The sequence below is a fragment of the Drosophila albomicans genome, chromosome X, assembly GCF_009650485.2.
Source record: "Drosophila albomicans strain 15112-1751.03 chromosome X, ASM965048v2, whole genome shotgun sequence".
Classification (NCBI taxonomy): Eukaryota; Metazoa; Arthropoda; class Insecta; order Diptera; family Drosophilidae; genus Drosophila; species Drosophila albomicans.
In genome coordinates this window covers 5088245-5303076 of record NC_047627.2, presented here as the reverse complement: position 1 = coordinate 5303076, position 214832 = coordinate 5088245, and the positions used below count along the sequence as shown (strand labels likewise).

Below are 214832 nucleotides of genomic sequence, written 5' to 3'. Positions count from 1 at the left end.
GCTGCTGTCATTTCCCCAGCATTCAAAATAGCATTATAGTGTTTATGAATATCCCCCTAAATTGAGAAATTTCAAATAAACAACACTACCCCCCAAAAAAAAAATTTTAAAATAAACAAAAACTTTAAAATCACTTAAACAAATAAGTTTCCTCAGAAACATTTGAGAAAGCTGTTCGTTATCGATTTAAATAAACAAATATTTGCAGCACATTTCACTCAAAATTAATGTTAATAAGTAGCGCATGAAAATATCCTTTTACTGAATTCATTCTATAATTATATTAACTTCTCATTATTTGCCAATTAATTAAGAGGGGTTTATATTTACTGCTATTGTGTTGTTCCCCTTGCCACGCTGTTATCGATAACATTCAATAGTGCTACCCCTTTTGCTTAAGTCCCGCGGCTACCACAAGCAAAACCAACAAAAGCCCGCGTAATGAAATGCTAGCTGGAATTATCACGCCCAACCCCGCTAACTTGCCACCTCAAAACACAGCAAACCCATCCCTCTTGCTCACACACAACACACACAACACACACACACAGCTTCTGTGCCTGCCCTCAAAACTCACCCTCCTTTTCTTTTGCTAGCTGCTTCTTCTTGCCATTGCTGCCCACCTGCTTTTATAAGCTAAAGCTGAACCATAATGCTTTGACTTCAACTGTCCCAGCTGTTTTCATTTATTTCATTTTTTAGTGTGCTTTTCGCTTATACCCTGTAAAGTTGAACAGTTGTGTGGGCATGACTGACCTTAGTTAGTGGGTTCAGTATAACAAATACAGCTTAATATTATTTTACTACAATAAGAAATAATGGCTTAACTTTTGCCATCTCATTTGCATACAAATATTACTGCAGTTTGGTATATTAGTTAGCACTAAAATTAAGGCATTGCATCATGGAAAAATATACTTTATACTAAACTAAATTCGCATAAATGCGAAGTCACTAAAGTAATTAGCAGGGTATTTGCACGTTGATCCTGGTTTGTCGCATGTCAAATTGGACTTGTTTCGTTTATTTTGTTTTATTTTGTTTGGTTTAATAAGACTGTTTAACAACAACAACAACGGCAGCAGCAGCAACAGAACGAAACATACACAAATGACCCTCAGATGCCGCAACGTGTTAAGCGGCAGCGCAGTCGACAGCGGCAGACAAAGAGCAACAATAACAACAACACGAGGAGCAGGTAGACACATCGACAGACAGAAGAGCAAGCAAAGCAAGGCAAGGCAACTACAACAACAACAACAGCAGCAACGATGGCTCGCCACAACACACAAACCGTTTCAAACCGGTTCAGCGCGTCGCTGCTTTCGTCGACGTCGACGTCGGCGTCATATTGCCTCGTGTGCGCTTCTTATGGCTCTGTGTGTGTGTGTGTGTGTGAGCTTAGGCAATGCGCCTGTATTTCGATTTCTGTCTGCCAGCGTCTGTTTATGTGTGTGTGTATATCTGTGTCTACGATTGTGTTTCTGTTGCTGTTTTTGCAATGTGTACGTGTGAGTGTGTGTGTGTGTTGTTCCTCTTCGAAGTTCGAACCGTTGTGTCTGGCTGTGAACCGCTCTCTCTCTGAACGCAACGCGCTCATTGCAGAATTGTAGAGCGACAAGCCAAGTGCGTGCGAGCGAGCGAGCAATATACTGTGGCTGCGAGGCTAACTGTGATTGCGATTGCCTGGCACCGGTTCATAAATTGGTTTCTGCTCTGGTTTTTTGTAGTTGTTTTCGTTTCGTTTCTTTTTTTTTTTTTTTTGTGTTACGTTCGCTCACTTCACTGACTGACTCTGGCTACTACTAGCGCTCTCTCGTTCGCTCCCAACTGGTACGGTGCGTCTCTGTTGTTCAGTAAACGAACGATACTCAAATACGACGCACGCTTTGCTCTTGTTCAAGCTAGTTGTTGTTGTTCTTGTTGTTGTTGTTATTGTTTCTTGTTATTATTGTTAGTACAATAACTATTATTTATATTTGATTATTGAACGTATTTGGTTTCGGTTTCGATTTCGATTCATTTATCGAGATGTCGCAGCGCAAATACAAGAATCCCGTTAACAATCATTTCATCTATAACGATGATATACGCAAGAGCACATGCAAAATTTGCTATTTCGATATGGCCGGTCGCCATTCGGAGAACCTGATGCGACATCTGAAGCGCAAGCACCCGGCCACGTACGGCGAGGTGATGATCGAAAGGCAGCGACGTCGATCCGCCAATCCGCCGCATCAAACCGGTTCAAAAGCAGCAACCGATTCGACAACAGCAACAGCAACGTCAACGACGACGGCGGCGACGTCGACGTCGACTTCCACAGCAGCAGCAGCCGGTGGTCCGTTGTCATCCATGTTCAAATTCGAAACGGAACCGCATAAATTGTTCATCAAATCAGTAAGTATGATAGAGAGAGAAAGAGAGAGGGTGAACCGTACTTTTGTTTTCGAGGTTATGTTCCACATTTGTTGAACCTTATCAGCTAATGCACGATTTTGTTTCAACTATAGGAAAAATTGACATTCCGACTTGATGAACCTGGCCAACAACCGCAACAGGTAACAACAACAAACTATGCTAAGCAAACAGATCGTCCTTTAATGGACTCCTCCTTTAGCCGGTTAATTCCTCTTACTATGTTTCCAACCGAATTTCGCCTCTTTTAAGTGGACATCCCTCAGTTTTCACTGCAGTATAGACCAGCTTTATCAATAATCTTGAGAAACCCTTTATAATTGTGAAGATTTGTGTTTAACTACCAATTAATGGGTTCGTTGTTTAGAAACTTAGACCGAATTTTTGGTGTTTTATTCATTTGCATTTCCTACTAACAAAAACATTTCCCAAGCAACCTCTGAAATTGTAGTCATAAAAATAAATAAATTACAAAAAAAAAAACATCTCTTCACTTGAAAAAAACCCTTATCAACCCCTAAATGGATCATTATAGATGCATGAAAGCAACCCCGCTGAGCTATTGTTGTTTTTTTTTTTTTTTACTTTTCTCACTACAAATTAAAATCAGATTACACTTAACATCAATATGAATTGTTTTAAAGAATTCCCATAATGATTTAAATGGGGAAACTTAAGAAGAAGAAAGAATTCCTGATTCCGATTCACAATTACTAATGCCTACCCAAAATCTTGCAGATGCCCATGTCGGAGACCTGTTCCAATGGCTTCGATGACGACGAAGACGAGGACGCCGAGGATCCAACGCCCAATGGACAATTCGAGAGCGTTTTTCTGGCCAAAACTGAGCTGCGCGACAGTCACTTGAACGATTCCTGCGAATCGATCACATATCAGGACAGTCATGCCGATGAGAATGCCTTCATCATCACCAATTTAACGCAACACAGTTCCGAGACCCCGGCAAATACTTCCTCCTCATCGAACACAAGTGCGCTTCCCATGCCCAACCCGAACTCATCGGTATCCTCGACGGCGACTGCAACGACAACGGTGCCGAATTGTGGAGCGATTGCAGCGAGTTGTTCCAATCCGGATGATGCATTTTTCCTACAATATCTGGGCAATAAGTTTGGCAAATATTCCGAGAATACCCGCAATACGGTGCAGTTTCATATTAATCGCATACTCTATAAGGCGGACATGGGATGCTATGAAAATGGCGATGTATCCAAGTTGTCCGATGCGAATATTTAAATACTTACTTTCGATTTTAAGTGGATAATAAATGGCATGTGTTAAAACTAAAGGAATATGATTAAGATAGTGATAAAAAAAAAAAATGGGACTAACCCTTGGGACTTATCGATATGCACATATGTTTTGTTGACCCGCACACTTTTTATAACCGAGCTGTCAGCCTCTGAAACTAATCGGTAAGTGTGCTAAACTTGTGATAGGCAATATACAAATGTATACCTTATATACACATTTTACTTATCATAACATGAGTTTATAGAACAAGCAAATTTGTATAGAAGATGTACTATATAAAAGATGGTACTATCTTATATATGTTCCAGAAAATTGGGTTTATCCAGAACAACTATTGAACATAAGAACTGTCATAGTAAATGCTGGTTTTTATTTATCCGTTATATTTGTCATGCACTAGTCTGAAATCTGTTTAGAAATTAGTTATTTGTAATTTACTGTCACAATTAAATTGAAAAGATTTTAGACAAAAACTCGATAGAATAAAGAATTTTGTTGCTTGTTCTGTACTTTTTTATAAATTTCACAAAATTTGGTTTATATTCGTTAGCGATATGAACTGTCATAGCAAATGCAGGTTTCATTGCGACCCGTAGATGTTTGTACACTTATCGATGAAAATATTTATATAGCTGACAGCTGTTGAAAAGTCTGATATAGTATCAAATTTCTGCTATAGGACTAGAACAATTTGTAAGAACTTCGTTATTTTTATACCTAGCTAGCGGGTATAAATTTGGGTGGAAGGGTATTATAACTTTGTGCCTGTATGAAATCTAGTATGTGACAGGCAGAAAAAGTCATCACCGAACCTATAAAGTATATATATTCTTCTTCTTCTGTTTGTATGAACACCTATGTAGATCTCAGAGACTATAAGAGATAGAGCTATAATTGTATTTCGACAGCATTTGTTATGTTTGCACGCAGATCAAATTTGTTGTAAATTTTTGTCACGCCTACTTCCGCACCTCCAAATTGATAAAAATCTAATAACAAGCGTAATTTTAAAGCTAGACTCGTGAATTGTGGTGCATGCAATAATATATATAGTTTTTATGATTTATGGACAAAAATTCTGGACAAATTTCAGACAAAAATTTTAGAACTTATTTCTCTTCTCGCTTAGTTAATTGTTTTAATTGCTTTGGTATATTTTGCACTCTACGGTATATTTTGCATGTAGTACTATAGCAATATACCAAATATAACATTTGGTATACTAATTTAGTATATTTTAAAGTGAATACCGCACTGTTTTGCTTTTATTCACAATGGGAAGCGGGTATCTCGAAGTAGAGCACACTCGACTTTGTCTTTCTTACTTGTTATACTCCATTTTATTCCTATCCACTTCCGATATTATATCATCTAGCTAAGCTAGACAGTCAAGATTTCTTATATGGGCAATTCCTGAAAATGGTAAACCACGACCGAAAAAAAACATCTTCACATTCATCGTATTTTTTTGTATAATGTCATAAATAAATATCCAAATTTTCATATTACAATGGATCCGTAGCATATCTCAGTTGTTGTTATAAAAAAATTTGCCTCCAAACTGAAAAAATGTAATTTTTTCACTTTTAGCTCCTTATATGGAGAAATCAGCTACTCAATATTGAAGTCCTAAGTAATTATTTAGTATTATTTTTGATTATTATTGCAAAATATTAAAATACCAGAAAAACTGAAAAAAAACTTGCTTGTTCTTATCTCTATGTTCCATTTCACAAATACAATCTGTCAGCGATCAACCAACAAAAAGGAATATGCAAAAAAAAACAGTTATGTGGCTTTCTTTCTGCTGCACTGCTATTTCAATGTTCGCAGCTGTAAGAAGTTATTTAGTATTATTTTTGATTATTATTGCAAACTGTTTTTGTTATATGCTCGAAAGTGACCCTTTTGAATCCTCTGTGCTATATAGAAGAATAAAAAGATAATACCAACTCCACAGGGAAGATTTGCGTAGTGTTTGGCTTCAATCATCTCAACAGACAACATGGACGAAAATTGCGCGTTTAATTGAAAACTAGCTGGGATTACAACGTGTGGCATGTGGCATGTGGCATGTGGCATGCTGTATGTGGCGTTGTGTGGCTCTCAATGGGACAGCTTAACTGATAATTGTTCGATAGGTTACAATGCACGTCTAGCTAGACAGAAATCACCCTCCTCACCCCCCCCCCTCCTCCTCCTCCCCCACGCAACCCTCCTGGCAATGGGGAGGCGACATCATTGTCGCAAAAACTGGGCAACAAAAGGCGTGGCACGAGAAGCGCGCAAAGAAAAGAGCCAGCTAAAGTTGTCGCACATACATACATATAAATAAATATAGATATATACGTGTGTGTGTATGTATAGAGACACAACCACCGTCTGGCTTCGGCAAACGTTTTAGGCCTTCGGCTTCGGTTTCGGCTTCGGCTTCTTTGGTTGCCTTTCCTGCGAAATTTCTCAATGTGTGCGTCTGTGTGTGTGTGTTCGCTCGCGTGTGCGTGTGTGTAAGTGTGTCGTTGTCATAGGGGCTGCCCTGGCTACGAAGTTAACCCCTCGGTTTTGGGATTGTGCCTGAGTCAAAAACACACACACACACACACACACACACACACACGCGAACTCAGCCGCAGCCGCAGTCTCAGCTTCAGTTGCGATGGGCTTCGCTTGCTTCAGTCTTGACGGTTATTAAAGGTTCATTATCAAATATGTCGGATGCGAGTTGGTTGTCGAGTAGCTGCTTGCTGCCTGCCGCATGGGGCATGTGGCATGGGGCAGAGCGAGAGCCAGAGCTGTTGCAATGCAAACAAAACACACAACAACAACAACAACAAAACATACCAAAGCAGTTTACTTAGCTGCATTTCGGCTCACACACCTGCCGTCTTTTGTACTCGCTGTTGTTGTTGTTGTCCCACACACACACACACACACACACACACACACACACACACACACACACACACACACACACACACACACACACACACACACACACAAACACACACACACGCAGCTAGCATTTAGTGTGATACGCACAACCCCAGCGAGGAGGCCAATGCACTGAACTGAACCTTTTTCTTCATTTTTTCCTTTTATTTTTTGCGCCCAGCTTCGCATCGCGTTGTTGCTCCACTTGCGGCAACTGCTGCTGCCACTCAATGGAGCACTTAACACTAGGGTGCAAGTAGTGCCCGATTACCAAATGCTCCCCATGTGCATATGTATAATATGTGTGCTAGATTTGTAATGAGATTGAGAAGTTGAGCGGAAAGCAGGAAAGGTTCATAAATTCAACAATTCAGGTTAGCTATAAAGAAAGTTTAACAAAACACTCGTAATAATAGAATAATACGAAAAGAAATGACAAATAAAGATCTAAGTACAAAACTATTACGTTTCATACAAGTCTTTTCTTTTATTTCGTTTATAGTACAAATCTTATATTTTGTTTCATTTGTACATGTTTTTTTCTATGATTTTTATACGAAAAAGTATTTACGAAAATTCTTAAAATTAAATAATAACAACTTTCAATCAGTTAAGATATTTCTTTATATTACAAATTACGAATAATAATAGGAAAAGAAAAAATGGCATGCTTAAAAAGATTATTAAAAAATAACTAAGAAAGCTACAGTCGAGTGTACCCGACTGTGAGATACCCGTTACCAATTTTGAATAAAAGAAATATATTTTGAGGTATTTTTTCTCAAAATATACCGAATATACTGCAAAAATACTAAAAATATGCCGAATTGTATATTTGGTATAATATATATACCATAGAAATATACCATTGACGGCACAATATACCAGATTGTCGGCCAAAGCAACTAAGGCCCCTATATATAATATTTCTTTAATAACTTCGACAATTTTTATTTCATCGCAACCAAATTTTCAGGAATCATAACTACTATAGTAATTATTGTATATACTAAAAATTTAAATTTACGCTTGTTATTCGATTTCATAAAAATAACAATGTATGAAACATAGCATGAGATTTTTTTACAGAAATAAGTATTTACGAAAACCTCTTTAATTTAAAGAATACAAGCTTTGAATCAGTCAAGATATTTTTTTTTTGTACTACAAATATGATACGAAGAATAATAGGAAAAGAAAAGAAAATATAATGAAAAAAATGATATGCTTAAACATAATTATAGTTATAGCACTAGTTACTAAAATCTTCGACGTTAATTATATTATATTATAACTTTGTAATACATGTTTTTAAAACAACTAAATTCAACATCATATTACTGAAATAAAAAAAAAAACATTCAAACTTTTCATTTGAATTAAAAAAATGAATATATTTTGATTACATATGAAATATTAATTTTATTTATTTATCGTTAGTTAGTTTATAATAACAAATTTCCATTTAATTAGCTTAAAATGCAAACTGAAGAAGGTAAGTTATATATAGAGCACTGAATTCTTTAAATCACGTTTTAATTATTTTCTACGTTATATTACATTACACAATAAAAACCAGAATTCGAAATTTTTTACATACTTAAAGAATCATGCCTGGCATAACAAAGTACATTTATTTATTGCCAGTTAACTAATTAGGATCTAACTTAACATAAGTTTGCTAGTTCAGCTTAAGAATCAAACTTATTTATATTAAATAGAAGAATTTACTATTTCTAAATATAAATAACATTACATTACATTCTGCTAAATATATAAACAAATTGGAAGATTGTGTTAAGAATTTGAAATATTGTATATTAAACAATATTTATAACAAATAACAAATAAATTTTACTTTTGCGATAAATACTCTAAAATAATTATCACAAAAATTACATTTTATAGAAGTGAAATAAAACTAAATAAATTACTTTTTATGCATGTAATAATTAAGAAATAAAGCTGAAAATTATTATTTGAAGGCAGAACAAATTAAATGTTATTACAATTGCTTTAGATTGCCATTAAATTGCAGATTACAATAAGCTTTAAAGTGCATTTAAGTAGCATATCTATTGAACGAGTTGAATTGCCATTTTTTGTATCTTTCCAAATCGGATAATGACAGGGATTAAGAGAAGTTCAATGAAAGGTTATATGTAGAGTGAATTGTCCGCATAATATGAGCGAGTTGATATTGAACTTGATTTTGAATCTTAAACTGGTTTCATAGAGCTCTTATCTGTGGATTAAGTGGAGAAGTGGAAATAGAAATCGAAATTGAAATCGTAATGGGAATGGGAATGGTTTAGTGGAAGTTTATCTCAAGTGTATGTGTGTGTGTGTGTGTGTGTGTGTGTGTGTGTGTGTGTGTGAATGTGTGGTAAGGGTTGTTGCTCGCTTGGGTTTCATTGCGAACATATGTTGGCGGGATTAGCGACTTTCGAGGGGTGGAGGGAGATGAAGAAGAAGAAGAGCTGGTCGAGGAGTGAGCGATAAGAGACGACGATTGTGCTGTGCTGATTGATTTGAGTTACGTTTAACAGCAGCGCAGGCGATGGTAGAGGCGGGGGCGTGAGGCGTGGCACTGGCCAGTCAATATGGGAATGAAAGGGAAACGAACTGTATTACAGTTGCAGTTATTCAATACATGCAAACTAGATGAACGTGCGCCTGTGTGTAGCTAAAAATGTAAGCACGTTTTCGGTACAAGTCGAGCAGAGAGGGATGTGCACACACACACACACACACTCGCACACACACTCGCACACTCACACGCATGCCAGGCAGTCAACATTTGAGAAGGTACACGAAATGTGTCGCCTGACATTTGTTCCCTCTTTGCTTTCCATGTAATTCGCTTTAGTTTCTTTTTTTTTTCTTTTTCTTCCACTCCGTCTTTTCTTTTTTTTTTTGTGTGTAAATAAAATAGATGAAAATCAATTTGACGTGTCTTGAATTCTGTTTAAGGTTTAAAGAACTCGTTTTACACAAAAAAAAAAAACAACAAAATCGGCAGGCAAGCAGCAGGCAGCAAGAACAAGGCAAACGAACGATGAGTCGACGGCGTCGTCATCGTGGCTGTGTGGGGAAGGGGAGACAGCAAGCAAGGCAATAAGCGCGAGCGAGCGAGACACAGCAGAAATGGAGAAAAAAAAAATGCAAAATGTAAGTGTGGGGAGAGCAACAGCACAACTGCGGCGTGTGGGCCGAACGATGATGTTGATGATGGGGTGGAGACAAGGAGCACACACAACGAAGTGGTGAGTAGCTGAGAGCAGAGCAGTGGAGATGGAGAGACGAATAGAGAGCACACAGCGTGCATGTGTGTGTGTGCTCCGAATGCTGGCGACAAACATTTTTGATGAATAAAAGTCAAAATTTGAGATTTACCTAGCCTTAAGGGATGGCTAACAGCCAAGCAAGGTAAGTGTAGAGTTTTCGAGTGTCGAGAGTGTGTGTGTGTGTGTGTATGTGTGCGTGCGTGTGGCGTGGAGTGGGGAGTGTGGGAAGCGCAGGGGTTACGGCATTTAATAATTACATCAATCTTTTTACCATTTAAATGGAATAACAAATGTGCGTGCTTCAGTGTGTGTGTGACATGAAAAGCGTAGCGTATGAGTAGGGGTATTCATTACACACACACACACATCGTACTTGTTTAGGAAACGTGTGGGAATCGAGAATGAGAACGAACGCAAAGATTCCGCCAGAATATTGTATGTTAATTGAATTGTTGTTCCAAACTAGATCAATTCTCATTTTCTATTTTCTGTTTTCGGTTTTCACTTTTCGTTGATTTTATTGCTTCTTTTGTTCACGCATGTTATCTAACAAATTTATTATCATTTGCGCTTGGTTGTCACTGATCAAATACATCAATTCAATTCATTCTTTGAATATTGATTAATCTTATACTATTTGACTTCTTCTATTCAGTACAATATTTTATTGATTATTTCTATTATTTAGTTTAGGAAATACGTGTTTCTTTCAAATTCAATGAAATTGGTTTTATTTTACTTGTTTTAAGATTTTCAATTATATTGCGTAGTCTTTTTATACCCGCTACCCATAGAATAGAAGGGTATTATAACTTTGTGCCGGCAGGAAATGTATGTAACAGGTAGAAGGAGGCATCTCCGACCCTATAAAGTATATATATTCTTGATCAGCGTTAACAGCCGAGACGATCTAGCCATGTCCGTCTGTCCGTCTGTGTGTCTGTGTGTCTGTGTGTCTGTCCGTCCGTCCGTATGAACACCTAGATCTCAGAGACTATAAGAGATAGAGCTATAATTTTTTTTCGACAGCATTTGTTATATTTGCACGCAGATCAAGTTTGTTTCAAATTTTTGCCACGCCCACTTCCGCCCCCGCAAATCAAAAAAATCGAATAACAAGCGTAATTTTAAAGTTAGAGTTGCGAATTTTGGTATATATAATAATAACTATAGTAGTTATGATTCCTGAAAATTTGGTTGCGATCAGATGAAAATTGTCGAAGTTATTAAAGAAATACTTTTGTATGGGCAAAAACGCCTACTTACAAGGGGTCTTAGTTGCTTTGGCTAACAATCTGGTAAATTGTGCTGTCTATGGTATATTATGAATGCGGTACTATATCAATATACCAAATATACTATTTGGTATATTTTTAGTATTTTTTAGTATTTTCGGTATATTTTGAAAATGATACCGCAATATTTTGCCTTTATTAAAAATGGGTAGCGGGTATCTCACAGTCGAGCACACTCAACTGTAACTTTCTTACTTGTTTTGTGTTAAAATTAAACTTTTACATACATATATTTTTCATAAGGTGGCATTAGTTTCTTTTATATTACTAGGCATATTCAATATGTTAATAAATATCTTGCATTTTTTTATTTATTATTTTTTTCGTAATATGTTGATATATTTCTAATTAAATTACCTTTTTTTTAAATACCTCATTACGTATAATATAATTTAATTTTTGGCTTTCAATTCTTATATAATATGATAATAAATTATATATTTTTTTATTTATCTCTTTAGGTATAATACAATTGTTATTGTTTTCCATTCTTATATAATAATGGAAGTGATAATTTTTTTTTAAATTAAAATTTAAGAAATTATCAATAATAATGACTTTTATTTATACATTTATTGGCTTGGCTTGCTTTCATTGATTTTGAATGTAGAAAATGTCGTTTAGATGATATTTTTCTTCGAAACTTTCGACATTTCGTTGTTTAGATTATTTATGTAGTCTTTCTTTTCAAAGTAATCTCTCAGGATTGAAGTGCTTCACATATGATCCCAACTAAGTTGCAGCTATTTCAATTTGCTGACAACTTGATCATATCATAGGCAAATGAAGAGCGTGTTTTACGATGTTGCCACGCCCATTATAAAAATATTCTCGTACAAAGTACAAAGATATTTCATTTGGATTCCAGTATAGAGTCGAGTGTGTGTCATTTGCCCTTTGTCAACTGAGATTATGGAATGTCTCTGTTTTGTTGTATTTATGTTACTTGTGTGTGTGAGTGTGTGTGTGTGTGTGTCACATGTCTTCATTTCCATCACAGTTTTTAACTCATTTCATCATCATCATATAGAATATATTTTTGAATGAGTTTGCATTGCAATTCGATTTCCGAAAGGTAAACTCTGAAAATCTACTGACAGCAAACAGCAAAAAGCAAAAAGCGGCAGCCGTTGCTTGTCAATCAGCGCCCAGGCAGTCAAGCAGTCAGTCAGTCATTCAGTCAGTCAGTCAGTCAGTCAGTCATTCAGTCAGAGGCAAAGTCAAAGCACAACAATGTACAAATCGTCATGAACTAACAACAACAACAACAAAAGACAAGCATCATCAACATCGTCATCATCATTGCCCCGCATACCGTGGAGGGGATGCAACCAACCAACGAGGGGTAGAGGAGGGGAGGGTAGTGAAGTGGGGGGTTGCAAACGCAACTAGAAAACAATAAAATGAGACGAAAATGCTTTGCAGCAAAACGAGACGGGAGACGAGGAGACATCTCAAGCACAAAAGGCAACCAGTAACAACAACAACAACAACAACTACAACTACAACAACAACAACGACAACTGCTGCAACAACACTAACAACAACAACAAGAACAACAACAACAACTGCTGCTGCTGCAACAAAGGAGTCCCAGGAACCAGTGAACTCAGGACAGCAGGCAAACGAACTGAGCTCAGCGCACAGCGAAACTATTTTTTCGCATACCCTGTAAATTGCAGCCACGCAGTCAGTGGTGGGGTATGCATGACTAAGCCAGCAAAAAGTATGATTTATTGACAGCAGATTTTATGCTTACACAGCTTTAAAATCAAGATTTTGATCTTTTGGTCGACACTATCGATGGCTGAACATTTACTATCGTCGAATATCGATGACGCTCACTATCGATAGTTATCCACCTCTATTTAGTATTGAAAGTGCATGAAGAACATTTAAAATAGGTTCTTATTATTAAAAAGATAAAATCTTATAGATTTAAAGCACAAAAATCTTATTTTTTAATATTTTATATTATATTTTATTGTTTTGTTTTTTTTTTACCTATTTATTATTTAACTATTTAATGATTTTTATAGTTTCAAGACCAAAAATCGTATTAAAAGAGCAAAAAAATTTTATATTATATTTATATTATATTTTATTGTTTTGTTTTTTACCTATTTATTATTTTACCATTTTATGATTTTTATAGTTTAAAGGCACAAAAATTATATTAAAAGAGCGAAAAAATTTTATGTTATGTTTATATTATATTTTATTGTTTTGTTTTTTTTTTAACTATTTATTATTTAACCATTTTATGATTTTTAATTAGCGCCATTCAGTTATTCAGTTGTACGTTAATAACTTTTTTACTTACGAAATCTTTATAATCGATTTGCGCAGCATTTAAACTCAGGACCTCCTTTATTAGACTACAAGAATAGTTTGGGATAGCTTGACTAATTAAGTTATGAACGAAAACACTCAAATCTAGATAAAAAACTTTATAGGAATTTCAATAGATTACAGAATTTTCGAAATTAAATTTAGAATTTTTGGTCTAAGGTTATTAGTTCTAAGAATTTGTTCTCAAAGTTATTTGATTTCAAGCACACAATTTTTAAGACAAAGGTTCTTGATTTTAGAGCTTGGTATTTTTTTTTTGAAGTGTAGAAAACATAACGAATTTCATATATTATGCTCCTCAAATAAATTTCTCTCTTGGTCGGAACTATTTAAAAGAATATTACAATTTTCATTTCATTCTTTTGTCTGCTTTAATATTTATTTTAATATGACATTAAGGTGGAAAAAAAATGATTTGAAATACATAAAAGAAAGTTTAAATTGTTTATTTAAATTTTATATTTATAAAAGAAATATTAATATCTACAAAAATTAAAACAAATTGTAGTAATTTTTTATATATTCCAGGGTATCTCAGCGTTGCATCCCTTTCAATTGTGCGCATTTCAATTTGCTTACAGCATCTGTCCAACTGAAATGCAGCCAAGAAGTTGCCTGATTTTGATTTGGATGCTGATTTTGAGTTGAAAAGGCGTTAAAATGAAGCTCTGCTTGCGAGCACAACTCTGCAGGCATATGGACACGCATATATGTATGTCTATAGAGTATGTCAGGTCTGAAACTAACCCAGAAACACACTTACTTCTACAGCTAATCGTGCAGTTGGCAATCCAGAGTTGTTAACGCTTTGTAGACTTTAACACTGTTATTTATATAAAATACACACAATACATAAATTCAGAATTAAGTATTTATTAAAATATTTTCCATATAGAGATAACTCTAATATAGACAGCCTGAAGAAATGAATAGAACACAAATTTGTATAACAAAATATTGAATTTTTACTATATACTAACTATTTTACGTGAAGTACAAAATAATATAATTTCTTTAGTTAATTTAGTGTTCATTATTATAAAAGACATTAAAATATAAAAATAACGACTCAAGAATAATCACACTGAAGAAAATATAAAGGAATGATTTTTTTTTATTTTTTTTTTCATTTTTTTATTTTCATTTTAAATTTAAATTCAAATTATTTTTAAATTAGTTTATGGACAAAATAATAAATTTTTTTTTTGATTTAATGATAATTATTATAATAGACATTAATATCTCTTTTTTTAAACGACTTTAAAATAATCACACTGAAGAAAATATAAATGAATGAATATTAAATTTAAAGTATTTTGATATTTTAATTTTAATTTTAAATTTAAATTCAAATTAGTTGAACTTTACGTTTAGTACAATAATAAAACTCCTTTATTTGATTTAATGATAATTATTATATTAGGCATTAATATATAATTTTCTCAATAGAGATGATAACTCACAATAATCACGTTGAATGGAATATATTACATTTTAGAATATTTTTATTTTTTTATTTTCATTTTAAATTTAAATTTAAATTCAAATTATTTTTAAATTAGTTCAACTTCTTTAGGTTTAGTACAAAATACTATAATATAACTTCTTTATTTATAATATAAATATATAATTATATAACAGACATTAATATATAATTTTTAATCACGCTGAAGGAAATATAAAGTTATATTCAATACTGTACAATACAATCAATAGAATTGATTTAGTTTCATTTAGAATTCAATATAAAATAAGGAATTAAGAAAATTTTCGAGTATTGATATAACATTTATTACATTTCCTTTTCGAAATAAAGAAAGTCAATTTCAATGCGAAAATTCGCCGTAATCAATTGTTTAGTAAAATACAAATAAATTAAATATATTAGGTTCAAATTGTTCTTTTCAATACTTCAACAATATGAAGTTTCTCTTAGAATTAGAACTGATTTAGTTTCATTTTGAATTAAAAATAAAACAAAGAAATATTTCACTTATTTATTACATTTCTTTTCCGAAATAAAGAAAGTCAATTTGAATGCGAAAACTTGCCGTAATCGGTTGTAATGTGTTTTAAGGAAATCCATTACTTATCTGTTGCGAGTTGGCAGATTACATTCTACCCAAAACTATTACTGCCCAATCTCTCTCTCTCTCTCTCTCCCACTCTCCTCTCTGTCTCTGTCTCAATCACATTCTTTCTTGGACGACCCTTGACTCAGCTGGCAAATGGAAGAGATTTCGGGTTTTACAGTAGCCTCATTTTGAGTTTTACCTGCACTTACCTGCCGGTACTTACACCACACAAACACACACACACACATGCATACACACACCTGCCCCTACCCCTGAGAATGAGCCTGAGCCTGAGCCTAAGCCGTATCCCCCACCCCTCTGGCTTTTACTATCATTATACCCGTAACTATACCTATTTTGTTATTTCTTTGTGTCTTTCCTGTTTTGCTTTCTCAAATGCGATGCGAGCTGAGTGAAGTTGCCACGACAACATCATCGCTTGTTGCTTGATTTCGAAGTAATTACAACGAATTCAAAATAAGTATGTGTTGATTCTGCACACTCCCCTCCACACTCCCCTCCCCCCACAACCACACTCCAATGCATCCCCCACGCAAAAACAACCCTCTCACAGCATGACAAACAACAACAACAACAGCAAAAAAAAAACTCCCAACGGGTGGCCGTGAGAAAAACCGCTCAAGCAAAGCGACGAGTGGACAGGCCAGGGGAAGAGTGGAGTGGACAGCACGGCGCTCTCCTCGTGGGTGTTGCCAGTCCGCAGAATCATTTACGGGGCTTTTCGCTTTCATTACGCTTATTTTGGCACTCTTGCCACAACAACAAGGTAAAGCATAATACGCAATACACAAAGTCCAAAATTAATTGAAATAAATCCCGAGTAGCGTATTATGTCTTTCATCCAGCAATTAACATATATACAGCTTTCAACTTGGGTATAATACAAGTTTATACAAATATTCAAGAGGAAGAAAAATATAACAATACAAATTAAATTTATTACTTTAAGCACTAAGTTACGTATCAAAGTTTTGGAATATTATTGATAATTGGAAGAAGAATACTTATAGATATAGTACATCGATAATCCATAGACTGATCTTTAAGGACTAATTAAATTACGCATTACAGTTTTAGAATATTATATATTTAGAATATTATTGAAAATTGGAAGTAGAAAACTTATAGATACATCGATAGTTCAAAGACTGTTCTTTAATTTGAATTACTTTAAGGATTAATTAAATTACGTATTCCAAAAGAAAGGTTTTAGAATATTATAGAAAATTAGAAACAAAAATTCATAGATACATCGATAGTTTATATGCGATTCTTGGTTATTTCTTTTTATATAGTAAACTTTTATTACTTTAAGGATTAATAAAGCTACATACGTATCACAAAAAAGGTTTTACAGCATTATTGAAAATTACAATCGACATTTTATAGATACATATACAGATTAGACTATTATTGCTAGTTTCCTTTCATGTATCACATTTTAATTCCTTTAAGGGCTAACTAAGTGAATATTAGAAAGAAAACAATTTAGAAAGGTACAGTCCCATTAACCATTTTCATTAAAACCAGATGCTACGAATATACCAAAAATGTACTGCAAAAGTAATAAAATATAACATGTGCTATAGTTGGTATATTATTATAGTACTAAATTTAAAATATACCAAATTGTCAGCCATACAAAATTATATCTTAAATAACTTCTTCAATTCTTATCGCCAAATTTAACAATAATTCACTAATCACAAATATTATAGTTATTATAGTATGAACCTAAAATCTTCGCTTTAGCTTCAAAATAGTTGTCGATTTGCAGAGACGGAAGTGGGCGTGGCTAAAATTTAAAACAAACTTCATTTGCGTGCAAGCATAACAAATTCTATCGAAAAAAAACTATAGCTCTATCTCTTATAGTTTCAGAGATTTAGGTGTTCATACAGACGGACAGACAGTCAGACGGACAGGGTCGGAGATGACTTCTTCTTCTTCTTCTGATTTTAACATAAATTTCCTGCAAGCACAAAGTTATAAATCCCTTCATAGACTATTCTTGGACATTTCTTTTTATGTAGCAAATTTCTACAACTAGTTTTAAAATACATTTAACCCTTAGGAATGCTATTAACAAATTTGGTAACGCTCCCAGCAGTGGACATCGAGTTGTTGTAGTTCATACGGGCGGACAGACGGACAGCCGGATGGTAAAACTTTCAGAATATCATCAAAATAGACAATTACGCATCATTATATTTAAATGCTTCACTACCCCCCTCTGACTTATGATGGACAGCCCTCATCCCTGGGTAGAAAAGTAGGTCTACTAATTAGTTGAAGTGGCAGCGATATTCCATGAATGTTACGTGTGTTATGCTATATCAACCCCATTTTATTGCATTGTCGAATCGTAAGTGGGCGATTTCTTTTCGACTCACATGCAAATCGCACATTGTTGGCTTTACATTGTACTAAACACGTAGCATCTCTCGGGGTCTCTTGATTATTTATGCATTATCTATCGATGTGTGTCGATAAATATGTAACGCGGCGATAACAATGCGGAAACGAAAACGTGATGCGAGCTGTGTTTGTGCCCAAGTGGCGTCAATTCTTCGCTTCATTCTATTTTTAGGCTCTGTTTTCGGTGTTTTTATACCCGCTACCCATAGGGTAGAAGGGTATTATAACTTTGTGCCGGCAGGAAATGTATGTAACAGGTAGAAGGAGGCATCTCCGACCCTATAAAGTATATATATTCTTGATCAGCGTCAACAGCCGAGACGATATAGCCATGTCCGTCTGTCCGTCTGTGTGTCTGTCCGTATGAAACACTGGATCTCAGAGACTATAAGAGATAGAGCTATAATTTTTTTTCGACAGCATTTGTTATGTTTGCACGCAGATCAAGTTTGTTTCAAATTTTTGCCACGCCCACTTCCGCCCCCGCAAATCAAAAAAATCGAATAACAAGCCTAATTTTAAAGCTAGAATTTTGGTATGTACAATAATTGTTAAAGTAGTTATGATTCCTGAAAATTTGGTTGCGATCAGATAAAAATTGTCGAAGTTATTAAAGAAATACTTTTGTATGGGCAAAAACGCATACTTACTAGGGTTCTTAGTTGCTTTGATTGACAATCTGGTATATTGTGCCGTCTATGGTATATTTTGAATGGTGTACTATATCGATATACCAAACATACCATTTGGTATATTTTTAGTATTTTTAGTATTTTCGGTATATTTTGAAAATGATACCGCAATATTTTACCTTTATTAAAAATGGGTAGCGGGTATCTCAAAGTCGAGCACACTCGACTATAACTTTCTTACTTGTTTATTTTTTGGGGTAGGCTTACCTGAGGGGCTTCTTAGAAGATTTTGGAGATTGTTTGAAGACAACACACACCAAAAAAAAAACACAACTTGAGAATTTAGAAGACAAATTTGTGACGAGCACATGTTAAAATCGCTCTACATACCCCCCAAAAAAAAAAAACACAATTCGAATTCAACGAAAGAGCGACAAACCAAAATGAAAAAGAAATGAAACGTGTACTGCTTAGTTAAGGGAGCATTGCCCTCGCTCTGAACCCAAAAACAGAAACAGAAACATCGAGCAGTCAGTCTTCCATATAATGTCATCGATTTCCCTGAAGCGCACGTAATTATCCCCAAAAGCAAATCTTATCCATGCATTAAACCTATGGAACAACTGCGAAATTTTACCAAATACTCTCTCTATAGTAAACATCCCTTTTCTTTGTTCCTCAACTTCTGTCACACTTTTCAACATTTGCAATGTGAACTGAAATCGCAAGGGAAATATCTTTATGCTAATAGATTTTTCATTTTTAATAGCTTCTCTTTTCGATCTGAAATTTTTCTAAACAAAGTACTTCTTTGGTATTTGTAATTATTACTAATTTATATTGTTTTTTAACAAATTGTTGGTTGCCTTCTAAAATGCACATAAATTTGCTTTTATTTTTCTTTTTTGGAAAAAAAAATCCCGATTACTCACCACAATTATAGAACCAACCATCTCATGGCTTTTCCAGTAGTTAGTAAGTAATTCCCCTTTCCAATACTTTCTGTTATTTTTCCATATAGACTCTTAACTCGCTTTACGTCATTCCTATTTAATGACTGTAGCTAAACAATTTTAATATCTTTTTACTTAGCTGACGTTTTTTTGAGGTGAGATATAGAGATATAGATTGGCAGCAGTTAAGTTTCTTAACTATCCCAAAATATATATAACTGATTATTATAATTAAATTTACTGACATCATTAACTTTATTATTTTAAGAAGTCACTTTCGCTTACTACTCTTGTCCAGTATTGAAAAACGCCTTATATCTTTGTTGGTTTCTGTTTCTTTGATTCCCAGAAATGCTCATTTAAAAATCCATAAAAGATAACATCCAAAAACACCAAAAAAAAAAACAAAAATATCCAAGCGCACTCACGTTAGCACTCTACCGCCCTTCCTCTCTTCCACACATTCGCTCTTTCTCCATCTTACACACACACACACACACACACACACACGCTTACGTGTTGATATACAGTGAGAAAATGCGATAGAAAATGATTTTCTAATTATAGTTGCCCCAATGTGGAATAGAAACAAAAACAATTTGTTTTGAGCCAAGGAATTTCAGGTCTCCCCTCCCCATTCCCTTCCCCACACTCACACACATGAATACATACAGACATCCCTCTCACTTTCCTCCACACACTAAACATTTGATATAGTTGAACTGCTTACGCCTTCAAATAACCGTTGTCAAAAGTGTACGCGCTTATCTAATGTCCCAAAGAGTGTGTGTGTGGTGACGAAGCGGGGGGGGGGGGGGGGGGATAAACGCAAAACACATGTGCAGAGTGTAAAGTAGTGAGAGAGATAGAGAGAGAGAGGAAATTGGGAAGAGAGAACTGTTAATCGTTGTCCGTTATTATCTATGGCAATCTGAAAAGGGCACAAAACTCTCCATTAAGACGCAGTTGCTGCGGCATCAATTTGTATACCTTCCAAATAATTTCCAATTAAAATTGGGCTACCGCTGTCGACGTCGGCGTCGACGTAGACGTAGACGTCGAAGTCGCTGCTGCCCCTGAAACTGTGAAATGATGCCCAAGCAGCGATAAGAAGTGACGATTGCGTTGGCGTCGCCGTAGCAGAGAATAAAAATGCGTTTTGTAGTTTAATTGGTTTCATCGCATCCCACCCCTCCCCATTTAGTTTGTAAACGTTCTCTCTCTTCCCCCCCACAAAGACTGCAACGGCAACGACACTTTGTACTGAGAGCATAAACACACACACACACACACACACGCGCGTACGAGCACGCACACATGTTAAGAGTAAGAGCGTGCGTTTGCATTGCGGCTTTCCCGCATTGCAAGTGAAGTTGCAGCAGCCGCAACAATAGCAGATGTACGCACACACACACACACACACGCACGCATTCATACATATTACATATATGAATTTTTAACAGCTGATAGCATTTGAAATTTATGACGACGACGCCGCCAAGAGACTCACTTCACAATCACACAGCGTCCTCACTCAGCCTCCCCAAAAAAAAACCCAGTCAGAGCGCTCTTAGACGCGCTCACACAACACACTTCGTCAAATGCGACGCTCTCTTTGACGACGCTCTTTACTTAAGTGACAGCGATGCCATTGCTTTGCTCTCTGCTCTTTGCTCTGCCCGCTTGTTAAGTTGTTGTTGTCTGTCTGCGCTTGTATTTTTGTCGTGTGGGGGGTGGATGGGGTGAAGCTTTTGACTTCCGACTTGTAGGATCACGCTGTCTGTCTTAAGTTGTGATCAAAGTTGTATAGCCAAACAGCTGAGAGTGCGCATGTATGTGTATGTGTGCATACCTGTATGCAGCTGTCACTAGCGTAATCCGGCAACGCTGCACCAAATAAATCATTGCTTAATTGTCTGGCCACCCTACAAAATGTCTTTAACATCCTCCTCCTCCTCCCCTTGGCTAGACTTCGCTGGCAATGTTGACGCCATCCACACACACTTACACAGACGCTGGTTTCTATGGTGTATGTATGTATGTATGTGCGTGGTAGATACACAAACGCGTTGATTATTAATTATGAAGCAAAAATGGTCAATGTGATTACTTCAAAGGGCCGCAGAAACCTTAGAAAGTTATTTTACTTATTTTTTTGTTGTTGTCTTGTATCGACGGGATTAGCCCAGAAAAGTAACTCAATACCAATACAAATACAAATACCAATGGCAACGAAGCGTCTCAGCAAATTTCCAAAACGAACACGAACCAACAACAACAACAACCAACGTGCAAAAGTAATGGAGAGGGGGAGGAAAGGCGGAATAAGGTGAGTTGAGTGCTAGACTAACTGAAAGATAAGCAGGGGACGGGGAGGGGAATGGGGCATAGGTGATGACATAGCCAGAGTGGACAGAGGAAGCAGAGCCAGCAATGCTAAAAGCAATATCGTTGCACTCTTACACACACAGGCACACACACGGAGGCAGACAAACAGACAGACTGACAGACAGAAAGGCTGGCAGACAAAGAGAGAGGGAGACAGACGGAGACTGGCAGGCAGAGCGCATGCAAAGACACAGAGCAGCATTTGATTGTCGGCTTCGTTGTCGGCTATGCACAACAAACCAGTATAATTGCACAAGCACACACACATACACACACACACAGCCATACGCTTGAAGAGACGGGCTCAAATTGACTGGCGAGTGAAGGGCGCTCTCTTTGGACCTAAGGACAGCAGCAACGCAGGCAGCATAAAAATTCACAAACACAAAATGAAAACCAAATACAAATAAAACAAGCACAAAAAAACAAAAGCAAAGAAATAATAATAATCAAATGGAAGCTAAGCATCAAGCAAAGCGCTGCAAGCGGGCGTCCCAATTCAAGTAACAGGGCCACCCCCTCTCCCACCCTGCTGCTACTTTGCTCTTGTGGCCACTCTCTCTCATTGGGGGCCGCCGACAGCACGCGGCTGAAAAATGTTCGCTCATTTGTATTATGTGTAGTATATTTTATACGTGTGCGTTTGTCTGTGTATGTGTGTGTGTGTTTGTATGCTGACCTCGGCGTCGCTGCCGACGTTGCTAGAGCGTAATACATACACTACTACAACAGCTCTTTGTTTTGTGCGTTTCGTTCTCTTTTAGCTAGGCTTTTTTTGTTGTTGGTTTTTGGTTTTTCTCTTGCTTCCGCCCTTGTTTGCTGTGTTGCTCAGCGCAATGACTTGTGGGACTTGGACTTGTTGTTGGCAGCGACGCTAACGTCGTCGTCGTCGTCGTCATTGTTCCGCGCGGCCGTTTAACTTTGTGTGAGTGTGTGTGCTATGGTCTCATTTCAAGATAATCGTCACACGAATGAGTTGTTGATGTTTGTAGCTGTTGTTGTTGTTGTTGTTGTTGGAGTTGTTGTTGTAATTTAGCGGTTTTGCTTTGTTGTTTTTGTTATGTTATGTTAGCTTATAGCTAAGTATGTGTGTATGTATGGATGTGTGCGTGTGTGTATAATTTTCATAGTTTTACAGGAGTATTTAAACTTCTTCATGCCAAAGGCATAATTTTTTTTCCACTTCTTTGTTTCGCTTTGGGTTTTTTCACTGTCTCCCCTTCTCGCTCTCGCTCATTGCTACACTGTTGTTGTCTTCGCCTATTTGCTGCTTAATGTTATTAGTTGTTGTAGCTTTTTTGTTGTTGATGAAATTGTGTTTAGCATTTTAACCCATTTAAGTGTGTTAAATGTTTTATGTCAACAGGTTCTGACCCAAATGCAAAGACAAACAAACAAATAGACAAAATAGTACATGCATATAATTATGTACATATACATATGTATGTACATATGTGCGTATGTTAGTGTGTCTGTTTTACGTGAACAAAGCGCAAAATTTTGCAGCTGGCAGTTATTTGCATCCGGGATACGGCCACCGTTACGTAAAACGTAATAACTTACGTTTGCACGTAAGCATGCGTTGCGTGTGTGTGTATCGAGGATAAGCTGACAAACATTAAGCAGCTCTCTTAACTGAGTTGATCTTGGTTTCAATTTGCTGAAAATACTTTGCTCTTGAGGTGGACAGAGAGAGAGGATTAAATAAAATATGGTCATGGGGAGGGGGAGGTTGTCATGTTGTTCATCATGTAGATACAATATATTTTGTTGTGATATGCATAAATTGTTTTTGTTCGTAATAAAAACAATAAACAAAAAGAATGCTATCGCGTGTTTTTTGTTTTTCGTCTTTCATTTTCGTCTCCATTTATTCAATTTGAATTCGAAATGCGCCGCAACAATAATTGTTGCTCATTGTAGCTGTTTTTTTTCGCAGCAGCAACAAGAACAGCAACAACAACAATAAGCAGAACAGTGAAAACGAAAATCGAAAACAACAAAAAAGCACAAAAAAAACAATGTCAACGCTTTCATTGGCGACGGCGACGTCGAAGGTGACGGCAAAGGCGACAGCATCACAACACAACACACGCCTGTCGCAGTCAGCGCCAGCGTCAACGTCAACGTCGACGTCAGCCAGTTAGCGTAGCGTAAGCGATGCCAGCAGCGACGCTGACGTAGTTATTGACTGCGTCGTTAACTTCCGGCATTTTCTTGCTCATCTCAACGCTCAACGTTGCGGTCGTCGTCGTTATTGTTATTGTTGTTGTTGCTGTTGCTGTTGTCATACAAGTTAACACGTATTGCAATAATAATATTAACAGCAAGAGCGACAACAACAGCAATAACACGCGCAGCAAACTTTGAAAGTGCATAAAATAAAGAGAAACACATTCGAAAATGAAATGTAATCAAATAAAATAAAATACACTATCCCAGCCATACAAGCATACATACATACACACATAACTGTGAGTATGTATGTATGTATGTATGTTACGTACCTGCCTTTTGCTCAGGCAGCATTGCAAGCAAAGATACATATCAATCGAAAATATGCTAAGAATGCTTCATACATAGTTGAGCATTTGTGTATGTGTCAGTGCGTATGTGTAAGGGACACGAGGCAAATAAAAATCAGTCGAAGAACGCATTTAAAGCCACTCAAAAGCTAAACAGAAGACCATAAAATGTTTTTTCACGCCGCCAGGCATCGTTTGCTTGGGTGAGGGGAAGGGGGACGGACACAGGCCACTTGCGTATCACACGCACACTCACACAACTACATACGCACATTTCGTGTTACACTTTCAATTTAAAAGGAAAATGTTCCCACACAAACACACACGCATACGCACGCACACTCATTCATATACTCACACCAAACACACAAAGAGGCATCATCATCAATTTCTAAATGCAAAACCGCAATAAAAAGCAACAACAACCAGTAAATACCATAACAAATACTATAGCACACCGAAACTCGCATACACTTACTCATGCTCGCTCTCTCCATGTGTTTCTGGCGCTCTCTTTTAACGAACCCTTTTTGTAGGCAAGCCAAGAGGGCAACTTACATGCATACACACCCAAAACACGTCGTAAGTACATTAAGCAGCTGATATGGCCGCTTGCCTGCCAAAGTGTATTGGACACACACACAAACTGAAACCGCAAGGCAAAGCAAAGCAAAGCAAAGAGAAGCCAAAGCCAAAATCGAAGTACACACGAAGTGAACAAGAGAGAGAGAGCGCGTGCGAGAGAGCACAAACGGTTGCGCTCTGTTTCGGTTAGTGTTGAGTGTTGATGATTTTAAGTGTGGATGGCCCAACGGGTTTGCCTGTTGGCTCGTGGGGTGGTACGTGGGGGGTACTGCCGAGGACGACGCACACACGTGTGAGCGAAAAAAAAAAAAACTGTGGAGAAGCAGCAGTAGTAGTAGTAATAGTAGTAGTGATGGGGTGGTGCATGTGGGTGAATGTGCGTTTCAATCTGTCTGTCTCCCACCACTGTCTCTCTGTCTGTCTGTATTTGTGTGCGTGCGATTGTGTGTCTGCTGGTTTATGCGCGTGTATGCTTGTGTGCGTGTGTGTACCTTGCAAAATAAGCAGCGAGATGGGTGACAAGATAATTGTTGGTGTGTGTGTGCGTCCAATGGGAAAGTGTTTGGTAATTCGCCCCTGAATTGATCCGCCAATTTGCCTGTGTGTGTGTGTTTGTGATAATCGTTAAAGTTGTTGTTGTCGTCTGCTTGTTTTTTGTGCTGGTAGATCTGCAATATAATTAAATGCAAAAGCCAAAAACTGGCAGCCCTGAAAACTTTAAGCACGTTAGACTCCGAACTGCGGATAGGCGAATGACCCAACATTTTGACTCAGCAGTTATATCAATGTCACATCCATGCCAACAACAACATCACAAAACTGCAAAAAACATCAACGATATTTCGGCCATTAGCCCCTTGTATAAAATACTCGTTTCAAGGTAATATTTATTTAACAATTTTTGGTTGCTTCGGTTTGGTTTGGTTTGGTTTTGTTTTTTTGTTGGTATTTAGGCCATTGTACGACAATGAAATGTTTTCTAAACTTTTAACTGCGAGCTACACATGCAAAAAATATAAAATTATTACCCAAGCCACCAAAACAACGTGTCTTATCGATGAGCAAAATGGCTGCTCCAAGATCAACAACACAATGAGACCAAACACCAATAAAGTTATCGATATAAAAAAAAACTGCAAGCTGCAAATCGATTTAAATGGCAGCCATTTTGAAATCCACAAAAAGAAAGAAAAACCATACTTAAGGCGAGATTAGATTTTTATTTAATTTGGTTTGCTAAATGTATTTATTGTTGTTATTGAGAGATTACGCTTTTGGCACGCGACGCGTTTCCAATACATCATCAACAGCAGCAGCAGTCGCTGTGACGTCAGCTGATAACAAGCGACAGTTTGACGTAATCTGCATTTATCCCTTTTACACATTGTCTATTGCAGACTTGATCGTATGTTGCGCTCTCCCCCACCTCTCTCTCTTACTCATTTGCAATCACTCACTCAATCATTCATACGCACGCATTGCCCGCCAGGTGGTGTTGTGTGGAACTCACAAGTGGAGCGCCAGTGTGACGTATGACGTATGTACGTACATACATACAGATGTATCTGTGTGTATGTGCTTGTATGGGCGTTGAAGAGCGCTCGCGACTTCATCAGCGACTTAATTATTAAATTAAATGCGCTAAATGGCAGCACACGCAAGTGGCAATAAAAGCAACACAAAAACAAAAAAAAAAATACAAAGTATAATGGAAACCCAAAAACAACGCCAGCGAAAATGTTCGAAATAAACGCAAGCACACACTCATACATACACACAGACATTTATTGTACACGCGTACGCACAAGAAGCGACGCCACATGCTTACAACCTTGCCCGTTATGGCTCCCCGCATTTAATATACACACACTCACTCACCCACAACCCTTCTACAAGAACAAAACACCAAGCAGAGCACAGAAGATGAGAGACTAGCAACAACAACAACAGGCAGGCAAATCGAATAAAATTGTCAACGCTAACGTCGTCGCTCTCCTCACGCTCTCTGGCTTACTCTCTCTCTCTCACTCTCACTCGTTGCTCTCCGCATGTAGCTACTTCTCTCGCACGCTCATTTTGTGCGCAATGAGTGTGGTTGTTGTTGCTGTTGTTGTTGTTGGCGCTCTCTTCGGAGTTTACTGCCTGTTGTTCGTGTTGTTGTTGGTTGCTCTTCATGCTTTTTTATGGCTTTTATGGTCATAAAGCCGCTTTGGCCTGTCCGACAGCCGCCAGCTGTTGACGTTGATGTTGGCGCTGTCGCTGTCGCTGCTCCCGCTACTGCTGCTTCTTCACACTCTCTGTGGCATGACAACAGCAACAATGGTCAGGCACAAAATACAAAATACAAAAAAAAAAAAACAAACGTCAGTCTCAGTGGCCAAGCTAAATGGCAACATATGCACATTCAGACACAGTGCACACACACACACACACACAGGCAGTCACGGCCTGGCGCAGGTACAAGCATCCATACATACATACAATGTGTGTATGTATGTGCCTGCATACAAACAAAGCAAACGTAAAAAGCGCGCGCGAATACAGGTCGACGCTCGGGCATAGGCATCGACGTCAACGTTGACGTCGACGCTATCGTTGACGTCGGCAGCGCTGTCTGTTGTGTAGAGTAGCTTCTTGTTGCGGTCGACTATGTTTATGATTTTCGGAAATTCCATTTCGTGTGCATTTTTCGTTATTCGTTATCGCTACAGTTTTTATTTGTGGTTGTTGTGTTGCTTGTGTGTAGCTTGTTAACATATTTGAAATGTAATTAAATCAATTTGTCTTTGCTCCAATGAGCAAGCTATCTATGCGTGTTTGTATATGTGAGTGTGTACAACTTAAGCTAAACCCAACATAATTATGTTAATGTTAATAGCTTCACTCCCTCTCCCTTCCCTCTTCTACACACCATTTGTCTTTGGATTTGCTTTTGTCTGGCAACGCTCGCTTAACCCATGTGCGTGTTTTGAAAAACTGGTTTGGTTTTTGTTTTCAATCATTTGCGTTTGCTCTTCTACTCCCTCCCCTTTCCACCCACCATTTGGCAACAACAAAAACAACAGCTCACCTGTCTCTGCAAATGACGTCACAAGTGCTTATCAATTGCGCTGCCCAAAATTGCCAAATTTGATATTTTGTCTATGCGACGTACAGTGGTTCACAGCTTATTTCAACCACCACCAACCGACAACTTTGAGTTAGTGTACTGGCCAAACTAAAAGAGGTATTAACTTTATTTAAACGCAGGATTTTAGTTTAATGCTTTAATATACAAGATACTTTTTCATTTATCCTCTAATTTTTTGTTCACTATATAAAATTATTGAAAAACAAAAAAATGCCAAAAAAAAGTACCACAGCTTATTTCAACCAGCTGAAAATAACTAAATATAAATATGTTAAACTGTGTATTTAGAATTTCGTATGACCTCCTTCTTGGTTATTAGCTCCTTCCAGACAGTTTGGAATAGATTCCACCAATTTTTTTGTGATATAGGGCCTAATTTTGTCCCATTCTTCCACTAAAGCCGTTTTAAGGTTAGATTTGTTGGAAATTGGCCTTTTTCCGATGTTCTGGTCCAAAATGGCCCAAAAATTTTTTACAACATTTATGTCAGGTTACTGAGCTGATGGTTTCATGACATGACGACAGTTGCACATTAGCCAATCTTGGCCAATTCCTGCCTTAAGCCTAGGGTCATTGTCTTGGTAGAAGCGGAAATCATCCTTAATGCCCAGTTTATCTGCACTTTGGATCAAATTGACCTTCAGTACCTCTAGGTATTGAGTCTAGTCAATGGTCGCGTCAATAAAATTGAGTTTTCCGACTACGGCTGTGGACATACAGGCCCAAACCACGACGCTACCACCGTAATGCGTGACTGTAGGCTTTAAATTTATCTTTTGAAGCCCGGAATTTGGATTCTGACCGACATATGGAGCTCCAACCAAGCCAAAAATGTTGATTTTGGACTCGTCTACAAATATGATTAAGTTCCAAAAGTTTTTATCCTTTCCCACATGCTCCTTGACAAATTTCAAAGGAGCCTTTTGATTCGCGCGCCTTATAAACGGTTTCTTGCGCCTTATACTATCATTAAAGTTACTTTCCCGCAGTATTCTCGAATTGATTCTGGGTGGCACGCCTTACTTAATTCCTCCTCTATAACACTGGCCAATTTTGGTGGCGAAAATTTTGGATTTTCCCGATTTTCCGGACAATATAACACGCGTCGGTCTCATTAAAAAATGCATTGGGTACATTTTTGCCCTTCTCATGCACTATACGTTCCCGAAAAAAACAATGAAATGATTATTTGCACAGTCGAAACACTCAGATGCAGCAATTCATAAATTTTTGGACGGGAAAATCCATTCTTTAAAGGAGCTATGACGTCATTTTCCTTCTCAATTGTGCTTCACGGACCCATTTTGTAAAATACGCGTGTATTTCGAGATCTAAAGCTTAAAATGTCGAAAATCGAACTTCTATGTATTGAAAATACTATACACAAAGCAATAGATCCATAAAGACCAGTTATTTTCCTAGGAAACTGATCTTCGCACAGCTGCAAAGTTGCTGGTTGAAATAAGCTGTGGTACTTTTTTTTGGCATTTTTTTGTTTTTCAATAATTTTATATAGTAAACAAAAAATTAGAGGATAAATGAAAAAGTATCTTGTATATTAAAACATTAAACTAAAATCCTGCGTTTAAATAAAGTTAATACCTCTTTTAGTTTGGCCAGTACACTAACTCAAAGTTGTCGGTTGGTGGTGGTTGAAATAAGCTGTGAACCACTGTACATACATTCTGTCTGTATGTGTGATTCTGTATGTATGGAAATCAATGCTGGCACACAAAAATACAACAGCAAGCTCAGCTCTTGACGTCGATTGTGTACGTATGTATGTATGTATGTATGTGTGTGCGTCTCCCGAAATTGTTTCGGTTTTATGTTATTGCTGCTTCTTTCATTTTTCTTTAATTTTTTTTTTTTGCTTAGCGCCTGCTGTTGCTATAGTTGTTGCTTTTTTCATTTGCGTTCGTTATTGTTGCTTTTGCTTCTGCTTTTGCTGTCGTAGTGTTGTAGTTGTTACTTTCGGTTTAACATTAGCTGCTGTTGCTGTAGTTGTTGCTTTTTCTTGCTATAATTGTAGCTGCTTATATTTCTTCTGCGTTTGTTTTTGCTTTTGCTTCTGCGTTTGCATAGTTGCTTTTTCTTTGACATTTGCATTTACTGCCTTTTCTGCGTTCGTTTTTATTGCTTTTGCTTTTGTGTTTGCTGTTGCTATTTCTTTACCGTTTGCTGTTGCTGTAGCTGCTGCGTTTTCTTTTTCTTTTGTGTTTGCTTTTCTCGCATTGCCTGTTGTTGTTGCCGTGGCTATAGTTAATGCGCTTTATCTGGTTGGTGCAATTATTTTTGTTATAAAAGCACCCTGTAAGCCAATAAGTATGCTATGCCAAATAGCAGCATCTATTGCATGAATATGTATTATGTATGTATGTATGTACTTATGTGCTTGTATATACGCAATGTAACGTAACCTAGCATATACGCTGGCAACAACGATAACAAAAACAACAACTAGAGCCAACAGGTTTAAACTACGCAAACGGCAAACAGAAATTACAATAACAGAAGCAACCGCGAAGTCAGCGACGCGACGCAACGCAAGCAGCGACCACGACAGTAAAAGCAATAACACAATAAATGAAAATGGAAATCTTTTCAACATGTGTACACACACAACATAACCCATCCACACGTACATACACCCATCCATACATAAATGTACATAAATACATACATATGTACATGTATGTATGTTTAATTCCGGAATGATTCGAAATTGTCGCCAAACAAACTTGACAATCAATTTGGAACAAGGGAACTCGAATTGTGAATTTAGCAATGATCAAAATTCCAGCGAAACGAAACGTAGTGGAAATGGAACAAGCTGATTGATTAACAAGTAAATATACAAACACACGCATCTGCTTATTAAGATTACGAAATCGCATTATTTGTGCCTTGAACCATATTTATTAAGTTAAAGGCACACACACACACACACACACACACTTATTTTACGCGAGCGAGCGTTCTTACGTTTTGCGCTTACGCTACGAGCAAAAAGCAAATCAAAATCAAAGCGTGTCAAAGCAAAACAATAACAAATAGCAAAAGACCGAACAACAACAGTAATTATGTATGTATATGTGTGTGTGTGTGTGTGTTTGTTGAGTCAGTCGCAGTCTTGACAATACGTTGCGATTATGCGATATATGTATGTACATATATATGTATGTACAAACATACATACATAGGTTGAGCAGTGTTGCGAACGTACAAAAAAGTAGCTATTCATAAAAGCCAAAATACTGCAAAAAAAGAGAAGCCAACCTGGAGTGTTTATAACAACTATTTTTAAGCTCGATATACATACATACATATACATATGCACATCTAAAAATAGAATATAAAATAATGCTTTCGAAATTAACATAAATTTCAGTGTTCGCCATTTTTCAGTACTGCCAGCAATCGATCGTGCTAGAAAAGGCCAGATTTGACTCCAAAAATACGGCATTGACAACACAGGCTTGAGTGAGAGGTAAACACACACACACACAAGCACACACATAAAGAGAGACCGCAGGAACGACAGACAGCTGAAGCAGCAGCATATGCACTAAGCGCATGGGACGAAGGAAGTGCTAGAGGTGATCCAGAAACAAAAAAAATGTATAATATGGGCAAGGGGGAGGCACTATTGGAGTTTTAAGTGCACTTTTAGCGCAAAGAGCAAAGAGAGCATCAGTATCATAAATACAAAAGCGTGAGTGTGATAATATTATTTTGTTACTTTTTATGGCACTTTCTGGTTTCGATGGAACAAAGAATTTTGTGCACAATTAATTAGTAGATGATCACGCTGAGATGCGACGAGCAACGAGAGAGAGAGCCAGAGAGCAGACGCTCTTAAGCAACTGTTTGCTCAATTATTGAATGTGTTTATGGGAAGGGGGACTGTGGAGTGAGGGAGTCAACTGTAACTAGCGTGCTTTCTCTACGCGAGTGCGATAGACTTGAGGCGGACAAATGGACAAAGACAAGAAGCGCTTTGACTGTGGCTTTCTCACGTCGCAGTCTTTCTATGGTTATGTTGTTGTTGACGGTGAGGGGAAGAGACAGAGGGAGAGTAAAAGAGAGTTGCGTGTGTATGTGTGTGGCAAGGCCGCAATTAATTACAAACTTAGCCAGCTGTCCGTGTCCCTCTGCTGCCGTTTTGCGCTGCTATGCTCTATATGCATGTGTGTGTGTTTGTGTGTGTGTGTGTATCTATCTGGCACGTATCAATGTTGAAAGCATAAACACGAAGAGCGTCAAACGCAAAGAGAGCTGCCGAAGAGCGAGAGAGAGCAAGAGGAAAATATCCAAAAGGGAAGTGTAGAGTGTCGAGTGTTGTTGGGGGAGGGGTGGAGTATGTATGGGAATATGCTTTCGCCGGTCCCTGGGTCCCTCTTTGCATTACCCTTTTTGTTGTTGCGCCTTTTGGCTTTGCAATAGATTCGCTGTGTATTGCAAACATGACCGAAAATTTATGTGTATAATATACAAATACAAACACGCACACACATGCATAGTAATATGCTCATACTATGGACATACATATAAAATGTAGGCAAAGTGACAACAATAACAACTACAACCACTTTTTGTGAAGGGCAGGCCACACTGTAAAAAGCAGCGTCGCCCGCAGCCACAGACGTCGCTGTAAAATGGCAACAACAATAACAATAACGACAACTGCGCTGTCCCCAGTGTGTATGTACATACATATGTATGTATGTGTGTGGGCAGCATTGACTTTAAATACTTAGCTCCAAATACAACTCATTTTTAATGCACACAGAAACAACAACAAAACGCACACACACGCATGCAGTGCCATCGAAAACTGCTGACGCTGACGCATTTATCACTACGCTGCTTTGGCCTGCCAAACAACAAGAATAAGAATAAGAACAAGAACAACAAGAAGAAGGCACCACACAGCCACACAGCAACAAATAGTAACCGCCAACAACAAGCAGCAGCAGCTCAGCTACAACTACAGCAGCCAGCAACGCGATTGTTTGTACGTTTGTAGCTAGCCAATGGTTGTAGCGGTGGAGCATCAGCAGACTGGAGTAGGAGCAGGAGCAGGGGCAGGGGAGAACGCTCAACAGTCGGAATCGGAATCGGCGTCGGCGGCGCGCATTGGGAGTCATTGATTTTCGTTTATGAGCGCGACGGTGACGGCGACGGCGACGCGCTCTCACTTTTTATACGTTCATTCACACGGCGCACAGTGAGTCGCATATGATTTCTACGAATGATTAGTATTTGTATTTATTACAAAATATTCATATTTTACGATTTATTAGTGATTACATATTATTTATTGTTGTTAATAATAAACAAATATAATAATTAATAAAACAACAAAAATAGCAAACTGAGAGGAAATTTATTAATAAGTTGTAATAAAATGGAATTGGTGACACACTGTGTTTGTGTCTGCGTCGCTGCGACTGCGGCTGTTTTGGCAAATGCAAAGAGCGCACAGCAAGCAGCAAAAGAGAGCGCGCGCGCAAAAAAAAAAATATACAACACACATACATACATATATACATACGTATGTATGTGTACGTTGATAAAGTGTAGAGCAAGAGACAAACAAAACTTAAATATGTTATTGATAATTAAATTGTTGTTGCGATGCTTAAGCGCGCGCCCATTTGCTTGTGCGTGTGATTGTGTGTAGTGTATGCAGCTACGATGCATGGGCGGCGTGTCTACCTTTGAGGTTTGTCGCTTTTGCTTGTTGTTGTTGCTGGCGAATTTGTGTGAAATGCAGACGTCGCGACACCAACGCTGACTGCATATTCGTATGAGTTACACTTGTTTTTGGTGTGCTGTTGTTGTTGCTGTTGCTGTAGTTGTAGTTGTAGTTTTGTTGCCTTTTGTTTTCGTTTTCGTTACGTTACCTTTTGTTTGTTGTTGCTGCTGTTAGTGTGTGTGTGTGTGTTGTTGCTGTCAAAAGCAAGGCATGCATGGCCATCCCCCTCTTCACCCCCTCGCACACTAATCACGCGCCAAAGAACGAAACACCATCTTGAAATAAAGCGCGGTGATTTCGTTTTGCGCCAAGTCGCCGCAGGTAGTCGCTGCTGCTGCTGCTGCTGACGGCTCAGCGTGCGTCAGGCCTCTGCTTGTCTGTTTCTGTGTACGCGTGTGTGTGAAGCGTAGGCTTGTGTGCGTGTAAGAGACGACGTTTCATTTTCGTTGTTTTTTGGTTGTTTTTTTGGGTGGTTTTTTCAGACTTATCGCTCAGCAAGCAAATTGAAAGCAATAAATACTTAATTGTTAGCCCTGCTTAATTACGTAATTTGAATTTATCTTGAAGAATGCAGCAAGTCCGTTGCATTTGTTAGTGTGTGTGTGTGTGTTACGTGCCAAACGAACACAAAACAAAAGCAATGCAGATGGCGCGCGAGTGAGTGAAAGAGCGAGGGAGAGGGAACGAACGATTGAGGCCAGGGGCATTTCGAAGGCCACTAAAGGTCAATGTGCAATGTAAAAGGATACTAACGCACCATCACACTGTCTCTGTCTTGCGCTCTATGTGTGTGTGTGTGACATTGAACTGAAAGCGAATAATATGGCGGCGGCATTTTGTAGCGTTCTAGTGATGATTACTTCTGCAAATAAACAGGCCAAGTAAAAGTCTGATAATAATACACATGCCTACAAGGTCGAGGGAACAACAAAAAGCCATATATATTTTGTTTTTTTGCGCCATGCGAAATGAGGTTAGCCGTGTTCTTTATATTGCTGTTTTTTTTTTGTGTTGCCCAAAGGAAAACCCTCTTCTAGGTTAAGTCAATATACAGCAATATATGTATTTGTGTTGCTCTGCATTTTATTTTTAGGCTATACAAAAATTCACTCGAACTGCGAATCAGGTGTTGGGTGGGTGGCTGACGGGGGTTTTTACTTCCAGCGCGAAGCTACTCATCTCTCTCCCACTCGCCCGCCCGTTCACTCAATGCACAGTTAAATGTGGTGTAAACATTTGAGTCATGAGCATTTAGTGCGAACAATACGCCAATGTGTTTAGCACAATGAGTGCAAGCGAGAAAAATAAAGACATCGTAATTATCGCAAAGATCACTCTCATTTGCATGGCTTGCGTTTAAGTATGTGAGTGTGTGTGTGTGTGAGAGAGTGCGCTTGACTGACCAATAAAAACACACGCACACAAACACGAAGAGAGTGTCAAAAGGAACACAAACACACGCATATGTAATGCACATGCAGTTGCCAAAAATGCTGATAGAGTCAATAACAACAACAACGACAACAACAATTACTCTAATGATGGCGGCCATTTCTCTGACAGCGGCAACTTAATAAATGTTGCCACTAACGCTTAAGGCCAGTTACTTTTTACATAATAAAAAAACACAAAAGCTCAACTAAGAAAAAAAATACACGCACACACTCATATAAACAGATGTATGTACATACTATATTCAAAAAGAAAACTATAAAATTTATGCTCATTGGCCGCAGCGAGTGCCAAAGCGCGTGCCAAGCTATGGCGACTTTGACGTTGTCGACAGACAACATAGCAAGAGCCTCTTAAATTTTGCAAGCTGTCCGGCGTCGTCCGCTGCCCCTTCGTATACCCACCCACCCTTTGGCTCTTCACGACCCAACGGCGCGTGTGTTTGCATTTTGCTTCCGTTACAAATGGCACAGCAGACAAACAACAACAACAATAAAAACACGCACACACACACAATCTAAGAAAATGCTCCCCACACATATACAGCATAGAGTGCCAAAATCTTATAACCCAGAAGACAAAATAGAAAATTGAAAACTATCGCCTGTAAGTGCGATGGTGATGCGCAAACTAAACTCTCTAGTCTCTAGTCACAGTTTGTCCATGCAAAACTTTTGAGCACGATAGTCTGGCGTTTGTCTGGCTTTGGAAGCCACTTGCCTGCCCATTGGGATGCCTGAGAAACACAGACACGCGCCCCACTACATAGACAGCGTCAGCACGCACGTACGCCATGCAATGCGCTCTCTCACCACTTGCGCGCTCTCGCACTCGTTCACTCTCTTTGTATCTACATACTATGTATGTATGTTATTTTCTCTTTAGTGTAGTGCGCTCTTTAACTGACTGTGGCGCTCGGCTAAGCCGACGTCTACCGCTGCTGCATGCTGTTAGCTAGCTACTTCCGTTTGTACGTACTATGTATGTGTATGTGTGTGTGAGTAAGATGCCGCCGGGCAGCGAGCGTTGCCGAGCCGAAGTTAGTTCGAACATCTGTGCTCGCTGCCGACGTCGCTGTTGTCAGCGCTCTGCTGGTGCTTGCTGCGATTTCATTCAGTTTTCAGTTGTCAGTTTGTCAGTTCACTTCGAACGCGAGAACTGTGCGGACGTGCAAAGCGGCAGAGCGGCGAAACAAACGACAAACTGAAAAACGTTCGGCCTAGTAACACAAAACAGTAACGGCAAATAATATACAGAGTAAAAAAACACTCCACGTCGTCGCGCTCTTCTCTTTGCATTCTCTTTACGCTAAAAAACTCGCAACAAAACTTCAACAGGCGCGCTTACAACAAATATAAAACAAAAAAAAAAAACAATAATTTTGCTAAAACAAGACTTTGTTTGTGTCCTTAAAAAAAACATAACAAAAACAGTTGCATTGCTGCCCACCGCGCGTTCCAAATAAAATTAACTTACAACTACAAATCAAACACAAAAAACAATCAGCTGGGGAAAAGGTGAAAATCAAGAAGAAGAAGCAATTATCCAATTTTCTGCTGCCCCTGGAAACAGTTTTATTTTTTTTTTGTTTTTTTGTTGCAATTGTAGTAAACAACAAGTAAAAGTGTGTGTGATTTTTTTTTGTTATGAAAAAACAAAATTGTTCTAAATTCAAAAGTCCTGGATTATTTTGAATTTTGAACTCACGCAAGAAACAAAAACAAAAGAAAGACAAACGTGAATGCAAAAGCAAAGTGAAATCTTACACAGCAGCAGCGCAGCAGCAGAGGAGGAGCAGCGCACACACAAACAAACACACACATGCATAAGAAGTCATTGCAAAAGTTTGCTTCCTAAAAATTGCATCGCAAACTAAGAGAGCGAACACGCTAAGAGAGCAAAGCAGTGAGGGAGAGAGAGGAGACGAGCATATGAACGATTTGTGGTTTACCTTGTGTGGTTGTTGGTGTGCAGTTTGAGCAATTGCAGCAGAAAGAAGCAGAAGAAGCAGCAGCAGACCAAGCGAAGCTGTGAAGAAGCAATACAAGAAGAAGAAGCAGCAAGACAACTCCAAAAGTTATTTCACACACACACATACACACACACGCATTGAAAGAGACGCTCGCTCGCACAATGACCTTGCCAACAAATACAAATTCGAACGGCGGCAGCGGCGCTGGCAGTGGCAGCGGCAGCGACGATGACTCGGACATGTTTGGACCGCCGCGCTGCTCGCCACCCATTGGTTATCATCATCATCGGTCACGCGTTCCAATGATCTCGCCAAAGCTGCGTCAGCGCGAGGAGCGCAAACGCATCCTGCAACTGTGCGCTCACAAACTGGAGCGAATTAAGGACTCAGAGACGAATCTGCGACGCAGCGTTTGCATCAACAACACCTATTGCCGTCTCACCGACGAGCTGCGACGTGAGAAGCAATTGCGCTACGTTCAAAATCTGCCAAAGTAAGTCATCAGTCATTTTATGAAAAATACCAAAAATAAATATACTGCATTAAGTCTGTGTGTGTATGTAGGAGTGAGAGAGCGCACGTGTCTCTGCCCGTCTCTTGTTAATTTGCCCACGCATTGCCCTTTAAAATTGTGCGTGTGTGTGCGCAACCTTCAAATGTTGTTGCGGGGGCAGTACGACAAAACCGACACACACACACACACACACACACACACATGCAGAAAGGGCAAAGTGCGTGATCCCAAAAGAGAGCACACAATTATGCAAAACGTTCACATCAAATATACGTCATCATCAGCAACCTACGCTGTGATCAATTTAAGAGAGACAAACAAGCGAGAGAGGTTTATTTGAAGCAAAGAGAAAAAGCGCAGCAGACAATCGCAGAGTTCTTTGTCTAGGTGGAGTATTGTGTTGTCGCTGTAGAAGAGGGGGAGGGAGGGGGTCAAATATAAAATGGAGAAATACAAATTGCAAGTTTGGAGAAAGACGAAAAGTTTCAAATTATTTGCGAAATACAAATCAGCAAATGAAAATAATTTATATGACATTTATTTTATAATATACAAAATATTATGTGTATGATAATTAAAAAAAAGGTACAAAAATAAATATTGTGATCTAATTTTAAAAGTGCAATATTTATTTTAATAGTTACATATGTAAATATCAGAGAAAAACTGAATTTAAAATAATCATTAAATCAATTTTAGTTTTCATATATCTTAGTTCAAAAAAAAAGGAAACGAATGAAAATAAACTTGAGGTTTATAAACGGATATTTCCGTTGAGGATGTTGTGGTCAAAAAGACAGACAAGGAGGCAACTGCAAGTACAACTACAGTGCACACTGGCTATAGCGACTTATTAACATAGTTAAGTTTAGTTGTGTTGTTCAATCAGGCCAAGCGCAAAGCAAAGCAAAGCAAAGCAGAGATACTCAAGAGACATTAAACAACAGCAACGATACAAAATACAAAGCGAAACGAAAGAGACAGCAGCAACAACAAGAAAAAAAGGTAGACAGACAGAAATACTGAGACAGAAAGACAGACAGACAGACGGGCAGCGAGGCAGCGACGAAAATGTTTGTGAAAGAAGGGCGTGTGGAAAGAAGAGGAAAAGTAAGAGGCGCATTTTGTCAAACGAAACAACAACAACAACAAAACGGGGTGCGATAAATATTAAAATGCAGTTCGCAGCGAGATTTCGATTACAAATGGCAGATGAAATCGATTGCAAATTATCGTCAGACAATGCGATAAATTGTTGAGTGTGTGGGGTGTGTGTATGTGTGTGTGTGAATGGCGAGTCAATAATCAAGTTATTGACGCGTCAATCAGCAAACCAAATCAAAAAAGACAGGAACACAAAAAAATTAAACAACCATAAAACGGCAGCAACAACAACAACAATAACAACAGCAAAATACAGTTGGGGAACAACCTTCGCTGTGTTGTGTGAGCAGAGATACAGACGGGAGACGGGGCGATTAAAGAGATAGCGACGCAGGCAGAGGCAGCGGCAGCGACAGCGAAAACCAAAAGAAATCAAAGCAAAGAGCTGTAGAAATAAACATATGTGTGTGTGTGTGTGTGTTTTATGTATCTATCTATGTGTGTGTGTTTGTGTGTGCTAAAAAACGTTGCGCTCGTTGAAATAATCACGTTCCACTTGCAACAAAAAGCAACCATAACAACAACAACAGCAACAGCACTGAGATAGCCAGCAATGTTTGTTGTTGTTGTTGTTGCTGTGTGTGTTGTGCACCTCTAGAGTCGCTCTCCACGCTCTTACCCCCTCCCCTCGTCAAGCATTTCGTATACGCCACATGTTCATACAACACACACACACACACACACAGTAATACCACAAAGTCGAAGCCAGCACATGCCAACAACAACAACGGCAACAAGACGCAACGTAACTAAAACCTTCAGACTTTGCAAACACATACACAAACATTGCTCGCACTGACACACACACACACACACTCGCATACTTTACGTTTATAATTATTTTTAGCCTTGCGAAGTTGCTGCTAGAGTTATTATAATTTTAACACAAGAGCTGCTTTTTTTTTCTCTCTCTTTTCGGATATTGAAAATTGTGAATCCTCGTGATAAATAATCGTCGACGAAGCGTGTGTGTGTGTGTTTTAGTAATTGTGTATTTGGGTTTGTTGTTGTGTTTGCAAAAATCGCATGCAATAATTATATGGTTATTCAATGGGCAAAAGTCCGAATGGGCTATCGGTATCATGTAATCGCTCTTTCGCTCTCTTTAAGTGTTTGCTTGTATTGGTGAGAGAATGTATTGGCCGCTGATCATCATCGACAGCAGCAGCAGCAGCCGCAGCTTTGTTGTTGTTGTTGCTGTTGGTGCTTTTTCTATGCTGCCTTATTGCAATGTTGTCAATGCAATTTTTGTGCTCTCGCTCTCTTGCGCTTTCGTTTGTGTTCGGGTTGCCGAAGTGTGTCGCAGCCGAGTCCCTACGAGCTCGTGGATCGTGAGAGAGAGCGAGTGGTAGTGGAAGGGGGTGTTTGGGAGGCTTGCCTTACGTATTTGTATTTGTATCTAATAATTTCAATGCTTATCAGCAATAGCAGCAAAATGTGAATACAATTTATTCACCTTAATTAATTGCAGAAAATTGTGAAATTTTGTAATCGTAGTGAATTCAAAGCTGCTACTTCGTTCGCTGTTGTAGTTGTTGACCGTTAAATAGTTTGGCACACTGTGCGCTGCTTTAGGTAGCTGCTGAGAATTTATTATTGTTGTTGCTGGTTTGTGCTTGCTGCTTGCAGTCAGTCTATTTAATTGTATTTCTTCGCTTCTCGCGCTCTCTCTCTCTGTGACTTTGCCATTTGTTTTACCGTTAATTTGTAATCAACGAAGCGGCGGCTGCTGCTTCAGCTGCTATTTGATTTGTGTTTTTGCCTCTTATTTTTTTGTTTTGTATATACATACACACAACATACATAAATTTTTCAATGTGCTACGTACGCATGTTGCGTTTACGTGGAACTAGCAAGTAAGCAGAGCTCCCCTTCTCCCCCCTTGCGCTGCCATATTTAGATAACGCGTTCAACTGTCATCTGTCATTTGTCTATGTGTGTTGTGCGTGTGTGTGTGTGTCTAACGTCGTTTGGACATTGTCCACGCTTTGCCTTTCTTTTTTTTCGTTTCTGCTGCTGTTTCCTCTTTCCTCTGTTGTGTTTCACTTGCAAGGAGAGCAGACAAACGAAATGCCGTTACAGACATACTAAGACACGGCTGAAGCTTTTTTTTTTTTTCGTGTTTTTGTATTTTGCGCGCACCCAAAAACTTAATTCATCGCAATCGCAGTTTTTGCTTTTGGCTTTTGATTCGCTTCTTCTTTGGCTGCCATCGGCTCGCAGTCGCGCTGCCGACGTTGCTGTTGGCGTCGTTTCGTGCGCTGCGTTTCCGTTTTTTTTTTTTTTTTTTTGTTTTTGTGTTTCGCTTTGCTTTGTTTGACATGTTTTCTCTTGACGTCGCAGACGCCTGCATAAGCTTTGTACGTTTGTGTGTGTGTGCTTATTACTTTGAAGTTTTCATGCGGCGGCAACGCCAATCGATAAATTAATTAAAACAACGATAAATGCATAAAGGAGAAATTTATGAACAATAAGCAATGGCTTTGTCATTCATTAGAGCGTATTTCTATATGTATGCATGTATGTGTGCATTCTGAATATGCAAGAAATTGGCAACAAACTCGTTATCGATTTGCATTTATCGAATCCGCAAGTGGTGACGAGTTGAATTTTGTGCGACGAAAACAAAACAGCATCAAGAGCATAACGCTTATTCAATTGCTTACTGCATCCTAATATTATCTACTATTACATTCCCCTCGTCCACCCCCATCTATTGCGTCTCTTCCACCTCTTTAGCTCTTTGCACACATTTTGTAACCCACCGCCCCATTTTCGTTTTGTTTCGTTTCGTTTAGTATTATTTTTTTTTTTGCTGTTGCTGTTGCTGCTGCGGCGTCGTAATAATTCGCGACTACGACGACGTTTTTATAGTTTTTTCTGTGTTTCTGTTATCTTGGCTGTGTGTTTCTATTGCCTTTTGTTGTTATTCGTACGTGCTGTTGCTGCTTCTCTTCTTCTTGTTGTTGTTGTTGTTGTAGTTGTCATTCGTTGTCGCGGCTGCTGCTGAGGCTGCTGCTTTTGTGTGTTGCGCATCTCACATCTATTCGGTAACGACGATTGCACCACAAGCAAAGCAAAAGCAGCAAGCAGCGATTGCCGCCTACTTCAGAGGGAGATGGCGAGTGATTGAATGTGTGAGTGTCTGTGTGAGTGTCTGTGTCTGTGTGTGTGTGTGTGCACAAAGGGGAGACGACGATGGTCGTGTGCCATTTGCATTTAGTTTCTCTGTATGTGTGTGTGTGTGTATTATTCTTGTTGTTGTTGTCTGGGCGCGCATTTAAAATATCTAGAACAATTAGATTATACAATTACTTGATTGAAGCATATGCTGATGCAGCTGCAAGTGTGTGCAAGAGAGAGAGAGGGAGAGCTTTAAAGTCAATAAAGAATAAATGAACTGCAAAGAAATCATTTGTATTTAAACTTGTTATTTTATGAAAATAGTTGGATATGAATGAGGGGGAATCAGGGGGAAATGTCAAGTTAAATGCAGAAAATTAATGAATTAAATAAAAGAATAGTTATTTAGTTATAAGAACACAAAGTATTAGCAAATAACTTGCATTTTGTAATCGTATTAATCACATTTATGATCAATCAGTTATAACCCTAGAAATTTCGCATCGATGATTAAACAGTTTTATTATGTTCTTCTTCTTCTACTTGTTAAACACACGCGTGTGTATAATTTTTTGTTTTTCACTTATTTTTGTGAGAATAGTTGTTGCTATTTGTGTAATTGCTTATCAGTCACATATTTAACAATTAAAGGCAGATAAGAAAGCGAGAGCGAGATAGCCACCGTGTATGTGTGTGTGTGTGGTTGAAGAACCGCAACGAGAGCTCTTTAAAGAAAAATGAAAAAAAAAAACAGCTTTAAATTGAATTTGCATGGGGCAAAGCAACGCGCATATCACACGAAGCGAAGCGAAACGAAGCGAAGCCGCCACAACCAACCCAAGTCAACACCATGGCAGATGGGCTGTAGGTTGGGTAGTGTAAGAGGTAGAGGGAGATGGCTGTGTGTGTGTGTTTGCTGTGCTTGCACATCAAATGAAGTTGTCTCCGACATACGCCGCCGCCTGCGGCTCTGAAGCAAGCGAAGCGTCGTCGTCGTCGTCGTCGAACCCCCAACAGCGAAAAGCGAGAAGTGCGCGTCCTACATTCGCGACTTTATGCCGCCTGCTAGCCAACCATCCCTCTTCCTCTTCCCCGCTCTCACGCTCTCTCTCTCTGTGTGCTGTGCTGTGGTGGCCCCCTTTATGTCTTTCTACTGCTTCTACTTTTGTGTCCCTTGTTTGCCCCCTTCTTTGGCGCTTGCACTTGTTCGATTGTGCGACATTTTTTTTTTCTTCTGCACGTTATAAGCTCCAAAAGGGTATTATAAATGTGTGGGGACCAAGAAAATAGCTAACATTTTAAAGTGTTGTGATCTAACTTTGAAATCTAAATTGAAATTTCATTAGTTCATTATTTTCCCATTATGAATTTCTTAATTGTTTCGCAATATTTCCTGGATTTTGAACTTAATTCTATTCGTTAATATAATAGTAACAAATTTCAACCCATTTTTCGGTTGCTTTGGCCACATTGATAATTTGCATATTCGGCCGGGTATTTGACAGTTAAGCACAACTACTCTGTTTGCTTCCTACTCATTATTTTATTTAACATTTTTGCTGCTGCTTCTTTATTCCACTTGCAGTGTAGCGCAGTGCAGTGCAGTGCAGTTTTCTATTTTCCTAAATCTCTCCTCCTTTTATGTGCCTCCTCCTCTATCCCTTTAGTTTACTTGCAAGTTTTTGGGGCATATTTCTCGTAACGCAAATTATGAAATCAAAAACAGCCTTGAACTCGAAACAATACTGATCCAGAGGAGGAAAAAAAAAAACGAAAAAAACTAGATGTATGTGAAGTGAAGAGCACGGCACAGGTGAAGCGCATAACATGCTCCAATTTCCATAAGCAATCGACAATCTAGATGTGGGGGAGGGAGACAAACACACAAACAAACCATACAGTGGGTCGTGGGGAGAGACAGAGAGAAAGAGTCGGCGACATATTTCGCCATACAACAACGGCGGCCACGGACCATCGAAAACGTGCGCAAAACGAAAACACAGATAAGACAAAGAGCAAAAAAAAAAAAATCAAATCGCAGCAACAACAGCAACGCTTCAGCTTAGCCAATTCTCTCACTCTCCACTCTTCACCTTCGTCGTCACACACGTTTGCCATTGGGAGAGTGGACAATGTACCGTTTGCTTATCGGTCGCATGCCATGCCATACAAATGCAAATACAAACACAAACACAACAGAAGAGAGATACGTACACACACACACACACACTTGCAGTCATATTGCGCTGCTTGATGCTTTGCTCAATGTCAGTTTGATGGCGTCCCAAAACATTGACAAAAGCTTTATTACTATTAATTGCTGTTGTCAAAGAAGAACTTAAAAGCATTGCTGGAGTGCGAGTGTGTGTGTAAGTGAGAGTGGCAAGCAACGTCGCGCGCTCTCTTTGATGTCATCGTTGTTGTTGTCAAAGTAGGCAAAGTGAAAAGTAAAGCTTTAATGACTAAGAAATTGCAAACTTTGCTGCAGGATTGACATAATTATGTATGTATGTATGTGTGTTTATATTTTACATAATGCGCTCGCAACTTTTGCAGTTGGTAACTCTTATTTTTATTTTGGGGTCATTTTGCCACTTGTGCAATGACTGTTCGCTGCGCTCTATGCTTTTTGGTCAGTTTTTCATTTTTTTTTTTTTTTTTGGTTGCCTGACGCGCTGCGTTTTACCCTTTTTACTCTTGCTCCCATTTCCCAGGTTCGTTCAACAATGTTCAAGTTAACAGTCAACAAGCAATAATAGCAACACACAGCAACAACAACTTGACTAACATACTTTGTTCGCCTTCTCCCCTCTCCCCTCGCCCCATCATCCCACACCGCACATAACGCTGCTTGTGCTTTGAGTTACCGTTTGTTGTTGTACGCTTTCTGGTTTTTGGTTTTGGTTTCTATAAAGCTTCAGAGCGCGATTTGTTTTTTTTTTGCCGCTTCTTCGGCGTTTCATTTCGTTGTGTTGTATTTCTTCGTTATGTTTTTTGTGTGTTTTGTTATTGTTTTTGTACAGATTCCTCTACGTACTTTCGCTTTTTATTTTTTCGCGCTCCCCTTTCTCTGCTGTTCCCCCCTCTTTGCACTGTGTGTGTGTGTGTGTGCTCTGCTCATGCACCTTGCTTCTCTGTTGTGCTCTGTGCCATTCTTCTTCTTGTCGCTTATTGTGTGTGCGTATGTTTGCGTGCGTGTGCTTGTGTGTGTGTGTGTAAGTGTGTTTTTTCTGCTTTAATAGTGAACATTGACATGCTTAGCTGCGCATTTTAATGCGTCGCTGTCGCCGTCGTCGTTGCCGTTGCCGTTGACGTCGTCGTCCCACTCTTGATGGCTTCTGTCTTCTTCTGCCTTCGCTGACTTAATTCACATTTTTTTTTTTTTTTTTTTTTTTGTTCAGCTTTTTCTTCTCTGCTGCTGTTGTTGTTGCTTTGCTTCTTCAAACAGTTTGCCATATTGACTGTCGACCAACTGTCTTGACTGACTGACTGACTGACTGAAGTCGCAAGGTGGTTGAATGTGCTGCTGTTGCCCGCCTGGGGCGGTGCCCCAAGGGGGAGGCGGCGCAGGCGTGTCAGTCGCTGCTTTTATTGAAAGAGAAATTAGCTTGAAACTTATTTCGCTGCTGGTCGCCGCTGCTGCTGCCGCCAACAACGTACATCGTACATCGTATAACGGTGCGCACAGTTGGCCCAGTTAATTAAAGTGCGACCCACGGACAGACAGACAGACAAAACAATTCAGCACAGCAACAGAGCGAAACTGCCTTCAAAACTGACAACGATAAAAAGAAGCAAGCAATATGTTATCGATAATTGCCATTGCTTATTGCTTATCGATAACTCGTAGTCATTAATTTAGTACTGTGCAAAGATTTTACAACAAATTTAAACTTTTAATAGTCACTTTCATTTTTTTTTTTAATATTAATTAATTAATCTATAAGATATTTCGGCTGTGTTTAATTACTTGTTATGATAAGCAATTTGGTGTTTATCGAAGGGTGAAGAGGGGGGCAAGTAGCATTACAAATACATATACACACATGTATGTGTGTGTGTGAGTTATGTTCGATTGTCGCACAGGTTTTTCTCGTATTTACCTTTTTTATACAGTTTCCACACGTAACTAACTTTCCCTACCACTTTCTCTCTCTTTCTCGCTCGCTCGCAGAACCGAAAACAGCAGCACGACGGAATTGGCGCGTGAGAATCTCTTCCAGCCCAACATGGACGACGCCAAGCCCAACATGAACAACAACAACAACAACAAGTCGTCATATGGCGATAATAATGTCGCGAATGCCACAACAGGACAACAACAACAACAGCAGCTGCAACAACAACAACGCACCATCTGCTCCATTGAGAATCATCAGTCACCGCATCGTCCCAACTGCAATACGAACAACTCCTCCACCTCCTCGTCATCCTCCTCAGCGTCCTCAGTCTGTACAGCGGCACGCAAGCGCCATCTATCGAACAGCAATCTGGTCAACGATCTGGAGATACTCGATCGCGAACTGAGCGCCATCAATGCCCCAATGCCGTTAATTGATCCGGAAATTACCCAAGGCGCCGAGCAGCTGGAAAAGGCGGCGCTTTCCGCTGCCCGCAAGCGATTGCGCAGCAACAGCAGCGAGGATGAAAGCGATCGTTTGGTCCGCGAGGCGCTCTCACAGTTCTATATGCCGCCGCAGCGTCTCATCTCGGCGATCGAGGATTGTCCCCTCGATGTTGTCGGCATGGGCATGAACATGGTGGTGGGCGGTGGAGGATCAGGCGCTGGCGCCACCAATTTGCTAGACGGCAGCGGCAACAGCAGCAGCAAACGCATCAAGCTGAGCAGCAACGTTGGTGGTGTGGCAAGTGATCATCTCGATCTGGTCGATTTCGATATGAATCAGAATCAAAAGGACTTTGAGGTGATCATGGATGCACTGCGTCTGGGGACGCCAAGTCCGCCGAGCGGCGCCAGCAGCGATTCATGTGGACAGGCGGCCATGATGAGCGAATCGGCGAGCGTGTTTCACAATCTTGTGGTCACCTCGCTGGAGACATGAAAGTATCAGTAAGGCAGTAATGCAGTAAGGCAGTAAAGCAGGTAGCACAGGTGCAACATGCTCCACAAACAACCAATAACAAAACAAAACAAACAAACATTTACAACAATTTCAAAACAAGACAAAGAGCAAAGAGTTTTTAGGTTAAGTTTTTTAGTTCGTAAGTTCTAGCTAATAAGCCTATAGTTTTAGTCTAGACTCAAGCGGGCAGGGAACATGCGGGGGGGTAAAAACGTAAAAAACGTTTAAAGTAAAAAGTACAGTTGAAAAGCAAAAAACAAATACAACACAGGTCGGTCAGTATTACCCAGCTATATAGATCTATATAGTATATATAGCGAGATATAGCCGACTTGCTGCAAAACGCGTCTCGCAAATTGTGTACAAACTTTGTTTGTTGCTTTGTTTAATTGTATTGTATTGTATTTTTTTTATACACATATATATTTATTAGCATGTAAGCGAGAGGAAAACACAATAACAAAAATCAAAGAATTTGTAGTCAAAAAACAAAAACAAACAAAAACCAATCAATATCAAAAACAAAACAAAACAAAAGAAAAAAAATACAAAAACAGTGAGAGCGCCAGACAGAGACAGCAACAGAGCACTTCAGTTTGTTCGATGAAGAAGAAGGGAAAGAGGGAAAAGCGCCCGCGACTCAACTTCCAATTTTGCACATTCCAGGCTTTAATACTCGCGTCGTGTGCGCTCGCTTCTTCCCGATCGATAGGCAACATTTATCGATTACAAACACTGTCACTTGCATGTTGCTGTGCTTCCAAATCCAAATCCAAATCCAAAACAAAACAAAAGTGAAGAAAAAAAAATGTCAACAAAAATGAAAACAATATATATCGAAAAGAAAAACAGTTCCTGCCGCTAAAGAATTTTCCACGTTTCTTTTCACTTTCAGACAGCATTTTTTTTTTTTTTGTCTTTTTCCAATTCTGCTAGTCACAAAAAGCAAACGCAAAAATCGAAGAGGAGTTTTTTTATGATGGAAATATGATGATGATGATACACTTTATTTGACTCGTCCCGCATTCGCTTCCAAGCAAATTCCAATTCGAATTCCAGTGAAGCATCAAAATGAAAAGAAAGAAAAAAACACGAAAAATACAATCCAAACAAACAAAAAGAAAAAAAAAACAAACTGTGATCGTAGGTCACGTCGCACCTATTAAATAGAGAGATTTTTGTTTTTAGTTTTAACAAAACGGGCACACTCTTTTTGTTTTTTCGATAACTGGAAGCGAATGCAGGCAAGGATAACGGTTTCATTTTCCTTTTTATATACAAAACAAGAAATTTTCTAATTTGCTACAAACTCTTTGAACTACTGTGCACAACAACAACAACAAGAACAAGAACAAAACAAACATTTGTAACAAACAACAACAAAATGAATTAAATAGCAATTAAAGAGAGAAGCAAAATAAAAACATACAAAAAGTGCAATTAGAATTTTTTAAAATATTGACGCAAACAAAGAAACAAAAACAAAAAAAAAATGATGAAAGAAAGAAAGAAAATCAACAAAAGTGCATTCAAAAGAGAATTATGTAAACAAATAAAAATATAGTATTTAAAAACAAATTGAACATAAATGGGAAAGCAACAACAAACAAACAAACATCAATTTAAGGCAAACAACAAAACAAAAAAATGCAAAACAAAAAAATGCAAAAAAAAAAAATACTACAAAAACAAAAACAATTTTTTTCTTCGAAAAAAAAAAAGAAATGGCTGTGATAGAAATTTAAGTTTTTTGCTTAAGAGTTATAAATACAACAAACAACAAAAACAAAATCAAACAAAATGAAAAGAATTCAACAAAAACAACAACAACAACAAAATGATGATATATGTACATATACATATATATTATCAACAGCATTTAGTATTAGTAATCAGAGAAACAGAAAAACGAAAAAATAAGAAAGCTACAGTCGAGTGTGCTCGACTGTGAAATACCCGCCACCTATTTGTAGAGAATACACAAAGAATGTGAAATGTGACCAAATCTTAAATAACTTTCCAGTTAACATTGTCCGATTCCGATTCGTAACGAAATTTTTGCATAAACCATTGAGATTATCGTCTAGCACGTTATTAACATATTTCTACCCCACATAGCGTAGCGGGTATATACGAAGCGAAGAACAAACGAACGAACAACAACAACAAAATAAGCAAAAGTTGCAAGCCGAGCTTCAAAAAGAGCAATAAGAGAGTGCCTCTCTCATTTTCCCTCTCTCTCTCTCTCGCACGTCTCTAGCATGCAACTTTCGCTCGCAGCTTTCATTGATTTTTATATATATATTTTTCGCATTCGCGCATTTCTCTATCAAATTTGTAAGCTTTCGTTTGAGTTTTTGTTTTGGTTGTTTTTCGGTTTCATTTTGTTGTTATCCCGTTTTTTCAGCTGCAGCGCCAAAAAAACGCCTCAAAAGAGAATATAAGAGAACAAAGAAAAGAAAACAAAAAAAAAAAACAAAACAAAACAAAAAAAAAACCAACACAAACTTGATGCCTGTTGGCAAATATTACCAACTAATTATTATTAATATGTAACTATCATTATCATTATTATTATTGTATTTTTTATGATGATACTTTGGCGGAGCGTCGTTCCAAAGAAGTCTTCTAGCCTAGTTAAACTTTACACACACACACACACATACAATCTAGTATATACCATTCACATTATTCGCATTATTATTGATATGATTATTATTATTTAGTATTGTTTTGATTGCCAAAAAAAAAAAAGAAACAAAAAACGTAAAAACAATGATTATTATTAGTGGCAAAAACAAAGCTCATTGCTTAAGTTTTAAGCTTAAATTTTAAAGAATTGTATCGTTAACAAAACTGCAAAAAAAAATCATAAAGGCTTCTTTCCCACAATACAAAATTTGAGAATGTGAAAAGATGTTCATAGTGGAAAGGACAATTATTGGAGTCTTTCCTTTACCATTAAATCTATTAACGTTTTTTTTTGTCCTATTTTTTTTTATTGTATTATTTTATTTTTCGTGTTTAACTAGAAAAATTTTAGACGTACTACATATATTATTATTATGCTGATTATTATGATTATTATTATAAATGCTTATGACAATTATATTTCCATTTTAGTTAATATACATATATACTTTATGCCTAGGAGCAATTCTACTAAGCGTTCAGAGCTACAAAATAAATTATATACAAAAAATGCAAAAACCATTATTTTATTTTTCATTATTATTTCTTATTAGCTACGTACGTTTTCGTTGTTTCAGTTTTCAGTTCTTTAGCAACCAAAAATAATGATCAATTCTATCTGCTGGAATTTCCATTACACTTTGTGAGCAAACCTTGACTTGAGCTTCGACTAAGTTGGCAGCGCTGTCGCACATTTGTGTGTGTATATGTGCGTGTGTGTGAGAGTGTAACTATAGTGCATGCGTAAGCAGCTTTCATAACCTTGTTCAAGTGTTGTTACTCTTTTATTTTTTTTCATTTTAAATTTTCTGTTGCTCTCTCATGAGATCATCCCCGTGTGCTATAGAAATAATATTTTCGGCGATTTGCTTAGCTGAACTGAACTCTGCGTGGTTTTGCGACCCAGCTCAGGGTTATGTCTCCACTGCTGTATTTTTGGGGGTCAAACACACACGCACACACACACACACAGTGCAAAGCACTGTGCCATATGCTCACATACCAACGCAACAGCTGTAGAGTGAATGGCAGACAGGGAGAGGAAGTGATAGTGAGTGCGCGTGAGAGCGAGAAGGCAACAACAATACAAATTGTTCCGTTGACTGATTGCATTTCGTTTTGTTTTGAATGCCAAATTTCAAAGCTTGCTTCAAATTTTGTTTTGTTTTTTTTTTTTTTTGCTTCGGCAAGCCAATAAGGTGAGGGAAGTCGGTGAGTTTCAGTTTGTGTGGTTGGCGCGAGTGCGAGCGAGGCAGACGAGGTGGGTGAAAGAGGGAGGGGAGCATTGTTTGGCATTGCCAATGTCGACTGTCGTTCAACGACACGATGATGAGCTTGAACCTTTAACGAAACGGAATAAAATGAAATTCAAAAATAAACAACAAGTTTGTTGTGTGTTCGCTAATTAGCTCTTAGATGCTGCCAATGATAATCGATATCGATTAATCGAAACGATCTTAACGCTCGCTTCAATCTGTAGTTTTACTTTGATTTCTATGCATTACTTTTTTTGTTTTTATTATTTCAATGCCTGTATCTTCCAATTAAGCATTCCATTTCCAAAACAAACAAAAATAAATAATACAAAAGAATACCAAATTAATATTCCAAGCTTCCAGCTAATTTGCTTCCTTTTTGAAACTATGTTTTTGACACACACACGCAAACACACACACATACACAACACTAAAATAATACCTCTTAATCTATGGACCAGTTTTATGACGTTTTTCTCTGCGTAGATTTACTTGAGTTTTATTAAGTAAACCGGGAAATAAACCAATTAAAACAACACATAACACATACATATAAACAAACAAACACTTGCTTATTAGATGTTATCATCGATAACGTCGATATCAGCAGCTATCGATGCCGTGTAACTATCGTGTATATCGTAGAAAGAAACGTTTTTCTTACTTCCTTTTTGATGATTACGTTTACGTTTAGTATGTAGAAAGAAGCGCATTGAATACTCACTCATACATACATACAAACAAACTTACATGCTAGGATAAGTGCATACATACAAACATACATACATACTATATACAACAAATACATACATACATACATACACGCATACATACATATACAACAAATATATATATACACATCGTAGTTGTAGCATAATAACGATGACATTTAAGGATACATAAGTGCTTTTTAATGGAATATATAGACCGCAAACAAAATAAAATGAGAATAATGAACAAACATACTTATTATTATAAGAAATTATTTGTAAAATACAGCAACAAAAATGAGGAAAACAAGTAAAAAGAATGAAATAAAAAGTGCATAATAAAACCGAACAAAAAAATACATTCTTATATACCATATATGAATATGTATTGCACATACACGTTTGAACATGCACGTGCATGTGTGTGCAGGTGCAGGTATTTATATGTAGTATATCAAACTATATATACAACAAAACATATATACACCACACATATATATAATTGTACGTATTTATTATGAGTTGCTTTTAGTGTGATAATTCTTAGTAAAACGACATAAGAACATTTGCAAAAATAAAATTGATACCAACCAAAAAGAAGAATCGTTTAATTATTTTGGCATTCTGAAATACAAAGTTATCGATTTTACCGATAGCTTCGATGCTCTTTCTCTTCACACATGTGTGTGCAATCTGGCATCGATAAATTAAAAAAATCAAACAACGGCATTTAGTTAAAAGTTTTATTAGCCTGTTATCGATTTGCTGTTCAATATGCTGCTGATCCTTGGCTGCATGGCGCTGGCTGGAATACGCTATCGCAGCTGAACAAATAACTGGTTGGACACGGTGGCGCCGCAACTGAAGATCCACTGTAACCACCGCCGGATGATGATCCTCCGTAACTGGACGCTTGAGGTGAGCCCAACAGCGCATTAAGCATACGAGCGTATCCCGAGGATTTGGGTGCTGAATAGCTTGTAACGGACGGGGCTGAATATCCAGAAGACTTAGGCGCTGAATAGCTTGGTGCAGCAGGCACAGAGTAAGATGGTGTCTTAGGCGCTGAATAACTTGGAGCTGCTGGTGCTGAATAGCTTGGCGCGGCAGGTGCTGAATAGCTTGGAGCTGCAGGTGCTGAATAACTTGGAGCTGCAGGTGCTGAATAACTTGGAGCGGCAGGTGCTGAATAGCTTGGAGCAGCTGGAGCCGAGTAAGATGATGCCTTAGGCGCTGAATAGCTTGGAGCTGCTGGTGCTGAATAGCTTGGAGCAGCTGGAGCCGAGTAAGATGATGCCTTAGGCGCTGAATAGCTTGGAGCTGCTGGTGCTGAATAGCTTGGAGCAGCTGGAGCTGAATAGCTTGGAGCAGCAGGTGCTGAATAACTTGGAGCGGCAGGTGCTGAATAGCTTGGAGAAGCAGGTGCTGAATAACTTGGAGCAGCTGGAGCCGAGTAAGATGATGCCTTAGGCGCTGAATAGCTTGGAGCTGCAGGTGCTGAATAGCTTGGAGCTGCTGGTGCTGAATAGCTTGGTGCAGCTGGAGCTGAATAGCTTGGAGCAGCAGGTGCTGAATAACTTGGAGCAGCTGGAGCCGAGTAAGATGATGCCTTAGGCGCTGAATAACTTGGAGCGGCAGGTGCTGAATAGCTTGGAGCTGCAGGTGCTGAATAACTTGGAGCGGCAGGTGCTGAATAGCTTGGAGCTGCAGGTGCTGAATAACTTGGAGCAGCTGGAGCAGAGTAAGATGATGCCTTAGGTGCTGAATAGCTTGGAGCTGCAGGTGCTGAATAGCTTGGAGCTGCTGGTGCTGAATAGCTTGGTGCAGCTGGAGCAGAGTAAGATGATGCCTTAGGTGCTGAATAGCTTGGAGCTGCAGGTGCTGAATAGCTTGGAGCTGCAGGTGCTGAATAGCTTGGAGCGGCAGGTGCTGAATAGCTTGGAGCTGCAGGTGCTGAATAGCTTGGAGCGGCTGGTGCTGAATAGCTTGGAGCGGCAGGTGCTGAATAGCTTGGAGCTGCAGGTGCTGAATAACTTGGAGCAGCTGGTGCTGAATAACTTGGAGCAGCTGGAGCAGAGTAAGATGATGCCTTAGGTGCTGAATAGCTTGGAGCTGCAGGTGCTGAATAGCTAGGAGCTGCAGGTGCTGAATAGCTTGGTGCAGCTGGAGCCGAGTAAGATGATGCCTTAGGTGCTGAATAGCTTGGTGCAGCTGGAGCTGAATAGCTTGGAGCTGCAGGTGCTGAATAACTTGGAGCTACAGGTGCTGAATAACTTGGAGCAGCTGGAGCCGAGTAAGATGTTGCCTTGGGCGCTGAATAGCTTGATGATGCAGGAGCAGAGTAACTAGATGAAGCTGGAGCTGAATAACTTGGCGCTGCTGCTGGAGGTGAGTAGCTGGACTGAGAGTTGTAGATGACTGGAGGTCCATAGGCCTGCGAGGGAATAGCCTGGGACGAGCGTGAGATGCGATCTTCGACGTTGCTCTCCGGGATATTAAGATCCTCGAGTACCTCGTTGCTCTCGGCGAAGTACTCGGAGGCGGAAGCAAATGCCACGAGGCAGCTGATGGCCGCAAAAGTTAAAAGACGCGTTCCGTGCATGCTCAGTTATCGGTGGGTTGGTCGAAACTATGCAAGAGCATGCGGTTGAATAGATCTTTTATGAGGTCGGAACCCTTCAGTCAGCAAAAAATCAAATTCTTAACGTTGTCAAATTGCGAAAGTGAAAATGTCGATTTTTTTTATTCCATTGAGTTGGCGGTCTTGTGATGAAATCGCGGGTGCTCTAATTCCGCAAACCGTAAAACTAAGCGAATCCGATTATCGCATACTCTACAACCACACAAATGGCTGAGCTTTAATCTATACAAGAATATCCAAAAATATTCTTCATCATTTTGCTGAAGTTTTCTGTTTAGTACATTTACTCATCCAGCTTTACACAATTCCCCATCGATAATGCTTTTATTGTAGAGTATCGTAATAATATATTTTGACATATGTCAGCATTTGAGGCGCAGACAAGTTGTGTTGGTAAGAAAAGTCTATGTATGTTTAATATCGTCGTTAATTGAGGTGCATGCTGAATGGACAGTATGCTAGAAGTATGTGGGTCAATAAAATTTGCTATTGACTTTTACTTTTAAGGTCAAACTATGACTTGATCTGCACAATTAAAAAATTTGCTATGTAAGGAGTTTAATTCGCTTCAAATTTAACGGATTTCAACTTAAATGTTAGCTAACATTAAAGGGCACTGTTAATGGTGGCGCCACCTGGCGTTTTTTTCGGCATACACCAATCAGCGTTTACATATTGTATGGTTAGTGGTTTAACATTTAGGTATATCGATATTAACTATCATGCTGTTGAAATTAACGCGTATTGGAAATATACCAAAATACCATAAGAAGTGTAACCATATGTTGGTAATTACAATGGTTTTTTTTAAGTGTGAAAAAAATAATAAAAATTTAAAAATAATGTAACGCAGCTGAAAGAATAATTTCTTTATATTTATGTATGTTATTCAGCTGCATAAAAAAAATGGTTGTTTGTGGACACACGCCGACAAATAATGGAGCCTTAAAAAAAGCACTATTTTTGCCATCGATGTTTGTGCCATCTCTATTCTCCACCTCTACACGTCAACGCTTTCTGCTTCTTCTACGTTTTCTTTCCCCCAACATCTGACTGAAAGCAGCAGAGCAAACAGCGGCTACTTAAACTCGCAGCAGTTTCGGCATTAGTAAATTGTAGATGTTGTTAATTATCACAGAATTGCTGAAATAAAATAACAGAAGCCGAGTGTGTGGCATCAAATACTCATTGTTGCGAACAACGCGCATACCAACTAACTAACTGAATACGACACGTAAGTACGAATTACAATTACCTTAGTGAATGGTTGTGGAGGGGGGAAAGTGAAGGGTTGCCGCTTTTCTACCAGCTGCTTTGGTTCTTTGCTTGCGTTGGCAGAAAATCAAATGTGCTGTGTTAAAAGGTTATTGCTCTCTCTCTCTTGCCAAATTGTGCATTCTTTTATTTCACCCACATTTTAACTAAATTTTTTGTCATTTCCGTTTCTGCCTGTCTCTTTCTCTCTCGTTTACACAGAGTGACTTGTTAAAATGTTGCAGCAAAAGTTGCAACTAGGCTTCGGCGGTGTGCTGCTGATGCTGTTGTGCATCATGGCATTCCAGCCGCACACAACTTTTGTCCAGTCGGCAGCTGTGATGAGCGTGGATCTGGGTACCGAATGGTTTAAAGTGGGCGTCGTATCGCCCGGCGTCCCAATGGAAATCGCTTTGAATCGTGAATCGAAACGCAAAACGCCGGCAATCATTGCATTCCGTGATGGCGTTCGGACCATTGGCGAGGATGCTCAAACGATTGGTATTCGTGACCCGACGGCAGCTTATGGTTATCTGCTCGATCTGCTGGGCAAGACCATTGACAATCCCATTGTTGATCTATACAGGTGAGCGCGAGAATAAAGTGTGCGTGCTATATATGTACATATGTGTGCGTGTGTTTGTGTGCGAGCGAGACTGGGCCACGTCATGTTAAGTTTCTGTGTGACGTTACGTTAATGTTACGCTAACGCTAACACTTATGTTAATGTACAGTGCACGCATTTACATGATGCTGTTAAACACACACTCTGTAATTGCAGCCTGCAATGGCGCATGTTAACTTAACAGCGCAGCTCACTGTAATTTGTAATTTGTCCTTTTATTCGACCCGTTGGCTTTAAAGTGCGTTAGTGATCGATTACATTAGATAGTTGCGCACCCATATTTTATTATTTATCATTAAATTTAAAATTAACGCTTAACCTACGGAATTATGGTAGTAATTTGAAATGAATCTTTTCCATGTTAATGTAATTTGAATTTTTAATTTCAGAAAACGTTTTCCCTACTACACGATTGTGGGTGACAAGGAGCGCAACACGGTTGTGTTCAAGAAGGGCGACACCGAGGAGTTCAGCGTGGAGGAGTTGATCGCCCAACTGCTGGCCAAGGCCAAGGAATACGCTCAGGAATCGACCGAACAGCAGATAACCGAATGCGTCCTCACCGTACCCGGCTACTTTGGCCAGGCGGAACGTGAAGCGCTTCTCGTCGCCGCTCAGCTGGCGAACCTGAAGGTGCTGCAGCTAATCAATGACTACGCTGCCGTCGCACTCAACTATGGGGTCTTTCATCGCGGCGAGATCAATGAGACGGCTCAGTATTTCCTGTTCTACGACATGGGTGCCTACAAAACGTCAGCGGCCGTTGTCAGTTATCAGGTGGTGAAGGATAAACAGACCAAGGAAACGAATCCGGTGGTGCAAGTGCTGGGCGTTGGCTACGATCGCACTCTTGGTGGCCTAGAGATTCAGTTACGTTTGCGCGACTATTTGGCCAGCGAGTTTAATGCGCTGAAGAAGACTAAGACCGATGTGACAACGAGTCCGCGAGCCCTGGCCAAACTATTCAAGGAGGCGGGACGCCTTAAGAACGTGCTGTCGGCCAACAACGATCATTATGCACAGATCGAGAATCTGCTCGAGGATCATGACTTTAAGCTGCCGGTTTCACGCGAGAAACTCGAAGAGTTGTGCGCCGATCTGTGGCCACGCACCACAAAACCCCTGGAGGATGCTTTGGCCTCCTCGAATCTGTCATTGGATGTGATCAATCAGGTGATTCTGTTCGGCGGCGGCACACGTGTGCCACGTGTTCAGGAGACCATCAAGGCGCTGATCAAACAGGAGCTGGGCAAGAATCTGAATGCCGATGAGTCCGCCACAATGGGTGCCGTTTACAAGGCAGCCGATCTCTCCAGTGGCTTCAAGGTGCAAAAGTTTATCGTTAAGGATGCGGTTGTCTTCCCCCTGCAAGTGGCCTTTGAGCGTGATCCCGGAGATGGAGGTGCCGTTAAGCATGTGAAGCGTGTGCTTTTCGCTCAAATGAATCCCTATCCCCAGAAGAAGGTCATCACCTTCAACAAGCATACGGATGACTTTGAATTCTATGTGAACTATGGCGATCTGGAACGTTACAGTGCCGCCGAAGTGGCCGCGCTTGGCAGCCTGAATGTGACGCGTGTGCAGCTGCAGCAGGTGAAGGAGCTGTTGGAGAAGTCCAAGAAGGACATTGTCGACAACAAGGGCATCAAGGCGTACTTCTACCTGGACGAATCGGGCATCTTCCGTTGCACGGGCGTTGAGTATGTCTACGACAAGCAGAAGCTGGACGAGGAACTCGACGAGGACAGCACGCTGGCCAAGTTGGGCAGCACCATCAGCAAACTGTTCACCAAGGAGGCCGAGAAGACTGCCGATGGCGAAACCCAGCAAGGCGAACAGCCAACCGCTGAGGAGGAGGCCCCCAACAGCGAGGAGTCTGCAAAGCCCAAGAAGTCCGATGAGGAGGCCGCGACAGGCAGCAAAACAGAGGAGCCATCGACGACGACAGCGGAGGCCAAAAATGAGACAGTTAAACTGGTGACGATTAAGACGCCGGTGGTGCATACATCAGAGCTCAAGTTTACAGCTCCATTGAGCGGTGCCGGTTACGACAGTTCGCTGGCCAAGCTGCTGGCCATCAACAAGGTGGAGGAGCAACGCATACGTCTCGAGTCCGCATTCAATGCCCTCGAATCCCATATTGGTGAAGTGCAACAGAAGCTCGAAGAGGCTCCATATGCCGACTGCGCCACCGCCGAGGAGAAGGAGAAATTGTTGGCCGAGTGCAGCAAACTGGCGGATTGGCTATACGAGGATGTGGAGAATCCCAAGCCGGAGCTCTACGAGAATAAGCTGGCCAAACTGCAGAAGCTGTCGAATGTGTTCTTGGCCCGCCACTGGGAGCATGAGGAGCGACCGGATGCCATCAAGGCGCTGAAGGGCATGATTGAGGGTGCCGAGAAGTTTATGACTTCGGCCCGCAATCTCACCAAGGAAACGAATCCCGACAAGGATGTCTACACGCAAGTGGAGATTGATACATTGAACAAGGTGATTGATGAAACGAACGCGTGGCTGAAAACCGAGGTGGCTGCCCAAAAGAAGCTAAGTCGCAGTGACGATGTCCGTTTGACCGTCAAGGATATCACCGATAAGATGTCGGTCCTGGATCGTGAGGTCAAGTATCTGATGAATAAGATCAAGAACTGGAAGCCTAAGGCCAAACCCGAAATCAAGAAACCCAAGGAGACAACAACAACGGCGGGCGGCGATGAAGCTGAGGCGTCTTCTGGCAGCGGAAATGGCAGCAATGCTGAGGAGGAGCGAACGGAGGAAGCAGCGACGTCGGAGAATGCTGAGCAGGCTGAGGCGCCCAACACGGCGGAGGAGGCAACAGTAGCCGAGGAGGATGAGAAGAAGGAGGAGCAGGAGAAGGAGACAGTGACTGCCACGCCTACGGTGGATGCAAATACGCCACACAGTGAACTTTAAATGCATGACAAAAACACTTCAGCACATCATTGGCAACAGATCGAAAGAGGGAAAGAGAGAGAGATATAGAGATAGATGAAGAGGAAGAGCGTAGGAGAGCTAGAAGGAACACAGTCACACACATACACTTTGCACATGTTTACAGTCAGTGGGCAGGGACATAATTTGATTGTGGAGCACGCTTGCATTTGGGCATCGATGTGCCATCGATCACACTCGATGACTTCTTTTTTTCTACAACCAGGGGAGGGGGAGCGGGGTTTGACAATCGATAGCGGAAGGTGGACTGATAGGCCGATCACAGAGGGGGTACGGGCGGGGATGCCCATTGCTTGACGTGCCCAACAAACAAAGACAAAAAAAGAAAACAAAACTTAAGCGATTCTAGCATTTTTTTTTTTGTAAATTATTTTGTTCAAACTAGCTAATGGCGAGGCATTCAATTATGCTACATATAAATCGTAAAAAAAAATATTGTAATGAAAACACAAAACGAAAACATAACATTTAATATTCAAGTTTCATTCCGTTGTGCTTTAAGTTCTTCGATTTAATATGCCTGGATATATTATCTAAATAAACTTAAATAAAATACAAAGACTTGAAGTACTCCCCACCCCTTCCTAATCAAACAAATAGTACATACATAAATATAGGACACTTATTTTATGTGACCCTCCCCCACACCACCACCAACAACAAATTCCCTTTGAATAGCCAATCAGCATTACAGAATGTAAAACACAATACAAAAACAAAAAACATTATAATTGTATCATTATGAAAAACGAAAAACAAAGCGTAAAATACTGGGAAAAGCTCAAAAATAAATTAAACAAAACAATGTAGTTTATTATTATAAATTATTAGTAAATGTTTTATTTCATCCATTTTGATAAGGACATTATAGTAAGCAGTCTCCGCCATAAATGTGTGTGTGTGAGTGTCGAGCAGAGATACCAGCTGATGTTACTGCTGTTGCCGAATTCCGATAGCACATAATGATAGCAATTATTAATGGCATCAACACTGCATTCGTCGTGTCTATCGATATATAATTTATTATATTTATTTTAATTTTTAGGTTCTATCAATAATAAATTCAACTGAGGTGGTAAATCTTTTATTTTTTTTTGTTTTGGCTTCACTGCAAAACATCATAATTTTTGCCGCGTAATGTTATGAGTATCGCTTGGCATTTGTGCGGTAATCGTGGTGCGGTCACACTGCTTTTAGCAAGAAATATCGTCAGACGTTCGCGGAAGACGATGTACATAGATTATAATTCCGGAGACTTTTACACGCCTACGTGATTGCTAAGATTCGGTAGCATATAATAATTTTAGTTAACGCCATATCTATCTGTATATTTTGAATGTGTGTGCGCAACAACTATCAACAACAATTATACAACACGCGAACTGCGAAGAAAAAAGCGTGCGGACTAAAACCAACCAAGAACAATAACAAATACAAATACAAAAAAAGGCAATTCGCGTCCGCACACAAATACAAGTGAAACAACTGCTGCGACGACGACGAAACACACACACACAGCCAAACAAAAAGAGCCATTGCCACAAAAAATATGGCGAAGGCGAATTAGTGCAATCTTGCAAACTTTCAAATATATACATATGCACACTTACAAACAGCTTAAAATATATACATATTGTGCACAGGTAAATGCCTGCATAGGTAAATGAGTGCGTGTCTGCATACCATACACACACAGACACTTTCGTAGATGTTTTGTGTGATCTATTGTAATGTTTGGAGGGTAACGAAAACATGTGTGTATGTACGTACATCAATACATACATATTATGTACGTTCGGTTTTCGTGCAAATGTATGTATGTAGTATAGCAAGCAATTGATTTTGCTCGCAGCCGAGATGGAAAAAAAGAGAAAAACAGCACAGCAGCCAAAACAGCCATTTCGTTAGGCTTCAAAATGAAAAAGAAATAAAAAACAGTGGGAATTTTGTGCTGAAAACAATGACGAATCTACCAACTTCTTGCTGTGGTGTCGTCTGTTTGTAGTGAGTGAGTGAAAGGGAGCGAATGACCAGCCAAGCACAATTCGTTAGTGGATCCAACGTTTACATACACACATACGTTCATCTGCATGTACATATGCGTGCGTGTGTGTGTATGTTTATGCCATAAATATGCATGTGTGTGTGGGATAGTGCAGAGTGCGAATTTCCTTTCGATAGGCAACGCAAGCGCACCGATAACTTCTTTCGATTGTCATTGCTGGCTCTGCTGACTGATTCTGTTGCGACTGCTTTCGGCACGTACATACATACATATACTTTTTTTTACGTACGTACTACGTACATACGTATGCGTGTGTGTGTCGCTTGCACGGCGACGGCGCCTGTCTGGCGAAAGTGATTTTTCAGAAAAATTTCGCAGCTTAAGTCGACGGACGGAGACGACGGAGTGTGTGAATAAGAGAGCGAGTGAGCGTGAAAGAGAGGGAGCGCTGCACTTAAACTGCTGGTCGATGATCGACGACGATGTTGATGATGTCGAAGTCGATGTCGTTGTCGTAAAGGTGCCAAGCGGGCGGCGTGCGACTGACTCCGTTTCTTTTTATCATAATGTGCGTGCGTGAGTGCGTGTGTTTATTGTTGTCTTTACAATTTTCTTTTATTTGCACTTGTTTTTGTTTTCTTTGATTTTTTTGTTATGTGCTGGTCACATTTAGAACTCAAATTGCGAACGAGTTAACAGTGAATGTGCGTGTGTGTGTGCGTGTGGGGTAAATACGGGGAAACAAAGGAGCTGCTCTTTGGCTTTGGCATTTTTCATCTCGCCTCTCTTTCTGTTTTGAATGTGTGTAAAGTGCAGGACAAGGTAAATTGAATAAAACAAAGTGCAGAAGAATGGCGGCGATGCAGCGACAGTAAAAAGTCAATTTACTGCTACGTGCAATGCATGTGTGTGTGTGCTCATAGATAAACATTAAAAATTATTAAAGCGTTGACAGTCACAGTAAACTTCCATGCTTCCAGCGTTATAAGTGTGTGAATGTGTGTTTATTTGTGCGTACATATGAGTGTGTGAGTGCATGTAGATTTTACATTGAATTCGCCTTCAGTTGTCAGTCCAGCAGCTGTCAAAGCTGGCGGCCTCTCGGCTCTCTCTCGTACTCACTCACACACACAACCTGAGCAGAGTGCACAGTGCCGCCGGAGGCGCCAAAAAAGGAAAGCACAGTTCAGTGTTGTTTGCATTGTGTTGTTGTCTTTTCTTCCCCATGCTGAAGTTGAGAGAGAGTCGCAACTTTGGCTACGTTTCGTTTGCTGCAAATGACTTTTGTTCTACTGTCGCCGCTACAGCTGACAGCATTTACAGACTTCTTGTTTTTTTCTCTGTTGTTGTTGTACGATTTCTTTGTGCGATTTGCAAAATCGTTTTACAACGAAATTGTAATTGAAATGGAAGACAGCATAAAATCGGTAAAATTCAAACAGAAAATAATAAAACAAAATAAAAACAAGCTGGTAGCAGTATGAAAATTACAAGATGCGCAAGTCTGAATAATGGAAAACAAAGCGAACTGTTTGCCAAACATCAAAATGCTAATGAAACAAAACGTCGAGCGTAGTAAAAGTTTTGTTTCTAATGCAAATTGTTTTTTTTTTTTTTTTTTTTTTTTTATGTTTTTGTTGAGTAGAGTTTCACAAAACTAAAAGTGATTTGCATATGTGTACAGAGTATGTGTTTTTTGCAACGATTAAACATAAATAAACCACGTGCTTTTATCGTTTTCAAATATACAGAGTGCGCCCCACCAATCAAAGGACACCTGAGGGAGAGCGAGAAAGAGAGAGAGGACATTGCTCAAAGTCAAAGCACTAATCGCAAAGCAAAAGCATAAAAGCGTTCGCGACCAAAGCTGAGCGCATGCTGTGCGGAGGGGGCGCTGAAGAAAAAGAAGTGTAGTGAAGTGCAGTAAAAGCAAAGGCAAGGATTAACAACAACAACAGGATAATATTGGCAACAACGCGTGTGTGAAATGATAACATGATGGTGATGATGACATTGCTGCCAGTTGCTGAGCTCTTGAGGAAATTATAATACAATCTACCTCCAAAGAACAACAACAAACCACAATAAACAAGAATAATCGAAGAACAACTGGCAAAGCGCAGCTTTCTATAACGCCATCTATCGTCGAACAACAACAGCAAACGCACAAGACAAATACAAGAGTGAGCAAGAGAGAAAGGGCTACACCACAACAACAATAAAAACAAGCAATATTCTGAAACAAAACTTAGACACAGCGACGACAACGGCGCTTGCATTTGCTGTGTAAGTGTAAGTGAGTCTCGAGTGTGTGTGAGTGTGCAATAACAAAACATCAAGCGCAACGAACGAAAGCGGAGGCGACGAATCCGTGACTGACTTGCATCGGTCGTCACGTTGCCTTTTCGCCCGCCAATATGGCGTGCCTTAACACACTCAAGCAGGAGATCAAAACACTGGAGAAAATCTTTCCGAAGAATCACGAACGCTTTCAGATACTCAATTCCAGCGTAGACGAGCTGCTCTGCAGGTTCATCGATAAGAATGGCAAGCGTTACGACATCCATGCGAACATAACGGTAAGTAAAGCTGCTGCTTCTCTAACTACTTATCTGCCTCATTCTCCTACCTGCCCCAATACCATTTGCCTTATCAGTTCAGCTTTGTTGCCAACTGCAACGCAATGCGATTAACGAGCAACGACGTTGTTTATGTTTGTATATACATATATCGAGTTGTTTGCACCACCAATTGGACGATCGTATCGCATATCGTTTATCGCTTATCGATACCACCGTACGTTGTTGAGTGCTTCCTGCGAGCGAGCGAGTGAGCGACAAGAACAGAAACAACAAAAATAGTGCTGGTAAATTTCCACTGTGCTTAAAACCTTAATCCTCGGCGAAAGCTCTCTTTCGACTCTACTCTTGACTTTGTCAGCTAAGCCGCAGCTTAGTCGCTGTGTGGTATCTGTCCCTTTCCCTCTAACCTAAACGTATTGTGCAGCTTTCACGCAATTTGATTTTTTTCTCATTTTGTTGATCCCACTTTTCGTTGTACATTTTGCACCTTTATTTTGTTGCGCTCTCTCTCTCTCTCACGCTGTCAATGGCTGCATCTCTTCTTCTTGCTATTGCTGTTGTTGCTGTGTTTGATTCTTATTTTAGGGGGCAGCGTGCTTCAATAATTTATGATTCATTGCCCCTGCGCTGTCTCTTGTATGTGTTAATATGTGTGTGCGTATGTGTGTGTCCGTTCCAAGTTGCCAACAACTTGCCAAGTTAGCGGCTGTGTTCCGGCTGCTCTCAAGTCAACTCTGTCGTTTGGTTCAACGATCTAATTAAAGGTTATATGCGTAATTTCATTGACGCTGCTTTTGTTGTCGCTGTCCCCCCCTCCCCACCTTTCCACCATTCCCTCTTTGATGCTGATGTTTCCTCTTGATGTACTTGATCTTGCATCTCATTATTATGTGGTTTTTTTGTCGTTATAGGAAACGTATCCATCATCGCCGCCAGTTTGGTTTGCCGAGAGCGAGGAGACGAGTGTTACAAATGCCGTGCAAATCCTTAGCAACACAAATGGTCGTGATAATCACGTGATTAATCAGGTAAGCAATACATATGTATGTACACTCCCCACTTCCCCACTCTTCAAAGGGTATTCCTATAGGAATAGTTGACAATACGAAATGTGGAACAAGGAGAAAGAGACATTAAGACTTGTCGATATATTGATTATTCTGTCTATCTCCTAGATCTCGTAAGTCTAAAGTAGCTAGGGACGTGAAATTTGGTGACAACATTTCTAGTTCCCGAGTATACACATTCCTAATACTTTCTGAGATTTGTATTACGAATACGCTATAAACTGACAAGTTATTTTATTTTTAATTTGTCTTGACTAAGTAATTTTCTTTTCCTAAAAATGAAGTTAATATATAAGTGATGAATTATAGTTACGTCATTGGGTAGTTATAGCTAAATTACAAATTGAGGGGAAACCACAGCTTTACGCTGAGATATTTAATTGTAGGGTTTTCTTAATTGTTAATTAAGCAATACTCAATATACGCAGACGATGATTGATAATTAGGCTTGAAATTTGAATTAATTTTGCAGTTAACGAACTTAATTATCGAAAAGTTGAAGCATTGTTGGCCTAATTTTGATTGCATATTAATGATGTAATGTTAGTATTGTCGTATCTAAAAAGCTAATGTCATTGTCCGTCTATTGCCTTACAGGTTGGCATATTGCTGCGTGAGCTATGCCGTTTACACAATGTTCCACTGCCACCCGATATCGATAATTTAACGCTGCCGCTGCAAACACCGCCACCCTCCGCATCACCCCTGCGCTTGGATCGTTCCGGCGGCGGCGGTGGTGGAGGCGGAGGTGTTGGACCGGGTCCACATGGTAACGAGGAGACCGATTCGGATCAGGATGAGATCGAGGATCCCATCGGTGAGAGCGAACAGGAGAGCGAAGGCGACGAGGATCTGCCACTGGAAATGGATGATGTACGGAGTACAAACAAAGTGAGTATCACATATCATTTCTATTCTATTCAATTATATGATTGATTGCCTATATATATTCGATTCGGTATTTACAGAAAGACGACATGGAGGTGGAACATTTAGCGACTTTAGAAAGACTGCGTCAAAGTCAAAGACAAGACTATTTAAAAGTAAGTACAAAGCGCTGTCGACGATGCTTTCCAAGTTGGGAAACTATTGGATTTCCAATTTAGGAACTCTTATTATCCAGAACTTGTTTTGCTATTTCACTCACATACAATGCATATCTCTATTTTTCTTTCATGCTACTGTCTCGCTTTCTCTGTTGAATTGGTGTTTGCGATGAACAAAAAACAAAACAAACAGGGTTCAGTTTCTGGTTCCGTGCAGGCAACAGATCGTCTGATGAAAGAACTGCGTGATATTTATCGGTCCGATGCATTCAAGAAGAACATGTACTCGATTGAGCTCGTCAACGATTCCATTTACGAGTGGAATATACGCCTCAAGTCCGTTGATCCCGATAGTCCGCTGCACAGCGATCTGTTGCAGCTGAAGGAGAAGGAGGGCAAGGACAGCATATTGCTCAACATACTGTTCAAGGAGACGTATCCCTTTGAGCCACCCTTTGTGCGTGTTGTGCATCCAATCATCTCAGGTGCGTCTCACTTCTTCCTATACAAATAACATTTGAAATACTTACCTTATGCTGCATTTTCTTAGGTGGCTATGTGCTCATTGGCGGCGCCATTTGCATGGAACTGCTGACGAAACAAGGCTGGAGTTCCGCCTACACAGTGGAGGCCGTGATCATGCAAATCGCTGCAACGCTGGTTAAAGGCAAGGCGCGCATACAATTTGGTGCTACCAAGGTACGACTGATTGATTGTTACAAGCTATTATAGACACCCAAAACTAATAACATTTATCTACATCATCAGGCGCTCAACCAGGGACAATACAGTTTAGCACGGGCCCAGCAAAGCTTCAAATCCCTGGTGCAGATCCACGAGAAGAACGGTTCGCTCAACGCTCTGCTCTCAATCTATGTAGTGTTATTAAAAAAATGTATTGTTTACTTTGCAGGTTGGTTTACGCCGCCCAAGGAGGATGGTTAAGATTCGCTGGGTTGTATGGCTTAAAGTTAAAGGAGCAAACGGACATGGATGTGGATTATGGATGTGGATGTTTTTGCCAAATGTCGTCATCGTCGCAGCAGCATACATGCAATCAAAAGGCAGTTTCTTGAACACACACAACCAACTCTAGACTATAGAGAACACACAACAACATGGCTAACTACACATATTATCCAACACCAACATCAACATCAGCATTAGCAGCAAAAAGAAAACGAAACGGATCAACAGCAGCAACAAATCGACAACCCGCTATTTCTTTTTGATTGCTTGCGATTTCCTAGTGTTCTATAGTTTTGTGTTGTGTATGCACTATAAACAGAGACAGGCAGATAGATATTTATGTAGGGTATACTTAAGATGCAAGTATAAGACCACGAATATCCTGTGTGTGATGTTTTTTTAATGCGTATCCTTTGTATTATTTTGTGTCCGCCGCCACCGCATCCATTTAACCTGGCATCATTTTGTTAATAATTCTGCATGTACTTTTCTCCCCCAACCCCTCACCCTTTCCCCCGGCAGCCCCCCACTAGAGTTAAGCTGAAAACGCATAGAATTAAATATATGATAATTATATACATATACATATATATATGTTTGTAAGTGTAAAAGATAACATTGTACAGCTAGCAAGAATAATGAATAATTTAACAATTACTATCCCCAAAAGAGAAAGAGAATATTGTGTGAGAGAACGTGAAGCGTTGTCTAATCGATCGTTAGCATATCGATCATCATTCATGCTAACACATCGATTAACTATAACGAGACGATATATGAAAATAGCAATAGCGATAGCAGTTGTAAATGTAACATGTAAATGAAGAAGAAAATTGTAAACGATTCTGGCAGCTGTTGTCGCTGTCATTTTTGTGTTGTGTTGTGGTGTGTTCACTATTTACATCACCCGCCTGCAAATGTTTTTCGTTTAGTTTCTCCTTCTCGCTTGGAGCGTTGACAAATGCAACACACACTCACACACACAGGCATACAGCTGACAAACACACACACACACACAGTACACAATCCCATATAATATATATATACGCATACCTTCAGAGCCACATACATACATACCTATTTGTAAAATTAGTTTAATCGAACATATACATATACATATTATTATTATTATATATATATATAAATATTAACTAATATTTTTCTAAGTTGTGCAACAAATGCAAAACAAAAACGCATATAACTTTATTTTTTTCTCTCTAGACTTTAAGGAAAATGCTAAATGCGAGGATGTAGTTATACAAATACATAGAGTATATATATAAATATATAGTATATATCTATGTATACATATGTAGCATATATACAATTAGAAAAGTTTAACGAAACGAAAACAACAACAAGATCAAGAAAAAGGAGATGAGCATAAGCAAATTCTAACTGTAAATTCGTCTTTCCAAATAATCGTACCATAAATGATAAATACAATAAACAGAAAAGCAAAACAACGTAACGTATAAAGTTGATGAAAACAAAACAAAAAAAAATACGAAAAACTTTTAACATAAGCGTAAAACTTGCTGTTTTTTTTTATTATCATTAATATTGTTTTATCATTTTTTTTTTCTTATATTATTAAAACAAACTATGTGAATTTTGTACAATTTGCAAGTCGTATTGTAAATCGCAAAAGATGCCAAGTTTTGGAGAAATGTTCTTACAACTAAACGTATCGATCACAACGATTATTAAAACACCAGCAACAGCTCTCGGACATCGTGACTTGGCTCCCAAAATGCTTTTTGGTCGCTTTGGGGCCTGGTCAATAGATCGAGTTCTTCAAGCGAGGAGCGCGCCACCAAATCTAGATCCACTATCATCGATCAGCGATCGCATTGCGATCGATTAATCGACAATTACCACATAGTTCGCGGCAGCCTTGGACGGCAGCATTTTGGTCGTCTTTGATTGCACATAGCTGATCTTCGTCTCTGTTGCCTCATTGTTGTCCAACGCCCCGCCGATGATCATCTCGAGTGCACCTTTCAGCTGCAACAATTCGGTGGTCAAACGAATCTCTGCCTTCATCACACGACGCAGCTCCACGAGGGCATTAAATAAATTGTTGCTGTAGCCAAACGTTGTTTTCTCAAACACATCCAGCACATTGGAGGCCGCATTTAATAGGACACGCATGAAACGCACCTCGCCAATGTGCATGGACAGGAATTTGATGAATCGTATGGTCGACTCCTCTGACCGATTGACCAGCGCCCGCTGCAAACCCTTGCGATGCAACAGCTCATTGATTAGCGCCACAACCATCTCCGGTTGCTGGTCAATGTACAGGGGTATGAGCACCGCGTCGAGTGCCTCAATATAATTGAATTGTCGCAAATGTTTATCAAAGACGCGCTGTGCCAAACGATGTCGAGCATGGCGCACCACATGATCCACTGGCTCGGTGTTGTTGGGCGGCGCCATGCGCTGTTTGAGCCGTTGTCTCCGCCGCTGGGCAAACTTGTTGGTCGTCAGCTGGCTGGACTTGCTGCTGTCATCGACCATGCGACGTATGGACACCAGACCATCGACCATGCCCACAACAACCGCTTGATCCTTGGCGGCCACACCCAGACTGACAACGGCATTGGGATAGGTTATCGTATGGACCGTTTTGTACGTGCTCACATCATAGATCTTAACATGGCGATCCAAACCGCCCGAGAACAAGCGTTTGCCATCCGAACCCAGACGCAAACAGGTGACAGTTTTGTGATGCTGTGACATCGTGGTGAGCAGTCGGCAGCCGCTGATCATGTCCCAAACACGCACCTGTGTGCCGCCGGCGGTGATAAAGATGGAGCCATTGGGCAGGAACAGCATTGATTCAACGGGACTGCCATGATCCAAGGTGCTCGTGATCGCGTCCGCAGTGCGTGTGTCGTAGACATTGATTTTGCCATCGTAGCCGCCGGAAACAAAGAGATGACTGGCTTGCGGATGCATCGCACCGGCGCGTATGTAATCTGTGTGCACATCGTCATAGGTCTTCACCACCTTCTCGTTGGCCACATCCCACAGTCGCACCGATTTGTCATCCGCAAAGCTCGCCAACTGCAATTTGTCGGCGGTGAAGAATGTCCGATGCACCGGCGCTGTGTGCCCCTTGAATAGACGCAAGATGTTACGGCTGGTCGTGTCGAAGAGCTTGACGTGTCCCTCCTCGTCGCCGGCAGCCAGCAAGCGGCCGTCTTGACGAAACGATGCTCCATAGGCGGTCTTTTGGAAACGTGACAGATTCTTGACCACCAGCTTGGTGACCAGATTGTAGATTTGCACACGCACCGAACACGTTAGCACAAAGTTATCGGGATCACTAGGACTGAAGTCCACATAGTCAATGGTGGAATGTTCCTTCAGAAGCTCCGGTTTCTGTTTTTTTTTCGAATAAATAAAGAACAATATTTAGACAGCTTTACATGTGGAAACTCCTCAATATCACACTTACCCCTAACCGATCCCAGTATGTTGTGTCGGGTGTGACAACCTGGGCTTTCTGTTGAAAGCGTCGCACATTTGTGGCCTGAAAGTGGCTCATATTTCCTAATTATTAATAATAATTGCGGCGTCAACGAAACAACGCGCGCACACGTGCGAAGAAACGAAATAGTGATGGAGAAACATCGCGGGCGCTTAGCGATGTATCGATGTTTCTGTTAGTTTTTAAAAATATCGAATTTTTGTATGGTGACCATCGATGTTGTTTTGCAGCCAAATAATATAATGAATTACAAGTGTTTATTTATACAACTATTATTATTTGAAATATTATGTGAGATGCTTTTGCATAACAGAAAAGTTGAAAAAATAAAAAATCTGTGCCAAAGTGTGGTCGCAAATTTCAAATTAAACTGCCATTTGGTACTTTCAGTATTTTTCATGCACATTAACAGACGGTATGTTTACTTTTAACAGTTTTGCTATGCGGCTTACTAGACTGAGTTTAACAGAGCTATGTTAAACGGCTGTAATCGATGTTAGACATGAAGTATCGATGTTAGAGCAGCGACGAACGAAAACAACAACAGGAGGCTGGCACATTTATTTACAAACTAATTTGTTTAACGTGTTTCGTTAGCGCTTTATGTGAATTGATGCCGCAAACAACAGTGCACAGTAGCAGCAGCAGAAGCGGCGGCAGCGGGCGATGCGTGATTGACTAAATAAATGTGGCGCATGTTCGCACAAACGACAACAACAACAATAACAATAGCAAGAGGAACAACAACATTGTGAGCGGTAGCGAAACAACAACAACAACAACAGCTGTAATCAACAAATAGATTCAATTTTAATTGAAATTTATCAGCACTGTCCGGCTGCTGTGCGCTGTTCTGTGCTGTGCTCTCGTTTTGAATGGTGCTACTGTTGGCGACATATTTCAGCCACTGAGTGTGACCATCACCTTCCCCCGCCCCCCTGCTGCTCCCTCCTCCTGCTGCGCTGACCACCGATTAAATCCCCAAAGTGAATCTTTTAATTAACCGGAGAGCGAAAGAACGAGACGGAGAATGATGCGACTGCCTTAGGCTGCTATGTGATGAACGAAATGAAGAGAGCGATGTGCCACAATTGACAGACCACAATTATCAATTGGCAGTAATAAATGTGCCTAATACAATTGAATCGAGCCAAAAGAAACAAAACAACACCATCATCATCATCAACAGCAACAGGAACATCAACGATCAACGATCAATCGATCGTCGTTCGGCAGCTGGTGAAGAAGGAAAAACCAAAACTATGGAGATCAATGTGGAGTTCAACAATGAGAAGAAAGTGCTCTGCGAGAAGATCATACGTGACATTAACGCCGTTTTTCTCAAGGATGCCGATCTGTGAGTAAAAAGTCGTCACACAACCCAGCTCTACATCATATGTATTCATTATCGCCTTATTGATTGCAGCTCCTCGTTCGAAATAATACCCAAAGAGACGAATTGCAACAAGTCACCGGTGGTGCATGTGGAGCATAATCTGGGCCTGGAATCGTGGTGTGCCCGTCATGTGTACGATCATGCCCATCGTACGCTCATCACGCATCGTCGCCAGACGACGCAACAACAGCTGCGCACGCTCCAGCAGCAACAGCAGAGCGATGCCCTGGCCAAGTACCTGAATGTGGCGCTTCTCATCAATCCGGATGTGACGACGTTCTGGCACATTCGTCGCCAGCTGGTCCAGAAGAATCGTCTGACCATCAACAAGGAGCTGCAGTTCTCCGCTCTGGTGCTCTCCATGAAGCCCAAGTCCAACGAGGCATTCGCCTATCGTCGTTGGCTCTACTCCTTTCAAAGTACGTTGCTTCTTTGTCTCTTAATCCATCTGTCCGTCTGTTTATTTAAGTGCCAGTTGCTTAGGAACTATAAGATCTATGCTTTCCAAATTTGTGGATGGGATTTCTTTAGCTCAAGTATATTAGAATTTTGTACTCTTTGTAGTCAGATAAATATTTGCAATTTAATTTACTTGCTGGGAGTTGACATATAATATAATTTCTTTGTTATCCTTTACAAGCACATGAATATTGATATTAATACCTCAAATGCATTTGCGAACAGTTTAAGATATACCAAATAATGAAACGGAATATCATACTTGGTATATTTATATAGGTACTACATTCAAAATATACCATAGAGTACAAAATACATACCAGATCGTCAAAACCAAAGCTTAATAAGAACCTTTCTTAAATAATTTCTACATTTATCTGATCGCAGCCAAATTCTCAAGAATCTTCAAAATTATAGTCATTACTGTATACACCAAAAATCGCAACACTAGCTTCAAAATTACACTTAGATTACTTCCGATTTTAACTAGCAGCAATATTTAAGTTTTTTGTTTTTTAATACCATTTTAACTTTTCTCAAATAATTCATAAAGTAAAACTTATAATTAATAGTAAGTTTAGTTGATATGCAGGGTATCTCATGGTCGAACAAGTATTTGCATTCCCATTTGCCTCAGATCAATCATCAAAAATTCATAGCATACTTTCTTGCGTCGATTGCAGGTGCAGATGCCATCGACTGGCCGCATGAGATCAGCATTTGTGAGCGTGCCGCAGATCGCTGTGCCAGCAACTATCACGCCTGGTCGCATCGCCAGTGGGTGCTGCAGAATGCGCCGTGTCTGCTGCAATCGGAGCTGATGCGCACCGAGAAGTTCATGCGCAAGCACATCAGCGACTACAGCAGCTATCACTATCGCCAGGCGCTGCTCTTGCGTGCCTACGAGCTGGGCTACCATGCGGCCGAGGAGCAACCGAGTTGTTTGCTGCAGCTGCTCGCCGAGTACGAACTAACTGCTGCGGATGCTGACGAGAGTGCCGAGGAGGCAGTGTTGCAACTGCTGTTGCCGGATTTCAAGCGGAGCAGCGTGAGTGTGCAACGCTTGCGATCGTTTCTTTACTGCTGCAATGTGGCCGCCAGCGATGTGCGTCTGTGTGTGGAGCAGCGAACGCTTTATGGGCATCGCGATTGCTTCGAGCTGCATCGACGCGCCGCCCTCAAGTTCATTGTGGAGCAGTCGGTGCGTCTGCTGACCGGCGTCGCTCGCAGTGGCATGACATCGTCGTCGTCATCGTTGTATCTACCTCCTTTGCCGCCACAATCCGATTACGAGGCGCATCCATTTCTGATCGCTGTGCGACGTGTGGAGAGTCGGCTGGGGGAGAAGCATAAGCGCTGGTGTCAGATTCATTTGAATTTTGGACAGCAAGCGGAGGCGGAGGAGCAGGAGCAGGAGGAGGACACCAGCTAGATGTTAGCGACGTCTAAACAAAATATTTGTTTGCAAATGTTCAACATGTGCCGTAAAGCCAAACAGCGACATCATATATGGAACTATCTTGTTATCTCCTCTCTTAATAAGATTCAGCTCAAAGCACAACTCATTTTAGTCCAATTCTGAATTCCAAAAAGCAACAAAACAAAATAATTGCAAATTGCAAACTCGATACATATTAATGACAAATTGCATTTGAATCGAGATCAAATAGACAATTCAGTTTAAATACTATATATACATATATCTCGACGTACGTTTAAATATTTGAATATTGCTCTTGTTAGTTGTATTTTTTAATTGTTTAGTAGATCTTTGATGCTCTATTTCAATTCAATAATCATGTGTAGTGCATGTCTGTTAGCCAATTTTGCAAATAGTTTTTAATAAATTCAGTAAATAGCAAACAAATGTGTTTTAGATCACTTTTCAAATATTTCATGTGCGGTGGAAAAGTTTTCAAAAATTTATTCACAATTTACTGATGGTTCATTTTTTATTCATTTGATTTTTCTATATACATTTTTTTTTTAGATTCAAAATTTCCAGTTATCGGTTTTAATATTCCAAACATTTTTTTTCTATTTCACATCAATTTAAATTGTTAATTTATTTTCCTTTTTGTTCCATTAATTTTGCTTATTTCAATTTCATTTTATTTTCATTTTCCTGTAATAATTTTTTAATTTATATTTAAACATTTTTTTTTTTTGATTATTGAATTTCCGTTTAACAGATATTCAAATACGTTTTGAAGCTTTTTCATTTTTATAATTATTACTACGTAATTTAAAAAATGCGCGCAATTGAATTTAGGATTTTACAGTAATGTTTGCTACATTTCATATACAATTAATGCAATTTTCGTAATTGAATTGCATTTTTTTTTGTCGATATTCTGGAAATTGAGTTTAAAATGTGTGTTGGAAAATATTGATTGATTTGAAAAGAGGATTTCAGAGCCGTAAGCTCATGTTTCATACCAAGGAAATTCAATTTTCTCAATGGAACCACAAAGCAGCAGCTTCATTAAATAGATGGGCGAGGGACGGGGGGTGGGGGGGGGGGGGACGATGGCTGCTTACATGGGCATGGCATCAACATCAATCACTGCGCATGTCAGCTGCGATGGCAACAACAACAACAACAGCAGCAGAAGCAGCAGTAAAAGCAGCATCCAACAGTTGAAGAAGAAGCAGCAGCAGTGAAAGTCACAGCAGCAGAAGCAGCAGAGGGTTTGGCTTTGGTTCAGTGTTTGCGTGAGGCTGAAGACGAAGACTTAGAAGCAGAGGCAGAAGAAGAAGCAGTACTAGTCAAATTAGAAGAAGAAGAGGCAGCAGCACTGTTACAGAGCGAGAGAAGAGTATTAGAAGGCAACAACGAGACGACAAGGCGAAAGCATCAAGCAAAAAAAAAAAGGAAAACAGTAAAACAGAAACAGCCAGACACAAAACGAGAACGGACATTTCTTTTAGCAGTCTCTTCTAAGCGCGCTTCGTGTCAAAATTAGTGATTGCAATACATTTTATTTCAAATTTTATCTCGGCTATATAAATAATACATAAACGAGAAGGTAAGCGCTGAAATAAAACATAACTTTTTCGAAATGTAATGCAAATAAACATGGCGCACACACACCAATAGAAAACTACGCACACATGCATACGCGTAGGCTTGTGTAAAATATGTGTGTGCCATTTTATATGTGTGCTATCAGTGCGAGTGCCTGCTGTGTGTGTGTGGGTGTGTGTGGTTTGGCTTTTAAAATATTAGTTTTTCGTTCTCTGCTTTAATATATTTATGATACGTGAGAGAGAAAGAGAAATGAGGTGGAGAGTGGCGGCCAATCAGTTAACTACGCCTCAGTAACTCGCACAGCCTTGGGTTGTGTGATGAAGGAGGGGGAGGATGCGGGGCAAGTCAAGTTTTGTCTTATTGTCCGAAGGTCGTCTTCCCATTTAAATTTCCTGAAAAATCTTTGACAGTTGGCAATTCCAGCAATAAATGCAAATTAAATAGAGATGAGTTTTTAAGATGGCTGCATTTACAGTTAACTACGCACAATTGCCAGCGCCGACGCCCCCTAATCGTCTGTCTGTCTCTTAGTCTGTCCGTTCGTCCGTCCTCTTGCATTGAGCTTTTTGCGTTTTGCTTCTCATGAGAGTTTTCAATGTGTGCGTATGTACATATAAGCGTGCCTTTACATATGTATGTGTGTGTGCACAGGCAATGGACACACCTGATGATTTTTTCTGAACGCCTTCGAGTGTGTGTGTGTGTGTGTATTTGAATAGGCAAGCAAGCCATTGAACGATGGTGAGAGAGAGAGAGCAAGGGGAGGACTATCACATTGGCATTGGCCTATTAACTATTTATGCAGCAGCTCATAAATAAATACACACAAACATGTTTATTATGCATGCGTGTGTGTTAGTGTATGGCAGTATGCAAATCAACGCAATAAGTTTGTTTGTTTGCATTTATGCGCGGAAGTCAAGCTGTCGTCGTTTCGCTATCGCATTCATTCTTGACTTACTTTCACGCAAATTGTTCTACTTACATATACATACATATGTATATGCAAATATGTCTATGGTACATACATATGTATTAACTTAACATAATCTACATTGCATTACAGAGAACACGGCAACAGCATCAACCACTCTACAGTCTATGTAACATATCGATAAACAGAGACAGCAACTGGTGCATATCCCCCCTCTCTCATCATCAACAGTTTTGCAGCCCCTGCTCTGCTGCTGTAGTTGGCAGCTCACTGCTGAGTGCAATGAACTCGTTCGCGGAGTACGCCAAATAACGACAACAACAACAACAGAGACAACAACACTCATGCATATTCATATGCACGCACACATACGCATACGTATACGTATACGTGACTAGAGTTTGCATTTGGGCCGAGTGCAGCGGCAATAAAATGGCGGCGACAGCAAGAGCCACAATGACGATAACGATGTCGATGACGATGGCAGCGAAGTTGACGACTCATCAAACGACAAACAAATGCGCCAACAGTTAACTTCACAGCAACAACATAAAATTGCATCTGTATGCATGTGATTGTGTCTGTGTATGCATATGCATGGAAATTGCAAAATTGAATTTTAAGTCATGGCCGTTCTCTGCTTTTCGTTTCCGGCATGCAAAGTAGACAAACTGAAGCAACAGAAACAACAACAACAACAGCAGCAAATAAAACCATAACTACAAATACAACAACAACGGAGCTGAGCTGAGCGAGAAATATTCATAGAAAGGTCATTGAAACTTGCGCAATTTGGCAAATAGGATACAACACGACAACAACAAACAAGGAGATAAAATGGGCAGCCTACCAAATTTGCATGAACTCGAGGAGGCGGAACGCAAGCGGGAGAAGCGAAGGGAGTATGAACTGTTGTTGGAGCAGCGTGTCATGGACACGAGTCGCGAGCGCGAGCGTCTCTCAATGTTTGCGCAACAGCGAAAGGTGAGTGTGACTCTTCTTCTTAATCTATCTATGGGCGATAGAAAATCGGTGTTATCGATAAGTGCAGCACTGTCGATCACCGATTCAGCTTCGAATGTGAATGCAATTTACAAGTCAAACTAGGATTCGTAGTGAACTTATTTAAATGCAAGTTATTTATTATTATTATTTTTTTATTGAAATTATTAATTTTTTTAAGTTCTATTAAGAATAATAAATACTTTACATTATGTTTTATTTATATTTTAATTACGAAATTATTTGTGTTCTATTATGTATATTTATTATTATTTTTATTTTAATTTTAAATATGACATTATTTGAGTTATTATTATGTATATTTATTTTGTTTTATTTATATTTTAATTATGAACTTATTGTTTTCATTTCATAATCGATATGATTTGGATTGTTATGATGATGCTGATGATGATGCGGCAACAAAATTATGCTTTTAGAAGATCTTGAACCTGGCAATATTTGCAATTCTAATCAATATGGGTCTGTGGGTTTATTTATATGCCAATTTGCCTGACAGTTGCACAGAAAGCTAAATTAAACTTGGCCTAAATAAGTGTACTAAGTGCACTACGGTATCCAAATGATGATTTAAATTGAATCGCACTTTGTATCATATATGCACTGAATAACTTTTGTTACTTTCTGTTGCAGCAATCATCGTATAATGCCTATATCATGGCTGGTCTAGGCATCGGCGGTGGCGGCGGTTCTCTAAGTCTGACCACCACGACAACGACGGGCACAAATACGACGGCTGTTAACGGACTGGGAGGAGGAGGAGCTGGTGGTAATGGCAATGGCGAGCTGAGTAGTGGTCATGGTACCAAGAATCAATCGACTTCGACAGCAGCAGCAGCAGCAGCGACGGCAACAACAACAACCGCAACGACAACAGTGGCGACAACCGCATCGGCAACAACAATGACAACACTGACTGGCCTTGCCATGCTGGGAATGGCTGGCAAAAAGTATCCGCATCCGTTCCATTCACACACGTATCAGCATCAACATCAGCATCAGCATTCGCATCATCATGCGCAGCAGCAGCAACAACAGCAGCAGCAACAGCATCAGCAACAACATCGACACTCGCTGACCACACGACATCGCGTGCTGCGAACAAGGACGCGCAGCTCGGGTGGAGCCCAGAATATCTGGGATGAGCAAATGATGGAGGTGAGTGGGCAACTGAGAAAATGTAAACAGCCACAAACAGAGATGGAGAGGGAGACAGAGAAGGAGACAGAGCCAGCGGCAACAACACTCGTCATTTATTTATAGAATTCACTGTGCTTCAGCTTCAATTTAGCTCAATGTTACTCAATCAGCAACTTGAAATACTTGGAATTGAATTAAAGTGCGATGTGAGGGTTGCGGGCGAGATACGCAAATGTCGAAGCATCGAAGCTATCGGATTAATTTCCACAGTAGTTGCACAATATCTAATTAAAACTTAAACAAAGACGCATTTCTCTCTCTCGAGACTCACAATCGACAGTTGAGCGAATGGCTCAAGGCTAAATAATTGCAACTGCATTTGGTTTTGGATTAGAATACACACTCAGCCAAAGCTAACTTATTATAAAATTAGTGTATTTGTATGCTAGTAGAAGCAATGCATTGAATGATTGCCACGTTTGGGTTTAGTTTACTTTTAAAATATTTCATAATTTAAGCTTTCAAATGTGACATTAGGTATTAATTTAATTCAGACTGGCTAAAAGTAGAAATGGTTTCAAATTTGTATTGACTATAGTTAATTTCCAAGACACTTCTCTCCAGCACTCATATTAATCTTAACTTTTTATTTGGCCCCAAAAAGTATGCTATGGAAGCTGTGGTCTGAGAATCAAGCTTTGTTTTCGGTGGAGTAAAGTAATGTGTTTAGGTTTTTTTTTTTTAGAAATATATCGGGAATGTGGGCGTGTCATCAATGACTTTATTAAAGAAAATTAATTGAATTAGTTTAGTATTCTTATGAGATAACTTTTAAGAGGCTTACAATTGTGTCGCATAGGAATCCATAGATAGAAGTGCATTATTACTCAGGAAAAACAAGGCTTTGCTCTGTCTGCTCCTTCTCTGTCTCTTTCTCTTGCTAAGAGTACACAAATATCACGCACTTACTTTAACTTGTTGTTTCGTTTACTTGCAGCATTTGACCGCTTACTCACCATCGCCGATCTCGACGCGTTCGCATCGCATCAATCCCGTGTCGTCGTATCAGGTGCAGGCGGCGCTGGCGGCATCGCGACGTCGCGAATCGATCAACAGCTCGATTGGAGCGACCTCGATACGCCGTCTGATCACGCTGAACAATCGCAACTGCCGCCACAAGGTGCCCGCCCATGTGCGTCAAAAGGTGTGGCGTCAATTCACCTGCCTGACCATCGCCCATGGCTTGATGAGTGCTGTGCTGCTGCCGGTGATGGCGTTGCAGGGCTCCAGTTCGGTGTGGCATCATCGCGAGCAGTGGCTGCAGATTGGACCCAACATTGGATCGCTGCTGTTGAGTGCACTCTTTCTGCTGGCGGCAGCGATGTGCTTGCCCAGCACTCGACTCATTCGACGCTATGGTTACGCTCCACTGCTGGCCGGCAATTGTGTGGCCGTCACACTGTTTCTGCTGTCACATCTCTATGCCTCGATCTACACGCTGTTGCCGGCGTACTTGCTGCTCGGCCTCACTTTGAGTGCGGCGAACAGTTGCAAGGCCGCCTTGATTGTTCACTATGGCGGCCGATTGAGTTGCTCGCAACACGAGTGCGCCTTGGGTGCGGCTCAGACGTTGACGGCGGCGTCGTCGGGGACGCCAGCGGATGCGCTGCACGAGGAGCACAAGATGTTCTGCAATCGGGATCAGAAGGTGCGACGTTTGGCTCGCTGGTTTCGTGCCTCGCAGGATCTGGGCCTCATTTTGGGTGCGTTGTTGGCCTCGTTGTTGTTGGCCTGCAATGCCAACGATTGGAGCTGCTCGTCGGCCAACGAGGAGAAGCAGCAGCAGCAGCAGCAGCTGGGGAATGCCACATTGCCGACCAATCTGCCGCAATTCGAGGACTTTTACAATCGCAACGAGCATGGCGAACGCATCTGTGGCGCCGACATGTGTCCGCTGCAGCAGTCTCAGCTCAGCTGGACGTCACAGCTGGACAGCAACAGCAGCACGACAACGTCGTCGTCTTCGATTTATGCCGGCTTCATTGAGAGCGGCAGTCGAGCTGGCGGCCAATCGCTGCTCTGGCTCTATGTGCTGCTCTCGCTGATTGCGCTGCTCCTCTCTCTGATTCAGGGTCGACAGGGACTAGCCACTAGCGGTAGACAGGAGCGCGCCGCCAAGGATGTCACTGATACGTTGCTCTTTGCCGGACCCTTGGCCTATTTTGTGGGCACCGAACAGAGCTACATGCTGGGCGATTTCTTGCGCGCCTTTGTCTCCTGCTCCTTGGGCATTGGCATGATCGCCGGTGCTCTCATCGGCATGGGATTGATGCAGCTCATTGTCTCCTGCACGCTGAGCATGCTGCTGCGACACACCAAGCGCATTGTCGTCATCTGTGAGTACAAAAATTTATTGTCGAAATAAGTAAATTTAAGGGGAGCGTTACAAGTAGTGATACATCCAAACTTTAAACGCGTTTTACTCGAAACACGGTTCTTGAAATTGACACCCACTATAATTCAAACAATTTTCAGCATTTTCGTTCGAAATTTCGACGGTCGTACGGTTTTTTTTAAAAAGTTGTTTGGGTAATTTTTAGTTGGCAAAAAAACTACCCTAGTTTATAGTGAAATTTCGACTTTGAAACTTACAGCACTGCGCTAGTCTCAGCGCAGAGGCCACCGCCATTTTGTTTTTTTTTATGAAAAAACTATTTTTTTTTACTTTTAAATATATGTTTTAACATATCTTAATTGCATTAATTTACCTCCATTCCTTCTGATCTAAAAAAAAGTCGCGAAAAAGTGCTTCAAAGGACAAAATACATTTTTTGAAGCAAAAAAAGTAGCATACTTTTTGGGGCAAATGCACTTTGACTGTTGTATAGCAGTCGATTTGTTCAGTTTCGTCTGTATATGGGCATTTCCACAGAAAGGTCCACCGCGGCCAAAAAACTAAAAGTTCTTGAAAATGATTTTTTTTAACATGGTTACATAAAGAAATATTTAAGTTTAATAAACTTGAAAGAATTTTGCATTTATCATTTATAGATTTCAAAATATGGGCAATTCTCAAAGAAAGGTAAACCACGACCGAAAAAAAAAATCTTCACATTCATCGTATTTTTTTGTATAATGTCATAAAGAAATATCCAAATGTTTATAATACAATGGATCCGTAGCATATCTCGGTTGTTTTTATAAAAAAATTTGCCTGCAAACTGAAAAAATGTAATTTTTTCTCTTTTAGCTCCTTTTGTATGCATTTTTTTGTTTTATTATTTCGCAAAGAAAACATATGATATGTTTGCTCTTTTTCTACCAAATCTCTTAATAGCAATCCAATAATAAGATAAAAATGCAAAGTGAGCGAAAAATTGTTCAATTAACTGTTTATTTTTATTTTGCTTCTTATCTATGTTCAAATCGTACGTTCGCGACCAAAAACATCATTTTATTGTAATTGCTCTGCAATAAGTGCAAGCAGGTGAATGAAACTTCGCGTGTTAAGTGATTTTGGTATATATATTTTAAATATAAAAAATCGTTGGGGTTACTCAAACCAATTTTTTTTTATTGATTGTCAAAGTAGCGTACGTTCGCGACCTTACCTATAAGCATATGTCGATTTTTACTAGCGTCGCATGGATTTAAAAAAAAAAAATTTTTTTTTGTTTTTGTTTTTGAAAACTATGTCGTTTGCAGTTACTTATTACTTGTTAGTTATTACTTATTATTTATTACATATTTTTCTTGCTATTAATAAATTTCAGTACATTTTTCATATTTAATAAAAATTTATTTTTTTTGCTTTTAAATGTTATTAGACACATTAAATTGAGTTAAATCCGTTTGTTTTTATGAAATATGAAGTTATTAATAAAAAAAAGTTGTGGTAAATATAAAAATTTAATAAATAAAACAACATGGAAAAATCGTACGTTCGCGACCGTACGTTCGCGACCGGAACTTAATTAAATTAAAAATAAATAAATGGAGATATTTTCTTGGGAGTAGGCTTAATAGAAAGCTACATGATTCTATTTTAAATGTAAAGTTATTTCTTTAAAATATTCCGTCTCAATTCGCAGAGTTTTGCATTTTACTGTATTAAGCCAAAGTCGACTTCCATTTCGCGTACGTTCGCGACCGCATGTTTTTTGACAATATTATGAAAATTAAAAATCGGTAAGCCCCATCATTTACACTAACCAAAGAGCTATACAAATGCTATCGAAGAGTAAAAAAAAAGTTTCAGGAAACGTTTGTTTTCGATTTTATTTTTCTAATTTATCTCGTACGAACGTACGTTCGCGACTTTGAGAAATGCCCATATGCGAATGCAAAGTCGCGCAAACGCACCTCTTGTGATTATGATGTTTGTAGGGCATATTTTGTTTTGATAACAACTTCTAAAATAAATGAATTATGCTTTTGTCTTTTGCTTTGTAAAATCATTTGGAGATTGCAAGAAACGAAAGAGAACGCAAAAAGTAACATGCGATCACCAATAACGGTAAAAATTTTGATTTGCTTTATCACTTATTTTAATGTCCCGTGCGCGACCGAAAAACAACATTTCTTATCAGAAGATCCAAATCACTCGCTCGAATTGCATCAAATTTTTTTTGCAAACAGAGTTTGTGCGTGCAGTGAATATATAAAAAAATTTTGGAGAAAAAAAAATATTTGGATTTTTGGTGATCGTTTAAAGTTTGTCCCGTGCGCGACCGTAAGTACACAACATAATTATATAAATAATTTTTGTATATTTTTTGTAAACTATATAAAATTTTAAATTATTTAAATGTAGATGAGTGTAACGAGTTGCCAAAAAAGAAGAGAAACATGTAAACGGTGGAGAGAAAAGTTGAAGGAAGACCCAATAAAATGGGAAAATTATAAATTAAAGAACAAGGAAAGAATGCGGAACACTAGGCTAAACTGCAAAACGGCGACAAATGGAATTAATGAAGTAGTGGACAACAGGAGACAGATTGAGCGAATACGAAAGAGCCAATATCGGCAAAGGCTAGCAGAAAAGAGAGATGCAGAAAAAATAGAAGCAGAAAACGATGCTGCAAAAAAGAAAAATCCCTACAAATGCAAGCAAACCTTGGGGAAAGCAGTAAAAAAGGTTGAGAATGCTCTGCCAAGAGACATAGAAAAAAAAGTAAGAGTACTTGAAATTTTGTTAAACAAATTTAAAGAAATTCCCCAAAAAAAGATTACGAAAACTAAATTCGAAAAGACCCTACCAGAGAGCTTAGTTAGCTCAATTAAAGAGTTTTATACTAATGACAATATTAGTGTCCAGGCCTCAGGAAAAAGGGACACAATTTTGACAGCAGGCGAGGTAGTTGCCAAACGTTTCATGATGACGACAGTGCGTGAAGCATATGAGCTCTTCAAAAACGACAATCCCACCGTAAAAATTTGTAAGTCCTATTTTTTTAAGATGCGGCCACGTCATGTGCAATTAATAAATAAAACGCCGCACAATATGTGTGTTTGCATGTACCATGCTAACTTCGGTTATTTGCTGGAAAGCTGTGCAAAAATTATGCCATTTTTCCCCAGCAATTTCGAAAGCTTTCTTAAAACTGTTTGCTGCAATATACTTAGTGAAAATTGCATGACAAGCAATTGTAAGAAGTGCTTAAACGATTTAAGATACCAACTTATTCCTCTCTCATATTTACACAATATGAATGATGAAGTAAGTTGGCAGCATTGGCGCAAAATTAATAACACCATGGCCCTTTCAACAACCGATGCAACTCTATCGGATCTTATTGTTGAGTTGGAAATGGCATTGCCCTCTTTTAAAACGCATTTTTTTGTCAAAAGAGCCCAGCAAAAATATTTTGATGAAGCAAAAGAAAACACATCAACTTCAACTGAATTGGTGATTCAAATTGATTTTGCCGAAAATTATAGGCTCACAAGTCAAAATGAGATACAAAGTGCTCATTTTAATTATCGGCAGGTAACCATTTTTACTTGTGTAGCTTGGCTGCGAGGCGTTAAAAAGTCGTTTGCTCTTGTCAGTGACAAGTTAACGCACAATAAGCTCGATGTTTTTGTTTTTTTGGTGGAGATTTTGAAAAATATTAAGACATCATATGGAAGTTTTTCAAAAATATTAATTTTTTCTGATGGCTGCTGTTCGCAGTTTAAAAATAAATTCATATTGTCAAGCCTAGCTGATATAGCAGCATTAATAGAATGTCCAACATTGGAGTGGAATTTTTTTGCTAGCTCTCATGGGAAAGGAGCTGTTGATGGTGTTGGAGCAGTAGTAAAACGAAAAGTTTGGCAGATGACAAAATCCAAAAGTATGGTTTTACCTGATGCATTCTCTTTTTATCAGTGTGCACTCCAATATGTTAAAGGTGTACAACTAATTTTTTTGTCAACAGATGAAATTAACAAAGATATTTTGAAATACAATTTAGACGAAAAATGGAAAGAGGTAAGAAATATACCTGGTATATCTAAGTTACACTTTTTTTCGTCGTCTTATAACGAGGTAAAAGCAGCGAGGACTGCTTATTCCTTGCAAGATACTATTCTTTGTATTAAATAAATTTATAATATTAAAATAACATAAATAATAAATTAATACAACAATCTATATTACAATTAATTTAATGTAAATATCATTGAAGTTAAACTTTTTCGATTTAAAAAAACACAACAATTTATTAAAGTATTTCTTAAGTTTCTTCTTTTGTAAAAATAAATAAATTCACTATTTTTGTTAATTTAAAAATGTTTTTTCGATGTATTTTTCAAATATTTCTCAACAACAGCAATGACAAGAACATAAAAATAGTGGCGGTAAAAAATGTCCCGTGCGCGATGTCCCGTGCGAATTTACTTCAAATTGAATTAAAAAAAAAAAAAAGAGCGAAAAGAGCTAATAAAATGCTATACATTAAGCTTTTCATTTGAAAAAAAAACGTTTCCTTTTTACCGTGTTTTTACTTTGAACGCGTACGAATGTCCCGTGCGCGATTTTGGAAATGCCCATATGTTAAATATTTATGTGTTTATTGCGTTTAAGACAATTTTGCTTGACGTTTCAATTGCGCCATTATAATAAATTGATCGCCAATAAAATAAGCATTTAAACTGCCTCAGTTTTTAATTTTGATCCAACAACAGTTCAAGTCATCACTTCAGTTAGTAATATTTGCGTTGTTTATATAATATATACTTTAGAGACAGGAATCTTCAAGCAGTTAGCAACATATTTTTATACCCGCTACCGATAGGTTAGAAGGGGGTTATAACTTTGTGCCGGCAAGAAACGTACGTAACAGGTAGAAGGAGGCATCTCCGATCCCATAAAGTAAATATATATTCTTGATCACCGTCAACAGCCGAGACGATCTAGCCATGTCCGTCTTTCCGTCTGTCCGTGTGAACACCTAGATCTCAGAGACTATAAGAGATAGAGCTATAATTTTTGTTCGACAGCATTTGTTATGTTTGCACGTAAAATCGAATAACAAGCGTAATATTAAAGCTAGAGTCGCGAATTTTGGTACATACAATAATAACTATAGTAGTTGTGATTCTTGAAAATGGTTACGATCAGATAAAAATTGTCGAAGTTATTAATTACTAGGGCTGCTTTTGCTGACAATCTGGTATATTGTGGTATATTTTGAACGTGGTATAATTTGGTATATAGTCAGTATTCTTTTTAGAATTTTTGGTATATTTTCAAAATAATTTTTTTTTTTTCGTTTAATTTTTTATTTACAATCTGTCTTAAGACAATAAGAAAATTTTATGACTAATATTTACATAACAGGAATAGCAGATTTCCAGTGAAACCTGCTATTAAATATAACATCTTGTTTACTTAAAATTTACCTATCAGGGAGATCAAGAATGTGAAATCTTTTAAGTCTTCTAACAGTTGAGCTATTGTCTAAAAGAGCTAGGGCTAAATTATTTTCATGATTGTGAAGTCTGTCTGTGTATTTTTTACTATATTTCTTAATCTCTTCTTTTATAGTTGGAATATTTAAATCTCTGTGAATATTTGCATTGGTTACATAAAATGGAGCATTAACAATTTGTCGCAATGTTTTTGATTGGTAGCGCTGAAGTATTTCAATATTTGAATTGCTAGTTGTTCCCCAGAGCTGAATAGCGTATGTCCAAACAGGCTTCAAAATGGCTTTGTAGAGGAGAATTTTGTTTTCCAAAGTAACCGCTGATTTTCTACTTAGTAACCAGGACATTTTCAGTGTTTTTATTTTAAGTTGTTGACATTTCGCTTTTAAGTGCGGTTTCCATGTTAGTCTGCGGTCGAGGTGCATGCCAAGATACTTCACACAGGTATCTTCTGGAATTGCTGAGCCGTATAGTGTTACATTTGGGCATCTTCCTGGTCTTAGTGCAAAAGTTATTTAGACAGACTTCAGGGAATTTATTTTAATTTTCCAGCGAAGAAACCAGGCTTCAATCAGACTGAGCTCACTTTGCAACAGCTGAGATGCTTCGTCTCGGGAAGAGCTTGTTGCCAGAATGGCTGTATCGTCAGCATATGTTGCAATGGTGCAGTTGTTTGTTGCTGGCATATCTGCCGTGTATAGAGTGTAGAGGACTGGTCCCAGTACACTCCCTTGAGGAACGCCTGCGTTTATGAGAAATAGTGTTGACGTATCATTTCTCTGCTGAACGTAGAAGCATCTTTTCGACAAGTAGGATCTCAGTAATAGATAGTATGGGGCAGGTAGCCAATTCTTTATCTTGAAGAGCAATCCATTGTGCCAAACACGATCAAACGCTTGTTGAACATCGAGAAACGTAGCAGTACAGTATTTTTTGTTCTCAAGTGCATATACAATTTCATTAATAACCCTGTGACATTGTTCAGTGGTGCCGTGGCCTCTTCTAAATCCGAATTGATATTCTGGAATGATGGCAAGTTCGTCCAAAATTGGCAACATCCTCTTAAGTAGTATTTTTTCAAATACTTTCGAGAATATTGTCAACAGACTAATGGGACGGTAGGATGATAGTTCAGCTTCTGGCTTGTTTGGCTTAAGGATCAGAATGATTTCTGCACATTTCCATTGACTTGGGAAATGGTCTAGCCTGAGAATAGCGTTAAATACTAGCGTGAGAAATCGTATGCATTTTAATGGTAGAGTTTTAAGAGTGATGCCGTCTATTTTATCCGGGCCTGGAGATTTTTTATTGTTTAAGCATTTAATTTCTGACACGACTTCGTCAAAGTGAATTCTTTTAATAGGCAAGCTCATTTGACAAGGTGACCCAAGAAAGTTTTCTATTTCAGCTTCTGTCATAGGATTGTCAATGTCATTTGGCTGGAACACAGAGTGCAGGTGTTGTGCAAATGCCTCAGCTTGTTCTTCGTCAGATCTACACCAGTTTCCATTGTTTTTACGGATAATTAAGTTTCTTTTTGCTGGTCTCTTTAGATACTTAGTTGCTCTCCACAGGTTATACTCTTTGTTGCTAGAATTTGGTTCTAAATTTCTCAAATATGCAGCTAGAGATTCATTTCGTAAGTTGGACAGTAATTGTCTAAGCTCAGATGCAGCTTTGTTGTATAGTCTTTTGTCTGCAGGATAGTGAGTTTCTTGCCAACGTTTTCTCAGGTTCCTTTTGTGTTGAATCTTTTCTCGAATTTCAGTGGAAAGGTATAATTGGTTTGGTTGTTGGTTTCTGTGGGTATGATTTGTATTTATGTAGCTCGCTCTGTGAATTGTATTTATGAAATGCTCCACAGCATAGTCTATTTCCTCTCCTGTTTTTAACGAAATGTCTAGAGTAATGGCTTCTTCAAGGTAGTTTTTAAACGCGTTAATGTCTGTGGAAGCAGAGATGACTTTATAGGGCTTGTCGAGCATATGAGCTATAGTGCTATAGGTTGCTATTATCGGAGAGTGATCTGAATTAAGATCGAAACTTTCCATTACGCGCATATGTGTTTGAGGGATACCAGAGAATGCTACGAAGTCAATCAAGTCTGGAGTTTTACGAGTATCTGTAGGCCAGTATGTAGGCTTACCAGTTGAGAGAGTTGTTATATTATTGTTTCGTATGCATTTATATAATTCGGATCCCTTAGGGTTAATTAATCTGGAGCCCCACCATGGGTGTTTGGCATTAAAGTCGCCTCCAACAATAAACTTTGACCCCAGTCCTTGAAAGAAGTTCTTAAAATCGAGCTCTTTTAATGAATATCTTGGTGGGAGATATATTGCTGAGATTGAGACATCTGCATGCATGCATTTAATCTCAATTGTGGCAGCCTGCATAGCATTTTCTCTAGTGCTGTCCATGATTTTAAATTTCAGACCCTTCTTAACAAGAATTGCTGCGCCTCCATGAGCTCTATCAGACGGATGATCAGCTCTTATTATGTCATATCCAACTACTCTAAAAAAGGATTTACTGGTGAAGTGTGTTTCAGAAACAAGCATGATGTCAATTGAATTTGTTTTTAAAAATAGTGATATCTCATTAACATGGTTAGAAAGCCCATTGGCGTTCCAGATTCCTAAGTTTAGACTTATTTGCATAGTTTATTGACCAGTAACATTATCATGTTAAGTAAGTTATTGGTGAGTTCAAATTGTTTTTCTAAGAGATGTTCAATTCTTTCAAGAGAGGTATTCGAATTATTATTTTCTGCAGCAACTTGGGCGTATGATTGATAGTCTTTTGGTTGTTGGGTTGACACAATAGGTGATTGAAAAATTGCAGAATCATTTTTAGTATGGTCCTTGTAATGCATCTGTTTTCGACCAGTAGCTAATTTTTTAGATATGAGCTCCTTATAAACTCTACATCCTTTGTAGCTGGCAGCATGATCTTCGTTGCAATTCGCACATTTTGCCGGTTGTTCTCTATCTTTTGGGCATAGATCGCTGGGATGCCTGCGAGAGCATTTTACGCACCTATGAGTTTTGGAGCAGTAGGATTTTGTGTGCCCAAATTCTTGGCAACGGTGGCACTGGACAATGTCTTTTACTTTGTGAGGAGGTTCTATTTTAACAATTGCGTTACCAATGTGCTTAATTTCATATATGTCCTTGTTATTTTTGTTGGGCTCAATGTCCAGAAAGAATAGATTTAGTGGCTCTTTAGTTGCACGACTTTTAATGTTATTTATGTTCCTAACAGAGTGACCTTTGGACTCCACATCTTGTTTAATTACTGCAATATCCGTGGAGAAGTGCAAATTCTTTATAACGACTCTAAATGCTCTTTCGTGTTTAAGCTGGTATGTGTGGAACTTGACAAAATCATTAGAAAGAGTTTTAACGAGGGATCTATATTCATCAACAGACTTAACCATAACTCTCACTTGGCCATCTCGTTGAGTTTTATAAAGGAAATTTTCTTTTTTAATTTTCCTTTCGAGGTAGTCTAGCATACTTCTTATATCACTAACATCCGATAAGAAGATAGGTGGCGGTCTGGCAGGTTCATCAATTTTTTCTTCAGTTGTCAAGTCCAGAGTTTCGATTTCGTCTGCATTATTACCTTTTTCAGTCGATGAGCGTTCCGATAAGATAGAGAATTTATTGCTGCTAGTGCTGGGTCCGGTGTCCAGGGCAAATTTTTTCTTTAGAAGAATCGGAGAAACTTGGTTTTGTCTCTTAATTCCCTTTGGCTTAGGTTTTATTCTTTGCCAGCTCCAAGGCGATATTTCGTCTTCTTCGTCGCTCATGTTGACAACAACACTTTTGGTGCCTGTCAGCAAACACCGTTATGTTTTCGTTTTGTGTTCGAAATTCGCGTTACTGCAATATTTTGCTTTTATTCAAAATGTGTAACGGTATCTCACAGTCGAGCACACTCGACTGTAGCTTTCTTACTTGTTCTACATACACACAGTCACTAATTCTTTTCTCCTTTACTTACAGTGGCTGGCTTCTTCTTTCACTCGTGTCTGCTGCTGGCGCTGTCCAGCTGGAAGCCGTCGAGCGACGACAGCGCACTCTTCTATGTGATAGCCGCATCGTGGGGCGCCTGCAACGGGATGTGGGAGACGCTCTTGCTCTCGCTCGTCACCCTCAATCACGTGCAGCACGAGCATGTGACGGAGGTGACGGCGCCGCTGCAAGCGCTGCGATTCCTTGGATTGGGCGTCACATTTGCGGCCCACGGATTTCTCTGCGAATCGATGAAGATCATAGCATTGGTGGTGCTGCTGGTGATCAGTGTGCCGCCGTATGCGATGCTCGAGATGCGCTTGGAGGCGCAGCGCAAGGCGACGTTGATCAGCTTATGACGCAGCTACTTCAGCTAGTCCCGGCGGCGGGGCACTGTGGCCCGCACCCATACCATGTGAAATGGAATTCGAATTCGAAAAGCACGCACAGTATTCCAGGGAGCGAGAGAAAAAGAGAGAGAGAGAGCGAAGGCGAAATTACAGTCAGTATTGTTTTTTTTTTTGTTGTTGTCAAGGATTTGCAGCAGTTAGTCCATGCTTAGAGATAGATCCAAGTCCATAGCTGTCTACCATACTGTATGTATGTACTTTGTAACTGTAATTCTTAATGTAACTGTTATTCTATGTATGTAATGCTAATCAGCAAAAGAACAAGTTAACTGCATCTTCAGATGTATCTAGAGAAGCATTGTCTACAAATTTGATGTTGGGAGTTCACTGAGATCAAACAGATCACTCAGAGATTGAAAGATTGAAAGGTATAACAACAACAACAAGAGAGAAGAAGTAGAAGAAGAGCAAAGAAACATATTCATAATACCAGTGCCATTAATGTTGTTCCAGAATCCTTTTGCCTACGTTTGCAAATCGAAATTTTGACAAGAGAAAACTCCAAGACGAGAGAGGGAGAGGTAGAGGTAGAGGTAGAGAGAATGAAAGAGAGAGTAAGGATGCTCTCTTTAATGTTATGGCATGCGCTTGGATAGCATGTGTTTAAATTAGCCTTAGCTTAAAATGGATTATACTCGTAGATGTATATGTATGATTAAGCGTCAACTTTGTGCCATCAAAAACGTATTCCTCGATGTAAATCTAAACGTAATATTCTACACTCAACCAAAAACACACTCATACATACACATTTTTAGATATAACCCTATGCATGTCTCTAGATCCTAGATCCAAAAATAATATTCAATTGCATTGTTATCTCAATGTCCCTCCCTCGACATTGAGCCCCATGACTGAGTACGGACAGCCAAAAAAGAAAAACAAAAAAAAAACCACAAAAAAAAGAAATCGGAAACGAAAAACTTAAAAGCTCTGAAAAAGCTGTGAACAAAATTTTGTTGTTAGCTCCTAGAAATGTACGATCTATGCATGTGTTTTGGATGTCACATCGTTCTACTAACAATTTTCATGATATACGTACTATACTCTAATGTGAATGTGCGAATACAGTTTAGCAGTGTTGTCAAATGTCCTTAGGTTTCGTTCGTTAAAGCAGAAGTAAGAATCCATAGCCAGTCGATCGAAGGAAGAGAAGTCTCCAAAGTTTCCTTCCCCGTCCCTTCTCCATAATACACACACGCACACACAAATATGATAAACATATTGAAAATGATAAAGGTGAAAAATCCTAAGATCTAAGAACAATGTTAACATTTTATGCTGCTGATAAATGAAATTAAAATACAAGTGAAAAACAAAAAAATCGAAATAAATTTTTAAAACAATTTTGTAACTGAAACTTTACAAGCAACAGCTTTCGCAAATCGATCAGATATTAACTAATATATACACGTATAAAAACTATATTACCAAATGCAGATATATATACATAATATGGATATATGTATGCAAAAACAGTTCGTTATGTTTTTTTTTTGTTAGAATTCGTACACCAGACAGACACAAATATATAAGATCGAAATGTTGAAAATACAATAGTAAGAAAAAACCGAGTTAAAAATTAAATCTAAAATATGAGATAAATAGTTACTTTTTGAAATTAAACAGCAAAATGCTAAGCACATTCCACTCACACACACACACATACACAAATACATACACAGAGACACAATACACATAAATAATTTATAAATAAATAAATACTTTATATGTGTACAAATTGAATAAACCGATTATCCACATTGAACTTGTTTGCAATTCTGCAATTAAAATGAGCTTTCAACTTGACATTTGACGTCATAGCAGACAGCTTTACACTCACACTCAACACAGCCTCTCACTCTCTATTTTGATCTCTCATAAACAGTGAGAGAGCGAGAGCACAAAGCTGCGCCTCGTCTTAATTTCTAAACACAGCTTATTAGACACGCTTGACACCTCGCTTTCCCGCTCTCGCTCACACTCGCACTCGCTGTTCACACTCCCACTCTCAATGCCATTCACACTCGCGTGCCGGCAACTTAAAAGCTATAAGGGAGAGAGACAGAGAGAGAGAGAGAGTGAGCAAGTGTATTTGCGTGTTTAGTTGATGTGCAGTAAATAAGCTTTTTGGTGCTTTATCAATTGAACGACGCGAATTATGGACACAGTTGCGCAGGGTAAACGAACCGAGTCGCATTGCGCCTCTCAACAGGTCTAAGCAGCTACTTTGTGGAGAAGCGCGGGAAGTGAACTGGAACGAGAACTGGAACTGGAAGAAGATGGCAACACCACCAAAGGGTCAAGCATTGGAAGCTGTGCAAAATGAAGTGCGGGAATGGTTCGAGGCCAATCCAAACTTGCCCGAAAAAATACGTAAGTAAACTCTCTCTGATCATAGTCACTTTTGTTGTCGTTCTAATCATAACAATTATGTACATACATATGAATGTATGTATTATATCTTGAGCTTTCAAGAATTTTAATGGGATAGGTTGGGGAAGCAATTAATAGATACATTCTATACGTATAGTATATGTATATAGTGCGCAGCTAGTCTAGCAAGTGCGTTGTAAACTACGTTTATATATAGTTTCTAGGCAATATTATAGCTACTTATGGAGCGTAATCGAACTGGGAACTTCAAAATGATAGCTGATAAATGCTTTATCAGCTCTGACATTGGGGATTGTAAAGATAAATCAACACATTTGACTCATATACGATTACAATACACGGCTAGACAACTTTATAAATATATGTATATTTTTTAAATTTCATAAAATTCTAATCATTGTCATCATAACCCACTAACTAGTCCCCATTGTGCTGCGACGATTTCTCAAGTGCATGGACTATGATGTGAAGAAGACGAAAGCTCTCATTGAGCTCAACTACAATCTGCGCAATAAAAATACCAATATCTATATAGATCGCGATATGGACGACGAGAAAACAGCGCAGGCGTTGAAAGCATCGTAAGTAGACTTTATCATACGAATATAGCTCAAATCTTAGATAAAGTTGCAGTGCAATCATTTCAATCGAACTTGTTATGGCTTTTGAATATAGTATTAACAATGAAGCGTGAAATATGTTATGCAAATAATTGATTAACAGCATCTAGAATTGTTTTTCTGAATGAATTACATATTTTCAATTTCAATCGTGTCGATTACGAACTTATAACGCTTTAAAACTGAAATAAAACATATGCCACAATATTATTTCGCTTTGATAAAAGGCAGAAAGCAAATAATTGCTCTTGTATAGCAATATAATTATAATAATAAGGCTTTTTAGGCAATTGTTTGATTTCAAGAAAATCACATCAAATTGATTCTTTCCCAAAGAAATTTGTTTCAATGTTATTTCCAAATGTAAAAAAGTTTATTTTAAATTGTGGGTGAACTTCTTTCGCTTTTAATCGTGCCAAGGCGATAAAGAAAAATATATTTCATTACAAAAAGATTATAAGGTATTGATGTACAAAAGTCACAACGAAAAAGAATTTGTAAGCCTATATTTATTTTGAAAATAATTATAGTATTTTTCGTTAAGAATAACACAAAGTATTAATTCGACAGACAGAAACTAAAGACAGAGGGGAATGCGGATCAATAAAGTTTTAATACGCTTTACCGAGGCATAAAGATAGCTAATGGACAGACTTAATCATGACTATTCGAAAGTACACAAGTAATCTCTAACTAATCCTCAACGTTTTGCAGCGATCTCGTTCTACTGCCGGGCGTAACACCGGAACGCCACAAGCTTCTATTCTTCCGCATGGTTGACTACGATCCCCGCTCGGTAATATAGTAATAATTACAGGTTTTAATATCATACTTAATGATCTCCCTCTTTGTGCAGCGCAACACGGAGCAGGAGGCCAAAGTGTTCTTTATGGTGAGTGACACGCGCTTTACGGAACCGGACATTCCCCTGGACATTGACACGAATTTGGATGCGGATGAAGTGCAACGAATGAGCGATCAAGCTGATGCCGATATCGCCGATGGCGATATACACATTGTCGACATCAATGGCTATACGATGCGACATCTGGCATATGTTTCGATCTTTGTGCTGCGCGTCCAGATGAAATTTTTACAGGAAGCATATCCATCGAGACTTAAAGCTGTGCACATTATCAATTGTCCGTCGTTTCTCGATCGCATGATGGCCATGATGAAACCTTTTATTCGCGAAGAGATTCTCCAGTTGGTAATGTCTCATCGATCTGTATTCAAACCCCAACTTTAGACATTATTTCTCTTTTCTTTAGATGCACTATCACACCGAGGGCTTGGACAGTCTTTATGAGAAAATACCCAGGGATATGCTGCCAAATGAATACGGCGGAAAAGCTGGTTCCATGACCGAGCTGAAAGCCCAATGGCTACAAAACATTAAAGAAAAGACGTAAGTCGTATTGACCTTTAAACCCTCACCTTTGAATAGTATAATGAAATCATTTGTTTTCGGTTGCAGCCCGTATCTCAGGGATGACAAATACTGGCGCATCACATCAGCGACCAAAAGTCGTTGGTCGTGGTTCTAATACCCCAATAGTATCATTTATCTCTATTGCCAAAATTGTGATTATTAATTTGAGAGAGTGGGAAACAACGAGCGTTGTCAGGGGGAAATTTAGAACCTATGATATTTCAAATTGTAAAAGGGTTTACATATATAAGTCTTTTTTTTTTTTTTTGACTGTGCGTTATTTGAAATACATTCACTAAGAACAATAAAGAATTAAACTATGAAAAACAAAGCGGAAATATCATATTTATCCAGGACATGTTGATTGTAGCTATAACTCGGAAGGATGTCAATGGATATTTCGAAGGAATATCAACCCTATCGATTGGCATTCAAGGATTACCAATTAATTCATTATTGCAATATGTTATTTATCAATAGGCTTTGGATATTGGAATTTAATTTTTTCTATTAAATGAAAAACGTTCAAAACATTATAATTTATATATTTAAATAAATAATATGAAAACCGAATAAAAACTTTGATTTAATTTGGCCACTTAAAGACAGGTAACGTAAGTATTGAATTTTCAAATTTCCATGCTTAACTTTTACTTACTACTTAAAAAAAAAATTAATATTTGAAATATTCTACCAGGCCAACAGAAGTAGACAGCAAGTAGCCTCGCAGAAAGTCACTTTCTTAGGATCCACATACGATCCTCCATGCGGGCGACCTTCTCTGAGTTCACCACGGAGTTCTTAGTATCATCTCTCTACGCCTGAATTTGCCTGTGGTTGTTGTTGTTGCTGATGTCGGTGTTGTTGTTGTAATGGTCGATGCTGTTGTTGTTGTTGTAGGTCATTTGATGCTGTCAGGAAAGATTAAAAAGTGTCAATTCGGCAAGTGAAATACCAGGCAAACATAAATCAGCAGCAAGCAGATTTAAAAAAAAAGCATTTGCAGCGCCATCTATGGTTTGCTACTGCAAACAGCTTAATATTTGTACATTCTGAAAGTATGCAATAAAAATTAGTGAAAAGCAGCAAGCAGCTCTCTTTTGTGTAGCATACTTTCAGGTTGATCAAATTTCATTGTATTTTGAAAGTTGGCGCCAGTTAGTAAGCAAATTATTTTCGGTCTTTCTGCTTACTGATGATTTATGTTCGCCTGGTATTTCATATATCGAATTGACTCATTTTAGCCAAAAGCAACAACAATAGCAACAACTGCATCGACCACTACAACAACAACTACATCAGCAACAACAACAACAACCACTGCAAATTTAGTTGTAAAGAAGCTGAGAAGCTGAACTGGTTCTCTCAAAGTTGGTCGGCAATTTTGTGGATAGCATGTGGATCCTAAGTAAGTGACTTTTTGCGTGGCTACTTGCTGTCTACTTCTGTTGGCCTGGTAAAATATTTCAAATATTAATTTTTAACTGGCATGGTCAACAACAACGGCATCGACTACTATAACAACAACAACAACTACATCAGCAACAACAACAACAACCACAGGCAAATTCAGGAGTAGAAAGATATTAAGAACCCCGTGGTCATCTCAGAGAAGGTCGCCCGCATGGAGGATCTTATGTGGATCCTAAGCAAGTGGCTTTCAGCGTGGTAACTTGCTGTCTACTTCTGTGTGCCTGGTAGAATAATTCAAATATTAATTTTTAATTGGCATGGTCAACAACAACGGCATCGACTACTACAACAAATGCATCGACGACTATAACAACAACAACCACAGGCAAATTCAGGAGTAGAGAGATATTAAGAACTCCGTGGTCATCTCAGAGAAGGTTGCCCGCATGGAGGACCGTATGTGGATCCTAAGCAAGTGGCTTTCAGCGTGGTAACTTGCTGTCTACTTCTGTGTGCCTGGTAGAATAATTCAAATATTAATTTTTTTTTAAGTAGTAAGTAAAAGTTAAGCATGGAAATTTGAAAATTCAATACTTACGTTACTTGTCTTTAAGTGGCCAAATTAAATCAAAGTTTTTATTCGGTTTTCATATTATTTATTTAAATATGTTTTGTGTATGCCTATACTTATTTTGATCGCTTTTCATTTAATAGAAAATAATAAAGCCTAGTAACATATTGTATTGTGACAATGATTTAACAAAAAGAAAAGAAATCGAAAAATGTGAATTTTAAAAAGTACAAAATGTGTGTTCTCACACTCTCATCTAGTGTTCAAAGCTTTGCAATTTCCGATTTTTTGGTGTAATGTAAAAAATTTGTAATTTTATGTTTTAGTTTTTACCCTTTTACATTTTTGATCAAAATTAATGTTGTTTCTTAATCATTGACTGCTGGAGATTGCGATGCCGAGGTTAGGAAATCTACTGCAGCCATATACTGAGCAGCTGAAGCATCTGGAGATGCTGCTGATCTCTGTCAAGTTGGTGCGACGCTTCAACCTTCTGTGCCAGTTAAACTCGGAATATCGTAACGATAAGCTCAGCTTGAGGTCCATATTCGGTGGTCTGCTGCTGTCTGTGCTCGGCATGCGTTTCGCCCAGCTGCGTGAGGATCTGCTGATGATGATTATAAATGGCACAAGTCTGGTGCTGAGTCTCGGTTTACTGGGATTCTTTTGTTCGCATGCTGTGCCACGATGTCGAAATGGTTTGTGGTTAAAGTTGCTGCTAATATGCCTCCTGATTGTTCTCTGGTTGTGGCATTCATTTGAGAATAAGAATGTGAACGTGGCACAGAATGAAATACGCCTGCTGAGAACTGGCATCGTGTCGTCTATGCTTGTCTTCGGTCTGGTGCGGGGAGCAGCATTGGCAACTGTTAAAAGAACTGGCAGCATTTGGGGCTGTGTTCTCTCGCTGTTGATAGTCACATCGAAGTTGCTCTCTGAGCTGCCCAAGCTGGATAATTTTCGATTGCAGCAGCAGTTGTTTATCTTCGGTTTAAGCACGTTACGGTTTGTTCATTCGCTGCTCCTTCGACTGCCTTCTCGAGTAATGATTCAGGAAGCTGGAGACTCATCAACTCACTCCTTGGGACTATTCAATTGATGTATTGATATTGCGTGTCGATGTTAAAAGCTCTCTAATCGGTTGTAGATGATCGTGATAATGGCTCTAATGTTTGCTATTTAGTGTAACATACGCAGTGTTGACCATAAACAAAGTTTAATCACATTTTATTGTCATTCATAATTGTGGCAAATGGTTTCGCTTTTGATTTCGGTCGCAGTTGATCACAAATATTTTGAATTTTTGTTTTTTTTATACCCGCTACCCATAGGGTAGAAGGGTATTATAACATTGTGCCGACAGGAAATGTATGTAACAGGTAGAAGGAGGCATCTACGACCCTATAAAGTATATATATTCTTGATCAGCGTCAACAGCGGAGACGATCTAGCCATGTCCGTCTGTCCGTCTGTGTGTCTGTCCGTCTGTCCGTCCGTCCGTATGAACACCTAGATCTCAGAGACTATAAGAGATAGAGCTATAATTTTTTTTCGACAGCATTTGTTATGTTTGCACGCAGATCAAGTTTGTTTCAAATTTTTGCCACGCCCACTTCCGCCCCCGCAAATCAAAAAAATCGAATAACAAGCGTAATTAAAGCTAGAGTTACGAATTTTGGTATATATAACAATTACTATAGTAGTTATGATTCCTGAAAATTTTGTTACGATCAGATAAAAGTTGTGGAAGTTATTAAATAAATACTTTTGTATGGGCAAAAACGCCTGCTTACTAGGGGTCTGAGATGCTTTGGCCGACAATCTGGTACATTGTGCCGTATATGGTATATTTTGAATGGTGTACTATATCGATATACCAAACAAATCTTTTGGTATATTTTTAGTATTTTTTTTTAGTATTTTCGGTATATTTTGAAAATTATACCGCAATATTTTGCCTTTATTAAAAGTGGGTAGCGGGTATCTCACAGTCGAGCACACTCGACTGTAACTTTCTTACTTGTTTTTTTTTTGTCGGGCTGTCTGGAAAGAATTGTAGAATTCTGTGCACGAGCTGGTGATTAGATGGCTGCGCAGAAGCTGTGTAATCGCACAAATTTAGGCACTATTAACGCGACCAAATGTATGGCCGGAAAGCAATTAAACAATTACGTGTTTAATTGCCAAACAGAAAGTGTACTCTAGCATTTAAATACGCACACACACATGAAGTATACGCATTGATAATATCAATAATCAATAATCACTCACAGACACATTTCACATACAATAAATCGAATAAGCTCAGCACTCGCAAGCCTGCCAGTTGCTGAGCAGACTTCAAACACAACGGTTCTCGTTGCGCACGCAATCGATTGTCAGATAAACACCGTCAAAATAAAAACTAAAGTTTGAATTTCGATAAGTAAATACCAGCTGTCGCTTACGATTACCGATTAACGATTAACCACTGCTTGATTGCAATGAGCACAAACGACGATAGTGAAAGTGCAAATCAGCTGAGACGCGATCATGATTTGGCCGAGCTGCTCGAATGGTTTCAAAACAACGAGAATTTGCCGCAGGAAATTGGTAAACAAACACACACAAACAAAAGAGAAGAAGCGTGCTGATGTAATGCAAAATTTGGCGGCGACAACTTGTTGAAATGCTGCAAGCGTCGCCAATAATATTTTAATGAGGTCGTTTGTAGGCAAAGAAGCAAGCGCATACATAGTACAATATTTTGATGGGCAACGCTTTCTTTCTATTTTTCTTGTTATGCAGAGCCGCTGCTGCTGCGTCGCTTCTATCAGTGCATGTACGGCAATGTGGAGGACACCAAGCAACTCATCGAGGTGAACTATGCGCTGCGCAACAAGCATCCGCATCTGTTCATCCAACGGGATCCACTCGATGCCGACAGTCGTCGCACCTTTGACTATGCGTAACTCAATTAACTATGCACTAATTACTATAATAGTAATTAAATCAACCATTTACAGAGATATTCTACCGCTGCCTGGCTTGACGCCGGACAAATACAAAGTCTCGCTCTATTGCTTTCGTGACTTTGAACCTTCCAAGGTGAGCGGATTGTTGCATGCCTCATTTGCTGTCAAGTAATCCATGCACTTCGTTTGCAGATGCATCACACGGAGGATACACGTGCCTTCTTTATGGTCACCGACTGTCGCTTCATTACGCCCGACGATGCCGCACACCCGGAGGTGTTGTCGGTGGGCGAGGTGCAAATCTTCGATATGAAGGGCACCACAATGCGGCACATCTCACGACTCACAATTAGCACACTGCGCGCATATGTCAAGTTCCTGCAGCTGGCATTTCCTGTGCGCCTCAAGGCCATACACATGGTCAACTGTCCTACGTATCTCGATCGCATCGTTAGCGTAGTGAAACCGTTCATCAGCGAAGAAGTCTTCAAATTGGTGCGTCTTCCAGTCTTCAGTTCCGTGCTTAAATTATCCACATGCAATGCTTTTACAGATACGCTTTCACACGTCCAGCATTGACACGCTGTACAGCTTTGTGCCGCGCCAAATGTTACCCGAGGAATACGGCGGATTGGCCGGGCCGTTGGCAACTTTACGTGCACAAACCCAACAGGATTTGGCCGACAAAAGGTGTGCGAAAATTACTGCTCATGATTAGCTTTCAGTTGACAAAGTCGTTTGTATTGATTTCAGGGAGTATTTGATGAATCCGAATCATTGGCATGTCGAGAAGCAGGAGAAGCGAAGTGGCAGGTCGTGGAAATTGTTTTAGCTCAGCCAAAATGATCCCTAAAGGAATCTCAACTGACAGCGTTTATTTTATTTTATTATTTTTTTTATGGCGTTGTACTTTGTTTCTAATTGTGTAGTTATTTTTTTTTTATGTATTTAATAAACATGTGTCTATATATTTGTTACATTTGATTAAAAATTACAGTTTTTCCTTAATTGTTATGGAAATTTGAAAAAAAATATTTTAAGCGGTTACAACCGTTTCGATATCGATTACATTCGTGAATAGTGCAAAATGGTCACACTTATTGTCGTCGTTACATTGTGAATGGCAAAGTGGTTGGAAGCAGAAACGTTTAAGCATCGCCACTTTGGGTCTTGTGTTTTGGTTTTTGGGCATTGTGTTGAATTTTACTTTGCCTTAGTTATAATCAGCTACAATTTGAATTGATATGTTGTACATCTAAAACTCGTCAATTAATTAATTAACAAAAGTAGCAAACACTAAGCAACAATGGATCGTCCACAGAAAATGCCCAAGGTGGCCAAGGTAAGTAAATCAGGTCCTATGCAAAAAAGAGAAAAAGTTTAAACGTGTTCTTCGTGATGCAGGTAAAGAATAAGGCGCCAGCCGAGGTGCAAATTACGGCAGAGCAACTGCTGCGCGAGGCGAAGGAGCGTGACTTGGAGATTCTGCCACCGCCGCCGAAACAAAAGATTTCCGATCCAGCAGAATTAGCCGATTACCAGCAGCGCAAACGCAAAACATTTGAGGATAATCTGCGCAAGAATCGCATGGTCGTCAGTCACTGGATCAAATACGCGCAATGGGAGGAGCAACAGCAGGAGATTCATCGTGCCCGCTCCATTTGGGAGCGTGCGCTGGACAACGAGCATCGCAATGTGACGCTGTGGCTCAAATACGCCGAAATGGAAATGAAGAACAAACAGGTGAACCATGCTCGCAATCTCTGGGATCGCGCCGTGACCATAATGCCGCGGGTCAATCAGTTCTGGTACAAGTACACCTACATGGAGGAGATGCTGGAAAATGTGGCGGGAGCACGACAGGTATTCGAGCGTTGGATGGAATGGCAACCCGAGGAGCAGGCGTGGCAGACGTATGTGAACTTTGAGTTGCGCTATAAGGAGATCGATCGGGCACGAGAGATCTACGAGCGCTTTGTATACGTGCATCCCGACGTCAAGAACTGGATCAAGTTCGCACGCTTCGAGGAAACGCATGGCTTCATCCATGGCGCTCGACGTGTCTTTGAACGCGCGGTGGAATTCTTTGGCGACGATTACATCGAGGAGCGGCTGTTTATAGCGTTTGCACGTTTTGAGGAGGGGCAAAAGGAGCACGATCGGGCGCGCACCATATACAAGTATGCGCTGGATCATCTGCCCAAGGATCGGACGCCGGATCTGTTCAAGGCCTACACCATACACGAGAAGAAGTACGGCGATCGGGCTGGCATCGAGGATGTGATTGTGTCAAAGCGCAAGCATCAATACGAACAGGAGGTGGCCGCCAATCCCACCAACTACGATGCCTGGTTCGATTACCTCCGCCTCATCGAATCCGAGGGTGATCGCGACCAGATACGCGAGACCTACGAGCGAGCGATTGCGAATGTGCCGCCGGCGAATGAGAAGAACTATTGGCGTCGCTACATTTACATGTGGATCAACTATGCGCTGTACGAGGAACTCGAGGCTGAGGACGTTGAGCGCACCAGGCAAATCTACAAGACATGCTTGGAGCTCTTGCCACACAAGCAGTTCACGTTCAGCAAACTGTGGCTGCTCTACGCTCAGTTCGAGCTGCGTTGCAAGCAACTGCAGGCGGCTCGCAAGGCGCTGGGCATGGCGATTGGCATGTGTCCGCGAGACAAACTCTTTCGCGGCTATATCGATCTGGAGATACAGCTGCGTGAGTTCGAACGCTGTCGTTTGCTGTACGAGAAGTTCTTAGAGTTTGGGCCGGAGAATTGCGTCACGTGGATGAAGTTTGCCGAACTGGAGAATCTGCTCGGCGACACGGAACGTGCTCGGGCCATTTATGAGCTGGCCGTGCAGCAGGTGCGTCTCGATATGCCCGAGCTGCTGTGGAAGGCGTACATCGATTTCGAGGTGGCACTGGGCGAAACCGAACTGGCGCGTCAGCTCTACGAACGTCTGCTGGAACGCACACAGCATGTGAAGGTCTGGATGTCGTTTGCCAAGTTCGAGATGAGCATCAGTCACGGCGGCGATGATCCGGAGCTGAGTGCGAAGCTGGCTCGACGCATTTACGAGCGTGCCAACGAGATGATGCGACAGCTCGGCGACAAGGAGTCGCGTGTCGTCCTACTGGAGGCGTGGCGAGACTTTGAGCGAGACATCAACGATACGCACGCCTTGCAGAAGGTGCTCGATAAGATGCCGCGACGCATTAAGCGACGCCAAAAGATTGTCTCCGAGGATGGCGTCGAGGAGGGCTGGGAGGAGATCTTTGATTACATCTTTCCGGAGGATGAGATGGCACGACCAAATCTCAAGCTGCTCGCTGCCGCAAAGATGTGGAAGAAGAAAAAGGACAACGAGCCGGAGAACGGTGACGAACAGGAGCCAAGCGGAAAACAACAAACAGCTGACACGGTTCAGTCGACCTCATTACAGCCGCCTCCTATTCCAACGTAGAATTTAAACTCCACCTCGTATCCACAAAATTAGAATAAAGAATTGCAAAAACATTTAACCGTTCTCTTGTCGTCCTTTTACTGTGGATTGTAATGCGTAGCGAATATGCTTCGACGTGGAGTATCTGTTTATTATATGCTGAGTGCATTGACCACCAAAAAACCTTTGCCAACTTTTAGGCCCAAAGCAAAATAGATTCAGTCCAGGCGTCCACCACAGGGTGAAAGTAGCTTCCGCAGGGGCAGCTAAGTTCCTAAGGCTGCTGAAAGTAAAAGAACAGCCAAGATAATCAACTCTATGTTAGCTTAACAACTTGAGAATTGACGAGCAGGGAGTTTACCAATCTCGAAATTGAGCAGTAAAAAATTTTAGTTGGTTGTACTTAAAAGATGATCAATGAATTTCATAGAATTAGGGCGAAGAGAGAGAGCACAATAAAGCTTTCATGTTGCTCCCTTTATTGCGGAAGCAATAACTTAATTGCAAAAACTCTTCTGATTTTTCAGTACCCTTTACCAAGTTAACTATTTGAGAATCTCCGAGGAAGGTTTCGAGCTTCATACTGCATTCACGGCTCAGCAATTTTCAAATCGTTACAAATTTTCAACTGTTTTGCACTTTTTTCTTATTTGAAATGAGTTTCCTCTCGGCGACTCTTTAAAATGTTAGTCTAATGTGATATTTAGCCTGTTGGACATATTGGCTATACCCTCTCATCTTTTTAGCTAAATAATCTGCAGTTAAAAGTTGCCATTAAGTGTAAAGCAAGGTGGCCGCTAAGCGAGATTTGTATGTATTCAGTGAGTAATTGAATACAATCCTAATTTGTGACATGTGCAGAAGTGAAGTCATTATATAGACTGAAGCTGGAACGTTCCTCAGGCAGCCATGACTAACATAAATAGTTCCCGGTGTTTACTTGGCGCGTAGTAGCAGCGTAAATACTGAATAAGTGAGTCGGTTGACCTGCGAGACACATAAATAGATTACTTTCAGTTTGAATTGGGAATACGGAAACGGGAAAACGCAACTGTACCTGAACAAAGGTCTCCAGGGTGACGGCGATGTAGCCACCAGCGAGAATGTACGACGGTCGCTGAGTGCGCATCAGGGTGATGATGAGGTTGCGCTTGAAGCGCATATTCTGATCCATCCAGTTGCAGGCGTAGAAGGCATTGAGAAGCGCCTCGCTCTGGGTGCGCATGCGATCGCCAAAGTAGCAGATGATGAACACCTCCAAGGTGACAGCGCTGAAGAAGACCAGCGACAGGATCATGGCACTCAAATCATGCGAATCCGCCACATACAGAAAGTGCATCGCCACCGTGCACTGAACGGCAGCGGAGCACATGAACTGAGCGAAACAGGCGACTGAGAGTATCTGCTGGATGATGGCATGCAGTCGCAGAATGTTCACATAATCCTCAATGCAGGCCGTGAGCTCAAAGTACGCGACATGCTGATGTGGAACATGATAACCAATGCGACGCACACGCAACTCCAGGGCACGCATGTGTCCGGTGAGAATGCAGAGATATGCCGGCGGATACGAGTCGTTGGCACAGTCCTGAATGGCCTGGACAATCAGACCGAAGAGCTGATACACATAGATGAGCACATAGGCGACATTCGAGTGCTGCCAATCGATGCCGAACCATGCCGGATACAGCAGCTGGCGCTCCTTGGCGATGGCCACACGCAGGCAGCTCAACGTGGTGCCAAACACAAAGATGCCCCCAAAGGTGCGAAAACTGAGACGAGCCGTGTGCACCGCCTGACGGAGCACAGCCAACTCATCGGCGTTATTCACGGCGAGAGCACGTCCATCGAGCACCGCCAGGAGTTGCTTGATCTCGTGCAGCTGGCGACGCACTAGGAACACATTGATGAACTTCAGATTCGCCACAATGTCCGTGATGGTGATGGTAAGATTCTCGCAGAGTTCACGCAACGAATACGTGTAGAAGAGCTTGGCCAGCAGCGTGATGGGAAACAGCAGCGTGACCAGCACATTGATGACCAGCGAGCGCAACACGAATCCCAAACGTGACGCACCTGGTGGCCGTATCAAACCCATCAGTTGCCACACACGCCAATGATAACTGACCGCACTGTGCGTGTCCAGCTCCGAGTCGATGTCCGGCAAGTTCGGCTCTGACTGCGCCACGATGTTGTCCTCAAGTTCCTGAAGTGCTGCAGCTCCAATGCGTTGCATCTCGAGTTCGCGTTGTGCCTCTGCTTGGAGCTCGCTCATCAGCTCTTGTATGCGACGACGTTGCATCTCTTGTTGCCTTGCCCCAGTTGCAGCAAGTGGTTTTTATAGCTGAGCTGCCCCCCCAATTGAAAACATCTGGAGTGCATTTTCATTTTATAGAAATTTGTCGTTTTTATTTCTCACGAGTTGATCAAGTCTGCAGTGTGTGTGTGTGTGTTTAGGGTGTGGGTGTGTGTGAGGGGATCAAGCTGAGACCAATCTAATCGCTGGACGATTTGCATGTCCGATGCGCCACTAAAGGACGAACTTATTGGCACTCTATCTGATATGATACACAACTATCTCTATGGGTGTATGTGTATGTGTATGGGTGTGTGTTGTGGGTGTTGACAACAATTGCAATTGACAGCAGTATTTCATATGCGTAATAACGAAAAAGTCCTTAGGCTACACTCGACTATCGAATACCCGCAGCACAACAAGAGTTTTCGTAGCAGCGTCGCAACTTCAATTCCTCCGAGATCGAATTCCTACAGCTAAATTTCAGTGCTTTAGCTTTCTTGCTTTTTTTTTTTTTGAATCAGTCAGCACAAAGAATTGTCTATTGAAACCATAGTTTGCATATGGGTAATTCCATGGCGAAATTTGTCCCGTGCGAGACTTTTTACAGTTCACTGCAGTGAAAATAACATAAACTGAAACAATTTTAAAAATAAATGAATGTTATTCTTAAAGCTCTAGATAAGCACTATATTTAGAGCTAAGACTAATTTTAGGAACTTGATCTGTTTTCCGATAAAATATATAATTTCTTTTATTTTTTGGTTTTTTGTACGAATTGGTTAATTTTTGAAATTATTACAACAGAAAACAAAACGGAAAAAAAAATTCCAAAACCATTCTTAGCTCTAATTAAAGTACTTATCTAGAGCTATTTAAATAAACTTTTCTTATTTTCAAAATTTTTTCAGTTTATGTTATTTTTAATGTAAAGAGTCTCGCACGGGACAAATTCCGTTTTGGAATTACCCATATTTCGATTTAGGTTAGCAATCACACTATGCTATCACACTAATATGCACTTCTGCTGTCCACTGAGTGCCCGGGTATAATGAGACCAATAAACGCTACGCAATTTAGGCAATTTAACTAACTAGCTGTACATTGATTTTCGAGTGTTTTCCTTCTTGCTCGATAAAAACACGCAACTGTACTAATTATCTTAACGGTGGCTTTCAAACTGTAAACAGACGGACGCCAGGACGGACAGTGAGAGTGAGAGGCAGCAAAAAATACCCAATGGGATAAAGTGCCCTGAATACCCGCTTGCGCTTGTGCTGAGATGAGAAGTATCAACAACAAAGATGAAGAATGCATTTGTGTAATAATGTGTGTGTAATTTGTTGTATGTTGTGTGTATATTTATATATCGTTAAATACAAGTGTGTGTATATGTTTGTTTGTGGCTTTTTCTTTTGTTTTCAATTGAATTTATACAATAATCTCAATCTCAATAAATATTTACATTTAGGAATTGCCAAAAATGATTGAAGCTAATAAGCATTTTTTTTTTGTTTTGTTTTGTTTGTTTGTTTATGTTTGAAATAAGGGAAAGGACGTGGGAACGTAGGGGAATATAATAACACAATAACGAAAAACATACAAATATGTTTTATAGGCATAACGAAGAACAAGTAAATGTAGAAGACTTAAATAGAGAGCGGGGGGTGGGAGGAGGATTTGAAAGAGAAAACACCAAAAAAAAAAAAAACAAAGTCGATGCGCACAGTGGGAACAATCAGAATTTAGTGTTAACTCATATCTTAATTTGTAATTTTTAAGAATTAATTTAAAAATACAATTAAACGGAAATTAATTCACTTTCTATTTCTATTCATTTTCATTGTTTTCCTTTTTATTTTTACTGTTTTCGTTGGTGTCACGAAATGCGAATAATTTGCAAAATAAAGTGTATTTCCCCGGAAATAATTAAAGTGTTTTAAAGGATATATATACACAACATTTATATATGTGTAGATAGATAAATATCAAGAAGGGGAAATGCACTTTAGCAGTGTGTGAAATACATATTAACTAGGATACAAACTGGCATTGTTAAGGACTTCTTTTTTTGTTTTTTTTTTTTTTGTTTGTTTTTCAATTCTCTTTTTGTTCACTTATTATTTAACAGACAAATACAATACGTGACGTTACGTGACAACGTTACGTGACAACGTTACGTTACGTTATGTGCAACGTTACGTAGCTAAAGATACAATCAACAATGAATTTAAATTGATTTGAATTGCATAGCAGCATTTAAGTTTAAAATAAATAATTCATTAATTATTAATATTATCGTAATTAGCGTAATTATGTTTAATATTTAATAATGGAGGCAATAGTTAGTTTTCTTTCTCTCTTGTCGCAAAAATGTACAACTATTTGATTTATTTGTTATCATGTAATTTTTGTAATTGGTTTAATTAAGCTCAGTTCTCAGTCGCAAAATCAAAGAGTACGACACAAAAATCTATTTGGCTGACATTCTCTTATAATAATTATCATTATAAATCGAATTTTGCAATTTTTCATATTCGTTATCCTTCTATGTGTGTGTGTGTGTGTATGTGGTAGTGTATTAATTTTTTTTTAAATTTGTGTTTTGCTTTATTTGAAACATGTGTTTTTGCATTGTGTTTGTGTTTTTTAATTGTAGTGTTCTTAACTTCTGATTTGTTGTCTGTTGCATTTGCAGTTAACAAATTGCATTTATTTATGAACTATTCTTTTTCACATGCTTTGCAGTTGTAGTTTCTTTCTTCAATGCTTTGTTTGTGTTGCGTCCATTGCTATTTGATTTATTTGAATTATTGTTGCTGGCGCTAATAGTTATTGTATTTATTGAATATTGTTGTAATTCTTATGGTAGTTATTGGACTTGACCCATCGCTCTCTTTCTCTTTCTCATTCTCATTATCGTTTTCAGTTTCATGATCAGTTTCTGTTTCTTTAACTGTTTCTGTTTCTTTCTCTTTCTCTTTGTCTGTCTCTGTCTCTTTCGACAGCTCTGACTTCTCGATCTTAGTCGCGACGGCGTTCTGATTTAAATCTGCTTTTTTCTCATTGTCTTTATCTTTGTCTGTGGCATCCTGCAAAAGAATAATGTAAGGATGTATCTTGTGTATGCCAAACAAACAATAAAATCTTTAAACATTTCACTATAACAATAACATTAATGTTATCGATCAGCAACAATTTGGGCAAAAATCATTTTGAGGATTTCGATAAAGTATCGATCAATCAAATATTTACACTGTTATCGACAAATGGACAGCTACGTTACAAATATTTTAATTCGTCAGCAATCGCTTAAAGGATATATTTACTTAAGAGTTGGAAACAGAGTTAACTTGCGATCAACAAACAACAATCAACGATCAAGGCGTCAGAGATGAACAAATTTATCACATTTATCGATAATCGGTTAAGACAAAATGGGCAAAACTAAAGGAAAAAGCGTAAAACGGAACTTCAAATGAAAGTGGACAGCCTAAAACAAATTGTGAATGAATGTGTCTTTGTGTTTATGTGAGGATCTGCGTGTATTGTGTTATCGGGAAAAATATAGTTAGAGATGGGAACGCAAAGAATTCGTAGCGCAATATTGATCGATAGTGGGTTGATGTTAATGAAATCTAGCAACACCGCTCTAAAGAGGATTAATAGATGTGCAGTCGCTAGCTTACCTTGGCCATCACCGACGCGGCTTCTCGCTTTAGGTAACTCTCCCGCGCCGCCTCGTAGAGCGCGACAAAACGATCGCGTTGCACCTTGAACTTGGCAAAGAGCTCATCGTCCTTGTTGCCCTTCAGCCGATTCTCAATATCCAGTTTCTCCCCGTGGACGGCACGTATCTCATCGTTGACCCACGGCTTATCGATGGGATACTGATTAACCAGATCCTCCAATGTCTTGATACTGCTCTTCCCCCGCACCGCCTGCTTTACCAGCTGTGCATTCGGTTTGGTGATCTTCCTGCCATTCATATTGCCATTCATATGCGCCATGTTGAACGGTGCACCCGGAATGCCACCCGGTGGCATGCCACGCAACGGACGCATGCCGCGTGGCCCGCCCATCATGTGTGGCCCCATCAAGGGCAGCGGCATGGGCGGATGATGATGATGGTGGGGATGATGTGGATGATTGGGCAGACCGCGTCCATTGCGACGCATAAATGGTGGCGGCGGTGGTGGCGGTGGCCCACCCATGTGTGGCATGGGGCAGTGCATGGGCGGCATTGGTCCTTGGAATGGTGGCATCGGTGGAAATGGTGGCATTGGTCCATTGCCACCGCCATTAACTGGTCCCGGGCCCCGTCGTGGACCGCCCATTGGTCCGCCGACGCCGCCGCCCATCATATGGCGGGCGGAGCGTCCATTTGCTGGTCCCTGGGCGCGATTGCGATGCGGTGCATTGAACCGACTGCCATTGGGTGTGTGGAAACGCTGCTGATGCGGATGCCAGCCGTTATCGCCGCCTTGCATCATCATAGGTGGCATTTGATGTGCAAACTGCGAATTGTGTCCCTGTTGCTGTTGTTGTTGCTGCAACTGTTGCTGTTTGTTGTTATTGTTGCCCTTCAGCTGTTTACCCTTCATCGCCTTCTTCTTGCCACCCGCAGCCAAAGTTGCGCCTCCCGCATTTCCTGCTGCGGCTGTCGGCGGCGGTGGAACTGGCTCCGGTGGCGGACCATTGAAGTCAACGTAGAGCGGATCACTGGGCATCTGGCAGGACGTGTACATCTGTGCCTGACCCTGCCCCTGTCCCTGTGCATGGCCCTGGCCCGGGCCGTGCGGACGGAAAGGCATACGATAAGGTGCAATAGCCGCACGAACGTTGGCACGCTGCTGCTGTTGTTGCTGCTGTCGCTGGCGCTGCATGCCACGGTTGTTACCTTGGAATTGCTGATTGCCGCCCTTCGATGCCATCTCAAATGCAATTGCGAGAGTTTTGTACTTTAAACACTACGCACCCGACCGACTGTCAGAAATGGATGGAAAAAAAACACACACCACACACAAAATTCTATCACACGCTTTCAATGTTGTTGTGTTGCTAGCTGCTAGTTCTAGTCGTCAGCCAGTGTGCACACACGTTGTGACGCAATAATGTACTAAAATTGGACAACAACTTGAAAGTTTAAGCGCCGATTTTAAATAAGCTGGGCATTTGTTTTATTTTGCTGAATTAACGATATGTGACTATGCAAATTATTAAATTGCTAATATATATGCGAAGTCAACAGCAGCACAGTTGCATTTTTACATCAGTTAAATATTGCAAACAATAATTATAACACAATAAATTGGTGATATGTACACACTGTTTAATGCGCAGAATCATATCAGCTGTTTTGCTTATTGTACATCTCTATTGTACATCATTTTTATTGCACAATGCACATGAAATGAATAGCATTAAATAGGAAATTTAATGGTATTTATGGCAAATTCGATACTGATGTATTAAAGGACCATTTGCAAATTGTTTTAAATTTAATTGCCCACTTGCTGGTATGCACACACTGTTTTCTGCGCAGGCCCAAATCAGCTGTTTTGCTTGGACACAGTAATGAGTGAGCGCTCGGTCGGTACGTGGGCGTTGCAAGTTGCAGTTACAGCTAGAACTGGAGAGTTTGCCACCCACCCACAAAAAGCGAATAGAAAAAGCAAAAGGAACATCTCGCCATCCACAACGACGGCTGCAAAGTCGCTCGCTCGCAGTTAAACAGTGTAAACAACAACAAAACAAACATTACAAATTATGTTTCCTCACTTGAAGAGTGAACGCGTCAATCTGCAACTGCTGCAGGAGTCCGCATGCCGCGAGCTGGTGCAACAGCTCGACGCCATACATGGCTCCAAAGTAATTGTGCTGGACGAGGCAATGATTGGGCCACTCGGTCTGGTGACCAAACCGAATCTCTTCAGAGAGCGCTCCATTGATTTGTTGCCCCTTAAGCCGGAGATGCGTTTCCCCAAGGAGCTAAGCAACATTGTGTACATTGTGCGGCCACAGGTGGCGCTCATGGATCAGCTGGTTGCGCATGTGAAAACCAACAGTCAACATGGCCGGCAATTTCACATTCTCTTCGTGCCACGGCGCTCGTGTCTGTGCATCAAGCAGCTGGAGAACAAAGAGGTGATGGGCGCATTTGGACGGCTTGAGGAGTTGCCCTGGAACTTTCTGCCCCTCGATGCGGATGTGGTGAGCATGGAAATGCTGCATGCATATCGTGATGTCAGCATCGATGGCGACACCACAGCGCTGTATCAGGCCGCCATTGGATTGGTGCAACTGCAGCGTCTCTACGGACGCATACCCAAGATCTATGGCAAGGGTGTGCAGGCGCAGCTGGTGTGGGATCATGCCAAGCAGCTGGCCATCGATGAGAAGTCACTGTACAACGGCGATAAGGGCGCCATCGATCAGCTCATTCTGTTGGATCGTGGCATCGATCTGCTGTCGCCGCTGGCCACCCAATTAACATACGAGGGACTGATTGATGAGTTCTATGGCATACGACAGAATCAGCTGACGCTCCCCGCTGAGCATTTTCCCTCCTACAATGCAGTCAATTCGTCGTCCACAGCTGCGAATGCTGCCCGTGCTGCTGAGGAGTCGGAACGCTTGCTGTCGGACAGAGGACAGCGCAAGACGCTGATGCTGCACTCGGGCGAGGAGCTGTATGCGGAGTTGCGCAACAAGAACTTTAACGAGGTGCGCATGCTGCTCGTGCGCAAGGTGAAGGAAATCCAGGAGCAGATGAATTTGAATTCCCAGCAGCAATCGGTGCAGGAGATCAAGAGCTTTGTCGAGCGTATGCCACAGATGCTGGAACAGAAGCGTGCCACCTCGGATCACACAGCCATCGCGGGTCTGATCGATGAGCAACTGAAGAGCTATGCCTTCAACGATGACCTCGCCGCCGAGCAGGAGTTCATGGTGTGTGCGGACATCGACAAGTCGAGCTCATACATTGAGGATCTCATTGCTCGCCACTCGGAGCTGCATAATGTGCTGCGCCTGATTTGTCTGCAGTGCGCCGCCGCCTCCGGTTTCAAGGAGCGCGTGCTCAATCATTACAAGCGCGAGCTGGCCCACGTCTATGGGCTGGAAGTGCTGCTGACCATCAGCAATCTGGAGAAGGCGGGTCTGCTGCATGCCCAGACCGAATCGCGTGCTTACGCCGTGCTGCGCAAGGTGATTATCCAGGGATTATAGCATCCACAGTCCGTGTTTAGATTCGTAGACTTCAGCTAAAACATTTCAACCTTTTTGCAGACACTTCACCTGACCGTGGACGACAGCGTCGAGGTGAATCCCAAGGACATCAGCTACGTGCACAGCTTCTATGCTCCGTTGACCGCTCGCCTCGTCGAGCACTCGCTGAAGCCGCTTGGCTGGCAGTCGCTCAAGAGCCAGATCAACAATCTGCCCGGCCCGACGTTCGAGGACTTCCAAGTGCCTCTAATTGGCATCGGGGGACGTCATGGAGGCGGCGGCACGCCCAGCGAGACATCGCTGTTGCATGCGCGACGTGTGGTGCTCGTGCTCTTCGTGGGCGGCTGCACGTTTGCGGAGATTGCGGCGCTACGATTCTTGGCGGCGCAGGAGGACAACAATGTGCAGTTTGTGATTGCGACAACGAAGATCATCAATAAGCGCACGTTCCTCGAGAGCGTGATGGGATCGTGAAGGCAGCGTCTCAGTCGCCTGGAGGCGCATCGCTTGTCCGTCAGCTGTGGCATGTCGCGGGGTCGCAACGCCTCCATCCCGTTGAAGCCATGACCAAAAATGTGCCAGCCAAAGCAGCCCAAACAGCGCAGTGCTGGCTACAAACCCAAGCCGATGACGACAGCAAAGCAACCGATGCCAGAGTAGACCACCACACATAGAAGATGTCTGCTCTAAATTATATATATATATATATATATATACACGCAAACATATATAAATAGATATATCCTGTGTGTATAAATGTTATTTTTCTATACACAACGCGAAGATTCGATAACGGCATATAATAATTCTTATTATTAATCAACTATTTATGTATATCCAGATTATAGATGATAACTCCTACTATATATACCATATATGTCATACTATATATTTTATATGTGTACAGTTTGAATGGGGCTCTTGCAACTCGCTATTTGTAGATACAACCTCTCTAGATGTTATTACATATGTATACTACATAAATATAACCATGAAATCCCCCTCACACAAATTACATCTAAAAACATATATATTTATATAATCTTTATACACTTGTAAAGTAAGAAAGAAATCAAGAGAACGACAGAGAAAGATAGAGTGAATACTCCTTAGGGAATTGCTTGGCAAAAACATTCCGCGGTCAGCTTATTGCATACAACAAAGAATTAAAAACTAGACAAACTGAAACACACTTAAGTATATCTTTGTATACTTTTTGAAGAATTGTATTGTTAAACCTATATGCTATATATATACACTATGCATAAGTTTATTGAGTTCAATAAATGTAAATTCAAAGTCCAGCTCAGACATACATAGAAACCCCAAGGTTTTCTTTGTGACGGATATAGAAGTGAGAGGAAAAACTTATACATATGTAGACATTCTAGTTTATACTTGATAGAAAAACATCAATTATATGATATTTCATATAAATCCCATATAGATTAGATTCTTAATCCTTACCCATAGATGACCAGTTTTAATTCCTCCAGCGATATGTTCACGAGGTGAATTAATAGATTGACGATTTCCTATGGCCCAGTATTCCTCCAGAGAGATTTGATCTTCATCGATGTTATTAAAAATGCATGTGCTTAGTCATGTTTTCTTTCGTTTTTTGTATGTTGTATTTTTTATTTTGTTTTATTTTATTGACGTGTGTATCAATTAAATTGTTATTCGTTTTGTCCACTTCAAAAATACAATTTATCAATAATAATAATAATAATTATATAAAAAAAAAAAACAATTTTATAAACATAAAAAATATTACATATGTATGTTCTGTTTTGTTTTCTGTTCCCCTCCTCTTGCATTTTCCCATATTTATCCAACTGCTTCTTCCTTCCCATCGCGCTCTCGCTCCCACTCTCACTCATCAGCGAACTGTTGCTGTCTCTGTCTCTGTCTAACCCATGTTACAAGGAGGTTAATGTTCTTTGAATTTGTTAATTTCAGTGATTGTTTGTTGTTGTTGTTACTGTTTCTGTTGCAGTTGTTGTTAATAAATCCATGTAAAAGTAACTAGAATAATACTAATACACATTCAAAATCATTATAATATTCTCATAATTATCATATTCTCATATATTATATCATATTAGTGCCACCCCAATGTCAGTTTTATTTTCTTTATGCTTGTTTCTTTTGTTTTTTTTTTCTCATACATATCTAAACCATTCGCTCACGTCTTTATCGATTGATAGATAAAATTATTCATTAATTGCTAACGGAAAAATTGTTTTCTTTTTTTGTTTTTGTTTGTTTTGTTTTTCGCTTTTTATCATTTGTTATCATTTTTTGTTTACTAAAAATTTTATTGCTACAAATGTTAAATTTTATATCTTAAGATCCGGGGGATTGTGTGTGTGTGTGTGTATGTGTAGGTGTAAGTGTTGTGTGTGTGTGTGTATATTTATTTTGTATTTTTATTTTTTATTTGTATTATGTATACGACAACAAAAAAAAGAACTTCTCACATAAACATAAATTGTAATTAATTAAACATTTATATGCATTTAATTCTCTATACAATTTTTATTGTTTTTGACTAAGCATTTTGCAATTTGCATTAATTAAGTCTATAATAGGCTTACTTTTAGTTATTTATCTTTTCTTTTATTTCTCAGTTTTTTGTTTACTTAATTGTGTTTTTATTTTCTTTTCTTTTTTGTTTTGTTTTGTATAGCAAATCTGAACGAACGAAAACGTAACATAAAAAATTGAAAATTGCAAAATTTGAATTCAACAACATGCAAAAATGGCGCTAAGCAATTATCCTTTATCCTTCCTCTTTTCTCCTCCTCTTGTTGTCTCATCGGAATGGAGGAGTTTCTTTCATTCTCTTTTTTTTTATTTAATTTATCATTTTCTTCGCTGCGATTACAGTCGGGTCGATCCTTTAGGGAATACACGAATTCGTGTATATCCTGCTGCTCCTGTTGGAGATTTTCACGCTTTCTCTTTTCGTGCTTGTTATATTTGTTGTTGTTGTTGTTAGGAATTGCGAGCAACAAAAGATAAAAACAACACACATTTCAAACATTTTTGCAATTCGCGATAATAACAAAGAAATTAATTTAATTGTTATGGTAATAATATCAAAATTTTTAAATAAAAACTTAAACATTTTCTTATCATTTTTGTGTGTTTGTCTCTCGATAATTTTGTTGCTGCCTGTATGTTTGTTGTTATTATATTATTGCGATTTGTTTTGTTTTTCGTTTATGTATGACAATAAAGGCTTACATTTAAATGATGTATTCATCATTTTTGTTTTTGTTTTGTTTGTTGTAATATTTGTTTTGTATTAAATTGTGTTAAATTTGTTATGTGTGGTTGGTTGAATTGATTTCGTCTTTTAGTTTAATACAAAATTATTGCAGCGTCATTGTTGTGGTTGTTCTTGTTGTTATTTTTAACGATTAGAAAATACTTGTGTTGCAATGATTTATAGAAATTTCTTTTGTTGTCCTGCTGAATGCTGCTGCAAAAGTCGCATAGCTTTTTTTAGATTGAATATGATGTCATTATGTATGTATTATGTAGTATTATTATTGCTATTATTAATTCTTGTTATAGTTGCTTATGTCGGGCTTTATTTGTTGTTGATGTTGTTGTTGTTGTTGTTGTTGCTGTTGCAGTTGCATTTGTTGTTGTTGATGTAGTGTTTGCTTTAAAATTTCCATTAAAATTATAATAGTTCATATTACTATATGGTTGCGGTTGCTGTTGTTGTTGTTGTTGTCTATGCTATAGCGAACCAGCCGGAAAACTTGTTGAACTATTGCTATGGGCTAAACTAATCATGGAACCAGACAGACTACCCTCCTCATCCGGATAGGTCTCGCGTGATACCTCAGTTAGTGATAAAGTGCTGTGGAATGAATATGAAACAGTTATTATCAATTGACAAATTATAGTGTAAAATATATATTGAAACTAACCTGAAACCTAAGGCTATTGATTCATTATCAAAAGCTTCCAATTCTTTCGAATGCTTCTCGTGTTTCATACGCAAGCGCTCGGCACGTTCCAGATTGAATTGCTGCAGTTCGCCATCCATCTAATGGAGGCAGATACGATAGATATTAATATGGAATGAAATGGTATTTCAATGATTCAGATGTCTGTCTACCTTATTCTCCAAGAGGCCACGCCGCACGCTAACACGATTCTCGAGCTCGCGACGCTCACGATCGCGCTGCTCCTGCGCCTGCTTCTTGTTCTTGTTCTGATAGGCTGTGAGCATATCCAGTTCGTATTCCAATTGCTCATTGGTACGTTGGCACTCGATCACTTGACTCTCGTCCAGTTTATAACTTTGACTTTGGAGCATGTCGGAAATGCTTTGTTCATACTGTGAAGAAACACGATACACAGATTAGTTTAATTTTATACGACAAGTTAATAAATAGATGAACGGACGGACGCACCTGTTCACCCAGCAGCGTGAGCTTGCGATGCTTCTCCTCCTTAAGCTGCTTGATAACCTCCTTCTGTTGTTCTTTGGGTGTCGTTTGCAGCACTTGCGCCTTGTAGCGTTTATATTGTTTCGTTTGCGTTTTGCACGTCTCGCGAAACTGTTTACGTATCTGCAGCTCCTTTTGCTGCAAAGCACAAGCAATAATTTATGTATTAGCATAGTTATTTGTGATCCGAACTCTCTCTTTGTATCGTTACCTTAAGGCTCTTGGGCTGTTGTCTTAGCTCGAGCGCATGCTTGCGTACCAGCTCCTTCTTGATGCGATCCATATAGTCTTTTTGATTGTGCAACTCCGTGTCGTGTTGCTTGTTTATCTGCGAAATACACATCGAATTAGTTATGAGAGAATTATAGGGATAATAAGAATGCGCACCTGTTCCTCGCGCAACTGATGCACGCTCTTCTGTTGGCGATACTCCAGCTCCTGTGTCTTTTCATGGTGTTTCAACAGCATGCCATGCGCCTGTTCCAGCTGATGTTGTTTCTTGCTCAGCTCCTGCAAAAAAAGCATATAATGAGTGCAATGATTGTATTAAGATAGCTAAACCGTCACTTACATCGCGCAATAGCTGATTCTCCAGATCGTGCAACAGAATCATGCGTCTTCGCTTGAATTTGCGCATCTCGAGCTCAATGTATTGCTTTTGGGCCTGCAGCATGCGTTGCTCCTCCTGTGCCTCGTGCTGCTTTAGATTATCCTTTTGCGATTGCAAGGTTAAATCACGCTGTCGCTTTGGCGTCGACTCGTCCATCGAGAGTTCACGTTTCCAGCGCTCCTTGTTCGCTTTGTATTCCTTTTTGCGATTCAAATCGTACGCCTTGCGATCTCCCTCCTGCTTCAACGTAATCTCTTTATGTAGTTTCTTCTCGGCCGTTGTCGTCTGCTTCGAGCGTCGCTCCAAGTCCTGCTGATGCTTGGCCTGTCACATGATACCAACATGATAAAGGGTTAATTATAGTATACACAAACAGTTTTTCTTCAAAACTTACCCCGAGACGATCCAGTTCTCTGGTGAAATTATGCAATAGATTATCATACTCCTTGTCCAGCGCCGATTTGTGCGTTTCCATCTCCACCTTGCACTTCTCCTCGAGCTTCAGGAGCGTCGCCTGATGCTCACGTCGCATCCGCTTGTATCCCGACATTTGTTCGTGCATCTCCTCCTGCATTTCAAAGCCATTTGTACAGTTCAAACATAAGCAAGTTAACAAAGTGTGTGTGGTGCATTAACATTAATAGTAAACAACATTCAACATAAACATTTAACTTACAAAACTTTCGTTAAGCGCCCAATCGGCCTTAACCTCCAAACTGGAGCAAAGGCAACGAGCAAAGAAATGCATATTTTAGATTAGACTATACTATCAAGAATGTTTCCGGTTTGTAATATTTTTGCTTAAAACAATAATAATAACTAGGAAACAAGGAACATAGTGATAACAACAATGAAACACTAAACACTAAACCAACAAATGAAACTTGAACAATTTTCGCATAGCGCAAAATACAAAATGCGACACGACAAATGGCGGACAGATGTCAAAGCTCAAAGTGAAGCTCAAGCTCAAGCTGCGTGTGTGTGTGTATGTGTGCGTGTGCAAGCGCAGTGCAAAAGGAAAAGAGAGTGAGTAGTGTGCGTGAATGGGAGTTGAAGAGAACGACACAACGGTGCATCGAGTGCGAAAGAGGGGGCGTATTTCTGCGTGTCTGTGTGTGATCTGCTGTTTGGGTGAAAGTGTGCATGTGTGAGTGCAAGTGGGTTTAAGTGCTTGGATGTGTGGTGCGTGTGATGCACTCACTTCATTTGCAAACAATTCAACAATTTGTTTTTGTTTTTTAATTTGTTTACTTAAATTTATTTATTTCGCATTTTATTGTCATGGACTCGTCACACACACACACACACACGCACATACATGTATGTGCATGCACATTAATACTATTAATTTCTATTGTATTTTCTGCAATTGTCTTTTCTTTTTATCTTGATTGGTTTTTAGGAAATCACACAGGGGAAATGGTTTAGTTTGTGGTGATGTTGGCTTTGGCTGTGGATTTGCTTTGTGTGCTTCTTGTGGAAGAAGTCGCCACCGTCATCATGGTCATCAAGATCAGCAGCAGCTTCCGGCTCGCTGAAGAAGCAACAGCAGCAGTAACAACAACAGCAAAAAGAGCTACAGCCCCCGTTCCCCTTTCCACTCCCGCTCGCGTCGCTGCCGCCACCACACAGCAGATGTGAACAGAAGTTATAGCGCGCCTATATTTGTTATGCGGGATATACAATAAAAACAACAACAAAGAGAGAGAGAATTGCATGTAGTAGTAGAGAGACAGAGAGCAATAGTTAGAACAAGGAACGTGTACGAAACGAACGAACGAGCGAGCGAGAGAGCAACGATCAAGGAAAGCAAAAAAACGGGCAACAGGGAATGACTGGTGGGTGGCATGACGAGGGAGGAGCTGCTGGAAAGGACATGAGTACACACAGAGCATTCACGAAAGAGTGACGATGACAGCGATGAAAGAGCGAGAGTTGATTATCGATAGATTTTGATTTCGAGCGATCTTTAACAGCGATATCGATGCATCAATGTTGTGTGAATGCAAAGCAGCCCTTAACTAAATACTAAACTACAGCTTAAATACGAAATTCTAAAATATACTAAAACAGACACACGCAATGAATTTTTGTAGTTGTTGTTGTTCTTGTAACTACTACAGTGGGCACAACAGGCAACATTTTTGAGTGCACCACACTGCATGTAAAAAAAAATACGAAAAATATTTAAACGCACCTGCATGTGCTCCTTCTGCTGCTTGGTCACAATGCTGGTGGTCCGTATGGTGGCAAAATTGTTGGGTCCATGATCGTTGACCGCATTGGAGATGGCCGCCTGCGAGGATGCCGATGTGGCCGCATACACCGCCGCCTGTGCGGCTGGCGTTGATAGATAGCGCGGTCCCAATCCCGGCAAGCGATGATCTCCGCCTGCCGGCGAACCGCCGCTGCTGCTACCGCCTCCCACGGTGCCATGGCCGAGGGCGACGCCCAAATGGGGCGGCATCACGGACATGGAGGACGGCGCTGGAGCTGGCGCCGGCACCACAGATGCCGAATTCGTAGGCGTCACATTGTTGTTCATGCTGTGCATGATGTTGGGCAACGGCGGCAGATTGCGATGTCGCGACGAGTTGCGCGAAACGGCGCCGCCGCCTCCTCCGCCGGCCACAACAGACTGCGACTGCTGCTGGGCATTGGACCAGTTGCCCAGATGCTGATGCTGTTGCTGCTGCAGCTCGCGCTGATGATGCATGGCGGCGGCCACAGCGGCAGCCTGATGGTGATGCGCTCCGATATGGTGGTGATTTTGCGCTGCAGCCGGTATGGAATTCGACGAGGAGCTCTGTGGAGACGCAACCAAGTTGTTTTGATTAGCTTTCAATAAGCAGTTTGTAAATTAAAGCAAGCTATACAATGAAAGTTAACTGGCCAAATGATCTAGATGATCTACTTCAACATTGCAGTAACTTAAACGTGCAGATAGATCGGATCTCTCTCTATACATGCCCTGTCAATCCTCACCTGACTACTGGCCGCCGATACACCCACGGAGTGTATGGAGTGTTCGGAAGTAATACTATTGCTCTTGCTGCTGTCGCCTCCAGCATGGTCGTCCTGCTGATCATCGGTGTCGCCGACAGCGCTCTCCGTTTCGCATGTGTCCACCATGAGTATCTTCTTCATTTTGCGATAGTTGAGGTTGTCCAGCTCACGCACCGCCGATTTGGTGCGTGCAATCAGCTCGAGCAGCACTGTCTCCGATCTCGGACGCGTCACATACGCATGCTGCAACAGTTTGGCCGATGAGGGTCGCTCCGCGGGCGTCTTCTTTAGGCAGAGGTCCACAAAATTGTAGAACGTATCCGACCAGTCATTTTTCTGCACAATTTCAATTGGGATTCGATTAGAATACAACTGTCAATAAGTGATAAATGTTTGATAATTACGGGCAACGTGGGCGATTCGTTCTGGGCAATGTGATAAAGTGCGGACATGGCATTCATATTGAAGTATGGAGGCTTGCGTTCGGCCAACTCAATGCACGTGATGCCCAGCGACCAGACATCCACTTTGCCATCGTATTGACCCTCATCCATGGCCAGTATCACCTCTGGCGCCATCCAATATGGTGTGCCGACGAAACTATTTGCTGGGCATTTGATGGCTGCACTACCAAAATCCGCTAGTTTCACGACACCGTTGTCCGTCAACAAAATGTTGCCCGCTTTGATGTCGCGATGAATACGCCCAAGGGAGTGGAGATAACTCAATCCACTGAGCACGCCCAGGCAAATGGCAGCAATCTCATCCTCGTGCAATGGCTTCTTGTGTACCTCAATGATGTCGGAGGCGGAACCCACACAGTATTCCATCACCAGCCAGGCTGTAGATTCTCGGAGATAGCAACCCTTGTATTCAATCGTATTCGGATGATTCAATTGACGCAAGAACCTGGCCAAGCAAAGGCAAAAGTTAGTTGTAATTCAATGAAATGATCTCATGTTTATCTTACCGTATCTCCTTGAGGATGTCCTGCCATTTCTCTTGGCTCTGCTTGCCGGTGTAGGACATCTTCTTGATGGCCACAATCTCCTTGTTGAGATTGCAGCGAGCATAGTAGACGGCCCCAAAGGAGCCATGGCCAATTTCACGCAAATCCTCAAAGATCTTCTCCGGATCATGTTTGTTGAATAGATCGGCTATTTCCGGATCTTTGAGACTACCAGGACGTGCCGATGGCATCTCTGTTATTCATGTTATGCCTCCCTTACCACCAGCACTCTCTTGTTCTCCTGCTCGCTTTAATTCTTGTCTTGTTCTCTAGTTGTAAATACAACGCGTTTGTTTGGCTTTGTTGTTCGTCTTCTGCTGATGATTCCTCTTGTTCAATGTTTCCCTATCCTGCAAAACAAAAGTATTTGAAAGCTGTGAGTTAGCGAGTGCATTGGCCAGTGTGTACACACTTGCTATGATTTTTGTAAGTGATAAAAGGAGTTTACACTTTATTTTTTGGTATGCCGCCTTCAGATCTATCAAATGATTCACACACACACACAGACATACACACATGCATAGTTGGTATCTCATTCAGTATTCGACACGAGCAGCCGCTTATCACAAAATATGTGTGTTATTTTTATTGTTCTTTTGTGTGTGCGAGTGTATGTTTTTGCTTCGCTCTTTTGGCACTATTTTCACCAAATCCGCGAGAGAGACCCAAAATAACGGTGCATCATCCAGCTACGCATATTTGAATGCCAAAGAGAGTCGTCGCATGACTCCACACACTCACAAACACACACACACAAATCTGTGGGCAATCTTCTTATTCATGTGTCGCGAGCTTCAAATTCAGAGTTCGAGCTTTAGCTTTTGTTTTGTCCACCAGAGACAGACGAGCGATCAACACACGTGCATATTTATGACTCTCTCCCCCTTTATATTTATGTTGTCGCGTTTGTATGTATTGCATAGTTTATGCATGTTTCTCTATGTACACTTATGTATGTATGTGTGCCTGCGTAATTCATAATGGGCATGAAATTATTAGCGGCTGCCGCATGCAGACGAAAAAAAAACAACAGAACTAGCAGAAAAAAAAGGGTTGCAGCACTTGGCATTTTTTTCCATTGTGTGCCGTCTTTTTGTCACTGTTGAATGATTGTTGAATGAACTTTTTAGGTTAACACAAATTGGCAAACCGTTGTGCTAATTGTTAAAACTATGTATTTGATTTGTTTGGAATTCTGATTTTTTTTTTGTTTAAAAGCAAAACGGTAACACGCCTATTTTTCATACACACACACACATACAGAGGCAGCCATGTCTCGTTCTCGCTCACAGTCGCATATAAATAAGAGTGTATGCATGTGTGTAAGTGTGAACATATGTGTGTGTGTGCATGTACGTTCGGTGTCGGTTGTTGTTTTGCATTCGCCCCGTCTTTTTGTCTCTTTACTCCTCAGCCGCTGCCGCAGTCTACGTCGCAGCGCCGCCGCGACGACAGCAGCAGCAGCCCATTCAATTGAGTTTTGTGTAACGTTGCTTTTTCATTTAATTTGACGGCTTTTTGTCTTATTATGCTCGCCTCTTAATTTTCCATTAATTAATTAGATTTCATTTATGTTTATTTGCTGCGATATATTCTTTGCTTTTTGTTTTGTAGTATGTGCTATTTCTTTTCGTTTTTCTCGTTTCTTTTTTTTTTTTTTGGGTGCGGACAAACACATACAAAACGGCGAATCGCACGACGACGACGACGCTGCTGCTAGTGCGACATCGTCGTCATCGACGGCAGCGAAGTCAACGTCGACGTTGTCGTCGCTGTTAGCAGCGGGTCGCTGTTTTTGTTGCTGTTTGACGGCTTGCAATTTTTGTGGCCCTTAGAAATGCGAATTGATTTTGCCGTTTGTTGTTTTATTTGTATGTGTGTGTTTTTTTTATGTAATATGGGTCACTTGAGTCTTAAGGCAATTTTGTACAATTATAAAATTGTTTTGCTTGCACATTGCACACACACACACAACAGAAGTTATATGTAGACAACTATGGTGCGTGCTCTTTCTCGCTGAGCGGCTGCGGCGCACTCATCTACTCACACCCGCACACAAAAACACGCACACAGACACAGGCTCAGGCACGGAACAAACACACACGCACGCACGCATACATTTAGACATTCGCCTGCCTGCGCCAGCAACAAAATGCATGTGGAAAATGTGATAAAACGATGGAAAATTATGTTTTCCTTACATTTATGCCGCTTACTTTTGCAATTAAACACTTTTCGCTAATTTATCAACACGGCTGCGGCATTTTTCATCTGCATGCGTCGTTTTTCTTTCACGTCAGATCGGCCTCTGCTTTCTGCTGCTGCTCTGCCTCTGCCTGCTTGCTGCTGCTGCTGGGTATTGTTTGCTTTGCTATGTTTCGCCTTGCACTGCACACGCGTTGCGTTTTACATATTTACACTGGCAATGCATACCGTTTAAAGTTACAGCGAAATATGATCAATTATATTCACTTTGCTCATTGCATTTCGTTTTCCCAATTTTCCTTCAATTAATTTGTATGAGTTACGTATATATGTATAAGTATATATGTATTGCGAGTCAAGTGTTGTGCAATTTCATTTTGCACACTTTTTTTCATTTTTTGCAACAAGTTGGCAGTCCGAAATACTGAAAATACCAAATTTGTTCAAATGCTTTATAATGTTATTTATCGTACTGTGAGCATTAACAGCTGTTACGTTCCATAGTTCGCCTTCGTTTTCACAAGTGTGACCTTAAATGTTGAACATATCTCGTGTGAAGTGTAACCAAATTGTAGTTTATTAGTTTGGCTGCTTTTATTTTTTACATAAATAAATCGATTTAATTAAAAAAAAACACAAAATTTAGTTATAACAAAGTTTTTAATAGCCCTAAAAGTATTTGATTATTAATATTACGTTGTTAACGTATTAAAATAGTAGAAAGTTCTTCAAAATGCTATTATAACCAGTTTTGATCAGCAAGAAAAAAGCAAGGGCAAAAAAGCGTTCAATAGATGGCGCATTTTTGGAATATACTGATAAAGTGTGACCAGCTAGAAATGAGGAAAATTGTATATTTGGTATATTATAGACACAAAATAATGCATCTCTAAACTTTACATGCAGTTACACTGTTTTTTCCCGCTTAACGATCCTCACTCTTATGGCACAAGAAAGACGTTTGTAATTGTGTATGAAAACCGTATTTTACATATACGATATAATTTTAACAGCTTAAACAGCTTGCTAATATACATTAGTAAGTTCTTTGGATGTTACTTCATTTTACTAGAGTTTTGACAGTCGAAATGTGCGGTGCAAAAATAGCTACAAAACAAGAATATAAAGATGTTGGGAGGGTCGGTGCAGAGGGTATAATAAAAATGCCTATTCACACGCTATACATACGCACACATGCAAGTGCTGAAAGCCCCCAGAGAGAACAAGAGAGAATGTTGGAGCGCCAGCGAAAAGTGATGGCGAGATGGAGAGCAATATAAGAAGAAGCAGCTGTACCAGCAGCAGAAGAAGAAGAGGAGTCTAGGCACGTAGCGCAGAACAAAAGCGTCGCAACGCCGCCGTCGGCGCAAGCAAAGCAGCGCCAAGCAAAGCAAGGTAGATAGATTGTGGGCCACAATCATTTTTTTAGTATTTAAAGAACTGTCGGGCAAGCAAGTAAAAGGCGCTGCGAGAGAGCGAGAGCAAAAAAGCGAAACGGAAAAAAGGCAAAAGTTTAAAGTAAATAACGGGCAATACACACAACATGTGTGCTCACTGCTTATACACAAATGTATATACATATACATATGTATGTATATGCGTGTGTGGAGAAGCTTATGAATCGTTCAGTTGTCAAAAATCGCATTAAATTGCATTTGTCATCAGGCTTCGTGTTTGTGTTTAGAGCTTCTTCTCTTGCTCGATATTTTTTGTTGTTCTTTTTTTTCGTTTGCTATGTGTGTATGTTTGCTGCTACGTGCTAAGAAACGCAAAAGCCCCAAACACGATAATCAGTGAAATATGCATGAAGTAATGCAAAAGAGCCATGTGAACATAACTCACGCATATATTTGCAGTATATGTATATGTGTATTTATATGGCCATGTGTCTGTGTGTGTGTACATAATCAAAAAAAAGTGCTGCCAATGTGTATGAGGCAAGACGTTAAAGCTTTAGCGCTGCCGCCTGCCCTAAATTAAATAATATGCGTTCAAATGAACACTTTAATGTGCATATATGTACATATGGATATTTTTTGTATCGTTTTGCGCGCGCTGCGATCGCTGCTCCAATTCCAATTTCAATTCCAGAAGCAGCAGCAGCAGCTCTAAATATGCCACAGTGGGGCACTCAGTCAATTCAACGGGGAATTGTTGTTGCTGCTGTTTTCAATTTATGATTTCATTGTTCTCTGCACATTAGCAGCAATCAAAATGCAATGCAAAGCAAATGTACAATTAACGACAATAACAATAACAAAAAGAAACCACAACCACCGCAACACACAAACCTCTCCCCACCCTATGCTCTGCATTGATCGACGGCGGATTGTTTTTGTTATGGGCAGCATTGCTGCAGCTTCGCTTGGAACAGCTGTTGCTTATCGATAACACAGCTTAATGCAATTTATACATATCGAGCGATTAATTCAAGATGAGCCTCGTTGACAATTCAACGAAAAATAACCTGTTGCGCTATCGATTTGGTATGCACAACGTGCGTGTGTGTGCGCGTTCCTATGTGTGTGTGTGTGTGTGCGGCATATTATTAGTTGCAACAATTTGTTGACCATAAATGGACGCAGCCAGTCAATAAACCCCGCGTCCCACACAAAAAAAAACAACACGCCGCCACAATAATATTTGTGTTTTGTGTGTTGTTGCTTTGTTTTGTTTATTTCTGTTTTTATATTTGAGCATTTTAGAAATCAATCGCTTACTAAGGCCATAAGTGGCGGTCAATCAATACAAAATGAGTTTGCACACATTTCTATATTTGTGCAAATACCAATATCGATATATGTACACATAAGTACATACATTATTGATATCAATACAAAATGAATGTGCACACATTCTTCCTATTTCTTTCTAAGCAAATATCGAAATTAATAGCTAGCTAGAAAAGCTTGACTGCATTCATATGTACAGTAACTTCAGAACAATATTGTAAAAATATTTGAAACGTATAATTGTTTTTCTCGCAGTGCATGCGATCGGCCGTGTAATGCGAACGATTTTCCGTTGCGTTTTCAAGCATAATTCTCAAGTATTTTCGGTTTAGCAAGGTGCTTGAAAACGCCTTGGCGCCAGTTTGGTGCTTTGCTTTTGCTTTGATGTAGCTGTGGCACACCCACACATATACACCCCCCACACACACACCTAGAGAGAGAGAGAGAGAGATAGAGAGAGGCCACCCACCTGTCCGCGTAGCAAACGGAACTTGTGTTTTCAATGCCGTTTCTCATGATGCTTTTCCATTTCTCACTTTCACTGTAAATCATTGCCAATTACGTGGTATTTAGCAAAGGGTGCGGAAGTCGACCTATCGCAAAAGTGCCGCATTTACACTCACACAACACACAGAAACAAAAACACACGCACACTCACATATACATACACTGACCATTTAAGGCTTGTAAACAGTGCGTCATCAGTGTTGTGTCTATCGTAGTCCGTTTTCCGCTTCCCCCTCGTTGCTCCCCCTCGTTGCTTACTAAACACAGCGACAGCGACAACACTGAGACTGAATTGTCTCGCAATGACCTCACAGTGTGCGTCATCATTAATGAAACAGCCAAAGCACAAGGCACCGAAAGCACAGACGAATTTGGAAAAGAATTATTAAAGCAGACGCCGCCCCAAATTGAAATTGAAATTGAAATGAATTGAATTGAATTGTATTGAAGAATCTCTTTAAGAGATTCCAGTATTTTGATGACTGCGAGAATACGGGGTATTATAAATTAGTAACTCGAATGGTGTTTGCATATATAAAATGTATATATCATTATTGTTTTTTACGATTGTGACGATCAGGTTAATCATTTTTGAAGTGTTCTCTTCTTTGTGTTATGACTTCTGCAAACTAAAATTCAAGCAGTTGGATTCAGTTATAAAATTTTAATTTGAAATATTATATACTAAACATTCTGCCACTAGTTTTCTTAGATTAATCAATATTATTCTCCCATAAGAAATGTGAACGGGTAGCAAATGGTCGAGCAATCTCGACTGTCTCGACTTTGTCAGTCATTTCCTATCAGCTTTGGATACAGTGGGAGATACTCTTGGATGTTTCCATGTTCCTACAGGTGGCATTATCTGCGACCTCAATCAGCAGCATGTAGAGATAACACACACACACAGACATATTCCACTTTTCTGTAGCTCGAAAACTTGTTTGTTGTTTAAGCAACTGCTGGAATTTACATACTTTGGTACTAATATCTATATTTAATTGCTCATTACAGTATTCTCAACGCATTGGAGTAAAGGAGAAACACACACACACACACCAAAACTGTGACACACACACACACAGGCACACTTCGCACACACACCCACACACACACACACTCAGACTAGGAGAAACTGAAGCTGAGACAATAAAATGCCCGTCTTCCACACAAAAACCATCGAAAGCATTTTAGATCCTGTTGCCCAGCAGGTAAGAGCGAGACAGCATGAGTGCGTGAGAGTGAAAGTGAGAGAAGAGATGAAGCTGGGGAAATGTGGGTAGTTGATAAAGAAATTGTTGATGCCTTAAGTACTAGTGTTATGTCTTTTATAGCTATAACTACTGTGCATATTGGCGCCCAAGAAGGTAAATCTCAAACAACTGTAAACCTAGTCGTCCCCTTCCCCCACCCCCCTTCCCCAGTAGTTAACGTATTATTTAAGTATTTTTATGAGGCAGTTAAGTAGTTGACTGCTGTTGACGCTGTTTATGCGAGGAAGCTTATCACAAAGTTGTAGCGATTACTTCAAAATAATAATAGAATTCTGATGTGTACTAAATTTCATATAAAAAGGAGTTTCACTACAATATCAGATATAAAACTTGATTAATTATGAATTTAGTACAATTATTGCTGCTTGGAAGTCCGGTTTATTCCTTCACTTTCCGGTTTATTTCTCTGACATGATAAAGTGTTCATGGCATAAACCAAGTTTTAGTTGTATTTTGTGTATACGTTTTTGGCTCGTTTAGTTTACTCGACTCGACTCGTTGATTTGATTTATTATCGTGCATCAAAATAATTTTTTGCTACCTGACGAGAGTAAAAATAAACACAATATGACAGGCAGCTTCTCCCAGCTGTGGGTCATGTGTAGTTTCTATATGTATTATATTATGGTTATAGTCTTTACAAGGCGACAAACTATACTATATACTTTATGCTTTATATATAGACGACATTTAGAACCCATTCTCGAATTTATGATCACAAAAACAAAACTTGTTGTTGTTGTTTTTGTTGTTGTTACTTAACAAATGTTGCTGCGGGTCTCTAAAAATAGCTGAGGTGGGAAATAATAATCATACTACTATACACTATGTAGAAAGAGCTGAAGAACAAAAAGCAGAGTCAAAGGCAAACACGATATGATATTGGACTGGCCTGCTGAACCTGAGGACAAGCAAAATTTTAATTTAATAAAACAACAAATGAAAACAAACCAAAAATCAAAAAAGAACAGAATGAAAAACGATTTGACGAAAACATAGTATTAAAAGCAATTTAGTCGTGACAATGTAATACCCTATAGAAGCATGGGATTAATTTTGAATGGTCTTCTGATCTTCAAGATTATTACATTTGAAGGACAGACTTAAGAAACAATTCAGAACTATTATTACAACTATTTTATTTAATATTTCTAAAATTTAATTCAGCATTTTTATTATAAATATTTTTTTAACTTCATACTCAGTTTTTTACATTTTTTTTTAAATGTATTTGGTTATATCTTAAATATGTTAAACAAAAATTTAATATTAATTTAAATTTTTTATAATTTATTAAGTTATTTCATATATACAATTTAAATATTTGCAGTTTATCAAAACATGTTTTTAAATTTTGCTATCTGCTTGAGTATTTATTTCTTGCTAACCTTATCGATTAGTTAATTTATCGAATCTATCGATCATTTTTAAACTGTCAGCAGCACCAAAAGCTTCAAGCAATGAAGTCACATGTCAGCTGTCAATTTTGAACACATGTTGCGCTTAAATTTAAATACCCCATTGAAAGGGTATCAAGTCTAGAGATTCATGGTCCAAAAATAACTGTATAAAACACACACACACACGCACACACACAAACATGAAGAAAAAGGCGAACAAAAATATACAAAATACGAAATACAAAATAAAAACATTTACGAGTCGAACGAAAGGCATGAAAATGAAATCATTGCGCGAGAGAGAAAAGCGAAAGAGCAGGGGGTGAGAGAGTGATAGAGAGGGGGGCGGGAAAAAGGTGTAGGTGTAGTCTTTGTAGGAGGTGTAGGAGATGTAGTCTAGGTGCTGATGCGGATGACTGAAGATTATAGTTGAGGGAAAATTGTGCCAAAAAAGCAAACCCAAAGCATTAGTCATCGCCCCCCAATGGGGTAGAGCAGAGAGGGGAGCAAAGAGGGGAGGTTGCTGCATATGGTGGCTAGGTGGCTAGGTGGCTTGAATGGCAGGCAAAAACAAAAACGAATTAAAAATGATCATTCAGCACATCAATCAACACATTGATACACAGACACACACACACACACACACAGACACACACTCTGCGATCTGAAATAATGAGATGGGTTGGTTAAAATTAGATACGCTGGCAAATTGGTCAGTCGGCAAATGTCCCAAGAGATTCGCGCTCTGCTCTGATGGAGCAAGAAACAAACAGCCATGGAAAATGCAAAAGGGAAACTTTGGAGGGGGGGAGCGATGGCACATCAAATTAATTACATAATTAATTCATCAAGAGAATGGCCAAAAAGTATAGAAATGCCACATAAATTGTGTTGAATGTGCTCTTCTCCCATTTGGGGAGCCAAAACAATATTCTTGCGGGTAACAAAGAACTTGTGAATCAATGAGGTTAATGTAGAGAAATTTTAATTATTTTAATGGATTTATCTTTAGCTTTCACGAATTTAAGATATTCTACAGCTTCCTCATTCTTCACTACTCTTGAAGCTTCCGTTACTCAAGTCGCTTATCAATGAGACCTGCTGTAAGCTTGTGGAAAGTCAGAGAGAGAGATAGGCAACGATCCGATTTTGCGGGGGCACAAAGCATTGAACTGTTCATGCCTAAAAATAACAGCAAGTCAAGCTACGCTACAGTTTGCCGCCAGTTGTAGAGCAGGTGCTGATCTCAAGTCCAAGTCCAAGATAAACAGAAAAAAAAAACTAGCAGGTCTAAAAGTCGATGGCAAGTGTTGATGCCCACGCGATGTCATTCGCAATGCTATCGACGATCTGTCTGTTTGTCCGACTGCCGGTTTAACTGTATCTCCTCCTCTCCATCGCCAACTTTGTGGCGTCTCTTTTATGGCTGTGTCGATAACGAACGAGCGTCTAACGCTTGCCGCTTTTGGCTCTGCCCCAATGACACTTGCTGCGCTGTGAAAAGAGCTCAGTTTAACTACAACTTAATCAAATGTGAACTAAAAACTTATTTGCTGTTTAATGTTGAGAATGTTTCAAGGTTAAATCATTTACAAGCTTAACTTTAATCTGAAGCAAACTCTTCGGATCGTACATTCCCTGTACCCTTTATTAAAATTAGTTAGAAAAGCTAAACATTCCTTTAAAAAGACTACATTATTGAATAGTTAATCCTTAATTTTATTTATATTCAACTGTCCTGAACTCTTTCTTTCATTTTATTTGTACTGTCTTTGAACAAGATTTCTAATAATATAAAATATCTCTACATTAGATATTATTAGACCCTGTAGTTCGTTCAAACAAATGCTAAAAGATTTTGCTTTATTTTCTGGGAAGGAAAATCAAAACCAACTTTATTATCAGCACACTAAAAAAGTTATATTGATTAGACTCTATTACACCCTATTAGACCCTTCACATTTGTATCCATAGTATTATTGATCTCTTTCTAGCGAATATTTTTGAACTTAGATTAGTTAGCTAATGGGTAACTATCACTTTGAAATGTTATTCAACCGATTGTTATGTATTCGATTAGGTATCTCGCTTGGTCATCTTACACGAGGAGGCCGAGGATGGCAACGCCATGCCCGATCTCAGCCGGCCCGTTCAAGTGGTCTCGGCGGCGGTGGCGAACCTGGTGAAGGTGGGCAGGGAGACGATCAACAGTTCGGATGACAAGATACTGAGGCAGGACATGCCGTCGGCATTGCATCGCGTGGAGACTGCCTCGCAGTTGCTCGAGGAGGCTTCGGATATGTTGCGTGCCGATCCCTATTCGGGGCCAGCGCGCAAGAAGCTAATTGAGGGAAGCCGCGGCATACTGCAGGGCACCTCCTCGCTGCTGCTCTGCTTCGACGAGAGCGAGGTGCGCAAGATCATCCAGGAGTGCAAGCGTGTCCTCGACTATCTCGCCGTTGCCGAAGTCATTGGCACCATGGAGCAGCTGGTGCAATTCCTCAAGGATCTCTCGCCCTGCCTGAGCAAAGTGTCCCGCGAGGTTGGCGCCCGTGAGAAGGAGCTGACGCATCAGGTGCACAGCGAGATACTGGTGCGTTGCCTCGAACAGGTCAAAACCCTGGCACCCATCCTCATCTGCAGCATGAAGGTCTACATACACATTGTCGAGCAACAGGGCAAGGGTGCCGAGGAGGCGGCCGAGAATCGCAATTACCTCGCCGCTCGTATGAGCGACGAGCTGCAGGAGATCATTCGGGTGCTGCAGTTGACCACCTACGACGAGGACACCAGCGAATTGGACAATCTCACCGTGCTGAAGAAGCTCAGCAATGCGATTAGCAACAAAATGGAATTGGCCAGCGAATGGCTATCGAATCCGTATGCGCTGCGTGGCGGCGTCGGCGAGAAGGCGCTGCGTCAGGTCATCGACAATGCCAACGAGATCTCGGAGCGTTGCCTGCCCCAGGACTCGTATCCCATACGCAAGCTCGCGGACGAGATAAGCGCCATGGCCAACAATCTGTGCGAACTCCGCCAAGACGGTAAAGGCAATTCGCCCCAAGCTCTCGCCCTGGCCACTGGCATCCGAGGACGTCTCGGGGAACTGCAAGGCCTGGTGCGCCAAGCTGTCTCCGGTGTGGACAAGGCGGGCGTGCAGCAGACAGCGCACACCATTCAGGGACGATTGGAGCAGGCGGTCAAGTGGCTGCAGCATCCGGAGCTCAACGATGGCGGGCTGGGCGAGCGTGCCATCAATCTGATTGTCGAGGAGGGTCGCAAGGTGGCCGAGGGTTGTCCGGGCCATCAGAAGGCCGAGATCATGCAGCTGTGCGATGAAGTGGAGCGTCTCAAGCGTCAGGCGGCGGGCAGTGGTCCCGCTGCCAAGCAGGCGGCCAAGCAATTGACCCAAAAGCTCTACGAACTGAAGGCGGCCATACAGAACGCTCTGGTGAATCGCATCGTGCAGGACTTTATGGACGTTAGCACACCGCTCAAGCAGTTCACCGAGGCTGTGATGCTGCCCGAGGGAACGCCGGGACGCGAGCAGAACTTTAATCAGAAATCGAATAATCTGCAAGCGTTCAGCGATCGGGCATCGAAGACATCGCGCATGGTGGCTGCCGGTGGCGCCTGTGGCAACAAGAAGATTGCCGAAATCCTGCTCTCATCGGCTGCCCAGGTGGATTCGCTGACGCCGCAACTGATCAATGCGGGACGCATCCGCATGAATTATCCCGCCAGCAAGGCGGCCGACGAGCATCTGCAGAACCTGAAGCAACAGTATGCCGACACGGTGTTGCGCATGCGTACGCTCTGCGATCAGGCCACCGATCCGGCGGACTTTATCAAGACCTCCGAGGAGCATATGCAGGTGTATGCCAAGCTCTGCGAGGATGCCATCCACGGGCGCCAGCCACAGAAGATGGTGGACAACACATCGAATATTGCGCGTTTGATCAATCGGGTGTTGCTCGTCGCCAAGCAGGAGGCGGACAATTCGGAGGATCCGGTCTTCACCGAACGTCTTAATGCCGCCGCCAATAACCTGGAGAGATCGTTGCCCGCCATGGTTGGCGATGCCAAATTGGTGGCCACCAACATTGCCGATCCGGCGGCAGCGGCGGCCTGGAAGAAGTCATTCCAGCGTCTGCTGGGCGATGTGCGCGAAGTGCGCGATGCCATTGCGCCGCCACAGCCGCCACCATTGCCCACCTCGCTGCCACCACCGATCCCTGAGCTCAGCGCTCTCCATCTGTCCAATCAGAATGGTAAGTTTTGGGCATTTCTCTCAAATCCAAGTTGTCCCTAATGTGATTCCATGGTTTGCTTTAGCTGAACGTGCGCCACCACGTCCACCACTGCCACGCGAGGGTCTTGCCCCGGTGCGTCCTCCGCCACCAGAGACGGACGACGAGGATGAGGGCGTGTTCCGCACTATGCCGCATGCCAACCAGCCGATTCTGGTAAGTAACTTAACCTGAAATTGCTTCCCTTTGGGACTCTTTGTACTATTTGCTATATATGGTTGTCTTGCAGATAGCGGCACGTGGACTGCATCAGGAGGTGCGTCAGTGGTCGTCCAAGGACAACGAGATCATTGCGGCGGCCAAACGCATGGCCATCCTAATGGCCCGGCTCAGTGAGCTGGTGCTCTCGGAGTCGCGGGGCAGCAAACGCGAGCTGATTGCGACGGCCAAGAAGATCGCCGAGGCATCGGAGGATGTGACGCGGCTGGCCAAGGAGCTGGCACGTCAGTGCACGGATCGACGCATCCGCACGAATCTGTTGCAGGTGTGCGAACGCATTCCCACCATTGGCACACAGCTCAAGATTCTGTCGACGGTGAAGGCAACGATGCTGGGCGCCCAGGGATCCGATGAGGATCGCGAGGCCACCGAGATGTTGGTGGGCAATGCCCAGAATCTGATGCAGAGCGTAAGCACCGAGCATAGCTTTTCCCTAGCTAACAATCTCTAATACAATTTCCCACTTTTTGTTTATAGGTGAAGGAGACGGTGCGCGCTGCGGAGGGAGCTAGCATCAAGATTCGCTCGGATCAGACCAGTAATCGACTGCAATGGGTGCGTCGCCAGCCCTGGTATCAGTACTAGAATCCAGCACCAGGGATCTTTTCTAGCCAGCTGCCAAAGCTAAAGCCACCTTTCCCCCCACTTCCCCCTCTCCCACTCGTTCGTTCGTTCGTGCCTTTCGTGTAACATAAACTAATCTTAAAATCGAAGAAAAACGTGAATTTCAAAACTACTTTTAATCGCTTGCGAAACAACAAAATGCTCCCGGAGCTGTTGCATCGATGTTTTTCCCGCTGTGCTGTGCACTCTGAATATATGTTGAGTACTTTAAAATACTTACGCCACAGTGTCTTGTGTGCATAACACTTTGAATAACTTTTGCAGACTCTGAACTCCCTTTTCGTTATTATTCATATGTACTAAATATGTCTTCTTTTTTTTGTAATTCTATATTTATATTTATAAAGTTAATGTTTAAGCGTGCAATAAATAAATGTACATACAGAAACACACACACACACACATACACAGAAACACACACTCGCAGAGAAAGGTGCAATGTATATAGAGAATACAAAATGTAGAGAAAGCAATTGAGAAACTTGAGAACTTGAGAAGCGAGCAAAGCACTCGAGGGAAGCACCTCGCGATAAGCCGACAACTACGACAACTTGACTAGCTGCCCCCAAAGCGGCTAGCTGAATATGAGAAACACAAACACCACCAAGAGAAGCAGAAGAAGAAGAAGCATTTACAAAGCTAAAATTGAACTCCTACCTTACGTCCTGCATCCCCCTGAAAACAACAAACAAACTTTGTTGGAAAAGTAATACACAACTTTTTTGTTCATTCAACTTTCGACTAACTGGAAACAAGTTCGAATAACATATACAACTATATTATATTTTTGAATAATGAGTGCCTTATTCACATTGTACTTGCATAGTTTATAACTAGAAGTAGTTGCCCCCGCCGTCGCGTCGTTCCTCCCCCACTTAACAAACTAAGCCTAAAATGATCAACGCGTTGTGTGTCATGTTCAAGAAAAAAAAGAAAAACTAAAATAATTGAAATAAAAAACTATATCAAGTGTTAACTATTGTATTGCATACATACATATTATATACGAGATGCGAGTATATGTTAATATACTTAATATACATATATAGTAAATCATACGATTTGATTTAAAAAGGAATATAAACTAAACTAATAATTTAATGTAAGATGTGTTCAAGATGATTAAAATGACGAACTAGAAAGCCTTTTAAATTGCCAATAAAATTTAATTATCTTATGATAGAAGTATTTTTTTTTGTTGTGTTGTTAGCCTATTAAGATTGTGCACTTGGCGTATACGCAACATAGGCAGACGCTTAAGATGTTCTACTTTAGAGAATATTTATAATTCAGTAGTATTGTTTAAAGTTATTTACAGCAATTTAGAAAATAATCTACTAAAATCGTGCAAAGAACAAGTAAAATGAAAGTGTAAAAAAAGTGTAGCATACTTTCAAGGTGCATTAAAAGTATTCGCAGGTGTATGAGAAAAAGTGTGGCATACTTTCAGGTTGAAACTTGAAAAGTGTGCGCAGCTAAGCACAGCAACAAGGTGTTGGGTGAAAAAGTGTAGCATTCTTGCTGGCTGCAACTTAATAAGTATACGCAACTGAGAGCAGCAGCTGAAAAAGCTAACGATGGCAAACGATGGTCATCCAATTGCTCGCTCCATGGCCCTCGTGCTTCGTGGCTGGACAAGTGCTGGGAAATTGGAGAGGCGAGCGCATGACGTCTGCTCCCGAGTGCTGCGAACTACGCGAAACTCGTAACTAATAATAGACTACATACATATGTAGGCTCGTTGACTGCATGCGACGGCAGCTGTTGCGGCTTGTGGTTTGCTCTGTTGCCATTGCCGTTGCTGCCCCGCCCACAGCCCACAGCCCACAGGCTGCCCGCAGCCTCCATGGCAGCGAGTTGCTCGAGCGGCGAGCAATCGCTAATTAGTTTGCCGAGCAGCGTCAATCGGGCGCAACAGTTTCAGCCAAACACACACATATTGCTGAGAGACGATTGCTTAATCGGTAATGTCGCAATTGCAAGTGCTGACGGAGGATGTGCCGCAAATGGAAATCAGCGCCTCCACACAGGAGTTGGCCGCCCTAATCGACGATCATCTGGGCCCACTGCGTCCCACCTCACCCGCCTGGCAAGTCGCAGACTCTCCGATCTCGGGGCGTGGCATCTTCGCAGTGCGTCCCATCGCCAAGGGCGAGCAACTGTTTCGGGAGCACACACTGCTCGTGGGTCCGACAGCGCATCGGGGTCGCAATCTGCGCACTTGCATCAATTGCTATCATCTGCCCGCTGGCGATACGGATGCCGAGGCGCTGTGCTCCTCCGGTTGTGGCCTGCCCGTGTGTGGCGAGTGTGTGGAGTCGCCGCGACATGCGCTGGAGTGTCAGCTGTTTCGCAAGTGGCAGCCAAAGGATGTGCAACACATTGATCCGCGTGCGCTGCGCATCCTGAGCGTGGTGCGTTGCTTCTTCCTCAACGAGTCGCAGCGCAAGCTGCTCTACGCCATGCAGGCGAACGCCGATCGTTACTACATGCGTGAGGTGCAACGGGCTGCCGAGTGCTTCGAGCACTTTCCACACGATCCCGATATGCTGGAGTACTTCTATCGCACCGTCTGTGCCTTCAACACGAATGCCTTCGAGAGCCGCTGCCAGGTGGATGGCCAGGAGATTGTGGCGCGTGCCTTGTTCCCGTTGGCTGGCATGCTCAATCATCAGTGCACCCCGAATGCGGCACATCACTTTGAGGATGGCGAGACGATCGTTGTGTGCGCTACCGAGAACATTGCCGCGGGCAGCGAGATCACCATGTCCTACACGAAGCTTTTGTGGTCGACGCTGGCGCGCAAAATGTTTCTCGGCATGACGAAGCACTTCATGTGCCAGTGTCCCCGGTGCCAGGATCCGACGGTGAGTCAGTCCATCTCTCTCGATCTGTGTCTGTATCTCTCTATTTCGGTGTGTTGCAATCTCACCAAAATAGACACACACACTCGCCCCATCTATCTGTCTATATTTGCATCTGGGCCACAAGATACTGATGCTCGCACTGCTCATCAATGAATCGATGCTGATCGTTTCAACACGCGGCCAATTACTTAACAGCAGGTTATTCACCTGACTGTCTGTCTCTCTTTCTGTCTGTCTGTCCATTTATATTTATGAGTGGCCAACTAATGAATGAAAATACGCATTTGAAATTGTTTGAGCTGCAGGCGCAGCCAACTTAATAAGTCGCGTTTCAAGGCGCAGCCAACTTAACAAGCCGCGTTTCCAGGCGCAGCCAACTTAACTACTATGAGTACTATGGTAAGACTACGAATATATTAAGCATTTATTGAATGCGATTCATTGAATGGAACGTTTTGTCGAATGTGATTTGAGCAACCGAATGCATATTGATGTGGTTATTGTGTTTTCAAATGAATTTTCGAATGATTAAGCTACCTCTTAAGTGCTCGATTTCGGCGAGTGAATACAAGTCTACAGAACAACTATATTCACTTGCAATTGTTTTTTTTTAATTGTTTCTCGAGTTATTCAAAAAAGCATACAGACATGTTCTTGAATACGATTTTCCTATTTTCTATTTGTTTTTTTCTTGCCCCCGATTTGAAATACCTTTCTTATTTTTTGTCGGCTACTCCGTTGGGTAATTACGAATATAATTCAGCTCAAATATTCATATTGCACTCGTGAGCTATTCACACACTCAATTGGCATTGTGGGTCGCCACAAAGAATGCAAAACGCAAGTTACAACGCGGAATGCTCGACTATGCGATACCTCCACTAAACTTAATTAGTATTAAGATATTATTTTATATATAGGTTGACAGACTGAACGTAATCAGTAATATTTCATATACTATATTTGTTTAAAAAACAACATTCTATCTTTAACATAAATCATAATCCCCTTTGGCGACAGAGCAAAATAAATCCGCAAAGCTGAGTGAATGACTGAATGTCTGAATGAATGGATGAATATGCGAATGAGTGACTGAATGAGTGCTCTGAATGACAACTTGTTGCATGGCTAAATGGCATGGCTTTCATCTCATTCGCTCGCTCGCCTCTCATGGGTCTACGTTTGCTTTCAATGAATGCGCCTAATCCAACCGCCTTCCTCCGTTCCGTTCTTGTCTTCTCGCTTGTCTGCTTCGCCGCCTGTCTTCCTGCCTGTCCCATCCCCATCCCCCTCCACCTCCCCGCCACCTGCTCAGCCATCTGTTCATTCTCTGTCTCTTTGACAGCGCTTCGCTGTCATAATGCATATTCCTATGGGCCTGGGCAAATTGCCAGTTAGAGCTAATGGAGGCCCAAACTAGTTCAAGTACAAATACACACGCACACGCACACACACACACACACACACACACACACACACACACACGCACACATATGGCCGAAAACATGCACGCACATTTGGGACGCCAGGGGGCGCTGTAAGCAGTTTTGGGTTAGGCTAAAACAAACGCGAAACTCATTTGACGTCCGATTCTCAGTTCGTTTCATTTTCGTCTTTCTTCTTTTTCAATTTTTCTGTGTTGTTTTTTTTCTCTTTGCTATTTTCATGTTTTCCTCTATTGCCGTTTTAAATAGAATCAAATGTTGTGCAAAATCTTCAGAGCGCTCAGAGAAACATTTCTTGTGCGTTTTCATCTTTGCTTTTCATTGCTTTGGGGCATTTGGAAAATTGTTTAAAAGCGTTTTTCAATTGATTTTGAGTTGCGTTAAAGAGGGCAACTAGACAGTTATTAAGGGGTGCGGATTGGGGTAAGTTAATGTGGTGAAGTCATAAAAGAAATCCTCATCTGATTTACGGTTGGGGCCTTCTGTATACTAAATATAACGATAGAGGGTATAACAGTATAGAAAGTGTAGCAATATTTTAGGGGTTATTAAGTATTTTGATAGATATATTTGTAGGACTGCTGCTGAGTTTAGATTATAAACATTCTACAAAATTTCCACTGAAAGGTTTGATGATTCTATAGAACTTTTAATTAAATTATTACTTAATTTCATTTGTATATTTTGGTATAAATTAAGAATTGGTAAATAATTTTTGATTTATATTTAAAAAATTGTATATGAATACAAAAATATAAATAATAACTATAATTTAACAAAATTGCGCACAAATTTAAAAAAATATTTTGATTATTTTGATAGAATGTGAAGATCGGAAAGTAAGTTCTGTAGTACTCGAAATTGATACTTAGAAATGAAGCTAAAGCAAGTTCTTTTTATATGCAATAAAGTAGATACATTTAATATTCGTAAACCATTTCTTTTTGAAATATATAATTATTATTTTGAATTATGATTTTCTTCGCTACACATTTTGCTCTAACTATGCGTATACGTAATGTTTGCTTACAGGATATTTGCCTGCTGGGCAAAGTCTCAATTTCTTGTCACGTTGCGTATACGCAATGCGTGCCGTGGCGTGCGTTGTATTTGGCGTGGCATGCGTGTTCAATGGCAACATTGGTGACAACGTGCGGCAGTCACCTGTGCGACCTGGTCACGTGTCACAGTCGACACAGGCGGCGCCTTCAGCAGCTGCTGTTGTGATGATGGCATTTTTGGCATTGGCATTGTCAGTTGGCCATCGTCGCCGCCGTCGTCGCCGTCGTCACGCAATCGGCTTTGTCGCTTCATGCTCCCAATTTATGAAGCGTCAACACGCAGTCGTCACCTGGAGCAGTTCTCTTCCCCCATCCCCATATTCCCCCTCTCGCTCTCTCTCTCTCACGCGCTGCCTTAATGTGAGCTGCAGTTTTTGCTGCGAAATCTGAGCAACATTCGCAGCTTTAAAGTGCAGAGCGAAAGCGGAGTGTTGTATAAGAGGGAGATAGAGAGATGGAAGGTGGGAGGAGGGAGGTGGGAGGTGGGAAGCCGTACAAGTTGCGTTGTTGTTACTGCTTGTTGCCACGTGGCGCGCGTGATTCTTGCCCAGAGTTGTTGTTGCTGTTGCTGTTGCTGCTGTTTTGTTTTGTGTATTTATAGGCGGCTCATAACCGCAGGCAAAGAAAGACAGCGAGTGGGGGAACTGTGGGCGAGAGGGGAATAGGCAGTGCAAGGTGTAGCGGGGGGGCAGGCAACAAATTGAAATGACAAATCGAAGTGACAGGCAAAAGGCAAAAGACGACAGCAAAGCAAAGCAAGGCAACGCAACGCAAGGCAAGGCAAAGCGAGCTCTAGGCAAGCAAGAGAGAGAGAACCACAGCGTGTGTGTGAGCAAAGAAGAAGATGATGGTGATGAAGGAAGAGCACTTGTACGAGTAGAGAGGGCGAAGGAGGAGGGCGGGCGGATTGCTGGCCTGCACGCATTGTTGTAGCCAATCCAATTGAATGCAACAGCAAATTGAATAAGAGTCAAAAGCAAAAGGCGAAAGCAAAAGCCGCTTTACACACACACACACACATGAGTGTGTGAGAGAGTGTGAGCGAGGCTGAGTGTTCGAAGTGTGTGTGTGTGTGTGCGACTGTATTTCAGTGTACAAATGAGTATTGTGCTGAGTGTGACCAAAGCGCCAAAGTGTGTGCTTTGTGTGTGGCCATAGTGTAAAAGTGTGTGTGCGTGTGTGTGTGCTTGTGTGTGGCGCCTTGGAACATCATAAATGTTTGTTGTTGTTGCCCATTGCGGCAGCCATCTAATTTGTGTTTTTTAGTTGCGCGCTGCGTTTAATGCTCTCTGAGGGCGTCGCAGTCGCTGCTAACGGCGTCGCTCGCGACTGCGCTGCCGCTGAGGTCTCGTCGTCGTCGTCGTCGTTGGCGTTGTCGCGGCAGTCGCCTTCGCCTGGTCTTTTGTCGCCTGCTTCATCACTCGCAAACTTGCCGCGCGCTGCGTTGCGTCGTCGTCGTCGCGTCGCCTCGTCTCGTTTTTCGTTTTTCGTTTGGTCGTTCTTCTGCGTGCTGCCGTCGTTTTGCCATTCGCCTGTTTACATTTGTTTTTTTTTTTTGTTCTTGTGTTGACAATCGCCTGTAATTGTTGTAACGATCCTGCGTGAGCGTGAGCGAGAGCGAGAGCAAGTAACTGAACAGTTCGGTGCGTGTGCGTGTGCAAGAGTGAGAGAAAGAGAGAGACAAACAGAGTGCTCTTCTACACACAGCAGCAGCAGCATGGCGAGTGCTGAACGCATGAATACAACAGCTGCAATGGTCGCCCACATGGCGCCCAGTCGGAGCACAACGCCCGATCAGCTGGCCCGCCTCATCGATGTGCATCTGGGCGATCTGCGCGAGGAGCAGCCCAACTGGATGCTCGCCCCCTCGCCGGTGGCGGGACGCGGCGTCTTCGCCACACGCGACATTGCCGCCGGCGAGCTAATCTTTCGGGAGCGTGCCCTCGTCGTGGGTCCCACAGCGCGCAAGGGTTCCCAGCTGAACACATGCGTCTGCTGCCATCGTCTGCTGGCCAGCAAACACTTCCTCTGTCCACATCACTGCACGCTGCCCGTTTGCGGTGAATGCGCCGACTCTGCTGCGCATCGCAATGAGTGCGAACACTTTCAGCGCTGGATGCCCAAGGATCTGACAGCGAGCGAAGAGCAGCCGCCAGCCAAGGAGCCGCCATCCGCAGAGGGTGATCCTCAGGACGTGGCAACAAAGGAGCCGCTGGGCGATGTCGTCAATCCGCTGTCGCTGCGCATTTTGACCGCGGTGCGCGTGTTTTACCTCAGCAAGGAGCAGCGGGCGCTGGTCGATGCCATGCAGGCGAATGCGGAGCGTGGCTATCGCCAGGAGATCATCAAGGCGGCGCAATGCTTTCGCAAATTCCCCACCACCGACAAACCGTTCATGGATCAGCTCTTTCGCGTTGTCGGCGTCCTCAATACGAATGCCTTTGAGGCGCCGTGTCGCGTCGACAAGCACGAGACACTGCTCCGTGGCCTCTTCCCGCTGACGGCGATCATGAATCACGAGTGCACCCCGAATGCCAGTCATTACTTTGAGAACGGTCGGCTGGCGGTGGTGCGGGCAGCGAGGGATATTCCCAAGGGCGGCGAGATCACAACCACGTACACGAAGATCCTCTGGAGCAATCTCACGCGCGGCATCTTCCTCAAGATGACCAAGTACTTTGTGTGCAACTGCGACAGATGCAACGACAACTCTGTGAGTGTAACGCTTCAATTCCCTTCTCCTCCTTCCTCACCTTTTTCTCCTTAATCTTGATCTTAAAGAACGTTAGAAGAATCTTCTTTTGTGATGCATGCATTTTATAATAATGTAAGGGACCTTTGGAAGGTACTAAAGATCATCTTAAATATAGGAAATTCCATGCGAAGAATACATATTTGATTATTAAGTTTAGGCGGAAGCATCTTTTAATTAACTGAAGAATTTGGTTTACCCCTTTTTAACATGTGAAATATTATTACAAGGCTATTAAAGCATCTTCTACTTTAGTTAATATTTTAAGATTTGTTGATTAGCTTGGGGAATTATTTTGAAATGAGGGGGCTGAAGATCCGCTTAAATAGTTTTGCTAGGTTATGATTTTCTATTTGATCTTTGAATTAATTTAAAAAAATATTTCGAAGTACCAAACAAAAATCAATAGTTTCAGAAAGCTACTTAAGAAGTAGCCAAATGATTTCCTAAACAAAAATGTTATTTGTGGTGCAAGTTGAAGTATTGTAAAGAAATACTTATGCTCAATGATCGGAATAAGCAGCAAATTGAATCCGTTACAAATGTTCAAGAAGTCTATGGCATACTTCACAGAATACACTTTAGTGCGGTAAATATTAATACCGATAGAAGAGAGGCCAGAGAACGGAATGGTTGCTGATTATTTTGGGATTTTATTGCAATTTTTGATACGCTCATTAATTAACTTCTTGACAGAGCTGTTTCTTGGGTAAAATTAAAGTAGGCAGGTGGCCGCATTCTCCAATGTAAATTTGAAATTCTTAAGAAATCATGAAAAGAGAGATTACTCGGACTTAACTTGGTTGATCTCCCAGAAGTGTGCGTCGGTTCCATTAAAGATCTAAAACATGACTGCCCTGGGCATTATGATTAGTACAGCATCCATAACAATAACACTAACAAAAACAAAAACAAAATTAAGAAGAACAACAACAAATTTGCCAGACATAAAACAATTATTGGAATTTCTGAAATGTTTTCTGAATTGTCTTTGTCACTCGAGGGAAAAGATCTTTGAATAGATTCGAAAGAGTCTACAGCTGTCACACCGCATGTGTGTGTGTGTGTGTGTGTGTATGTGTGTGTGTATGTGTGTGAGTGTGAGTGTGTGTGTGTTTTATCCGTATCCCAAACTGTAGTTGTATCTGTGTTTGTATCTCAATCTTTAGATAGCTATCTAAGTGCCTAGTATACATACATATATATATCTATGCTCCGAGCATTATATACGATGTACCTATCTATCTATATGTGTTGTATATATCTGTTGGATTAGATGAATAATAGCATTTGGCAGAGACATGACAAAAATGCGCTTAATTAGATTAGTTGCATGATTTTTGCATGAACTTGCTCTGATGATGCAGAACAGAATAGCCGTCCTCCTCCTCCTCCTCACCCCCAACCCCTTACCCTCTCCTCACAAGAGGGGCATGAACATGAGCGTGAGCTCATTAGTGCAACATGACCAGACCCAGACCCAGAGCCAGAGACCCGAACCCGGACACCAAGACAGCTGCCGCGGGGAATGAGAAAAGTGCGAGGAAGGTGCGAAGGGGGGAGAGGCGATATTGCTCTTTGTGTGTGTGTGTGTGTGTGCAAGAGGTGGGAGGGGAAAGAATGGGAGGCAGGGGTGTCATTTTCGTGTGTGTGTGTCGCCCCTGTTGCCACCACGCATTGTCGCAATGTCCGTGGTCGTTGTTGCACAGTCCCTAGTTCCCAGTCGCATTTGATAGTCGTATGACAGTTTTACCTGCCTCCCCCCGCACCCGGCTCCCTGCATCTCTCAACCATCGACCACCCTCTCGACTGACGGCGCTTGGCGTCTCTAGGCGACACCAAAGCGAACGCGGGCGGGTTATGCAAATGGCGCCGCTGCCGAAACAACAACAGCAGCAGCTTCGTCCCACACACACACACACATGCTTACTATGTATAAGTATGCGAGTATACGAGCATGCCGCCACAGGTGCAGAAGAGCGGTCTCTTAATGCGCAACAGAATAGTTGAGGTAGTCGACTAGTTGCATACCCTGCACTTGACAATTATTTGCACTTCTCTCTCCACAAAATATGTAGACAGAAAAATATGCGATAGGTTAAGCAGAAATTAAGTTGCCTATAATTCAAATTGATAAAATAATTAAGTGTGACCAAAGCAAATGCAGGTATCACAATATTGTCCTAAGAAGTAAGAAGTTTTGCATATTTATTTAGTTATTTAGTTTTAGCTTTCATATTTTGTACAACTTCAATTTACTTGCTACACTTAATTAGAAAATTAAAATATAATTAAGTGTGACCAAAGCAAATGCCGATTTCAAATCATTGCTTAGAAAACAGACAAGTTTTTTCACAAATTGTTTATATTTGGCAGCGCTAGCTTATACATATTTTTGTATAATTGTAAAATTTTTATTTAGACAATGAAAAAAAAAAAAAATAAAAATTTAAGTGTGACCAAATGCAGGTTCAACTGATGTGTAAAGAAAGTATTCAAGTTTATAACCTAACTATTTAAAAGTGATTGTTCTGACTTTTGTAATTGTCATGACTGTAATCCCTACTTAATTAGAGATTGAAAGTAGAGCAAAGCAAATAAAAGGTTCTAACTGATTTGTGATCTATTCATGAATAACATCAACAACTTCAAATTTTATTTCCCTTAAATTTAATAGCTTTAGCACTTATAGTCTTAATGATTTAAATTAAAGTGTTTATATGAATAGACAAGGAAACGTATCGCCACATTGAGGTGTGCATACCCTTTCGTGCCATTCTACACAGGGTATAGCATCCCATTGTGGCCATTTCATACGAACTGCGTATAATTAGCGTTGAATTAATAATCGTTTATCGATTCGAATGCTTTTAACAAAAGTTTCATTTCATTGCGAGAGCTTTTCAAGTTCTTATTCTACTTTTTGTTCCCTGCTGTTGTGTGTGGGCGTGCTCGACTGTGCAACACTTGTCAGTTAGTCAGTCAGTGCAAAATGTTTGATTTCTCAAGGGAGTTTCGCATTGTGATTCGTATTCTTTGCTTTTACTAATGCGAGAGTAATTCTTTGTTGCAGCAGATTTGTTGGTTTATGTCAATGGATTTTCTTCGAAATTTAAATACAATTTAAGTGACTTGGTATATCTAAATATATATATATAGTATTTTATATATCTATTGTTTATTGAGGAAGAACATATTATCAACTATATTATATTTTTCAATTCTCGCAGAACATTTTAAATAATTCTGGAGTCAATATTGTCAAAGATTTAAGCATGGATTGTTTTTTAATTTGAACAGATTTGAGGCAGATCATTTTCAATGAGTCTGCCGTTGATATTGTCAAAGATTTAAGCATGAATTGTTCTTATTATTTTTTATATTTTTGCCAATCTCTTTTTCAGCTTTTGAGTTATCGACTGCATGGTCATCGTTTGCCTCTTTCGAAGACTTTTCACTAATGCAGTCTCTGTACATTTTGCAGGAGAATGGCACGTATTTGTCGGCGCTCTTCTGCCGGGAACAGGGCTGCAAGGGACTCGTGATACCCGTGCAGACGAAGACACTGCAACCGGACTGGCGTTGTCTCAGCTGCGAGAATGTCTTTCCGCATGCGAAGATGGCGCGGTATCAGGACTTTGCCCTCAACACGATCAACAATCGGATCAACACGTGCAGTGTGCGCGACATGATTCACTTCATCAACGAGCTGTGCCCGCGCTTCTGTCCGCCCTCGAACTATGTGCTGATCGAGGCAAAGTTGAATGTGATCTGGCGCATGACGCGCCTCGGTGCTGAAGAGTATGCGCCCGAGGAGTTGGCTCACAAGGATCGCTATCGCGAGGAGATCCTTGCCATTCTGCATAAACTGGGCGCTGGCGAGTGCACACTGAAGAAGCTCATCACCGAGGAGATACAGTGAGCGATGCCAAAAACAATCAAAACAACCAAGGTGAACGACCCCAGCTGTGTGTGAATGTGTGTGCGTGTGAGTGTCTTGCTGTGTCCATGTGTGCGTGTGTGTGTGTATGTGTGTGTGTGTTAATGCTGGCGGGTTCAGCTGTTTTTGGCCAAATCAATTGTTGTAGCTAGTAAAAATTGCTTATTTTTTTTCTCATTAGAAATATTATAATAAAAATGAAGCTATTGAAAGTGAAATCGAAATTGGAAGTATTTTTTCGAAAATCCGAAAAAAGTTGCGTTGTTTTCAGTGTCTACATAAAAGTTTTAAGTGTAACGATTATAAAAGAACAAGTTGATATGGATATGTATATCAGAGAACGGCACGGGTATAAACACTCAACCGGTGCACCGGTTATTCATGTGCCTTTTTGACACATTTGTACGGGTATCCAAAAAGTACGGGTGTCGAAAATACACAAGGCTTTTGTGATTTGATTTTACGCACTCGGATAAAGCCGGTGGTTATGAGTGTGTGTATCTGATAGGCACAAACACTCGGTCAAAAATTATGAGTGGACCGGCACGATTATATGTATGTACATACAATATGTATGTTTGTATGTATGTATATTGAGATGCAAGAAATGCCGTCGGCCCTGTGAGTTGTTCTTGTTATTGCTGGTGCGCTCTTGTAATCTTTTCTCATAAAACACAAGCCATTTCGTCATGAGTGAAAAAATGATCGAATGCACGAAGCACAACCACCTGAAAGGCTTGAGTGTCTGAAATGATCCGGTGCCGAATAGGCAGATGCAAGAAAGGCCTGAGAATGACAATCACTCACAATCGCAGTACCGCCACACAAAAAATTATGGGTGTGAGTTGAGTGTCGAAATTTGCCACCCTTGACTATGTCTGATGGATATGCACCTAGAGCTGGAACAAAGTAAGCTAACGAAATATAAATTAATAAGAAGAAGGCAAAACATCTAAAATTTAAAGAACATAAAATCTAGTTTGTTTTATATTTGACAAGTTTTGGAAACCATTAAGCCAAAGCTGAAAGTTTTAAGGCAATCTTAAAGCGCTGCCAAAAGCTAAAGCTGTTTAAAAGCTCAACTCTCCCAAAATGCAAAGTCGATGTTATAAGTGGAGACAACAATTGAAAGTACATAAATGTTTTGTGGTAAAAGTATAAAATATGGTTGTTGGTGTTCTTCTTGGGTTCTCATCTTTAATGTCATAACAAATTTAATAAGAGTACAAATAAAAGTCAATATGCTTAGAGCTAAAACAAATAAAAAAATCAACACACGGACCTTATATGGAATGAATATATATATATATCCGTATATATATGGTTTGTATATATGTATGTGTGTATGTCTGTACTAGATCAGCGCCAGATCGGTATATAAGGCCATAAGCATAATAATGTCAGAGCTAGTTGTAAATATGTGTGTGTTCACAACACAGCTAACGAAAGAAGAGCACAATTTGTGCGTACTTTGATTTTGTTCCTGTTTCGTCTTTTCTTGCACTCCTTGTTTTTCTTGTTGTTTATAAATAAATTATGGCTACAGCTATATAGAATACATATATGTCTTTCTGCCTACTTACATACGAGTACATTTATCACTATTTCAATGTATATATCTTTTTTTGTTATGCATTCCAGCTTTTTTTTCGCAATTATTAAAAAAAAAATGTACAATATTTCCCTTAAAACAAAAAATGAAAAAAATATGACGTAAATAACTAGCATAGTTAACAATTAGTAATAATCGGTAAGAAAAGTCAATATAATTGGAGTTGAGCGTCATGGTTTTGTGCGCTCCCCACATCCTGTAACCCGCTAGAGTCTACATGCGCCCCCTGCCGGCGAGCAGCGCAACTAACTGAGCGCCAGCTGCTCCGAGTTGAGCTTGCGTTCAAGCTGGCGCGACTGACAGCGTTGCAGCGGCGGAATGCCAAACATGACCAGGCCACTGATCGCAATCATTATGCCGGCCATGAGGAAAGCCGGTGAATACGTGTTCGTGATATCGTACATCCAGCCTGCCAAATGAGCAGAGAGAAAGAGAGAGAAAGAGAAAGATTAATGTGCTATCATTGTGTTTCGATGGGGGTTGTTCACTTACCGCCAATCGGGGGACCAATGAAGCTGGCGATGCCCTGGAACAGCAGCAGCAGACCAAAGGCATTGGTCAGTTTCTCCAGGCCGAGCAGATCGACGAGGATCACCGATGTGAGACCCACGTAGGCACCGATCGTGAAACCGAACACCGAACAGTAGACCAACAGCGAGTTGTAGTCCGTGCACAGTGGCACCATCGCGGTAGCTGCAATACGAAATTGCATTATCATTATTCAGAAATAAGCAAAACATAAAAATTGTCATTAAAAATAAACACATTTTAAACAGTTAACAAAGATTGTTCATGCTTAATATTCAAGTGATTTATTAGCGCCATCTAATGGCGAATGTTTGACTGTGAAGTTTTTAGAAGTTATGAAAAAAAAAATACATTTGTCAAAATTATAAAATTCATAATAAGTATGCGAGCGAACAAAGCGCTGAAATTTAATCTAAGTGACTTTATCTCACTTTGTCTGAGCACAGGAATTGAATTAAGCGACCGAAACTCTTCGAGGCTGGCGCCATCTAGCAGGGAAGAAGCTTGACTTACCTATGCCACAGGCTGTAAGGCAGACGTTGTAGACGAGCAGGCGATTAACCCACGGCTTGTCCGCAATGTAGCCGAGGATGATTCGACCCACGGTATTCGCCACGCCGATGGTGGCGATGAGGAAGCTTGCCTGCTGTTTGTTGATGCCCAAGGTTTCGCAGTGGGCAGCGACATAAAGATAGGGCACGTTGAAGCCGATACTGGTGCAAAAGTTCGAGATGGAGAAAATGACGAAGACGGCGTCCTTCAGCAGCGAGAAGTTCATCATTTCGGCGAAGGTGTCGCGCGTCTCCTTGGAGCATGTGATGCAGCCGCAGCATTTTGTCAACTCCTGTGGATATCAAAAAGAACTAGGTCAATATTTGGGGCGAGGTATTTCAGATATGAAGTGAGCATAGCCCGCAAAGTGCGCTTCCAAGTGAGCAAAGGCAACATTGTTGGTTCTGAAACTGAACCTGAACACAGTTTTTCGAATTTACATAACATTAAATGCAGCACTAACTAGTTAATAAGTAAAAGTTATTAAGTTGCTATGATGTTTTTCAGATTTTCTGCTTTAGTCTTCAGTTGGTCGTTTCCATTTGACCTTTTCGTCACGATCTTCTCCACTTGATCTTTACTCCTCGATCTTTTCCACCTGATCTACTCCACTTATGCTTCTTCACTTGATCTTCTTCACTTTTTACTCTTTACTTTTTCTTCTGCACTTGTTTTACTTCACTTGTTGTTCTCCACTTGTTCTTCCAGCTTGAACTAATTTACGACAAAGTAGAACGTTTTATTTTCCCCGATTCCTATCAAGGGTGAACGGTCGCTTTTTATGCTAAACTATAATGTTGCTGTCATTGTAAGAAAGCGTCATTTATGCGCAGAGTATTGTGTAATCGAAAGTGTTCGCGCGATTTGCATGTGAACAGGTGAACTTGTTTGTTACTTACAAACAAGTCGCATTCTAGTTTTGTTGACCACTGAACTAGTGAATACAATTCTGATTGCGTACGCGTCTGCGTCCGCTTTTGCGTCTAGCGGATTGTGAATAATGCATAATTTCTTTTTGGGGAGAGGTCACTTCAAGTGGCAAATGGCTTAGGGTCCGCTGCACGTTTGCTTAGAAGCTTAGTCTTCAGTTGGACGTGGAATTGCGTGGAACTGCGACTGCTATCGACTACCCGACTACGACTACCATGGGCGTTGTGGATGGATTCTACGAGGGCTGCGAAATCTTTGTTACCGGCGGCTCAGGTGTGGTGGGCAAGGCGCTGATCGAGAAGCTGCTACGCTCCTGCAATGTGAAGCGCATCTATGTGCTGCTCCGCACCAAGAAGCAGCTGAGTGCCGAGCAGCGTTTGGACAAACTGCGACAGGCCAACATCTTTCAGGTGCTGCGCCTTCAAAAGCCCCAAGAGGTGGACAAACTTGTTGCCATACCAGGTGATGTCTCGCTGCCCCAGTTGGGCATTTCTTCCGAGCATCGCCAGCTGCTCTCGAATGTCTCGATTGTGTTCCACTGTGCGGCCACAGTGCGCTTCGATGAGCCGCTCCGCATCGCATTGCGACTCAACGTGGGCGGCACCTTGGAGGCCCTCAAGTTTGCCGAGCAACTGCAGCAGCTGCGCATTTTCGTGCACGTCTCAACGTTCTTCAGCAATCCCTACCTGGAGCGTGTGGAGCCCAGGGTAAGTCAGTCTGTCCGGTAATCAGTCAGTTAAGTCAGTCAGGGAATCGGGTAGCGAGATAAATGTTCTCTATCTAATCCTTAATCTCTTCTTCACACAGTACTATTCATCGCCCATGGACTGGCGTCTGTGTTTGCGTCTGTTGGACGAGATCAAGGATGACGACGTGCTAGATGCTCTCACCTCCAAGTAAGTGCAGTTTCCACATTATCTACCTCATCCTCAAGCTAAACTAACGACTCCCTCTCCCTCTCTGACTCTCTTTGCAGACTGACCGTGGGTTTCCCCAATACATACACGTTTACCAAGAACCTCGCCGAGTCTCTAATCAATGACTACCACACTCGACTGCCCGTGATTGTCTATCGTCCCTCAATATGTGAGTTTCTGGTTTCCCTTCTCTTCTCTATTGACTAACAAAACGTGCTTCCCCTTCGGTTAGTGTTGTTTGCTGTGCGTGATCCGTTGCCGGGATATGCACCCTCATTGATGGGCGCCATGGGTCTTTTCTCGCTGGTGGGCGCCGGAGTGCTGAAGACCGTCTACATACGCAAGGATGTGCATCTGGACATTACGCCTCAGGACATGGGAATCAAGGCTTTGTGCTACTACGCCTATGCTGGCTGTGAGGCCTATCGCAATGGGTAATATTGTAAATGCTAGCTGAGTTCTGTACCATGCTTAGTTCTGTGTTTTGATTTTCCTAAAGCGCTCCGAAGGATTTGATCGTCTATCAGAGCTCCTCCCGCACACATATTCCGCATACTTTCCTCCACATGGCTGAGAACATGGACGTCATCGATCTGTGGCACAAGGGCGCCTTCTTGATGAACCTATTGGCTCCCGGCTGTCATTACACGGACAATCGTTTAGTCTATAAATTCCTAGTGTTTACCAAACAAATTATACCAGCTTTGCTTGTGGACATGCTGCTGAAGCTCTTCGGTCGTCCGCCAGCGCTCATGCCTATCGCGCGCAAGTCCTATCAAACGCTGGAGGTGATGAAACCCTTCATGTTCAACAACTACGACAGTCCCGGTTGCACTGATATCGACACCGTTCTAGACATAAATCGAAAGTAAGCTAACTGCAGTGAAGATGCATTTGATGGGTTCTCTTAATTATTTTTCGTTTGCAGCACGGAATTTTGTCTGTACGATGAATATCGTTATGCGCATTCGGAGGAACGTCTAATCACCGCTTGCAAGAACATGATACTCAGCATTCGACACGATTTACTTGGCGAGAGTCCACAGACACTGCCACGGGCTCAGATCATTTTGCGCATGTAAGTAGCTCTCCCCTTGTTCCTGAGGTTTTCTTTCTACTACTTCCTTAGCTAGAGGATAGGTTTCTGTTTATCCCCAGAATTCAATTAATTCGCTACAGTTCCTCTACTTTAGTCTTTTCTTTTCAACACTTTGACTTTATGTAGCATCTATTGCTTAATTATATTCCCTTATTATGATATTATTTCCCTCTGTAATTCTTCTCTATCAGCAAGGAAAACATCAATATTGCCGTGCGCCTCTATCTGCTCTATAAGCTCTGTTGCTGGCTCTGGTATTCCTACCTCGTTTAGCTGCTCGGTCGACTACAGGGTTATTTATGCTACCCAAATCGCTGGGATAGATATTCTTAGATCTATCTGAGGCTTTATCTGATATAGTACTTTATATGGGAGATATCGGCTTCGGTTTATCGAAGGAATTGCGCAAATTTTTTTGTTTTTTTTTTGTTCCTAGTCCCTAAGCTGCCAAACAATATTTTGTATGCAAATAAAATTAAATGTATCAAAAACTGACCTGACTCTGACCCAACGGATGACTCTGACGCAGCGATCCATAGCGCTTGATGACCCCGGAACCGGAACGCGAACGAGACAGATCATTGCGTGAACTGGTGTACTCGGGAATATTGTGCAGCGAGCCCTGAAATCATTGGAAATCATACAGAGTGAGGCTGGCGGGGATTCACAAGATACACATACCTGATAGAGGGCATCGGGTCGATACATTGTGCCGCTGGCGCTGTGCTCACGATGCGAATCACGCAGCGGCATCAACTGCGGCTGGCTGGCAAAGGTCCTGGTGATGTCATCGTTGCTGTTGCTCTTCACCACCGTTGTGCTATTGTTCACCGCCTGTCCATTGAGCAATCCATTCGAGTTGTTGTTCTGTGCGGATATCGGATTAAATCTCTTTTGTAAGTCGACAACTGTTGCTCAACTTACCAGTCCCGGCTTGAGGTTGTGTCCTACGCTATTGGACCGACAGAGTCCGTTGCCAGCGCCTCCGCCAATTGTTGGTGTATCGTTACGTTGCGGCAGCTGCAGATACTGATCTGTAACGGGTTTCGCCTTGAGCGGTTCCAGCTCAGCGGGCGTTACATTCTGATCCTTGATGCTTGATTTGTTGCCCAACTTTGCGGCCTTGGGCTGTGGCGCCTCCAAGGGTCGAAACATGGCACCAAAGATGATGCAGTTGAGCATCAAGCCGCCAATAATAAGCATGGCACCACGCCACCCATAGCTAGCGATCAGCGTTTCAGTCAGCGGGGCAAACACAAACGTGCCAAAGCCAGAGCCACAGACCGCAATGCCCGTGGCCAGGGAACGCTTCGATTCAAAGTATTGCGTCACACTCACAATGGCCGGCAAATAGATGAGACCGAATCCCAGGCCAGTGCCTACGCCAATTGTGATGATCAATGTGGCCACATTTTGAGCAAACACGCTGGCAATGATGCAACCAGCCGCAAGAAGAGCGCCCGCAATTGTCACCGTGCGACAACCGTATCGATTCACAAACGAAGAGCTGATGGGTCCTGCAAAACGCATTAAAGTAAATAAGTATGTGTGGAGAGGCAAAGGTTGAAGTTCACTTACCCGAGGAGAAGGTCACGCCCACCATGATGGAGGCTATCCAGGCCGTGTAGCCCTTGCCCTCATTGAAGTACGTGAGAAACTCGTTGTAGAAGATGCCAAAAGAATATGTCATGCCATCGGCTGTGGATCAAAGAGGTGATAACAAATGGGGTAAGCTCGTTTCACAATCAATAATTTCATTAATAACAACTTCATTATCTTTTACTTTATTAACTTGTTGCTGAACAACTTTTTCATGCACGTTAAGATCAATTTCAAGCACATTTTCAGCCATCCTATGTAGGCAACGTTGCCAAACTTCATTATTTCCGCTGCGCTCGAAAGTATGCAATACAAATCGAATCGAAACGAAATCTAATGTCATAAATCAGTTTAGTTGGCAATTAATAAGAGTATTGAAAAACGTTGTTGTGTTGTTTATCAGCTACCTACTCTGTGGTTGGCCTGGCATTTATATGGCTCAAAAAAAACTAACCCAGTTATAGGCCCCGACACTCGGGAGCTTCTTACGGGGACCCGGGGGCAATTAGGCGCTATTTGATAAGATTAGGCAAGTCGACCACTTGGCCAATTAGCCAATTAATTATTATGTATTAACCCATTACATTTTAGTGGGCACCTCTTTCTCCTTGTCGCTCTTCATCTCGTTTTGCATGGTTTTTTTTTTTTTTTTGCCGTCTAGCAGTCGTAAATTTAGTAGTTGGGCAACGAATTTATGACTTATGGCTGGCGCAGAAAACAATGATTTGATTCGCACGCTCTTTTATGACCACGCGAGAAGGAAGGGAGAATGGGGAGTGCTAAGCACATGTCCATATGCCATAAGCCGGCCAAGGTGTTGGTTTTGTTTTTTTTTTTATTAATTTATGAATGCAGCTAGAGCTACAGCAGTAGTCGACTTCGGTTGCCAGGCGGCGGCAAAGACGTTTACAAAAGACAGCAACAGGCGCTACTTCAAATCAAATCAAAATCCAGCAGAGTTGTGTGCACAGTGGTTGCCAGTTGATGATAACGCCATCAAATTCTCTCGACTCTCGATGTTTATCGTACACAAATAATCGCTCTTTGAACACACACAAACACTTTATCTCATTCACTTAACATATAATATATACTATATCAAGAGAGTCTTTAGCGCTCTAATCAGATCAGTTTAGTCTTTGATAGAGTTCCATTAGTATATTAGATTATACTTGTTTACCGATTTGATAGATATGCGTCATCGCCAACATTGAAAGCAAGCATTGCAAGTGTTTTTTTTAGAGCATGTTCAAGGTGTATTTTCCTTGCAGCAATTGGGGGAATTTCAAAATCTGTTCAAGATTTTTATTCTTTTTAATAAGAACTATTTGTTAAAAATTTTAAATGTAGGGTGTTACTAAAGTAAACTAGGTATAAGATGTTAATAATACATTTGGAAAATATATGTATGTATATAGGAAGAATAAAATGAAATTCCTAACATTCCGAAGTGCTATATTATTAACTCGACAACAGCATACAGCGAAACGTATTCACTTATTTATGGACACAGTTTTATTGTGTTCCTCAATCGATATGGAATATAGCACAGCATTATCTGCTTGAGGTCTTTCTATATATATATATATAGAACCATATAGCTTAGATTAGATATCTCAAGGATTTCTGGCTTATCGTTGTCACTCGTGTTTATTGCCATGACAAATGATGTTTGCACCACGGTGCGCGTGTGTCCAGGTCAAGTGGTAATGTCTGGTTAATTGATTGACTGAGGGAATGCACAGAACACTTACTGACAATGTGGATCATGAAGGAGCCAAAGACGACAACCCAGCCCCATCCGCCATCGGGAGGCGTTGGCATCGCGTCCATTTCCATTTCACAGTTTGCATTTCCATTTTCCGCCTGCTGGGATTTTCTTCTCGCGGGTGGTCCGTGCACCATTTTGTTGCTCTTGTGGAATGTGCTGTGTGGTTTTTCTGTCTCTCACTCTCTTTCTCTCTCTGTCTCTCTCTCTTACATCACTTGTAAATCTCTTTCTCTCTCTCTCTCTCTCTCTCTCTCACTCCTTCTTCTGTTTTTTTTTGTGTTTGCGGTGTGAAGATTGTTTTAGCTGCGCGACGGCTTGGAGTGCTGCAACATGTTGCACGTAGAACTTCGAGCGTGGGAGGACGGCAACAGCTGAAATGGGATTACAATTGAGACAAGCAATTAGCACAACATGGCTACAGTGAAACATCAATAAAGCAGCTGCCACTGTCAGTTCTTAATTCAATTACGAAAGCACTTGGCTTCTAAATTGTTTATAATGCAAAATATCTATTGCATCCTGTCATTAATTAAGAATGACAAATCCTTGTAGATTATGTAAAGTATAAGTGTGTTATGTGATTCTCCCGAACGTTGGCATTATAAAAGGTTCATGAACTATACTCTCAACAGTATTCGTAATCAAAACAAAACTGAAAGTTGATCAAGTAAAACAAGACGTAATTCTAATATTGCATTTTTCGAATTGCGAAATAGAATACAATATTTTTTTTTACATTGGATGAGAATACAAAATTTGATTTGAATTATGTAAATTCATATGGTGAAAGACGATACTGAATTCAGAATAAAGGGAAAAAAAATCTTGTAAAGGTAAAAAAGTGAAATCAAATAAAGTACATTCTAAGAACTCGCTTTTATATACATTCGAGAAACATAATAATAATAAAAATTATAAAAAATTACAAAAAATGTAAAAGGAATTATTATTTTTAAAGAAATTGAAGTACAAAAGAATATATACAAGGAAAGTGTTGCAGCACTTTGTCGGTAGTCAATATACCCGCTTTGCAAAGCGAGTGCGAGGTAAAAGTGATAAGTGCATTGTGAATGGCAATTTCAGTTGATGTGGATGTTGATGTGGACTTGCACTTGGACTTGGACGTGGATTGCAATTATTTGATTCGTGCTGATGGGAAACGAGAACCGAATCGAAGCGGTTATCAAGTTGCGGCGCCACCTTTTGAACCGTCCTGTCAATCAGACGACAACAGCAGCAGGTCGGTGCAGGGGATGAGGGGGAGAACAGACGTAACGCTGTCAATCTGTGTTACGAGGAGAAGTGGAAGTGGAAGGAGAAGGAGACTGATGGATGGAATGAATATAAATATGAATATGAATAACATGAATACGAGTAGTTTGTTGTTTTCCTCACTTCTTATCAGCGACTTTTTGAACTGCGCGGGCGCAGACAATCCGAGCGGGGGGAGAATGGGGAATGGAGATTGAAGAATCCGAGGAGGGCGTGACACAATCCTCCATGCTCCTCCTCCCCTCCCCGACATTCCGCAGTGATCAGCGAAATGTGCAAAGTGAAAACAGTTTCATTATATTTAATGAAACTCATTTGGATTATCAGCCGACAATCCGAGACGACAATAACGACGAGTATGTGAATATATGGACCCCCCTCGTATTCAGGCAATAAAAAGCATATATACAAACATCTTCACAAACATATATACATATGTATATATATGAGTACAATAATAATATTATTATGGGCATTGGGAATTGTTGAAAAACAATCGTAAACGGAGCCAAAGTCAAGCCATGTTTATGCGTACACAGATCTCGTGATATTCACCAAGCACAAAGAGCTGCCAACTTGCTGAGCTAAGGCTGTCAACTTGCTGAGAATATCTTCAACTATTAACTGCTTTGTTACTTTAGTTCTAATGTCAACTTGGCTGACTTGTCAACTTAATGTTTAAAGAGCTACCAACTTGCTGAGCTAAGACTGTCAACTTGCTGAGAATATCGTCAACTATTATTTGCTTTGTTACTTTAGTTGTAGTGACAACTTAGCTGACTTGTCAACTTAATATCTAAAGAGCTGCCAACTTGCTGAGCTAAGGCTGTCAACTTGCTGAGAATATTATAAACTAATAACTGCTTTGATCCTTTAGTTGTAGTGTCAACTTAGCTGACTTGTCAACTTAATGTCTAGAGAGCTGCCAACTTGCTGAGCTAAGACTGTCAACTTGCTGAAAATATCTTCAACTATTATTTGCTTTGTTACTTTAGTTGTAGTTACAACTTAGCTGACTTGTCAACTTAATGTCTAACTGTCGTCTTAACTGCATTTGCGTTCTATTCTTTATTTGTCCGCTTAGCTGAGCTGAACTTAACAATTGGTTTAAACTTTGCTGTCAACTTGCTTAGCAAAGTGCAACAGAATATTTGAATCACAAGGCCGTGGGATATTTTTGAACTGACACCATCTACAGGGCAATTTTAAACCTTAAACCAAACAAATAAAGACAAATTATTACAAACTTAACGAACACAGTTCAAGTAGAGTTCAAAATAAATAGTATGGTATTTATGTAATTGGAGACTCGAAAGATTTCTAATAGAATTTCAATTGCACATACTTAAAGGGTCTCAGCAAGTCGATTAGACTCGCAGTTGTTTGCAAATATTTAGTTGTCGTCAGCGAGTTTAAAGTGTTATGCAGACATAGTTTGCATGCTTCAGCATACCTTGCATTACTTACATATAGGTGTGTGTGTGCACGTGTGTGTATGTATGTGTGTGTGTATGTTGCTGCCGTCAAGTGAAAACAATACGCAAAAAGTTGCAACAAAGCAAAACGATGATAATAATGACGACACGATAAAACACAAAAAAAAGATGCAGTTGCAAAGGGTAGACAACGAAAGAGAGAGACAGAGCGTTTCAGAGAGATAGAGAAAGACAGATAGGGAGTAAGTGAGATAGAGAGAGAGAGAGAGAGAGAGAGAGAGGCGCAGCAGCAGCGCAATCGGATGAACCACAATGTAAATGGAAAATTGAAATGGGAACAAAAGTGCTGTCCTCCCCTCTCAGGCTATCAGCAACTGTTCGCATGAGACACACACACACACACACAGGCGTGGACAAAAGCTGCAACAATAACAACGTTAAACTTTAAGCGGTAGCGCAACAAAGGCAACGCGATTAGAGAATGAGTTTAGGGGCGTCGGCGACAGCAACAACAACAACAAAGTGTCTAAAACAACAACAAACAACAACAGGAAATGACGCTTGCAATCAACAAGTGACTCACGTGTAACTATCACAGTCACGTCTTAGGACTTACGCCTTACGCCTTACGGCACATGTCTTATGCCTTACGGCTTAAGATTGAGGACTTTCGAGTCACGTGACTCTTCATGCGGCGGCGCTCAACTTTTGTATAATCAGCGACTATTAAAATTCCCTCCTCTCGCACTCTCTTTCTCTCTCTCTCCCTCTCCCTTAACACACCTCCCTCGCATTTTAATCATCTTTGTCACTTGCTCTGTGATCTGTGTCAAAAATGAAATCAGAGCAAATTCTTGACCATGACTTTGACGCTCGGACATTGCAAATATACTATACAGTATATATATGAACATATATAGTATGCTTATGTATAAGTAGGTTCTTGATTATGATGCTCCTAATCTCAACGCAAGCAACAAAAACATTGCGCATACGCAGCGTGCACTAATTGAGAGCTCAGTCTTCGTCTCCATCTGTGTTGCTGTCTCTGTTTCATCGCCCACTCATTGAAAGCTATTGAGATCTGAAAAGTCTACTACCATATGATAGTTGTATGTTATACTATAACTATATAAGCTCGTAATATCATTTATCGCGCACTTTTAACGCCCACTCGAAATGATGATCAAAAGTTCCGCAAACAAACAAAAAAAAAAAAGAGCAGCTCTTAGATCGCGTGTAGCGTCATCTCATAATTGAGTGCGGCTCGTCAGATTCATTAGATTATTAGATTCAATTTCATCATCAGGAAATCTATGCGATTTGCAAATGTTTGCAGCGTTTTGAATTTATTGTAAAACCTTAGCATTTAAAGAATTTAAACAATCGAAGAGTATTCAATAAAAATTGTTTCTTTACAATTAAGTAAAGATTTCTTTAGTAAACTGTTTCAGAAAAGTGATTAATTTAAAACGAATACGTTTATTTATAGTAGTAGCTTTTAAGGTCTTGGTATTGTTACAATAAGAAATGCATAATTATATCTTATAAATGCTCGAGTGGAGTTCAGATCGATATGCAGTTTATCTGAGCGCGACTAAGTAAATAGACTGCTTTTATAAGTAGTAAGTAATACACATAATATATTCTGATAGCCGGACGACAGCCTTTGTCGCTATCTCCGTCTAACAATAAAGCAGTCTCTGCTCTTTGCTCTTTGGCTATTTCTTGGAGTCCGTCGATAACAGCTTCGCAGTTAGCAACGCTCAGTTTTTAACTATTATCGTGGCGAGGAAAGGGTAAGAAGAGAAGGGCGAGAGAGGGAGAGGGAGAGGCTGAAGTTTAATGCCGAGTGCAACACTGACCTACCCCAAATGCAAAATGCACACAACTAACAAACGAGTAAAGCTTAAATGCCGAATAGTCAAGAGCAACAGGTGAGCGATGAAGTAGGCGAAAGGGAGGGAAGAAAGCAAGAAAGAGAGAAAATAGAGAGAGGTTAGGGTGAAGGCAGTGAGGGGTGGGAAGTGTTGCAGTTTGTTTGCTGCAGCTTTTGGCAGCTTTTGCGTTGTTCAATTTTGTTGACAATGTCATTGAACTCGCAAAAAACAAATTAGCAAAATGTCAATGTCGTGAGACAGTTAGACTGAGATAGAGAAAGAGAGAGAGATAGAGAGAGCTTTGTGTGATAGAAGTGCATTCAGATTGCAGTAAAATTAGCTCTCGCTCTTACATTTTCTTTCTCTAGAGTTTTCTCACCTTGCCCGACGCATTTTGTTGAATGCGTTGGAAAATGCAGGAAACGGTGAAAATTGTGCTCATGGATATGCAAATGCTTGCAAATGAATGACATTTTTATGATCGGAATAAAGAAATAGAATAAAGAGCATGGCGACTAATTGCGCTTCAATCGCCTTTGTCTTCGCTGCTATCTCGCTTGCACTCGCATCGCGCTATCTCTGTCGCCGTTGTTGTCGCATTTGCACTTTGTTCATTACTACAGATAGCAATAATTAGCATTTTATTAATTTACATGTCTGTCTCAATAATGCAGTCGAAATTTGCGGTCACACAATTTAATTACTTTGGCCTTGCTTTTGATTTAACGCAATGTGACATCTTTCTTTCTTTCACTCTCTCTCTCTCTCTCTCTCTCCCTCTGTCACTCTCTCTTTCTTTCTCTCACTTCTTTACTCTCGCCCTCATTTCACCTGTTGCTCTTGGCATCCTTTTGGCCAGCCTATTAACCCACTGCCATCAATGCAATTAGTCTCTATAAGTGAGGTTAAGTTCGCCGAAATGAGGTTATGGTCACTTTAGGTCAAGAGAAACATCAACTTATTGGATTAATAATGTTATTGTTCTGCATTAATCAGGTTAACATTAAGGCTGTGTGTTTTCTGTGCATAACTTTTTGTGTTCGCTACGAAACTAACAAATATGAATAAAAGTTAATCAACTTAGTCAACAGTTTTCACTTAACAACTTTAATAATATATGTTTACTATAATTGTCAATGCATAAAACAACTCGAATTTTATTGGAATATTATATTTATTTATTTAAGTTTGTTTATGACGCTTTAAGAATTGACAAGTATAATTATTTTGGCATTAATCAACTTGTTGTGTTGTCATTAAAAAGTGCAAAATATATTTTGAAAAATTTACAAATATATGATAATTATTTTTGCACATTTTTGTCTGATATTCCAATTTATTTGTTTTATTCTTAAAGAAGTTTAAAGAATTGCCAGATATTAATATTTCTTCAAGCTTATTTTTAAAGCATGTATTTTTGTTTTTGTTTTTTTAATTGACAAATTAGATTATTCTCACATCACTTTTATCTATATAAGCTATAGGAAAGCAAGCTATATACACATACATATAGAGAGTCTATCTTTCTTAAAATACGGATTTTGTTTGCTTTGTTCTAGCAAGTTCATTGCCATCAGCATGAGCATTTGAAAGAGCTTACGCTATTCGCTTTGTCACACACTTCTTCATTATTTGCAATATCGATAAAACGTATCAAGCACTGCATTTACTATATAAAATAACAAAATACACCCAGCGGCAATCATTTGCAGTCCACATGTCAGTCAATGTGAATTCCGCATGTCAGTTTCTTCTTCCCACTTTATTGCTCTATTTGTGTCGCTTATTTTTGGACACCCGACAGAATTTTCAAAAATAAAAATAAATATCGTTTGGCACTTTTCAAATTTGTGTAGTTCGCTTCATTGCTTACCTGTTTTTCAGTCTTTTTCTAAAGCTGAAAGTTCTATTTACACGTTCTTATGTTTGTTTCAATTATTTATGTTTTGTGCTTGCACTTTTTTTGTATTGAAGTTAAATATTGATTTTGCTTTTTGTATTATTTATTCATTGATTGTATTGTGTCCTTTTTATAGATGCTTCACTTCACTTTTGCCACTCAATGTGCTTTGCAGATGCACCGCTTTTTAAATAATGCAGAACAACAGAAAAAAAAATAATAAGAAACGTCACACGAAAATATCGAAATATATTTATATATAATATTTTATTTAGCGCGACAGAAGCTTATAACGGTTATTGAAGACACTGTTTGACTAGCTGGATTATTAAATTGTATTTTAAATTTCGACGAGAGAAGGAATTCGTCGGTTCGGTTTTGTGGAGTGAACACAGCCGTTGCCGCTGTGAGTGAGCGAGCATTTAATAATTGTTTCGCCGACTAACGAAATCGAGGCGCGACGCCACATAAATCAACAGTTCGTTCTCTTTCTCTCTTGCTATCACAGCACTCTCTCGCTCGCGCACTCGCACTCTCTCCCTCTCTCTCTCGCTCTCGCTCGCGCTCTCGCTCTCACGTTTCTTATCACTGCGAGCATTGTGAATTAGAGAGTCTTATCACAGCGATTCTCAAATCTATTCAAATTTCTGCTGTTCGTAACAAAATTTCTTCTTTTTTTTTATACCCACTACCCATGGGGTAAAAGGGTATTATAACTTTTAGAGACGATATAGCCACGGATGTCTGTAGATTTTTGCTGTGCCCACTTCCGGCCTATCAAATTAAAAAGAATTTAATATAAACAGTCAGTTTAATGAGTGATTTTTGATATATACATTTGCAGTATATATTATCATTATTGAGTTTATTCAAGAAACGGTTTTACATTGACAGAAAATGCGAGTTGCGTCGGGTCTTAGTTGCTTTAGCTTACTTTCTGGTACATTTTGTACTCTGTGGTATATTGATATACTAAATGAACCTTTTGGTAACTTATAGTATTTTTTGGAATATTAGTTTGATACATTTTAGGAGTAATACCGAACTTATTTTTGCTTTTATTCATACAAAGCAGCGAGTATCTCACAGTCGACCACAGTCTTACTTGTTTTTTGTTAGTTTTATTTATTTCTATTTCGAAGTGGGCTACGCTAACTGCTGCTGGGGATGGTTGAAGGGTTAAGGAGTGTGAAGCTAATTGGAATTTGAGTTAAGTATTATTAATTAACAAATATAATATTTTGAAATGCCAAATTTTTGTAAAATTCAATTTATAGACAAAGCGATATAAATACAACTCTCTAACTTTAATTTGCCTTTTCCTCTTTGTTTTAGTCTTTTTTCTAAATTATCTCCCTAAACTGATCCGCCAAATAAATACTAAATAATATACGACCTTACATTTGAAATTGATTTTTATACCCGCTACCCATAGGGTAGAAGGGTATTATAAATTTGTGCCGGCAGCAAGTGTATGTAACAGGTAGAACGAGGCATCTCCGACCCTATAAAGTATATATATTCTTGATCAGCGTCAAGAGCCGAGACGATCTAGCCATGTCTGTCTGTTCGTCTGTGTATCTGTCCGTCTGTCCGTATGAACACCTAGATCTCAGAGACTATAAGAGATAGAGCTATAATTTTTCGACAGCATTTGTTATGTTTGCACGCAGATCAAGTTTGTTTCAAATTTTTGCCACGCCCACTTCCGCCCCTGCAAATCAAAAAAAACGAATAACAAGCGTAATTTGAAAGCTAGAGTTACGAATTTTGGTATATATAGTAATAACTATAATAGTTATGATTCCTGAATATTTGGTTGTGATTAGATACAAATTTTTGAAGTTATGAAGTCATTTTGAATGCGGTACTATATCGATATACCAAATACACCATTTGGTATATTTGTAATATTTTGCAGTATAGTCGGTATAATTTGAGAAAAATTCCGCAAAATATATTTCTTTTATTCAAAATGGGTAGTGGGTATCTCACAGTCGAGTACACTCGACTGTAGCTTTCTTACTTGTTCAAATTAAAGCTGCAATCTCTCAAAGCTTTAACTGTTCTGATCTATTATTTCGCATATAATATATTTACAGAATATTTGTAAATCGAATAAAAATGTAAGAAAATTAATGAACAAACGATTAACATTACACAAGCTACAGTGAAGTGTGCTCGACTCTAAGATACCCGCTACCCATTTTGATTAAAAGCAAAACAGAGCGGTATTATTCTTAAAATATATAAAATGATATAGTATTCATAATAATTCACAGAGTACAAAATATACCAGATTATTAGCCCTCAGCAACTAAGACTTAAAGTAAGTAAGAGTCTTTAATAACTTATAATATATTTATTAATTAATTTACAAAAATTCGCGAATCTAGCTTCACTTATTCTTCGATTTTTGCTGTCGAAAAAAAGTGTATCTCTCTATCTTATAGTCTCTGAGATCTAGGTGTTCATACGGACGGACGGACAGACGGACAAGAATATGTATACTTTATAAAGTTAAAACCCTATGGGTAGCGGTTACATTTGTTTATCTACTTTGTAGTAGATACATTCAGTTATTAAATGTTAGTTTTCACTCTTAAGTTGTGGATAAACACGGTCGATAAATGCTGCGGAATATGACCAACTGCATTTGCAGCTTAAGTGCGGAATATTTGCTCACGGTGTGCCAAAGTTTCGGCATTCTTTGCATTTTAAAATCTAACACATATCATTTGGGATCCGTTTGTAACAAAAACTTTGAAAATGTATTTGCTGGAGAAGCGCGTCGCACAGTGGGTCGAATGTTGTGATAAGTGACAGATGGAAATTGAAGTTGAGATAAATTTACAAGTATTTTTAGCTGTCATTTTGTGTAAACAAAAGGAGTTGCAGCTGTCGTTGCTATCAGTGTTTGTTGACATTGCATGACGTTTGTGTCACTGTGCGAAGTGTTTCGCACTGTTCGGCTAATTAATTCAGTAAACGATATTAAAATTGGTTCTACACCCGAAAATGTTTTATTGATAGCAGGTCGCATGCTTTGTGGCCCATGATTAATGGGTTATGACCAGGAGGAGGAGGAGTGGAGGGAAGTAGGGAGGGGCTGGACGACGTCGGTCAGCGGTTTTGCCGGATTAGTTTGGGGACTACGGTACGCATATGCCCTGTCACTGGGTAGGGCCATCGATTGTCTCTTATCGGCGACGACATCGCCAATGTCCGACGTCTAATCAGCCCGAGACCATCAAACTATATTGCCAAAGTGCACTACAGAGTGGGAAAGAGACAGAAAGAGGGAGTGAGGAAAGGGGCGCTTAGCTCGTGATCGAGCCAAGCAAACCTCGATCTTCATTGCCCTCCCCATGTCCAGTCTCAAATTTACGATCGTCGTCGATGTTGTCGTTGTCGTAAAACACCGAACACACACAGCACCCTAGACCGCGTTTATTGATAAGAGAACCCACTGAGTTTTGTTGTTTCGCATTGATTTCTATCAACTAGTAGTTGTATACATAAGAAACGAGGGGCCAAACACAGGCGTGTAAAACTTCCATTACATCAGCAAACAACATAAATACCCTAAGCAATTCAACACTGAGTGTGGGATCTTTTTCTTTTCTAACTGAAGTTCTCACGATCAAACTATTGAAGTTGCCCTGCGATAAAGTCACTTTTAATTAATATTTAGAATTGCTTAGGCTATTGATAAAATTCTATTATATTTTTTGAATTTTTGCAGAGTTTCAAAATTAAATTATAAAATTAAAACAACAACATAAAAACCTACAATTCATCAAAATTATTATATGTGTTTGTTGTTTTGATTGTTTTGATTGTTTTTTGTTTATTTTTTTTATTATTTATATATATTTGTATTATTTATATATTATTCTGATATATTTTGTTTTAAGACTACAAATGAACAGCAAGATCCAGTTTTGAGAATGTAAATTTATAAATTGAATTCTTATAATTTTTTTGTTAGATTCGTCACATAGCTAATATGCCCAGCGCACACACTACCGCACAGCTGCAGCAGTTGCAGTTGACAATTGTCGGTTGCTAGAGCATTCGATAAGCTGCGCGCGATAACAAGAAATCGATAACGATTGCGAGATGCAACTAGAGCGAATCGGAAAATCAATCAAACAAAAAACGCACAGGAGCGGAGTTGGCCTTGTCAAGGGTTTCAGGGTGGAATTGACTTAGCCTCTCTCTCTCTCTCTCTTAAATAGTTGACGAATTAACGAACACCGGAAACGGAAATTCTCAATTGGAATTTCTTAGCACTTTGAGAGTTTGGTAAGCAAAGAACTTAAGTCGCAACAAATTGTAGTTAGTTTCTTCAGCAGTTTGAAGCGAACTCACAGAACTTTCGTATATATTTTTTGCCGATCATGACCACCGAGTACGCTCCAAGCACATCACGGACAAATGCCAACAACTGGTGCTGCATCATGGACAAGCCGAGAGTTGAGGAAGCTGCCGGCGATGCTGGACCATCGACATCGCATCAGTCGACGACGCTGTTCAAGTGGCTGGCGCTGAACAATCAGCCCGCACTGGAAGATGAAACACCGCCAGCCAGTTTCTATGAGGTGCTGGGCAACGCCGAGGTTGCCTTCCACTGTGCGAACTGCTCGCGGCTGCTGCTCAGCCTCGATGCGGATGCACTGCAGCGCACAATTGGCACCCAGACTCAGGTGCTGAGGCAGTTGCAGCTGGGGCAGGCGCAGACTCAGACACAGTCGCAACTTGGTGCGCTACAGAAGCAGACGCAAACGGACCGGGAGGCCAGCGAAGAGGATCTGGCCATGCAGGCTCAGCTCGAGTGGCGACTTCAGCAGCTGCAACAGCAGCAGCAGGATGATCGCAGCTCTTTGTGGCCTTGGCTGAAGCAACTGAACGCTTTTTGGTCGCTACTGAAGACGCTGCTCATCTGGATCTCGGTGCTCAACGGTTGCTATCTTCTGTGCCGTGGCCTGTGGCATCTCAGCATCTGGCAGCGTCCGCTGATGGTGCCGCCGCCATCGAGCTCGTTGCCCGCGCTCCTCTATCGCAAGCTGTGCGCTCTTGCCAGGAAGTTGCACATCATTTGATAGCAGCCGCTCCTGGTAACATTCCACACACAGCAGCAGCAGCACAGGTTCGAAAATAGTTTAGTTGCTATTTATAAACAATAGCGGGCAAAGCTCGCTATTTTAAGCCGCGTTCCCGATCGAGAGACAGCAGAGATAGCACAGCACAGCACAGTTTCCCCCATTCCCGGTTTGTTTTACCTCCTCCCCCCAGCCCACCTAGAATATTATACAGTCAACAATAACAGCGACTTCTGTAGAGAGATTACCCCTAGGCATGTTCTAAACATAAATTTCATTGTGTATCCCGACACCAACCACGTTGATAACAGCGTTGACACCATCTCAAATTTACGGTCAATACATCTCTCAGACACCTCTCTCTGTCTCTACCTCTCTCTTTTTATTTCTCCTCCCCTTCTCTCTCTCTGTCACCATCTTTCATTAATCTACTGTTCTGCACATCGAATATACAGTGTATGTAAAACAGCTCAATAAATACGACAATTGCACATAATAACAAGAAAAGTTCGCTTCACATTCGACTGTGCAAGACCCTTTGCTTTTGCTATGTATTAAAAATACTCCTGTCGAATGCTGCGTCCACAAAAGTCTCTTGTTTGTGTGGAAACGCTTTATCAGCACTGAAAATGGGGAAAATACAACTGCTGATGTGGATCAGTAAATATTTATAACTCTCCTACTTGTTTCGCAATTCATGAAAGATCAACACTTTTCACTTTTTTGTATATAAGACTCTATTTAGACCAAGTACATATACTTCAATGATGGAGTTTTATGATGCAAAGTGTTTACACCGCAGCCTAGTCTAAACAGGGTATAAAACAAATTCAAAAGTTATTCTAAACATTATCAGGAGTTATTAGAAATAACAGATGACAATAGTAGTCCAGATGTGAATGTACTTTTTGATCTGCGACCTACTATTTCGACTTGTTTGATTTGCTAAATATATAATTTGAAATCAGGTCATTAAAGATTTCCAGTTTCGTATACAATATTTGTGATACGCGGGCCTATGTCCAGATTAAGGTTTCGAGAACAAGCTGAGGGGAAAAATTCCACTGGGATTCAACGTAGGTCGATTCAAGTTTCACGGCTAATGGTCAATGGCCCCCGATAGACTTTGATAACAAGCAGCTTTTACATACACATTCCACTGAAGTTCACACCCAATAAAAAACGAGATCAAATTCATGCTATCTATTATAAGTACATGTGTACATAACATACATATTTTAATTGGTGCATTCACTTGCATAGCCTCAGGTCTCAAAACGGAACTTCACTCTAGAGCACGTCCAGAGGGCATGATGAGCAAAGCCAAGTGCCAAGGTGAAGCCCATCAATGTGTTCGCCTTGAGCAGCCTCTTGAGGCGTACCAAGCATCAAGGATTATTGTTAGTCCCCTTAGTCTTATCGAGCATGTCTCGTTTTAATTTGCACAGTAGTTGAATGGTTAACTTTATTTTTTTCTTTCGTTATGCCTTATGAAGTTCATAAATGTTCGATTCGATTCGATAAGATAAGCTTGTCGAATATTTAGTGTGTTTTATTGGATCATCTTCAGAAAAAACTAAAACCAGCAACGTTGTAGTCGATTAATGAAAAGCACGTGCTCCAATAACAAAAATATTTGCACAATTTTTCAGTTCTGTGTACTTTTTTTTTTTTGGCTTTTTGTTGTTACTTTTTGATTATTTTTGTTTTGTGTCTGGGGGTCTGAGGTTCACACAATCTCTGTGGAACTATATATAAATCGTTCGTGTAGTAAGTGCTGTTTGAATAAGTCACCGTCAAGGCTGCAGCATAAACACGAGACTTACGACTCAACTTTCAGCTTTGTCTATTAGTTCGTTTCTCTCACTCGTTTTTTTTTCTATTTTACTCTTAAGCTCTAAAGTTGTCGCAAAAAGAGCACAGAATTACTCTTCATTCATTATTAAAGACTTAAATAGAAAATTCGAATTAAATTAAATAGAAAACAGTGTCTCACAACTTTTACTTTGTTAGCAGGAATCAAAGATTTTTTAAAATATCAATGAATGAATATGAATGAATATAACTTAACCAATGAATAAGTGAAATAAAAAACAAGTAAGAAAGCTACAGTCGAGTGTGCTCGACTGTGAGATACCCGATACCCATTTTGAATAAAAGCAAAATATTGCGGTATTATTTTCAAAATATTCCAAAAATACTAAAAAATACTAATAATATACCAAATAGTATGTTTGGTATATATATATAGTACGCCATTCAAAATATACCATAGATGGCACAATGTACCAGATTGTTGGCCAAAGCAACTCAGACCCCTAGTAAGTAGGCGTTTTTGCCCATACAAAAGTATTTTTTTAATAACGTCGACAATTTTTATCTGATCCTAACCAAATTTTCAGGAATTACAACTACTATAGCTATTATTGTATATACCAGCTTTAAAATTACGATTGTTACTCGATTTTTGTTGATTTTCGGGGGCGGAAGTGGGCGTGGCAAAAATTTGAAACAAATTTGATCTGCGTGCAAACATAACAAATGCTGTCGAAAAAAAATTATTGCTCTATCTCTTATAGTCTCTGAGATACAGTGTTTTATACGGACAGACGGACAGTCGTCTCGGCTGTTGATGCTGATCAAGAATATATATACTTTATAGGGTCGGAGATGCCTCCTTCTACCTGTTACATACATTTCCAGTCGGCACAAAATTATAATACCCTTCTATCCTATGGGTAGCGGGTATAGCAAGGAAGCATTGCAAATGTATACTGCTTGGAAATTCATGTTTAATATTGATTTGATTACTGCAATTTGCAATTTGTACTTCGAGTCGTTGTTCACTTGTCAATCAACTGTCATTGTCAATCGTTGTTATTGCTTTGCAATATGTGCAACGGGCATGAAAATCTAAAAGCCCTTCGCTGTTCCTTCTCCTCCGCTGCAATACGGTCACACTGGCACGAACTGAAGTTAAAGCCAAAGCTTTAGCTGATGTCGCGTGTGCAAAGAAGTAATTCATGCAAATTAGCTGACAAAACGTGACACACACACACATTCATATACACACAGAAAGAGATGGACAGATAGATGTTTTTGTAGTGGTAACTGACATTCAACAATCAGCGATAAATTGTTGGCAACCATTTTACAGTGCATGCGCCAATATAAACACATACACACACACAGACACACATATGGGCAACAGTAACTACAAAGGCAACAACAAGTTTCGTCGCAGTGCAGCCTAAAAGTAGGCAACGACTTTTAAGGAATTTAAGAGCTTGTAAGCGAATTTTAGGCTGCACACATAGTCATAGTCAAAGCAGCAATTGGTACTCTCACTCAAAGTTCTGCCTGAGTTCTGAGTGAGACATTGAGTAAAACGGATTTGGCAAATGTGGTGAAGGCATGAGTAGAAAATTTACCGTAACCGAACGGCGAAGCAATGCACGAATGAGTTTCGCGACCGTGAACTCGGTTAGTTGTGCGCCGCATTGATGACGTCAAATTTATTGTGTGTTTGTTTTTTCGTTTTTGTTTTGCTTTTCAATACAAGACATTGAAAAAAAGAAAGACATGGAGTAATTATTATATATATGCATGTAATTTATTTATTTTATTTGTCAATGACTGAATGCATAAACATAATTTTGCTTATTGTATCTGAATTGTTATAATAATAATACATATTTTTTTTTAATGTGTTATTCTATTTACACATATATTATGTATGTACATATATTATTTACTAAAGTACTTACGCTTTCCTCCAAGCTCTCCATTCTTAGCACTAAATTTGCTGCTCTGCTGCTTCTGCTCTGCAAGCCATGAACGACGAGAATGCCAAAATTTCATCCGACTACTCAAAACATTTACTCTGCATTCACACTCATTCTATTCATTTCGCTTTGGTTTAAATTTCACTCATTTCGCATACAACGAAAACAACGCTCACCAATGCGCAATTCACTTTGTTGAAACCGTTTTGGCACGCCGCATTGCGACTCAGGCTTGTTGTACTCAAATAACCGAAAATTTTGAGTGCATTCGTTCAGACCTCTAAGATGAAGCTGAAGTCGAATTGCTTGCGATGCGAGTAAGCTAATAGGTTGCATAGTGTAAGACGAATTTGTAGCGATTTTGTGATGTTAGTCGCAATGGATTTCTCATCAGATGATGAGCTGCTGTTGGAGGAAAGTTTTTTTTTTTAAGTTAAAACAAAACAAAAAAGTGAATGGAAGAATTCATCCAATAAATTTGGGAAGAAAAGCATTCATCATTTATTTGATGAGCTGCGCCAAGATGAAAAAAATTTGTGGAGTATAGTATAATGAAAATCAGCTTTTATTACACTCTGTTAAAAATTGAACTAAAAATTAAACAAATTTTAACAAGTAAGAAAGCTACAGTCGAGTGTGCTCGACTGTGAGATACCCGCTACCAATTTTGAATAAAAGCAAAATATTGCGGTATTATTTTCAAAATATACCGAAAATAATACAAAATGCAAAAAAAAAAATACTAAATGGTGTATTTGGTATATATATATAGTACCACATTCAAAATATACCATAGACGGCACAATATACCAGATTGTCGACCAAAGCAACTCAGACACTTAATAAGTAGGCGTTTTTGCCCATAGACAAGTATTTCTTTAAAAACTTCCACAATTTTTATATGATTGCAACTAAATTTTCAGGAATCATAAATACTAATATTATTATTGTATTAAAGCTCTAGCTTTAAAATTACGCTTGCTATTCAGTTTTTTGATTTGAGGGGGTGGGAGTGGGCGTGGCAAAATTTTTAAACAAACTTTATCTTTAGCATAACAAAAAATATAGTTATATCTTTTATAGTCTCTGAGATCCTGTGTTTCATACGGACAGATGGACAGACACACAGACAGACAAACGGACATGGCTAGATCGTCTCGGTTGTTGATGCTGATCAAGCATATATATACTTTATAGGGTCGGAGATGCCTCCTTCTACCTGTTACATACATTTCCTGCCGGCACAAAGTTATAATTCCCTTCTACCCTATGGGTAGCGGGTATACAAATTTGAATAAAACCCCAATTATACCTACGGCTACTGTCGAAATTTCAGTCGAATCGGACTCGTAGTTTTCTTTTGACTGCGTGTGGAATTGGAAGTGTCCGCGGATTTTAGAAAAATGGAGAAAGAGCAATATCAGTCTGTGATTTGATTCTTGTTTTTGTAAGGGAAATCGCACTGCGAAATCAAAGAGCGCTTGGATGCTGTGTACGGTGACTCTTCCCTTTCGATGGCGACCGTCAAAAATAGGTTTAACTAGTTTCAACATGGTCGCACGTTGGTGTTTGATGAGCCACGCCCAGGTGCCCCGAAATCGGCTACCACGGAGGATAACGTGACAAAAATCCACGATCTCGTATTGGCAGACTGCCGATTGAAGATGCGCACCATAGCTGAGACAGTAGGCATCTCAAAAGACCGCGTGGGTCATCTCTTGCATGAAATTTTGGGCATGAGAAAGCTGTCGGCGCGATGGGTGCCGCGTTTGCTCACTCCGGACAACAAACGCAATCACTTCAGAGCAGTGGCGAAATTGGTCGAATTGGATTACGAACTGCTACCCCATCCACCATATTCTCCAGACATGGCCCAGTGTGACTTCTTTTTGTTTCCAAACTTGAAAAAGTTACACGTCGGACTGAAATTTGCGTCGAATGAGGAGATTGTCGCCGCCACAGAGGCCAATTTTGCAGACCTCGAGAAAATCTATTTTTCAGACGGGTTATTATGTTGAGAAATAAATCGCCACTTTTCCAAAATTTTCGTGTTTCTTTTGGAAGCTAAGTACTTTTCGGACCACCCTCGTAGCAAGCGACTCGTCTTCAAGAACATTACTGCACCGTTTGAAGCTTGTTTGATTGCTTGCGTTTTGTCTTCATCTTCGACTTCGTTTCAGCCCGCAGTCAGTTTGCAGCCTGATATAATACTGCACTCAAAATATTCCATAGAGAACAAAATATATCGGATTGTCAGCTAAAGAAACTAAAACTTGTAGTAAGCAGGCTGATCAAGAATATGTATACTTTATTTTACTGTATTTGAAATCTCTTAAAAATATACTAAATATTTGTTAACTATATGTACTTTATTAAATTATAATTTATTCTTTTCGATGATGGTTTAAAAAAAAAGTCAAGTTTCATACAATAAACAAGATCTTATAAAAGTTTAGTAAGGGGTGTTCTTTAGTCGTGCCTTCTCAACTGGCTACTAATTTAGCTAATATTTATATTCTCGAAGTTGAAAAGCAACTTCTGAACACTCCTCGAGTGCGAGTCAATGGTCAGCTGCTATGGGAAGCAAATGATCGCCGCTGCGGTGATCAATAATCGCTGTTGGCTTGGGAAAGCGATTAGAAAAGTTTTGTTATTGCCTTTGTTTGGGATTGGCTTGTTTGCTCTTGTTAAACACTTGAGCACGTGGTATGGCTCAATTGAAAGTGTTGCAGCTGATTAATCAGAGAAGTTCACTCATCAATATATATCTAAATATTAAATACGGACCATTTGCCTTTCAAGATGTCAACAGCGAAATGGGCTATAAATTGGTTCTACGGCGATTGCAGTTCTCAATTAGAATGTCGCAATTGCTTTGGCTGTTACCACTGCTGCTGTTGCAGCTATCATGGCCCACCGGTGCCCAACTGGCTAACCCAGTGCTTAAATTCCAAATGAATCTGCTGCAGGAGCAACTGGCCACACTCTGTCGCACAATCATCAATCGCACTGGGGATCAATCCAAGGTCCTGCCAGAAATGGCGCGCATGAGTTTCGTTCTGCAATTGGATGCTTGCAGCAATGTTAGCGTGCCGCTTAACCGTGCCGATGAGCTGTTCACCACGTCCGGCTTCTCGCTGAATAGAAAAACGGTCATCTTCATCACCGGCTGGGGCACCACCATCGATAGATCCAACAGCGGACCAGTAGCCAAGGCATTTGCCTGCCGCAATGACACCAACTTTATAGTAAGTTAACGAGCTTTATCTATTTTTATACCCGCTACCCATAGGGTAGAAGGGTATTATAACTTTGTGCCGGCAGGAAATGTAAGTAAAGGGTAGAACGAGGCATCTCTTCTAGATCAGCGTCAACAGACGAAACGATCTAGCTATGTCCGTCCGTCTGTCTGTCTGTCCGTCTGTCCGTATGAACACCTAGATCTCAGAGACTATAAGAGATCGAGCTATAATTTTTTTCGACAGCATTTGTTATGTTTGCACGCAGATCAAGTTTGTTTCAAATTTTTGCCACGCCCACTTCCGCCTCCGCAAATCAACAAAAATCGAATAATAAGCGTAATTTTAAAGCGAATTGATACAAATTGTCAAAGTTATTACAGAAATTCTTTTGTATGGGAAAAAAGGCCCACCTACTAGGGGTCTGAGTTGCTTTGGCTCACAATATGGTATATTGTGCCGTCTATGGTATATTTTGAATGCGGTACTATATCGATATACCACATATACCATTTGGTATATTTTTAGTATATTTACAGTATATTCGGTATATTTTGAAAAAATACCACAATATTTCGCCTTTATTAAAAATGGGTAGCGGGTATCTCACAGTCGAACTAACTTTCTTACTTGTTTTTCGTTTAAATTTTACTACAGTTGTGGCAACTTAATTATACCAAAAATAGAATTCGGTATATTTTGTGATTTGTGTAATATATTATTTTAAGAATAATACCACAATAGCGGGTGTCTAACAGTCTAGCGCACTCGTTTGTAGCTTTCCCACTTCTACATTTAAAATGAAAACATAAAAACTTTGAAATCACACTATTTCAGATACTAGACGCCGCACACTTTATACGCACTTTCTATAGTTGGGCAGTTCTCAACACCGATACCATTGGACGCTATGTGGCCAAGGCATTGATCAAGCTGGACTCAAACTATGTCACCAAGAACGTGCATCTGATTGGACACAGTTTGGGGGCACAAATCGCTGGCTCTGCGGCCAGATATTATAAGCAGCTGAGTGGATTGCAATTGTCGCGAGTCACCGGACTTGATCCGGCCAATCCGTGTTTCTACGATGGCAAAGAGCTGCCCGGCACACGCAGTGGCGACGCCAAGTACGTGGACATTATCATCTCGAATCCGGGCTTGGCCGGAACCTCCGATGAAGCGGGCGATGCGAACTTCTTTGTCGAGGGTCTGCAACCCATCAAGAAGGGCTGCACTGGCCTGGATGCCATCGGCTGTTCACATCAGCGTGCTGTTGATTACTTTACGGAATCCGTCTATCCGAATAACACGCAAAACTTCAGAGGAAATTACTGTGCCGCCTATGCTAGCCTCTGGACTGGCCGAGCTTGCAGCAATGTGAGAACAGCGATCATGGGCTATGCGGCCTCACGATCGGGTCTCTTCTATGTGGAAGTGAATCAAGAGGAACCCTTCGGCAAAGAAGCGAATCTGGACACGTTTACGCCCACCAATAGTGCCTGCGGTGCTTGCAATCCCAATCTCTAAGCTCGCTTAAGTGAATACTGTAGTGCAATTGTTGCCACAATAAACAGAAGCGAACATTGATTAAACGAACATTGATTAACGAGAGTTTTACTACAATAGTTTGATGGGTTTCATCTAGGTGTAAAAACAGCAGAAAACAGTTTATGATTAGCAATGTTTTTAAACAGAGATGTTATTGTGTTCATATTATATTGAGGCTTCATTTCATATAAAGCATTTTAAGAGAAATACATTTTAACAATGGAAAAGGAGATAAATAACTAAGGTAAGGAACATGCAATACAATCAATATACAATTATTAAAGGAAATTTTAAATAATATATTTGTAATAGGTCGCTTGTCGCAGCAAACATTTTAGCAACGACTAAAAGTATGCAATTTAAAAAGTTGCAATCTTAATTGCAAATAATAATTTATACCGAGTTTAAAATTCAACTCAAAATTTAATATGAAAACACAGTTAATAGCTTAGTTGCAATTTAATTAATAATAAGAACCAAGTTTAAAACTTTGTTAAAATTTAGTAAACAAAAATAAATTAAGTACTAAAAAGAAAATGTGGAGGAATTTTGAACCTAAATATTCTCCAATGATCAAGAATATATATACTTTATAGGGTCAGAGATGCCTCCTTCCTGCCGGCACAAAGTTATAATACCGTTCTACCCTCTGGGTAGCGGGTATATTAATACTTCCAATAAAATATATTAATATCAATATTAAAATGTCAATATTAGTGTACTTATTACTGAATATACTGTGACGAATATGACAGATATATAATAAAAATTTTGTATTCAATTGACAATTGAAAATATATGATTGCGTTTTATACAAATTCTTTGTGAATAATATTCTACCACTTAAAATGTAAGGTGTCTCTCCCAGTTGAATCTCATTTGCATTGCGCTGTTATGCAAGCTGTCAACTGCAATCTTAGATATCGAATAATTGTCAAATCATATCATAAATTGACTGGCAAATCCGTCAGTATGGGAATTTCCATATCATGCAAATATCATTCTGCGACACAGCGCAGGAAATATAATTATAAAAATGAAAGTCTAAATATGAGCTATACATATAGATCATTAGAGTAGCTTCAAATGTTTGGCAGTTGTTCGTGTTTTGTTTTGTTTGGTAAGTGCGCTGATGTCAACCAGTTCTTTGTGACGTCGCTGGTTTCAAAATGGATTGACAGCACGTTTGCAGCATAGCAATAGCTCAATTAATATGATATGGTCGTAGCTTAACTTGCGTGTGGGCGGGGAACTTCAAAAATACTACTTACACCAAGCTTGGTCGATAATGTTGACTGAGTCATGAACTTGGCGCAGCGAGAAATCACTTAAAGCTGTTGATAATCATTATAAAAATACTTTGTGAAATCGTTGTAAGTTGATATGATTACGAAGGCTGCGGTCAAGCTATTAATGGAAATATATAAAGGGGAAAATGAAAGAAAACTGATAATTAATAAGTGACAAAGTGAAAAAGCATTTAATGAATTGTGGAAAAGTAAAAAGAAATACAAATTAAATTAAAGTCTGCTAAAAATAAAATTAAGTGCGGCAATATAAGTTATTTTATTTAAGGCAAATTTAAAGAGGAAGCTGTAAAATAAAATAATATTAAACTTGTAAATTTTAAATAAAAGTAATTAAGGCAAATAATGGAAAACAATATTTTAATATAAAAAATTAGCAAATAATTATATTATAAAATAAGTTGATGTAAAATTAAAAATATCATTAAAATTGATTTAAAGTTAAAATATAAAAAAATACAGCAATAATTTAAATAAAACCAATTTTGGCATATATGCCAGAATTTAATAAAACCAATTACGGTAATTTTGAAATTGTCAAAAATGTGGAAGAAGAAAATTGAATCAAAAGAATAAATTGTAAATAGTAAATATGAAATTATTATTCAACAGGGTATTTGGAGTTTAGCCAATGTTATCGAATTACTTTTCATTTGCTTGCAGATACAAAAGCGACAATCTGGTTGAGCTTCGCTATAGAACGATAAAGTGAGTCGTAATCGTTGTTTGTTTATTTTGTTTCGGGTTTGTGTTTTGTTCGTTTGTCGTTTTTGTTTCGGTTCGATGTTGATTTACTTTCGATTAGTATTTAAATAAGATGCCGATGACAGTGGAGAGTGCAGAGTCGAGTGCACTCTCCATGAGAGACGCGAAGGCGAGTAAGTGATAATGTCGATTCTAATTGAGTAACAAATGTGCACCTTATCTGATTGATGTGATGAGCATGAAATACAAGTCGAGTGCACTCTCAATGAGAGACGCGGAGGCGAGTAAGTGATAATGTCGATTCTAATTGAGTTACAAATGCACCTTATCTGATTGATGTGATGAGCATGAAATACACCCATATATGTCACAGTTCGAATGCGAGTAAATACTCACGCTCACATTCGCATTCGCATTCGTATTCGCACTCGCATTCGCATTCGACCAGCTCATATAGTGTGTTGTGTATAGTCGTCGATGGAGATTCTAAAGGTCTATATGATCGGCGGGGGGGAACCTCGTATAAATACTGGAGTTCTACAATTTCCGGCATTCAATGTGATCGCGACAGTTGCCTGGCATGGATCACAAGGTGACTTTTCTTGGCGTCGGACTGCAGCTGCTGCTGTTGGCCAGCTTGGGCAATGGCATTGACTGGACGGTCACCGATGTGGTTGGCTCCATTGCCAATGTCGGCAGCAGCATCATCGATCCCAAGCTGCTGCCCACACCCGATTCGCTGCTCCAGAGCAGCAAGAATCTGCTGGTCGGTCTGCCCTTCGAGTACGTCTCCTCTTCCATCAATTATCTATGTAAGTGACAGTCGGATAATCTGCTAATAAATCACATCATTTAACATTTAAACTTTTCTTTAGGTTCCCAGGCTCTTAGTTCCAATAAAATCAAGTCGAAATTCACACCGGATATTAACAAAATGAATTTCCAACTGCGCAACGCTTGTCAGCGAAGCACTCATCCACTTCTCGAGGCGGAAAAGATGTGGCACAGTCCAGAGTTTGATCGCAATAAGAAGGTTGTCATTCTGGCCACCGGCTGGACAACTCGAGTCAACGATACGGAAACAATCGATGGCTTTGCCCGTGCTTACAATTGTCGAGGCGATGTTAACTTTGTGGTGAGTCAATTGACATTTGAAATCAACTGCTTTGTGGAGTACTTTTAGTATAAAATTCGAAATTTGAATTGCCACATTTTCCAGTTGTTCCAATGTTAAAGCTCCTATCATTGTCTATGTCAAGGTTGTTGCTTCACTTGTTGATAACATTTGCGACCTCATCAATTTTAATCGCCATAAATTAAATACGCAACGCTGTAGTATATAGTATAGTGCAAATTGATGATTGCAATCTCATCTGCTAATTCGTTTATGTCGCAAGTACAACAGCTTTTGATATGTCCCCATCTTGGGAGTAAAAGTTGTAATGCGACTTCACTGACACACGATTGCCAGAATTTAATATATTAGTGTCTCAGGCTATAATCGGATTATCTGTGCACATAGACGGGTACATATATTGTGTAATTGATGGCAACTGTGAAGGGGAAACACAATTCTAACCACTTCCCAAATCCTATACAGATTTGTAGACTTAACAAGTAATTTAATATAAGCTGTTACTTCGTTTGTGGCTAACCTGCTTTAATTTAGAATGTTGCAACAACTCACATAACAGTCCAGAAAAAGTACTTAATACATTCGGTCCACAGCTATGCAGAGCTGCAAGTCATTGACAGAGTAAACTGCTAACAATCAATAAGTGCAAAAAAGTGTTTGACATAAATTTGTATCTGTTTCATGTTATGTGTGTGTGTTTGATTAGGCGGTGGACTGAGATATTTGAAAGGGCGTGGTCAAGTAGAAGAGCTTCACACAGATTTTCAAACCTGCTTAGTTGCCCTTTTGCTCAACGGTTGCTCAACAGGTGTGCATAATTGCAACAAGTTCACAAAGCTGTGCAAAGTGTGAAAAAGTGAATGCCAAAAATTTCTTAATATGTGAACCAAATGTATGTGGTTGCCTTTGACTAGGCGGCGGACCGAGATATTAGCGAAGGCGGACTGGATAAGTAGGCGTGGTCAAGAAGAAGGGCTTCAGAAACTACAGCTTGGTTCGGTGTGTATGTGTGTGTTGTATATGTGTGTTTTTGGCATTCCTATTGAACTGATTTTCATAGAAGAAGTCAAGCAGAAGAACACACATACACACAAACACATGCACATGCAAGTTGAGGAATGTTTGTGAAGCTCGCCTCTCCGACCACGCCCATTTGGCAGATTGGCGTTTACTATAATCTTGGTCCGCCGCCTAGCCAAACACACACACAAAATATAAAAGAGATCGAGACAAATTTTTGGCAATCACTTTTTTGCTGAGCTAAGCCAGTATCTACATACATACGTGTTGCAATTCTAAACAACTGCTGAGCTGTTGACCAAAAGTACCTTAAGCAAGCTGGGAAATCTTAACAAAGCTCGTCTGCCTGACCACACCCACTTTGCCTGACCATACCCGCCTAGTCAAACTCACACAGAAAATGTTTGAAAACACAACTTATGTTATATTTTAAAAATATTTGAATATTATAATTGAAGTATTATTAAATTACTAATAATCGCGAGCGAATAATAATATAACGCGATTCGCCCCGCGATTTATGTTATGTTATGTTATATTTTTAAAATATTTGAATATTATAATTGAAGTATTATTAGTTATTTAATAATACTTCAATCGCGATTCGCCTGCAATTCGCTTGCGATTCGCTCGCTCACGCGCGATTAAATCGCGGGGCGGGGATCGCCTGCGATCCACGTGCGATCGCGAGTGAATCGAGGTTTGAACATTTAAATAATAATGCAAATAAGTCGCGAGCGAATCGCGCGCGAATAAATGCGAATCGCGAATAAATCGCGAGTGAATCGCAGGCGAATAAATCGCGGGGCGAGAAAATGTTTGAAAACACAACTTATGTTATATTTTAAAAATATTTCCGCGTGCGATCCGCCTACGATCCGCGTGTGATCCGCGTGCGATCCGCGTGCGATCCGCGTGCGATCCGCGTGCGATCCGCGTGCGATCCGCGTGCGATCCGCCTGCGATCCGCCTGCGATCCGCGTGCGATCCGCCTGCGGGGCGAGAAAATGTTTGAAAACACAATCGTGAGCGAATCGCAGGCGAATCGCAGGCGGATCGCGAGCGAATCGCGCGCGAATATGTATCTTATATACTATGTTCTGGAGAGAGAGTCTTATGGGCATATACATATGTATATATATTGTAAGTGGTCAGCATGGGAATGCTGACTTAGCTCGAATGCTGTCCCAGCGTGCAGCAGAAGTGGGTGATCGTATTTCACGTCCACTTGAGTTTGTTTATCTATACAATACAACTCAGTGTTGCTGTTTAGTTATTGGTACAGTGTACCCTCGATACATGCACATACTACAAATAAATCGCGAGCGAAGTATTATTAAATAACTAACCTGCAGGCGAATCGCTGGCGAATCGCGCGCGAATAAATCGCTACTACAAATAAATCGCGAGCGAAGTATTATTAAATAACTAACCTGCAGGCGAATCGCGCGCGAATCGCTGGCGAATCGCTGGCGAATCGGGGCGAATCCGCCCCGCGATTTATGTTATGTTATGTTATATTTTTAAAATATTTGAATATTATAATTGAATCGCGAATCGCGGGTAAATCGCAGGCGAATAAATCGCGGGGCGAGAAAATGTTGGAAAACACAACTTATGTTATATTTTAAAAATATTTCCGCGTGCGATCCGCGTGTGATCCGCGTGCGATCCGCGTGCGATCCGCCTGCGCTCCGCGTGCGATCCGCGTGCGATCCGCCTGCGATCCGCGTGCGATCCGCGTGCGATCCGCGTGTGATCCGCGTGCGATCCGCGTGCGATCCGCCTGCGATCCGCCTGCGATCCGCCTGCGATCCGCGTGCGATCCGCCTGCGATCCGCGTGCGATCCGCGTGCGATCCGCCTACGATCCGCCTACGATCCGCGTGCGATCCGCCTACGATCCGCGTGCGATCCGCCTGCGATCCGCCTGCGATCCGCGTGCGATCCGCGTGCGATCCGCCTACGATCCGCGTGCGATCCGCCTGCAATCCGCGTGCGATCCGCCTGCGATCCGCCTGCGATCCGCGTGCGATCCGCGTGCGATCCGCCTACGATCCGCCTACGATCCGCGTGCGATCCGCCTACGATCCGCGTGCGATCCGCCTGCGATCCGCCTGCGATCCGCGTGTGATCCGCGTGCGATCCGCCTGCAATCCGCCTGCGATCCGCGTGCGATCCGCCTGCGATCCGCGTGTGATCCGCGTGCGATCCGCCTACGATCCGCGTGCGATCCGCCTGCAATCCGCCTGCGATCCGCGTGCGATCCGCCTACGATCCGCCTACGATCCGCGTGCGATCCGCCTACGATCCGCGTGCGATCCGCGTGCGATCCGCGTGCGATCCGCGTGCGATCCGCCTTCGATCCGCGTGCGATCCGCGTGCGATCCGCCTTCGATCCGCGTGTGATCCGCGTGCGATCCGCGTGCGATCCGCCTTAAGTATTATTAAATAACTAATAATACTTCAATTATAATATTCAAATATTTTAAAAATATAACATAACATAACATAAATCGCGGGGCGAATCGCAGGATCCGCGATTTATTCTTTTTTTTATTTATTAATTTAGTTTAAATAATTTTTTAATTATTCAAAATATTTTAAAAACATAACATAAGTTGTGTTTTCAAACATTTTCTTCAAGCAACTTAAAATAAGGGACATTTTTCTTGGTCAATAGAATATCATAGACGCACTTGGACAAAATATTGAAAAAAAAAAAACCTACTTATTCGCCTCGCGATTTATTCGCGCGCGCGATTCGCCCCGCGGTTTATTCGTGAGCCGCGATTATACTTCAATACTTTAATTATTATATTCAAAAATTTTAAAAATATAACATATGTGTTTTCAAACATTCGCCCGCGGTTCGCCCCGCGATTTATTCGCGTGCGATTCGCTCGCCATTTTTTCGAATCGCGCGCGAATCGCGGGTGAACCGTAGGCGAATAAATCGCGGGGCGAGAAAATGTGTGAAAACACAACTTATGTTATATTTTAAAAATAGTTGAATATTATAATTGAAGTATTATTAAATTACTAATAATCGCGAGCGAATAATAATATAACGCGATTCGCCCCGCGATTTATGTTATGTTATGTTATATTTTTAAAATATTTGAATATTATAATTGAAGTATTATTAGTTATTTAATAATACTTCAATCGCGAGATCAAGTTAAATTTTTGGCAATCCCTTTTCAGCACTTTAGCGCAGCTTATTTTGGTAACATCGAGTTGCAGTTCTGCACAATTGTTGAGCAACAGTTGACTCACTCAGGCACTTTTAGACAGAGGAATCATTAGGAAGCTCTACTGCTCGAATACATACACTTAGCAGGTCCGCCCACTTTGCTATATAGATCCGTCGTCTAGTAAAGTACACACACAACATGTGTGAAGAAGAACTTTTGGCAATGACTTTTTGCTAAGCATTGTCTTGCATTTCTGCACAATTGTTTAAAAAAAGTTCATTTACTGTTGACCTAAGTAAGCTGAAAAATCTTTGTGAAGCTCTCCTGCCTGACCACGCCCATTAAATGCAACCGTCCACACTATTATCTCGGTCCGCCGCTTAGTCAAGCACACACACAAAATATGAAAGAGATTGTGACAAATTTTTGGAAAGCTTAGTTTGCCAGCATGTTAGATTTCTGCACAACTGTTGAGTAACAGTTGATCGAATGTTGAGTAAAAGCTTGTCTTTGTCAGTGCCTTACATTTCTGCACATTTAGTATATAAAGACAAGAGCTCGCATAGAATAGATTATTTTAAAATTGCCAGCAAAGATATCTCTTTTAGCGGACATCTCTATTCATGGGCAAACACATATTTCATGACTTTTGTCAGCGTTCGCAAAGCAATTTGTATTACCCAAATGTTGAACTAGATTCACTTTAAATAAGAGAAACTATAACTTATAAAATTCTGTTCAAAAAATACTAAATGTTTTAAATGTTTATGAAAACAAATTGAAACCAATATTTTTTTTTTTGCATTTCCAAATTTTTTGGTAATTGTATTATCGAGCTAAACTAATTTTGTATAAGAGGAACTATTATTTAAAAATTTCTGTGTAGAAAAAATAAATACCTTAAATGAAAAGGAAAGTATAATGAAAGTCATGAACTATTTTTGTATATACAGTAGATTCCGGTTATAGCGACTTTCAAGGGACCGACGATTTTACGTCGTTATACCCAGAAGACGCACTAACCGAAAGGAGCAAAAAAATTTTTTGTGTTTTTTTTTATGGTTGCCATGTTTTTAATAGAGTTTTAAGATAAAACAAATTAATTTTTAAACAAAACAAAAAAAATGTATACATTTCATTTAATATCATCGTTTTTCCATAATAAATCGTATACCTGCATGTTCCTTAGCATAAGCTAAGGCGTCAGCTAAAACTAACAGAGAGTAGTGAGAATATAAGAACCTTCCTGTCGGCTCTACGAACACAAGCAAGAGTGCCGATCACTGTTAAATACATACATTTCTAACAGCGTTGTTTGATGCTTAAATTTTTTGGCATTATTTCGCAGATTTTTTTTTTTTCGTCGCAATATCCGGTTGAATTCTGAAAAATTTCGTCGGTATAAGCGGTTAGTCGCTAAAAGCGGAGACGTTCTAAGCGGAGGCCCTTTCATATAAGTTTGTATGGGGACCAACCAAGCCATCGAGTTTTCGTCGTAATAACCGGTCGGACACTATAAGCGGAGTCGTTATAACCGGGTTCTACTGTATATAAATATTTTGTACTTACATTAATTTGTATATAATAGCAAATATTTGTAAAGAAAATGTTAAATGTTACATAACATAAGAAATTTTCATAAATGAAAATGGAATTTTAAAATGAATAATTTAATTAGTATTTTCTACATACATATATGGTATTCTTCATTTAATTTCATTTTTGCAGGCTGTGGACGCTGCCAGCTTTGTGGACACGCTGTACTCGTGGTCGGCCTTCAACACGGATGAAATTGGCAAGCACCTGGCCAGAGGTCTGGTGAAGCTGCTTGATGTCGTGGACGTTAGTAAAATCCATTTGATTGGCCACAGTCTTGGAGCGCATATTGTGGGTGCAGCTGGTCGCTATCTGCAGCAGATGGCGAACAAAACGGTGCCCAGAATAACGGGTCTGGATCCCGCCAAGCCGTGCTTCAATGAGGGCGAATCGCTGTCCGGATTGCTGCGCGGCGATGCGACATTCGTCGATGTGATACACAGTAATCCGGGTGTGCTGGGCAAGAGTGATCCCATCGGCGATGCGGACTTTTATCCCGGTGGCTTGAGCTCTTTGCCCAACGGCTGCCTGACTGTGACCTGTGCGCATTCACGTGCCTGGGAATACTTTGAGGAATCGATTTATCCCGGCAACGAGGACAACTTTCTCTCTGTGCGCTGCAGTTCGCTAAGCGGACTCCGCAAGAATCTCTGCGTAGGCCGCAATTATCCTATGGGATTTGCAGCACCAACGGATCTCAAGGGCAACTACTTTCTGGAGATCAATGGCAACAAACCCTATGGCAAAAGATCGACGCCAACTCGTGCCGCACGCCTCGAGAGATGCGGCCTCTGCCCTTGAGAATGGAAACGGGGGAATTTCCAATTCAGTAGATGTAGAACTCACCTGATTTTGTAATTTGCTTGCAAATGAGAAGCGCTTTGAAAGTGTTTTGCTAAATTACCATTGCAGAAAGGTTAAAGTATCAAGAGCAATTTAAAGCAAGCTTCGAAAAGCGCAGAAAAAAGAATGAGAAAAATATGCAAATTTATTATTACTTAAATATTAATACATATATAAGAAATAAAGTTATCTAATGAAATGTGTCGGAACTGATGCTAAGCATTATTTCCTGAGATGTTTCCTTACAAATATTACCACTAAAAATGCGCATTTCATTATATTTTCAAAATATTTTTGGTGTCATTTTGCAAGCTGTTTAGTTGACCTGGTCTTGCTTTGTAAGCCTTCATTTTGAGCGTTGACAATTCAATTAATTTTTGTGTATAATGCCCAAACAAGTAGCAGATGACTTCTAGCAAATACTCGCCTGACAGTTACTCTGTATTTACTTTATTCAACTTTGATTACTTTAAATATCAACAGCTTATTAATTGCTTATCAGTCAGCTACCCATTTTTGCCAAAAAATGTACAACAGGGTATCGAAGACAAATTGGCAAAACAATTTAGTGTTAAATAGAGGCCGCCGCACAGTTTGAAACAAGTCGCCAGGCGCCGCAGTACAGTGAAGCTCAACAAGGGTAAACCGCATTGACAAGGTCAATGAGGGGAGATTGCCAAGAGAATGTAGAAGTCGGAAATGTAATCCGAGGCGTAAAAGGAACAACTCTTCATGATGGATTGCTTGACCTTCAGAAATTCAATTTAAGGCTGCCATAAAAACAGGCGAGAGAATTGTAATGCTTAAAAGTTAACAGCAGATAGGGATTAAAATAATCTTAATAATTATAATTTCCTGATATTTTATTCGCTTCATTAATTTAAGCAGCATTTATATGTTCATAATTATTCAATGTTCTTTGATACCTACGGGAACTTTTTGAAAAGGTGTTTACTAAGATTAAGAAACATAATTAAATATTTGAGTTTCTTTTAAATTGATTTACTTATTTATTAAGTGAAAAATATTTGAGTGAAAAATAATATGAACGGATTTTTGTTAAATTTAAAGTCACTGCAAGCTTTTTGTTTGGCTTACTTCAATCATTGAAAGTTCTCATAAATGTAATTACTTTTTTGAAATGTAATTGCTTATTTAAGTGACTTCTTTGAATATTTATTGTCTTATTCAAATATGAGCGGAGAAAAATTTAAAAGTCACTGAAAGCTTTTTGTCTGTCTTGTTTAAATCATTGAAAGTTTCAGTGGAAGCTTTATTTATTTGTTGGCAAAATTTGCAGCTTTTCAAATTGCTGAAAACTAAAAGTAGGCAATGAAAAATGCATTTGTGATACTTAAATGATGTTATTGCAGATTAATCCCTTAACTTTTGACCGCTTAAATAATTTGCTGTTAATGATCACCCGAAGCATCAATCAAATGCGTTTTATTTTCGCTCGCTTCGCTCGCATAGCGATGACCACTGTGGCGCCACAGAGTGCAGCTACCGTGCCACACCGTGTGGCAGTGTTGCCCCTTCACCAAGCCAACGAACGAAGTCAACATGACAAATGACTCACACGTTGCGAGCAGCTTCGTCGGTGGATTAGAGGCTTAAGCAGCCGGTCAGCGCGGTTTCCGCTGATTCAGCAGCGAGGCGAGGAAATGATCCATCAAGCGAGTGTGAGTTATGTGCAATTTGGCAACGCCATGAGAGGTGCTCAAAGAGAGGGAGGGACTGCTGAAGGAGGAGCGTTGCTGTGATGAGCTTTTGGTGGCAGCTTTTTATACTCGCTACTCATAGGGTATATATAACTTAATGTCGACAAGAAATATATGTAATAACCAGAAGGAGGCATCTCCGTATATATATTCTTGATCAGCATCGACAGCCATGTCCGTCTGTCTGTCTGTCTGTCCGTTCGTAGGAACATCTATATCTCAGAGACTATAATAGATACAGATATAATTTTTTTGGAAAGCATTTCTTAAGTTTGCACGCAGATCAAGTTTGTTTCAAATTTTTGCCACGCCCTCTTTCGTCTCCCAAAATTGAGAAGAATCGAAGTGAAAGCTTCATTTAGAAGCTAGAGGCATGGTTTTTGGTATTTACAATAGTAACTACAGTATTTATGATTTCTGAAACTTTGATTGCGATCGGACAAAAATTGTAAAAGTTATTCAAGAAATACTTCTTTATGAAGCGTATGCGTAATTTTACAGCAATCTGATCTCGTCTATTTTATATACCTTTGGTATATTTTGATTATATTCTCGGTATATTAATTTGATATATTTAAGGAATAATACCGCACTGTTTTCCTATTACTCACAATGGTTAACTGATATCTCACAGTCGAACACACTCGACTGTAGCTTTCTTACTTGTTAATTTTTGTTTTGCAGATGCTCGTTGTCAGTGACGTTTTGTTTGGTTGCTCGTAAAGTGCTGTAAACTAGTTGACCCTGGTCAAGAATCGTATATGTTCAAAGTGGTTTCATAAACTGCAATTACCTCGTTCATCTTGTTGCCCGACTGGCTGACTAGCTGGCTGACTGGCTGCCCAGTTGTGTTTATGTTTCGCTTCTTTTTTTTTATCAGTGTGGATGAGGCCAGGGCAACCCCCAGCTGCAGTTAGTACGATTTATTTTGTGGATTCTTGTCTTGTCTGGTCTTGTCTTGACCACCTACTCAACACTCCCGTTTTGCCCCGCCTCGGACTCCCGCTGCTCTCTATGCAAAGTGCGATAAATAGCGAACGTTGCGTGGCTTTTGAGATCATTCACAACTGCAGCACTTCAACCACAGCACAACAGAGCAATTCAACCAAACACAGGAAACCTAGACGTGAAGATGAAACTGTTTCTTACACTTGCCGCCTTGTTTGCCTGCGCCTCGGCCAGCGCTATACACAGCAGCGGATGGAGTTCGGGTCCTTGGATCAGCAGTGGCAGCAGCGGCTGGAGCTCGAGTCCTTGGATCAGCAGTGGTAGCAGCGGCTGGAGCTCTGGTCCCTGGCGCAGCAGCAGCAGCAGCAGTCGAGGTTGGAGCTCGGCTCCCAGCTGGAGGCCAGCTCCTTGGCTAGGCAGCAGCGGTGGCGGTCACGGAGGATCACAGATCATCAGGGTGGTGAAGCTTGATGGCGGCAACGTTGGCTGGAGCCGTATTGGCGGCGGCGGTGGTGGTGGTGGCTGGTCTGGCGGTCATGGTGGCTGGTCCGGTGGTGGCTGGAGCAGCGGCTGGTAAAAGGATGCAAGCAAAAGGAGTTAGACTGCCAAAAGGATTTCGGGATTTATGAATTTATCGCATAACCAACTGTTAATGTATAAGTGTGTGTTTTTTTTTTATACTCATATTTTTTTTTTTTGTAATTTCAATTCAAAGCTATTAAAGAAATACAAAGTGCATGTAAATGAAGCAACTGATCGCATGATTTCTATTCGAATGATTGACGCGTTATGGCTTTAGCCAAGCAATTAGTATGCAAGCAAACAGTGAGAGTTGACTACAGCGTAAGTCGCTCGAAATATGCCAGATTAATCTAGTATATTTATTAGTGATTCTCCCATAATGTGGCTCAACTGTAGCTGCGATGCCTCTAAACAATAACGAGATCTTCGCACCAACACTTGACCGAACTTGACGCCACGATTTTTGTGTTTTGCATTTGCGTTGCGTTTGTTTTGTTTGGAAATTCACATGAATGCGATTTTTGAATTATGACCCATAACAATTAAAATTCTAACTTGACTCTGTAATTATTGGCATTACTCGCAGTTTGCGCATCGCGCAATCTTCGCTCACCCATTGCGCAGACATTTACGCAGACGTGGCACAGTGTGACCAGATGCACGTTAAGCAATTACACATTATAATACTTTGATCACTTATGTTAATTCGATGACTCGAATCAGTCGCATAGGTCATTAAGGCAGGCTAAATGATGAGTTTCCGGGTCTCAAGTTGTCTGTCTTCTCACTTGGAAGTGAAGTGAATGTTTTGCTAGTGGGAGATGTCTTTGCTTTGAAGGCTACACGATGCGATTTGGTTAATAGTTTTCAATTATGACTAGCATATAGTTATTAATAGGTAATTGCCATTCATTTAAGTGCGATTAACGATACCTTGTAAAGAAAAAACTACTACAAATTGTGTGTGAAATGTTAGATTCATTATTAGTTACAATATTATCTTAATAAAGGAATAAAATTAAAAAAATCACACATAAAATATTAAAACTATATATATTCTGACTTAAATTGTCTATAATATAGTTATTTATTTTACGTTAGTATCAACTACTACTATAAAAAAGCTTAAATTTTGATAAATTAACTTTTACATAATAAAAAAATAATAAATAGTAACAAAGCTACAGTCGAGTGTGCTCGACAGTGAGAGACTCGCTATCCATTTTTAACGAAAGCGGTATTATTCTAATGTAACCCAATTAATATACCACAAAAAAAAAATACATCCTATATTTGGTATGTTTGGTATATTGATATAGTACAAAATACTAAATAATGATTGTCAATCTTAAATAACTGTATTTTATAGCAACCAAAATTTCAGGAATTATAAATAAAGATGTTGTTATTTTATGTATAAAAATCTACAAACTTAAATGAAAGTATTCAACTGTAGATTTGAAATAAATTGACAAAATAAATAATTTATGAAATGAATTTGTTTGTAATTAAATATAATTTTTAAAAATATGTATCTACTACACCTATAAAAAGATTGAAAAAAAAATTGTTTAGCTATATGAGTAGTTACAAAATTTAATAGAAATAAATATATATGGATTTAAAAATAAAAATTGTTGATATAATAATAAATAAATATAATAAATATATGTATGCGCTGATTATTGTTGAGTATACTTTTCCTAAAATAGTTTAAATTTACATTAATTATACAAAATTTTAAAAAGTATCTATCTAAATATCTTTTATATCTACAAATAATACATTTAAGTGAATGTGTTAAAACAAAATACAGAAATAATTAATAAAATAAATATAAACTGTTAGAATGGTCTACACTATTCGCGGAAGAACCTTTGAAAACAAATATATGGAACACAATTAAACATTGTAAAGGTCGCATTACAAAAATGTTCAATGAAAAGTGAAGACTTTAAAATACCAAAGCAGACTTGAATTGAGCAATTTTTGAACTAAAGCGAATAAACAAAAAATTAAACGAGGGCTCGCAATAACTTTGTTGTAATAAATGCCAAACTATTGTAATAATTTTATTGCTTAGCCATAAAATGAATGAAAAGCGGAAATGGAAGTTAAGCTAGTGTCATTGCTTAGCTCAGCTCAGCTCAGCTAAGCTCAGCGCAGGCGTCGTAATAATTGCATTTCAAGTGTTTTATGCCCACTGTGCGACAGTGCGCATAAATGTTTTGTTAATGGCCTGAGCTGAATTGTTGTCTTTGCTTCGCTGAGGTCGCGTCATGGACTTGGCTGTGGATTTCTGTTCGTGGCTTTGTGGCAACAGCAACAGCAGCGGCAGCCTCTGCGTTGATGCAACATATGGCAAGCGCAACTTGAGTTACTTGAGCAACTTGAGCAGTCACTCATGGAAATGTTTTTTTTTTGGGTTTTCAGTTTTGCAGTTTTCCGTTTTGAGTTTGAGCTTTTGGCTTTGATTTTGCCTTTTGAGTTTGTGTTTGGAGTGTTGTTTGTTTGTTTATTTGTTTTGTTTTGTTTGCTTTTTTGTGTCTGTTGGCACAGCAATTGACATTGAACTAGTCATATGTGTGTGTGTGTGTGTGTGTGTGTGTGTGCAAGTGTGCGAGTCGTGCAACACCACACACACTTGTCGGAGCACTTGTATTGCATGCAAACACCAAAAAATTATCAATTTAATTACAAAACGGCAAATGAAAAATTACAGAATTTAAATTGTAAATTTGTCAGACAAATTTGCAGCTCGGCTCGGCTAAAATGCTTGTAATTAATGACAGTGCTATGGCTCAGCAGTTTACAAGTGCGCTCCGTGCGCGGTGCACGCTGGCGTATGCGCGATATTCCCATAGCATAAACGTTGCGTATGCGCCGCGTGTGCCGCACTTGAATGTGAGTGTAGTATGTGCATTCGACAGCCACCGCTGCCGCCAACTGGCAAGAGCCAAGAGCCAAGAGGCAACCAGCCAAGTGCCACTTGACTTCTCAATTCAATTCACAATATTCGCAATGTTCAATAATGCTCAATGCTCGACTCTTAATTCTCAGCCTTCCGAGTAGCCTTTGGGAGCGTCGCTGCATGACGTTCGCCCCCGCATTGCAACGCTTTACGCTGCGCTTGCACTTTGGGAGCGAGCATGACTCAGCTGAAGTTAACTATAAAAGCGCCGTGCTGGGCCTGGTATTGGCATCAGTGGAGCTAAGCTTCTAACAGCAAACAGCAAACAGTTTTGCAACAGTTCTTCCAATTGTTCCATTCCAACTCTAAAAAGGATCTTCGTCTCCAGCTCACCATGCGCTACGCTCTGGTCTTTGTGCTTCTCTGTGGCCTGATGTTCGCCTTCACCTCGGCTGGACTGCTCGGCGGCGGCGGCGGTGGCGGTGGCTATGGCGGTGGTGGCGGTGGCGGCAAGGGAGGCGGCGGTGGCCAAGGAGGCGGCTATGGCGGTGGCGGCAAGGGAGGCGGCGGCGGTCAAGGAGGCGGTTATGGCGGCGGTAAGGGAGGCGGCGGCGGCGGTGGACAGGGAGGCTGGCAGAAGAATGGCGGCGGCGGCGGTGGAGGCGGCGGTTATGGCGGTGGTGGCGGCGGCGGTGGCAAATCCTTGGCTGGCAATCGCGGCAGCTCGGTGTCCTGGCAGGGCGGTAATGCCGGTGGAGGCGGCGGTGGCAAACATGGCGGCGGAGGCGGCGGTGGAGGCGGTGGCAAGCACGGCGGCGGTGGCGGAGGATACGGTCCTGGCGGTGGCGGCGGCGGTGGTGGCAAGCATGGCGGTGGCTGGTAAACAGCAGCATCACCAGCCAACACACAACACAACACAACAGAAACCACTTCAGCACAACAGAAACACTCACTTCACAGACAGAGAACTGCAAGACGAAACGAAACGAAACTGAAATACTCCGGCTGCTCCTTCTCCGGTTGCAATGTGTTCCACGGCATAGATATGGAGTTATAGAGGCGTTACCCAATACTTTATAATTACATTTTTTTTTTGATCGTTTATTTTTTTTACTAGTTACACCCAAAGTTTCTCAAGTCTTCCTATTTCTTCCCCCCCACCCGCTACTCAACTTCTAATTGTTCTAAATAAATAAACGTTTTATTTTGCTAACAAAACTGAATTTGTTTTTTATGAAAATGCATCATAGAATGCAATATTTAGGAGTTAAAGGGATACGGATGATTAACTTAAATTACAAAAAAGATCTACAGTGAAATGTTCAAAGCACAATACTATGCACCCTAATAAAAGTTTTTCTCTAGAATAAACAGCAACAACTCTTTTAAAGTTTAGGTGCGTACATTTTTTAGTTGTTAGTTGTGTCCACAAATACTTAGTACAATATTATTTTCAAATCGACTATGAAGTATACTCGTATTACTGATACATTTCGTATTAGATTTTATTGAATTTCATACTAGCAAAAAAGAAACAAGTCAGAAAGCCACAGTGGAGTGGGACAGTCAAGCACACTCAAGTGTAGCTTTCCTACATGTTACTAGCACTAAGATTGTTTTTATAAAAATTCTAAATGCAGTTTTACTACAAGAATATTTCTAAATTTAGTTGCTGTCAATGTAATTGATAGCATAAAGCGAACAGATTTGAATATTTTAAAGAGTTAATTCATTTTCAGCACCTACTCTTTGTTCTAGCAATTTGTTCTCAAGATTCTAACTAACCTTCAACAATTAAGATGAATTTTGCAGTGCAACTGAGAAGCTCAGAGCTAAGAATCAAAAGACACTTGGTCGATTTCTAGACTCTAATCCAAAAGCTAAGCACTGCAATTAAATGCAATCAATCTAGCAACGAGCTTAAATGCGCTTTGTAAGCTGCTAATAAATCATGGCAAAAGCTTATTTTACATTACATTGTAAAGATTTATTGGCGGATTAACAATTAAGGCAGACAAAAAAAAAATGGGAGAATTGTTATATGTTCTATGTACAGTTGCAGGTTGCGTTCCGATTTTGAGTAATGTCGTCGCGTTTGGTTTCGTCATCCCCTGAGAATTCTACCAGCTCCATCCGGAAGACCAGCCACTCGATCCGCCACCGCCGCCAGATTTCCAGCCACCGCCGCCTCCTCCGGACTTCCAGCCGCCACCGCCGCCGCCTGATTGCCAGCCACTGCTCAGGCTAGACAATGCCTGCGACTTCCAGCCGGAGAGGCCAGACAAGGCGCTCGACCAGCCTCCGCCGCCGCCGCCGCCGCCAGAGCTGAGTTTCCAGCCACCGCCGCCGCCTCCGCCGCTCTTCCAACCACCGCCGCCGCCGCCTGATGACCAGCCTCCACCGCCGCTTGATGGCCAGGAGCTGATGATGACCTTGCTGCCGCCGCCCGAGGACCAACCGCCGCCGCCGCCGCCTCCACCCGATTTCCAGCCACCGCCGCCGCCGCCAAGATTCCAACCACTGCCGCCGCCCGAAGAGCTCCAGCCGCCTCCTCCGCCGCTCTTCCAGCCACCGCCGCCGCCTCCGCTGCTCCAGCCACCACCGCCGCCGCTTGGCCAGCCGGAGGAGCTGCCTCCAGATGACCAGCCACCGCTTCCACCACCGCTGCTCCAGCCATGAGGCTTAGCGTAGGCACAGGCGCCAAGCACGGCCAGGAGACCGAAAAGAACCAGACGTCGTATCGATTGCATCTCTTCAACTGTTCCTGCTGCTACTGATGTTCTTCTTGGAGTAGTTGTTGCTGCTGCTTCTGCTGCTGTGCAGTAACTAATTTCTAAGTGGGCGCACTCTCAGCTATTTATACACAGAGTTTGGCTAGCGCATCTAAGATTCTAGTCGTCGTCGTCGTTGTTGTCGTTGACTTCGTTGTTGTTGTTGTCGGCCACAGATGCAGCTGCCAAGCTCTCTCGGCTATCGCCCCCGTCATCGTCGAATGCCCGTCGTCATCGCCATCGTCGTCGTCGTCGTCGTCGTAATCAGATGTAATTGCCAAATCTGCTTAGCTGCTGCTGCTCGTTCACCACCGATCTTGGCTTCGTTTTTTTTCTTATATTTTTGGCCCTCATTATGCCAACTTTCAATTTCGTACGCTTTTGTTGTCCGCCCCGTCCTTCGGCCCCGCCCCATTGTGTGACTGCTTTGCCCTGCAGGGGCCCACAAAAAGAAACCCAAAAACAAAAACCAATCCAGTTGGCAGCCACCTGACAAACAAATTCTTTTTGGCCAAAGACCACATAATGTACATCGATTTATTGGCGCGCCATTTTTGTGTAGCAGCCTCAAGTTGTTGTTGTTCGAGTTGTTGTTGTTGCTGTTGCTGTTGTTTGGGGCCAAAGCAATTGACTGACGGCCAATTCTTTATGGCAGCCATTACTCAGAATGCTCTCGGGCTCATAATCATTTCACGAAATTGTCTATTGGCGTTGCGCACACGTGTCGCCAGCATTTTGTGACTACCGTGCAACAATTGCGATCGCGATCGCAATCGCTTGTTGCAATAAACTCTTCGTGGCTGGCTGCCAGACAAAGTGCATACTAATTGGGTCAACGTGCAACGCACAGATCAATCAATTGAAGAGAATTATATTAGCTCACATTTCAATTGCAAAATCTGCACGATTTGGTTTTTAATTTCATTTATATGCAATTGGCAAATTTCAATATTTTTATCGCATATCTAAATATGTTTAGAAATCTTCAATATCATTTTAAAGCAATATGTAAAAAGAGAGTGAAATTTAAATGCTGTTGGCAAATACAATAATTTTATTGTATATTCAAAAAAGTTTTGAAATTTCAAATATTTTTTGAAAACACACAAAACTATTTAAAATAATTTATATTTTTTAAGATTTAATAAGTATTAGAAGTTGATTGAAATTAAAAGATTGAGAACAACGATTGAAGCTGTGTATATTTGAATTAATAGAAAAGTGTTGAACTTAAATGCAATTGGCAAATTTCAATATTTTTATCGCATATCTAAATATGTTTAGAAATCTTCAATATCATTTTAAAGCAATATGTAAAAAGAGAGTGAAATTTAAATGCAGTTGGCAAATACAACATTTGTATGTTATATATTCAAAAAAGTTTAGAAATTTCAAATATTTTTTGAAAGCTCACAAAACTATTTAAAATATTTTATATTTTTTAAGATTTAATAAGTATTATAAATTAATGCCATAGTCGAAGTTTATTAAATTTAAAAGTTTGAGCTCAAATCCTGCATATTTGAATTTATTTGAATTAATAGAAAAGTGTTGAACTTAAATGTAATTGGAAAATTTCTATATTTTTATTCTATACCGCAATAAGTTTAGAAATTTGCAATACAATTTTAAAGCTCAAATATTTTATGTGCACAATATTTGATTCAAAAAACTTTTTAAGTTTTCAATTACGTGCATTTTGCCAATTTAAATAATTTAATCTTATATCTAGAAATGTTTTGGAAGCACATAAAACAATTTAAATACTATATTCTTTAATCTTAAATAAGGATTACAAAATGATTGGCATTGCGGAAAGCATATTAAAGCTTGAAGCTTAAACGCCTTATCAATAATATATTATGGCTACTATATTTTGTTCTTTTTACTAAATATTACCAAATTAATAGCATTGTTGAAAGTTTATTTAATTTTAAATCTCAAACTCAAAGCTTAATGCTGCGAGAAAAACGTCAAATCAAATTTGTAAAATTTCAATATTTAATGACATTGTCGAAATTTATTGAATTCGTTTTTACGATACTACAACAAATAATAATAAATATTCAATGTATATAACTTATTGCAATGATATTAAATTGAAGCTAGACTTAATTAAAATAAGCATTTAAAAATAAGCAAATATAGGCAATTAAATTTAGCATTTATTCCACTGTACTCGAAGCTAAATGCTAAATTTGAATTTAGCTGGTCGAAGCGTAAGCAGAAATATGATTTATGAAGCTTTATAATTATCATATTTGTGCACTCAAGTGCTGCTTCCAATGACTTTAAAGCCTTTGAATTTATATTTGACTGAGTTTGGTAATAAGAGATAAGTTTATATTGAATAGAATAGTTTAATGAATATAAAAGAAATGTCACAAATTTGTCATGAGACTATAAATCTTTGCACTGAATTGAATGATTAATATTACATTTGAAATTAAATAGTATTCTTTTAGTTCATTCGCCACTTAGTATGCTCTTAATCAGCAAACCAAAGTGATTGACTTTCGTTGTTTTTTTTGTTTTTTTTTGTATAGGGTATTTGGGTGCGCTTAATTTGTAGTTAGAATTTAATAACTGGTTGTGGATGTAGATGGCAAAGATCATTAGTTGATCTTGCAACAAATACCGTGCAGCCTCGCACAAAGTGAAGATTGTTAATCTGAAGAGGGCGACTGAAAAATACCCTTTAGAAAAATACTTTATTTATTTGGTGAACACAATTTAAGTTTGATTTTAATATACCTATTAAAGAAGTCTCTCACTGTTGACTGTGGTCAACTTCTGTTTATTAATTACAGGGTATTTAGGGCCTTTGAACTTCTTGACTTTTTTTTAAGGCAAATATCGTTAGTTGATCTTGCAACAAATACCGTGCAGCCGCGCACAAAGTGAAGCTGGCAATAGTTAAAGGGTGACTCAAAGATACCCTTTTAAAAAATACTTTATTCATTTAATGAATAACATTTAACTTTGATATTGATATAAGTTTCGCACTGTTGACTGTGGTCAACTTCTTCTTCTTGATTACAGGGTATTTGAGGCCTTTGAACCTCTTGACTTTTTTGGCTGCGACGACTTGCACTTTTCATGGGCGTCACTAAATCAATTTTGGCTGGCTTTGTGGCTATCGATTCGTTCGAACTGAATGAATGGTGATCAATCAAGTGAAGTCTGAGCCCGACAACACTCCAACACTCAATGGAATTTTCGGTAACAAAGCCTTTAACTGTCGAGTCGCGATGTCGGATGGTAAAATGTAAGCCAAGCCAAATTGATTTGTCTTTGTCGGCCAATTTACCACAGCCAGGTGATCTTCACGCCAACTCTGGCCCATAAATGTCGCATTAAAGCCAATTGTCGATGCGGCCAATTAGCTGGAACCAATCTCCGCCTGCCTTGGGCGTTTTTGCCATGTTGTTGGCCAATGGGTCAAAACAGGAAGCTCTGAGCACGTTTGCTAAACCGGTTTAGAGACTTATAAGAATCAATCGTCAATTAAAAATGGAAATTTCGCTCTTTATTTATTGCGGCTTAAAACTAAACAAAAAAAAAAAAAAATTATGTGAAAAAAAAACAATTTGTACAAAATTGCAGTTTGTTGGCTTTTTTTTTGGCTCCCTGTGCGAATTTGTGATATCCTCCAGCTTGGAGAAGGATTCAACTTGATTGGATGGGCAATTTACCAGCCCTTGTTCCAGCCACCGGCAGAGCCACCGCTCTGGGCACCAGACCAGCCACCGCCGGAGGAGTAACCACCCTGGTTGCCAGACCAGCCACCAGCGGAGGAACCGCCCTGAGAGCCACCGTAGTAACCACCGTTGCCGCCAGCGGAGGCGCCGCCCTGGTTGATCACCTTCACGATGATGACCTTCTCGGCGGGGCCGTTGGAGTAGCCACCGGACTGGGCGCCAGAGTAGCCACCGGAGTAGCCACCGCCGTTGGAGTAACCACCGGAGTTACCGCCAGAGTAACCGCCGGAGTAGCCACCGGACTGAGCGCCCGAGTATCCACCGCCACCGCCGCCGCCGCCGCCTCCGAGCTTGCCAGAGAGCACACCGCCGAAGCCACCGCCATTGCCGCCACCCAGACCACCGCCGAGACCACCGCCGAGTCCACCGCCGAGTCCACCCAATTTGCCCTGGAGGAGCTGGCCAATGCCGCCGGCTCCACCGCCACCGCCGCCGCCGCCACCACCGAGCAGACCCTGAAGCGAAGCCTGGCTGACGGCCAGCAGGGCAGCAAGGATAACAAAGATGCAGGTGAACGGTTTCATAGTTGAAGACACGAGTTGCCGAGATGCGAGTTGCGGACTGCGAGAGATGCGTGTGGTGCTCAAGACAAACGGAAGCGTTAACTAATTCTACACCATTGATGGCAACGCTCATTTATAGCAAACCAAACTCGAGTTAAGCCCCCTTCCAAAAAAACAAATATCAATCGAATACTACGACAATCGATGCAGAGTTAGAGAGCGATAGAAACAGAGAGGGACAGACAGAGATGGAGACGGAGAGGCGAAGCTGGGAGGGAGCGAGTGCTACTACTACGACTTGTATCTATTGATCATTTAACCAATTAAAAGAATTAATAACCCACATTTTTATGCGTATAAGTAAGTGGTTGATCTCTCTTTCTCTCTCTCTCTCTCTCACCTTATGTGTGTGTGTGAACATCTTTGGTGTGTTTTTTGTTTGCCGATCACCTCTGATAACTATGCAAATCTTTACGCATGCGCGACTTTGTCTTGAGCATTGTTTAGTGTCAAACACAATTTGGTTGGCAACGCGGCTCGAATGATCCACGATCGACGAGATCGTTGAGATCGTCGAGATCTGCCAGCTGCCATCTGCCATCAGCCATCCGCGTTAGCCCACAAGCCAAACAAATTAACTGCGTTTAAGTAATCACACACCAAAAAAGGAGAAACAAAAAACAAAACACGACATGTTGAAAGCTCAATTTGTGTATGACCGAAGTTTAACTGCTCTTTCTAGTTAAAGCATTAAATTAAATAAGTAATTAGTTGCATACTTTGAATACTTGTCCCTTCGCTGCCTAAGTTATTCAATAAATTCATTTATTTTATTGCATGAACTTATAGAGTAGCAAATATGCTTTGCTTTTAACTGATTTAGTTTAGTAAACATTTTTACATTTCATGTATTGTTAAGACATTTAAATAAGATAGAATTTAGAATATTTGTTTTAATGTTAAATATAAATATTTTATTTAACTAGAATCAATAAATAAATTGTGTATACAATAGAGTTACCTTTTGATATTGTTTGTGATATCATCAAAAATAAACTGTGATTAGAAATTTCTATGTAAATTTGTTGCGTAACACAAATAAATGCGTAAGGTTGATTTTTGATTTTATTTGTTGTATCTAAATCTAATTTAAATTAAATAATTTGAGTGGAAACAATTTTAATATTTTGAGTATTTTATTTAATGAACTATGTTTTATAAATGATTAAGTTCTTGAATTCGAAAATTTCAATCTTAATTAATAATATACAATTTAAAGACTTTCAGTCTTAGATATTCTTAACAAGTCAACTTTAATTAAATCAAAATTATATAAACTTTATTTTTTCACCCATTTCTAACAGAATGAAATGCCGCAATTTATGAACAAACCTTGCAGGTAGTTCAACTTATTCTGTTCCTCTTCTTACCCCATTAAAAGTCACTAATTTGATAAACTCGAAAATGATTTCCATTCAGCGAATACTAATACGCTTGGTTAGAGTATAAGACAATAGGAAAATTAGCAATGGATCAAGTCGAACATTGACTGCTGTGAAGTTTGCCGAGTGGCGAGTTGTCTGCAATATTGTGTGTGATGATCAACTGATTAATGACCAAGTATCTGCTCAGGTGTTCTGCTCAGCTTTGCAGACCAAGGCCCCAATGCGATAAGCGTGTGTTAAGTGTCCCCCACTGACAAATCTGAGAAGAGTTAGAGACGAACTGTAGCATTAAATCAGACGATCAGGAAGCCCCCACAAAGTAATGCCTAAAGTCAACATGCTTCAGTTGTCTAGCATCAAATATCTAAGTATTTCAGTATTTCAGTATCTTAGTTTCTGTATCTGTATCTGTATCTGAAGCGGTTCCCATCTTCCATCAACATCATCGCTTATAAATAGGCGCAATCGAGAAACCGGTTCGCACTCGGCTCAGTTCTAAGACTATGTCTATGTTTTGGCACACATTTGCATAGTCAATTGGCTACGCTTAAGCATGGCTACATTTATCAGTCACATATGCATATAGCAGATGGATATTTGTAGAAGAACGTTCGGTGTGCTCTCGTAGTTATATTGGTACTAAGAGAATACACACAGAATTCGATAGCTTTTTGGCTTGCGCGTTCAAGTTCAATGCACCTTAAGGCCTACATCAAGTTTATGCTAATCTCCGTTGTACACTTTATATAGATATAGATAAAAGGTATAACAGACTAATGGAGAAGCAAGAATTAATGGCAGTTGGGTTTTGGAACTGTTAGTTTAGAGAGTACATCAGTCAATCAATGATGAAATAAAGATATTATAGAATCAGTTTTAAAAATGAAAGAAACCAACAGAGATAGCTCCAATAAAAGCAAAGCAATGCAGTATTAGTCTTAAAATATAATAATAGTAAATAATATATCGAATAGTATATCAATGAAGTACTAAATTGCAAGCCAAAAGTTAGGTTTGGTATATTGATATAGTACTGCATTGAAAATATACCACGGAGTGCAAAATATACTCTGGCGTACAGTTGTATTTCTTAAATAGCTTCTACAATTTGAATTCGATCGCAATTAAATTCTCAGGAATCATAAATATATAAAGTAACTATTGTTCATAGCTAAATTCGCGACACGCTATGATTTTCGGGGGATTATATATCTATCTCTTATAGTCTATGAGAGCTAGGTGTTTATACGGACGGACAGACAGACAGCCGGACAGATGAACATGACTAGATGCCTTATTTTGTCTGTGACATACATTTCCTGGAGACATATCATATACCTCATATGTAATAAAAAAATAAACCACATCATTTCTAAATCAAATCTTTTCTATACTGTTTCACAGGGTATCTAAAACAACGCAAGATTTATATTATTTTCGAGCAACAATCAGTCACTTGGTCTACACTTTGTTATCTTATAATGTTATGCATATGTATATTAGTGGAGTGCCGGCCAAATTTATTGATTGACTATCTATCTATAGAGGAAATCTCAACTGGATGTTGACATTCGTCAATTAAGGGTTGCATTGTTCTTATGCTTGTGTTTGTTTCTTTATAAGGTCACCGAAAATTCAACAATGTTGAACTTGTTCAATTATTTATAGAATGATTCTAAGTATCTGCATTTGCTTATGAAACTCGATTTGATAATAATTTTTATTGGTCAAGACTATTTTTGTTTTTTTTTTTTTTTTTTTTTTTTTTGTTTTGCTTGGCATCTGCATAAATGAATATTTTATTTCAAAATTTTGCCTGCTATGCTTATAACATGACATACTGACTATACTTTAGCTACTTTATATAACCAAGAAATTCATTGAAGCTACTTGGAAAATGCTGCGCATTTTTCAAAAAAATTTCTTATCTTTACGATCTTATTTTTCGCTATCCTATATAGTATAATGTGGAGATCTTGGTCTCTTTATTTCGATCTATTCTTAACCTGTTTCTGTTTTTGGGGCCTCACGCGCCACGAACAGCAGGCGAAACACGTTCAGATTAGATGCGCGATAGAAAACAAAATGCTGTAGTTGTACAATTTGAGGCTGAGGCTCACAGGTCGTAACACGTTTTGTTACAATAGAATAACGTTCATTACAGGCGCCGCATATTCGTCTCGTCTCGTCTCGTCTCGAATAAAATCTGTTTCCCATCGCATTGCCTTCAATTTGAAGGCTTCCATTTGAAATTATAATATTTAATTGTGAGGTAACGCAAAACAAATTACCCAACTTGCCCAAGTAACGACTAAATACAAAGAGGTGAATGCTAGCTTGCATTTTATTTCGGTACTCGCATCTTCACACATCCAAATAGCGTTTCATTTCCGAGGGCAGTTTAATGGGTCAAGCAGCAAACTGTTTAAGACTTTTGAATTTTGTGAAAATATATTTATTTATTATTGAACTTAAATGTTTTTAAATATTTGTTGATTGAGATTGCAGAGCACATTCTAGCGTATACATAATACGTATACTTAATACAATAATATTTCATTATGAATTTGTAATAATAGATATAAGAATGGGAAGTACTAATATGAGCAAAACGTGAGGACTCAAGTTCATTTCAGGATAGATTTTTTTTCTTGAGTTGGTAGGACTATTTCTTATATCTGGGCGAAATTTCATGTCAATGTCATTTATCAGTAATATATTTAGGCTTGTGTTTACCAAGAGTGCATTATTCGATTTTTAAAAAGTGCCATCAAATTTTGTTTGCGGAATGAAATTTCGGCTGCGATAACTTTGGGGATGTTGTGGAAGGTCTTTGATGATTCTATGATACCGCAAAAATATGTTTATAAGGGGTACAAAGACTTCAAAGAGAATCGGGAACGTGTTGATGACTTAAATTGCTTCGGACCATTATCGACGTCAATAGATGATCAATATGTCAATAAAGTGAAGTAAATGGTGCACAAAAATCGTCGATTGACTGTTAGACACTTTACTGAAATGATCTGATTTTCAGATGGATCTTTGGAAACCATTTTCAAAGACAATTTTGGCCAACGAAAAGTTATATCTTATATGCTGTCGAAAACGCTCAATTTCTGCAATCGTTCTTCGCTAAAAAGTTGACGCAAACTTCTTCTAATTTGGCTCCGTTTGACTTTTTTTTCCAAAGATTGCGTTTCGAGTCGATTGAGAAGATACAAGCTGAATCGAAGAAGGCGCTAGTGGCTATACTGGAAAGAGGCGATTTGGAATGTTTCGGGGATTTTTGAAAACGTTGGGATAAGTATATTTAATCGGAAGGGGATTACTCTAAAGGCGATGAAATTCATTTAGGAGAATAAAAAACGATTTTTAATTTTACACAGAGCAGTCGAAGCCACCCTCGCAGCATGTTGTGATCATTATCATTATAGGGTTGCAGAATTGATGACACTCATAAACAATTTGTATAGCCGGGCAGCGCAGTAATAATAATACTTAATGCAGCCGTGTGGCATAAATTAAAAATTGTGCTCACATTCGTTCTTACAAGCATTCATTGTCCAACCACGAATACGTATGAGTGCGAGTACTCGTATGAATACTCGCCGGTGTGCGCAAACATAGTTAGTATGAAACAATCTCTGATTTGCATAAACTGCTGCCGTTTGCTGACTTTCCATAGCAATTAAAAGTCCACATAAATAACAAAACATACTTACATACATACATATGTACGTAGTAGTTGGTAACATCATCGATGTAGACTTGTATTATATCCATAAGTAGTTAGATTAAAGTTGAATTCATGGGAATTCAAAACATATAAATTGAAATGGCAATTGAATTAAGGTTGCCGCCGCTGCACCGTGCACCATAAAACTATCTTGTTAATTACAGATTAATTCACCAGAATCAGGATTCAATTGAGAAGCAGCTTCTGGCATCAACTATTCCATGTGCTAAGTGCAATTATATCACAGCAAATGGATGCCGAGCCCATTGAATATTAATTTTTCAATTAAACGTTATTTAGATTTTCGCATTTTCATTGGCAGAATTAATAAATTAAATCAATTATTATTGTAAATTATTGTTTAAAGTTGCTAGTTGTAATAAATGAAAATGTTGTATGCGTAAAAATAATAAAAAGAATAACATATGTGAACTACAATAATTAAAATAAATGCAATAATATATTAACTCTTTTTTCTCAAATACTTATTCCAATTCAGATAATTTGCTATGCTTTGATCTACAGATTTAGCTCAAGTCAAGTCACAATATTGTGATATTTGATGTATGGCGAAATAATTGGTCTTCACTCAATGCCAAATCAGGCCGAGAGTTTGCTTTGACTTAGCGTTAAACATGCTATAGGAATACGGCAAATATTTAGCTTAAGATGTCAAAACCAGTTGAACAAATTTTAAACATAAGCAATACAATTGAAAATCAACAGAGAGAAGAAGACAAGAAGAAGAAGACAAAGAAGAAGAAAAAAGCATAACCACATTTTGGTGATTCGTTTATGTAATTTTATTTGACTTATGCACAATATGCAAAACACATAAAGACGAGTATTTCTATAGTGTAGTGTAGTAGTCATAGCCTTGCCAAGGTTCTGTCTGGGCCATCTCAAGCGAGACACGACGACGCCGACGAAAAGCACACGGCAAAGGCAACAAACAAAACACAAAGACAACAGAGACGACAGAGACAACAAAACTCAAATCCAAAATAAAGACAACAAATACAAAAGCAAATCAAACAAAAGCAAAGCGTCGCGCCGCGCCGGAAGCGACTTTGACTATCGAACATTGAATGCAAAGATAGCAACAACAACAACAACAATAACAACAAAGTCTTCGCATACACGTGGATTGGCGTTTAATAAATCAACAAAACTGGCAAAACAAACAAAGAAAAGCAAAGCCCATTGATTGCTTTATTGTTGTTTCGCATTTATCGTTTAGTTTTGGTTTCATTCGCAATTCCTGCTCATAACCTGTCTTATCCTTTTGTACTCATACCAATTATGACACTGAGCTGACAGCTGTCGTGCTGCAGTTCAACTTTCGCCTGTAACTGATAGCCCCAGCACCAAGCACCAAGCATCGAGCACTGAACGCTGACATTGACCCTGACCATGAACTCGCAGCTGAATGCGGCGCAAACATCGCGAGAGATGCCCAGCCGAACAGGTTTTACTTAAGACTTAGGCAACGAACTTGCCGGTTAAATAACTAAAGCGACATCTATAGTACGAGTAACTTCTTGGCGCCCTCTAGACTTCACAGCAAGTGTTTTAACTAACAACAACTTTAGCTAATTAACAACTTATTATTGAAACGAATAACTGAGGCAACAAGCCTGACAGCTAAATCATAAAAGCGCCATCTACAGTTCGAGCAAAACTTCAGCGCCCTCTCTAGTTCACACCTGAGGCATTCAAAAGACTGAGGCAACGAACTTGCCGGTTAAACTACTACAGCGCCATCTACATGCTGTGGCGTGCTTTAGTGCTCACATTAAGTGGTGACTTAAACCGTTGAGCATTCAGTGGATTTCGAATTTAAAACATCGAAAGCAACACGAACATCGCAGATCGACAGTTTATTCGATTCTATGTACATTTTTTATGCGTTTTAATGGGCGTGTGGAATTTTGAAACGTAAGTACATATTGGTGTAAAAATTTTATAATATTGTATAAACTCCACAGGTGTCCGTAATATTAAATTTTTTCAGATTTTTGTGGGCGGTATAGGTGTTGCCACGCCTACTTTTCTATGATACATTCCTTGGGAATATAGTAAAATAATACCAACAAGTAAGAAAGTTATAGTCGAGTATGCTCGACTGTGATATACCCACTACCATTTTTTAATAAAGGCAAAATATTGCGATATAATTTTCAAAATATACCGAAAATACTAAAAATACTAAAAATATACCAAATGGTATGTTTGGTATATCGATATAACGCCTACTTACTAGGGCTCTTAGTTGCTTTGGCCGACAAACTGGAACATTGTGCCGTCTATGGTATATTTTGAATGGTGTACAAATATACCATAGACGGCACAATGTACCAGTTTGTCGGCCAAATCAACTAAGAGCCCTAATAAGTAGGCGTTTTTGCTCATACAAAAGTATTTCTTTAATAACTTCCACAATGTTTATTTGATCGCAATTAAAGAATCAAGAATCATTGTATATACAAAATTCGCAACTCTAGCTTTAAAATTAGGCTTGTTATTCGATTTTTTGGATTTTCGTGGGCGGAAATGGGCGTGTCAAAAATTTGAAACAAAATTATAGCTCTATCTCTTATAGTTCATACGGACAGACGGACATACACACAGACACACAGATGGACATGGCTAGATCGTCTCGGCTGTTGACGCTAATCATGAATATATATAGTTTATGGGGTCGGAGATGCCTCCTTCTACCTGTTACATATGTACATGCAAGACAGACAAGACAGACATAGCGGACATTGCGGACACAGCGGACATGGCGGACATAGCGGACACAGCGGACATGGCAGACATGGCGGACATGGCGGACATAGCGGACATGGCGGACATAGCGGACATAGCGGACATGGCGGACATAGCGGACATGGCGGACATGGTGGACACAGCGGACATGGCGGACATGGCGGACATAGCGGACATGGCGGACATGGCGGACATGACGGACATGGCGGACATAGCGGACATGGCGAACATAGCGGACATGGCGGACATGGCAGACATGGCGGACATGGCGGACATAGCGGACATAGCGGACATGGCGGACATAGCGGACATGGCGGACATAGCGGACATGGCGGACATGGCGGACATATCGGACATGGCGGACACAGCGGACATAGCAGACATGGCGGACATAGCGGACATGGCGGACATGGCGTACATGGCGGACATGGCGGACATGGCGGACATAGCAGACATGGCGGACATAGCGGACACAGCGGACATAGCGGACATGGCGGACATAGCGGACATGGCGGACATGGCGGACATAGCGGACATGACGGACATGACGGACATGGCGGACATAGCGGACATGGCGGACATAGCGGACATAGAGGACATGGCAGACATGGCGGACATAGCAGACATGGCGGACATAGCGGACATGGCGGACATTGCGGACATGGCGGACATATCGGACATGGCGGACACAGCGGACATGGCGGACATAGCGGACATGGCGGACACAGCGGACATGGCGGACATAGCGGACATGGCGGACACAGCGGACATGGCGGACATAGCGGACATGGCGGACACAGCGGACATGGCGGACATAGCGGACATGGCGGACATGGTGGACACAGCGGACATGGCGGACGTGGCGGACACAGCGGACATGGCGGACATAGCGGACATGGCGGACATGGCGGACATGACGGACATGGCGGACATAGCGGACATGGCGAACATAGCGGACATGGCGGACATAGAGGACATGGCAGACATGGCGGACATAGCGGACATAGCGGACATGGCGGACATGGCGGACATAGCGGACATGGCGGACATGGCGGACATATCGGACATGGCGGACACAGCGGACATAGCAGACATGGCGGACATAGCGGACATGGCGGACACAGCGGACATGGCGGACATGACGGACATGGCGGACATAGCGGACATGGCGAACATGGCGGACATGGCAGACATGGCGGACATGGCGGACATAGCGGACATGGCGGACATGGCGGACATAGCGGACATGGCGGACATGGCGGACATGGCGGACACAGCGGACATAGCAGACATGGCGGACATAGCGGACATGGCGGACATAGCGGACATGGCGGACATGGCGGACACAGCGGACATAGCGGACATGGCGGACATAGCGGACATGGCGGACATGGCGGGCATAGCGGACATTGCGGACATAGCGGACATGGCGGACATAGCGGACATGGCGGACATGGCGGACACAGCGGACATGGCGGACATGGCGGACACAGCGGACACAGCGGACATAGCGGACATGGCGGACATAGCGGACATGGCGGGCATAGCGGACATTGCGGACATAGCGGACATGGCGGACATAGCGGACATGGCGGACACAGCGGACATGGCGGACATGGCGGACACAGCGGACATAGCGGACATGGCGGACACAGCGGACATAGCGGACATGGCGGACATAGCGGACATGGCGGACATAGCGGACATGGCGGCAGCGGACATAGCGGACATGGCGATTGCGATTCGCCTGCGATTCACATGCGATTTTTGAAAAAATGTTCAAACCTTAGTTATTTAATAATACTTCAATTATTATATTCAAACATGTTAATAAATCGCTCGCGATTCGCCTGCGACCTTAGTTGTTTAATAATACTTCAATTATTATATTCAAATATTTTAAATCGCAAGCGAATCGCGAGCGTATAAATCGCCCCGCGATTTATGTTATGTTATATTTTTAAAATATTTGAATATAATAATTGAAGTATTATTAAATAACTAAGGTTTGAACTTTTTTTCAAAAATCGCAGGCGAATCGCAGGCGAATCCCAGGCGAATCGCAAGCGAATAAATCGCGGGGCGAGAAAATGTTTGAAAACACAACTTATGTTATATTTTTAAAATATTTGAATATAATAATTGAAGTATTATTAAATAACTAAGGTTTGAACTTTTTTTCAAAAATCGCAAGCGAATCGCGAGCGAATCGCAGGCGAATCGCTAAATGGATCCCGCACAATTTGACAATTGCTCAAATAAAGGCTTGTGTGGATTGGTTGGATATTTACAATTAACAATTACCAACAGGTATCACTATCCTTCTTTCTATTTATAATATACTTAATACGAGGGCTGTCATTTAAGTTTCTGGCCTAGGTCATTTCTAGCCATCTTAGCCATATGTAAGACATGTATGACATGTATAACGTGTATGACATGTATGACGTGTATGACATGTATGACGTGTATGAGATACATGACGTGTATGACATACATGACATGTATGACATACCTGACGTGTGTGACATATATGACATGTATGGCATAGTTCAAACCTTAGTTATTTAATAATACTTCAATTATTATATTCAAATATTTTAAAAATATAACATAAGTTGTGTTTTCAAACATTTTCGTATGACCTACATGACATGTATGACCTACATGACATGTATGACATACATGACATGTATGACATACGAAAATGTTTGAAAACGCAACTTATGTTAAATTTTTAAAATATATGAATATAATAATTGAAGTATTATTAAATAACTAAGGTTTGAACTTTTTTTCAAAAATCGCAAGCGAATCGCGAGCGAATCGCAGGCGAATCGCTAAATGGATCCCGCACAATTTGACAATTGCTCAAATAAAGGCTTGTGTGGATTGGTTGGATATTTACAATTAACAATTACCAACAGGTATCACTATCCTTCTATTCTATTTAATATACTTAATACGAGGGCTGTCATTTAAGTTTCTGGCCTAGGTCATTTCTAGCCATCTTAGCCATATGTAAGACATGTATGACATGTATAACGTGTATGACATGTATGACGTGTATGACATGTATGACGTGTATGAGATACATGACGTGTATGACATACATGACATGTATGACATACCTGACGTGTGTGACATATATGACATGTATGGCATACATGACGTGTATGACATACATGACGTGTATGACATACATGACTTGTACGACATACATGACGTGTACGACATACATGACGTGTACGACATACATGACATGTATGACATACATGACGTGTACGACATACATGACATGTATGACATACGTGACGTGTATGACGTGCATGACATACAGGTCATGTGTGTCATACATGTCATGTATGTCGTACAACGTCATGTATGTCGTACACGTCATGTATGTCATACACGTCATGTATGTCATACATGTATGACGTGTATATCATACATGTCATGTATGTCATACATGTCATGTAGGTCATACGAAAATGTTTGAAAACGCAACTTATGTTATATTTTTAAAATATTTGAATATAATAATTGAAGTATTATTAAATAACTAAGGTTTGAACTTTTTTTCAAAAATCGCAGGTCATACAGGTCATGTATGTCATACATGTCATGTATGTCATACACGTCACGTATGTCATACACGTCATGTATGTCGTACAAGTCATGTATGTCATACATGTCACTTTAGTTATTTAATAATACTTCAATTATTATATTCATATATTTTAAAAATTTAACATAAGTTGCGTTTTCAAACATTTTCGTATGACATACATGACATGTATGACATACATGACCTGTATGAAAAAAGTTCAAACCTTAGTTATTTAATAATACTTCAATTATTATAGTCAAATATTTTAAAAATATAACATAAGTTGTGTTTTCAAACATTTTCTCGCCCCGCGATTGATGCTTGCGATTCGCCTGCGATTCGCGATTCGCCTGCGATTTTTGAAAAAAAGTTCAAACCTTAGTTATTTAATAATACTTCAATTATTATATTCAAATATTTTAAAAATATAACATAAGTTGTGTTTTCAAACATTTTCTCGCCCCGCGATTTATTCGCTTGCGATTCGCCTGCGATTCGCTTGCGATTCGCCTGCGATTCACCTGCGATTTTTGAAAAAATGTTCAAACCTTAGTTATTTAATAATACTTCAATTATTATATTCAAACATGTTAATTAATCGCTCGCGATTCGCCTGCGACCTTAGTTGTTTAATAATACTTCAATTATTATATTCAAATATTTTAAATCGCAAGCGAATCGCGAGCGAATTGCAAGCGAATAAATCGCGAGCGTATAAATCGCCCCGCGATTTATGTTATGTTATATTTTTAAAATATTTGAATATAATAATTGAAGTATTATTAAATAACTAAGGTTTGAACTTTTTTTCAAAAATCGCAGGCGAATCGCAGGCGAATCCCAGGCGAATCGCAAGCGAATCGCAAGCGAATAAATCGCGGGGCGAGAAAATGTTTGAAAACACAACTTATGTTATATTTTTAAAATATTTGAATATAATAATTGAAGTATTATTAAATAACTAAGGTTTGAACTTTTTTTCAAAAATCGCAAGCGAATCGCGAGCGAATCGCAGGCGAATCGCTAGCCTATGGGTAGCGGGTATAAATGGATCCCGCACAATTTGACAATTGCTCAAATAAAGGCTTGTGTGGATTGGTTGGATATTTACAATTAACAATTACCAACAGGTATCACTATCCTTCTTTCTATTTATAATATACTTAATACGAGGGCTGTCATTTAAGTTTCTGGCCTAGGTCATTTCTAGCCATCTTAGCCATATGTAAGACATGTATGACATGTATGACATGTATGACGTGTATGACATGTATGACGTGTATGAGATACATGACGTGTATGACATACATGACATGTATGACATACCTGACGTGTGTGACATATATGACATGTATGGCATACATGACGTGTATGACATACATGACGTGTATGACATACATGACTTGTACGACATACATGACTTGTACGACATACATGACGTGTACGACATACATGACGTGTACGACATACATGACATGTATGACATACATGACGTGTACGACATACATGACGTGTACGACATACATGACATGTATGACATACGTGACGTGTATGACGTGCATGACATACAGGTCATGTATGTCGTACACGTCATGTATGTCGTACACGTCATGTATGTCGTACACGTCATGTATGTCGTACAAGTCATGTATGTCGTACACGTCATGTATGTCATACACGTCATGTATGTCATACATGTATGACGTGTATATCATACATGTCATGTATGTCATACATGTCATGTAGGTCATACGAAAATGTTTGAAAACGCAACTTATGTTATATTTTTAAAATATTTGAATATAATAATTGAAGTATTATTAAATAACTAAGGTTTGAACTTTTTTTCAAAAATCGCAGGTCATACAGGTCATGTATGTCATACATGTCATGTATGTCATACACGTCACGTATGTCATACACGTCATGTATGTCGTACAAGTCATGTATGTCATACATGTCACTTTAGTTATTTAATAATACTTCAATTATTATATTCATATATTTTAAAAATTTAACATAAGTTGCGTTTTCAAACATTTTCGTATGACATACATGACATGTATGACATACATGACCTGTATGAAAAAAGTTCAAACCTTAGTTATTTAATAATACTTCAATTATTATATTCAAATATTTTAAAAATATAACATAAGTTGTGTTTTCAAACATTTTCTCGCCCCGCGATTGATGCTTGCGATTCGCCTGCGATTTTTGAAAAAAAGTTCAAACCTTAGTTATTTAATAATACTTAAATTATTATATTCAAATATTTTAAAAATATAACATAAGTTGTGTTTTCAAACATTTTCTCGCCCCGCGATTTATTCGCTTGCGATTCGCCCGCGATTCACCTGCGATTTTTTAAAAAAATGTTCAAACCTTAGTTATTTAATAATACTTCAATTATTATATTCAAACATGTTAATAAATCGCTCGCGATTCGCCTGCGACCTTAGTTGTTTAATAATACTTCAATTATTATATTCAAATATTTTAAATCGCAAGCGAATCGCGAGCGAATTGCAAGCGAATAAATCGCGAGCGTATAAATCGCCCCGCGATTTATGTTATGTTATATTTTTAAAATATTTGAATATAATAATTGAAGTATTATTAAATAACTAAGGTTTGAACTTTTTTTCAAAAATCGCAGGCGAATCGCAGGCGAATCCCAGGCGAATCGCAAGCGAATAAATCGCGGGGCGAGAAAATGTTTGAAAACACAACTTATGTTATATTTTTAAAATATTTGAATATAATAATTGAAGTATTATTAAATAACTAAGGTTTGAACTTTTTTTCAAAAATCGCAAGCGAATCGCGAGCGAATCGCAGGCGAATCGCTACCCTATTGGTAGCGGGTATAAATGGATCCCGCACAATTTGACAATTGCTCAAATAAAGGCTTGTGTGGATTGGTTGGATATTTACAATTAACAATTACCAACAGGTATCACTATCCTTCTTTCTATTTATAATATACTTAATACGAGGGCTGTCATTTAAGTTTCTGGCCTAGGTCATTTCTAGCCATCTTAGGCTGATGTCAGAGTGCGCGCGAGAAGCGAAGCGAAGCGATGCGAGAAGCGATGAGCAAAGCGAGAAGATGTCAGAGTGAGAGCTTTGCGAGAAGCGAGTTACATTGTTATTTTGTAAGGTTTGAAAATAAACGGTAATTAAAGCACAGAATGCAAGAAAACAATCGTACGCTCTGAGAGAGTTGAAGCGATAAAGCAGGTTGCAAACTGCTCTCTCGCTTTGCTCTCGCTTTCTCGCTTGAACTCGCAACTCGCTTCGCTCTCACTCTGACATCTTTCGAGCGATTGCATATGAAAAGGGTTGCA

The 214832-nt window shown here is 40.2% G+C and overlaps 26 protein-coding genes across 42 annotated transcripts; 18 read left to right on the top strand and 8 right to left on the bottom strand.

Moving 5' to 3' along the window:
* Nucleotides 1-1848: 1848 nt before the first annotated feature.
* LOC117577936 (uncharacterized) lies at nt 1849-3675 on the top strand. The gene is made up of 3 exons (XM_034262942.2): nt 1849-2400; nt 2514-2561; nt 3157-3675. Exons 1-3 carry the CDS (start codon nt 2032-2034, stop codon nt 3673-3675), a joined length of 936 nt encoding a protein of 311 aa, XP_034118833.1. The 5' UTR covers nt 1849-2031.
* A 57-nt stretch (nt 3676-3732) lies between these two features.
* LOC117573588 (serum response factor homolog B) lies at nt 3733-49080 on the top strand. Of its 2 annotated transcripts, none has more exons than XM_052006894.1 (2): nt 3733-3854; nt 46446-49080. In XM_052006894.1, the coding sequence occupies exons 1-2, from the start codon at nt 3733-3735 to the stop codon at nt 47332-47334; spliced, it is 1011 nt and encodes a 336-aa protein (XP_051862854.1). In that variant the 3' UTR covers nt 47335-49080. The 2 variants fall into 2 exon arrangements, with proteins under 2 accessions (XP_051862854.1, XP_034112775.1); XM_034256884.2 differs by lacking the exon at nt 3733-3854 and adding an exon at nt 36621-37963.
* Nucleotides 49081-52933: 3853 nt separating this feature from the next.
* LOC127565431 (uncharacterized) lies at nt 52934-54614 on the bottom strand. The gene is made up of 8 exons (XM_052003649.1): nt 54432-54614; nt 54203-54357; nt 53867-53986; nt 53771-53818; nt 53651-53722; nt 53507-53578; nt 53315-53434; nt 52934-53194 (listed from the first exon to the last, which is right to left on the bottom strand). The coding sequence occupies exons 1-8, from the start codon at nt 54612-54614 to the stop codon at nt 53071-53073; spliced, it is 894 nt and encodes a 297-aa protein (XP_051859609.1). The 3' UTR covers nt 52934-53070.
* A 1067-nt stretch (nt 54615-55681) lies between these two features.
* On the top strand, nt 55682-60241 carry LOC117578283 (hypoxia up-regulated protein 1). The gene is made up of 3 exons (XM_034263720.2): nt 55682-55887; nt 56130-56493; nt 56922-60241. The coding sequence occupies exons 2-3, from the start codon at nt 56144-56146 to the stop codon at nt 59461-59463; spliced, it is 2892 nt and encodes a 963-aa protein (XP_034119611.1). The 5' UTR covers nt 55682-55887; nt 56130-56143; the 3' UTR covers nt 59464-60241.
* Nucleotides 60242-60695: 454 nt separating this feature from the next.
* On the top strand, nt 60696-67362 carry LOC117569475 (ubiquitin-conjugating enzyme E2 Q2). Of its 5 annotated transcripts, none has more exons than XM_034250655.2 (9): nt 60696-60789; nt 63259-64086; nt 65001-65117; nt 65754-66047; nt 66125-66199; nt 66396-66687; nt 66753-66901; nt 66971-67049; nt 67116-67362. In XM_034250655.2, exons 2-9 carry the CDS (start codon nt 63925-63927, stop codon nt 67145-67147), a joined length of 1200 nt encoding a protein of 399 aa, XP_034106546.1. In that variant the 5' UTR covers nt 60696-60789; nt 63259-63924; the 3' UTR covers nt 67148-67362. The 5 variants fall into 5 exon arrangements, with proteins under 5 accessions (XP_034106546.1, XP_034106537.1, XP_034106555.1 ...); XM_034250646.2 differs by having other exon boundaries at nt 60703-61145; XM_034250664.2 differs by lacking the exon at nt 60696-60789 and adding an exon at nt 61989-62075.
* A 1324-nt stretch (nt 67363-68686) lies between these two features.
* On the bottom strand, nt 68687-70804 carry LOC117575434 (U3 small nucleolar RNA-associated protein 15 homolog). Its single transcript, XM_034259641.2, has 2 exons — nt 70638-70804; nt 68687-70561 (listed from the first exon to the last, which is right to left on the bottom strand). Exons 1-2 carry the CDS (start codon nt 70725-70727, stop codon nt 69035-69037), a joined length of 1617 nt encoding a protein of 538 aa, XP_034115532.2. The 5' UTR covers nt 70728-70804; the 3' UTR covers nt 68687-69034.
* Nucleotides 70805-71171: 367 nt separating this feature from the next.
* On the top strand, nt 71172-74375 carry LOC117576775 (protein prenyltransferase alpha subunit repeat-containing protein 1). The gene is made up of 3 exons (XM_034261830.2): nt 71172-72027; nt 72097-72485; nt 73209-74375. Exons 1-3 carry the CDS (start codon nt 71933-71935, stop codon nt 73955-73957), a joined length of 1233 nt encoding a protein of 410 aa, XP_034117721.1. The 5' UTR covers nt 71172-71932; the 3' UTR covers nt 73958-74375.
* Nucleotides 74376-75057: 682 nt separating this feature from the next.
* On the top strand, nt 75058-91523 carry LOC117569956 (uncharacterized). The gene is made up of 5 exons (XM_034251329.2): nt 75058-75554; nt 76623-77474; nt 78147-78671; nt 79651-81049; nt 90578-91523. Exons 2-5 carry the CDS (start codon nt 77328-77330, stop codon nt 90943-90945), a joined length of 2439 nt encoding a protein of 812 aa, XP_034107220.1. The 5' UTR covers nt 75058-75554; nt 76623-77327; the 3' UTR covers nt 90946-91523.
* Nucleotides 91524-93107: 1584 nt separating this feature from the next.
* Nucleotides 93108-95706, top strand: LOC117569965 (alpha-tocopherol transfer protein-like). The gene is made up of 6 exons (XM_034251342.2): nt 93108-93372; nt 93815-93974; nt 94728-94809; nt 94870-95223; nt 95285-95421; nt 95491-95706. The coding sequence occupies exons 1-6, from the start codon at nt 93279-93281 to the stop codon at nt 95558-95560; spliced, it is 897 nt and encodes a 298-aa protein (XP_034107233.1). The 5' UTR covers nt 93108-93278; the 3' UTR covers nt 95561-95706.
* Nucleotides 95707-99863: 4157 nt separating this feature from the next.
* Nucleotides 99864-101314, top strand: LOC117569561 (alpha-tocopherol transfer protein-like). Of its 3 annotated transcripts, none has more exons than XM_034250783.2 (6): nt 99864-100021; nt 100217-100376; nt 100435-100516; nt 100576-100878; nt 100937-101073; nt 101137-101314. In XM_034250783.2, exons 1-6 carry the CDS (start codon nt 99913-99915, stop codon nt 101213-101215), a joined length of 870 nt encoding a protein of 289 aa, XP_034106674.1. In that variant the 5' UTR covers nt 99864-99912; the 3' UTR covers nt 101216-101314. The 3 variants fall into 3 exon arrangements, with proteins under 3 accessions (XP_034106674.1, XP_051864699.1, XP_034106683.1); XM_052008739.1 differs by lacking the exon at nt 99864-100021 and adding an exon at nt 100044-100063; XM_034250792.2 differs by lacking the exon at nt 99864-100021 and adding an exon at nt 100116-100131.
* Nucleotides 101315-101510: 196 nt separating this feature from the next.
* On the top strand, nt 101511-103918 carry LOC117566332 (protein crooked neck). Its single transcript, XM_034245851.2, has 2 exons — nt 101511-101725; nt 101788-103918. The coding sequence occupies exons 1-2, from the start codon at nt 101690-101692 to the stop codon at nt 103858-103860; spliced, it is 2109 nt and encodes a 702-aa protein (XP_034101742.1). The 5' UTR covers nt 101511-101689; the 3' UTR covers nt 103861-103918.
* Nucleotides 103919-104756: 838 nt separating this feature from the next.
* On the bottom strand, nt 104757-106141 carry LOC117568192 (odorant receptor 2a). Its single transcript, XM_034248654.2, has 2 exons — nt 104897-106141; nt 104757-104826 (listed from the first exon to the last, which is right to left on the bottom strand). Exons 1-2 carry the CDS (start codon nt 106139-106141, stop codon nt 104776-104778), a joined length of 1296 nt encoding a protein of 431 aa, XP_034104545.1. The 3' UTR covers nt 104757-104775.
* Nucleotides 106142-107471: 1330 nt separating this feature from the next.
* LOC117566506 (DNA-binding protein K10) lies at nt 107472-111210 on the bottom strand. The gene is made up of 2 exons (XM_034246083.2): nt 109825-111210; nt 107472-109227 (listed from the first exon to the last, which is right to left on the bottom strand). Exons 1-2 carry the CDS (start codon nt 111067-111069, stop codon nt 108961-108963), a joined length of 1512 nt encoding a protein of 503 aa, XP_034101974.1. The 5' UTR covers nt 111070-111210; the 3' UTR covers nt 107472-108960.
* A 471-nt stretch (nt 111211-111681) lies between these two features.
* On the top strand, nt 111682-114693 carry LOC117566410 (vacuolar protein sorting-associated protein 33A). Its single transcript, XM_034245968.2, has 2 exons — nt 111682-113344; nt 113426-114693. Exons 1-2 carry the CDS (start codon nt 111905-111907, stop codon nt 113837-113839), a joined length of 1854 nt encoding a protein of 617 aa, XP_034101859.1. The 5' UTR covers nt 111682-111904; the 3' UTR covers nt 113840-114693.
* A 740-nt stretch (nt 114694-115433) lies between these two features.
* Nucleotides 115434-125009, bottom strand: LOC117567623 (serine/threonine-protein kinase Tao). Of its 3 annotated transcripts, none has more exons than XM_034247728.2 (13): nt 124670-125009; nt 122430-122818; nt 121864-122368; nt 121439-121795; nt 120651-121259; nt 118845-119018; nt 118412-118774; nt 118228-118350; nt 118052-118168; nt 117805-117978; nt 117507-117728; nt 117316-117434; nt 115434-117245 (listed from the first exon to the last, which is right to left on the bottom strand). In XM_034247728.2, exons 2-13 carry the CDS (start codon nt 122657-122659, stop codon nt 117122-117124), a joined length of 3117 nt encoding a protein of 1038 aa, XP_034103619.1. In that variant the 5' UTR covers nt 122660-122818; nt 124670-125009; the 3' UTR covers nt 115434-117121. The 3 variants fall into 3 exon arrangements, with proteins under 3 accessions (XP_034103619.1, XP_034103609.1, XP_034103636.1); XM_034247718.2 differs by having other exon boundaries at nt 124685-125009; XM_034247745.2 differs by lacking the exons at nt 120651-121259; nt 121439-121795; nt 121864-122368; nt 122430-122818; nt 124670-125009 and adding an exon at nt 119127-119337.
* Nucleotides 125010-125847: 838 nt separating this feature from the next.
* On the top strand, nt 125848-136708 carry LOC117573384 (vinculin). Of its 3 annotated transcripts, XM_034256773.2 has the most exons (7): nt 126093-126191; nt 128927-129123; nt 129247-129279; nt 132667-134857; nt 134922-135052; nt 135126-135524; nt 135593-136708. In XM_034256773.2, exons 4-7 carry the CDS (start codon nt 132715-132717, stop codon nt 135698-135700), a joined length of 2781 nt encoding a protein of 926 aa, XP_034112664.1. In that variant the 5' UTR covers nt 126093-126191; nt 128927-129123; nt 129247-129279; nt 132667-132714; the 3' UTR covers nt 135701-136708. The 3 variants fall into 3 exon arrangements, with proteins under 3 accessions (XP_034112588.1, XP_034112664.1, XP_034112508.1); XM_034256697.2 differs by lacking the exons at nt 126093-126191; nt 129247-129279 and adding an exon at nt 125848-126068; XM_034256617.2 differs by lacking the exon at nt 129247-129279.
* An 873-nt stretch (nt 136709-137581) lies between these two features.
* Nucleotides 137582-148030, top strand: LOC117573572 (SET domain-containing protein SmydA-8). Of its 3 annotated transcripts, none has more exons than XM_052001901.1 (2): nt 137582-138606; nt 138680-139185. In XM_052001901.1, the coding sequence occupies exons 1-2, from the start codon at nt 137707-137709 to the stop codon at nt 138815-138817; spliced, it is 1038 nt and encodes a 345-aa protein (XP_051857861.1). In that variant the 5' UTR covers nt 137582-137706; the 3' UTR covers nt 138818-139185. The 3 variants fall into 3 exon arrangements, with proteins under 3 accessions (XP_051857861.1, XP_051857860.1, XP_034112789.1); XM_052001900.1 differs by lacking the exon at nt 138680-139185 and adding an exon at nt 147349-148030 and having other exon boundaries at nt 137618-138606; XM_034256898.2 differs by lacking the exons at nt 137582-138606; nt 138680-139185 and adding exons at nt 142519-143825; nt 147349-148026.
* Nucleotides 148031-148960: 930 nt separating this feature from the next.
* Nucleotides 148961-163711, bottom strand: LOC117570863 (monocarboxylate transporter 12). Its single transcript, XM_034252753.2, has 9 exons — nt 163274-163711; nt 156796-157183; nt 155021-155140; nt 154367-154959; nt 154124-154309; nt 153939-154064; nt 150458-150788; nt 149909-150109; nt 148961-149825 (listed from the first exon to the last, which is right to left on the bottom strand). The coding sequence occupies exons 2-9, from the start codon at nt 156944-156946 to the stop codon at nt 149662-149664; spliced, it is 1872 nt and encodes a 623-aa protein (XP_034108644.1). The 5' UTR covers nt 156947-157183; nt 163274-163711; the 3' UTR covers nt 148961-149661.
* LOC117570869 (putative fatty acyl-CoA reductase CG8306) lies at nt 151582-153913 on the top strand. The gene is made up of 7 exons (XM_034252765.2): nt 151582-152133; nt 152234-152322; nt 152403-152512; nt 152576-152777; nt 152843-153211; nt 153272-153421; nt 153634-153913. The coding sequence occupies exons 1-7, from the start codon at nt 151642-151644 to the stop codon at nt 153713-153715; spliced, it is 1494 nt and encodes a 497-aa protein (XP_034108656.1). The 5' UTR covers nt 151582-151641; the 3' UTR covers nt 153716-153913.
* A 3758-nt stretch (nt 163712-167469) lies between the features above and the next one.
* On the top strand, nt 167470-168923 carry LOC117577977 (uncharacterized). Of its 3 annotated transcripts, none has more exons than XM_034263060.2 (2): nt 167470-167608; nt 167656-168923. In XM_034263060.2, exon 2 carries the CDS (start codon nt 167704-167706, stop codon nt 168403-168405), a length of 702 nt encoding a protein of 233 aa, XP_034118951.1. In that variant the 5' UTR covers nt 167470-167608; nt 167656-167703; the 3' UTR covers nt 168406-168923. The 3 variants fall into 3 exon arrangements, with proteins under 3 accessions (XP_034118951.1, XP_034118950.1, XP_034118952.1); XM_034263059.2 differs by having other exon boundaries at nt 167484-167608; nt 167659-168922; XM_034263061.2 differs by having other exon boundaries at nt 167494-167608; nt 167677-168923.
* A 4931-nt stretch (nt 168924-173854) lies between these two features.
* LOC117572474 (pancreatic lipase-related protein 2) lies at nt 173855-177025 on the top strand. The gene is made up of 3 exons (XM_034255326.2): nt 173855-174068; nt 174993-175438; nt 176267-177025. Exons 1-3 carry the CDS (start codon nt 173855-173857, stop codon nt 176954-176956), a joined length of 1350 nt encoding a protein of 449 aa, XP_034111217.2. The 3' UTR covers nt 176957-177025.
* Nucleotides 177026-179533: 2508 nt separating this feature from the next.
* Nucleotides 179534-187046, top strand: LOC117572465 (vitellogenin-1). Its single transcript, XM_034255313.2, has 3 exons — nt 179534-179801; nt 179865-180124; nt 186069-187046. Exons 1-3 carry the CDS (start codon nt 179570-179572, stop codon nt 186735-186737), a joined length of 1161 nt encoding a protein of 386 aa, XP_034111204.1. The 5' UTR covers nt 179534-179569; the 3' UTR covers nt 186738-187046.
* A 2586-nt stretch (nt 187047-189632) lies between these two features.
* On the top strand, nt 189633-193193 carry LOC117568231 (uncharacterized transmembrane protein DDB_G0289901). Its single transcript, XM_052003640.1, has 2 exons — nt 189633-190021; nt 193031-193193. The coding sequence occupies exons 1-2, from the start codon at nt 189633-189635 to the stop codon at nt 193191-193193; spliced, it is 552 nt and encodes a 183-aa protein (XP_051859600.1).
* On the top strand, nt 193162-193822 carry LOC117570846 (ctenidin-3). The gene has a single exon (XM_034252728.2). It carries the CDS (start codon nt 193276-193278, stop codon nt 193762-193764), a length of 489 nt encoding a protein of 162 aa, XP_034108619.1. The 5' UTR covers nt 193162-193275; the 3' UTR covers nt 193765-193822.
* A 1027-nt stretch (nt 193823-194849) lies between these two features.
* LOC117571203 (uncharacterized) lies at nt 194850-195699 on the bottom strand. 2 transcript variants are annotated; one of them, XR_007955708.1, is made up of 2 exons: nt 195253-195265; nt 194850-195180 (listed from the first exon to the last, which is right to left on the bottom strand). XR_007955708.1 is itself a non-coding variant. In XM_052008741.1 (2 exons), the coding sequence occupies exons 1-2, from the start codon at nt 195629-195631 to the stop codon at nt 195002-195004; spliced, it is 471 nt and encodes a 156-aa protein (XP_051864701.1). In that variant the 5' UTR covers nt 195632-195699; the 3' UTR covers nt 194850-195001. The 2 variants fall into 2 exon arrangements, 1 of the variants encoding a protein (XP_051864701.1); XM_052008741.1 differs by lacking the exon at nt 195253-195265 and adding an exon at nt 195340-195699.
* A 3496-nt stretch (nt 195700-199195) lies between these two features.
* Nucleotides 199196-200022, bottom strand: LOC127566404 (uncharacterized). The gene has a single exon (XM_052008740.1). The coding sequence runs from the start codon at nt 199935-199937 to the stop codon at nt 199344-199346; it is 594 nt and encodes a 197-aa protein (XP_051864700.1). The 5' UTR covers nt 199938-200022; the 3' UTR covers nt 199196-199343.
* Nucleotides 200023-214832: the final 14810 nt, after the last annotated feature.

Bases quoted from the DNA above. Each gene is read 5' to 3' on its own strand.
- LOC117577936 (XM_034262942.2), top strand. From the start codon at position 2,032: ATGTCGCAGCGCAAATACAAGAATCCCGTTAACAATCATTTCATCTAT. The intron at 2,401-2,513 runs GTAAGTATGATA...TTTCAACTATAG, and splicing joins ATAAATTGTTCATCAAATCA to GAAAAATTGACATTCCGACT. The intron at 2,562-3,156 runs GTAACAACAACA...AAAATCTTGCAG, and splicing joins CTGGCCAACAACCGCAACAG to ATGCCCATGTCGGAGACCTG.
- LOC117573588 (XM_034256884.2), top strand. From the start codon at position 37,632: ATGACCTTGCCAACAAATACAAATTCGAACGGCGGCAGCGGCGCTGGC. The intron at 37,964-46,445 runs GTAAGTCATCAG...GCTCGCTCGCAG, and splicing joins TACGTTCAAAATCTGCCAAA to AACCGAAAACAGCAGCACGA.
- LOC127565431 (XM_052003649.1), bottom strand. From the start codon at position 54,614: ATGCACGGAACGCGTCTTTTAACTTTTGCGGCCATCAGCTGCCTCGTG. The intron at 54,358-54,431 runs GTCATCTACAAC...AGCTTCATCTAG, and splicing joins CGCAGGCCTATGGACCTCCA to TTACTCTGCTCCTGCATCAT. The intron at 53,819-53,866 runs CTAAGGCATCAT...GCTATTCAGCAC, and splicing joins AGCTCCAAGCTATTCAGCAC to CAGCAGCTCCAAGCTATTCA.
- LOC117578283 (XM_034263720.2), top strand. From the start codon at position 56,144: ATGTTGCAGCAAAAGTTGCAACTAGGCTTCGGCGGTGTGCTGCTGATG. The intron at 56,494-56,921 runs GTGAGCGCGAGA...TTTTAATTTCAG, and splicing joins CCCATTGTTGATCTATACAG to AAAACGTTTTCCCTACTACA.
- LOC117569475 (XM_034250655.2), top strand. From the start codon at position 63,925: ATGGCGTGCCTTAACACACTCAAGCAGGAGATCAAAACACTGGAGAAA. The intron at 65,118-65,753 runs GTAAGCAATACA...ATTGCCTTACAG, and splicing joins ATAATCACGTGATTAATCAG to GTTGGCATATTGCTGCGTGA. The intron at 66,902-66,970 runs GTACGACTGATT...CTACATCATCAG, and splicing joins TACAATTTGGTGCTACCAAG to GCGCTCAACCAGGGACAATA.
- LOC117575434 (XM_034259641.2), bottom strand. From the start codon at position 70,727: ATGAGCCACTTTCAGGCCACAAATGTGCGACGCTTTCAACAGAAAGCC. The intron at 70,562-70,637 runs GTAAGTGTGATA...AAAAAAAAACAG, and splicing joins CATACTGGGATCGGTTAGGG to AAACCGGAGCTTCTGAAGGA.
- LOC117576775 (XM_034261830.2), top strand. From the start codon at position 71,933: ATGGAGATCAATGTGGAGTTCAACAATGAGAAGAAAGTGCTCTGCGAG. The intron at 72,028-72,096 runs GTGAGTAAAAAG...TATTGATTGCAG, and splicing joins TTTCTCAAGGATGCCGATCT to CTCCTCGTTCGAAATAATAC. The intron at 72,486-73,208 runs GTACGTTGCTTC...CGTCGATTGCAG, and splicing joins TTGGCTCTACTCCTTTCAAA to GTGCAGATGCCATCGACTGG.
- LOC117569956 (XM_034251329.2), top strand. From the start codon at position 77,328: ATGGGCAGCCTACCAAATTTGCATGAACTCGAGGAGGCGGAACGCAAG. The intron at 77,475-78,146 runs GTGAGTGTGACT...TTTCTGTTGCAG, and splicing joins TGTTTGCGCAACAGCGAAAG to CAATCATCGTATAATGCCTA. The intron at 81,050-90,577 runs GTGAGTACAAAA...CTTTACTTACAG, and splicing joins CAAGCGCATTGTCGTCATCT to TGGCTGGCTTCTTCTTTCAC.
- LOC117569965 (XM_034251342.2), top strand. From the start codon at position 93,279: ATGGCAACACCACCAAAGGGTCAAGCATTGGAAGCTGTGCAAAATGAA. The intron at 94,810-94,869 runs GTAATATAGTAA...CTCTTTGTGCAG, and splicing joins TTGACTACGATCCCCGCTCG to CGCAACACGGAGCAGGAGGC. The intron at 95,422-95,490 runs GTAAGTCGTATT...TTTCGGTTGCAG, and splicing joins CAAAACATTAAAGAAAAGAC to CCCGTATCTCAGGGATGACA.
- LOC117569561 (XM_034250783.2), top strand. From the start codon at position 99,913: ATGAGCACAAACGACGATAGTGAAAGTGCAAATCAGCTGAGACGCGAT. The intron at 100,377-100,434 runs GTAACTCAATTA...AACCATTTACAG, and splicing joins CGTCGCACCTTTGACTATGC to AGATATTCTACCGCTGCCTG. The intron at 100,879-100,936 runs GTGCGTCTTCCA...ATGCTTTTACAG, and splicing joins GCGAAGAAGTCTTCAAATTG to ATACGCTTTCACACGTCCAG.
- LOC117566332 (XM_034245851.2), top strand. From the start codon at position 101,690: ATGGATCGTCCACAGAAAATGCCCAAGGTGGCCAAG. The intron at 101,726-101,787 runs GTAAGTAAATCA...TTCGTGATGCAG, and splicing joins AAATGCCCAAGGTGGCCAAG to GTAAAGAATAAGGCGCCAGC.
- LOC117568192 (XM_034248654.2), bottom strand. From the start codon at position 106,141: ATGCAACGTCGTCGCATACAAGAGCTGATGAGCGAGCTCCAAGCAGAG. The intron at 104,827-104,896 runs GTACAGTTGCGT...TGTGTCTCGCAG, and splicing joins CCCTGGAGACCTTTGTTCAG to GTCAACCGACTCACTTATTC.
- LOC117566506 (XM_034246083.2), bottom strand. From the start codon at position 111,069: ATGGCATCGAAGGGCGGCAATCAGCAATTCCAAGGTAACAACCGTGGC. The intron at 109,228-109,824 runs GTAAGCTAGCGA...ATTCTTTTGCAG, and splicing joins CCGCGTCGGTGATGGCCAAG to GATGCCACAGACAAAGATAA.
- LOC117566410 (XM_034245968.2), top strand. From the start codon at position 111,905: ATGTTTCCTCACTTGAAGAGTGAACGCGTCAATCTGCAACTGCTGCAG. The intron at 113,345-113,425 runs GTGATTATCCAG...ACCTTTTTGCAG, and splicing joins CTTACGCCGTGCTGCGCAAG to ACACTTCACCTGACCGTGGA.
- LOC117567623 (XM_034247728.2), bottom strand. From the start codon at position 122,659: ATGCCATCGGCACGTCCTGGTAGTCTCAAAGATCCGGAAATAGCCGAT. The intron at 121,796-121,863 runs GTAATTATCAAA...GAAATTGTGCAG, and splicing joins ACGAATCGCCCACGTTGCCC to AAAAATGACTGGTCGGATAC. The intron at 118,775-118,844 runs GTAAGTTTTGAA...ATCATGTGACAG, and splicing joins GAGAACTGGATCGTCTCGGG to GCCAAGCATCAGCAGGACTT.
- LOC117573384 (XM_034256697.2), top strand. From the start codon at position 129,067: ATGCCCGTCTTCCACACAAAAACCATCGAAAGCATTTTAGATCCTGTT. The intron at 129,124-132,666 runs GTAAGAGCGAGA...GTATTCGATTAG, and splicing joins TAGATCCTGTTGCCCAGCAG to GTATCTCGCTTGGTCATCTT. The intron at 134,858-134,921 runs GTAAGTTTTGGG...GGTTTGCTTTAG, and splicing joins CCATCTGTCCAATCAGAATG to CTGAACGTGCGCCACCACGT.
- LOC117573572 (XM_034256898.2), top strand. From the start codon at position 142,830: ATGGCGAGTGCTGAACGCATGAATACAACAGCTGCAATGGTCGCCCAC. The intron at 143,826-147,348 runs GTGAGTGTAACG...TACATTTTGCAG, and splicing joins ACAGATGCAACGACAACTCT to GAGAATGGCACGTATTTGTC.
- LOC117570869 (XM_034252765.2), top strand. From the start codon at position 151,642: ATGGGCGTTGTGGATGGATTCTACGAGGGCTGCGAAATCTTTGTTACC. The intron at 152,134-152,233 runs GTAAGTCAGTCT...TTCTTCACACAG, and splicing joins TGGAGCGTGTGGAGCCCAGG to TACTATTCATCGCCCATGGA. The intron at 152,513-152,575 runs GTGAGTTTCTGG...CCCTTCGGTTAG, and splicing joins TGTCTATCGTCCCTCAATAT to TGTTGTTTGCTGTGCGTGAT.
- LOC117570863 (XM_034252753.2), bottom strand. From the start codon at position 156,946: ATGGTGCACGGACCACCCGCGAGAAGAAAATCCCAGCAGGCGGAAAAT. The intron at 154,960-155,020 runs GTAAGTGAACTT...TGCGTTTTGCAG, and splicing joins GGGCGTGACCTTCTCCTCGG to GACCCATCAGCTCTTCGTTT. The intron at 154,065-154,123 runs GTATGTGTATCT...CAATGATTTCAG, and splicing joins GACCCGATGCCCTCTATCAG to GGCTCGCTGCACAATATTCC.
- LOC117577977 (XM_034263060.2), top strand. From the start codon at position 167,704: ATGACCACCGAGTACGCTCCAAGCACATCACGGACAAATGCCAACAAC.
- LOC117572474 (XM_034255326.2), top strand. From the start codon at position 173,855: ATGCGCACCATAGCTGAGACAGTAGGCATCTCAAAAGACCGCGTGGGT. The intron at 174,069-174,992 runs GTGACTTCTTTT...TTGCCTTTCAAG, and splicing joins TTCTCCAGACATGGCCCAGT to ATGTCAACAGCGAAATGGGC. The intron at 175,439-176,266 runs GTAAGTTAACGA...ACACTATTTCAG, and splicing joins GCAATGACACCAACTTTATA to ATACTAGACGCCGCACACTT.
- LOC117572465 (XM_034255313.2), top strand. From the start codon at position 179,570: ATGGATCACAAGGTGACTTTTCTTGGCGTCGGACTGCAGCTGCTGCTG. The intron at 179,802-179,864 runs GTAAGTGACAGT...ACTTTTCTTTAG, and splicing joins CTCTTCCATCAATTATCTAT to GTTCCCAGGCTCTTAGTTCC. The intron at 180,125-186,068 runs GTGAGTCAATTG...TCATTTTTGCAG, and splicing joins GAGGCGATGTTAACTTTGTG to GCTGTGGACGCTGCCAGCTT.
- LOC117568231 (XM_052003640.1), top strand. From the start codon at position 189,633: ATGAAACTGTTTCTTACACTTGCCGCCTTGTTTGCCTGCGCCTCGGCC. The intron at 190,022-193,030 runs GTAAAAGGATGC...CTTAATTCTCAG, and splicing joins GGTGGCTGGAGCAGCGGCTG to CCTTCCGAGTAGCCTTTGGG.
- LOC117570846 (XM_034252728.2), top strand. From the start codon at position 193,276: ATGCGCTACGCTCTGGTCTTTGTGCTTCTCTGTGGCCTGATGTTCGCC.
- LOC117571203 (XM_052008741.1), bottom strand. From the start codon at position 195,631: ATGCAATCGATACGACGTCTGGTTCTTTTCGGTCTCCTGGCCGTGCTT. The intron at 195,181-195,339 runs GTTGGTCCTCGG...GCGGCGGCGGAG, and splicing joins TGGAGGCGGCGGCGGCGGCG to GCTGGTCGAGCGCCTTGTCT.
- LOC127566404 (XM_052008740.1), bottom strand. From the start codon at position 199,937: ATGAAACCGTTCACCTGCATCTTTGTTATCCTTGCTGCCCTGCTGGCC.